The following is a 281,293-nucleotide window of genomic DNA, read 5'->3' on the forward strand; positions in this document are numbered from 1 at the left end:
TGTGCCGCAGATGTTCCCAGAAGTTGCTTCTAAATCTTGCTGAGCCATTTGCCACAAAACATTCTTTTATCACAATTTAGCTGTGAGTTTAAGGTAGTGACAAGAGTTGGGGAGAAGGGGGAGGAGAACTAGCCTGCGAAAGGATCCTGGGGAAGTGTTAAGAACACAGCAGGAGAGCCAGACCTCCCTGGGTTCAAGGCTGGCCGAGCCCTAAGGTCTGGATGACCTTGGGCAGAGTGACAGTTAACAAGTGGTAAGCACCCGAAGTCTGCCTGGATTTGTGATCAAGTCTCTCAGCTAAGTGGTAAACCAGTATAGATAAGGAAGCTGAGGCTCAGAGAGGCTGGGTAACTTGCCCAGTATCACACAGCTGAGTGGTCACCCTCCAACCATTCTGATTTCTGACGTCTCTAGTGCCTGGAGATCTCTGGGGGTATGGTGCCTCCTGGGACCTCCCTCCCAGTTCCCTGAACCACACCCATAGTCCCCGTGGGAATGTCTGCCCATCACAGACGGCCTTTGGGAACTGTGAAGCTGCTTCTAATGCTGTCTACGCCCCCTCCCCAACCCTGCCACCATCAAAATGGAGTCTGAGAAGTCTCTGAAAACTTGGGGCCCCAAGAGACCCTGGTCATTAGGGAAGATGGGTGAGTACAGGGCATTTTCTGCACGTGTTGGGGGACACTGGATGGGTTCTCTCCTCCAGAACTGCAGCCAGCATCCTCCCAGCCCATGTCATCCAGTCACTGCTGCTGCTGCTAAGTCACTTAAGTCGTGTCCGACTCTGTGCGGCCCGTAGACGGCAGCCCACCAGGCTCCGCTGTCCCTGGGATTCTCCAGGCAAGAACACTAAAGTGGGTTGCCATTTCCTTCTCCACTTCCAGTCACTAGAGATGAGGAAAGAGGACGTGGCGAATTAAACAGTTCTTCCCAGAAAATACCGCCCCACTCTTCAGACAGCTCTTCTCTAGGGAGGCTGAGATGGCCAGCAATCTGAGACATTTTAACTTTCCACAGTTACAATTTATTTTTATTTTTGGCTGTGCTGGGTCTTCGTTCCTTTTGCACAGGCTTTCCTCTACTTGGGGGAAATGGGGTCTACTCTGTGTTTCTATGCACCAGCTTCTCATTGCGATGGCTTCTCTCACTGCTGAGCACAGACTCTAGGCACGCAGGCTTCAGTAGTTGCAGCTCGCAGGCTCAGTAGTTGGATCCCAGGGGTTTAGTTGCCCCGCTGCACGCGAAATCTTCCCAGACCAGGGATTGAACCCCTGTCCCTTGCATCGGCAGGTGGATTCTTACCCAATTCGCCACAAGGGAAGTCCTTGTTTTCACATGTGCACATTTCTGAACTCAGGGTAAATCTGAAAAATGATGCCCTTTCATAACTACTTGGCAGTACTTTCTTTACATAAAAGAACAGTGAAAGTGAAGTCGCTCAGTCGTGTGCGACTCTTTGCGACCCGTGGACTGTAGCCCACCAAGCTCCTCCGTCCATGGGATTCTCTAAGCAAGAATACTGTAGGGGGTTGCCATTTCCTTCTCAAAAAGAACAATTAAGTAGTACAATTAAAGATCTTCTACTCTATTAACTGGAGTAGTTCAAAGGCTGGCTCTCATTGACTCAAGCAGATCACGTGCCTCTAGCTGGCCAATCACTGAGACTTTTGTTATGCCTTAGGCAAGTGTGTCTCATTGGCCCAAGAAGATCACATGCCTCTGGCTGGCCAATCACTGTGGCTCTTGTTGTTAGGCCTTAACAGGTGCCTCTTCGGTGTTAAGGGTTGGGGTCTGCATCGCTTAAGCAGGAGGACCAGAAAAGGAATTGTGGTTTCCGAGAAGAAAGTCAAAGTGTTGTGGTCAGAAGAGAGGACGGTGGATTCCAGGCAGAAAGAGACGACTGCTGTTTCATTCTGAGATTCCATAAGAATATGTCTGTGGAACAATGGAAGCCTAGTAAGTACTTAGTACTCTCATCTGCTATTATTATTTAAAATGTTGAGATGTTTCACCTGAACCTATCAGGGTTTTAGACAAAATTCCTAGTTTACAGAAAATTACCAGGGTGGACGAACGGGTTGAAAGACCATAAAAACTACTCGGGCAAATCCAAATTGTTGAAGCTAAGTGGAGGGAACACAGGTGTTCTGGGTTGTGTTTTTGTTTTTTTAACTTTTCCGTGTGTTTGGGAAAGAACACATGGAAAACTTATTGAGTTACTTCACACCCTTTAGGATAGACATAATTTTAAACAGAAAATATTAAGTGTTGGCGAGATTGTGGAGAAGTTGGAACTCGGGTATAACCATGTGGAAATAGTTGGGCAGTTCTTCCAGAAGATAAACACTGAATTATCAGAAGACAAGGCAGTTGGGTTCTGGGTGATATAGACCCAAATGAACTTAAACCAGGGACTCAAACCAGTACTTGTATATGGGTGTTCATAGCAGCACTATTTATAATAGCTTAAAAAGTGGAATGTCTGTTAGTAGACAGATATCTATTAGTAGAAAAATGGATAAACAAAATTGGGTGCATCTATACAATAGAATACTGTTCACCTTAAAAAGGAACTAACTACCTACACAAATACAAATTTGTGTATTTGTAGCTACCTACAAATAGCTGTGAATGGAAGAGAAGCAAAAGACAAAGGAGAAAAGGAAAGATATACCCATTTGAATGCAGAGTTCCAAAGAATAGCAAGAAGAGATAAGAAAGCCTTTCTCAGCGATCAATGCAGAGAAATAGAGGAAAACAGTAGAATGGGAAAGACTAGAGATCTCTTCAAGAAAATTAGAGCTACCAAGGGAACATTTCATGCAAAGATGGGCTCGATAAAGGACAGAAATGGTATGGACTTAACAGAAGCAGCAGATATAAGGAGAGGTGGCAAGAATACACAGAACTGTACAAAAAAGATTTTCACAACCCAGATAATCACAATGGTGTGATCACTCACCTAGAGCCAGACATCCTGGAATGTGAAGTCAAGTGGGCCTTAGAAAGCATCACTACGAACAAAGCTAGTGGAGGTGATGGCATTCCAGTTGAGCTATTTCAAATCCTGAAAGATGATGCTGTGAAAGTGCTGCACTCAATATGGAAGCAAATTTGGAAAACTCAGCAGTGGCCACAGGCCGTAAAAGGTCAGTATTCATTCTAATCCCAAAGAAAGGCAATGCCAAAGAGTGTTCAAACTACTGCCCAATTGCACTCATCTCACATACTAGTAAAGTAATGCTCAAAATTCTCCAAGCCAGGCCTCAACAGTATATGAACTGTGAACTTCCAGATGCTCAGCTGGATCATCTAGAAAACAAGAGAGTTCCAGAAAAACATCTACTTTTGCTTTATTGACTATACCAAAGCCTTTGACTGTGTGGATCACAACAAACTGTGGAAAATTCTGAAAGAGATGGGAATACCAGACCATCTGACCTGCCTCTTGAGAAATTTGTATGCAGGTCAGGAAGCAACAGTTAGAACTGGACATGGAACAATTGACTGGTTCCAAATAGGGAAAGGAGTGTGTCAAGGCTGTATATTGTCACCCTGCTTATTTAACTTATATGCAAGAGTACATCATGAGAAATGCTGGGCTGGATGAAGCACAAGCTGGAATCAAGATTGCCAGGAGAAATATCAATAACCTCAGATATGCAGATGATACCACCCTTATGGCAGAAAGCAAAGAACTAAAGAGCCTCTTGATGAAAGTGAAAGAGGAGAGTGAAAAAGTTGGTTTAAAACTCAACATTCAGAAAACTAAGATCATGGTATCCGGTCCCATCATTTCATGGCAAATGATGGGGAAACAGTGGAAACAGTGACAAACTTTGTTTTGCGGGGGGCTCCAAAATCACTATAGATGGTGACTGCAGCCTTGAAATTAAAAGGCACTTGCTCCTTGGAAGAAAAGTTACGACCAACCTAGACAACATATTCAAAAGCAGAGACATTACTTTGCCAACAAAGGTCCATCTAGTCAAAGCTATGGTTTTTCCAGTAGTCATGTATGGATGTGAGAGTTGGACTATAAAGAAAGCTGAGCACCGAAGAATTAACACTTTTGAACTGTGGTGCTGGAGAAGACTCTTGAGAATCCCTTGGACTGCAAGAAGATCCAACCAGTCCATCCTAGAGGAAATCAGTCCTGAATATTCATTGGAAGGACTGATGCTGAAGCTGAAACCCCAGTACTTTGGCCACCTGATGTGAAGAGCTGACTCATTGGAAAAGACCCTGATGCTGAGAAAGATTGAAGGCAGGAGAAGAAGGGGACGACAGAGGACGAGATGGTTGGATGGCATCACCGACTCGATGGACATGAGTTTGGGTAAACTCTGGGAGTTGGTGATGGACAGGGAGGCCCGGTGTGCTGCAGTCCACGGGGTCCCAAAGAGTCAGACACACTGAGCGACTGAACTGATTCTGTTCCATTGATCCATATGTCTCTTTTTGTGCCAATACCACACTGTTTTGACTGTTATAGCTTTATGGTATTGTCTGACGTCTGGGAGGGTTATGTCTCCTGCTCTTTTGTTTTTCCTTAGGATGGCTTTGGTAGCTCTGGGTATTTTATTGTTATATGAATTTTAGGATTATTTGTTCTAGTTCTATGAAAAGTGCCATGGGTATTTTGATCGTTATTATGTTAAGTCTGTAGATTGCTTTGGGTAGTACGGTGATTTGAATAACATTCTTCCAAACCAAGAGTATGGGATATCTTTCCGTTTCTTTGAATCATCTTTAATTTCCTTTATTGTAGTTCTCATTTAAGTCTTTCACTTCCTTGGTAAGGTTTATTCCTAAGTATTTTATTTTTTTATGCAATAGAAACCAACACTTAAAACAACTAATACTTAAAACAACTAATCCAACTTGAAATTTCCTAGCAAGACAGGCTAGGCTCTCTGGGAATGGATTCCACAGAAAGGAAATGCCAGCCAATGGGCGAGTCACGTCCCCTGCCAGAGCACGTCTCCTCTCGCTAGCACTGCGATCACACATGTTTCACAATCCCCACATCTGCTCTGCTAGTGGTTTCAAAGTGGGAGTACCGAAGACAGTCAGAACGACTTGCTGATGGAGAGAGAAACTGAATCCAGGCCTGGAATGCCGGGGAGTCGGGATGGGGAATGACTTTGTCATCATCATTCTGTTTCTCTTTCTTTAGAAGGTCAGGTTGGCTGTGTCAAGGAAAGCCCTAGAAGGTGGTAATTCTGCCTTAGACTTCAGCCGGTAGACTTGACACGCACTCCCCATGGTAGCTGGTTTGTGCTGAACCTGTCACTGCCTCTTCAAAACATTGCTGGTTGCCATGGGAACAGAACAGCACTTACTGAAAGAGCTGCTGGAAATCTCAAGATGTCCAAAACTGTCCTTGTAATGTGTTTTTCTAAGACCTGATTTGAAAGAGAAACAATAGCACAACTTGGCAAAGAAGACAGTGGAAGGTGAATGAGAAGAAGAATGGCTTGACACCGTTTGTGGATCCCAGCATGCTGTCTTGAGTCTGCCCTTTAAAAATCAGTCCCAGGGAGATACTGGCTGAAGCAGATTCCTGATCCACGGGCTTCTGACTTCAGACGTGGCTTTGTTATGGACAGCAAAGCCTGTTTGCTGTTCTCAGAGTTTAAATCTCCACAGGACAATGCAGCAGCATAACTGGGAATACACTTGCTAAATGAGCCTCTTGCATGCCTGTCTACCTCCTACTCTCTGAGCTAAAAAAGAGCTCAGCAACTGGGATGATTATATATCTATTTTTTAAATCCACTCTGTAAGGCGGTAACGTGAAATGAAAGATAATGCTTTTCTTTACCCGTTGTCAGGTTGGCATACCAGAAGGTGAGATTTTTCTTTTCATCTCCTTTAATTAATTTTTCAAAAATAGATTCAAAAAAGAATTAGACAAATGAGAATTTTTGAAATTTCTCTTACGATATAAAAACATGTCAACTGCATCCTCCTATTCTGGCCTTTGGGTTTTGTTTGGGTCGTTCGAAACCAGTGGCCTTGTTCCCTTGGTTTTTCCCATGATTCAAATAATGGAAAAACCTCTGCCTTCTCCATTTCACACGTTGAAATTGCCACCTTTCCTTCCAGTTACCCGAGATAGAAACCTTGGAATCAACTTTTATTCCTTCTTCATCAACCTCCATGTATTAGTCAGCTGAGGCTTTCCTAACAAAGTACCATAGACTGGGTGGTTTAAACGACAGAAAATTATTTTCCCATTGGTTCTGGAGTCTGGACGTCCTAGATCAGAGTCCCAGCGTGGTTGCATTCTGGTGAGAGTTCTCTTCCTGACTGTGGATAGGCATCTTCTGGCTCTGCTCTCTTAGGCAGAGAGAGAGGAGGAGGGCTAGCTCCCTGGTGCCTCTTCTTGTAAGAGCACTAATCCCATCATGAGGGGCCTGCCCTTGTGACTTGCCTACCCAAGACCCCCATCTCCAAATACCATTATGTTGGGGGTTAAGACTTCAACATATGAATTGAGGGGGCACGATGCAGTTCATAAGATCCCCATTTCCATCAGCCATCAAATCTTGTTCATTTTGCCTCCCAAATATCTACCAGGTTCGTTTTCTCCTCTCCATCACCACTGCCACCATCCTAGTTGAGATGCTTATCATCCCTTACTAAGATAATCGCAGTTGCCTCCTAGCTAATCTCTCTGCCCCCTAGAGTTGCCCTCTTGAAATCTACCTTCCATGTGGTAGCTTTGTTTTTTTTAAAAGAGACCAGGCATTATGGTCTGGAAGCCAGATATCATGAGAAGGCATAGGTATAAATGAGAATTCGAGAGGTGGATGGTACTGCTCAGAACTGATGCTCTGCTTCCTGGAAAGCCCAGCCATCATCACCCATTTCCATGGCCCCCATTGCTGACTTCCTTGCCCCCCTCCACCTCTGCCCCGCATCACCTCCCGAGTGAGGCCGGAATCAGGCACACCGTCCACTGCACTTGCCATGTAGGAGCCAGAGCAGCTCTGGTACCCAGGTCCGTGGGCACACCAGCCTCATGGAGACTGCGCCTCCCATCACGTCTAGGCTTGGATGAAGCTCTATGTATCAGGACCTGGGATCTGATCTCCCCGGCAGCTTCTCAAGAGGCCTCAATAGGGACTCAAAGCCCCAAAGGATAAACTTTGATCAGTGAGTGTCCAGAGCCAGGAGACAATTCTCATCGCTTCCTCTCTCCATCGAACTGGCTGAGGCCCAGGGTTTCTGTGCTGCCTGTTCCCAGCTGTCCCAGGTGGGAGAGCACCTGGCTGGGCTTCCCTCAGCCCCTTGTGTTTGCTTCATCTCCTTCCTGGGCTCCTGGGCCACCCTCTCACGTTCACCTGACTGCCCCTGGACCACTCCCTCCGTATGCACTTCCCTCCCTTCCCACCATCCCAGCCCCGCAAGCAAGGTCAAAGTCAGGTACCTCTTTTCTCTGCTTGCACAGAAATCTGAATTATTGAAGCAATTAGCTTTACTGACTGCTCCCTCGTCGCTTTCCTCTACTAGACTGTGACCTCCGCTGAGAGCAGGGGCCATGCTTTTTTCATCTTTGTAATCCCCAGCACCTAGCGCCGTGCCCAGAGCCCTCAACAGTGAGGACTGACTAAACTGATGCACCCACTGATGGTCACGCGGTGAGGCCTGGTGTAGTGAACGTGGTTTCTACAGACATGACGATAAAGGAGGGCAGCCGTGGACATAGAGACGACCTGTGAAAATACCTAGATGCCAGAGGAGAGAGGATGAGTGTGGCCAGGTTGGTTGGGGCTCCCTTGGAAGGACTTGACAACCAAGCCAATGAATCTGCATATCTTTTCCATGGGTAAATTGTGAGGCTTTGAAACCAGGGATTTTTTGAAAGTGAAAAAGTCGCTCAGTCGTGTCCAACTCTTGGCAACTGCATGGACTGTATAGTCCATGGAATTCTCCAGGCCAGAATACTGGAGTGGGTAGTCTTTCCCTTCTCCAGGGAGTCTTCCCAACCCAGGTATCAAATCCAGGTCTCCTACATTGCAGGCGGATTCTTTACCAGCTGAGCCACCAGGGAAGCCCAAGAATAACTGGAGTGGATAGCCTATCCCTTCTCCAGTGGATCCTCCCAACCCAGGGATTGCACCAGGGTCTCCTGCATTGCAGGTGGATTCTTTACCAGCTGAGCCATCAGGGAAGCTAAGAAGTTGCTTTAGAAAGCCGAAATTGTCAGTGATATACAGGGTGAATGGATGGGGGGGATACTGACTGGGGAATGGTGAAGCTGGGAATTGCCACGGTAACCAGGAGAATGGGAAAGAGGGATGCTGGTGGGAGAGACACTGGGGGCCATGTCCACCGGCTGCAGCAAGCACTTGCACGGGGAAGGAAATCAGAATTGGCTTCTAATATTCAAAACAGGGGTGCTGGGGTGGGGGGTGGGGGGTGGGCGGTGGGGACCAGCGATGGAGACAGGAAAGACAGGAGGAGTCTTGGTTTGGGGTTGGGAGGAATAACTGAAGGAGTGTCGGAAGCCTGTTCATGAAAGATCAGACTGTTTGCTGCAACACACACACACATGCATGCATACATACATACATACATACATACATACATACATCACCCCCACCAGCAACAACTGACGGCCGGGCATGGTGGGCCTTTCATTATTTTCACCATTGCTTTTATTGTGAGCAACAGGCACAGAAGTAAAATAACATTTCCACAAACGCAGAGGGCCAGAGCCATCTGTCCTGCCGATTTCTGCTGTCAGTGGAAGGTGAGTCAGCAGAGGTGAAGGTATCAGCGCCCCGTGTGTTCTGCCTGCAAAGTTCCAGCTCTCCGAGTCCACCGAAAGATTCACACTGTGGGCATATTTTTCTTCGGGCTAAATGATTAAATTCCTTTAGGGACAGATCACGTTATTGGGGCAGGAAAGAAAGCCAAAGAGTAGGGAAGAAACAGTGAAAGTTACATAACAATCGGAAAATTCCTCTTCTACCAAGTCACCGGTCCTCCAGAAAGGAAGGCGCTCAGAGGCTGCACAGCTAAGAAGCTGCTCCTGTTATCGCTCTCATCATCATTTTCACGTCCCAGGCACTTGGGCACTGCCTGGCCGTGGCTGCTACTTGGCCAGTGAGGGAAGAGTATTCACAGAGCATCCTCTCAGACAGCTGGCACTCAGGGAAAGACAGAAAGTAAACGTGGCAGTCCCTGTCCTCCAAGGGTGCTGTCTACCATGGGCAGATCAGACACAGAAATTCACTGAGAAATAAGATCCCAGAGCCATGAAGTACTGAACAGCAGACAGCTAAAGGTGAAAATAACTAATTTTCATAGTGTGCAGGCAACTAGAATTCGTAGGAAGGAGTGTTTGGGGAGCCCAGGAGCAGCATCTGGGAATGGAGCCATCTGGAGAAAGCTCTCACTGCTTCTTCAAGTTACTCTGGGTGGGCTTCCCCAAGGTGATGGATCAAGATATGTATATAGAAGAGCTGTTAAGGCGAGCGCCTGGATATCACAAAGTGATTCTGAGATGAGTGCAGGGAAGATCGTTCCAGGAGGGAGAGTGATGGGGGGAAATCCAGCAGCTTCTAAGGCAAGTCCAGGCTTTCTCAGTGGGACCCTCAAAACATCTGAGGTCCTCAGAACAGTCTGCAGAGCTGGTGAATGCAGTCCTTCAGACTCTGTGAGTCCCACAGGGCCAAACAATCCCCGTTTGAACCCAGCCCCAGTGATCCTGAGACATCCTAGGTTTGAGAACCATGGCAAATCTATCTCCAGGGTCCTCCCATCCCCACCTATCCCCTTGATGGCGCTCATATATTCAGTCACATACGTATTCACATGTAGGTACTGAGCCTCTGCAGTGTGCCTAGCTCCGTTCTAGGAGCTGGAGATGCAGGAGGGGACAAGAGAGACCAAGTGTCCCTGCCCTTCTGGAGCTTGTATCCTAGTGGAGGAGCCAAACCAATAAATATACAATAAATATGCAATATGGTGGTAAGCACTGGGGGAAGCCAGGCAGGACATCAACTCGAGGGCTGTTGTATGTCCCAGGCCAAGGAGGTCCTCTTTCGTCAGTGGCGTTTGAGCAAAAACCCAATCCTTCTAACTGCCCTGAGGCTGCTGGCTGGTTTGCCCATTCGTCCAGAAGTTCTTCATCCTCCCAGGTTCATTCATTGAGCCGTACTGAAGGTTTCCTTCTTGTGTGCCAGGTAGATCTCTCCAGCACTCGCTGGCCGGCCTCATCAGGGCTGTTCCCTGCGATTCTCAGCAGGTCCCCTGGTTTTTCACAGCCCTTTCTGATCCCCCAAGTCTCTTCCACGTCCCCCCTCCCCTCTGTACTTCCAATCCATCGCTCTGAATTTCCAATTTCTCAAATCAACATGGTGCTGCAAACATTGCACTCTATAGGACACACCCTTTAGAAGGCTTGGCAAGGGCTTCATGCTGGCTGAAGCTCTGAGGAGTAGTGGAGTCTGTGAAGGGCGATGAACTGCGTGATCACAGCAACTCCTCTGTGGTTAAGCAAGATACTGAGGGCAGCAGCATGGATAAAAAGGGTTGAAATGTAGGAATAAGAAGGCTGGGGGCAGGAGGATGCTGATATTTTGGATCTGCTCTAGACCTGACCGTATAAGGGATTCATGTCACCCCACTGAGTCCTTACAGCCATACCATGAACTTGGTAGTTAGCCTGTTTTGACAGGTGGACATCTGAGGCTCAGAGAGTTCAGGTAACCCCTGTCTAAGGCCACACAGCCAGTGATGGATGGAGTTGGGCGTTCAAACCTGGATCTGAGTCTAAAGCTCCTTGCTTTTTCCCACCAAGTGCAGTGTGAGTTTGTAAAGGGAAAAAAAATCCCAACAGTGCATCTCAGGTTAAGAAAAACCATGACAACTTTGCTATCTGAAGACTCTGAGGAACTTGGAATACACAGCCCTTCAGTTCTAGGGAGGGCGTATGTGTCAACCAGCAGGTTGAGCTGCTACCACGTCGTGACCCAGCCACCCTCCCACGCCACCATGGAATCAGCTAGATAGAATCTAGTAGGGCTGTTAAATGACTACCTCAGACAGGTAGAAGCAAGGGGGAAATGCAGAGCAAAAGAGCAAAATAGAAGCTTGCAAAAAATATAAATAAATAAACTAAACCCCCGTGCATCTGGTTCGGGCTGTTGCAAACTCCCAGATGCATGAAAACCAAACTCGTTAATAAGAAATGCAAAGATGACTTAGGTCTGAGGAGCCACCCTAGGCTTATTTACTGAGCTGAGTGGGAGCCTGTAACAGTGACCCAGGTGGTTTCCAGCTGTGTCTCCGCAGGCTCACCTGCTCCCTCTAGGAACCTGACCTGAGACGAGGAGACTTCCGCTGTCTGGACTCTCCCAACATGCTGCTCTGCCCTGAAATCCAGGACATCCGGGTGACCTGCAGTGTGCAGAGGCAGCTGGCCAGGCCAGGAAGCTGACGCCAGGTCCCGGAGCCCCTCCCTGGAGGGAGCAGAGGCTACTCGGGTTGCAGCTGCAGAAAGAGGGAGGAGCCTGGGGGGCCGGGATGGAGGCAGTGGTTTGGACACCACCTCTGTGAGTCATGCCCCGGGCAGCATTTTACAGGAGTTGCAGATTCCAGTAAGATCAGATCGGGGCCCTCACTCCATCTCAGCAGTTCTGAGTCCGCATCCAAGTAGCTTATCTTCCAACCAGATCCTGAAGGTTTTTTTTTCTTGCTTGCATCCCCGGGCTTCCTGGAACCGGGAGGCGTTTCTGCCCTGAAGTTGGAGATGTCTGGCCATAGATAGCCCTTGTCAGCAGACCCTGCGCCTGAGCCTGGCTCCTCATCCACGCTGGGATGTGGTTTCCTTTTCCTGGAGGGTGAACTGGGGATCTTTTGACCCACCTCTCCTCTTCCCCTGCTGTTGGCACCACCCTGACCTGATCTACAAGGACCAGTAACCAAGACTCATTCAAGAGCCTGCGCGGTGTTGAGCAGAACTCAGGTCAGGCCACTTAGAATAAAACCCAAGCTCCTTCCCAGGGCTTAAAAGATCTGAGCCTGCTCTCTCTCCAAAGCCCTCTCCCTCCCTTCCCCCAGCCATGTGGGCCTCCTGCCATTTCTTTCTTTTTTTTCTTTCTTTGAGTGTCACTGCTTTACCCTGCTGTGTTAATTTCTGCTGTTCAGTGAAGTGAAGTCAGCCAGATGCATATTTACATCCCTCCCTCTTGGTCCTCCCTGCCGCCTCCACCCCACCACGCATCTAGGTCATCACAGAGCACCCAGCTGAGATTCCTGACCATATAGCAAGTTCCCACTAGCTATCCACTTTACACACGTCAATCCACGTTTCCCAATTTGTCCCGCCCTGGGTCCACTTGTAAACATGCCCAGATTGTTCACACTTGTAAGCCTTTTGCGCTCACTGTTCCTTCCTCCCCTCTGCTGGCTCCGAAGCTTGTCAAGTTTCATCCTCACTCCTGCAAGTTCTCAGAGGCAGAAATTCATTTTTTAAAGTTTTTTTTTTTTTTTTTGGCATCGCCGTGTTCTGGGAGCTACAAACTCAAGTGCCTGCAGAACATGTCAGGTAACATAAACAAGGAAGGTGGCCAAGGCTAATAAAAATCATTCAGCTCTCTCTGTCTGGCTTTTGTTTTCCCACTTTTGACAGAGACATGAAAGCAGGGACTAGTTCTTGGTATAAAAAAACACCCAGTGCAGAGTCAGTGATGGGAGCAAGCGGCAGTCCTGCTTGGTATGGGGAGCAGCGACACTGGGGGCTGACTGCAGCAAGCCTCCCACCAGCCTATTTGCTGTTTTGCTGAAATCTGGCCCCATGTGGCCAGAAATCGCCGTTTTTTTCAAAATAAGCTGGAAATCCAGGTTTGCACGTGGTGTCTCCTAATTTTTTAAGGTTGACAATTTTTTAAATTGAAGTGTAGTTGTTTACAATGTTCTGTGTCTGGTGTACAACAAAGCGATTTATATATACACACACTTTTTCAGATTCTTCTCCATTATAGGTTATTACAGGATATTAAATATAGTTCCCTGTGTTATAAAGTGGGTCTTTGTTGTTGTTTCTCTATTTTATGAACAGTAGTGTGTATCTGTTCCCCTCAAACTCCTAGTTTATTCTTCCCCTTTGGAAACTCTTAAGTTTGCTTTCTATGTCTGTGAGTCTGTTTCTGTTTTGTAAATAAGTTCATTTGTATCATATTTTGGACTCCACACATCATATGTTTTACATTCCACCTTTGTATCATGTTTTAGATTCCATTGTATGGTTATTTGTCTTTCTCTGGCTTACTGACTTAGTACGATAATGTCTGGGTCCATCCATGCAGCTGCAGTTGACGTTATTCCATTCATTTTGTGGCTGATTAACATTCCATGTGTTCTTGCCTGGAGAATCCCAGGGACCGGGGTGCCTGGTGGGCTGCCGTCTGTGGGGTCGCACAGAGTCGGACACGACTGAAGTGACTCAGCAGCAGCAGCAGCATTCCTCTGTGAGTGTGTGCGTATCACATCTTCTTTATCCACTCGTCTGTTGATGGGCGCTTACGCTGCTTCTCTGTCTTCGCTGTTGTGAGTAGTGCAGCTATGAACACTGGGGCGCATGTTCCTTTTCGAATTAGAGTTTTGTCAGGATATATGCCCAGGAGAGGAACTGCTGGATCATGGGATAGCTCTGAGTTCAATTTTTTAAGGCGCCTTCACGCTGTTCTCCACAGTGGCTGCACCAATTTACACTCCCACCAGTGATGTGGGAGGGCTTCCTTTTCTCTACGCCCTCTCCAGCATTTATTCTTGACAGACCTTTTGATGATGGTCATTCTGACCAGTGTGACATGATACCTCACTGTAGTTTTGATTTCTCTAATTACGAGCAATACTGAGCGTCTTTTCACGGGCCCGTTGGCCATCTGTATGTCTTCTTTGGAGAAGTGTCTATTTAGGTCTTCTGTCTTCAGATTGACAATTTTTAAAAGCCCCATGCAGGCCACACTGAACGTACCTTTGTGCTGGATTTAACCCAGAGGCCACCAATACTCGATCAGTGCTGAGTATTCTGTGGACACAGCACAGAGCGTATGTTCAATAATTCTGTGTTGAATAGTCTTCTCAGGAAAAAAAAAAAGTCTTCTCAGGTGACTTCTCAGAGCTTGGAAGTAGCTGACGGGCAGTACTGTTTCCTGCTGTTGGGAATGTAGAAAAGTGGGGTTCGAGCAAGAAGATGCTTCTCCATTCTAGCTGGGAGCTTTAAGATGTGTCTGCTGCTGAGCCCAGAGGCAGCCTGGATGAAATTCCACAAAGATAAGATTTCTCTACCACTTGGTCTGAGGCTGCTGCAGGTCTGTAGGCATTGGTCTGGCTGTGCCTGTTGTTTTGATAGTCTGCATCCATTCTGATGATTGCTGCTATGGTGTGCTGGTTGTTAAATAATTTTAATATCAGCCCCCACTGGGTGCAGAAATGAAAGCCTATGTTGATCACAGTCAATGACCACCAAGAAGGGCTCTTAAAGATGGGAAAGAGAGCAAAACCCACTGAAGTCCATTTAGAGGTTGAAGTCTGTTCCAGGTTGGGTAGAGGGGCTGGTTCTCTTAAAGAGCTTATGAACCCGGTCATGCTTCTGATGTTTGTCTTTCCATCGCAGAGACCGGTAGGTTCTCACACCTACCCTTCAAAGCCTCTCGAGATGGGGGAATGACTGGAGTGGTCCAGATGAAGGCAGTGAGCCAGCTCAAGGGTGGGGTGACCCAGTGGAAGACAGTGGTGGAAACAGGTGTTGGCTTTGGGAAGAAATTCTGATGAATTCACTGCAAGTCCAGTGTCTACGGTGAGCTCTCCTCGGTGTCACAAGCAGCAGGCTCACATCTGCTTCTCCCTCTTTGCACTGTAAGTAGGAAGTTCACCGTCTGTTCAGACACAAAGGCGATGTTAGCAGCACGTTATTGGATCTGCTCAAGGTGATTTAAATGTGTTCTTGGAGCCCATTAGGCATTTGATGACACGGAAGTGTGGCTCTGCTTTCTGGGCAGATAGAGTTACTCCTTTGTATATGCTCCCCAACCAGAGTGTATCATCCAGTGTGATCAAGCCATTTGGGGAGATGCAGATTCATTCCCTATAGGATTTCTGCCTCAGGCTTATCCTGATAGTGTCCACAGCAAAGCCTTGTAGCTTTGTTTTTTTCACTGAAGTACAGTTGATTTACAATGTTGTGTGAATTTCTGCTCTACAGCAGAATGATTCAGTTTCACATATATATTCTTTTTTCCTAAGCTTTTCCATTATGGCTTATCACAGGATGTTTATTGACTCTAGTTCCTTGTGTTATACAGTAGGACCTTTCTCTTCATCCATCCTGCATATACGAGTTTCCATCTGCTAACCTCGAAGTCCCAACCCTTCCTCCCAACCCTGCTCCCAGTGCTTCCTACCTTTTATTTGGGGTAGCCTAGGGCAATAGTTTACAAACTTATTTTAGTCTTAGGATCTTTTGGTGCCCAAATATGGAAGCTAATGAAAAGCCAGCTGCTCAGAGGCAAGTAACTAAGCCACCCTGGGCACGTGCCTGTCACCCCACTCCCTTTGGCCCCTCTTCTGGCCCTTACTGGGTTACTAGGAACCTCCAAGCTGAAACGCAGTTGAAATAGCTGTTCTGGAAAATCTCCCAGTAGCTCGGGTCATTTTGGAAACTTGCAACCCAAACATTTAAAAGCAAAGTTTGTTTTACCTAATCAGATTGCCTCCTTATAATTTATAATTGTGTAACAGTTCAAACATTCATAGGGAATGACAGGATATCTATGGACCCACCCCTCACTTTTAGAAAATCTTAACATTTTGCTTTGGTTTTTGTGGTGTTCAGTTGCTAAGTCGTATCAGACTCTTTGCAATCCCTGTCCTTCACTCTCTCCTGTTGTTTGCTCAAAAATTCTCCAGGCAAGAATACTGGAGTGGGTTGCCATGCCCTCCTCCAGGGGATCTTCCCGACCCAGGGATTGAACCCTCTCTCTTATGTCCCCTGCATTGCCAGGCAGGTTCTTTACCACTAGCGCCACCTGGGAAGCCCTTGGTTTTTGTAAAGGAATAGTAGTAGTTAGTAGTTTGTCGCTCAGTCATGTCCGACTCTTTGCGACCCCATGGACTGTAGCCTACCAGGCTCCTCCCTCCATGGGATCCTCCAGGCAAGAGTCCTGGAGTGGGTGCTGTTTCCTTCTCCAGGGGTAACATATTAAAAATACTGTTGAAGCCCTTCTCACCATGTACCCTTTTCCCCAATCTCTCTCCTGTCTCCTCTGTACTCCCTCCTCAGAAGTAACTCCCCCTGAATTTGCATTAATTGTCCCCATGCAAGATTTTTACTATTAATACATATATTAATATATATTTTTTCTGTGAACACAAATATGTATCTATGCATGCATATATACCATATAAAATATATGTATGTTTCCTAAGCAGCATTCTTTGCATGAGTTCACATTTAGCATCTCTATCATCCTATGCATACTAATCTACAATTTCCTTTTCCAGCTCAACTGTATATTTTGGAGATTTATCCGTGTTGAAACATTTAGCTCTGTCTCGAGCACTTTACCTGCTGCACCATATTTGTTTGTATGAATTTATGTGTGCGCTTTCCTCCCGTGGATGCTTGCCGCCTCCAGCTTTTCACAAACTGTTGCGGTGTACATTCCTGTACACGTCCCACCCTGAACACTTCTTTAGCGTGTAGGCTTTCAAGCTGACCTGACTGCCACCAGCTGTCAGAAATGCATGTTATGCTGAGACCCAGCGCAACACTCATACATACACAGATACACAGTACTCCTAGGATGCTTTCCAAAAAAATAAAACAACCTGTCTTAGCTGAAAAAAAAGACAAAAGACAACTGTCTTAGCTATTTCATCATTTTAAACTGCGGTCGTGACTCACTGTATAAATTCTGCAACCACCAGTGGAAACCTCCGTTTCAAAATCGGTGCCCTGGAGCATATACACACCAGGAAGGAGCGTGGCAGGAGCATGGCAGCCCTGGGGGCTGTGCACACCTTCAGAGTTGACAACAGAGGGCCAAGTGGGCGTGCAAATGTACACTCCACCGGCAGTATACAAGAGCATATACAAGTTGCTCCATAGCCTCGCCAGTACTTGGCATCAGCTGGCCTCTTCATTTTGACCAGCATGATGAGAGCAGAGCAGTGTCTCGTTGTGGTTTTAGTTTGTCTTTCCCTCATGAGCAGAGGGCATGCTCGACCTTCCCAGTCGATTATTGGCTGCTTGTGTTTGCTCTTGTGTGACTTGCCTGCTCATATCCCTGGCTTATCTTTTATTAGGTAATTTCATTTGTCTTTAGCTTTCTTGGCCCTTTGCTTTTTTTCTCTATAAACTTTTTGAGATCAGTTTATCTTGTTGCATGAAAAATAGGGGGACTGTCATAAAAACTGATTTAAGTTTTATAGGTCATTTGGGGAAGCTGACAGTTTTATGATGTCGTCTCTTTGGTATCCATGAATTTGTGCATACGTTGTCATTATTCACGATTTATTCTGTGCCCTTCAATACTTTTATTTCACCTTTTTCATCTTCCCCATTCTAGTTAAATTCATTCCTGAGTTCTTGACAGTTTTGTATTGTTGCTACTATGAATAATTTTTTCCCCCGAATTACTCTTCCCAATATCTCCTATTTCTTTTTCTTGCCTTATTGCACTGGTGAGAAGGCCCAGTACAGTGCTGGGTAGGAGTGATGAGAGTGAACCTCTGTGTCTTTTCTTTTTTAAAAGTTAAAATACTTCTGTATATTTGCAAATGGATAGCATTTGCCTGGGAAAGAAGGGGCCTTTGTTGCTGCATGCTGGCTTTCTCTAGTTGCGGGAAGCGGGAGCTACTCTGGTTGCGGTGCATGGACTGCTCGTTACCGTGGCTCCTTTTGTGGCGCTTGGACTCTGGAGCGTTGGATCAGTACTGGCGGCACACAGGCCTTAGCTGCCCTGTAGCACGTGGGATCTTCCTGGACCAGGGATCAGACCTATTTCCCCCGCATTGGCAGGCAGATTCTTAACCACTGGACCACCAGGGAAGTCCTGTTATCTCAGGTTTTAAAAAGAAGACACTAGGGTTTTCTTCCAGTGCTTTTATCCTGCCTTACATAAATATTTATATGTGTTTATACAACACAAATACCATAATGTTTTGTGTTGTATTTGTGTGTATTATATAAATGAAATTATACTGCTTATATAATTCTTATTTTGGCTTTATCATTTGCTCAGGAGCTTTATATTTTCATACATACATGTAGCTCTTTTTAATAGCTGCACAGTGTTATATAACTTGAAAATGTAACTGTTCCTTTATGCTAGGCTTTTTCTAGGGTGCATATAGAGTGCTGAAATTACTGGTTCTTAGGGTATACATATTTGTTTCAGCAAATGCTACCCAATTGCTAAAGTAACTAGACCCATTTGTTTCATGCACCAATCAAGTATTTGTTGAGGGTCGACATATCCCCCTACTGACTCGCTGTGATCTTGATTGAGCAAGGCATGTTTTCTGTCTGAACCCCTAGTGACTCCATCTATAGGAGGAGGGAGCTGGGTGGACCCTACAAGTGTACAAGATGGCATAATGATAGGGTTTGCAGCCTGAGAGTGGCTCGGGAACGACTGCCCTAGAGACGACAGGGAGAGGAGGAGGGTGCTGGTGACAGCCAGGCTGAAGACAGGCAATTTACATGCCCTTGGCCTTCATCTCAACTCCTCCATTAGTGCAGTGACAATTCGTCTGGAGCTTTCACCCCAAAGCCCCCTTTGGAAGGCCTGCTACCCTTTTCCGTGGGGGAATTCACCTTCCAGGATCTCCCAGAGGAAAGAATGGCAAGCAGGGTTAGCAGAACGTGTGTATGGTAATGTCGCCACTGAACAAATAAATACCCTTAACAAATACAGAGCTATATAATTGCACTGGTCAAAGATAATTATGAGATTTATAGACCATATTAATTCATAATGTACTACAGATGGTGTGGTCCAGTAATGGAACACACATTTACAACTATGAAGAAATAGTTTTCTTTTTCATCCTTGTCAGGGTGATGCAGTGACTGAATATATGTGTCTTTGGAGAAATCTACATTTGAGCAACTTTCTGAATGTGAGAAGCACCAAGTACCCTCCCATCTTCTCCACTCTACCCAGGCTCAACCATTGCGAGTCTGGCAGCGAAAAGATACAACATGTTTAATGTTTCTAAATCTGATACCCGTGTCGATTACCCACACTTGGAGCAAATCTGGATGCGTTTTACAGTTTCCCAATGTATGCATCTTGGTTTATTTTAGTAGAATAAAAGAGGTGAAAAAAAAGTTCTTCCTCCTATGGACTTCAGAAAAGGGGGGAGGTGACAGATGAAGTGGATTTTAAGATATGCAAAGGTAAATTCTGGGCCACAACAGATGTGGATTTGGGGCCCTAATAGACATGGTTAGAGGTGGGTTTTGAGAGAGACAAGTGGATTCCGGGACACAGTAGAGGTAGTTCCTGGACAAGGATGAGATGGATTCTGGGACATGAAAGAAGTGAAGATTCTGGAAATCGGTAGAGGTGGTTTCTAGGAATGACCAAGGTGGATTCTGGGACAGGGAGAGGTGGATTCCGGGGCAGTGGTGAGGTGAGAGGTGGGTTCTGGGACAGCTACAAGTAGATTCTGGAACAGAATGGATGGACTGTGGGCTGGCAGTCCCATTTGTTCCCACAACCCACCTGTGCAGTTTTCCTGGTGCCCATCAAACGACCGGATCTGTGGCCCCTGGTAGGCTTATTTGTCGTGCACAGATCTTCGGTCAAACACCTCCTTGCTCAGAGAGGTGTTCCTGGGGCCTCCACTCCCGCATTCCGCCCTGCTGTTAAGCACCCTCAGCCTATCCTGTCCTTTGTCCTGGTACCACTCAGCCTGTTAGGTGATTGTGGGTTTGTACCTGTGATTACTTGGGGCTTCCCTGGTGGCTCAGCTGGTAAAGAATCCGCCTGCAGTGTGGGAGATTGAGGTTCGATCCCTGGGTTGGGAAGATCCCCTGGAGAAGGGAACTGCTACCCACTCCAGTATTCTGACCTGGAGAATTCCATGGACTATATGTCCATGGGGTCACAAAGAGTCAGACAGGACTGAGCGACTTTCACTTCCCCTGTGATCGCTTGAGCATCCCCCTACTCCGGGCTAGATGGTGACTCCCTGTAGGCAGGGGCCCTGTCGGAGCTCCCTGGGTAGCAGCAGAGTCAGCCCCAGAGAGCGTGGTGATGGTTGTGCTGGTTTAGTCGCTAAGTCGTGTCCAGACTCTTGCGATCCCGTGGACTGCAGCCCGCCAGGCTCTCCTGTGCACGGGATTCTCCAGGCAAGAATACTGGAGCGGGTGCCATTCTCCAGAGAGGTTGCCCAGTAATTAGGGAAGGAGTGCACATTCCATGACAACTAAGGATCTTGTCTGATCTGCGATTTCATTCCAAGGGTCTAAGAGGCCTTATAAGTGTATGATGAATCGACACGTCAAGGAAAGAAGGGTGTCATGCCAGGGGCATGAGGAAGTGAGGGAGGAAGGTGGGAGAGAGGAGAGGGGCAAATGTAGGAGGGAGAGAACCAGAAGGCAGAGAGAAAGGGACCAGGGAGGGAGAACGGACAGGGGCAGCCAGGGAGAACCGGCAGCGGGGAATTAACGCCCGGCCGCCCCGCCTGCGCGCGCCCTGGGGCCGCGTGGGCAGTGCGTCTCCCCGCTCCGGGCCGCGGCCGCGCGCGCCAAAGCCACGCGAGGCGGGCGTCGCGGTCGAGGCCCCGGGTGACGCCGCGCCCGTGGGGGGCGCCGCCGGGCGCCGGGGGTCTCGGCCCCGCCCCGCAGGCCGCCTCGCGCCCGCCCCGCCCGCGCCCCTTCCCCGAGCCGCCCGGCCGCGCGCGGCATTGTGGGAGTTGTGGTCCCCGCGGAGCGCAGCGCGGCGTCGGCACCGGCGGGGGGAACCGGCTCGGCTCCGGCTCCGGCTCCGGCGGCTCCGCGGCGCGGGCAGGGGGCGTCCAGGCGTCCGCGCCCTCGGGCGGCGGCGTCGCCCCGGCCCCAGCGGCCGCCCCCTCCGCCCGCGCGCCCGGGCGCAGGTAAGCGGGGGTCTCCCGGGGCTGCGGGGCTGGAGGGCGGCGCGGCCGGGCCGATCCCTGCGAGACGGGGAGGAGGCGGCGGGGGCCAGGCGGCTGCAGGCCCACGGTCCCCACTCCCGCCGGTGCGGCTTCCGAGGATGTTCAGCGCCCCGCATCCTAGCCCCGCGGAGGGGCCCCCCGCCGCCCAGCGCTAGCTACGTGCTTGAGCGCCGCCGCCTTGGCAGTGTTCGCGGCCCGGGCATCCTCCTCTTCCTCCCTGTGGGTCTGCCGTGTTCACACCCCACCCGCATCACCCTCCTGGGTGACCGTCCTCCTTGGTCTTTTTCCTCCTCCTCCCCCCGCCCCTGTGCATCACCCACTTCCCCTGTTTCCCGTGGTGACCCTCCCTCACCTGTCCCATGAGGTATCACCTTAAGCCGTCTTCCCTAATCACCCACTGTTCCTGTCAATACTCTAGCCATCGTCCCATTCCTCATCCGCCCCCCGCCCTCCTGGTGGTCACCATCTGTCTAACCTATCCTGTGTCCTCCCCTTTTCCCCCAGTCTCCTGAGTGGGTGGGTGCTGAAAAAGCTGGCCCAGAAAGTGAGGAGGAGAGGTCTGGGGTTCTCCGCAGCAGAGGGCTGGCCCTGGGCAGGCTCCTGGTTACATGCCTCACGCTTCTTGCCCTGCTCCTTGGAGGTCTTCTAGGGTGGCCTGACCATACCCTGAGAGTGAGCGAAAGCTCTTTAGCACTGGGCAGCCTCTTGAACTGGTGATGTAACTGGACTAACCAGGTTCGAGCTGAGTCTCTCTCCTAGATATTCATTGTACCCGAAGTTGTGTCTGATGGGACTTGTTCACCCAAAAGTGGCCACAAATTCAGACCCTATTCCCCAGAGCCGAGTGACTTTTAAGATCTGGAGTTATTAAAGTAAGGACAGCAATGAGGTGTCCCCCTCCCTGAGGAGGACAGCAGTGGGACAGATATGCAAAGAAAGCTGGAAATGACTGAGGCAAGCGCTAGGTGGGGGGGAGGGGGAGGGCAGGGATGGAGCTTGGTGACATTCATGCCCTTCCAGCTGGAGGGCTGGGGTCTACCAGTGTCAGATGGTTAATAAACCAGTGCTTGATAAACTGCCAATCACCCTGCAAAGGTAAAGGTTTAATTTAAGTGTCACGTTTCAGCTGTGAGCTTGTTAATCTACCTCTGGGCTTAGGTTCTGCCAGGATAGTTTGGCTAAAAGTAAGGGACAGGTGTGAAGAGTCCTGTGAGCTCGGTACTGTTTGTGAATTCGTAAGCAGGGTCCGAAACTGGGGTTTGGAGCAGCAGGAGCTTCTGCTTTGTTTTGAGCTCAGCCCAAGGAGCATTCATGGCTGGCGTTGTACACAATGAGGCTTTCTGGCGGTGGGGTGGGGAGGGTTAGCAGTGTGGGTGTCCAGTAGAGAGAAGCCCCTGTCATCCACCCAGTCCCTGGGGGTCTTCATTTTGATTGATTTGAACCGTAGGCAAGGCTGATGGAAAGGAACACTTAAACAGGTGTTTGTTAAATTATAATCATCTCTTAGAACCTTTAAGAAAAATCTTTCCTCCTGAGAGACTCAGTGTAAAAGTTCCAATTAGGGCTTCAGCTCAGTGAGGGGGGAAATCCTTTTAGTAAAAGTGCTTGTTATCACGCAGATGTTAGTTTCACACTGAATTTCAAGAATCCTGGGGTTCTGTTTGGGAGAAGGCTTGCAAGCAAAACACCTTTCTGCAGGATTTTCCTTCCCTGGTATTTAAGAGGAAATAGCTGCTAGTGATGGGAGGACCAGGGCCTGGGCGGGGTTGGGGAGGGGCTCTTTCCATTCAGGGACCCAGCCTTTCCCCTTCTCCCGAATCTGTGAGGAAATGGAGGACGTGTGAGGACAAAAATTTAGCTTCTAACCTCCCCGCTCTTGTATTTTTCCTAGAAACATAAAAAATGTCCATGAATATTCAGCATGTGTGTTTCTGACTTACTAAATATCATAGTCAAGTGATTCAACCTAAGCTGGGAAGATAAAAAGTAGGGAGTTAAGGAGAAGCTAAGGGTTCCCTTTCGTTTTAATATCTCTGCATGTCTGGGGACAAAAGAAAAAGTCCCTTGAGGTGTGTGGCCACAAGAGTTTACCTTTGGCCGCTGGAATTCTCACTGCTGAGGTACCTGTCCCTGACGGCCCACCTTTGGTTTGCAGGCTCCTAGAGATGGGAGTCCAATGTCACAGAAGTCGTTAGATGATGACCTGATCATAAGCACTTTCAACCTGTCATTCCCCTCCACACAGATGAGCAAACTGAGAGTTAGAGAGGGGGGAGTGACCTGCCCAGTTTGGGTTCTTAGCCTTTCTGCTACGTTGCAAGGACGCGTAGGCCAAATTTAGTCCCCAGAGAAAGGGGAGGGTACAGCTTTCCTGTTTTTGTTAGTTGCCTTCTCATATTTCTGGGGGAGAGGAGAGAGGGTAGTACCAAACAAAATTTCGGAATTATTCTCCTTGAGATGAGGGAATGTTACCACACATGTAGTAGAACATAGACCTGGCTGTTCTCCTCTGATTAAAAAGAGGGTGGACAGAGAGTTTCAACTGGGAAGCATCTCTGGGCTTTTTTGTTTTTTAGTTTTATTGGAGTAGAGTTGCTTTACATGTTGTGTTAGCTTCTACTGCACAGGAAGATGAATCAGCCAGACTTACACATATACCCCCTCTCGTTTGGATTCCCCTCCCATTTAGGTGACCAAAGTGCATTAGTTAGGGTTCTCCTGCTATACAGTATGTTCCTATCACCTGCTTATTTTATACATAGTATCAATAGTGTATATGTGTCAACTGGCAATGAGACAGCTGGGCTCTGATCGTCTTTTAGATTATTAGGATAATAAGCGTGCTAGACATTGGCCCGAAACGTAAGTGAGCTATGAGGTAAAGCGCTTCTGTCTGGTTTGGAGGCAGAGACCAGAAAGGGTTTCTATTTCTCTCTCCTCCTCCTGTCCATTGTTTCACTTCATAATCCCATGGGTGAGGCCAGTAGGTAGCCTCCCAAGCGAGTAGACAGAAAGTGCCCAGTGTCTGCCACGGATTGATCCCAGGGAGCCCACTTGCTTTTCCAGCTTGATTTAAGCCCAGCCTGTGTCAGAAGGGCAAGAGAGATTAAATAAACAAGAATGATGAAGTGCTGTGAAAGAGAAAGTAAAATGGAGAACATGAGGTTTTAAGTGCCTTTGCCATTTGTAAGATGCTTTTGAATCCAGATTTCTCTTTAATAAAAACTACAAGAGAGTTGGCTTCCCTACTGGTCCAGTGGTTAAGATTCCCAGCTTCCACTGCAGAGGGTGAGGGTTCAGTCCCTGGTGGGGCAGTTCCATTACAGAGATTTAGGGAGAAGCAGCATTTATTACATACCTTCTTTACAAGAGTCCGGCAGTAGATCCTGCTTTGAGATGAGATGGGCTTTGTGTCCCTGCCCCCGCTGCATGAACTGGGGTGAGTTATAGGACCTCTCTGAGCCTCAGTTTCCTCATCCATAAAGTGGGGATCATAGCTCCTCCTGAGGATGACACAGAACAGATGGCACTGCTGCAATTATCCAACAGTACTCGACCCAGATTAGACACAACTGGCGTTTTGGGAAATGGGGGAGGAACGCACAAGATGAGAAGTGTGTCCTCTTCCAATGGGATCTGATAAAACGATCTGGGGCTTTTTGCATTGTAGTTGAGGACTTTTCCGAGTGTAAAAATGGATGCCGGTTTATTATTATTATTTTTAATCCCAGGTTTGGATTGCCTAAAAAATCATTGCACGGTGACCCGCCCCACGTCCTAAGGCGACCTCAAGGCACTCCTTCGCCCCCGCCGCAGGGACTCCCGCTGGGACTGGAGCGGTGGGCGCAGAGGTTGGTCCATGCCACCCGCAGCAGCAGCCCAGGACCCGCGGCCGCCATGCCCCCACCGGCCCAGGCAGCGCCCCGCCCCCGGCGCTAGGCTGCAGGGCGTCAGTGCCCTCGGGACCCCTGAGGACTGACCTCGTCTGACCTCGCTCCAGACCCCCATCAGCTCCCCCCAAAATGTCGCTCGAGTGGCTGGTGGCCTGGGGCTGGTCGCTGGACGGCCTGAGGGACTGCATCGCCGCCGGCATCCAGTCGGTGCGGGACTGCGACACCACGGCGGCGGTCAGCGTGGCCTGCCTGCTGGCCCTGTTCGTGTGGTACTGTTACCACGTGGGCCGCGAGCAGCCCCGGGCCTACGCCTCAGTCAACGCCCTGATGCAGGGCCCTGACGCGGCGGGGCTGCAGAACGGATTCGTGTACTGCCAGTCGGCCGACTGCGTGCGCTGCAGCCACAGCGAGGGCCTCAACCAGAAGCTCTACCACAACCTGCAGGAGTACGCCAAGCGCTACTCGTGGTCCGGCATGGGCCGCATCCACAAGGGCATCCGCGAGCAGGGCCGCTACCTCAGCAGCCGGCCTTCCATCCAGAAGCCTGAGGTCTTCTTCCTGCCCGACCTGCCCACCGCGCCCTACTTCTCGCGGGAGGCGCAGAAGCACGACGTGGAGCTGCTGGAGCGCAACTTCCAGACCATCCTGTGCGAGTTTGAGACCCTGTACAAAGCCTTCTCGAACTGCAGCCTCCCGCAGGGCTGGAAGATGAACAGCACCCCCAGCGGGGAGTGGGTCACCTTTCACTTGGTCAACCAGGGGGTCTGCGTCCCCCGGAACTGCAGGAAGTGCCCACGGACGTACCGCTTGCTGGGAAGCCTTCGGACCTGTATTGGCAACAATGTTTTTGGGAACGCGTGCCTCTCCGTGCTGAGCCCCGGCACCGTCATCACGGAGCACTACGGCCCCACCAACATCCGCGTCCGGTGCCATTTAGGTAGGTGGCGGGGGTGGGGCCTCCGGTCCTGAATCCCGCCCCAGGAAAGCTACGCACTCCATGGCACTCTGATCAAAAATCGATGGGTCAGGTGTACACAGTGTTGGCAGCAGAGATTGAGTCAAAAAAGAAAGGCGTGGTCAGTATCAAGCTACTCTGACAGGTGCTCCATTCAGAGGCCCTGTCTGCCCTGTCCAGGGCGGGAGCCGCCAGCCGCATGTGACTATCCAGGGCCTGAAACGTGGTTGGTGCCACTAAGGAGCTCGATTTTTACTTTAATCCAGAAGTTAAAATCTGGTGGCGGCTGCTATATGGAACAGAGTAGCTCTAGAGCCAGAGGCTGTTGAAGTGGTTCTGGAGGTTTGTCACGGCGTCCAGGAGGCTGGAAGATAACCGGAGTGCCTTCCTAATCACAAGGACGAGATGCTTGGTGTTACATTGATTTTGTCCAGCCTCTAAGGAGGTTGGTAATAGGCAAAGTGTGTGTAGCAGGGGTTTTGAGAACAGGGTCTGAAGTCAGGTTGCCTGTGTTTGCATCCTGGCTCCACCACCAGCTGGCTGGGTTCCTTTGGGCAAGTCAGTCCACCTCTCTGGGCCTCAAGTTTCCCCATTTGGAAATTGGAGGTAAAAAAGACCACTTCTTACAGAGCTGTGTTGGTAGTATGAGTTGTGAAGCCTTTGTTTAAGCAGAGCCTGCTAGAGAGTGTTCTTGTTTAGTTGCTAAGTCGTGTCCAACTCTTTGCAACCCCATGGACTATCGCCCGCCAGGCTCCTCTGTCCGTGGGATTTCCTAGGCAAGAACACTGGAGTAGGAGTGTTCTTGAGAGAGTACTCGATAAAAGCAGGCTCAGATGCTACTCGGTGAAGAGGGATATTAGTTCTCCAGAATGCCTCCTCCCTGGTGAGTCGAGATAACATGTTGGTTACCAGGGCAACGGTGCCACAGGTTAGCATCCCACACCAGAAGAGCCTGGGCGAGGCCCAGCTTAGTGGTGTGACCGCCCCACCTGTGGTGTGGAGGGGGGACGAGCATGTGGAGGAGCCCAGGATGGGCTTGAGTAGGGGTATCAGACCTGGGCTCCGCAGGGGACCTCAGGGCTGCTGGGGTGGGGTGGGGGCTTGAGCCCCTCTTCCCTGGGCCCCTCTGCTCCTCCTGTGCTCTGTCGTGAGGATTGGACAGAGGGCTTTACTGCTTCAAAGAAAAAGAAAATTAGATTGAGGCAGTTGACACCGTTTTGAGTATTTCAAGAGTAAAAGCAGGACACGATCGGGGCCCTGGAGGGAGTGGCCTGGCTTCATGGCCAGATGTGAGACTTTGCGCAGTAACTGTCTCTCTCTGGGCTTCAGTCTCCACATCTGTAAGATGAGCAGATAGTACTCACTCACAGGAATGTTGAGAGGTTTCAACAAAGTAACATCTTCCATGGGCATTTGACACAGCGCCTGGCGCATAACAACATTCGATAAATGGCAGCTAGGACGTTAATGATCAAACGGTGTGTTGGGCAGTGTGAAAAACTAATCCATAGAACGTGGTCCCGCCCCCAGGAGACAGCAGAAACTGTGCAGGCTCCGGAAGCACACACACCTGGACTCAGATCCTGGCTTAGCCCGTTTGCCAGGCGGCCTTGGGTAGGCTCTGAAGCTGTGCCTCCGTTTTCTCCTCTCTACAGTGGGGGTAGTACCCACCTGGAGGGCCGATTGGACGATTAGAAGTATGTCCTGTGTGTTAAGTGCTTGGCAGGTGGAGGGCAGTCAGGTAAAGGGGGCTCTGGTTAATCAGAGATGTGAGATGATCGTCTTAAGTGATGGTTGTGGTCAGTAAAGTCTCTGTGCGATGCACCGGGATGCGCTCTGAGCTCAGGGGACCCGGGCGCTGCAGGTAGGCTGCTCTGGGGAGAAGGGTCTGACCCTGTGAGACCCTGGGACCACTCGGGCGGAGCGAGGGAGGAGCCGTCCCCCGGAGCAGGGAAGTCCACTGGTGGGCTGAGCTGGCCCAGTCGGTGGGAGCAAACCACAGGGCACCCTCCCTGCCCCCGTCAGGCTGAGGAATTGAGGCTGTGGGCACAGGAAGCAATACTGTTCTTAAAGGTTCTCCTTGTCTTTTGAAAGCTTCAGAGTGATGCGTAGGGAAGGGCATCTGAGGCAGAATTCGGGCAGCGTGAGTAGGAAGGGCTGGTGGCAAGAGCACCCAGGATCCGCCCCCTGGGTATTAATGCCTGTTGTGTATCAGTGCCGTGTACATGCGCGTTTGTAATACGTGTCTGCACGGGCCTCTTTATGACCTGTCCTTCCCCTCCCCGAGTGCCGCCTGCCACCAGAGAAACTGGGTCACCCGTGTCACCCTGGACAGCAGGCGGTGCTGGAAGGCGGCCCACCGGCGTGGGCTGTGCCGTGGCCAGGGCGAGTGCCAGGGCTGGGTTTGCCATTTCCTTCTCTTCTCTGTCCTGCCTACATGATCCACCCAGAAAGGAAACAGGGTGTGTGAGACTCATGTGACCTTGTGTGTTGACTGGAGGGTCTGGAGCACGAGGTCAGAGGCAGGGAGGGCCTGGTACGTGCTGGTGGCCACACTGTCACCAGTTAACCTGGCCGTCTTGGGGAGGCCCCTGCGGTTCCGGGACTGTGCCCTGGAAATGCACACGCACGCCTGCCTCCTTTTCTGCCTTCTGTCCTCATGGGGCCTGGGGGGGTCATTTCTCTGTGTGACTGCAGCCCCAGCGCCTCCAGTTGGCACAGGTTTGCCGAGGCTGCTCCAAGCTTCCACTAGACGTGGCATCACTTAACCCCTCTCCACGCTGCCCAGCCATCACCCCGCAGCGCATAGGGGCTGCAGTGTCCCCAGCCACTACCACAGACCTCCAGGGAACCGCCTCTGGAACTAAGCAGGCAGATGTTAGCCAGGAGGCAGGTGCCCGGCCCGCACACAGGCGTGTGCGCATTCTCATCGGGAAGCCCAGTCAGGCTCTCGTCCCTTCCTGAGTATTGCTGGTGTTCTTGGCCGTCTGGACGGTGATGCAAGTGGGTCAGCTCGTGTCTGCCTTGCCCGCCCTGCAGGCCAGCTGCCAGCCTCCTGAGGCAGGGCCTCGCTGGACACAGCCCTTTCTCCTCCTATCTCTTGTCTCCGTTCTTGGGCGGTGGAGACAAAGCAGCAAGCCCTAAGCCAGAGAGGCCGGGGACGCAGGACTGCCGAGGCAGCGTGGGGGCCTGTCTATCCCCAGGAGCCACCCAGATGCTCTGTCTGTGGGGGTGCTGACTGTTCTGCCAGCCAGGCTGGCTCTGGCAGTCAGCTGGGATGGTGGGCCGCAGGGAGGCTGGGGTACAGGGGAGGGAGGAGGAGGAGAGGGAACTGGGGCTGGGAAGCGCAAGCCAGGCTGTCTTTCTGTTGGACTGTGGGACTGGTAGTGAATCACTACCCAGAGAGAGGGGAGCTCCTTTCCGAAACCCTGGGGTGGACTGTCCCTGCGGAGAACCACCCATTCCTAAAGGCCTTCTGCACCCAAACCAAGCAGTGAGGGGACACACGGAAGGATGCGGCCCGCGGGGCTCTCCATCGGGGCCAGTGAGTGCAGGCTGAACCCCCTTACAACCCTGACCTCCCCCAGCAGTTGTCACTGTAGTGGGAGAGGGTGGTTCCAGAGGCAGAACGGACTGTCAGCTGAGCCAGTGAATGTACTGTTGAGAGCTGAAACTGACCGTCTGCGGGGAAATTGACAACCACTTAGCATCACTGCTACTGACGTGTCAGCTCACACTTCCATCATACTGTCTAGTGTTAGACCAGCCTGCTCCATGGAGCCAGGCAGTCTGGGGTTCGAATTTCAGTTCCCGCAGGGCTGAATAGCACTCCCAGCTGGTCACTGAACTTCTCTAAGGCTCAGTTACTGCACCTGGAAAGCATGTGAAGTGATGTCTGTAAAGTGTATGTTTAATGCAAACCCCTGCTCGCAGTAAGTCTTTGGTGGTTGGTAGCAAGGACAGTGGTCACACAGCCTGGAAGGCAAGTACGCCCATGGCCCCTCTTTACAGACGAAAAGCTACGGCTCAGAGAGGTGGAGGGAGTTGCTTAAAGTCACCTAGCACGTGAAGGTGGTTGTCTGACCCCAGGTCCTTTGTCTCCCTCTCCTCCTCACGGCCTCTGTTTCAATTCTGCCTCCATCCATGCTTCCTGGAGCCATCCATTGGTGGTTCAGGGGGTACATGAAATCCTCAGGCTGTTCGGAAGCTGTTTCCTATGTGTCAAGGGGACATTAAATCAGAGCGGTGGGTGCCGACTGGCCCAGGGTTGTGGTTGTCAGGCTGGGACGCAGAAGACAGAACCCCACCATGCCAGCGCCTCTTGCAGGGCCCGCTGCCTCCCAGGTCGGGCCCACTCACCCTCTTCCGAATCAGTTAGGTGGCTACAGGTGCCTAGGCGACCAGAGTGCCAGGGGCCCGGTGCCCTTCAGACGCTCGGGTTGGAGATGGGGGCGTGAACGTGCACGCACAGCAGCGTTTCAACCAGACCCCGTGTCCGGGGTTAAGTACCTGAGCCCTCCGCCCCGTGCTTGTGTTGAACACAGCAGCTCCCTCTCTGAGGGTGTCAGTCTGTTACCTCTCAAAGCTTGACGTTTCTTTAGGGGTGTCTCCAGCTTCCCAGAGTGAGGCTGGGGAAACTTGGCCTGTGAACATGCCAGGCTTGGGCCTTGCGATGGACCCCAAGGCGGGGGCACCCTTGAGGGTCTTAGCGTCTTTACTCTCAGCTGGAGCAGCCCTTGCCTCTCGTGCAGGCGGAGGTCTGATCCCACCTGCCTCGACCTCCAGGGGTCCTAAGGCTGGGCTTCAGGAGTCTCCAGGTGAGGTGCAAGCCTCAGTCAGTCTGTGCTTTGATCAGAAGTGTCCCTGGCCCAGAGCAGATTAAGCCACGGGAGGAGGGAGCATTTCTGGGGCACACAGTGGGCGTCTGGGTGCACAGCCTGGCTCTGTCCTAGCAAACTGCAGTCGGGGCTCCCGAGGGGTGAGGGAGGGGGAAGGCGGGGCTTCGGAAGTTGAATGCCCCTCTCACCCCTGCCGAGGCTGCCCTCCTGACTTCCAGCATCCTGGTCCTGCCCCTCTTCATCCTTTCCTCTCTCCTCTCCCCCAGGTCTGAAAACCCCAAGCGGCTGTGAGCTGGTGGTGGGAGGGGAGCCCCAGTGCTGGGCAGAAGGCCGCTGCCTCCTCTTCGATGATTCCTTCCTACACACCGCGTTCCACGAAGGTGAGTGCCTGCCTGTTCTGTGGCCGCCTTTAAATATATACATGTATATACTTATATATACTTCAATTTTATCTCTTTAGAGCTGTTTCTGGTTTCCAGAAACACTGAGCAGAAAGTCCAGAATGTTTGCCCCTTGATGCGACCTTCCTCTGCATATATTTTCCCTTTATTAACATTTTGCATGGCTGTGGCACGTTTGTGAACAGTGGCCGCGTCATAGTTTACGTGAAGGTTGACCCTTGCTGTTGTCCGTTCTGTGGGCTTGGACAGATGTCATGGGTCCGCCACGGGAGGAGCGCACGCAGTAGCTTTCCTGCCCTAAACGTGCTCTGTGCTCTGCCCCGAACCTTCTGGGGCCCTCTCCTAGGGTTTGTTCAGGGAGAAGGCAAGCCTGCACTCTGTGCCGGGGGCAGGAGGGGTCACTGCCTGGGTGCTGCCCGCGTGGGTCCGTCCCCACCGTGGTCCCGGCTCGGGGCGCTTTGACCCTCTCCTCTCGCCGCCCTCCCCTCCCCTCCCCCAGGTTCCGCGGAGGACGGCCCGCGGGTGGTTTTCATGGTGGATCTGTGGCACCCGCACGTCGCGGCAGCCGAGCGGCAGGCCCTGGATTTCATCTTTGCTCCGGGACGATGAGAAGGTTGGTCGCGCTGGAGTCGCCAGGAGTGACAGTGGGTCTGCCTGGGTAGACAGGGTTGCGGCCCAGCCCCCCGGCTCCGTTTGGACCCCATGTTCAGAAACCTGCCTCAACCGAGAGCTCGCATTTGGGACTTTTGTTTTTTTAAGATCACATTGGGTCCCTTTTTCCTTTGGTTATTGAACAGTAGGGAATTTCCAGCTTGTATTTCCTTCATTTTTTTTCTCCCCTTCCCATCGTTTGCTTCTGTGATTCCTTTCTGCCTAAAAGCGCGTTCCTCTGCTGCAGCCAGAGGCCCGGTGTCCCTGTCGTCTGGTGTCACGCGCGCTGCTGCTTGGTCTTGTCAGTGCTCTGAAGTAGAGTCGCCAAACGGTTACTTGTCTGAATGTAATAACGTAAATCTTCTTGTGGTCATCTTAAGAGGAAAAAACAAAAAACAAAAAAAAACAACCACCAAAAAACTGCAAAGCAGGGAGCTGGCGAGCATGGCCTCTGCTGCTGTTACGTCACCTGGGGCCCTTCCGCTGCCTCAGGGCAGGGCACAGTCTGCAGTCAGCATCGCCACCTGGCCCCGGCCAGCTGCGGCGTTGGCAGGGTGGCCCTGGTCAGGGGCAGGGCCAGCCCACCATCACTCACCTCACCCCGAGCCCCGTGAGCTCGCTCACGGCAAGAGCTTTGGGCTGGCGGGACCGGAGGCTTCTCTGTAAACGTGGCTTTCGGAACAGAGCCGGGGTTGGCGTCTTCTCCTTCGAGAGCCCAGCCGGGGCTCCCTCGGATCTGTCTCTGAACATGTGATTCGCTTACCTCACTGCCTACAGAAGCCCTACTGCCAAACCGGGCCCGGGAGGTTCCCCACTTGAGCTGCGTGGAGTCCACAGCACTGAGCGTTCAGACCACCAGGCTGGCCCGCGGGCGCCAAGGTGGGGCGAGCAAGGCCTCCCTCCTCCAGGGACGTTCTGGAAAAGCGTCTCTCTGGCAAAACTGGGAATCGTAGGTCCGCCCAGGATGTGTCTGTTTTTTGCTTTGGAGTTCTGCTGCCTGTGATTTTCCATTTGTCTGTCTGTACATAAACGTTCAAATGCTGGGCTCGGAGATCATGCTGGGGTCAGCCTTGTGCCTGTCACCGCACAAGGGCGTGGCTCCGGCCCCCCTCAAGCCAGCGTGTGCTCGTGAGGACCCTGGGCGACCTGCAGACCCAAAGGACCCACAGTCTCAGCGCTGGCTTGTTGGTCTCCTGTGAAGGACGTGGCTGGGTTATGGCGCCAAGTCTGGAAACAGCTCCATGTCAGCCAATGTGTAAAAGAGTCACCGCCGGCCACACGAGAGAGGCATGTTTGGAACAATGTATTATCGCTGAGTTGGGCGGATAAAGCCATGGAGCTGCACGGAACACACAGTTTGTCCCGTGTCCAGGTTCAGCATAAAGAAACCATGTCTGCATTTGAGTACACTTTCTACACACCTTTTTCAGCGATTAGGATGCAGGAAGGGCAGAGACTTCTGCCCCGCCCGAAGTCTTTCTCCTCCTCCTCCAGTTTCTTGTTAAAGAGTCACTGAGGTGCATGATGTGTCTGCATCCTGACTGCTGTCCGTCTACAAAGCCGGCAGCCCACACCCACCCCCAGCTGCCTGTGCTTCCGTGACGTGGCTGGGGACCAGGAGGTAAATAAAAGACCTTGCTGAAAACCAGAGTGACGTGGTGAAGGTGGTATGTGGGGAAAGAGACGTGACTTGGGCGGAAGCTCCGGGAGGGGCGCGTATGAGCTGGAGGCTCTTGGTTCCTGGATCATGTCACGGAGACAGGTGGGACCCTGAAGGTGGTCACATGCAGTGACTGAAGCGAAGTGTAGTTCTGATCCTGGGGGTGGGGGGAGGAGCAGACCTATGGAATGTTCAGGAACTGCAGGCGTCAGCCCCGGGTAGAGAACCAGGACCCTGCCCTGCCTCAGAAACTCTGAGGAGTCGGGACTCAGTGCTAGGAACTCGCTCCTGTGTCCCCTTGGGCCAGTCACTGTCCTTCACCATAGAGACGCAACGACATCGGTCCCCTTCCTGACACCACGGGGGTTCTGAGCAGTTAGGGAGAAACAGGTGAGGAGGAAGGGTGGGTGACAGGGAGCTGGGTGAACTCACGGGGCCAGTGGTAGAGGTGGCCAGGGGCGCCTCGTTTCCTGTGTCTAACTTCAGGGCCCAGACCCTCGATGGCTGCGTTTTCAATCTTGCCGCTTAGAAGTGGGACCAGGGCTCTGGTGACCTGGAGCTGCCTGGCTGCCGGGTGTCTTCACAGCAAGGCTGGCCGGGCCGCCATGGCTCCCCTGAAGGGTGCGTTGCCAACTTGGCAGGGGGTGCCCAAGGTGAGAGAGGGGAGCTGGCCTGCCCGCCCAGCTTCGGATGGGACGCCCTACCTTCCACCGGGAGACAGCCAGCCCCAGTTGGCTAGGCCAGAGCGGTTGCTCAGTATGACAAGGTCATCTCCCAGGTCTTCTGTGCACCTGCTCGTCACCCCCCAAAGTCACCTAGATTGTCTGGGTTCTGAGCCCCCTTGGTGACATCGAGTGCCCTGCAGCGTGTGGCGGGAAAGGGGGAGGGTAGTCCTCACTCACTGGTTTCGCACTTGGCACACAATGGTCACCTGGGGGGCTGTTGAGAAATACTGGTACCTACCCCGGCCCGCCCCCCTGCCCACCCCCCACCCCCGGCTCCCCCAAGGCATTCCCGTTCTTTGTTTCAGCTCATTTCCTGGGCTGAATCTCCTGTGTAGCTGGGGCTGAGGGTCGTTGCCCTGAGTAGCAGAGATGATGAGGCCTGTGAAACCAGCCAGCTGGAGGCTCGGAGCTGAGCTGTGTCCTTGTGACGCTGGGCAGGCCTCCTAATCTTGGTCTCTAGGGCACAGCCACTGTTTCTAACGCCCTCCTCCAATGGTACTTTGAGGAGCCTCTTGTAAGAGCGTTAACATTGCCACTCTCAGTCCTTGTGTTTCTACAACTTGACCCAACCCCAGCTGCAGGACTGGGCATATAACCCATACCTGACCAATCAGAGCTTTCCAGATTCCTGGGTACTTAGGATTGGGTCAGGGCTGGGCACATGACCCATATCTGACCAATCAGAGCCTTCCAAACGCCTAGGTCCTCAGGGGTTGGGTCAGGGCTGGGCACATGACCCACATCTGACCAATCAGAGCCTTCCGAACTCTTAGGTCTTCAGGGATTGGGTCATGGCTGGGCACAGGACCCCAGTTCTTTCCTGGGACCGTTGAGAAAAAGGCAACTGTTGATGGGATGGGAGTGGGGAATCCAGTGCGAAGAAAATCTGTGAGTGAAACCCACAGAGAAGAGCAGGTCTCATCTTGTGGAGACACCTGAATCCTGATAGAGCTTTGGAAGCAGCCCTACGTCTGGACTTTTCCATCACATGAGCCAATAAATGCTCTTTTAACTCACGTCCAAGTTGTTTTTGTCTGTTGCTCCCCAGATGTCCAGATCCACTTTGTGCCTGATGCTCCCTGGCCTAGGATTAAAGTCAGGTTTCAGGAAGATAGTATCATGGTGAGCTGTGGGTGGGTGGGAAGCGCTCCCTACGTGTTTTCAAAATGTAAACAAGATAAGCGAAGGCTCAGTGCAGAGTGCTGTGTTTAAGGATTATCACGCTCTGCTGCCAGCCGCCTCGCCTCCCCATGACATGTTCGTCCCCGCTTGAATCTTACTAACCAGATGTAAACACTGGGGACAGGACAGAATGAGGCCCTGTATTTTAGAGCTGCTGACAGATGGCAGCAAAAATACTCCAGCAGAGTGCAGCTTTGGGTGGCAGGAGGCAACACACGCAGAGATTGACAGACTCTCTGCCTCCTTCCCAGGTGCACACAGTGGTCCCAACTTCAGATCACCCACTGTTTCCTGTAATGCCCCCTCCTGCCACCCTGGATGCAAGGTGAGTGCATCTCATCATTGAGTACGGATGGCACTGAACCTTCTGGGAGAGTCTGTCACATGTGTTATTATCCCGTAATACTTGGAGCCCTGCCAGGGGGAGCTGGGACAGCTACACACTAAACACGGGAAAACGTAGGTCCGAGGGCAGTGGACACGGAAGAAGTTGCGCTGGCGGATGAGCCAGAGGTAGAAGCCAGCTGTGTGCTCACGGCTCACCATCCCCAGGCTTTTGAACTCTGTCGTGCATTCAGGCCTCTGTCTCCACGGCAGACAGACGTACCCCACTGGGGAGAGCGTTTGCCTTCTCAGGACACACACTGAGCCCCACTTTCTGAAGGCCCATGACACGCCACGCTTTCACATACATCGCCTCTCCCTTCCATTTAAAGGAAGACGCTGAGGTTCAGAGCATTACATTAACCAGTTTCCGAAGCAAGTCCTAGAACCAGATTTGAACCCTAGTCTCTTGACTCCAAAGCCGGGTGCACCTCCTGCCACAGGAACTGGTTGGGGCTGGTCGGAGAGTAGGGACCAGCTCCGAGCACGTGCAGGGGACGGAATCGGGAGAGGGCCAGGCTCACCCTCCCCTGCCCCCACGCCCTCCCTGGGAGCACTCGGCCAGGGAGGAGAGGGGAGGGCTGGCACTCAGCTGACCCGAGCACACTGTGCAGTTGTGAAATGCCTCTTCTTGGCTCTTGACAGGATTCAAAAGACTCTCTGGGTTTTGTTCCCCGGAGAGCTGCAGCTGGGTTCCAGGTGGTTCAGACATTTAAAATAAACAGAGAGGAAGTGTCCTTTAGCTGCGAAGCCCTGAGAATCTTCACCTTAAGCTCCCCAGATTCAGTGACCGTGTTGAGAAAAGATCCAGAGTGGCTTGTTTTCTGAGCCAAGGTGACAGGTGTGGCGCTAATACCCTGCCCTCCCCAGGGTCGGGGACGGGGGGTTCCCCTCCCGCTGCTCTTTTCCCAGGACAGGTCTGCAGTGAAGGGGTGCGGGGGTGTGTGCAGCGGGAGGCGGTGAACGGACGCTGGCGTTGCGCACGGCTCGAGAGCATCAGCCGTTGGTTTTCTGCTTGCGCCGTGGACTCCTTCGGAGCAGGGATCTCCCCTCTCTCTCTTGGGGCTTCTCCCCTCTGGAGACCACGCCCCACATACAGCAGGCGCATCCTTCTACCTGCCCCAAGTGCAGGCAGAGGTGGGGATCTAGGTCATCCTTGAATCTGCCCGTTTCCCTCCATCGTCTGTCCACAGCCTCCGACGGCGGTGGGCGGGGGGCGGGGGGGTGGGAAGGGGGGAGGTTTCCACTCCTGCCGAGCTTCTCGCCTATCCGGGAGCCAGGGACGTTTCCAGCGAGGAGCAAATCAAGTCACTGCCCTGTTTCAAGGCTCCTTCGCCCAGCGCCTCGGCCACTTGCCTGGTGCGGGCATGCTCCAGCAGGAATGAGCAGGAAGGGGAGGGAGTGCTCCATTTCTTCCCTCCTTGTGTGGCGTAGGTCTTCCAAGTGGGAAGGGCAGGGCGGGGATCTGGACTGAGACTGTCCGGCATTTGGCCTAACGGCCCAAGCCGCTAAGGAGCCTGGTGGGCGGGTGAGATGTGGGCCACCACGCATACGCACCATCTATTGCTGTAATCAATGACCCCAAGAGCGGCTTAAAACGACACACATTTATCATCTCCCATGCTTCCTGAGGGCTAGAGATTCTGAAGCGGCTTGGCTTGATGGTTCTGGCTGTTTCTCTCAGGGCTGAATCAGATGAGGACAGGCAGGGCCTGCCATTGTCTGGTGAAGGCCACTGGGGCCGGGCAACCTGTCTCCAAGAGGCTCACTTCATATGGCCACGGGCAGGAGACCCCACCCCCGGGACATCTCCCCACGATAGGTAGACCAAGAGAGAGGTGGCAGCTGCAATGTTTTGTGACCTACCCTCAGAAGTCACACTGGCATCTTGGCCACATTCTGGTCATTAAAAACAAAGCACTCCGTCCAGCCCTCACTCAAGGGCGAGAGTCAGGTCCTGAAATTGTAGCAGAAAAATTCCAGACTTCCTAAAATACTTACTTGGCTGCCTCAGGTCTTAGTTATGGCCTGCGAGGTCTCTGGTTGTGTGTGGACTTGCGCTGTGGCTTGCAGGCTCAGGCGTCATGTGCCGCGCGGGCTCCGTTACTCTGCGGCATGTGGGGTCTTAGCTCCCCGACCAGGGATCAAACCTGCATACCCCTCACTGCAAGGTGGATTCTTAACCCACTGGACCACCGGGCAAGTCCCTGTTGGCTTACTCCCACACTTTGCTCTGTGGACCTCACGCTCTTCCTGTGACGTGGAGACTCCGCTCAGAGGGAGGCACTGGGCTGCCTTGAGCGCAGACTCTAGGAACCAGGATTCTGCGTTTTACGTGTTTTCAGCCCAATAGCAGCTCTGGGAAATGAGACGGTGAGAGAGGTTTCTGGAAGCAAAGCAAAGATGATGATCTGCCAATACCCTGGCACCTCGGAAAGGGCCCAGAATAGGCGGGAGGCTGCCTTGTGAAGCAGATCTCATGCGGAAGTGTCCTCGAACCCAGGCACTTAGCCGAGCTACTGAGGGCGGGGGATATGAACATGGGCTCGGGGGCTCCGAGTTCTGTCCCTGCGTCAACACGTAACAGGTCAGATTTTCGCCAACGTCAAGACTTGCAGATCTCACAACTCTAGAGCATCGGCAGCAAGTCTGGCTGATTAGAACCACTGCAGGACAGGAAGGGAATGGGTTCTGTGTCCGTCAGTCACGGGAAGGTGCCTGCAGAGGCTCGCCCAGGTCTTGGAAGGAGTTTTCCTCCAACAGTCCGGCAGGGAAGCGGGACAACGTGCACTTCCCTGGCTTCAGCTGCAGCCCTCCTTCATCTGGGAAGCTCACTGTCTTAGGCCAGCCAGGGGCAGGAGGGACCCCAGAGAGGTGACGGAAAGGGGGCTGTGGGCCTGGTGTGCGGTGCAGCCTTGCTGAAGCTGGTGCTGTCCGCCCCCAACCCTCGCACACAGACCGCGCTGACACGCCCTTCCTCCCTAGCCTGGCTGGGTCAGGCAGGGCAGAAAGGTGACCCCGCAGAGTACACACACCCATGTACCTCTATGCGTGCGTATCCCCATCAGAACTCAGTACTCAGAACTCAGTACCATTTCTGGCTACTTTATTTTTAGCCCTTAGCAACTTGTTTCAAGAAAAAGACCCCATGTCATAAACAGGAGATACTGGCTCACTGGCATGAAGTTCCACTGCAGTTTTCACATGGAGTCTTAGGTGCTTCTGGTAAAGATCTGGTTAGGATTTTGGTAAATATTTTCATTCTGTGACTTGCATCGTATCATCACAGAATGTTGGACCGTAACGTCACCGAACTGATGTTCCAAGTCCTACCCCGGCCTGGCAACAGCCAGAGCAGAATGCTGTGCCCTCTCACGCAGCATCCCCCTCCCTGAAAAGCAGCTCTGCTTCTGCTCTAAGACCTTTTACAACTCCTGTTTGGGACCCTCACTCGAAGCAACCAGCAGCACCACCCACTTCCAGCCAAGGGGCCGGCCTGGCCAGTCATCACCCACCTCCGGGTCCCGGCGCCCCAGGCTTCTTTCGTGTCATTGAGATCGCCCCTTCCCCACCGTGGGTGATCCAGAAGATCCAGACAAGGCAGTCTCAGCATCCCAGGCTGCTTCCTGTGCACCCATCCCCCAGGAGGACTGTGGTGAAGACAGCCTGAGAAGTGGGCACACGGTGTGCTTGCAGACAGACAGACCCGTCTCCTGGCTCTGCAGTCACCTCGGACCCACCCCCTGCAGACAGCGAGGGACATGCACTCTAGACCAGGGACAGCAGGGTTCTAGAAGGACACCAGCCTCAGTCTCCGTGTACGAGTCAAGGCTGGGGTGGAGCAGCCCCAGGAAACGTCGGGCACCCCGGCCTCCGTGTAATGGGGAAGTCACTGACCCGGGCCCCTGGGGTGGAAAGAGCCGTGGCCCCACCCTGGCCCCCGCACCACCCACGCTGTCAAGTTCTTTACCACAAGCTCTAGGTCTGCCAACCCGAGGAACAACCCCCTCCAGCCCTGATCCACAGAAGGAGTAACAAACACTCAAAAACTGCAGTCCCCAAAAAGGACTATTCCAGGGAAAGTGAAACAGAGGGGCTTTCCACTTAACCAGACAGCACCTCCTTTGCTGGGGTTTGATTTGAGAGTCACCGCGAGGGTCAGGAGCGACCCATGGTTCAGAGCAGGTTCACCCCGTGCTTTAGCAGCTTCTGTTTGGCTTTGCCTGGGAGGCCGAAGGCACCGTCCTGCGGGTTCGGGAAGCCAGAGCTCCGCGTCGCTGTGGCCAGCTGCTGGAAGTAGGTTTCCTGAACAGGGCTGCAGCAGGCGTATACAGCCGTGGAGGCATTCCTGGTAGGGGGCAGAGAGAGGAGACCACAGTCCAGCACCATGCAGACCTCAGACCCCAGAGACCCCGGGAGGTCTCTGGCCCAGCAGGACAAGCACGGGCCCAGTCAGTGTGGCCACAGAGAAGGGGCGCCTCGGGGTTCCGAGCACGGGTCTGGAGGTCCCACGCAACCTGGGTGCTCACCCCGGCCCTGAGACTTCTGGCTGTGGGAGTCTCAGCTTTCTCATCAGAAGAATAGATGACAGCAGTCAATTCCCTCACTGAGACTTCACGGAGTAAATGAGTTAGGAATGGATACAAATCACTCAGCCCGTGGTGAGATGGTTCAGAAATGGAGGCTGTTGTTTCCATTACTGTTACTCAAATGAGCTACGTATCCCACCACGAAAAGTCTCAGCTCCGAGGAAGGTGAGACGCTGCAGGTCCACAGGTGGGGGGTGGGTCTGGGTTGCCAGCGTGGGCAGCTCTGACTTAAAGCCAGAGGAGGCACATTTATTGTGGAAAGATACACAGAAATATTGGCTGGAGACAGCGCTGGGCAGCAGAAACACCCGCACTCCCGTGTGGCAGCTGACCGACGTTAGAACCTGGTCAGCCAGGCCCAGAGCCTACGCCCCACAAAGACACACACACACACAGACACACACACACACACGCCCCAACCAGACACACACACACACGCCCCAACCACAAGCACACACACACACACACGCCCCAACCACAAGCACACACACACACACGCCCCAACCACAAGCGCACACACACACGCCCCAACCACAAGCGTGCGTGGCGGGGCGCGCGTGCCACAGAGACAAGACACCTGGGCGCAACTCCTGACTCGGCCTCTGATCCGGGGTGACTCATTCTGCTTATTGCATACTTGTGTCTCAGTCTCCTTGTCTGTGAAATGAGGTTACAAAGAACGTACCCGACCAACCCACTCCAGAGTACAGTACACACACGCATCACACACACAGCAAGCACTCCCCTTCTGATCCTCTAACTTGCCTTCTTTTCTGCTACTGGTTTCGTAAGAGAAGCATGTAGAGAGAAAAAGTAGAGTTTAGTTGGTTAAAGACTGTAAATGCCACTAATTAACAGGTCTAGATCTGCTGGCCTGAAGCTGTTCCAGACACGCAACAAAGTGAAAAAGGAACTTAAGAAACAGCAAGTGTATGTGCTCCAGTTTTTTTTTTTTAAGAAGAAAGACCAGTGAAATAATAAAAAATACTGATCATGTTTTTTATATGGGCTACCCCAGTGGTTCAGTGGTAAAGAATCCTTGCCTGCCAATGCAAGAGATGAGAGGTTCGATCCCTGTATTGGGAAGATCCCCTGGAGAAGGGAATGGCGACCCACTCCAGTATTCCTACCTGGAGAATCCCATGGACAGAGGAGCCTGGTGGCTACAAACCACGGGGTCGCAAGAGTCAGACGAGACTGAGGGACTGAGCAGCAGCACCTCTTATGTGCAAAAAAACCCAAATAATGCCAAGAAAACCTGGGGTGCGATACACCATACTGCTGACTGTGAGCATCCGGGGGCACATGCTGGTGGGGGGAGGACACGCTGCCCTTGGGAGACCTTTGAGGTGGGGACATCTGGATGTTGTGGTCAGGAGCACACAGGACTTGTCCAGTTGGAAGACAGACAACAGCCCCTCCTCCGCCCCCAGTGACTGATGGAAACACCGAGATGGGGAGGGCCTTGGGTCCCCTCCCTGCTGTCCCTCAGTGTCTGGAGCAGCCCGAGCCCCAGGAAGGGACCCAGCATGTACAGGACTCAGGGAAGCCTGTGGGTGGATGACAGCAGCCCGCAGGGCGGGTCAGGGAGGCCCGGGCCGGTCCTCGCACTGGTCTTCATCCGGTTGTGAGTGAGGCTCTGCCAGGGACCCCGGGTGCAGGGCTGGGAGCGGCCTGGGGACACTCACCTGACGGTCACCTCGTACAGCGTGGGCAGCCGGGAGAAGTCGGAATGCATCAGGCTGACAGCCTGGAGGAAGCGGTGGTCCTGTGCCGTGGTCACCTGCGGCAGGTTGGCTTCCAGAAGAGGACACAGAAGTCGTCATGCGTGGCAGAGTGCCGCCCCCCAGTACACCCAAACCCAGAACCACCAAAAGCTGGGATGAAGTGAGGCCCCCCAGGCAGGAGCGTGGGTGCCCAGAGGCAGCGGGACAGAGGCCGGGGTGCTGGGCCCTCCCACCACCCCTGATGGTGGTCAACACTTGTCTCGGCACACGCGTGTCCAAGTTGGGAGGCGACCCCATCACAGTCTGGACGCGGGTGCTTCTCTCAAAACGCTGGAGAAAGGGCCAGAAAGAGACCAGCCAGGAAGAGTTTGCCGAGAGTAGTTAAACCCGGTCGGAGCTGGGCTCCGAGAAAGAGCATCCTGACCACAGAGCACCTCCCCCTCAAGCCAGGGAGCTGGGCCCGGGTGCTGACCCCCCACCCACTTCCTGGAGGCGGCCCTTACCTGCTAGCAAGTTCTGGACGCGGTCGTAGTGTGCGAAGCTGTAGGTTCTGGCCGCGGGGGCCGCTTGGTCCCGGGGCAGCGTCTCGCTCAAGTGCACCTCCAGCCCGTTGAGGGACGCCAGGCTGCCGTGGTACTGCGGAGCGGGAGGGGACAGGCCGCAGCCACTCAGCAGGCCACCCGAGGAGGGCCGCCTGGCCGCCCGACTTAGCGCCACGGGGGCTAGGACCCGTGTTTGGAGAGGTCCCGACTTCTGCCCTGAGGTCCTAAACCTCTTAAAAGCGTTCATCGCTCAGTCGTGTCTGACTCTTTGCGACCCCATGGACTGTAGCCCACCAGGCCCCTCTGTCCATGGAATTCTCCAGGCAGGAATACCGGAGTGGGTTGCCATTCCCTTCTCCAGGGGATCTTCCCGACCCAGGGATCGAACCCCGGTCTACAACATTGCAGGCAAATTCTTTACTGTTTGAGCCACCAGAGAGAGACCTTTTCAAACTTGTAGAAAAATGAGAACATAGAGGGAAGCCAAAAAGTAAAAGAAGGGGTAAAAAGGAAAACAAGCTAAGAAGAACAGCCCAGAACCTCAGCATCCAGGCAGAGCTGCTGGCAGGTGGCCCGCCCCCTCCTCACCGCGCTGCCGCCACGCCGGCCCCCACCCCGCGCGTCTCAGCCAGACTGAGACGTCATGACGTCATCCGCGTGTGCAGCGCGGCCCCCTCCCTCCCGGGAACCCGAGCGGACCTAGGGGCGCGGGCGGGCGGCTCTCCGCTCACTGGCCCAGGGGAGGGCCCGGCTGAAGAAGGCCGTGCGGGGCCGGCCGAGGCCCAGGCACCTCTATGTCCCATCGCCTCCCGGGGGGATGTCACGTGCAGATGCCGTGGGAACACAGGGCTGTCCCCTTTCGTATGAGTCGTTGTTTATAAGCTACAGATGGGCGTCAGACTGAACAACGGCTGACGCTAGTTCTGCGACCTAACGATATAGCATGAACTTCCCTCTTCAATCTGTTTTCCCACGACATTTTCCAATGACCAACGGCTGAGCTCTGGGGCCCATCAAGCGGGGATGTCACACCCGATGGACCTGAAATAGGGACCCATGGGGCCGCCTCGGGGGCTACTGAAGTCACAAGGAGACAGTGGCTAGCGCCCAGGTGAACGAGCCTGTGTCTGAGCCTCTTCCTAGCCAGACCACCAGCGCCAGTTACAGAGGTTTTTGCACCTTGTTCTTTTCATCTGCAAAATAGGAATATCATTGCTGACTGGCGGAAGTCAAATAACATATGTACACTCTGTCCATTCTAAAGTGCTCCCTGGAGGGAGGCGTTTTCCTGAAGTCAAGAATATGAAAATCATCGTCCTTGAAGAAGCGCTCTCTCTTCCATGAGCACCCGTCCCTGGACTAACAAGACGTGTCTGTGGGCTGACTTATTTCACAACAGCTGTGCAAAACACTATGCACAATAAAAAGGCTCAGCGATGCAGAGAGAATGTTCTGAGGTGAATGTCAGAAAGCTCAGGCGTCATCTTGGGGAGCACCCTGGACTTAAATTAGCATTTCTGACCCATGTTGCAGAAACGAAACTCAGGCATTAGTTCTGGCTACAAGGTTTACGCGGCGTCCCCAGGGCCCAGCAGCCAGCCTGGCTCCCAGGAGGTGCCCGGTCCACAGCCACTTGGTGACTGGACCGCGACCGTGAACTAGGCACTGTCAGCTGCAGGCTGTGAATGACAGGCAGTGTCCAGGAGGACAGGCAGAGACCAGGGGTTGGCAAACATGGCCCGTGGACCATTTTTATAGCCTGAGAACTAAGATTGGTTTTTATATTTTTATATGGTTAGAAAAAAAAGTCAAAAGAATAATACTGTGATGTGAAATTATATGAAGTTCCAAGTTTTGTGTCCATAACAGTGTGCTGTAACACAGCCCCAGTTTACATACCGTTCATGGTTGTTTTTGTATTGTAACAGCAAAGGGGAAGAGCTGTACAAAGCAGAAAACATCTGCTGTGTATCCCTTCACTTTAGAGTCTGCCAGCCCCGAGACACGCTACCACATACATGACCTGCACAACACGCGAGGGCACACGGAGCTGAGGCTGTGCCGGGACTCCCTGCCTTTTAGTCCACGGCAAAGTTAGTGGCTCACTGTCAGTGCACGCCCAAACATGCAGAAGAGTCGCTGCAGGGACACCCATGTACTCAGAAGCACGAGTTTCAGGGGAGAGGAAGGCTTTTTCATATTTTCTGCCAACACACTAACCTCGGGCCTCGTCTGCTCTACGCTCACAGTTCCCCATCCTGCTGGAGCAATGAATAACTGACCCCATCACTGTGGCTGAAAGTCACTGAGATGATCTCAGGGTTCTGAGCAGGAAACTGTTGGTGGCTCTCTGCTGCCCCCTGGTGGGGGGAGCCGACTCTGCTCCCTCTGAACCGGGGGGACCTCTCCCTGGCTGCTCCCCACTCACCCCCGTCACCCAGCGCCCTGACCCACCCTCAGCAAGCAGAAACGGTGGCAGCTGGCCCACGCAAAGACGTGATGGCGAAACGACACGGAGCCGTGGCGACGAGTCCTTCCCCGGGGGACTGCGCTCACGGTCACGTCTGAGTGTCGTGCACCAGGTGAGGGGGGGTGGCGGGGTGGGGGCCTGGCTTTTCTGACAGCAGCAGAGAGTCCGGGGGGAAATCAGGTCAACTGTTTTGTGTGCAGGTCAGGACCGAAAGGCAGTGAAAGCTCTCTGCCAGCTATAAAGGAGATAGCCTCCGGGTCTGATCAGCCGACTCCCCTCTCAAACCAGCAAGCTGATCAAAGTCTGTTACACCCTTCTCTTTTTAGGAAAGACTGGTTCTCCTTTTCTGTAAAGCTGTGTTCTCTCTCCTCCCCGACCCCAAAACCTCCTGTCCATGAAAGCCCAGGGAGGTCATTGTCCTGACACCAGGACGGGCCGTGACAGACCAAGTGCCGTGTCCGTGTATAAAGGGCCACGGAAGGCAGGCCTTCAGTCCTTCACCTTCCCACCTGCCGGGCCATGGTCAGGCCCACGGGGGACAGAGGGGTCGGGGTGGGGGCCAGGAAACAAGCAAGAGGTGTGGACCCGCCCCGTGTGTTAGCTAGGTCTCCATCGCTACTTCAGGGCGAGATGGGCGTCACCGTGCCGGGCCCCAGCGCTGGTCAAGGCTTGGCAGAAGTAGCAGATGTAAATTATTTACATACAGCAAATGCAGCATGAACCCTAATTTACCTCCTTCTCTCTGAGCAGCCTGTGCTGGTTTTTCTATCTTGGGGGGGGCCTCGTCTGAGCTGGGTGCTAAGCCGAACAGACCATGAGACCGAGGTGTGGGGGGAGGATGGACGTGCGGAACTGCACGCCTGGTCCCTGAGCTGTTACAATGAGGCGGGGGGGGGGGGGGGGGATGTTGGTCAGAGCCAGGGGGATGGAGGTGGAGAGGGTGACCTGGGGCCTGGGAAAAGGGGAGACGGGCCAGGCAGGTGCGGGAGGGCTCCGTGCGGGGACCCGCCTTCCCTCCTCCACTGCACTCCAAGGGGGACCCGCTCCTTTACAAAGGGTCGTGGGCCCTGCATGCTAATAAGATGAGCTTAGCATAATATAGATTGAAGAACAGAAACACGGCGGGCCCCAGGACGCCGTTCGCCCTGCAGCAGTCTCAACCTGCTGCTCTTACCTCCACTGCTTCCCTGGCAACTAAAGCAGGGCTGTTACTATGGCAACTGCATCCAGCGTGGACTCCAGCCCAGAGGTCAGTGAGCCTCTAGGCTTGGGGGCAGAGCTGCACGGGTTTGAGCGGCGCCTTCTGGAGCCAGTCAGCATTTCAGAGGGCCCAGGCTCCTAGGAAGGAGCTTCAGATGGACGGGAATTGGGGCTCGTGGAGAAACCCAACCCAGGTGGTAACACGTGCAGACTCCAGCCACACAGAGACGTGAGGGCTGCCGGGTGGGGGTGAGGCCATGTGTGGTCAGTGCCCAGCACCCTCCCAGGTCACTACGAACCAGAGACCCCGAGAAAGTGGGGACACTGGAGAGGGCAGCCCTGGTGGCTGCCTTTGCACTTGGCTCTGTGCTTGGCACTGGATGCTCACCGCCCACAAACAGGGAGGTGGGCACTCCCTGCACCCCACCATATAAACAAGGGCGCTTGTACCGGGCCGTGCAGCTGACGGCTGAGCCCGACCCCGCCCCAGCCCCCCACCCCGCTGCACACTCACCACCTCGTCCACAGCCGCGCGGTCCCCCAGCAGCGGCTCCTCGGCCAGTAGCGACAGCACCAGGCCCTTGACGCTGTGCGTGTAGAGGTTCATCCGCACGAGCCCCTCGCAGGAGGCCAGGCTCACCCTGGACGTGGTTCCGTCTGCAGAGGGGCCTTCATCTGAGGGGTCTGTGGAGTCCAGGCCGGGGGTCAAGCAGCACTTGGGAGCCCCACTGCGGTGCTGCTCTCCACCGTGTTCCTCCAGGGGCAGTTCAGTGCCCCTCTGCCTCAGATCCAAGCAAGGTGCCCGCCCAGGCCCGCTCGTCGTGCCGGGGACGTGGTCTTCCCTGGTGACTGGGGCTTGGCCACCATTGCCAGGAAGGTCTGCGGGCTGCTCGAGGGCTCCATTCTGGGGGACCACCTCAGGAGCGGAGGTGGGGAGGCGGCCCAGGGGCAGAGCCCCATGCGGCTTGGCTCCGGGACTGCCGGGGTTGTGGACAGATTGCTCACAACCAGGACCCCCGCCATCTGCAGCAGGATGGCCCGGGGATGCTTCTGTTTTCTGAGCCTCTGGGATGTGGATTTCAGACAAGTCCAGGTCCCCGTTCCCCCCAAACAAACCTGAACCCTTGCCCTCAGCAGTGCAGTGCCGCATTGCGGGCAGCGTGATCTTCAGGTCAGGGCCGAGCCAGTGTCTGTTCTCCCCGCTGCCATCTGCCCAGGCGGCATCAGGAGACGGGGGTTCAGATGTGGTCGTCGAGATCTGAGCCTTGGAGCCCACGTGTCCGGGGGCGTTTTCTTTTGGAGCGGCTGAAGGCTCCTGGAGTCTGGCTGGAGGCACCGGAGCGCTGGTGAGGAAGGGCAGACGACTGAGTGTGGGCAAGGCCCTGCCCGGGGGACTAAAGCAGCTTCCTTGCAAATTACAGGCACTGGCGACATGTGCTGCCACGCGGTGACACCAGGGTCACTGCTGGAAGTGGCAGAGCCCCCTGGATCAGAGGCACCCAGGTCTGGGGCTTAACTGCGAGTCAGGTCCTATACGGGCGCTGCACGAATGCTGTTTCCACCTTTCATGATGAACGCAAGACGTAGACATTACTGGATCCATTTTACAGATGGAAAAACTGAGGCTCAGGCAGGGAATGGACTTGCCCACGGTCACACAGCAGGTAAGCCACGGATCTCAGATCTGAAACCTACGCTTGTTTCACTCTGCCAGATGCCTCTCATCTCTGCTGAAGGTCCAATTGTCCATCCCTCAGCCCCACCCCCTGCCAGGGCAGAGCGTGGAGAAGAGGGCATCGTGGGAGGATGGGATACACGGGACTTCTGGATGAGCCCATGGGAGGGAATGCCTGACATGTGGGTTCAGAGGAGCCTCTTTGAGCCCCCTTACCTGGCCGGGGGCTCCCGGGGAAACTCGCGGAGACTGGCGGCTTCCTCTTCAGTTAGGAAAACAGGCGTGATCTGAACGTTGGGAGGGAGCGCAGCTCCTAGAAGGGCAGAGCAATGTGGTCAGGGCCCTCTCTGGGCCAGAGAAGATGGGGGGCAGGAAGTGTTTTTGGGATGATGCCTCCAGCCTGCAGGCCAGCCCAGCAAGCAGCTCTGGGCTCCGTTCCCCAGAACAGAAGCCACAAAGCTGCAGCTACAGTTTCTGCCGTCAGCAAGGAAAAGCCCATGTGGGCCATTCTGCTCCCAGAGTGACGTTTGGTGGAAGAAAACTGACTGGCACTTAAGACAGAACCTGGATCAAAAGCACTTCTAACTGACCAAAGGGGTCTGCCTGAACTTAGGCTTCAAACTAAACCCCGCTCTGCTGCCAAAGGTCTTCCTGGCAGTGGCTCTGCCGTCACCCTCTCCCCATCGTCACCTTCTGGAACTCATCTGAGCAGCCTCATGGTGCTGAGGGTTAAGGAGGAGCTGAAAGGGAGGATTTAAAAGCTGTGCCTAAAATCAGAGGCTTTACAACTGGGATTTTGAGAGTAACTTTGCCCTTGCAGCGTTGTTAATATTTCCCTGATCTCACGAGCCGACAGGATAACTGTTTGGGACTGCTCCGCCTTCCATGTGACTTGGACAGGGCCAGGCTGCTTACAGGCCGTTTCTAAAACGTGGCAGGACATCCGTCTACTCACCACATTCCTGCAGGGCGTCCCCTCCCGTAGGTTTCCTCTGAAAATAAACAGACAGGCGTCGGTGCGGGTCACTGCGTGCTCCCCCTGACCTGCCCATTGGGACCGCGTGCTGCCATCTGTCCCTGAAACGTGGCCGAGGCCCGGGTGCTGGGCCCAGCCGCTCGCCCACAGCAACGCGGATGGAACCAATCCCCCAGGCTGCCTGCTCCCCGCCGGGGCTGGGGTCACGCCGGCTAAGGCGGCCACGCCACCCAGGCGCATACCGGCGACCCCCTTTCCGATCTCTCATTCCTCCTCTCGGGGAAGGACAGCGAGCGTTCCCGTGCTTCCAGACCTCCAGGGAAGTCATCTTCCGGAATACGGCCACATCTCCCACAGCCCTGGCTGCAGCCCACACAGGCCCCACTGTGACAGCAGCGTGAGGGACCTAAACCCGAGGCGAGGTCGCCGGCCTCTGCATTTACAACCAAGGCGGGAAACCCGGGGAATCTCCTCCAAAGAGCTTTCCGGCCGTCTCCACCGAAAGGACCCAGCAAAGCAAGAGGAAAACCAAAAACTGCTCTTCTAGCCAAAATGACTTGCCCTCCTCTGAAAGGATGTGGTTTCCTTCACAGAAGCTAACTCCAGACAAAAATTATTTTAAAAAAAATCACATAGAATCCCCTCGCCCACAAGCCAATCCTGTGAACACAGGGCACATTTTCCTGTAAAGTCCGTGCATTTTTAAAATACTTTGAGCACACGTTACATAAAGTTCTGTTTCTCTGCTCGAAAGAGGGACTCACAGTTTCTGTCATGAGAGCACCTTCGGCCATTTTTAATGGCTGACTAAAGTCATAGGAAGTTCACCGTGGTGCGGGAGAATTCAGCACTCCCTGACTTGAGACCACCATCAGCAACCTGTCTGGAAAGGGCAGGCCAGTCAGTGCTTTGGGCACTGCGGCTGTAGGTCTCTGTCCAGCTACTCAAGCTGCAGCCGTGGCGGTAAAGCATGCCAAGGAAACAAGGCAACCAGCCCGCAGCTCCTGCCTTAGATGTCTCAGTGATAATCTGATTTTTCACTTTCATAAATCTTGTTGTGACAAGAGTTTTGAGTATAAACCTTTTCCAGCAGTCGGATTACTTCCTTAGTATTGATTCTCAGAGCTGAACAAGGGGGGAAAGGAAAAGACCCCCTCCGCCCTCTCCTTATCAGACAGTTCACCAGGAGAGGTGTTCTCACGCCGCCTGCACCACAGTGAGAGGGAGCCGGAATAGAGCCCCACGTGCGTTTTTAAATGTCTGCTGACATAGCAAGTGCAAAAAGCTAGCCTTCTGACAGATTTAAAACCAGTTTCACACACTAAGAATCAACTCGTAAAGCAAAAGAGAAAAGAGCTCCAAGGATATGTGCCAAACGCTAGCGGTGATTATCTCTATGTGGCCCAGCTATGGGCAGTTTTATTCTCAATGAGCACGTTATGACTTTTCCTTCATTATGAAAACAATTAGGCAAATATAAGATAGAAGTATTTTAAAAGCCGCTGTCGTCCTAAGCCATCTTTTACAGCCTCTAAAAAAAATCCAACATTGCTCTGACATAAGGCCTACCCTGCGGGAAGTCATATTCTCACAGTTCCACCTCGATGGAAGAAAAACCAACCATTCAAGCCGACCACGCAGGAGGAAACATTTTCTTCCAGCTTTGCCAGGACCTCACTTGAGGGGGACCACATGGATGGACGGGGGTCCTAAGAAGGACATGGCAGCCCCCTGCCCCTCCGCCCCATCCAGTGCTGGTGATCAGCCTTGCCCGACACAAAGACAGACTCGCTGGGGGACACTCCCCGCCGGGGGGAGGGTGCGCGGGGAGGGGGGTTTGATACCTGGTCCTGACGTGCCACGCGATGAAGGAGGACCTTGGCCGTGACGGAGGGCGGGAGCTGGGTGCTGACGATCCTGGACAGGAACCAGGACACCAGAGAAGAAACAGAGTCAGGACCTGGCATCAAGACAGTCCCAGCACCCGCAGCAGCTCGGATCTGGGGGACACAGCTGGTGGGAGTGTCACCTGGGGAGGCACTCACAGGGGCCCTCTGGCTGTTCCCCATCAAAGTTTTAAATGTCGAAACACTTGGACCGACTTGTACTAAGAATATTCCTAAGGTGCCGGGAGGGCTTCTCCAGGGTACATCCCTCCAGGATCATAGCACTGGACACAGAGCACCAGCTCTCCTGCCTCTGACCGGGATGGCCGAGCCTCCTTGAGGCCCGGAGGCGGCGTGGAGGGCTCCCAGGCCCTCTAAGAGGCCCTCCAGCCAGGCAAAGCGGCGCAGCGAGGCCTCCGTGAGGCTAGCCCGAGGCAGACCCAGCCACACAGCTGCAGGAGCCCAAGCAGCAGCGCGGCCGGTGCGCTGGGGCCCTGGGCGGCAGGGGTGAGCCGTGGGCCTCATCCCCTCTCCTGACGGCGGTGGGGGCCGGAGACCGACCACTCTGGGAGCGGGGCCCAGCTGAGAGCTGCGTGGATCTCTGCAAAGCCGCCTTGTGCACTCCTAACTCTTCTCTGGACACAATAGCTTCCAAGTCCCCAGGGACAGGCACGGCCCCTCAGTCGAATCTAAACTACCCTCGAGTTGCCAAAGAAGACCGGCTGAAACTGGCCACACACAGAGCTCTTGGCTCCCCAGCCCCGATCAGGAGGTGGCCGGGTGGTCAGGGCTGCAGCGGGGGGTGGGGAGAGGGAGAAGGGACGGGGGTACTACTCACAGTCCCGCGTAGAGGATGCAGCCGGCGAGCACGTGGGGCGCGCGCTGGCAGGTCTGCAGGATGAGGGCCGCCTTGAGCAGGAGCAGGGGCTCCACCTGTGTGGGGCAAGAGGCAAGCCCTGGTCGGCACGCCCCGTGGGCAGGAGGGGATGGGCAGGGGGCTGCGGAGGGCAAACGCACTGCTGGGAGCCTGAGCCCGGAGGGAGGGAGTGCCGCACACTGGTCACGTCACGCCTCTGACATCCTGCACAGCTGCCACCACAGAACGCCAGCTGCTTGGGACCAGGGGGCCTCCCTGAAGCCGGGAGGCAGAGAGAACTGGGCATATGGCTCTTCACAGGCGACCGTGCACATCGCCAAGGAGGTCCTGATCGGTGGCGCGGAGACCAGGAAGCAGCCGCAGGGGAGAGCCCGCCCCTCAGATTCAGGTCAGGTGAGCCCACCCTCCCCTGCAGCCCAAGGCCCTGTGGCAGGTGGCTTACTGTCTGACCCGGTCCCCTAACTCAGCCAGAAGGGAAATGGAAGCATCGCAGCCTTTCACGCAGGGGAGCACGTCTCAGTCCTCGATCCTTGTAAAAAAGTCCCTAAAGGCACAGGCAGAGGATCTGAGCCTGCTCACGAAGGGCCAGCAGTGGCCACCGCCTCCTCCAGGTTCCTGCCTGGCAGCCGGAGCCTGTGGTACCCGGGAGCAGTCGGCACTGAGTGTTAAGGAGCCACGCTGGAGCCCTTACTGTGGGCGGTTAGTTCCTTCACAGCCACTAGGAAAGCTCTGGGCCAACTTCCAAGAAGCCCTCCAAACAGGAGCGGGAAAACCCGTCCCTGTTTCTAGTATCGAGCCAGTGCCACACACCAGGGACAGGGACAGGGTCCCCACCCGCAGAGACCCAGGCCACGCATGGTGGAAGGTCCCACTCCCAAGATGCTCGGGGCACGGGCAGGGCTTCTCAAGGCACCGCTCACACCTCCCCCCGCTGTGATGACGAGGATGTGACGTCTGCCAAGGCCAAGGCCACCAGCCCACAGCAGTGCAGGTGGCCTCCCGTCACCATGTGCCGAGGGGACAGCTCAGGGACAGACCCTGCCCAGCCCCTCTGTCCCAGACAGTGGCTGCCCTGGGCCTTTCTGGATGCTGAGAATAACTAATGATAACGCTGAGAAGGGGGCCTTCAGATTACGGAATTCAGCACGTCTGGGCATTAACAAAGCAATAACACTCTTTCCTGGGCATCTGTCCTTTACGTAACTGTCCCAGTTTCAGCCCCAGAACAGTCCTGGGAGGTGGGTGTCATGCCGCTCCACGGGTAAGGAGAACGAGGCTGAGACAGGTGACCTGACTGGTCCTAGCCCAGGCGGCTGGCAAGCGCCACCTGGAACCTGAATTCTTAACAGCCATGGGGACAGAGGGACAGCTCATCGAAGGGGAAGCGCCCGCGTCCAGAAGCCCAGTTCCCATCCACGCATGCAGCGGGCGGGGTGCTGAGCCGGTTACTTTGGTTCGATCCAGGTGCCAGAGGCAGCTGAAGATCTTGTGCAGGTCGCCTGTGTTCCCCAGTATGTGCTCGATGAGCGTGTCCCACTCGGCGCGCAGTTCTTCCCGCGGGCAGCTCTGAAACAGAACAGCCGGCGTCAGCACCCGCGATCCCGAGATGCGCGCTCCAGCGGGGACTCCAGCCCCCCACAGAACTGCCCCTCACGCAGACCCGGCTGGCAGGGAGGGCATCTTCTGAACTGCCCACATCCCCAGGCAAGGAGAGGAGAGAAGGTGGATGAACGGGCCCCAGGCCACCAGGGAAGAAAGGCGTCCAGGAGGGGGTCTGGGGGCCCACGACCCTGTCGCTGACACGTCGTGTTTGTGTAAAGGGTTCCCGATGCCCGGATGTGCCCTGGCAGTATCAGTTTTGCTAAAGAGGTTCCACGTGAGCCTCCCTGCTGCCCTCCTCATACCTTGCAGGCCAGAGACACGGGCCCATTGTGAAAACGAAAGAAGCCAATGAGCCGGTGCAGAAGCTGCTTGCAGCTGACGTCGGGGAGCTCCACAGCACAGCCCAGCACCTGCAGAGGACAGCGTTTTCCTGTTCTCGGATGCCAAGCCTGAGGTTCTGGTACCCAAGGTTCACCAAGCCAGCCTCCACGGGCCCCTGGAGATCCATCCTCTGTGTGCAGCCCCACACCCTCCCCCAGCCATGCAGCGCTCCACAGGAAACGGGTGTGTTTCGAACCCACTCCTGCCGCCCGAGCTGGAATCATCATCCCTGCTTCCTGCTCATCTGCCCGGGCATCCCCACCCCTCAGCCCCCTCCCAACACACACAGATTCCAGCTCCCCAGGCCTGCTCTCATCACTGCAGCCAACCGTGACCTCTCTCCTGAACCCCCGTATGGTCACCACTGTGATCTGGACACTGGATGCTTCATTTGGGTTTCACAGCAAACATGGGATCCAGACTGTTAGGAGTGGCCATCCCTTCTCCAGCTGGACAGGGCGCTTCCATAACCCGCACCCAGTGCATCGTCACGCCAGTGCGGAGCGTCGGCGGTATTCCGTTCCACAGACGATAGACACTTGCTCAGTTAGGAAGTAATCTGGCCCCCTGTTTATGGAGCTTGAAGAAAACTTCATCTTCTTTCACTCACTAATTCTACCTGGAGGAATCTCTCCTAAGGGAACCATCAGAAACTTCAACAAACCAACTCTGAACAAAAACACGTAAACAAACAGATGCTCTCTGAATGTAAGCGCCACTCAAGTGCCATCAACACTCTGGCGCCCAGTTAAGTGCTTACTTCTCCCCCAGTTATTCTACAGATCGAAAGAAACCCTAATAATCTCACCAACTTTCCTTCAGAGACTGACAAACTGACTCTGCAACAGAAATACAAAGGACTGAAAAGAGCAAACGCTGTCTCGGAGAAGAGTAAGTTTGGAGGACTTCCCCCAGCTGATTTCAAGACTTACTCTAAAGCTGCAGACATCAAGACGGAGCAGTACGTGTGCAGAATCTTCAGAAAGGCCAGTGGGCAAGAACAGCAAGCCCAGAAGCAGAGCCGGACTTAAACGGCCATTTGAGCTCCAACAAAGGAGCCCCAGGAAGCAAATAGGAAAAGGCAAGTTTTTCAACAGCGGTGCTAGACCAATGGGGCATCCGCAAGGAGAAAAGGCCCTTTGACCTCTGCTCATGCTATTCACGAGGATTTATCCAAGGTGGATTACAGACCTAAATTTAAAAGCTAACACTATGAAACGTGCTCCCTCCACCGCCGCCCCCCAGAATTGGAGAATGTCTTCTCTAATGAGGTAGGCAGTGGTTTTAGACAGGATACAGAAAGCAATAACTGTAAAAGATAAAACTGATAGACTTCATTAAAACCAAAAAACGCCTCATCAAAAGACATTACTAAGAAACTTAAGCACACCCAGAGACTGGGGGAAAACATCTCAAAGGAAGATACCCAAATGCCCACGAAGCCCATGAGGAAGCCCTGCTGTCACTAGTCACGGGGGAAGTGCAAATTAACACCTATTGCGATACCACTTCACATCCAGCTCAGTGGCCAAAACTGTGAATGAACAGACTGGCATGCCTGCTGGTGAGGGTGTGAAGTACCTGGCCTTCTCATGGACTGTCAGTGGGAACGCAAGACGGTGCAACCACTTTGGGCAAACGTCTGGCAGTTTCTTATAAAATCCACACACACCTACCCTATGACCCAGCAATTTCACGCCTAGGTATTTACCCATGAGAAAAGGAAATGTATGTCCACAGAAAAGACTTGTATAGCCATGTTTTTAGAGCCTTACTCTTCGTTTATTCGAAGTGTTGTTAATTCCTGCTAAACAGCAAAGCGATTCAGGTATACATATGTGTGTGCTAAGTCGCTTCATTCATGTCCGACTCTTTGTGACCCTATGGACTGTAGCCTGCCAGGCTCCTCTGTTCATGGGATTCTCCAGGCAAGAATAGTGGAGTGGGTTGCCATGCCCTCCTCCAGGGGATCTTCCCGACCGGGGATCAAACAAATGTCTTGTGCATTGGCAAGCAGGTTCTTTACCACGAGTGCTACCTGGGAAGCCACATATATTCTTTTTCAGACTGTTTTCCATTATGGTTTATCACAGGATATGGAATCTAGTTCCCCTTTACCATACGGCAGGGCCTTGTGTATCCATCCTATATGTTTGCACCTGCTACTCGCAAACTCCCAGTACTCCCCTCCCCTAACCTCCTCTCCCTTGGCAACCACAAGCCTGTTCCCTGTAGCTGTGAGACTTGTTCTGTTTTGTAGCTGTTCGTTTGTGTCCTATTTTAGAGTCCGCGTATAAGTGATATCACATGTTATTTGTCTTTCCAGCTTCCGTTTCTGACTTCCTTCACTTAGTATGATACTCTCAAGTTTGATCCATTAGCCCATTCTTTTTTATGGCTGAGTAGTATGCCACTGTATACAACGGGCCGCATCCTCTTTGCCCATTCACCTGTCAGTGGACGTTTTCCGTGTCTTGGCTGCTGTAAATGGCACTGCCGTGAACAGCGGTGCATGTGGCTTTTTTTTCCTCCCACATTTACTTGGCTGCACCGGGCCTTAGTTGTGGCACATGGGATCTTCAATCTTTGCTGTGGCATGTGGAATCTCTAGCTGCAGCCTGTGGGATCCAGTTCCCTGACCAGGGATCAAACCCAGGCCCCCGCATTGGGAGTGTGGCGTCTTAGCCCCTGGACCACCAGGGAAGTGGAGTATCTTTCTCAGTTAGCGTTTTGCATGGATGTGTGCCCGGGAGTGGGACTGCCGGATCATCTGGTAGCTCCATTTTCGGTTTTCCGAGGAACCTCTGTGCTGTTTACACAGTGCGTGCGTGCCAAGGCGCTTCATTCGTGTCTGACTCTTTGCAGCGCTATGGACTGTAGCCCACCAGACTCCTCTGTCCATGGCATTCTCCAGGCAAGAATATTGCCATACCCTCCTCCCGGGGATGTGCCCGACCCAGGGATCAAGCCACATCGCTTCCGTCTCTTGCGCTGGCAGGCGGGTTCTTTACCACTAGCGCCACCTGGGAAGCCCTGTTCTCCACAGCGGCTGCACCAATTTACGTCCCACCAACAGCGTAGGAGGCTTCCCTTTTCTCCACGCCCGCTCCAGCATTTATTATCGGTAGACTTTTGATGATGGCTGTTCTGACTGGTGTGAGGGGATACCTCATTGTAGTTTTGACACTCATTTCTCTAGACCCTTATTAATCTTAAGTGCCCGAAACTGGACAAAGTTCCTGTGTCCAGAAAAAGGAGAATGAGTAAGTAGACCAGTACATTTAGACTGTGGAATACTGTTCAGTGATAAACAGGAATGCACCGTGGGGCTGTGCAACAACATGGATGAATCCCAGTTAAGCAGTAGGACAGGATCCTGTACAGAGGAATGATGTGAGTATTATTCCACTTACATGACACCCTAGAACAGGCAGAATTCTTCTTTGGTGGGAACACTCCGAACAGTGTTACCTGGGATGCGGGGGGAGGGGACGGAATTAAGGACATATGGGAGCTTCCTGGCGTGATGCTAACATATTCTGTATCTTGATAGGGATTTGTGTTACACAGGTTCACCATTTATCCAAACGCACCACATTTGCCTATCTCATCGCATGTAAATGAATTTTACCTCAAAAAAGAGCAGAAGAACCCCAGACACATATTGAACTCTAGTTAACGTGCAGCACGATGGCGTATTTGGGGCCAGGCGGTAAGGTATATACTCATATGTGCAACTTCAGAAAGCATTAAAATAGAGGATAAAGGGATGAATAGATAGTATGTGATAAAGCAACGACAACGAAGGGTTCACTGTAGAATCTCAGAGGCATGTGGGTATTCACCATACAGTTCTTTCAACCGTTTGGTATGTTAGGAAATTTTCACAATAAAACATTGGAAATAATACCTATAAAGGCGAAGATACTTCCTCACAGGTAAGCATCCATTTCCCTCAGGAATAAATTTAAAATAAGAGTAGGCAGGAGACAAAGGGACTTGAGAGTAAAGGGTACTACTCGCTGTAAGTGGTTTTGTTTTGTTTTTTTCCCTTAATGGTCCTTGGAGACCTAACCTACATGCACCAGTGTCTTCAAGTTTCGAGCTCCCTTCCCCAGTAAGTGTGGAAAGTACAGGGAAGAATAGAGGAGAAACAAGAAAAGACGGAGATTAAAAACTCAGTTCGCATCACAGAGCAAAAAGAACGTCCACAGGACGACTGAAGTCTTTCAAAAGTGAGGCGAACGCCGCCTTGCGCAATGCAGGCTGCGATAGTGACGTTTGGGAGAGCGCTCAGCTCCGATGGCACCCGCAGAGAGGGACGCGGGCATCGTGGATGACACAGAGGCAGGGGACGAGGCAGCAGGCTCAGGAGTCACAGCAAGGGTTACCTTGTAAACCCCGCTGTCACGACACCTCTTAGCAAGACAAGCGCCTCTTCGTAGAGGCGACCCCGCCGGCACTGGTTCAGCCTGGCAAACTTACCCAGAGGTAATCACCGTCAACCTCTACGGCGAACTTCAGCTTCCGCAGGCGGACAAGGGCGGGAGGAGAGCCGGAAATGTGGGAAACGCAGTGGACAACCCCGGCGATCTGTCCACACAGCAGCTCCTGTTGGTCCAGCAGGGTCTGGGGAGAGGAGCCAGTCCAGACATGAGGCTGAAGGTCCTGAACTCCCAGGTCATCCCTCAGAGTCGGGGTTGGCAGACTGCAGCCCGGAGGCCAGATCGGCCCTGCTGCCTGCTTCTCTCTATAATCTGTGAGCCCAGGATGGCTTTTCAGTTTAGTAAGGGTTGTCAAAACAACAAGGAAGAACACGTGACAGAGACCTTGCGCGGCTTACAAAGCCTAAAGCACTGGCCCTTTTGAGGCCAAGCTGGCTGAACCTTGCCCGGAGTGTCACAGAACGCCCACAGTGAATGCAGGAGATGAAGGCCCAGAACGGCATTCCTGTTCCCAGGATTACAGGCCTGCACACATATCCCCATTCAGATCCCCGTGGAGAGACCGGAGTGGTGCAGACTAATCCCCGCTCTGCAAGTCAGAGCACAATCACGTGAGCAAACACACGGGCCTCCCAACCCGCCTTCACCTTCACGCTAAGTAAACCCCCGGGGGAGATAGCACGGGATGCCACGGAGAATGGAGCACTCGTGCCTCAAAGGGCTGAACCTGGACTCAGTCAAGGCTCTAGATCCTCTAGTTTACGGGAAAGGCTCTGGGCAGAACGCACCGAATGACCCCATTGCGAGGAAGGGACCAGCCCAGTCCAGAGCGGGACTCGTGTTGACGCTCCCCTGCATCAGGGACCTGGTGTCTTCAGTGATTCAGTGGCGCAGGGGAGAGAGCATGGGGGGAGTGGGTGAGCAGTGTCATATGGTAAGAGGGACTTGAAACAACCGCACGGGGTTTGTGGGTCTTGTTTGGATGCTGATTAGGAGAGAAGGAAGGGAGAGAGAGAGGGAGAGGGAAGGAAGGGCTGAGTAACATCTCAGATAATAAAGGCGAAATGGGAACACAGACTATATAGGATGGTATTACTGTCACCAATGGCAACTTTCGCCGAGTGGGATGTTACCCAAATATGCCCTTTCCAGTTAGAGGTGTTCCCTGATGCTGGTGAGATGACACCACGTCTAGGATCTGCTTCAAATACTCCAGGGGGAAGAACAAGAGTAGGGAGGAGTTAGGCTAGCTCCTAACAGGCTGGTCAGGTGGTGATCTTTGTTGAAGGCGGGCACACGAGGGCTGATGCCTCACTCCTCCTTACTCTGGTATATGTTTGGAGAAAAGTTTTTCTTTTTTTTTTCCCCAATGGAGCAGACAGAAAATCGTGACAGTAACAGAGAGGTAGAGAAGGCAGAAGCACTGGGCCGCTGGCTTGGGCATGTCAACGTCAGAACAGCAACAAAGAGTACAGCTACGAGTAAGGGAGCAGGGCTTCCCTGGTGGTCCAGGGGTTACGGATCTGCCTGCCAGTGCAGGGGATGTGGGTTCGATCCCTGGCCTGGGAAGAGTCCACATAGCTCGGAGCAACTAAGCCCACGTGCCATAGCTACTGAAGCCCGCACTCTAGCGCCCGCGCTCTGCAACAAGAGAAGCCACCGAAAGGAGCAGCCTGTGCACCACAGCCAGAGGGCAGCCGCCACTGGTGCACCCAGAGAAAGCCTGTGTGCAGCAGAAAGACCCCGCGTAGCCAAAACCATAATCACAGTCATAATCAAGAAAGAACAAGAGCGTAGAAGTGGCAAATGCCTGGATTATGCCAAGAAAACTGTCCAGATATAAACCCTTTGGGAGGTCATGGGGTCCCCACCGAGTGAGCCGAGTGGCTTACCTGCGGGGGATAAAAGTAACAGATGCCAGCTCGGGTTGGATCTCCTTCTCCCTTCACCTGGGAACCATCATAGAGGAAAAAATAGTTCCACCTGCCAAGAAAAAAGAAAGGAGCCGTGTTCCCTTCCATCCCGTGAGCAGGGCCTTGTAACACACAGCTTCCGGTGGCCCAGCCCAAGAGGGACTCACGCCTCGGTATCTGAAAAGCCTTCTGGGGGCCCCAGAGGAGAAGGAAGCTGAGAGCTACAAACAGATAAGACCATTTCGTAAGTGCAGCCAACTCAAGCTAAAAACACGCCTCCATCCAGCCGTCTGACCCTCTGCCCCAAAACACAGCGAGTAGCTAAGGAAAGACAGTGCGCCCACGATGACGCCTCTTATTTGAGACACTGCGCCTTAACTCCGTACCCACGCGGTTTGGTAACGTGTCTTCTAAGATGCTGATAAGTTAGGGATGTCTTAGCTGCCCTCACAACTGCTGGGCACGAGACCTCCTGCCACTGTGTCGTTTAACACACGCACGCTGAGGGCTTGTGGCGTGCGCCGCGTTCGCCAGCCCTGGGGCCACGGCGAGCAAAGGGACACAGGGAACGTGCAGTCTCCAGGCAGGAGAGCAAGTCCGTAAGCCGAAACCTGAGTCCCAGGGACTTCCCTGGTGGTCCGCTGGTGAAGATGCCGCAATCCCACTGCAGGGGGCGCAGCTTCAACCCCTGGCTGAGGAAGTTGAGATTCCACATGCCACCTGGCTCGGCCAAAAAAATTACAAAACAGGAACTAAAAGCCTCACCCCTCCTTTGACAGGACCCCTCATCAAACTTTTGATTTCCTCTCCGCAGAGGAGGCTCTCTTCTCAATTCCCACAACCCTCTGCTCTTCCCTAAAGACTTGGGGTCTCCTCTGCGGTATGACTGTAATTATCTCCTTAAGACCACAAGGCAAACTCCCCAGGCTGGCCCTGGGTTCAGCCTCTGTCTCTGAAAGCATGCCCGTCAGGCCAGAGCAGTGACTGCACTCTTCTCCCCAATATACACCCTCCCCCTGCCGCCCTCCCTGGCCCCCACTTTATCCTCCCCGTGACAAGCAGTAACTCTGTTTCCAGCACATTCCACTTGCCCGAGTTCTAGATCCGGCTTCAGGGAAAGAGCAGATCAAAAATGCCTCGGGTGCAGCTCAGAAACCCCATTGCCGGGTGGCAAGCCTCTTGTAATGTAACGTACAGAAACAGCACATCACTGTGTTGGGTACAGTGTTATCCGTCAGTTATGTTTCAGACAAAACATCATAGAACAAGATGGGATGTGTGGTTATCAGAGGCAGGGGGTGGGGGAAGTGGGGATCGGATGAAGGTAGTCAAAAGGTACAACCTTCCAGTTGTAAGTAGCGCCAGGGTTGTAACGTGTTGTTGCTGTTGTTTACTCGCTGGCGCCGTCTCCGACTCTTTGCGACCCCGTGGACTGTAGCCCACCAGGCTCCTCTGTCCGTGGGATTCTCCAGGCAAGAACACTGGAGTAGGTTGCCATTTCTTCCTCCAGGGGATCTCCCCAGCCTAGGGATAGATCCCGCATCTCTTACATGCCCCCTGCATCGGCAGGAGGCTTCTTTACTGCTGAGCCACCAGCAAAGGCCTGGTGTAACAGTATGATAAATGTAATTAACGCTGCCATGTGTTATATAGGAAAGTTGTTAAACAGAGTAAATCCTGAGTTCTCATTACAAGGAAAAAATCTTTCCTTTTATTTTGTATCTGTGTAAGATGATGGATGCTCATTAACCTGACTGTAATCTTTTCATGATTATGTGAGTTACAGTGCTGAACGTCAACTATATGCCAGTGAATTGGAAGCTTGTAGGTAGATAAATTCACGAATGAACGAATGAAACCCCACTGCTGGGCTCCAGTCCACCTTTTCCTCATGTTCCCTGGGTGAAAGTGCCCCGACTCTTGACAGGCCCACAAAGAACCCTTGAGTGTCATTTTGAACTGCACACATAGAAATGTCATAAACTCTGCTCATTCTTTTGAAACCACGCCTCTCACTTTCCTCTCCTCGATTTAACATTCGCTGAACCAAATTCAGACAGGCTTAACCCATTTAGGGTTAAGAAGAGTTTCAGGCAGGTGTTGCGTAATACCCCTCGAGCCAGTCTGGCCAAACTTCTCCTCTTGGGGAAATTCCACACGGCCACCTCTGCCTGTCTCTAAAAAGCGAGGACTCGATCACCTATGGTACTGTCACGGCCCAGCTGCAGAATCCAGCCGTGGCTATCCTTTCTGCAATCTACCAGCAGCGCTAGACCCTGCAAGAGGCTTGTGCGGTCACAACACATCAGCTTCAGAGAGAAATGGCCCTTGATTAGTGGCTCTGAGGAAAATGGTACCCACCCTCCCACCCCCCACTTAATTAAATTTAGACAATCCAGTTGGGGATTTTCAGTTCACCTAAAACATCTGTCCAGCAGCCTGGCAGGAACTAAACCCTCGCAGGCCCTGCTACTCACCAGGAGGCCAACTTGCTCTCTGTGGAGGTGGAGGCCGCCATTTACTCTCCGAGGGCCCTCATTCTCTTCATTTGGGTTTTCTTTTCCAGTCTGGCTTTATTCTCCCCAGCAGTGGCAATTCCTCCGGGTCCCCAGTCTGCTGAATCCGGATGTGGGGCGTTTAGCTGTCTTCAGTCACCAGCAGTGACTTATCTAGTTTTCATTCAGCATGAAAGTGCTGCTTCCCTTCCCTGGAGGCCTTTCCGTCCCATCAGTACCTCCAGCCTCTCAGAAAGAATAGAATAAAAGCAAGACGATTGTTCCAGAAAGTCAAAGCCACCAATCTGGTTCCATGAGCATCAGCTCTCTGGCCCTCTGCGGAACGAACCCTTCAAAGAGCTCCTCACCAGGGACACCCCTGGACAGGCGAGATGCATTCTGAAGGCGGTGCCCTGAAGCAGTGTCTAGCTTGTCTTCTTCAAAGCCATTCTGAAGGCTTCTTCTTTAAAGTTTGAAGCTTCCCATTCAAAGATCAGTCCCTTGGCCCTAAAATAAACACAAGGCATAGATTATTTCAGAATCCCATGAGTGAGCATGTGACCCAGCAGAGCTAAGCAAATGGTATGCTTCAAAAGAGCTTTCCAGAAAGTTGAAAAGCGTGTTTCAAGATCCAAAAGAGAGCGGAGCAAAACCTCAGAGTAAGTCCCACAGTTAACTTGTAAAAGTTATGTCACACGTAAGATAAAATTAAATAACTGGTGTGAAAAAGCTTTGGGTGTTGAGCACAGTGATACAAATGAAACAGCTGCTGTAGTAATAATGGAACTCAGATTAAGGAACTGTCACCTCTACAGCCCCAAAGTAGTCTAAAACATGTAGAATCCCAGAGCTGGGCGTGTTTCCAGAAGACAGAGAATTTAACAAGTGACATTCAAACTCCCACAAGAGGAGAGAAAACTCATGAAATTTCAAACTCAGAAAGGATGAGGGCATCACTTTAATCCTCTCTTGTACTCTCCTTCAGTAACTACCTTGACTGTCTCTGGCTTCCTCCCTCCAGAGACAGGTCAGTGTTAAATTTATCCTTCCACCAAGCTGAAACTTGTCTTCAAGTAAACTCCACACTCTCCAGGAAAACAAAACAAGGTCTGATCCTTTGGTCACTTCAAATCTGTATTACCAACCGTCACTTTCTCCAAGCTCAGTGTCCCCAGGGACATGGTTTCAAATGCTTGCTCACCATCTGCCATCCTCCTGGGAACACAAGGGAGTTTTGTTTTTTCTTTTTTAAGCTCCTTTGGTAGAAGTCCCTAGAGAGGACACCACTGAGTCTTTGGTGGCCTGTAAAACCTGTCTTTTCTCAGCTCTTGCTATCCTGAGGTGGGCCTCACTAGGGTCATACTCATGGCATCTGAAGTATATTCGGATGCCTAAGGAGGCTGTATCTAAGCCCCCAGGGGCCAAGGACTGCATCCTGAAACCCCCCCATCCCTTGTTCCCAGGGGACTGGGCCGTCCTCTGCCAAGGTCCACTCGCTTATCTGAAAGGTCCAGAAGGAGCCGGTAATGGTCCGAGGGTAGGGCAACTGTTGGGATGAGGCCGCAGAAGTCTGAGGGAGCGGGGGCGGGGGGCGGTGGCGGGGGGAGGCGGTGATGTGTGGCCTCAGGGTCTGCAGAGCAGGCAAAGGGGCGCGACCGACCGCGATGGGCCGGGAAAGCGATGGCTAACCGCAGGTGGCAGCGGGACGTGTCTGGCCTCAGCTTCAGGGAGCTGGCATTGGTGGACAAAAAGGCGCAGGGGTCAATCGGGGCCCGGGTCACAGCGCGGAGGGGCGCCCAGAAGGCGCTCTCCGCCGGGGTCCCCCTCTCCCCCGCTTCGGTGTCCCTGCGCCGCCGGGCACTGCCCACCCGCCGGAGTCGCCAGGCAGCCCCAGGGTCGGCGATCGGGCTTCCGGACCTGGTGGTCCCCGCAACTCCCGCCCGGTACCTACGCGCGCGGCAGAGCGGTCCCAGGGTCACGCGCCACCTGAGCCTACAGCCCCCGTGAAGTTCCCGCAGGACTGGCGCGCGCCGATGACGTAGGGTCGAGCGCGCCGTGACGTCAGAGCCCCATGGCGGCGGCGGCGGCGGCGGCGGCGGCGCAAGAAGCCTGGCGGGCCGTGTCTCCGCGGAGAAGGCGCTCAGCGGCGCGGCGTCCGAAGCGGAGGGAGGCGGCGGCGGCCGCCGGGACCCCGGGAGCCGAGCCCGAGGTGGACGGCGGAGTCGTGCTTCGTCGCATCCAGGAGGCCAGGTAAGGACGGTCTTGGGTGCAGACTTCACGCCCGTGGGAGTCTCCCCGAGCCCCAGTCTCGCCATTTGTCCCCTTTAACGCTCAGGGTTTAAGGGTTATGGGTGGAGGTAACGGAGGTAAAGAGCTCATTATTGTAATAAGCACGCAATAACGTCTCTTACGGCAGTTGCAACTGCGTGGCCAATGGGCGTGAAAATAGTAATAGTACCTATATAGGCTTGTTTCGGGAGAAGGCAATGGCACCCCACTCCAGTACTCTTGCCTGGAAAATCCCATGGGCGGAGGAGCCTTGTAGGCTGCAGTCCTTGGGGTCGCTAAGAGTCGGACACGACTGAGCGACTTCACTTTCACTTTTCACTTTAATGCATTGGAGAAGGAAATGGCAACCCACTCCAGTGTTTTTGCCTGGAGAATCCCAGGGACGGGGGAGCCTGGTGGGCTGCCGTCTATGGGGTCACACAGAGTCTGACACGACTGAAGTGACTTAGCAGCAGCAGCAGGCTTGTTTCGAGGGTTCAGTGGGTTAGTAAATGGTTGCACCATTCCAAACAGTATCTGGCGCGTGGTAAGCGCGCTACCCGTGTTCGGTATAAATATAATGCTGATATCGGTCATCAGTGGTTTTGCTCACACGAGGGCCGCAGCCTGCACGCGTGATAGTCATTTTCACGAGCCTCATCATTGGTTAATTGAGGAGCTGCTGCTCTGTGGCTGACACTGGCTTAAGCGCTTTTTATCGAGATGAACATCTCAGCCATGCTAGGGTCCCGATGGGGCGCCGAGTCTCGAAGAAAAACGGTTTCTAGACGTGTATAGAGCCAGGTTTCAAACCTTTGTCTTTGGTAACTTCAAGTTCAGTTCAGCTCAGTCATGTCAGACCCTTTGCGACCCCATGGACTGCAGCACGCCAGGCTTCCCTCTCCATCACCAACTCCCGGAGTTTACTGAAACTCATGTTCATTGAGTCGGTGATCCCATCCAGCCATCTCATCCTCTGTCGTCCCCTTCTCCTCCCACCTTCAGTCTTTCCCAGCATCAAGGTCTTTTCCAATGAGTCAGTTCTTCAGGTCAGGTGGCCAGAGTATCGGAGTTTCAGTTTCAGCATTAGTCCTTCCATTGAATATTCAGGACTGATTTCCTTTAGGATGGACTGGTTGGATCTCCTTGCAGTCCAAGGGACTCTCAAGAGTCTTCTCCAACACCACAGTTCAAAAGCATCAGTTCTTCGGTGCTCAGCTTTCTTTATAGTCCAGCTGTCACATCCATACAGGACCACTGGAAAAACCATAGATTTGACTAGACAGACCTTTGTTGGCAAAGTAATGTCTCTGCTTTTGAATATGCTGTCTAGGTTGGTCATAACGTTTCTTCCAAGGAGTAAGCGTCTTTAATTTCATGGCTGCAGTCTCCATGTGCAGTGATTTTGGAGTCCAACAAAATAAAGTCTGTCACTGTTTCCCCATCTATTTGCCATGAAGTGATGGGACCAGATGCCATGATCTTAGTTTTCTGAATGTTGAGTTTTAAACCAACTTTTTCACTCTCCTCTTTCACTTTCATCAAGAGGCTCTTTAGTTCTTCTTCACCTTCTGCCGTAAGGATGGTGTCATCTACATATCTGAGGTTATTGATATTTCTCCCAGGATTCTTGATTCCAGTTTGTGCTTCATCCAGCCCAGCGTTTTTCATGATGTACTCTGCATATAAGTTAAATAAGCAGGGTGATGATGTACAGCCTTGATGTACTCCTTTCCCTGTTTGGAACCAGGGAACTTCAGAACTTCCTTCAAAACTTGGGTAGCTTCAGAGCTCTCCATTATTGTGGTCTGTCCCACCCCGACCCCTCCATGCTCTGCTGTGTACTTACACAGTGTTGAGGAGGAAAACTCTACTCTGCTAGGTTCTTCTGGCTGCTCTAATAATCAGATTGACACAAAACAGATTAAGTCGTGTCTGACTCTGTGACCCCATGGCCTGCAGCGCGCCAGGCTTCCCTGTCCTTCACCATCTCCCTGAGTTGGCTCAAACTCCTGTCCATTAAGTTGGTGATGCCATCCAACCATCTCATCCTCTCTCGCCCCCTTCTCTTATCCTCAGTCTTTCTCATCATCAGGGTCTTTTCCAAGGTATTGGAGCTTCAGCATCAGTACTTCCAATGAATATTCAGGGTTGATTTCCTTTAGGATTGACTGGTTTGATCTCCTTGCTGTCCAAGGGACTCTAAAGAGTCTTCTTCAGCACCGGACTTCGAAAACATCAGTTCTTTGGTGCTGAACCTTCTTTATGGTCCAGCTCTCACATCGGTACATGACTGCTGGAAAACCATGGCTTTGACTATAGGTACCTTTATTGGGCTTCCCTTGTGGCTCAGTTGGTAAAGAATCCACCGGCAGTGCAGGAGACCTGGGTTCGATCCCTGGGTTGGGAAGATCTGCTGGAGAGCAGAACGGCTACCCACTCCAGTATTTTGGCCTGGAGAATGCATGGACTGTGTAGTCCGTGGGGTCACAAAGAGTCAGACGTGACTGAGTGACTTTCAGAATGATCTCTGCTTTTTAATACTCTGTCTAGGTTTGTCATAGCTTTCCTGCCAAGAAGCAACTGTCCTCTAATTTTATGGCTACAGTCACCATCCGCAGTGATTTTAGAGCCTAAGAAGAGGAAATCTGTCACGTTTCCCCCTTTTCCCCTATTTGCCACGAAGTGATGGGACCGGATGCCGTGATCTTAGTTTTTTTATTCTTGAGTTTTAAGTTGGTTTTTTCACTCTCCTCTTTCACCCTCATCAAGAGGCTCTCTAGTTCCTCTTTACTTTCTGCCATATGAGTGGTATCATCTGCCTGTCTTGTCTGAGTGTTGATGCTTCTCCCAGGGATCTTGATTCCAGCTTGTAACTCACCCAGGCCAGCATTTTGCATGATGTGCTCTATGTATAAGTTAAATAAACAGGGTGACAATAAACAGCCTTGTACTTCTTTCTCAATTCCGAGCCAAGTCAGTTGTTCCATACAGGGTTCTAACTGTTGCTTTTTGACCTGCATACAGGTTTCTCAGGAGACAGGTAAGATGGTCTGGTATTCCTATCTGTATAAGAGTTTTCTACAGTTTGTTATGATCCACACAGTCAAAGGCTTTAGTGTAGTCATTGAAACAGAGGTAGGTGTTTTTCTGGAATTCTTTGCTTCCTTTGTGATCCAGCGAATGTTGACAATTTGATCTCTGGTTCCTCTGCCTTTTCTAAACCCAGCTTGGACATCTGGAAGTTCTCAGTTCATGTAATGCTGAAGCCTACAATGCAGGATTTTGAGCCTAACCTTACTAGCATGGGAGATGAGTGCAATTGTCCAGTGGTTTGAACATTCTTTAGTACTGCCCTTCTTGGGAATTTGAATGAGGATTGACCTTTTCCAGTCCTGTGCCCACTGCTGGGTTTTCCGGATTTGCTCACCTGTTGAGTGCAGCACTTTGATAGCGTCATCTTTTAGGATTCTCAGTAGCTCTGCTGGCATTCCATCACCTCCTCTAGCTGTATTGACAGCAGTGCTTCCCAAGGCCCCCTTGACTTCACACTCCAGCATGTCTGGCTCTGAGTGAGAGACTGCACTACTGTGGTTATCTGGGCTGCTGAGACCTTTTTTGTGTTCTTATTTGTATTCAGGTCTTCTGTGTGTTCTTTCCACCTCCTCTGTCTCTTCTGCTTCTCTTAGGTCTGTACCGTTTCTGTCCTGTCTTATGCCCACCTCTGGATGAAGTGTTCCTTTCATATTTCTGACTTTGTTGAGGAGATCTCTCGTCTTTCCCCTTTTGTTGTCTTCCTCTGTTTCTTTGCACTGTTCATTGAAGAAGGCCTTCTTGTCCCTCCTTGTTGTTCTCGGGAACTCCATGTTTGGTTGGGTGAACCTTTCCCTTTCTCCCTTGCTTTTCGCGTCTCCTCTTTCCTTAGCTGTTTGTAAAGCCTCCTGAGACAACCACGTTGCCTTCTTGCATTTCTTTTTCTTTGGAATGTTATTTCTCTCTCTTCTTGATACAGCCATCCTAACAGAAATGAGGTGGTAACTCATGGTCGCTTTGACTTGCATTTCCCTACTATTTAGTGATGTTGAGCATCTTTTCATGAACCTGTTGGCCATCTGTATGTCTTCTTTGGGAAAAAAAGGTGTGTTCAGATCTTCTGCCCATATTTTAATCGAATTGTTTGGGGTTTTTTGCTGTTGCGTGTTCTCTGTATGTTTTGGATATTAACCCCTTCTCAGATACATGATTTGCAGATACTGTCTCCCATTCGGTACGTTGCTTTTTCACTTTGTCCATCGTCACATTTGCCATGCAGAAGCTTTATAGTTGGATGTAGTTCCACTTGTTTATTTTTGCTTTTGTTACTTGTACTTTTGGTGTTAGATTTTAAATATCATCACCAAAAAATTTTTAATAAATAGAAACAAACAAGCCTGGCAAATACTTGCGTCACGTTTACTGCCTGTGTTCTCTTCCAGGGGTTTTATGGGTTCAGGTCTTTCTGAAAACAGCCTCAGTTTTGTTTGGCTGGCTGCACCGGCTCGTCGTTGCGGCACGCTGCATCTTCTGATTGCGCGTGTGAGAGCTAGTGCGCCGACCAGGCGTCAGACCCACGCCCCCTGCACTGTGGCGTCCTGGCAACCAACCGCCAAGGCAGTCCTGGTCTCAAGTCTTATATTTAAGTCTAAATCCATTTTGGGTTAAGCTTTGTGTATGGTGTAAGATAGTGGTCTAGTTTTACTCATTTTTTTTCTAATGTGGATGTCAGTTTTTCCAAGTGCAGTTTATTGAAGAGACTGTCTTTTCCATTTTACATTCTTGGCTCCTTTGTTGTAAATTAACTGACCATAGACAGAGTGGATTTATTTCTAGGCTCTGTTCTGTTCCACTGATCTATGTGTCTGTTTTTAAAGCAAAACTATACTGTTTTAATTACCTTAGCTTTGTAATAGATCTGAAATCAGAGGGCATGGTAGCTCTAGCTTTGTTCTTCTTTCTCAAGATTGCTCTGGCCATTTGGAGTCTTTTGTGGTTCCATGCAAATTTTAGAATTGTCCTGTTAAAAACGCCTTGGGAATTCTGATGAGGATTGCATTGAATCTGTAAATTTCTTTGGGTAGCATGGACATTTTAACAACATTAATTGCAGTCTATGATCAGGAAATATGTTTCCACTTATTTGTGTCTTCCTCAGTTTTCTTTCTTTAATATCTTGTCTTTTTCAGTATGCAAGTCTTTTGCTTCCTTGGTTGCATCTATTCTTAGGTATTTTATTCTTTTTGGGTATAAAAATCTTTTTGATGCAGTTGTACATGAGGCTGTTTCTTTTTTTTTTTCTGATCAGTATTTTTTATGGAAGTGTAGTTGATTAATTTTTTTTTTTTATTTTTTGGAAGTGTAGTTGATTTAAAGTGTGTTGATTTCTGTTGTACAGCAAAGTGATTCATTTATCATATATTAATATATCCATTCTTTTTTATATATTCTTTTCGTTACGGTTTATCATAGGATGTTGACTATAGCTCTCTGCACTGTACAGTAGGGCTGTGTTGTTAAACGTGTGTACCTGCTAACCCCAGCCTCCCACTCCAGCCTGCTCCCACTGCCCTCTGCTTTGGAGGCCACCAGCCTGCTCTCTGTGTCCACGAGTCTGACTTGGATTTACAGGCGAGTTCATCTGTGTCGTGTTTTAGATTCCACATGTAACTGATGCCATATGGTCTCTGCCTTTCTGACTCCCTTCACTTGGTGTGGTGATCTCTGCTTCCGGCTATGTTGCTGCAAACGGTGTCTTTTTTATGTCTGAGTAATATTCACACACACACACACACACACACAGACGCACACACGCGTCTTCTTTGTTCGTCTGTCAATTAACACTGAGGTTGTTCCCATGTCTTGGCCGTTGTGAATGGTGCTGCTGTGAGTATAGGTTTGCGTGTATCTTTTTAAATTCTAGCTTTGTTCGGATATATGCCCGGGAGTGGGACTGCCGTATCATATGGTTATGCTAGTCTAAGTTTTCTGAGGAACCTCCGTCAGTGTTTTCCACAGTGGCTGCAGCAACTTACGTTCCCACCAACAGTGTGGGAGGACTCCCCTTTCTCCGTGCCGTTCTCCAGCACTTGGTATTGGTAGACTTCTTAAAGCCGTTCTGACTGACATGAGGCGATAGACGGCCCATTGTAGTTCTGATTTGCGCTTCTCTAATAATCAGCTGTGATGAGCATCTTCTCATGTGCTGACTGGCCATCTGTATTTCTTCTTTGAAAAAAGGTCTGTTTAGGTCTTATGCCCATTTTCCAGTTGGATTGTTTCGTTTTTTGTTGTTTTGTGAGCTTTTGTTATGTTTTGTAAATTAGACCCTTGCCAGTTGCATTGTTCACAGATGTTTTACCCCATTCTTTCCCATTTAGAGCTTCCCTTGTGGCTCAGCTGGTGAAGAATCTGCCTGCAGTGCGGGAGACCTGGGTGCAGTCACTGGGTTGAGAAGATCCTCTGGAGAAGGGAAAGGCTACCCACTCCAGTGTTCTGGCCTGGAGAATTCCGTGGACTGTATAGTCCATGCGGTCTCAAAGAGTCGGACATGGCTTAGCGACTTTGACTTTACTTCACTTCATTTATTTTTTATTTTTATTGCCTTGAGAAATTGACCTAAGAAAACATTGGTATAAGTTGTGTCAGAGAATATCTTGCCTGTGATATCTTCTAGGACTTTTGTGGTGCCATGTATTATATTTAAGTCTTTAATCCATTTTGGGTTTCTTTTTGCGAATGGTGGGATGGTGTGTTCCAACATCACTGATTTACGTGAGGCTGTCTGGCTTTCCCCACACCCCTTGCTGGAGAGGCGGTCTTTCTCCCATCGTGTCTCATTGCCTCCTCTGCTGAGTGTTGCTTTGCCATAGACGTGTGGCTTTCGCCCTGGGCTGTCTGTCCTGTTCCGTTGACCCATATGTCTGGGTTGTGCTCTAACACACTGTTTTGATTACCGTAGCTTTGTCGTGTTATTTGATGTCTGGGAGGGTTACACCTCCAGCTTTTCTTCTGGATTACTTTGGCAATTCTGGATCTTTTATGATTCTGTTTAAATTTTCGGATTATTTGTTCTAGTTATGTGAAAAAATGTCATGGGTAACTTGATAGGGATCACATTAAATCTGTGTATTACTTTGGGTAGTATGGACATTTTAATAATATTCTTCCAATCCAAGAGCATGGGACATGAGTCATCTTGAATTTCCTTTATTAATGTTTTATAGTTCTCAGTGGAAGTGTTTCACTTCCTTGATCAGGTTTCTTCCAAAGTGTTTTATTTTGGTGGTGGAGGGGGGCGAGGATGTGATTTTAAGAGGATTTTTTTGTTGTTGTTTTTCCTTCATTCCCTTTATGATATTTATTTATGTAAAGAAATGCAGTCAATTTCTGTATGTTAATCCTGTACCCTGCTACTGTGCTGAGTTTATCAGTTCTAGCAGTTTTTGAGTGAGGTCTTTAGCATTTTCTATGCACAGTTGCATTATCTGCATAAAATGACAGTTTTATTGCTTCCTTCCCAATTTGAATATCTTTCGTTTCTTTTCCTTGCTTGATTGCTGTGCCTAGCACTTCCAATGCTATAAATGAAGAGGTGAGAGTGGGCATCTTTATCTTCTTCCAGGTTTAAGGGGAATGCTTTCAGCTTCTCACCAGTTAATATTATGTTGCCTTTGGGCTTGTCATAAATGGGTTCCCCAGGTGGCACTCATGGTAAAGAAGCCACCTGCCAGTGCGAGGACATTAGAGACGTGGGTTCAGTCCCTGCAAAGATCCCCTGGAGGAGGTCATGGCAGCCCATTCCAGTATTCTTGCCTGGAGAATTCCATGGACAGAGGAGGCTGGTGGGCTACAGTCCACGGGATCACAGAGAGTCAGACAGGACTGAGCGATTAACACTTTCACTTGCCATAAATAGCTTTCATTATACTGAGATGTTTCCCTCTATACCCACTTTAGTAAGAGCTTTAAAAAAAAATCATGGATATTGAATTTTGTCAAATGCTTTTTCTGTATCTAATGATGATAACGTGTTTTTGTCTGTATGTAGTTTCTCCCGTTGATTGATTTTGCATATGTTCAGCCATCTTTGTGAACTTGGGATGACTCTCACTTGGATGCAGTGTGTAATCTTTTTATGCGTTGTTGGATTCAGCTAATATTTTGTTGAGATTTTTGCATCTATATTCATCAAAAATACTGGCCTATAATTTTCTTCTCTTTCGTGATGTCTCTGTCTGGTGTTCCTATCAGGGTAGTGATGGTTTCATAGAATGTCTTCGGGAGTGTTGCTTCCTCTCCATTTTTTGGGAAGAGTTTGAGAAGGATTGGGCTTCCCTGGTGGCTCAGCTGGTAAAGAATCTGCCTGCAATGTGGGAGACCTGGATTCCATCCCTGCGTTGGGAAGATCCCCTGGGGAAGGGAAACGCTACCCACTTCAGTATTCTGGCCTGGAGAATTCCATGGACTGTATAGTCCGTGGAGTTGCAGAGTCGAACACGGCTGAGCAACTTTCGCTTCCCTCTCACTTCTCTTAAGGATTGGGATCGGTTCTTCTTCTCGTGTTTGGTAGAATTTACCTTTGAAGGCCTCTGGTCCTGGACTTCTCTTTGTAGGGAGTTTTTAAATTACAGACTCTCTTTCACTTCTGGCGGTCAGATGATTTCTTCTTGATTCAGTTTTGATGGGCTGTGCATTTTTAGAAACTTACCCCTTTGTTCCAGGTTGTCAGCTTTGTTGGCACGTAATTGTTCATAGTATTCTGCTGTGCATTTCTGGCGTGTCTCCTTTTTCATTTCTTATTTTGTTGGTTTGGGGTGTCACTCTCTTCATCTTAGTGAGCCTGGCTCGAGGTTTGTCAACTGCGTTTATCCTTTCAAAAAACCAGGTGTTGGTCTCACCGAGTTTATCTGTGTTTTCCAGTCTCTCTTGTGTGTTTCCTCTCTGACATCTATTACCTTCTTCCTTCTGCTTTTAGGTTTTTTTGCTCTTTTTCTCATTCTTTTACGTGCTGAATTAGGTTCCTTATTTGAGGTTTTTCTTGTTTTTCGAGGAAGGCCTGTGTTGCTGTGAGCTTTCCCCGCATCACACGGGTGTTGTGTGGCTGTGCTTTGATTCTCATTTGTCTAGAAGTGTTTCTTAATTTCCTCTTTGATTTCACTGTCGACCCGGTAGCTTTTTAGTAGCTTGTTGTTCAGTCCTGGTGTATGCAGCTTGTGTTTCCTCACTCCTTTTCCTGTGCTTAATTCCTAGTTCCGTGCCATTTTGGTCAGGGAAGATGCTTGAGATAATGTCCATGCTCTTAGACTTGTTGAGGCTTGTTTTGTACCCTGGAATGTGGTGAATCCTAGACAATGTTCCACGTGCAGTGGAAAAGAATGTGGACTCTGGGTGTTTTTCGGATGTAATGTTCTAGAAATACCCATTAAGTCTTAGCTGTTCTTTCTGTATCATTTCACGTCTCCGTTGCTTTACTGCTGTGAGTGGGATGCCGGCGTCTCCTGCTGTCCCTGGATTTCTGCCTGTGCGTGTTTGTTCTGTGTACGGGTGCCCCCATGTATTAGGTGCGCGCATGTTGACAAGTGTAAAATCTTCTGTTGGTCCTTGTATCATCGTATAGTGTCCTTCTTTATCTTTCTTTATGTCCTTTGTTATAAAGTCTGTTTTGTCTGATATTAGTATTGGCAACCCCTGCTTTCGCGTCACTTCTGTTTGCGTGAAATATCTTTTTCTATCCCCACTTTCCGTCTGCATGTGTCCTTTGCCCTAAAGTGGGTCTTTTGTGACCAGTGTATCGTGGGCTTTTGTGTTTTGTTTTGTTTAATCCAGTCTGCCACCCTGTGTCTTCGACTTGCAGCATTTAGTCCCTTGGCTTCTAAGGTGGTTATCGATAGCTGTGCATTTACTGCCGTTTTAAACCTTGCTTTCCCTTTGATTTTATGCTTCTCTGTCCCTGTTGTTTTCTCTTCTGTGTTGCTGACTCTCTTCTCTCCTGTGTTCTCTTCTTTTTGGTTCTTGTGAATCTCTTGTATGTGTTTGATCTGTGGTTACCCTGTTTTTCAAGGTTACCCTGTTTTCATGTTAACCCCTTCCTGTATCTGCTTGTCTTAGACTGGTAGTCATATAGGCTCAAACACATTATAGGGGGGAAATAATCTATTTTCTTACTCTCCTTCCCCACGTCTTATGATTTTGATTGCCTCTTTTATATCTTCATGTTCATCCTCCATTCTCTGTGGTTATCACAGTCACAGAAGACTTTTATTTTTAAAAGTCTGTTTACTGGCTTATTTACGTGATTTACTTTCCCATTGTGATTTCCTCTTTATTAACATTTCCTTCAGGATAGGTTTAGTATTGCTGAATTTTTTTAGTTTTTGCTTATTTAAGAAATTCTCTATCTGTCTATTCTAAGTGATAATCTTGCTGGATAGACTATCCTCGGTTACAGACCTTTCTCTTTTAGGACTTTGACTCTTATCTTATCACTGTAAGATAGATTTCTGGCCTGTGACATTTCTGTAGAGAAATTGTCTGATGGCCTTGTTGGGGGGTGGGGTTCCCTTAAAGTTTGTTGTTTAGTTGCTGGCTCAGGTCCTAGTCTTTGCGACCCCGTGGACTGTAGCCTGCAGGCTCCTCTGCCCATGGGATTTCCCAGGCAAGAACACTGGAGTGGGTTGCCATTTCCTGACCCAGGGATCTCCCTGACCCAGGGATCAAACTCATGTCTTTTACATTGGCAGGCAGGTTCTTTATCACTGGGCCACCAGTTTTTGTCTTGCTGCCTTTAGAATTTCTCTTTATCTTTAGCTATCTTTAACTTTTGCCATTTTTGAAATTATAGTATGTCTGTAGTATGTCTCATCAGTAAAGAATCCGCCTGTGGGGCAGGAAACATGGGATTGATTCCTCCCTGTACCTGGATATCTGCTTCCTTCTGTAGGTTTGCGGAGTTCTCCGCCATAATCTCTCGAGATACATTTTTGATCTCCTTTCTCTTTCTTCCCCTTCTGAAATCCCTATCATGCATGCTTTGTATTATTCCGTAAGGCTTTCATATTGGTGTGTTTTCTCAGTTGGCTTTTTGTGAGTATGTGCATAGGGGAAAAGGCTACAACGGAGGGGGCCTGCCTCTCCGCTTATGCACCCCCCCACGACGTGGCCTGGCACACCCTTAGCTGTGGGGGCACCCGATTCCAGCCCCGTCCCAGCTGTTCCCACACAGCCAACCCCAGTCCTCCCTAGGTCTGGTCTCAAAGCCCACGTCCCGGCACCCAGCCCGGACCCGTGCCCGGCCCCGTGTCTCAGGCGCAGGGCAGCGGCACTGACCACCCGTGTAGCCCTCTGTGCGCTGCCGCATTCTCCTCCGAGGCTCTGACAGATCCCCAGGCTGGGGCGGGGGCGCTTCCCAGGGTGCGGGAATTTTTTTATCTTTTGTCCTACCCGGCTGCATGGAGATTTGCATGCTTGCCCTTTCCGCACTCTGAAGTCTTCTGCCAGCGTTCAGCAGATGCTCTGCGAGAATCGCTCGACAGGTATTCTGGATGTGTTTGTGGGAGAAGGTGAGCTTGACATCCTCCCGCTGCATCATCGTCATCCTCCCCAAGGCTGTTTTCTTAGTCTCTGTTTCTGATGGTTCATAATTCTGTGCTGTGCTGCCGCTTCAGCCATATCCGACTCTGTGTGACCCCGGGGACCGCAGCCTGCCGGGCTCCTCTGTCCATGGGGTGCCCCAGGCGAGAACACTGGAGTGGGGTGCCATGCCCTCCTCCAGGGGACCTTCCCGACCTGGGGATCGCGCCCACGCCTCTTAGACCTCCTGCGTTGGCAGGAAGATTCTTTGTCACCTGTGCCACCTGGGAAGTCCCGGTTCCTTACTGGTGTACAGAGACGCAGCATAGTCTCGTGTGTTGAGTGTCGTCTGCTGCAGCATCGCGGAATTGTTAGTCCACTCTGACAGCTCTTTGGTAGAGTCTCGTAGGGTTTCTTGTCTGTAGTGTGATATCATGTGCAGACAGTGACAATTTTACTTCTTGCTTTCCAACTTGGATTCTTTTTCTTGCCTAGCTGGTTCGGCTAAGACTTCCAGCACCTTGCTGAACAAAAGTGGTTAGAATGGGAGGGCTCCCTTGTCTTGTTCCTGATGGTAGAGGAGAGGCTTTCAGTTCTGCATTGCTGAGAATGATGTTAGCTGTGGGTTTGCCATATATGGCTTTTTTTGTTTTTTTAATGTGTTTAAAGCACGTTATGGTTTTGCAGAGCATCTTCATAGACGCAGTATCTTATATGACCCTCAGTGGCCCTGTGTGGTAGGGGTTACGACCCCCGTCTTACGGGGAGAGAGTGGAAGTGGTGAGACACACACAGGCACGCTGTTCAGAGCCCTACAAGATCCCTAATACTGTGAGTCCTGGGGCTACGTGTTAATTCCTGAAGGAGAGGACAGTTGTGAGAATGTAATCTGTTTATTAGTAGACATTTAAAAAATAACGTGGACCAAGATTTTTCCTTTCTAATTTTTTTCAATTTTTAAAATGTATAGTCTGCCTTAATGTCTCAAGCTCTACTGAAATATTTCTTTCTCTCCATGATCTATGCTGGATATTTGAAGCATGAAACATAAAGAACTTTTTAGAATAATAAAATGTTAAGTATTACTGCTTTCAATGGACAGTTAATTTAAGGAAACCAGGTTTTTGTTGTTTGCTTTTTTTTATATTTGGTTTAAATGTGTTGAATGGACTGCCCCAGCTCTACCTGATCTCACTATAAAGCTTGGAAAGGATGTGCTACACTTTGGAGAACAAGACGACAAGAAGGTAAACTAAGCAAGTCGCTTAATGTTCTCCTTTGCACACCTGTGGAGCCCTGTTCTTCCTCCCATGCAGCTCTGCTGTGTTGTATAATTGCCTATTTTCCCGTCTGTGTCTTTCAGAGACAGTTCTGTAAGGCCAGAGACAGCAGCTCTCTTCATGGCTGTTAAGTCCAGCTCCAGAAGGCACACGGACGAGCCCACGCAGGTTGAATGAATGAACGAGTGGACAGGTTTTCTTTTGCAGCGTCTCTGTCTCTGGCTGAGACTTGGTGGTGTGTTTGCTGCTTGCTTTGTGGCTTTTTTTAACATTCATTTATTTATTTGGCTGCGTTTTGCTCTGTGTCGCGTGGGCTCTCTCGTGCTGTGTGGTCTGAGCACGAGCTCAGGAGTTGTTTTGAGCGGGCTTAGCTTCCCCGAGGCACGTGGGGTCTTAGTTCCCGGACCAGGGATTTGAACCCAAATCCCATGCATTGCAGGGCCGACTCCACTGGACCACCAAGGAGGCCCGAGCCTAGTATTTCCGATGTAAAGAATGCACGTGTAGTCGCTGCCCATGGAGTTTCTCCCGGAACCCGAGTCAGGGGAACACGGGAGGAGGGGGTAGCAGAGGGCCCGGGGCTGCTCTGAGGCCTGGTAGGGGCGGCCCAGCAGGCGGCCCAGCCCAGGGTGCGAGCGGCTGTGGCGATGGCGGGACACTGGATGGGAGCAGAGGCCCAGACGGCGCCAGCAGTAGGAGAGGAGGCCGTGTGGAAGCTGGGCGCCGCGCGGGACACGGGGCCTTTTTTGGAGGAGCCGCTGTGGCATCGTGGAGTCAGCCGTGCCGATGGCTTGTCCGTAGGTGAAGGGCCTTCAGTGAGATGGTAGCAGGGCCGCCCAACCCACCCGATCTTAAAGGGGCCCTTCCTTAGCCCCCTTTGGTCCTGGGAATCCTCGATTCCCGGAAAGCCAGTTGATCTTCAGTCGCTTTCCGGAGCTGGAGGAGCTATTGGACCTGGCATGCCTCGTGGCCCACCACCTCCACTGGGACCTGTCTCTCCTTTTTCACCCGAGGGTCCGGAGGACCTTGAGTTAAAGTTATTTTTCAGTGTCTGAGAGTGTTCCCAGTCTTTTAGCCTGAAATCGTTAGTGATATTACTGTCTCATTTCTCCTTTTATTTCTGTTCCAAACATGCTTTTTTTCAGAGACAATTTCTGCTGATGCATTGTACACATGCTCTGTTATTTCATCTCCTGCCTGCCACTCGTTTTTGTTTTAATATTTATTTGTTTTTGGCCACACCGGGACCTCGTTGCTGCGGGGGCTCCTCTCTGGTTGCGGTGGGTGGGCTAGCTGCCCTGTGGTGTGTTGGATCTTCTCAGACCAGGGATCAAACCCCAAGTCCCCTGCATTGGCAGATGGGTTCTTAGCCACTGGACCACCGGAGAGGTCCTCCTGCCACTACTCTGATGACAGGTATAAGAACCATAAACACGAGGAGAGAAAGGGCAGTCAGTGCAGCCTTGCAAGATGGCCTTTCTCTGGAAGGGCAAGGCCGTCTTTTGGAGTCAGAGGACACAAAGCTGCCACTGAGCAAGCATCAGAGGTCAGAGGTCATTCTGAATAGCTGGCAGGATTCTCCTGTTGCCTGGGAGAGCTGCCCCACTTCGGGAACGGAAGCCTCGAGAGCCACGAGCTGGTGGAAACACTTCAGGGACCCCTTCAATGAGTTGCTTCTGGCTGAGTGAGGACTAGTGTGTGAGTCTGAGAGAGACTCCTGGGGCTGCCGTCTGAGGGGAACCCCCAAACTTCCCTGGCCTCTACCTCCAGGAACCCCACCAGGATCTTACAGTGAAGAGCCAGGGAAAATCACCTGGAGCCTCTGGCAGAAGGAAGAGGAGACTGTTTAAAATACACCCAGCGCGTTCTTCGTCATAAAGGCGCTTTTCTCTCCAGTGAGAACGCCGCCTGTCTGTAGCCTTTATTAAGTTCCGTTCCACCTAGGCCTGCCCTGTTGATAGTTATCATCTTAGTGGAGGCTGGATTTTGCCAAACGCTCTTTCTGCGCCTGTGGAGTTGCTCGTAGGATTTATCCCTCGTCTTGGTAATGTGTTGTATATTACGTTGGCTTTGCGTTCCTGGCATAAACCCCAGTTAATCATGGTGTACGCTCCTTGTAATGTGTTGCTGAGTTCGGTCTCCTAGTGTTTTTGATGAGCAGTTTTGTCTGCGTTCATCGGGGTGTTGGCCTGTGATTTCCTTTCCTTACGGCATCCTTGTCTGGTTATAGTATCAGTGTTATGCTGGCCTCGTGAAGTGAATTTGGAGTGTTCCCTCCTTCGGATCCCTATCAATTCTTCTTTGAATGTCTGGTAGAATTCACCAGTCAATCTAACTGGTCCTGGACTTCTTTTGGTTGGGAGGTTTTTAATTACTGATTCAACTTCCTTACTAGTAATCAGTCTGTTCAGATTTTCTGTTTCTTCATAATTAAGTCTCGGAAAAATATATTTCTAGGCATTTATCCATTTCTTCTGGGTCATCCAATTTGTTGGCATTTAACTGTTCATAGTAGTCTCTTATGATTCTGTATATTTCTGTGGCACCAGTTGTAATGTAGCCTCTTTCATTTCTGATTTTTATTTGAGCCTTTTTTTTTTCTTGCCGAGTCTAGCTAATAGTTTGTCAATTTTGTTTATGTTTTCAAAGAACCAGCTCTTAGTTTTACCGATCTTCTCTATCGTCTTTTAAAGACCGGTTCTGTTCTGTCTAGTATAATAGTAGCATTGGCTGGGATGGGCCCCCTTTGCCGCTTGGGCTTTTCTAGTTGGCGGAGAGCGGGGCCACTCTCCCGGGCGTGCGGGCCTCTCACCGCAGAGGCTTCTCCTGTGCTGCAGCACGGGCTCCCGGGCGTGCGGGCTCAGGACTTGCGGCTCGAGGGCCCCGGATCACAGCTTCAGGCCTGGAGTTGATCCACGGCGCACGGGCTCCTCCTGGATCAGGGACGGAACCTGCGTCTCCTGCATCGGCAGGCGGGTTCTTTACCACTGAGCCACCAGGGAAGCCCTCGATTGTCTCTTTAATCTGCATTTCCTTCACATCTGCTCTGCTCTTTTCTTTCCTTCTGCTTTGTTCTTTTTCTAGTCCCCTGAGGAGTAAAGTTGTTGGAGAATTTGTTTCTTGAGGTTTCTGGCTGTGAACATCCCTCTTAGAATAGCTTTTGCTGCAGCCCATGAAGTCTTGTTATATCCCTGTTTTAACCAATATTTTTTCTAACAGAAGTATAGCTCTTCCCACTTTGCTCTGGTTTACATTTGCATGGAATATCTTTTTCTGTCCCTTTTCACTCTGTGTACCATCATGTCAGAAATGATTCTCTGTAGGCAACATAGAGATGGATGCTCTCAGTCCATTCAGCCACTCTGTCTTTTGATTGGAGAATCCACTCAGTCCATTTAACGATTGACTGTGTTTTGCCCTGGTTTGTGGAAACAGTTGACTTTAAGCCTCGACACTTGGTTTTGCCCCTTCTTCTGCGTTCACCTTGGGGTTGTCTGTAGCAACAAAGGCCGCTGACTGAGGCCTGCTCTGCGCGAGGCACCGGGCTGGGTGTTTCCCATCACATCCCTGCCACAGCCCTCTGTGATGGGTGCAGTTCTCACCCCGTTTTAGAGGTGAGGACACAGAAGTGTGGAGAGGCTAATCTCCAAGTTTAGCCACTGTTTGCGGAGCTGCCCCCGTGTGCCAAGACCCAGACGTGTCCTGGGAATCAGGGGCCTCCTCAGGGAAGCCCTCTCTCCCGCCCTCTCTGGGCCCCCGCGGCTCTGCTCTGGCTGTGTCCCCCGGGCACCCTGCTCCAGGCTCAGGGGTGGACTCTGTGTCGGAGCGTGCGCCCCCTCCCCACTTCCTGATCCCAGTCAGGAGGCAGTCCCTGTTAGGGAGCCCTGAAAAGGGCAAGAGGTGACCACGCCACTTTTTTTCTCAACAGGGAGGACCTGGTTGTCTCTGATTTCTGGAGCTCAGCACTAGGTGGGTGCCATGGGGCTCAGGCTGGAGGCGGCTGGGGTGGGAGGAGGGCCTAACAGTGGGCAAAGCAGGGGATCCAGCCCTCATCGGGTGACGTCTGCTTCACGGCAGGGTGTCCATGCTGGGTTCTGATGCTGGCTCCCACCCCCCTTACAACTGTGTCTTTCGGCACTAACCCTGGTCCTCGGCTTCTGTATCTGTGGAATGGACGTGAAAACGTAATCAGTGATCAAACTTGTGGCCCCTGCAGTGGACGTGCAGAGTCCTAACCACAACCACTGGACCACGAGGGAAGTCCCAGTATACATAATTTTTCATGCAAAAAGCTTTTTACCAAATTTAAGGTAATGTTCTTAGTGTATATTTCCAGAGGTGGAAGTGGTCAACTTGCTATCCGCTTTCTGGTTGTTGTCCAGAAAGCGTTCACTGATTCTTTGAGCAGCATGGATGCGGAGAGCCAGCTCTCTATGTAGCCTTCTGTAGCCTGTCTGTAGCCTGGGTCTTATTTCAAGGTGTCTTTGCTGGTAAGTCAACGTTGGTATCTTATTAACGGGAACAGACATATGGCTGTTTGCTTTCTGTTTTGTTCTGCATACAGAGCTGATCTACTGAACTCAGTGCCAGTGGCAAAGGGAGATGAGAACTCACCACCCTGTGAAAGGATTGAGTAGTTTCCTGAGTCTCTAGACGCCCAGCCTGTTTTTAAATTTTTTACACGTTAAATGTTCTCACTCCCAGTAATTTATAAGATCATTTTGAGAGCTCTGCTTTTCAGTTCTTTTATTAGAAAAGTAGTATTTCAGACCACAATTGCATGTACTGGTTGCCTCTTACTAAATTAGGATGAGTTAACACAAGCATTAGACGGACATCGTGGCCGCGGATGAACCTGACTTTTGCTTGAAGCATTCCCTTAGTTGAGGCCGTGGGTACCCAGGCGCCAGCCGCTGTCAGCTTGGGGTGGGCGCCGCTGCACACCCCCATGTGTGGTGGGTTGGAGGCCGGCAGCCCCTTCTTTGGGGAGTGAAGGCTTCCGCGCCCTGCTCCCCAGGCCATGGATGGTTTAATTCCTGGGTCACAGCATGCCCTCTGACTGTGCAGGGCCCGCTCTTTCAGAAACCATCACTGGGTGTCTCCGGAAACACCTGGAACAGCTGAGGGCCCCCGAGGGGCCTCTCTCGGAAGCCCTGGGACACCTGCATCTCGCCGCCCTCCCAGTGGAGGCAGATGCGGCCCCTGGCTCGGTCCCGGAAGAGACCCTGGTCCCAGGGACCTGCTGCTTCAAGTGTGTGTGTTACGGCATTGGGAACTTCGCCAGCTGCGTCACAGCTAGAAGCCAGCTGGCGTTTCTGCTCCTCCTCCTGGAGCGGTGCCAGGTGAGTGCGTCCTTTACCGTCCCCCCTCCTCGGTCTCCTGCGCACGCTGACAGAGCCCCTTGTCGCCCTCTGCAGATTCCCAGGAGTCACTGCTGGGTGTACGACCCTCTGTTTAGTCGACTAGAAATCGCGGTCCTCAATGCCCTGGGCGTGGTGGTTCTCCGGGAGAACGAGGTATGTGGTTAGGGGCACAAGGGGCCCTGCACTTGGGGGCCTCTCGCACGCGACTGGCCTGTCGCTCCCACGTGGACCTTTGCAGTCCTGTCAGAGGGAGAGACTAGGTGACGGCACCGTGTGCGGTTTGCACGGTCCTCCTGAGGGCTGTGCGCCCGCTGTGCTCAGTGCTGGGCGTGTCACTGCAGGAGGGGGAGAGGGGGTCTCTGCACCTCCTGAGGTCTATGTGCCCGCTGTGCTCAGTGCTGGGCGTGTCACTGCACAAGGGGGAGAGGGCGCAGTCTCTGCACCTCCTGAGGGCTGTGCGCCCGCTGTGCTCTGCGCCCGCTGTGCTCAGTGCTGGGCGTGTCACTGCACAAGGGGGAGAGGGCGCAGTCTCTGCACCTCCTGAGGGCTGTGCGCCCGCTGTGCTCAGTGGTGGGCGTGTTGCTGCACGAGGGGAGAGGGCATGGTCTCTGCACCTCGTGAAGCCCTTCTGCTGGGAGGTGCCCCATTCCAGGGGTGGGAGGCTGCAGCCCAGCCCCCGGCTGAGTTTGGGGATCTAAGACCTCCAGAAAGAAGGCTCTCTAGAGGGGGTGGCTGCACCCCAAGGTAATGTTTGAAAAGGCCCGAGTCACGATGGGGAGCTGCAGAGAGTGACAGGGGACGGTTCCCGATGGCCCTGGCCCTGCCTCAGTCCAGAGCCGTCCGTGTCCGCAGGGCGCGTGTGTTCAGCAGGCGTGAGTTTTCCGGGCTTACTCTCGTGTAATTCTGTAGCGTCGCCCGTGCTGCGGACAGCACACAGGGCAACGCAGGAGTGTCTCTCCCTTTGGTGCTTGAGGTCGCCGCCCCCTCCGCCTCCCGTCCTCCCAGCTGCGCTAACCGTGGGGGCGGGGACCGTGTGCAGGCAGCCGTGTCGTGGGGGTGACGGCCCGCACACCACTGCACTCATCTTCCGGCGCTGAGCGCGGCTGGCTAGGGTTAAACCCCCTTGCTGTAAGACGCGTGCTCACCTCGTGCGTGTTGGACCCCAGGAAGGGAAGCGGAGCGTGTGCGGGGAGCCCACCGTCTTCTACATGCCGCACTGCGGGACGGCGCTCTACAACAACCTGCTGTGGAGCAACTGGTCGGTGGACGCCCTTTCCAAGGTGGTCATTCTCGGCAACAGCTTCAGGGCGCTCGAGGAGAGGTGAGCGGGTCGCCGGGGTGAACCCGGTGCTCAAGTCCCCCCTGGACAGGGCTGGGCTGCGAGATGTCAGTCTGGGTCACGCTGGGAAGCAGGGTGTCTTTCTGCAAATAATTTCTCCCTTCCCTTAGGGCGGCAGAGACGGCTTTTCTAGATGGGGGAAAACAGTCACTTCTTACAACTAACACAGTATCCTTGGTCTGCTTCACACGCACTATCGTTTCTCCCTAACGAGACGGGCAGTGATGGGGCATACGCACATCCCCATTGCTCTATTTAAGTCATCTTGCCTTTCTGTGTCGTAAGGGGAATGAACCTGGTCTCGTACTGCCTAATCATGTTTTCAACAATTTTGGTTTCCAGGTTGTTGACAAGGATTCTGCATAAACATTACTCATATGTTGCAAAGGTACCTGCCTGAGTGGAGGGGCCGGGGTGGACAGCCAGGGAAGCTGGACTGTCTGTTACTGTGGAGAATCCTGCCTTTACCAGCAGTGGTGGGTGCTTGCGAGGGTCTGTGGTCCAGAAAGCTTCGTTTGAGTGCATCTCCTTGTTTTCCCTTAATTTCCTCTGTTCTCAGTATCTGATCCAACTTACGCACTGTCCTTGGGGACTCCAACTCACTGCACTAAGTACTAAAAACACCTTATTCCTTGGTAACGTTGGAGTGATGAGTAAACCAGGACTCTAACTCGGGAGGGTGGGGCTACGGGGCCTGTCAAGTTTGTTTCACTTTTGGATCTTTCTGCTCAGATTCTGACAGGCCTGGAGGAGCTGGCGTTCCCTCAGACCCCAAGGTACATGGACGTTTTTAACGACACCTCCATCCACTGGTTTCCTGTAGAAAAGCTAACGCAGCTCCCCATGGACACCTGGGCGTTTCGGGAGGAGCCGGATTACCAGGACTGCGAGGACCTCGAGATCATCAGGAAGAAGACAGAGGAGCCTCCCAGCGCTGACCTGAGCTCGCTGTGAGGGGCCCATGGCGTAGGGACTGCAGGGACTGCAGGGCGCCCTCTCATAGAGCAGGGAGGACGTTGGCTCTGATGTAAGACGCCGTTTATTCCCCAGCGCGCCCCCAGCAGGTGCGCGGCCTACTTGGCCATGTCGATGAGGCTCTGCAGCGAGGTGGGCACCCAGGTCTTCTCGCCCTGCACGAACACCACGCCGCGGTCGATGTAGATGACGATGCGGCCGAAGGTGTACAGCTGCTTGCCCTCGTGCCGCTTCCCGATGACCGGCATGAAGACAATGTTGTGCTCCTCGGCCTTGGTCTCGATGAGGTCCTTGAAGTTCATGGGCACGGCGCTGGCGGCCACGCCGATGCCCCGCTGGGCCATGTTCTCAGCCTCGCGCCGCTCCTGCATGGCCTCGTACTGGAAGTCCTTCCTCCGCTCTGTGTGCGTGAGGTAGGCGATGTGCTCGCGCGCGCCGGGCTGCATGTAGGCACCTGCGGGGCGCGGTGGCGGGGTCAGGGCGGGGCCCGGCCCACCCACAGAGCCCAGGTGCCTTAGCGGGGTAGGGGTGGGCAGCTGGCTGTGGCCACGTGAGAATTTCTGGTTCATGCCTAATGACCAGAGGTTATTAAACACTCAGCAACCCTGACAGTCATCAGCCTCTGTTCCTCACTTGCTAGGGCTTTCACCCCACACGTCTGAAACATAAGGCCAACACTATTAGTAGATGTATCCGGGGCCGAAACACAGACGTTGAAGGGCCCCCAAATGCCCAGTGCTAACTGAGGGGTCCAGAGGGGAGACTGTTCCAGGGGCTCAGGGTGGCCAAGGAGGAGGTCTGGGGTGTGAGAAGAGAGATGCCCATCAGTGTCCCCAGGAGGCCTGGGTGAGCAGAGGTCAGACACACGTTCACCTCACTAAACACAGTATACAGTCTGTGTCATCCTGTATTAGGCTAAGCAGAAAGAACTGAATAGAAAGTACAGTCCGAGCTGCCACTCTGTGACCTTGTCTGTGAAAGACAGGACTGGCTGAGGGGACCCCCTGACCCACCAGGCAGCAGGACCTCCCGAGAGCTGAGTATTATCCAGGGGTAGGTAGTAAGTGAAAAGTCAGCTGCCTCCTCCTGACACCACCTATAACTGAGCGTGGTCCACAAACACTCACCCGGCGCCCTGCGTCCTTGCCGAGACCCGGAAGTGGGGCCTCGCTCCTGTTTTACAGGAGAGACGAAGGGTTAACTCCTAAGTGTTAGAGGGGCCACCCAGCTCCCGCCAGGCAGATGCACTGAGGAGCCGCCAGCACAGTGGTGACGAGGTGGACCCGGCTCACGTGAGCCTCGTTCAGGGACAGCGCTCCTCAGCCGTAGCTGAGACGGGGGGGGCAGCTGCGGGCTAAGTAACTACGTGGTGGGGCTGAGACAGTCTGTGTCCTGGAGCCGCAGGTATGAACTCTGACTCAGTGTGGGGCCCCCACTCACCAACATTGGAGGACACCGCCCTGTTCATGATGTCGAGAGCCTCGTTGAACTTGTCCTTGACAGACGGGTGCGCCAGCACTTGGTCCGAGAACATGGACTTCCAGCCCAGGTACCACTTGGTGATCTCCTCATAATTGGGGCTATTGCTCAGCCAGGAGCACAGCACCTGCCCAAAAGAGGAGGCAGGTGAGACGCCAGGGTCTGTCCACCTGCTCATCTGGGGCCCGGTCTGCAAGCTGGTGACGCTTGCAGGGTTTCAGGGGCTGAACGGGGTCAGCTCAGCAGTGAAGCAGAAGCACATAGCTTCTGCGCCTGGGCCTCCCCCCCCGCCACCGTTGGGCCCCGTGTGGCAAGTGTTCAATAAAAGGTGCACACTGTAGTCCTGCCTGTGTAGTTCCTTCTTGTGTGGCCCCAGTCACCCCAGCGGTCCCCCCCGCACCCCACGAGCTGATGCGGGCTCACCTGCAGCCACTTGGGGAAGAAGTGCTTTTCGAGAAGGCCCACCAGGCTGGAGACGGAGACCATCCCCTCCCAGTCGATGGCCCAGTAGAAGGCGTCCATGTGCTGCTGGTGGGGGTTGATGACCAGCTCCCCGAGGCACATCCCTGGAAGAGAGAGCCAGCCTCTCAGGTATAGTCACTGTCCGCCTTCGAGCTGCTGTTAAAGGTCGAGTTTAAGCTCTCGATGTGGCAATTCTTAAAAACTATTTCCTTCCCTAACCCAGAATTAGCTCCAAGTTTAGAATCCAGTGGGACAAAAGTTTGAGGACCCCTGTGGCTGCCCTGTCACCAGAGGCCCAAAGCAGAGCTCAGGAAGCAGGCAGAAAGGCCCGGGTACACCTGGGATCCGGGCACCTCTCGGGAGAAGTCCGCACTGGATGCGGCTGTGTTTCCCCGGCTCCTTACCCAGCTTGGGCACGATGTTCTTGACCATGAAGGCCTCCCAGGAGCCGGGGGTAAAGACGTCTTTCCAGGGCTGGAGGATGAGCTTGGCTGAGGAGTCGCTGGGATGCCACTTCTGCAGGGCGCTGGCCAGCTTGCTGCGGATGGGGGAGTAGAGCGGCTCCAGGCGCGCCTGCATGAGCGGCAGCCACGGGTGGACCCACGAGTGGATGGGCACCGTGTCCGTCAGCGGGTTCCAGCTCTCCACCTGCGGGGGGGGGGGCGCAAGGGGCCTGAGTTCACGCAGCCTGTGGGGCAGGCAGACGATGCCCTCCTGGCTGAGCAAGCGTGTGGGGGGCCACAGTCTCCATTACATTCCCCCAAGACAGGGTTATTCAACCACCAGTACACCTACACTATTTGTATTAAGTCTCAGAAACGGTACAGTTCTAAATCACTGAAGAAACCAAGTAAATGAGTCCCTATAAAGGGGGCTTCAAGGAACGGCTCTGAGGCTGGAGCTGACGTGACAGCCACTGAAGACCACTGCTGCCCGAGCCCCGGCCCCCACCCCGCGGGCCCACCTCCTTCTGCAGCTTGGGGAAGATGAGCTGCTCCAGGATGTTGTCCAGCACCCACACGGGGATGAGGGGCGCCCAGCTGTCCAGGAAGTCCACCATCGGGTCGCAGTTCCTCGGCTGCCACTGCGCAACGATGCTCCGGACAAACGGCATCCAGACTTCCCAGATCAGCCTGCGGGCGGGGGGAGTGGGGGGCTGGTTACACGCCCAGCTGGTCACACTACCCCCGCCCCCACCTCTGGGGCAGGACTGCAGACACCCAACAGCAGGGCCCTCCCGTCAGGAAACCACTGGCCGGCCCTCAGCTCTTGTGGCTCCCACTCGGCCTTGGGGTGTTTCCTGGGTGTCCCTGCCTCCCTGGTGGGGCGGCTGCAGGCACTTTCCCACCTGGGGCTCTACTACAGAGCCGACCCCTCAGGTCTGGGCTTCAGCGTCAGCCTCCAGAGACCTGTACCTCCACCTGCACCCGTACGTGCGCACACAGGCAGCACCCTGGCCATTCATGCTCAGCCTGGCTGTATCTGTCCACTCCGTTACCACCCGCCTTGTCCCTTCCTGGAGACCGGCCCTGCCTCACTCCTAGGTGAGTCCGGCAAGGACAGGCAAATCCTCAGCGCACACAAGGGGAGGGTGGGCGGGTGGGCGAATCCACGTTCCCTGAGCGGCGCCCACAGGCGCCCGGGGCCCACACAGGCCGAGCCCCGCCGCCCGGCCAGGAGCACTCCCCCGTCGCTCCCAAGAGCACTTAGATGGGCGAGTCTTAAGTTTCCAGAGCAGCGCCTGCAGGTACCCAGGGGGCCGAGCCCTGCTGCCCGGCCGGGAGTGCTCCTCCACCGTCCCCAGAAGCACCTGTGGAAGGCGTCCGCTGAGAGGTCCTGCCCGCCGTGCGACAGCAGCTGGTCGTTCTCCAGGAGGCTCTTCCACTGGGAGATGGTCTCAATGCCGTACGTGCAGTCCTGAGGAGGAAGACACAGCGGCTGAGCGCAGCCAGCCGCACCTCACCCTCCGGACCGTCTGGAGCCCAGGCCGCCTCAGGCGAGAGGCGGTGCGGCGGTTTCCCCTGCCCGCTCACCTTGAGGGGGTCCCACTCCTTGAAGTAGTCCTTCATGAGCGGGTAGACGATGGCCACGGCCAGGTCCACGCGGTCGGACATCCGGTACTCCTCATAGTACTTGTCCCGCAGTGTCTGGAAGACGCGGGCGCACTCGTCCAGGGTGAGCGGGTCACTGCAGCCGGGCTGCAGGCGCCGCTCGCACTCCTCCACGAGCGCCAGCACCTCGCTCAGGCTGGCGATGGCCCGCTGCTCCTGCTGCAGCGCGCCCGCCGCCTTCTCCAGCTCGTGCGTCAAGTTCACCACCACGTCCCGCTCGTACTGCAGCTGCCGGTCGTTGCGGATGATCTCCTGCTCCGTCAGCTCGATGAGCAGCTGCAGGTTGTGCTCCAGCTCGGGCAGCGCGAAGCCGGGCGCCCGGGCCTCCTTGCCCGGCAGGGGGGGCGGCTGCGCCTGCGGCGGGAGCCCGTCGTCCGGGACGCCGTGCTTGTGGCTGATCTGGCTGTAGCTGTAGTAGACCTTCTGCTCGCGGCCAGTCATGTCTATGACCTGCGGAGGGCGGAGGGGCCCGCGGGTGAACGCGCGCCGCCGCTGCCCCTGAGGACGCGCACCGGAGCCCGGGGAGGGCGCCACGCTCGTGGGAGCCTGTGAGCACTGCTCAGCGGAGCTGGGGCAGGGCTCAGCAGAGGCCAGGGACCCGACCACCAGGACAGACGGACAAGCCCCCCCCCCCGCCCCGGGGCCTCTGGACAGACTAGACGGAAAACTGATGACATACACATGGGACTATGTCATTGAGATGAAGCTCTATTTTCATACAAGAGTAGAGGCCGTACTGATTAAAGCAGGCAATAAAACACCACACACAGTCAAAAATATCTTGGTAAAAAATGCACATTTCAACAAAAAGACCTGAAAAGATTTACATCACAGGTGTGAAAACTGGTCATTTATGGGGAAAATAATGTTAATCCTTTTGCCTCCATTTCGCAATTGTCTACAAGGTACCGCACTGCACCGCAGGAAGAGCTGCTCTGTTTTTTAATGTAAAACCATGACACACGAAACCCACAGAGGCAGCCACGGAAATGAGGTGGTTTCAGTGTCGGGACGACTGACAATGAGAACAGGATGGTGCTGAAATGAAGTACCGCCGTCACTTGAGCCAAGACTGCGACCCGGGACCACCTGAACTGGAACACCCAGGAAGCTGTCCCCTCCGCTCCAGCCCTCGGCCCGCCCAGACCCGTGGCCGCAAAGGCTCCAGCTGCGACTTCCTGCCAGGTCCCCAGATGACCTGCCACCTGACCTTGGAGAACCCACTGAACTCTCGGTTCTGTGACGCACAGTGACCTCCTGCAGCAGACACCTGTCACCTCTGTCCCCTGGGGCGGTGACGGGAAAGCCTCTCAGTCTGCACATGCCTGGGGCCGAAAGTCGGGTCACCTTGAGGCCACATGGGAATGCCCCGAGCACCCCTCCTGGTCAGAGACTCCAAGAGCTTCCAATGCTTCAACCTGGTGACTGCACTTCTAGGAATCGAGTTTTAAGAACTGTCCCCAGCACAGACAGGGCTTTATGCACAAAGTAACCTGCCCCAGACGGACCCAGCCATGTTCAAGGTCTAGCAACAGAACACCAGGAACTGGCAGCCTTAGCACCGTCATGTTGGGGGGCGGGGGGCGGGGGGGGGGCGGCGATGATGAACCTGAGTGCAGGGAATGGACAGAGGCGGCTACCCGCGATAAAAGCACACGCACACACCCTCCCGCCCCTGCACAGAAGACCCGCAGGAGCCTTACGAGCAGGGGCTCGGTGACCGCCTCTGGTGTGTGGGGTAACTGCATGTCTCCCAGACCCCCATCCAGGGTGGGCATCTATGGGCACCTACCTTGACCTGAGAAAGCTCCTTCTGGGGAGCGGTGAGCTTCTTACTAATCCTGCCCTTGGCTTTCAGCTCTTCCACGGTCTTGTAAGAATACTTGGGTTTCTTCTTGCTTCCGCTGGGGTCCTTCCTCCACTGGCTCAGCTCCTTCTGAAATTCCTGAGTCAGAGGGACATGGTCCATCAGAAGATGAAAGGGCTGCTGAGACCTCCACACGGTTCTGTGCTGAGAATGGTGCTGTGTGATGCTGACCCCTCCGAGGAGGCTGCCTGACACCCACTCCCACCTACAAAGGCGAGACCCTGTCCCCACACCCCCATTTCTGACCACACTGGTTACTTGTGTGCTGTGTTCCCTGTTGATGGTGGGACACCAGCCTCTGGCCCGTGCTGGTGCACAGCGTGAGCTCGACCCCGGAACCCCGGACGCTGGCTGAGCTAACGAACGAGCAGACAGACCAATCCCGACCAACAGGCGGACAGGCCAGCAGGGCCGCCTCCCAACCCACCTCCTCGGCCTCCTCTTCCGAATCGACCACGGGGAAGTCCTGCAGGGACTGGGTGGTGCGCTCCGAGCCGTACGCCCCCACCGCACCTTTGCCCTTCCTCTGCTTGGCTTCGATTGGGTTAATGATGCCTGATGGATTTCAGAGAGACAGACTTGCGGTCATTGCCGTCATGTGGGTGTGCCACGCGCGGAGACCCGCTCCGTGGTCCTCCCATGGGACAGCACACCGCCCAGAGAGGAGCCGCTCCTGCCCGCCCCACCTGGCCCTGCTGCCGGTATCACAGAGCAGTGTGCCAACAGGAGCACACGCAGGCCCTGAGGGCCGCTTCCACTGCGGTCACTCACTTAACAGACGGGAGTAGTTATAACCGACTCTGGCCTACGCTGTTTGCCTGGAAGCCAATCACTACGGGAAGGGTATGTTGATTCTGACTAAAGAGAGGGGGAGCCGCCATTTAAACACCATCTGTTTTCTTATTATATTATATATATACACACGCTTCCCTGGTGGCTCAGCTGGTAAAGAATCTGGCTGCAGTGCAGGAGACCAGGGTTCGATTCCTGGCTCGGGAAGATCCCCTGGAGAAGGGCATGGCAACCCACCCAAGGATGCTTGCCTGGAGAATTCCAGAGCAAAGGGGCCTGGTGGCTCCAGTCCATAGGGTCACAGAGTCGGACACGAACGAGTGACAATCACTCATCACTCATACTTATCACACTCGTATAATATTTCACATTGGTAGTTCCTATCTCTTATGCTTGCTTTGCTCTACACTAGTTTGCGCCTTGAAAATAAATGCATTTTTCTTGTAAAAAAGTTTACAAACAGGACTACAGCATTTCTGTGAAGAATTGCCCCCACTGCAAACTTCCCACCAGACCCTTTCCAGCTCATACTGTTGAGCTCCCAAATTAGAACAGCCTTCACTCTCATTCCAGGCCACCTTTCCAATCTTCACTCAAGTCCATGGATGCTTCATGCAGCTAAGCTACCTATCCTGCCCCTTTGTGAGCAGAGCCCAGGCACAGTAACGTGAACAAGGAGAGTGGGCTGTGGTGTGGAGACAGCTTGCAGAATAAGGAAGCTGTGGGGGCTGACCGGGGCAGGAGTTGTCAGCTAACCCAATCCCTGCCAACCTCCTAAACTGTAGCTTATCTACAACCTAGGAGAAACTGTCTGATTTTTAAACACTGGCAACTGATCTGACTTTTTAGAAACACTGGGCAGGCCAGAAAGAAGCTTGTTTTCAGCCCATCAGGCTGTATGAAGCCTGACCCCTCCCCCATGCTGAAATATGGCATCTTATGTAACCTGAGTTTTGATAAAGCACGAAGCTTAGAGCACAACTGTCACATTCTGGCAGAAAAGCAACAAAGCAGAGCAAAGGCAGAGCGCGCCCCTCCCTGCCCCTGCCTGCCCCCCGAGCGCCCATGGGCGGGGCACCACACCTTGAGCGTTCTTCCCCAGGCCCCTTCCGGGCACGTAGCCCATTTTCTGAAGAAGCTTCTGTCCGATTCCTTTTGTGTGTCTTTCCCAGCTGCCAAAATCCATGAAAGACTTGGTTCCTCCTGCAAAACCTTTCTGGCTGGGCTTAAAATTGCCACCCTGAAAACAAAGAAGGAAAAACCTAAGCAAGCAAGCTCGGCTGATGCAACCATGGCCGGGCAGTCCCGGAGCTCTGTGAGAAGTACCCTATGAACCACAAGGACCCCAGGGACGTCTCCGGACAGTGCAAAGACTGCCCGGCACAGCCACCCCTGGGAAACCTGCTCCCACAGGGAGAGGCCCACATGACCAGCCCCCAGCAGATGCCAGGGCCACAGCAACCTTCTGGGGACATTACAAAGGTCACAGCCCTTCAATAAAGATGCTACCGTTTTTAACTTCTTTGGTCCGAAATCCTTAGGAAATTCATCCTGCTTCACGGGTTTCTCTTCATCATCGGAGTCCTCCAGCTCCGCCTCCTCTGCCGCCCCTTTCTTGAGCCCCGCGCTGATGAAGTTGACAGGGGCCGAGTAGTCGCGGGCCCTGCAGGCAAACACAAGGGGGTCTGTAAGAACTCTCTCAGGAGAGCTCCTTAGAGCACACCTCATGCGATCCATTTCAAAAGAGCAGCGCTGACTCCTATCCTCAGTGCCCCAGACCCGGCTCCCCTGTAATCACATTCGACACTTTGACCTGATGTCTCAACTCTGTGACTTCAGACTTACCAATGACAGCATAGAGTTGACTAAAAATTGTAAGTATGATGTGACTGTCCGCCTTTCCTTTTAGTTAATACATTAAAAAAAACCTCAAAACAAAAGCTATGACTTGAGGACTTCCCTGGTCGTCCAGTGGTTAAGAATCTGCTGCCCACACAGGGGACAGAGGTTCAGTCTCAGCTCGGGGAAGATCCCACATGCCATGGGCAACTAAGCCCATGCGGCTTCTAGCCCATGCTCCACAACTAAAGAAGCCCCCACGACGAGAAGCCTGTACATGGCAACTAGAGGGCAGCCCCATCTCAGCTAGAGAAAGCCTGCACAGCAAAGACCCAGTGTGGCCAAAAGTTAATTAACATTAAACAACAGTAACTTGGTAAATTCGATTAAGGCAGGAAAAGGTTTAAGAAATAAAGCCTGTTAATAGTACTAGTAAAATGGAGGAATACATTCAAACATCAGTAATCATAACAACTGATGATAATAAACATAAATAGGAAGCCGTCAAACAGGAGATGGCAAGAGTGAACACTGACATTTCAGGAATCAATGAACTAAAAAGGACTGGAATGGGTGTATTTAATTCAGATGACCATTATATCTACTACTGTGGGCAAGAATCCTTAAAAGAAATGAGGTAGCCATCATAGTCAAAAAAAGAGTCTGAAATGCAGTACTTGGGTGCAACCTCTAAAATGACAGAATGATCTCTCTTCGTTTCCAAGGCAAACCATTCAATATCACAGTAATCCAAGTCTATGCCTCGACCAGTAATGCTGAAGAAGCTGAAGTTGAACAGTTCCATGATGACCTATAAGACCTTCTAGAACTAACACCAAAAAAAGATGCCCTTTTCATCACACGGGACTGGAATGTAAACGCAGGAAGACAAGAGACAGCCAGAGCAGCAGCCAAGTTTGGCCTTGGGGTACAAAATGACGCCGGGCAAAGGCTAACAGAGTTCTGCCAAGAGAATACACTGATCATAGCAAACATCCATTTTCAACAAGAGATGACTCTACACGTGGACCTCACCAAATGGTCAAAACCGAAATCAGATGGATTATACTCTTTGCAGCTGAAGATGGAGATGCTGTATACAGTTAGCAAAAACAAGACCAGGAGCTGACTGTGGCTCAGAACATGAACACATTACAAAATCCAGACTTAAACTGAAGACAGTAGGGAAAACCATTCAGTAAGACCTAAATCAAATCCCTTAATGATTATACAGTGGAAGTGACAAAGAGTCAAGGGATTAGAATTAAAAATCTAATCGCCATAGATTAGATCTATGGATCACCATAGATCGAATTAGATCTATTAGATCTCCAATAGCCTCAAGAACTATGGATGGAGGTTCATAACGCTGAACAGGAGGCAGTGATCAAGACCATCCCCAAGAAAAACAAATGCAAAAAGGCTAAATGGTCGTCTGAGGAGGGCTTACAAATAGCTGAGAAGAGACGAGAAGCAAAAGGCAAAGGAGAAAAGGAAAGATATACCCATCTCAATGCAGAGTTCCAAAAAATAGCAAGGAGAGATAAGAAAGCCTTCCTAAGTGAACAATGCAAAAGAAATAGAAGAAAACAACAGAATGGGAAAGACTAGAGATCTCTCCAAGAAAATCAGAGATATCAAGGGAAATTTTTGTGCAAAGATGGGCACAATAAAGGACAGAAATGGGATGGACCTATTGGAAGCAGAAGATATTAAGAAGAGGTAACAAGAATATACAGAAGAACTATACAAAAAGGATCTTCATGACCCAGATAACCACGATGGTGTGATCACTCACCTAGAGCCAGACATCCTGGAATGCAAAACCAAGTGGGCCTTAGGAAGCATCAATACGAACAAAGTTAGTGGAGGTGATGGAATTCCAGGTGAGTTATTTCAAATGCTAAAAGATGATGCTGCTAAAGTGCTGCACTCAATATGCCAACAAATTTGGAAAACTCAGCAGTGGCCAAGCGACTAGAAAAGGTAGGTTTCCATTCCAAATCCAAAGAAAGGCAATGCCAAAGAATGCTCAAACTACTGCACAATTGCTCTCATTTCACATGATATAGCAAAGAAATGCTCAAAATTCTCCAAGCCAGGCTTCAGCAATACGTGAACTTCCAGATGTTCAAGCTAGATGTAGAAAAGGCAGAGGAACCAGAGATCAAATTGCCGACATCCGCTGGATCATAGAAAAAGCAAGAGAGTTCCAGAAAAAAACATCTACTTCAGCATTATTGATTACCCTAAATCCTTTGTTGTGGATTACAACAAACTCTGGAAAATTCGTAAGAGATAGGAAGACCAGACCACCCAACCTACTTCCTGAGAAATCCGTATGCAAGATAATAAGCAGCAGTTAGAACTGGACATGGAACAGTGGACTGGTTCCAAACTGGGAAAGGACTATGTCAAGGCTGTATATTGTCACCCTGCTTATTTAACTTATGTGCAGAACACATCATGCAAAATGCCAGGCTGGATGAAGCACAAGCTGGAATCAAGACTGCCGGGAGAAACATCAATAACCTCAGATATGCAGTTGACACCGCCGTTATGGCAGAAAGTGAAGAGGAGCTAAAGAGCCTCTTGATGAAGGTGAAAGAGGAGAGTGAAAAAGTTGGCTTAAAACTTCAGCTTCAAAGCTTAAAACGCAACAAGAATAATGGAAATAAAAACAAAAATAAACAAATGGAACCCAATTAATCTCAAAAGCTTTTGCACAGCAAAGGAAACCATAAACAAAACGAAAAGACAACTCACAAACTGGGAGAAAATATTTGCAAAAGATGCGACCAACAAGGGATTAATCTCTAAAGTCTACAAATAGCTCAGGCAGCTCAATATTTTTTTTAAAAAATCACAGAACGGGCAGAAGCCCTAAATAGACATTTTCCCAAAGACACACAGCTGGCCAAGAGGCAAATGAAAAGATGCCCGACACCACTAGTAAGAGAAACGGAAATAAAAACTTCAATAAGATATCACCTCACACCAATCAGAATGGCCATCACCAAAAAATCTACAAACAACAAATGCTAGAGAGGGCATGGAGGAAAGGGGACCCAGTTGGTGGGAACATTAGTTGGTGCTGCCACTGGGGAGACAGTATGAGGTGCCTTAAAAGACTAACAGCAGAGCCACCGATTGATCCAGGAATATCACTCCTGGGCATATACCCGTGGAAACCGTAATTCAGAAAGATCTGTGCACCCCAGGACCTCCCAGATGGTCCCGTCGTTAAGAATCAGCCTTGTGATGCATGGGACGCAGGTTTGATCCTTAGCTGGGGAAACTTAAATCCCATAATATGCAGGGCAAGTCAGTCCTCACACCACAACTACGGAGCTCATGTGCCGCAACTAAGATCCAATGCAGCCAAATAAATAAATACTGAAAAAGATAACATGCATCCCAGTATCCACTGCAGCACTATTTACCACAGCCAGGACATGGAAGCAACCTAATGTCCATCAACAGATGGGTGGACAAAGATGTGGAACAATCATATACACGATGGAATATTACTTGGTCATTAAACACAATGAAATAATGCCACCTGCAGCAACATACATGGGCCGAGAGACTGCATTACGAAGTGAACTGCGACAGAGAAAGACAAACATAGGCGTTCAAAACGACACAAATGAACTTGTTTCCAAGGCAGAAACAGACTCACAGATCTCGACATCGAACTTGTGGCTGCCAAAGGGAAAGTGTTGGGGGAGGGATAAATTAAAGAGCTCAGGGTTAACACACACACACCTATGAAACAGACAAGGACCTATCGTGCACCACAGAGAACTCGACTCAATACTGTGTAACAACCTATATAGGAAAGGTGTCTGAAAAACAGCGTCTCTCCACATATTTCTATGTATATACTTATGAACAGAAATGCACACGTATGACGGGTTCACTTTGCTCTACACATGAAACTAACGCAACATTTAAGTAAACAACACTATCCTCCCCGTCCCCCGCAAAAAATTTGTTTCGGACACTATTTCAAGCACAAAAATCAAATAAGAAAAGACACTTTCATAAATCCCTATCATAAATATAATACACTTAAGGGAGATTATATGAACGGAAAGTACATTAGCAATTTTATCAATCATTCTTAGAAAAGCTCGCGTTCATTAAATGTACTTATGAAAACTAAAAGAGCTAAGAAATTAACTCTGTGAGATGGAAAGTACTGATTTTATCCGATCGCCTCAAGAACAGTACTCACAGTAAGTTCTTAATCACAGCTCCCCTTTGTATAAACTGGACCTGACAGCTCTGTATTGTGTGGTTAAAGAAGAGCGAAAAGAATCCATTGAAAAAGCCCGGAATACTGCAACATAAGGTGATGCTTTCTAAAATGACTAACCTAGTAAATAAACACCCCTGTGGCAGTAAGATCCACAGAGGAATTTCGCCCTAAGAGATGCCATATGAGAGCCCAACGCCAGATGAGACAGACCCCGATTCTCACAGCTCAGCTGCGTGACTCGCCGCTGTTTCCTAATCTGTGAAACTTACCCCGTTTCACACCTGGTGCTTCTCTCAGCAGGTCAGTGAGACCAGGCCCGTGAGACCAGGACCTGCAGGTCCTGGCTGCTGTTACTATCTTACGATCATACACTCCTGCCCTGTGATCCACACTGTCCACTGGTAACATTTCTTGCCAGATGAAAAGAGGCTGAACGGATCTCTGCTCTTTCTCCCTGTCTCTTTTGTGGAAAATGTACAGTCTCAACGGGCTGGAGCATCCAGGCTTCAGGTGGGGACACACAGACTAACCTCAGTCTGCTACACAGTCTGCTCAAACACGCTGCAGCCCCCACACACGACTTCACACCAAGGAGGCGGCTTTCAGCCTGAACCCCCAGCCCACAGCTGCCCTCCCGGCCCAGTCTCCACCACCCGTCCCCGGACCACCGCCCGGGTCTCATCACACAGCCCCGCTTCCACTCTGGCTTCCCAGGGTCGTCTGCACACACACTCCCCCCGCCACGTCTCACCCCCTCTGCACAGACCACAGTCCCCTCCTTTCCCTCTCCCCCGTCTCCCCACAAGACCACTCACACCCTCCTGGGCGCCCTGCTCCTCCCATCAAGGGGCTCTGCTCCCTCCTGCCCCTCACCACTCAATCTTCCCTGACCTCCCAGAACGGGTCAACACCCGGAAAAGTACTCCCCCTCCGGTCCTACGTCAGTTACAAACTTCCATTTGTGAGCCTGCCTTCATCCTCCGGGGTCTGGGCTCCTGGAAGGGAAGGACTGGGGCTGCAGCACAAGGCTTTAGATACATGATCGCTCACTCGTGATCGATCGGTCAATGAGAGAGCAGTGCTCTGTCTGAAGGAGGAACTGGGCTCCCTGGCTGAGGCCGCAGCTAAGGGGCTCGGGGAGGCCGGGAGAGAAGCGTACTTAGCAGGGTAGCTCCCCAACGCCTGGGGAAAGCGGTCCGCGCCAGCCATACCGTTTGCCTCCAAAGCTGGGCCTCTCCTCATCCGAGTCTCGCTCTGCCCACACTCCGTAGGTGGCCTCTTCCTTGGTCTGCCAGTGGCGCTGCCGGTTGGGGTTGAATTCATTCTGGAGATCCCAGTCGGTGATCTCAAAGTTCTCCCGCTCGTCCTCGTCATCATCCATGTGGCCTTCGCCGTCCCGGTACAGGTGGGACAGCGACATGGCCCGTCACTGAAGGGAGGCAGGGAAAAGGCACAGTTTGTGACAAGTCCCAGGGCAGCAGCAGAAGGCTGCCCTCACAACTTCCTCCAAACTAAAATCCACTGAAGTCACTGTTACAGTTCAATAAAGCAGACGCTAAAAACGTATTTTACAAAACAGGTACCAAAACAGAATAAAAAAGACCAGTCCCAACAGTCCATGTGGATAAAAACATATTTCCTTCTCAATGTTGTCAAACATCACCCACACGCACATACACACAAACCATGTAAAAACAATTTAAGGATGTTACTCTACGGATGACTGCCTCACAAATGAGGCAAACATCTTCCTGGATATTATTTTTTTCTATTGCTGAGTGAAGAGTTTCATCTGGACTTATAACAGTTGAGCAAAGTGATTTCTTTTTTTTTTTTAGAAAACACTTATATATAACCCTCAGGTTTTCTTCCCCAGACAGGAACCTCTTTTGAGGCACTAGAAGGCAGTAGTGATTATGAATACGACCTTAAAACAGCACACATCTGTGAACCGGAATGCAGCAATCCACTCAGGGTAGCTGGGTGATGAGATTCAGCTGTCTCTTAAGTGGATTAACTACAGTACCAACCTTAGAGAAGGCTTGTGCAGCAGAATCAATGAGATGGCTCTTTCAAAACACTTAGCTCACAGGAAGTGCCTGTTACTCTAGTCCCAGATTAGGTCTATGGCCCCTCCTATTACTGGATTAGCATGGAGCAAAGTGATTGTGAAAGCAGGTGCTGAAATCACACAGACCGAGTTCAAATCCCCACTCTACCTGGTACTCAATGCATGGATATTAAATGCAGACCATGTGCCAAGCATGGGGCACCGCAACGCAGTACATTAGGTGCAGGACAGCGCTGTGGCCTCCGTCTAGCAGCTGCAAAAAGCAGGCTTCAGGGACAGCCAACTCACAACACTTCTAAGGCGAGTTCAAACTCTGGTCAGCTCTGTGGGAAAGTTTTCCCTACTTAACTCTACTCAACTCACTGGTGCAATGGTTGGGTCCTGCCGGTCCCAACGTCATCCAGGCGCGAAAAAGGTGGGAAATACTCTCAGAGGAGGCGGCGTGTCCCAGATACATGGGAGTCGCCGATCACCGCCGCCTCCTCGGGCACAGGGCATGGTAAAAAGCACGGAGCTGTCACGAGTTACAGAGCCCCCAGGAGGTGCTAAGTAAGCCCTTGCTGGACGCCTCAGGCCGATAATCTAATATAGGCATCAAGGCACCTCTACGAGGGAGGTACTGCGAGCGCCTTCGAACCTCAGACTTCAGTAAAACGAGGCTGAGAAATTAACTTCCCTAGGCTCCACGGCTGGTGAGGCTTGACACCAGGTGAACTGCAGCCAGGGCTCGGCGTCTCGCTGCCGCGCCGTCCAGGCCCCGCGGTGGAGGTTCGGGGTCCAAGTCGGCCCGGAGACCCCGAGCGGCCCCGCCCCCGGCCCGCTGCGGCCGAGCTGTCTGCCAAAGGGAAGAGGGACCGGCGAGGCCGAGGCCCGCTTCCGCGAGCCAGAGTCCCCTCTCCTACTGGCACGGACACCCCCGCGTCCCCTGTCCGTCCACTCCCGGGCCCAGCTCACCTCTCCCCGGCTCAGCGGACCAAACTCAGCGCCCCACTCCGTGCGAGAAACGCGCCACTAAGGCGCCGGAACGCGAATGCGGCGCACCAGAAATGACGTCACGTCAGCCGATGTGACGCGCTCGTTACCATGGCAGCAGTGGGACGCTGGGGCGGTTTTAGATTTAGAGCATTTGAGTTATTGATATGGTGAAGGTTTTCGCGGCCGAGAACGGCTAAGGGCTGTTTCTCTGTTGTTTCTTGTCGCGCTCACTTCGTGGTGACGCCCGCCTCTGACGACTGGTACGGACGTCGCCGAGCCACCCTGGCCGAGGGAGATTCCTTTTTCAGCCTGAGATTCTAAATCTGCAAAATGGGGATATAAGACTAGCTCCTGGGACATTTGTGCATGAGACATTTGCGGTGGCGTGGGGACGGCACATGACATTCAAATAGGAATAATGAAGGTCAAGACTGTCTCCTGGATCTTCGAGTCTCTCGGTATAAGCACGGTCGTGGGCCCGGAGCGGTTGCCTTTTACAGGAGTTTGATTAAGTGAAGGATTAAATGGGCAAACTCCCAAGTATTCTGCCAGGCAATCTTTTCATTCTCTTCCTTTCCAACAGGTTGGTAAATAAATCAGTTCACTGATCTAATAAAAATGTACCTAGTGCCTACAATGTGCCAGGCTCCGGGAATCAAAGGAACTGACAAGCAGGGACACTCCTAGAGAAACCCTCACCAGCTCTGGATTCCGCGTCAGCACACAGGCTCTAGAGTTCCAATCTCAGCTCCACCACTTAACAACTGTGAAACCAGGCAAGGTATTGATTACCTTTCCTGAAGCAAAATGGTTGTGATAAAATAGGTAAGCAATTAAAACTGTACCTGGTACATAACAGATGCTTAGGGAGTGTTAGCTGCTAATTTTACCTTTTATTTTCTCTCACTCTATCTGTATGATGAAAAGACCTAAGCTCAGTTCAGTTCAGTTCAGTCGCTCAGTAGCGTCTGAGTCTTTGTGACCCCATGGACTGCAGCATACCAGGCCTCTCTGTCCATCACCAACTCCCTGAGTTTACTCAAACTCATGTCCATTGAGTCTGTGATACCATCCAACCATCTCATCCTCTCCTCCCAGCTTCAATCTTTCCCAGCATCAGGGTCTTTTCAAATCAGTCAGTTCTTTCCATCAGGTGGCCAAAGTATTGGAGTTTCAGCTTCAGCATCAGTCCTTCCAATGAATATTCAGGAATGGTTTCCTTTAAGATGGACTGGTTGGATCTCCTTGCTGTCCAAGAGACTCTCAAGAGTCTTCTCCAACACCACAGTTCAAAAGCATCCATTCTTCAGCACTCAGCTTTCTTTACAGTCCAACTCTCACATCCATACATGACGACTGGAAAAACCATAGCTTTGACTAGATGAGCCTTTGTTAGCAAAGTAATGTCTCTGCTTTTTAATATGCTGTCTAGGTTGGTCATAACTTTTCTTCCAAGGAGCAAGCATCTTTTAATTTCATGGCTTCAGTCCCCATCAGCTGTGATTTTGGAGCCCCCCAAAATAAAGTCTGTCACTGTTTCCACTGTTTCTCCAACTACTTGCCATGAAGTGATGGGACCAGATGCCATGATCTTAGTTTTCTGAATGCTGAGTTTTAAGCCAACTTTTTCACTCTCCTCTTTCACTTTCATCAAGAGGCTCTTTAATTCTTCTTCACTTTCTGCCATAAGGATGGTGTCACCTGCATATCTGAGGTTATTGATATTTCTCCCAGCAGATTCCAGCTTGTGCTTCATCCAGCCCAGCCTTTCTCATGATGTACTCTGCATATAAGTTAAATAAGCAGGGTGGCAATATATAGCTTTGTCATGCTCCCTTCCCGATTTGGAGCCAGTCTCTTGTTGCATGTCCAGTTCTAACTGTTGCTTCCTGACCTGCATACAGGTTTCTCAGGAGGCAGGTCAGGCGGTCTGGTGCTCCCACCTCTTGAAGAATTTTCCACAGTTTGTTGTGACCCACACAGTCAAAGTTTTTCACACACTCAATCAAGCAGAAGCAGACGTTTTTCTGGAACTCTCTTGCTTTTTCCATGATCCAACAGATGTTGGCCATTTGACCTCGGGTTCCTCTCCCTTTTCTAAATCCAGCTTGAACATCTGGAAGTTCACCAGTCATGTACTGTTGAAGCCTGGCGTGGAGAATTTTGAGCATTACTTTGCAGGCATGTGAGATGAGTGCAATTGTGCGGTAGTTTGAGCATTCTTTGGCATTGTCTTTCTTTGGGATTGGAATGAAAACCGACCTTTTCCACTGTGGCCACTGCTGTTTTCCAAATTTGTTGGCATATTGAGTACAGCACTTTAACAGCATCATCTTTTAGCATTTGAAATAACTCAACTGGAATTCCATCACCTCCACTAGCTTTGTTCATAGTAATGCTTCCTAAGGCCCACTTCACATTCCAGAATGTCTGGGTCTAGGTGAGTGATCACATCATCGTGTTAATCTGGGTCATTAAAATCTTTTTTGTATAGTTCTTCTGTATATTCTTGCCACCTCTTCTTAATACCTTCTGCTTCCGTTAGGTCCACACCATTTCTGTCCTTTATTGTGCTCATCTGTGCATGAAAATTTCCCTTGGTATTTATTTTCTCGAAGAGATATCTAATCTTTCTCATTCTGTTGTTTTCCTCTATTCCTTTGCATTGATCACTGAGAAGGGCATTCTTATCTCTCTTTGCTGTTCTTTGGAACTTTGCACTCAGATGGGTATACCTTTCCTTTTCTTTTTTGCCTTTCACTTCTCTTCGTTTCATAGCTGTTTGTAAGGCCTCCTCAGACAACCATTTTGCCTTTTTGCATTTCTTTTTCTTGGGGATGGCCTTGATCACTGCCTCCTGTAGAATGTCACAACCTCCATCCATAATTCTTCAGGCACTCTATCGGATCTAATCCCTTGAATATATTTGTCACTTCCACTGTATAATTGTAAGGGATTTGATTTAGGTCATACCTGAATGGTCTAGTGGTTTTCTCTACTTTCCTCAAGTCTGAATTTAGCAATAAGGAGTTCATGATCTGAGCCACAGTCAGCTTCCGGTCTTGTTTTTGCTGACTGTATAGAGCTTCTTCATCTTTGGATGCAAAGAATATAATTCATCGGATTTTGGTATTGACCATCTGGTGATGTCCATGTGCAGAATCTTCTCTTGTGTTGTTGGAAGAAGGTGTTTGCTATGACCAGTGCGTTCTCTTGGCAAAACTCTATTAGCCTCTGCCCTGCTTCATTCAGCATTCCAAGGCCAAATTTGCCTGTTACTCCAAGTGTTTCTTGACTTACTACTTTTGCATTTCAGTCCCCTATAATGAAAAGGACATCTTTTTTGGGTGTTAGTTCTAGAAGGTCTTGTAGGTCTTCATAGAGCCATTCAACTTCAGCTTTTTCAACATTACTGGTCGGGGCACAGACCTGGATTACTGTAATATTGACTGGTTTGCCTTGGAAACGAACAGAGATCATTCTGCTGTTTTAGAGGTTGCATCCAAGTACTGCATTTCAGACTCTTTTTGTTGACTATGATGGCTACTCCATTTCTTCTAAGGGATTCTTGCCCACAGTAGTAGATATAATGGTCATCTGGGTTAAATTCACCCATTCCAGTCCATTTTAGTTCGCTGATTCCTAAAATGTCGATGTTCACTCTTGCCGTCTCCCGTTAGACCACTTCCAATTTGCCTTGATTCATGAAGCTAACATTCCAGGTTCCTATGCAATATTGCTCTTTACAGCATCAGACTTCCATCATCAGTCACATCCACAGCTGGGTGTTCTTTTTGCTTTGGCTCCGTCTCTTCATTCTTTCTGGAATTATTCTCCACTGATCTCCAGTAACATATTGGGCACCTACCGACCTGGGGAGTTCATCTTTCAGTGTCCTATCTTTTTGCCATTTCATACTGTTTATGGTGTTCTCAAGGCAAGAATACTGGTTTGCCATTCCCTTCTCCAGTAAAGACCCAAGAGGCATTGTTAATGTATACACAGAACAAGGGACTTGGAGTCAGGATGTGGGTCTAAATTCCCATGGTCCTGAATTAAACAAGAACCTACAGGAAGCCAATTACTTGGGAAAGAGGTCTGTGTCTCTGTATCCCCAATGACATGTCTTGTCCATGTGCCAGACAGATAGATACTACATAACATGCACTCAGGAAAGGATCTAGAAAGTGAGGTTTTAGTAGAGGAGAAGGCCAGAGGGAGCAAGTCTTAGAGATTGAAGGCCCACTATGGAGCAGAGTGAGGCAAACACGGAGACAAGATAAACCATTCTGAGCCGGGGTCTGAAAATGTACTTGCTTCTGTTTATAGGTCAAAACCAAAAATAAACGTAAGCCTGGCATCTCTGTAGCCGTGTCCACAGCTTTACAGCAGACTTTATAAATCTGTAGTTACTTTGATCTCGAGGGATTGATGCCAGTGGATTTACTTCAACAAATGGACCCTACCACGTGGCTTCTGGAGAAGGAAACTTTGTGGATTGTCATGGGGTCACTGAGAATACAGGCTCTGATCAAGTGATCAGAGTGTATGTGTCCCCTAGAATGGGGCGAATGGAAATCTTCAATAGGATGTCCTGAGAAGATCGAAGCATCAATCCTGTGATTTCTGCCAAGGTGCATAACCTGAATGGACCCATGAGGATACATAAGACAAACCCCCAGTAAGGGGATTTGTATAAAACAACTGCTCTGGGGCTTCCCTGGTGGTCCAGTGGTAAAGCATCCGCCTGCCAAGGCAGGAGACGCCGGATCGATCCCTGGTCCTGATCCGGGAAGATCCCACATGTCGTGGAGCAACTAAGCACTTGGCATCCCGGCTGCTCAGCCTGTGCTCTAGAGCCTGGGAGCCGCAACTACTTAAGCCCACGAGTCCCAGAGCCTGTGCTCGAGAGCAAGAGAAGCCGTGGAAATGAGAAGCCAGCGCACCTCAGTTAGAGTAGCCCCCGCTCTCCACACGAGAAAAGTCCTGCAGAAAAGACCCAGCACCGCCAAAACTAAATCAATGTTTTAAAAGAACTGCTCTGCAACCTCCAAAAGTGCCAAGGGAGTGAAAGGTAAAGAAAAACCCTAGAACTGTTCCAGACGAAAGGAAACTGAAGGGACATGACAACTAAAAGCAACAGATGCTTCTGAACTGGATCTTTTTGCGATAAAGGAAGTTTCTGGGGCAGCTGTCAAAACGCCAGTGCGGTCTGAGGGCTCCACGGTGGTGGCGCGTCCAGGTTCGTTTCTTGCTTTTGACGATTGTCCTGTGGTTACACTGGAGAATGTCTTTGTTAGTTGGAAATACTAGCGTATTTACGGGGTGATAGGACATCACGTAGGCAACTTATTCTCAAATGATTAAAAGAAAAAAAAATGTCTTCTCCCTGAATATTCATTGGAAGGGCTGGTGCTGAAGCTGCAATATTTTGGCAACCTGATGGGAAGAGCCAACTCAAAGGAAAATACCTTGATGCTGGGAAAGATGGAGGGCAGGAGAAGGGGGCGACAGAGGATGAGATGGTTGGATGGCATCTCAGTGGACACAAGTCTGAGCAAACTCCGGGAGACGGTGAAGGACAGGGAAGCCTGCACACTGCAGTCCACGGGGTCACAAAGAGTCGGACACGACTGAGCGACTAGAAACCATGACAACAATGTACTTGGATTTTTTTTTAAGTGAAGTTTCTGGAGTAAAACGTCAAGGACCCAAATAATTTCCACTTTGTTTCTTAGACCTGGGCAGGTTGTTTCACTTCTCTACACTTCAGTTTCCCATCTCTATTGGCATATTATTTTCGTTTGGCTGGATAGCAAGTGGGATCTTAGTTCCTTGAGCAAGGATCGAACCTGCACCCCCTGTGGTGGAAGCACGAGGTCTTAATCACTGGACAACCAGGGAAGTCCCTTCCATCTCTAAAATAGGGATAAACCTTGTATTGCTCTGAAAGGCAGTTCCCAGGGCCAAAATAAAAAGCGGGAGAGAGCGAGCTAATTAATGCACGTAAGAAGCTCCTGGCTCAGTCAGATCTACTTTGATTTAGAAGACAATCGCAAATCTCTGCATGGACGGTCTCGAGCCTCAAGGACAAGTGGTTTTTCCAGATTTTTGGACTCAAGTGCACACAGCCTCCGGAAAAGCCAGGAGGGAGGTGGCCAGAGGTTTAGTTTGAGGATTCGCAGATCCAGTCTGGTCTCCCAGAATTCCCCAGATAAAACCCTTCATTTGGGACCCAGGGGATCCAGGCCTATGTCTAGATTCCCAATGAGGTGCTCAGACATGTAGCCTTCCCAGGAGGGGTTGCCAGGCAACAAGGTTCCTCAGCAGAAGCCTGGCAGGGCTCTCGACCCTCATTGGTCCTTTTCTTCCCTTTTCACAGAAGAGGCAGCAGAGGAGGCCACGCCCTACGGGGAGGTACCAGGGTCACATAGGGTGTTTAAGGGCGGTGCCTGCCCCATCCCACATCGATTCTATCCACTTACACGTGAGCGACTAATGCATAGACTGACTCCTGTCTGTTCAGGGTCACAAAGAAAAAAAGCTCTGCACATGTCATCTCTTCGATTCCCCAATCTTCCAAGGTAATTTCTGTAATATTTCCACAGGGGTCCACACTTCTAATCACCCGCTTAGGCCACTCACACCATACGGAACTGTTTCTATATTGCCTTCAAAAGATTTTGGGGTGGGGGGGGGAATCCTGAGTTACAACTTTAAATAGGTTGGTACCATAGAAACAATCTGTAAATGGCATTTCAAAGACGATATATTTAAAGTCTAGCACAAGTCCCTTTTCTGGGACACTGACATTCTACAGTGGCACATGGCTGAGTCGTAATTTGAGTTCTGTCACAAAAATATATATATCATGTCCTGAGCTTGGCAGAACCGAAGACCCAGATGAGCTGAGACTAGCAAATGTGGTTTCCTTTTAAGTGTTTCTTACAGATGGCTTCTCCCCTACTTATCTTTCAAGCATCTGTGAGCACTGTCCTGAGATAGCTGAGAGGAGGTTCTGCAGGCCTGGGGCGTTACTGTGTGGCAAGCATCCTCAAAAGGTGATAAAGGTGAGGTGAGCGCCAGCTCCAGGTATGTCCCTCAACTGCGTGGCATCTGCTGGCGGAGGCAGGGGGTGGAGGCAGCTGTCACGTAAGAAGTCTGGCTATCCTGAGACCGCCATCCGCAAGAAGTCCAGACTGGCATGTGGAGAGAGTACACGAGAGTGATGCCCGCAGATCATCCAACACCTGAGCCCAGGCACCAGACACCCGAATGCAGGACCCTACAGTGGACCATCTGACTAGGGTGACAAGCCCCGGCCACCATCTGACTCCGAGGACCACCGGGGTTGCTCTAGTTGACTCCCAGAGCTGCGAGGTTGCACAAGGCATGGTTAAGTCCCAAAGCCGGGGGCCGGTTAGTCACACAGCGAGGGACGGGCGGAACCATGAATGAGCCTGGATGCCTTCCGGGACACTGACACTCCACAGCGGCACGTGGCTTAGTCTGAATTTTCAGTTTCTGTCACAAAAGAACACATATCGTGGCCTGAGCTTGACAGAACGGAAGATCCAGACCAGCCTGAGATGGGCAAAAAGTAGCTGAGATCACGCCCCTCGAGGGTCATGAGCTTCCTGCGCCCACGACTCCGGTAGCAGCCCATCCCACTGCCGTCTCAAGACCGGGAAGACACGAGCTGCTTCCCTCTGTGAGCTCATCACTTCCCAGGCATCACACCCACCTCACCCACCAGCCCCTCCCAATAAACCCAGGAAGTTCTAACTTCCCCCTTTTACAGATGAAGAAACAGGGGCCCAAGCCACATAGCTGGTACTCTGGCCCGACTCCAAAAAGCCATACCCCACGCCACTGTGAGTCACTGCCTTCCCGAAGCCACACTACCGTCATGGGAATGCAGGAAAGGGGGTGTGAGCAAAACATTTAACCCTTAAGGATAAAAAACTGTTGAGCCTGGTTGATCCCTAAGCATTTGGGGGATTGTCAAGCCAAGGACCAACTCAGCAGGTTTGGAGAAAGTGCAAATGCTGCAAATGACAAAGAAAGGAGGGGACCAGCTCCTGGGAGCTCGCCTCCTGCAATGGAATGTCCTTTACTAAAAGGAGTGTCTTTGGACACGTAGGACCTCGGCCCACCGAAGGCCAGAGAGTCTATGCTAATCCTATGGTTTATAGGGGGAAGGTCTTGGGTCACGCTGTCATCATTCGGCCTCTTGAAGGGCTGGAGACAAGAGTAACTAAGGTCAGTTGCCCCATGCCTTCGTGACTGATGCCCAGTAAAAAAATGCTGGCCACCAAGCCGCAGGCGAGCCTTCCTGGCCGGCAACACTTCACACGTCATCACATACCCTTGGCAGAAGTGAGCGCGTTCGCTTAGACTCCGCTAGGAGAGGGTATCTGAGGGCTTGTGTGTAGGTTCTCCCGGACTTCTCTGCGCCTTCTCCCCCTTTGCTGACTTTAGTTTTGAGTATTTATTTGGCTGTGTCAGGCCTCCATCGCAGCGTGCGGGATCTTTCATTGCACTGCCGGGCTCTAGAGTACGCAGGCTCAGTAGCTGTTCTGAGATATGTGGGATCTTAGGTCCTCAAGTTCCCACGGATCCAACCCGCCTTCCCTGCATCCCAAGGTGCATTCCTAACCACCAGGGAAGCCCCTCCTTGCTGATTTTAATCCACGTCTTTTCACTGTAATAAACCATTAACTGTGAGTCCACCAGGTTTGCGCAATTCCATGAGTTCTAGCCAACTGCAGAACCCGAGGGCGGCCCTGGGATTCCCCGACGTGGGAGTTCAGCTGTGCCCTTGCATGGGCCTATTCTCCAGCTTTTGCTCTTCATCAGTCCACATGACAAAACTCAACACAGAGGGGGAAAAATCTATTCACTCTCTAAAGTCAGTGTTAAAGTTGCTCAGTCGTGTCCGACTCTTTGAGACCCTGTGGACTGTAGCCCACCAGGCTCCTCTGTCCAAGGGATTTCCCAGGCAAGAATACTGGAGTGGGTAGCCATTCCCTTCTCCATGGGATCTTCCCAACCCTGGGATGGAACACGGGTCCCCTGCATTGGCAGGCAGATTCTTGACCATCTGAGCCACCAGGGAAGCTCTCTGTAAAGTACGGCACAGACAAATGAATCCCTGTTCAGTTTATTCAAATAATATATATATATATAATTTTTTTTCCTCTGTGAAACTGAGTAGAACCAAGGAAGAATAAAAGAAAGCCTCATATATTAAATTCTTAAATAGATTCTTTGACTTCAAAAGTAAGGGTCAACAGGAGAGGCGCAGGCGGTGGGCCCTGACCCAGACACAAAGCCGCCACAGCAGTCCTGTGAGTTGAGGAGGATGGCAAATCCATTTCTTAAAAAAACAAAAAAAAGTTCTCGAGGGGAAAAATATAAAATAACCTAAGTTTCAAAAGCTGGACTACTTTTACACTCTTGGCTCTCTACCCTGGACTGTCCTAAGACAGAGTATCTCAAGGTTAAGTTTCCAATGACACAGCTTTTGCAAACATATATGCAAAGACGTTCCTCATGAGCAGTCCTGTTTTGGCGGTTAATAGCAAGCAATATGCTTGGATTAGAGGTCCGATTTCCACTCGAATGCAAAGTTTCTCCTCTTCTGGCAAACAAAACCATGTGCCGAGATCTGAAAGGGGGGAAAAAAAAAACCAGAAATGGGCGTTAGGCCCCAGTCATGATTCCGAAATAGCTCTTGTGTATTTATACATGTGACGGCTGGACGGCTGGTCTGCGTGTACTCACATAAGCCTGTGGGATTTTCCTATAGCATCCCAGATGGCCGGAGAGAATCTACATTTAAAAATGTCTCCTGGGTTCTTACCCACAGCTCAGCCTGCTGCCTCTCCACCTCGAAGATACACTTTCCTGACTTAACGAGGAGCAAATGGCAGTGATGAAAAGTGCCATTGAATTTCTGGAGGGCAAGGGAGGAAGTGTGTTCAAGGGCAACTCCCTACCAGGAATTAGCTAAAGCACCCTGTCTCTGGTACCTCGTCTGAGCAGTAAAGCGGGGAACAGATCTGGCTTTCATCAAAGGTTCAGGATTCTACTAAAGAACCCGCAGAAAGAGAGCAAGGGGAATCAAGTTGGGGAGAAACCCAGAAAAGGCTGCTTTCAACGCGAGGCTTCTTAGGGACAAAGCGGAAGTCCTGGATTTTAGCACAACTCAAGATGGGAACCCTGGTAACAATGGTGACTCAAGTGTCTCTCCAGCCTTAGGGTGCTGGTACAAAGGGGATTTCAAGAAAAACAAACAAACATGCTGATTATTTAAAAAGAAGGCAAGGAGACTAAAAATAGGCTCGAGGCTAGAAGCTCTGTTACAGTTTGAAAGCAGCAGCAGAATAAATACCCAGGCAAGTTGGTCCTGGCCTCCGCGTTCCCCCAGGTTTCCTTGAGCCTGATCAGAGAAGCAGGAGTGTAAGGAGGCGAGTTCAGTGGCTGGAGCCTTAGCTCTGGGGCCCATGGACAGGGCCTAGCACTCCCACCCAGGCCAGCTCACTTCAACTCACAACCACCCTCGCAAGCGGAACAGGGGCGAATCCCCTTCTCCAGACAGGGAAACAGAGGCCAGCAGGAGTCCAGCCTGGAGTCCGTTCTGAAATATTCGACTTCCCGAGATCAGAACCTGTTCCCCCCTCCCCACCCCGGCAAAACACGGATTAAAATCATCTGTTAAAAGCAAACTCTGGGGGAGATGACGTTTGGCAGCTGTGTGACCTTGAGCAAGTCCAAGCCCTTCTCTGGGCTTTGGTTTTTCTCCTCCGTAAAATCGGGGACCTGCCTCCCAGGGATGCTGAGGATAAGAGGAGTAATGGCCGAGGACCACTTGGGCCAGTGCAATGGGGGCTATTCTTAGACCAGAGCCGCCTGTGACTATTATTAGAACGTTAATTGCTTTGGGCCAACCTGATGCTGTTTATAGAAGCCAGGCTGCCAAACAACAGCCTGTGCAAATCAGTCTAGAGTCCCCCCATCACACTGGTCCTCTGTACCCCCTGCCCAATGACAGAGGAACCTGTTTCTTGTTGGTTCACCACTGATCCCTGCTGCCACCCAGATCCAGAGCTAGGAGACCAAGCCTTGATTCTATAGATAGCTCCCCAAGCCATCGCCATGGAAACCTAGCCAGCCTGGGTTAGTCCACCTGGGTAGCCTCTCCCAGACCCAGGGAGGCTCAGGAAGGAACAAGCTTTTCAGGAAAGCGGCTGGTCTCAGAAGTGGTTAGAGGCCCTGGGAAGTCCACAGACCTACCTGGAAATCATGAGCTTCCTAGGTGGGAGGAGGTGCTGTTCGGGTTCACCTGGAAGAAGACAACACACAGAGGAAGGGTCATGGCCAGGTGGGGGTGCCAGGGTCTCACTGCCCCGAGGTTCAGCCCTTAGCGCCACTGAATTGCGAACACACTCCCTCACTGAGCTACTGTGAACACGACTTGTTGTTCCACTGCTCAGTCGTGTCCAGCGCTTTGCGACCCCATGGACCGCAGCACGCCAGGCTCCCGCATCCTTCACCATCTTCCAGAGTTTGCTCAAACTCACGGCCATCGAGCTGGTGATGCCATCCAACACCTCGTTTTCTGTCGTCCCCTTCTCCTCCTGCCTTCAGTCTTCCCCAGCATCGAGGAACATGACATGACAGACCCCCTCCTATTCCCCTCTGCCTCACATTCTAGTGGGGAGAGCCTGCCTGCTCAGCAAACGCGTCTGTATGGAATTATTAAGTCCAGGCAACACAGTGGGCTGATGAGTGACGGGCGCTGGGGCGCCTTCAAACAAAGTGGTTCACAGAGGCCCCTGCAGAGGGATGATGTTTCAGGTGCGGTGTAACGAAAGATCTGGGCTTCCCAGGTGGTGCTGGTGGTGAAGAACATGCCTGCCAACGCAAGTAGGCATGAGAGACACGGGTTCCATCCCTGGAAGATCCCCTGGAGGAGGGCACCACAACCCACTGCAGCATTCTTCCTGGAGAATCCCATGCCTGGCGGGCAAAGAGCAGGACATGACTAAAGTGACCTAGCATGCATGTGCGTAACAAGAAACCTACGTCTTTACCCTGGTCCAGGCACCAAGCTCCTAGAATGCTTGCAATCTCCCTAGTGATAAAAAGCGTCTTTTGTCTGCAAATGAGATGACGGGGTGGTTAGGGCCCCCGAGTTTCAGGGTGGGGGCTTGGTCACCCATGATTAATGGGTTGGAAACTGCAGTGCCCGCTGCCCCTACCCACACCTCTGGAGAGCAATAAATAACAAATGGTCAGTGATTTAATCAACCATACCTATTTAATGCATGCATGCTCAACCGTGTCCGACTCTCTGCGACCTCACAGACTGTAGCCCTCCAAGCTCCTCTGTCCATGCCGTTTTTCAGGCAAGAACACTGGAGTGGGTTGCCGTTTCCTCCTCGGGGGAATCTTCCCGACCCAGGGGTCGAACCCACGTCTCCAGTGTCTCCTGCACTGGCAGGTGGATTCCTTACCACTGTGCGACCTGGGGAGCCCACACGCCTACCACGTAATGAAGCCTCCAGAAACATTCCTAAAGGGTGAGGCGCAAAGAGCTTCAGGGCTGGTGGACAAGCGACAGAAAGGTGGGGGGTAGTATGGGCATCTGAAGAGGGGGTACTCTTGTGGGGCGGGGGCCCTTAACCTGGGGGGTTAGAGGCTATGTCTGGAAATCAGTGTCAGAATTTAACTGAGTTGTGCAACAGCTGCTTATCTGAGGTTATTGATATTTCTCCCGGCAATCTGGATTCCAGCTTGTGTTTCTTCCAGTCCAGTGTTTCTCATGATGTACTCTGCATAGGAGTTAAATAAGCAGGGTGACAATATACAGCCTTGACATACTCCTTTTCCTATTTGGAACCAGTCTGTTGTTCCATGTCCAGTTCTAACTGTTGCTTCCTGACCTGCATACAGATTTCTAAAGAGGCAGGTTACGTGGTCTGGGATTCCCATCTCTTTCAGAATTTTCCACAGTTGATTGTGATCCACACAGTCAAAGGCTTTGGCATAGTCAATAAAGCAGAAAGATGTTTTTCTGGAACTCTCTTGCTTTTTCCATGATCCAGCGGATGTTGGCAATTTGATCTCTGATTCCTCTGCCTTTTCTAAAACCACCTTGAACATCAGGGAGTTCACGGTTCATGTATTACTAAAGCCTGGCTTGGAGAATTTTGAGCATTACTTTGCTAGCGTGTGAGATGAGTGCAATTGTGCGGTAGTTTGAGCATTCTTTTGCATTGCCTTTCTTTGGAATTGGAATGAAAACTGACCTTTTCCAGTCCTGTGGCCACTGCTGTTTTCCAAATTTGCTGGCATATTGAGTGCAGCACTTTCACAGCATCATCTTTCAGGGTTTGAAACGGCTCAACTGGAATTCCATCACCTCCACTAGCTTTGTTCGTAGTGATGCTTTCTAAGGCCCACTTGACTTCACATTCCAAGACGTCTGGCTCTAGATTAGTGATTACACCATCATGATTATCTGGGTCGTGAAGATCTTTTTTGTACAGTTCTTTCGTGTATTCTTGCCACCTCTTCTTAATATCTTCTGCTTCTGTTAGGTCCATACCATTTCTGTCCTTTATCAAGCCCATCTTTGCATGAAATGTTCCCTTGGTATCTCTAATTTTCTTAAAAGAGATCTCTAGTCTTTCCCATTCTGTTGTTTTCCTCTACTTCTTTGCATTGATCACTGAAGAAGGCTTTCTTATCTCTTCTTGCTATTCTTTGGAACTCTGCATTCAGATACTTAGATCTTTCCTTTTCTCCTTTGCTTTTCGCCTCTCTTTCACAGCTATTTGTAAGGCCTCCCCAGACAGCCATTTTGCTTTTTTGCATTTCTTTTCCATTGGGATGGTCTTGATCCCTGTCTCCTGTACAATGTCACGAACCTCATTCCATAGTTCATCAGGCACTCTATCAGATCTAGGCCCTTAAATCTATTTCTCACTTCCACTGTATAATCATAAGGGATTTGATTTAAGTCATACCTGAATGGTTTAGCGGTTTTCCCTACTTTCTTCAATTTGAGTCTGAATTTGGTAATAAGGAGTTCATGATCTAAGTCACAGTCAGCTCCTGGTCTTGTTTTTGATATGCAGATATGCAGATGACACCACCCTTATGGCAGAAAGTGAAGAGGTGCTAAAAAGCCTCTTGATGAAAGTGAAAGTGGAGAGTGAAAAAGTTGGCTTAAAGCTCAACATTCAGAAAACAAAGATCATGGCATCTGGTCCCATCACTTCATGGCAAATAGATGGGGAAACAGTAGAAACAGTGTCAGACTTTTTTTGGGGGGGCTCCAAAATCACTGCAGATGGTGACTGCAGCCATGCAATTAAAAGATGCTTACTCCTTGGAAGAAAAGTTATGACCAACCTAGATAGTATATTCAAAAACAGAGACATTACTTTGCTGACTAAGGTCCGTCTAGTCAAGGCTATGGTTTTTCCTGTGGTCATGTATGGATGTGAGAGTTGGACTGTGAAGAAGGCTAAGCGCCGAAGAATTGATGCTTTTGAACTGTGGTGTTGGAGAAGACTCTTGAGAGCCCCTTGGACTGCAAGGAGATCCAACCAGTCCATTCTGAAGGAGATCAACCCTGGGATTTCTTTGGAAGGAATGATGCTAAAGCTGAAGCTCCAGTACTTTGGCTATCTCATGCGAAGAGTTGACTCACTGGAAAAGACTCTGATGCTGGGAGGGATTGGGGGCAGGAGGAGAAGGGGACGACCAAGGATGAGATGGCTGGATGGCATCACGGACTCAAGGGACGTGAGTCTGAGTGAACTCAGGGAGATGGTGATGGACAGGGAGGCCTGGTGTGCTGCGATTCATGGGGTCGCAAAGAGTCAGACACGACTGAGCAACTGAACTGAACTGAACTGTGCCAACAGCTAGCTGGTGTCTAGACATTCAGGTTGTTGGTGCTGGAAATCACCCCATGAGCAAAGATCCAGAAGATGAAACGAGGCCAGCCCGGCAGAGGGAACAGCAAAGCCCTGGGAAGGAGAGGGTGTGTGGCGTTTAGGAAGTGAGTACTCATTTTTTGCATGAGCTACAATTCTGATGTGTGAGCTGCTTTGTTTTGCTGGCTTCCAACTCTCCCATTTTTTTCATTGCACAAGGACATTTTGGATGGCTACACAGTATCCTAGGACTCTGTATAATGTACACACCACCATTACTCCACTGTTGCCTACGGCTGTTTTCGAATTTTACAGTATCCTGCATGAGGTCATGTGTGTATGGGGGGCGGGGACAGTGGAGGAGAAGAGGGTGGGAAGTAGGAATTTGATATACTCGTGGGGTAGCTCTCCTGAGGGCGGGACTGCTCACGATGACAAGCATATGCCACCCCTTTATTTTTGGTCCTAATAGAGCAAAACACACAGTCCCACACAGTGCAGGAGAGTGTAAGCTGGTCCAATTCTTTTGTAAGACAATTTTAGCCTTGTAGTTGAAGAGTCTTAACAAGGACTCTCCCAAGGACTTCCCCGGTGGCCCAGTGGTTAAGACTTCGCCTTCTAACGGTGCAGATTTTATCACTGGTTGAGAAGCTAAGATCAAATGCCTTGCGGCCAAAAATCCAAACCATAAATGAGAAGCAATATTGTAACAAAATTCAATAAAGACTTTAAAAACGGTTCACCCATTCCACTCCCTAAAAATGTATTCTAAGGGAATGAGTCCACAGAGCCCTCCACCCCTCACGCCACAGAAGAGAGGCAAAACCAGTACATGACACCATTCAAAATATCGTAAAAACTGCAAACCATTTCAGGATGACAGTTAAGTAACTGGAGGCAGAGAATGCATGGGGTCACCCAGAATGACCACAGTAAAACCCCCAGGATGGAAAAATACCAAGAAAGCAAAACAAAGCAGCTCACACCATGCGACTGCAAGGAATACAAAAATGAATATCCAGGCGGGCCCCCCCAAAAAAGCTATATGTAAAAATGAAAAGAGTTTCAGACTGTGGTTAATCCCCCTCAGTCCACTTCTGTTTGTTGTTCTTGTTACATCTTTTTTGAGTTAAAACAAATAACAAATTAGTACTGACTAATTCTGGCAACATTTTTCTTCACAGTGGCATGAGATGGCCTTCTGGTTCCCAGGCAGGGAGCATTGGACTCCACGCCAGAGGGTCGACATGTACGGGCCCCCAGGCAGTGAAAATGTGTGAGTTTGATAACTAAAGTGGAAACTGGTACAGGGTGGTTCGCCTTTTATTGGCGAACACTCACACACACACAAACTGAAACTACTGATTTTAGCATCAGGACAATTCATTAAAAAAAGAAGCACTTTCGGGACCTCCCTAGCATTCCCGTGGTTAACACTCCGAGCTCTCACTGCAGGGGGCTCGGGTTAGATCCCTGGTCTGGGAACTAAGATCTCACATGTGTTGGCACTGCCAAGAATTAATCAACTTAAAAAAAAAATTTTTCTTCTTTTAAAGGAACACCTGAGCACCCAAAGGAGGATGGTTGGATGGCTTAATGTCAGTCCCAGGAGCAGTTTTTTCTGACAAGATCCAGGGACGGATGCACGCAGGACACAGGGAAGGCCAGGCGTGGGGGACGCGTGTGGGGACACAGGACTGTATCACGCCTACGTCTGCACGCATACCTGCAGCATGGGACTCTCGTTTTTGGGTAGACTGATGAAACTTTTGCTCTGGGCTGTGGCTGTGTTTGGGAATGGCCACTTAAAATGAAGCTGAATTTAAGACTGGAGGCATGAAGTTTGACAGAAAGTCCCCACCAAATCCCTTTAACTGCGTTCAAGCCAGGGGGCAAGGGGAAGGACGGGGCTCAGGCAGAAGGGCTGCTGTGATGCGGCCCGGCGTGGGTCAGACGCTCAAGAGCCCCCAAGCGGTTCCCCATCCCCCCCTAGTTTTCTGATGGGAGAACCACTGGCTGCACTACAGCTGCGAAGTGTATGAGGGCATAGAGCAGATGGGTGGTACTACAGAATTCCCCCTGGGGTTTCTGACCTGAAAATAGCCTTTCAGATTAGCTGGTGTTTTATAGTCCCCTTTCAAGACCTAGGAAAGAGAAAGAAAAAATCACTATTTTTAGAAATGATCAAAAACCAAAATTTAGCCCGTCATTTCCACACCCACCCACCTACCCATCCACCCTCCCAACTAACCATTTTCCATCCATCCAGCCTCTCACCCATCCATCCATTCATCCACCCACCCACCCACCCACCTACCCTTTCACACATATACCTATCCATCCACCTACCCTCCACCCCCCATTCACACCCCACCAACCCACCCACCCACCCATCCAACCATCTACCCACCAAACGCACCCATCCACTTATCCATCTGCTCATCTATGCATCCATCCAACAAACATTTATTAATAAGCTCCTCCTAAGCATTTATTAACAATACTCCTGACATTATTCTAAGCTCTGGGGTTGGGGGTGGGGGTGGGGGTGTGCAGGGGTTTTACAACATTAACAAGACAAATTAAAATTCCCATTCTCATGCAGCTTCCATTTTAGACTAGGGAGGGCCAGACAACCCACAAGTAACAGCCAAACACAAGGAAACAAGAACAGACCAAACCATGGGAAGCAGAACATGGGAAGCAAGAGGCGGGACTCGGACTGCCCGGGGGCTTCTCGTGAGTGACTGGTCCAACAGGGCCTCTTGGGACACACGGCCTCTGAGCTGAGCCCGTGTTCCAAGGAAACCCTGCCAGGCTGAGCTCTGAAGGAGAAGCTTTCAGACGGAGGGCACAGCGGGGCAATGGCCCTACAGTGGGAACCAGAAAGTTCTAGGTCTTCCCACTGTCCTCTGGAAATACAAGGCTCTGGATAGACCAGTGCTGTCCAATAAAACAGGATGTGAACAACCCTGTAATTTTAAATATTTCAGTAGCCAGAGTATTAAAAAAAAATTTTTTTAAGTAAAATTAATTCTAGTGGGGTTTCTTTGGGGGGAGGGTGGCAGGGGGTGGGGCTTGTGGTATCTCAGTTCCCTGACCAGGAATCGAAGTCACACCCTCAGCAGGGAGAGTGCGAAGTCCTAACCTCTGGCCTGCCAGGGAATTCCCTCTAGGGGTGCTTTTTTTCTATTTTAAACTTAACCAGATACATCCAAAAATTAATACTTCAACACGTAATCGATGGCGTTCAGGGCAGGTCACCCGTCAACACACCACTCTGGCATATTCACTGTTTTGAATTAAAATTGTTTAAGAAACAGTCATGCTGGAAAAGACTCTTGAGAGTCCCTTGGACTGCAAGGAGATCCAACCAGTCAACCCTAAAGGATATCAACCCTGAATATTCATTGGAAGGACTGATGCTGAAGCTCCAACACTCTGGCCGCCTGACGCAAAGAGCTGACTCACTGGAAAATAACCTGATAACTCACTGGAAAGACTGAAGGCAGGAGGATGAGATGGTTGGATGGCATCAATGATTCAACGGACATGAGTTTGAGCAAGCTCTGGGAGATGGTGAAGGAGAGGGAAGCCCGGCATGCTGTGGTCCATGGGCTTGCAAAGAGCCGGGCACGACTTAGTGACTAACAGCAACAGCGCCAGAAGGACACTCTGATCCTCCTTTGAGCCCCTGGGAGCAGGAGGTAAATCTCACCACTGAAAGATGCCCTATCCCCAGGAGGTAGAGAGACATCTTTATCACCAGACAAGGAGAATCTGTGTGAGCAAACCTCGCCTCTTCGCTAACTTACTCCCCCAAGCCCAAGTGTCTCTGTCTTGTCAGCTCTTCACAAATGTATTGTTTCTCTGCCTAAAAGGGATGAAAGATGCCTGCTATGGCCCCTTCCTGTGAATCTATTTTTATGAGCCCTTGTATGTGTATTAAATTTGTTTTCTCTCCTATTAATCTGTCTTGTGTCAATTTCATTATCAGGTCAGCCAAAGAGCCTAGAAGAGAAAAAGGGAAAAGTTTTCCTCCTCTACATAGTCAATATAAAAATGATTAGTGAGAAATTCTACATGCTTTGGGGGGGGCGGCGGGTATGAGTCCGTCTGGAGAAGGCAATGGCACCGTACTCCAGTACTCTTGCCTGGAAAATCCCATGGACGGAGGAGCCTGGTAGGCTGCAGTCCATGGGGTCGCTAAGGGTTGGACACGACTGAGCGACTTGACTTACACTTTTCACTTTCATGCATTGGAGAAGGAAATGGCAACCCACTCCAGTGTTCTTGCCTGGAGAATCCCAGGGACGGGGGAGCCTGGTGGGCTGCCATCTATGGGGTCGCACAGAGTCGGACACGACTAAAGTCACTTAGCAGCAGCAGTCAAGGCTATAGTTTTTCCAGTAGTCATGTATGGCTGGGAGAGTTGGACTATAAAGAAAGCTGAGCACCAAAGAATTGATGCTTTTGAACTGTGTTATTAGAGAAGACTCTTGAGAGTCCCTTGGACTGCAAGGAAATCCAACCAGTCAACCCTAAAGGAAATCAACCCTAAATATTCACTGGAAGGACTGACGCTGAAGCTCCAATACTTTGGCCACCTGATGCTAAGAGCTGACTCACTGGAAAAGACCCTGATGCTGGGAAAGATTGAAGGCGGGAGGAGAAGGGGGCGACAGAGGATGAGATGGTTGGATGGCATCACCAACTTGATGGACACGAGTTTGAGCAAACTTCGGGAGTTGGTGATGGACAGGGAGGCCTGGCCTGCTGCAGTCCAGGTCGCAAAGAGTTGGACACGACTGAGTGACTGAGCTGATGAGGGCCTCAAACGCAGTGTGAGTTTCACACTTACACAGCACCTTCCCATATGGACTCGTCACAGCTCAATGGCCGCACAAGCCTAGTGGCTGTAATGGATGGCATGGGGATAGACGGTCTCATTAGCACTGGGGTCCTTTCAGAATTGAGTGTACTGCCAGGACCCAGGACAGGAACATTCTGTGCCTTCAGCACACACACGTGCACACACACACTCATACACACAAACACACATACCCACACCCGGCTTTCAATGAGGGGATTTATCTTCACAGCCACAGCAAAACCACTGTAAAGACTAAACAAGGTGTCTGGCGCTGGTCAAGACTTATGGAACCCCAAGGAGTAATGGGCTTCCCTGGTGGCTCGGATAATAAAGAATCTGCCTGCAATGCAGGAGACCCGGGTTCCATCCCTGCGTTGGGAAGATGCCCTGGAGAAAGGCGTGGCCACCCACTCCAGTATTCTTGCCTGGAGAATTCCACAGTCAGAGGAGCCTGGTGGGCTACAGGCCATGGGGTGGCCAAGAGTCAGACACGACTGAGCTATGAACACATTCAACATGTTCAGGGAATAAACCTCTTTGTGTTTTTGTTTTTTTGCCACCTTGATTATATTTTAAAAGTACACAAGGTCACAAAACTAGAGCAAGCTTCTGGCTTTATTTTTTTCACCTAATTCTGTTCTTACATCAAAATCTGCACCACTGGATATGTAAGCCAGAACCTTGAAACAGAAAAAAAATCATATTTGAAACTGACCCGCTCAACTCTCTACTTGCATATGTGAAGGGTCAAAATATTTCTTTTCAGAAGCACAAATGTAGTCACAAAAATTCAGTTAGGAATGAGGTGAAATGAGTCAGTGAATTCTGGTTCTCGTAACACTTGTGTCATTAACTAAGTTCATAGAAAACAAGAGTTCTTCTTTGGGGAGTCAACCTCTTTGGAAGAGATCTAGAGAACTTTCTCTAATTTAAACACACAAACAGCAGAGCTCCAAAGAGCTGATCTTGACCATCACTGCTCATCAACGTCTTTTTAAACAACACCCAAGGTCAGGTTTGACTCTGGGAGTTTCTGACCCACAGTCCGGGAACTGCCAGGGGGCTCTGCCTTTTAAAGAGACTCCAGAGAAGCTGCTGCTGAGCCCCTGGCTAAGAACGCAAGAAAGGAGAGGCCAGCTTTCTCTGAGGCCCTCGTCCCATCCCAGTTACCTCTCTCTCCTGAGAAGCACTTGGGGGCTGGATTTCAAGGTCACCACCAGCTACTGCGGCTTCTTTTTAACCCCTTAATGACTTCTGTATTATGAAATAGACATATATACAGGAAAGTATCTAAAACGCCTAGGTACAGTGTAAAGGATAATAACTATGGTTAAATAGTAAACGGTAAAATGAATAGTAAATATCAAACCAAAAATAATAACACAGTGATAAACAGCAATATCCAGGTTGCTAACACCCACTCTCTTCATGCAGTCTGGGTATCTACCTTGGATGTCTGAGCATTTTCACAAGTTTACAGAATCAGCCGATGTCAGGAGAAGAAAGAAGATCAATAGATGGGCTTACACTTCAAGGACAAGGGCAGAGCTGCCAACTCGCTGTGTGAGTAAATTCTCTCTCTTCCCTGGATGGGAAACTAAGATCCTGCATGCCACGCAGCACAACCGGAAATGAATATATAAACAGAAATGAAACCTTATGGGGGCGATAAAGGGACCCATCCTTGATTTATTCACACCCCGCCTCAACAAAGACTTGAGGGGCTTTACAAACAGATGAGCTGACAGCTAGGGAAGCAGAGGGGAAAGGACAAGGCCAAGAAGAGAGAGAAGATGAAAAAAGCACACAGATGGGCCCACCAGGAGATGCTACGGAGTGTGAGAGGCAGAATACCCACTGGTTTTGAGCTTCCTGGTGGCCCAAGCAAAAATGGGAATACAAGCAGTCATACGAAGACAGACACAAGCCAGCTGCTTAGCAATCAAGGGACTGAGTGTCTTCTCGGGTAGCAGGAGCCCCTAGCCCCGGCCGCATCTCCCCGTGGGCAGTGTACTTACCCGGTGTGTGTTGTTGATGACAATGGGGTCGGGGTTGCCGTAGTTGGGGGGGTTTGCATAGGGGTCATAGCCAAGCCGGGCCAGCATGGGGGCAATCTGGGCCATGTCCCTCAACACATCCCCAGGGATGTGGCCAGTCCACTTGGAGAGAGCTTCCAGGTTCACAGGCTTGATGACCTGGTCTGTGGATCGTTCAATCCTGGGGAGAGAGGGCGAAATGGATGGGGTGTGGGCAGACCCAGGTAGCGCTGGGGCAGCAGGGAATGTGGAGGGGGGACCTGGTTCTTGGAACCCACTCGGCTCCCCTAAACTCTAAGAAAGTGGGTGAGTCATCTGGCCTCAGTACACCTGCTCTGTACAATGGGCTTAAGAGCTAGAGTGGGAAGCTGGCAGAAACACCATTTCAGTGGGGCTCAGACTCTTGATCTGTGTGACTTTTTATTTACATGACTAAGATGGACATGACCTTGACTTCTTCCTTGACCTCTATGACTTTTTAAACATGACTTTTTATTTACGTGACTAAGATGGACTAAGATTTTGTTCTTGAGAAGTAATTCTAAAGCCTTAACAGTAAGGTGAAGAGCCCCTGTAGTCACCGCTCCCGGTCCATCAGCTGCCTGCAGGGCCCGACCATGGCATTCTGGAGTGTGCCTCTTCTTTCGGTCTGCTTTCTGTGCTTTTAAAAGCAGAGTGGCTAAGGGGCCAGACTGCCTGGGTGCGGGTGCCAGCTGTGTGACCTCGGCAGAGTGACTGAGCCTCTCTGAGCCTCAGTGTCCTCACCTGTAAAATGGGAATCATTAACAGCACCTACCCTGCTGGGCTGTTCTGAGGAGTAAACAGGTTAATAATAAAAGAGCACCGGTGCATTCGGTGTTAGCGTGCACTCTCTCTCTCCCCCACACGTATATACATAGAAAATCTATGGTTTTGCTTGCAGATTTAAACACAGAAGTTATATGCTATATATAGTACCGCTCGGTAGGCTTTTTTTTCCCACTCACTCGGTACCTCCTCCTTTTTCCATCCCCGAAAGGTGGCCCTGGACGTTGTTTCCAGTTTGCCGTTAGGATGAAAATGCCGTCATCTTTCACATGCTTTCTCGGTCTCCCAGATAACAGGCTTACCACCTCATCCGATCATGATGGTCTTACTGAGTATACAGTTCAGGGGCTTCACAAGCTGGAGGGTGGGGAAGGATCGAGGACCTGTTTCTAGATGCTTCCATCCCAACCAAGAGATAACTTGGGAACGAAAAACAGTACAAAAAGATGGAGCAAAAGGAACTGGGATGGGGAGGGAGGGAGACTGGGGAGCGAAGCAATGTGGACTGATGGGGGCGGGGCACGGAGCTGGGGGCTACAGACCGGATCCAAGTCTCAACTCTAGCCAGCGCGTCGAAAGATCTCAAGCACTGTTCTAGGTATTCTCACCATATAAACATCTCTGCCACAAGCAGTCTCGCCCCACGACGATCACCCACAAAGGCTGTTTCGCCATAAAAGATAAAATCACATGCTGACGGTTACATGACGAGAGAAAATGATAATGTCTCAGTTTCTACAGGTCCTTGGGGGACCTAATCTAAGCCAGATTCTATGAGAATTTTAACCGTGTTCAAGACACATCAGGAATCAAGTAACCGTCCCTTTTTTGGGGGAGATAGGTGGAGCTTGATTCTTCTTTTGCCTCTTTTAATTGAAGTATGGTTGATTTACCACGTTGCATTAATTTCTGATGTACAGCAAAGTGATTCACTTGTATGTATATATTATATTCTTTTCATAATCTTTTACTACGGTTTATTATAGGACATTGAATATAATTCCCTGCACTATACAGGTCCCTGTTGCTTATTTTATATATAGTAGCTTGTTTCTCGGAGAAGGCAATGGCACCCCACTCCAGTACTCTTGCCTGGAAAATCCTATGGGTGGAGGAGCCTGGTGGGCTGCAGTCCGCAGGGTCGCTAAGAGTCGGACAGGACTGAGAGACTTCCCTTTCGCTTTTCACTTTCATGCACTGGAGAAGGAAATGGCAACCCACTGCAGTGTTCCTGCCTGGAGAATCCCGGGGACGGGGGAGCCTGGTGGGCTGCCGTCTATGGGGTCGCAGAGTCGGACACGACTGAAGCGACTCAGCAGCAGCAGCAGCTTGTTTCTGCTAATCCCAAACTCTTGACTTACCCCTCCGGTCTCCCCTTGGCTAATCATGCTCGTTTTCTGTCTGTGAGTCTGTCTGTTTCCCAGGTTCACCTCGGTCACGGTTTAGATTCCACATACAAGCGGCATCATTCGCTGTTTGTCTTTCTCTGTCTGACGTACTTCCCTTACTACGACCAGATGGAGGTCTAACTTGGTTGCTGCAAGTGGCATCGTTCCATTCTTTTTGTGGCCGAGTAGTATTCCACTGTATCTACGTGCCACGTCTTTCCATCCACCCATCTACTGACGGACACTTAAGCTGCCTCCACATCCCGGCTACTGTGAACATGGGCCCCCATGTCCAAAACTACGTTAAATCTGGTAACGATGGCAGGAGGGAGCAAACCACTGTATCTAATCTAGCCAAAGACCCATCGTTAACGCTCTCAAAGGCTCCTGTGAATCAGCAGCTGCCGCTTTCCTATGAGCCCCAGCTCGGTACCCTTTTGGTTTTGACAGGTGGGAGGGAGGACTGCTCAAGAGGATTTGCAGAAACTGATACGTTATCGTTTCCTAGTATAATGAAACCAAAACTGCCAATCAACCAGTTATTTCATCTTTTACAGCAAAATACTTGCTGCAGAGATGTTTACGGCAAAGAAACCCAACCCGATCAAACGTGTGCCTGGCCTCCCCCACAATCCTGGTGTCTACAGGACTTTACAGGACAATCACATAGACGGATCCCAGAACAGGGATGGGAGCCATGCTTAACATGAGTCAGTAACCGAAGTGTCCCAAAAGGGGAATATGGTGATTGTGTAGTGGAATATTATACAGCCATTCAAAGTGATGTCACTGCAGAGTGCTGGGGGCTCATGGGCAAGTGTCCCAGACACAAAGTGAAGAAAGTTTAGAGGAACCTGCCCAGCAGCACTCTGGTTTTATTCCCTGACCAAGGACCAGCAGGCCACAGATCACAATCGGGGTGGGGACGGATTACGGGTGGTTTTCCTTTCCTGTTTTATGTATGTTCCCAACTTCCTGCCGCCAGGATGTATTCCTTTGGTCATCTGATGTTGTGTCAGGATGATTTACAAAATCCCAGCTCCAGCACCAGCTGGCCAGAGTATCCAGTCCATGGGCACTTTGCTGCCAGAAGGAGAGCTGCTGAGCTCTGCTCAGGGCTCCAGAGCTCCTGGGGACAGGGCCTGGGAGGGCCCAGACATTAGAGAAACAGGAGGCGTTGTCCCAGGAAGGACCGCTCTTCCCCTGGGCTCTTAGGGATGCTCGCACCTGAGCAGGATGCAGGCATGGGAATGGCACATTCTGGCCCTGCCCTGTCCCAGGGTCTCAGGAGAGGGAAGAGGGTCCCAGTCATGGAGAGCTTGAGAGAATAGGCCCTGGAGTCCAACAGGTGTGAGTTTGAACCCTGGCACCACCTCTTGCTAGGCCGGTAACTTTCCTGAGATTCCGCTTCTTGATCTATGAAACGCGGTTAAGACCAGTTCTTATGTCCGAGTTTGCTGTGAAGATGAGGGCAATAATGATGGCTGGGGGCTTAACTCAGTGCTGGCCACACAGCAGGCGCTCAATAAGAGAGCAAAGGCAAGGCCAGTGGGGATGCCACTAAAAGCAAGGTCAGCACTAAAATGAAGATAATGGGGATTAACAGCACCTAAGAGGTACCACCCCATCCGAAGTTCACATGTGAACAAAGGTGGATGGATTCTATCCCCATGCTACTGATGAGGAAACGGAAGCACAGAGAGGTTGAATCCCCTGCTCAAGGTCACACAGCTAAAAAGGGACGGGGCTGGGACTCGAACCCAGACAGCCCGGTCCCAGAACCTATCCTCTCACCCTTTATCAGCAACAGCTGACTACACAAAGCGCATGGACGTGCTCAGGAGGGACTGCCCCCATTTGGAGGGGGCTAATAAAACTGAGGTTTCGGAGAAGTCCAGCAACTCGCTCAATGCCACAGAGCTACCGGGAGGGAGATGTGGATCGAAGCTCTGCTCTTAACCACTGGGCGTCTCAGACCTGTTACAACAGAGGAGGCTCCGAGAGGCACAGTGACCAGCCCCAGGCCACACAGCAGAAGGTGGGGGCTCCACTCACTTGGACAGGGAGACGCCGCCCGGCTTGCCGATGAGGTCCTCGTGGTGGAGGACAGCATCGCTCCAGGCGATGCCCAGGAAGTCGAGGATGACCTTGAGGGAGCGCCGGGGGTGCAGCACCAGCTGCTCGTAGTACACGGGCAGGCACTTGTCCTTGCCCACCTCCATGCACTGCGCGTACATCACCTCGATGGCCTTGTTCCACTTGGTGAGGCAGTCGCGGTAGCTGCTGAGGTCGAAGCCAGCAATGGTGACCTTGCGGGTGATCATGGAGTGGACGGAGGCGCGGCCGTCGCGCACCATGAGCAGGAACTTGGAGTTGGGGAACAGGCGCGACAGGTAGACGGACGACTTGAGCGTGAAGGGGTCCTTGTTGCAGAGGACGCGGGCCGGCTCGCCGTGCTTGGCGATCACCTCCAGGATGAAGGCCTGCATGGCGGCGTCCAGCACCTCGTCCGTCACGCCCGCCTCATCCAGCCGCAGCTTCTCCCGGCCCGACTTGGACCAGGCCTGGCGCATGGCCAGCACACGCGGGATGATGCGGGTCTCCTCGCCGCAGCGCACCTCGGGGTGCGCGTCCAGCATGGCCCGCATCAGCGTGGTGCCGCTCCGGGGCACGCCCCCGACGAAGATGAGCGGCATGGCCTTGCCGTAGCGGTACTCCACGTGGTCCGCGCCCACCATCATCAGGTCCTCCTGCTCCGGCCGCATGGTCCGCCGGGGGCCCCGCGGGCCCCCCAGCACCGCCCGGCACTCCAGCACCCGCTGCCCCAGGTGGACGGCCAGCACCAGGGCCAGGGCCAGGCCGGCTGCCAGCAGCGCCCTCCGCACCGACAGGCGCATGCTGGGCCTGGGGCGGGGGGCGCGCTTCAGGGGCAGGCGGGTGGGAGCCCCGCGGTGCTCACATCTGAGGAGACAGAGAGACACGGGGCAGGTGCAGTCAGGGAGGCCGGCGCCGTGCCGGGGCTTCCCCATCCAGACCCGGACAACAGCCTGCGAGGATGCTGACACCCACAAGAGGAAAGTTTGATGAGCCCGGCTCTGTGCCTGGCAGGCCCTCCCTCTTAACTCCCGAGATCCAACAACCCTCAGGGGAGTCACTATTATTACCCCCAGGGGCCCTGAAGGCCTGGGTTCAAATCCCTTCTCCCCACTTCCTAGCTGGAGGACCCTGCCCAGTCCCCGTAACCACTCAAGGCCTGAGTTTCCCCGTCTGATACATGGCAAGTGAGTGACAGTCGCTCCACCAGGTCCCACTCTTTGCCTCGCCATGGACTATATATAGCCTGGCAGGTTCCTCTGTCCATGGGATTCTCCCAGCAGGAACAAACGGAAAGAGGAATCGTTCTTTTAAAAATGGACTTTCTTGAAAAACATTTATGTGAAATTCTTCAAAATGTGAAAATAATAAAAGCACTAGAATATCACATTTCAGGAGCACAGTCATTAGATAAGGAAGAGGGTTTTGCTTGTTTTTACTCACAGCTGTCTTCTCAGCCCCTAGCGCAGTGCCTGGCTCCTAGTGGGTGCCCAGTAAAATATTTATGGAATGTGCCTGGGTGGGATGAGTGGGGCCTGGGGTAGAGTGAGTGTTAGGAAGTGATATCAGCAGAGACAGGAGGAAGCCAAGATAAGGAGGGGCTATTCACAGTCACCCGGCTGGGAAGTGGCCAAGCTGTGGTCTGTGATCGGGACCCAGGGCAAGGGTTAGGAGCAGGGTCTGTGTCTGCTCTGAGCGACAGCCGTCTGCCTGCGTAGGAGATGCTTTTCAGAAGCTGCAAAATATCCTGGGGCCTGGGCTTTTTCCAGAATCGCTGTCCATTCATTCAGCCTTCCCTCAATCAGTGCTTAGGAAACAATGAAAGGTGCCAGGCTGGAGGCTGGAGACAGGACAGTGGACAAGACAGCCGGGCCTGTGGCCTCAAGGAGCCTATGTCCTGGCAGTGGTTGGAGATGACTTACAAGCTCCGGCCAGACTATGACACCAGCTTCCAAGGAAATGAGCTGGACACCACAAGCAGGATCAAGAAGGGGCGGGAGGAGGGAGGTCAAGGAAGACTTCTCGGAGGAGGTAACACTCAAGCTGAGACCCGGATGAGGAGGAGCTGGCTATGTGAAGATGTGAGGGAAGGGGTGGGGGGCTCCAGGCAGAGGGAAGAGAGAGCAAAACTCCAGGATGGGGGAGGATTTAGGGTGCTCAAGAACCTAGGAGAGGAGGCTACTGGGGCCAGAGGGGAGGGAGGGGGGGAGATGGGGAAGGAGCTGGACTTACTCTCAGGGCAGCCCCTGCAGAGAGGGCCTGCAGGGGTGAGAATGGAGGCAGGGAGGTCAGCCAGGAGGGCCCTGCCCGCATTCTGGGAGACTCAGGGATGTGTAGACTGTGGGGCTGATGTGGGAACGGGGGAGGAAATGATATGGGACCTGAACTGAGCTCCTTACCCCTTGTAAATGTCACTGCGAAAGTTGTTCAGACCCAATGCCAATTCTTTAGGTTAGGCACTGGTCTTGAAAAGCAGGGGTCCACCTGGCCCGGCCCCGCCCCTCCCCCTTCTCCAGTCACTCAAACCTCACATCTACCCTCCTCCCCCCGTTCACTCTCAAGGTCCTTTGATTATGCAACCTCAGCTCCGAAGGTGCAGACTCAGATGCTGGACAGGCAGCCCTCCTCTAGCCACCCCAGCTCTTCTCTGTGTCTCCCCGACTGGGTTTCAGAGCCTTTGTTTCCTCTCTCACCTCTTTCTAGAATCAAAGTGAAGCTCGAGGCCTCTGGGCATTCGAGGAGTCAGACAGACCTGGGTTCAGATCCCAGCTCTGCCACTTCCTCTGCGGCTGAGCTCAGGCAACAGACTCCACCTCTCTGAGCCTCATCTGTAAAATGGGTCTAAGAGTGTCCACTTTGAAGGGCTGAACACTAACCAGCCTCTAAGAACTTAAGATGGTCCCAGCACATAGGGAGCATTTGAAAGAATATTAGCCATGATCACCGGTTATTCATTCACTCCAACATTTCATGAGTTCCTCTGTGTGCGGGAGTCGGGCTATGGAGCTAAGTAAGAGACACAGACTCAGCCCCCCAGCTCTACTTGGACTATGGGCCCACATCAGGTAGAGGTGATGGGTTCTACCTGTGTAGGTATGGGAGGGCTGCCTATAGGAGGCGGCCTTCCTGCCGAGTTACGAGCAGTGGACAGGTGGTGTTTTGAATAGCTGGGTGGAGCAGAGAGAGAAGGGAACAGCCAGGGCAAAGTCACAGGCAGGAGAGAACCTAGCATGATGGGAGGCAGGGTGGGGTCTGGGTAGGTGTTCAGCCGAAACCACTGAAGGCCCCGGTGTACAGCTGGACCAACCCTCCCACAAGGGCTTGGACTACCTGGGGCCCCTCAGGCCAGAGCAAGTGGAAAAGAAACATCAAAGCTGAAAAAAACACACCATCTCAGGCCAGGGCTCTAAACTGCTGAGAGGCCCTGGCATTTCCTGGCCATGTGGCTTTGGGAGAGTCACTTCCCCCATCTAAGCCACAGTTTCCTCAGCTGCAAAAAGGCGTGGGTCTGATGACCTCAAAGGCTGCCGTGAGGGTTCTAGAAGCAACTGGCAAAGTGAAAATGAGTCTCATCTGGGGGTCGCTGGCTTCACTGAGCACTGAAAAATAGCTGGGGACCCTCTTCCAAGAAACACGAGCCTACCGTCAATTGTTGGCGGTTCATGGGTACCCTGGATTCCGGGTTGGGGTAGGGAAATCTAACGCCAAAGCTACTTTCTGGGCAGAGGCAGGCTGTATAGGACACAAAGTCACTCAGAAATCCCTCCAAGGTGTCCTCAGCTTCGTTAAGTGCTCAGTGAAATTCTGTCTGTAGCCCGGAGACTAGCAATCTGCCAAAGATGATTATTTCAGTGTCAATGGCCCTGGTGGAGTGTCAATCACACTTTAGCTAGAATTACTGCAACCACTCTTTCTTCCTGACACTTGGTGGGGAGGGAGAGACTGCAGTTTAGGGAATAGAAGACGGGACGATTTAGGAAAGTGGTTTCCAGAAAAGACAGACACGGTGTGCCTGCCACTGTGAGTGTGTGTGTGTGTGCACACGCATGCATAAGTGTGCATGTGTGTTCCCTGAGCTTACGTGTGGAGTTGGAAGCGATCTGGATACTAAATACCAGGGGGGAAAGCCTGTATGAAGGGACAGACAGAATTTTAAAGCTGTTATCAACTCCCGAGTCTTGCTTAATGCTGAGCATTCATTCGGCTATAGCACTTTAAAACAAAGCCTGGAGCTGTGTATTTTTTATACTTACTGAGCACATCCTCAGCTAAAGTTTATTTCATGCATCACCTAGTGGGATCCCTTCTGCCACCTCTGGGTGGAGCATGCCTCCCGCTCAGCAAGCAGCTCAGAAAGGGGAGGCCCCTTGCCTGAGACGGGTCAGGGTCAGATTAGGGGCTGAGGCCCGCTGTTCACGGTCCTCAGAGCAGACCCAGCAAGGGGCTCATCTCTGGGCCAGTCTCTGCCACTGGGAGAAAACAGTGCAAAGCGGGCAGGTTAGACATGAGCAGGAGACAGCAAAGACCAGCAGGGCAGCTTGAGAAGCAAAGGCAGGGCGCCCGGGCAGAGAGAAAGCCGCTGGGAACCTAAGAGCGAATGGTAGCTTCCAAACCACCCAGAACCACAGACCCCATCCCCTCCAGGAGGGGCCAGCGGGCCCAGCCCAGGGCCCGAGGCCTGCCCTCTACTCCCCACCACGCAGCCAAACTCCATCAGGGGCAGTGAAGTTGGTGGCTAAGAGCCTCAGACTCGGGAGTCCTGCAACCCTGGGTTCAAATCCAGCCCCTGCCACTTGGAGCTGGACAGCTGGACGAGGGACCTCAGCCCTCTGAGCTTCGGTTTTCTCCTCTAGCAAAGGTGGGCTGATAAGAACCTTTTCTCAGGGAGCTATCATGAGATGTGGGGATGTTTTGTGTGAGGGGCTGAGAAAGCATGCCAAGAATGCTGGCGCTGGACACCGGAGAGCGGGGAGGTGTTTAGATTCTGGCCGCGCCTTGAATCGGCTCAGTGATGCCAGTTAAGTCCCTGCCTGCCCAGCAGTAAAATTTCCCTAAGCAATGAGGCCCGCCCTCTCCACGCTGCCAGGGTCCAGCTTGGTCAGGCACTGGGTTTCTGACAGAGTGACCTGGCGGAGTCTGATCAGCTGCCCGATCGTGGAGGCTGGGCCGTGGGGGTGCCGAGGGTTTTCTCAGAAGCCAGGACTCTGGGGGCCCATGGGGAGCACTCACCTTCCCTGGACACGCTCATCCCTGGGCTCTGCTGCTCGTGGCTGCTGGCCAGGACGGTCCACCAGCTGAGCCCTACGGAGGCAGAGGAGATACTGCGTTAGGAGTGTGTGCTACGGGGAGGGGCTGGGCCCCCCAGAGGGGCGGAGGAGGGGTGCTCGGCTTCACCCCACAGTGATCTGGGGCAGCAGGGAAATACCCTGGCAAATGAGCAGCAGAGCAGGGACAGGCCACCTCAGGCCAAGATGCTGAAGCTGGGGTGTAAAATCACCAATTCAGCTAGGGAATGAACTGGCCCACTTCTCAGGCAGCAAGTTGTGGGCTGAGAATCTGAGCAGCAGTGGGTCTCTGCCTATCAGGCCCTCCCTTCTTCCTGGCCCAGGGGCCTTGAACTTCAGGGAAAGTAAATATCACAAGACGCAACCACCACCACCATACCTACCTCTAGTCACCATCTGGGACTGCTGGGTACGATCGAACAGGCTGTGCACTGCCCAACTCCAAAGGGCACTGTGCAGCCAGTCTACGTTACGGCGCTCCCTGGAGGTGAACAGTGCCTTGCTCTCACCACCGAACATGAACTAAACACCTACTGTGTGAGCGCGTGTGTTCAGTTGCTCAGTTGTGTCCGACTCTTTGTGACCCTGTGGATATAGCCTGCCACAAGGTACTATGTGAGTGCCGTGTGCCATTTAATCCCCCAACGAGGAAAGGATGATGCTCCCAACTGTGTAAAGTGAGAAAATGACAGCCAGAGGCAGAGCAACTGACTCTGGGAACCAGGGTCACCATCTGAGACTCTGACGCCCAGCTCGTAACTGCATTAAACGAATGGGGCCATGAACTCAGTGGGGGTCGGGGGTGAAGCCTGGCTGACATGCAACCAAGAGAATCCTGTTTTACACCTCACTGCTATGTCATTTGGCGGGGGTGGGAGGCAGATTGTTAATCCAATTCTCACCTCCTCCCATTTTACAGATGGGAAAACTGAGGCTCAGGAGCAGCTATCACTTCACAGACTCACTTCTCTCCTCTTAGTCCCATCCCAGGAGGTGGGGGAGGAGGGAAGAGGGTTGGTGGTGGTTAAGGACGCAGCTCTGGAGTTGGATGACTCTCTGATGAGGTAGATTGTTGTTCTTCTGAGCCTCAGTTTCCCTTTTCTGTAAAATGGGCTGTTGGGAGGTTCAAACAGGGTAATAGCACATACTCAAAAATCTCAGCAATTATTAACACACTGGGAGTAGGCTGTGACTCTGTTCTTGGGGTCCTATCTCTCTTCCTATTTTCTTATTCTTTGCTTCTATGTTTTGTTTTGTTTTTTTCCCCTATCCCTGAAACACCAACCTGATTAGTGTATCTAAACCCAGAAGGAGGACGGTTCCCAGCCCCTGCCCCTCCTCCCAGCTACTGAACACACAGGCCTAGCGTTCTGAGGCATGGGCGGCTCCTGGAACAACAACAAAAGCACCATTCGGGACCAGGGCCCTTGAAGCTCTTCCGGAGACCAGATGGCTCCGGCCCAGCTGCCCTCAGGCAGCCCTTGAAATGCCAAGAGAGTTCGAGAGACCTGCCAGGAGGGCAGCTCCCATGGCCCCCTTCAGGGTTGGGGACGGGCCTCAGGGCCTTTGATCACTGAAGAGCTTCGACTCCAACAAGACGCACTAGCCACAGGTCACGATTTAAATTTGTTAAAATTAAATAAAATTTAAAATTCAGCTCCTTATTGACACTGGTCACATTTCCAGAGCCCAGAGGCCCCCTGGGGGCTACCGTACTGGCTATGGCAGATTTAGGATGGGGTCAGCACGTGATGACCCTTGGGTCGAATCCACCCGTCAGCCTGTTTTGTGAGGTCTGTGAGCAAAGAGTGATCTTGACTTTTTTTTTTTTTTTTAAGGGAAAGAGTAGGAAGAGGATGAGTTGGGAGGGGAGAGGAGAAGCAGCAGCAACAAGAAAAACCACTTTGCAAAACCTGAAATATTTACTATCTGGTCATTTATAAAAAAGGGCTTCCCAGGTGGTGCAAGTGGTAAGGAACCCGCCTGCCAAGGCAGAAGACCTATGAGACGTGGGTTCAATCCCTGGGTCGGGAAGAGCCCCTTAGAGGAGGGCACGGCAACCCACTCCAGCATTCTTGCCTGGAGAATCCCGTGGAAGGGGAGCCTGGTGGGCTACAGTCCATAGGGCTGCACAGCGTTGGACACGACTGAAGTGACTTGGCATGCACGCGTGCATTTACAGAAACAGTTTGCTGAGCTAGACTACTCCTATCATTCACCCAAAGGTCTACAGTCACTCCCCTACATATAACGAGTTCCATTCCCAGCATGCATTCAAAAGTCCCACAAAGTTAGCCTCGGTATCCCAGCTCATACAATCAGCTATACCACTGCTGCCTCCACGCTTGCTTCCAGACATCCTGGGCTTGAAATAGAGATGCTGTACCCCCGGACTCTGTACAGTACTGAACGGTAAAGTGAACAAAAGCACAACCACTTGTAAAAGATGCACACACGTGACAATGGACGCCAGACACTGACTTAAGTGGCTGGACACGCGAACACAGTTCACATCTTTGAAAGCGTGCAACGTGGAAGTTCGTCTGTAGGGGACTTGCTGTCGGGTACAGTGGAGACTCAGGAGACACAGCGAGAGCTTCCTTGGTGGCTCAGCGGTGAATCCGCCCGCCGGTGCAGGAGACAGAGGTTCTGATCCGGGAAGATCCCACATGCTGCGGAGCAACTAAGTCCGCGGGCCACAACCACTGAGCCTGTGCTCTAGAGCCCACTGGCCGCAACTCCTGAAGCCCGTGCGTCTAGACCCCGTGCTCCACAAGAGCAGCCACTGTGATGAGCAGCCCCCGCTCACCGCACTAAAGGAAAGCCCTCGCAGCAGCAGACACCCAGCACCGCCAAAGATAAACAAATAAATTAAATCAAGAAGACACAGGACAGGGGTGGGGGGGGGGAGTCAATGAGCCCTCCTTTTCTCGTAGAAAGAACATCAGAATTTATTGAGCGCCACTGTATCCCTAACACTAGACCAAGGGCTTTCCACGCCTCTACCTCATTTTAGCCTCACGACAGCTCAGTGGCAGGGTGGAGCAGGGAGGGGGCTCTCCAATTTACGATGACAAAAGGCCCGTGGGGGTGCAGGGTAAGCACAGCTACACCAAAAAGCAAATCCGCCAAATCAATCGGACCAATCAGCAAACACAAACCCCGGGTAAGAAGACAGCGGTGGTAGGCGAGAGCATTTTTCCCTGAACACATACTTTCATGGCGTTTTTCTATGGTCTTGATCTATAGAATAATAAAACAACAGTATTTTTTTTTAAATCCTATGCCAGCCACAGTAGGGGGGGTCAGACTGAAGGGGATCCACCAGTTACTGGTGGTGTGACCTTGGCAAGTCACTTAACGTCTCTGAGCCTCAGTTTCTTCATCTGTAAAATGGGGACAACAAGACCTCCTAGGAGGCTCACGTGAGGCACCCGGGCCCTTGAAATGTGGCCAGTGTAAATGTGGAAGTAGCCTCATAGGAGTCCTGGGAAGGATAAATAAGTTAGAGAATGTTAGAACAGAGTCTGGCACTTCGTGTGCTTTACTAAGAGGGAAAGCCAGTTTCTAAATCTGGCTCTGTCTTCATGATGACACGGCTCAGAAGATGGGCCAGCAGTGAGGATGAGCAAGGACTTCACATCACTCTCTTTCCACTGACCCATGGGCTGCCCTGAGTGACCACCAGAAGCAAGGGGAGGGGGCGGTGATGGACCATCGTCACGACACCTTCAGACCTGGACTCATTCATTCCACAAGTGTTTACTGAACACCTACTGTGCTTGGAAGCAGACACTGCAACACATCAGGGCTGGCACCCCAGGGCCCTGCCCTCATGGAGATGATGCTTTGGCACAGAGCCAGGAAACCAGCATGCCAGATAACTGCACCCGTGACTGTGATAAACGAGAGATACCCGAGGTAGGAGGGGGAGACGTGCCCTAAGGCGCCAAAGCTCAGCAGATCAAGAGGTTCCCAAATTGGGGGCAGGGGGAGGGCTGGAGCACAGGACGCCAGCTCAGGGGGCAGGCCACGGCACTTATAAGAGTAGCCTTGGAGGGGTACCTGGTACCCCCGTGCCAGAGCTCAGCCATCAGCCTTGCGAGCCCTCTCTGTGGGAACAAGCTCCCAAGCATTCCATCACCATGGAGACCACCTACCCCTCTGGGGCCCACTGACCTCGCCACCCCAAGCCTCCAAAGAGATTTAGGGAGACTGGGGTTCCCCCTTTAGGATCCCTGGGGATCAGAGACCTCTGACCTGCTCTAACGGGAAGCCAGCCAAGAAAAGCCTGCCAGAATCCAGTGGAGCAAGGATAATTCTGCGGCTTTAAGGGGTGAGGCTTGAGCATAAGAAACACGTGGGGTGATTCAAGAGAGAAGAAAAGGCAGGCAGGTGAGCGGCCTTAGAAATATCAGCTCACAGAAGCCCTTACTGCATGCCAGGTACTGAGCTGAGAGCTTCACATATATCACAGAGGCTCTGCCTCACTAACTCTGTCCATGACCCCATCTGACTCTCCCGTATTAACCATCTCTTCACTGATCCTCAGAGAGGTAAGTTCCTCTGGCCAAGGCCACACAGCAGGTTAGCATAGGAACTAACAGGAAAACCCAAATCTCTCCCCAGAGCCCGTGCTCCTAGACTTGAGTTTCCTGAGTTTCCTCATTCATTCCACAAATGTTTACTGAGCTTTGCATTTTTTTTTTTTTTTACCTAAAACAATCAAAGCAGGGCCCACGCCTGCCACCCTGCCTCAATCTTGGAGGCCCAGTTCAGCACCCTGTTGGCACAAGCTCATGGTGGGGGGTCACATCCCAGCTCTTGCACTCATACGTCAGGGATCCTGGGTCAATCCAGCTTGCGGAGCCTCAGTACTGCCATCTGAGAAATGGGCGTTAACACCTGGAACAAAGAGTCACGAGGAATTCCTTAGCATCACCACACCCAGCACACATGTGCAAACCCGCTAGCACTGAGTACGATCACTGTCATCACCGCACGGGGAGGAAGACCGGAGGGAACCTGTAGACAAACAGGCCAGTGGTTTGGTGAGGCAGGGTGGGCACACTTCTGGGAAGGGCCAGGAAAGCCAAGGATTTTGCCCCATGGGCCAGAGGGTCTGTCACGGCTGGACGAGCCACTCGGCTTCTGCGCTATGAGAGCAGCTAGAGAAATACACGTGGCTGGGTTCCAGGAAAGACTCTTCACAGCATCAGGCAGCGACCCTGATGTGCCCCTCAGGCGATCCTGCGCGAAGGCCCGGCTCTGTCTGAACTCCCAGGGGAACTGGGACAAACCCACAAAACGCAGATGCAGAGGGTCACCGCGGAAGCTGGTGTATATTTGGGCTGGAACAGCCAGGGGCAGGACTCAGGCAGCCGGCCTCTGGTGAGAAAAATGGACAACTCGAGAAAGTTTATTTTTTAAAAGAGATGCATGCACGTATGTGGGGTCATCCACTGTCTGGCCTGTCACCAAGGAAAGATTTAAGGAGAGAGATCTGTGTGTGCCTGGCCCTTCGATGTGCATTTTGCCTCTAACAACAACCTGGGGAGTTGAGGGAGGCACTCTTATTAGCCCCAGTCGACAGAGGGGGAAGCTGAGGCTCACAGAAGTGAAGAGTTCAGGGAAAGGTCACACAGAGAGCAACGAGCTCAGCCTGCAGTGGAGCCAGCTCTGTCTGATCCCAGAGGCCAAGCTCTTTAACCGTCACCCCCAAAGCCCTGCCCTGCTCCACACACAGACAGGGACCATGCGTGTCCACGGTCAGGCAGCTGCCTGGGGCATGGCTGGCTCGGCCTCCCAGCTCCCAGGGTGCAGCCTCGCCTCCAGCGTCTGGCGCGGCCCGGCTCTGCTCTGTGCTTCCTGTTCGGGAACACACGGGCCGGGCCTGATAAAGAGTATAAACAGGAAAGGGCCAGGGTGACCTTGCAGGGCCCGGGGCTTCCTGCGCCTGCACACCACACACACACCCACACACCCACACCCAAGCCTGTCTCCACTCCTCTGCCTGGAAGTGTCCAGAAGTAGGGGTAGAGGGGGTGGGAGGATCAGCACACCAGGCTCTGTGTCCTGGTTCCGGGGATCACTAGCAACGCAGCCCTGGCTGGAGCAGAGGGAGCAGACAGCCGTGTTACACAACTGAGTCCTAAACCGGGCCTCAGTTTGCTCATCTGTGAACTGGGGATGCGAACACCCGCGCTGAGGATTCAACAAATGAACTGACAGCTCTGAGCTTCGTTGCTGCGCCACTGTTACTTCCTCCCTTTAAGGTGGTTCAAAACTTCCACGCATCAGAATTACCTGAAACTGTTAACAGACAGATTCCTGGGGCCTGTCGCCAAATAATCTGATTTGGAAGTTACAGACTTCTCGAGCTCTGCCCCTCCCCTGGCTCTACAAATCACTACATGGGGCACTGGATTCGGCATTTGAGGACTATTTACTGGCTGGGCACTGGAATGGGCCCAGTGTGGGGGCCAAGAGCCAGACAGGTCCAGGAGCAATCTAGGCTCACTTAGGAAGCAAGTACAGGGAAGTAGAAAGGAAACCAGTTATAGCCTGGCTAAGAACACAGTGATGAAGATCAGTGACACAGTCACCTAGCCAGCACAGACAAATTAAATAAACAAATATAAATATTTTAAAGAAATTTTAGATGAAAATGTTAACATTAAAAAAAAAAAGAAGTGCGGAGGGCAATCAGGGACCAGAGTGGGGGTGACCTCGGCACACATGGGCCCCAGGGGAAGGAGGACAAGGTGTCTACATCTCCCAGCACCCCGGGTGCGCACCTGCCGCTGCTCTGGGGCCCTCAGTCTCCTCATCTGTAAAATGGGGCCAGCAGCACTCACCAGCAAGGGCTGCGGTGAGGACTTCAGTGAGATGGAGGCTTACCCGTGAGAAGATAAGAGCGGGGGATGCTGCCGCCCTTTGGTAATTATGGGTCCCACGCAAATCTGAGAGAAGGAAGCAGCCATGGCGGGGGTGGGGGTGGGGGGCAAGAGGCTGGGGAAGGGAGGTCAGCAGGCTCCAGGAAGGCCAAGCAAGGAGCTTGGGGTTTATGCCGAGGGCAGCGGGAAGTGGCAAGTGCTGACGCGACTAAGGTCTGGGAGGGGGCATGGGCTTTTTCTAGCACACGATGGCTTAGAAGCTGAGGGCAGGAGGCCAGGCGAGAAGTGCCAGGGGGCCCAGGGACCACCTCAGAGGAGATGCGATGGAGGACAGAGTGGAGGAGGCGGCCCAGAGGCCAGATGGTCTGGGCCGCAGGACGTGACTCGGAGACCCCACTCTAGCCTCAGCTCACAGCCTTTCTTCCCCTGGGCCTCATCGGCCTCTCCGTCAAATGAGAGCAAGGGGTCTGCGTGGCAGGTAAGGCAGGGTGAGGAGACCACTGCCCTGGACCACAAAACTTACAGGGGCATCCCCCAAACTCAGTATTCAGCATCGACAATGTTCAAATGCCACATTTACAAATGCCAGCCATATGCAGAGACGTGGAGGGACCGAGGGACCGAGAGAGAGCGCAAAGTAAGACAGAGAGAAACAAATATATCAACACACATGTATGTGGGATCTAGAGAAACGGTACAGATGATCTTATTTGCAAGGCAGAAATAGAGACGCAGATGCAGAGAATAAATGTATGGACGCCAAGGGGGGAAGAGGGGAGGAATGACCTGGGAGAGCGGAATTGACATACACATGTGCCCGCTCAGTCACGTGCGACTCTGCGACCCCAGGGACTGTAGCCCTCCAGGCTCCTCTGTCCATGGGATTTCCCAGGCAAGACTACTTGGAGTGGGCTGTCATCTCCTTCTCCAGGGGATCTTTCAGACCCAGGAATCAAACCCAAGTCTCCTGCGACTCCTCACTGGCAGGCGGACTCTTTAGCGCTGAGCCACACTACTCTGTACAAAACAGCTAACTCATGAGAATACTGTGGAGCATAGGGGGCTCTCCTTGGTACTCTGTGGTGTCCTAAATGGGAAGAAGATCCAAAGAAGAGGATTTATATACATATAAATATATATATATATAAATGTGGTATATATATGTGGGATATACATATATATGTGAATGGCTGATTCACTTTGCTGTACAGCAGAAACTAACACAACATTGTAAAGCAACCATATTCCAGTTAAAAAAGAAAAACTGCCAGAAAAACACAGTGACAAAGGAAACATCACATTTTTAAATAGGATAAATAACGGTGCTAGCTAAGTTGTATTAGAGCCTGAGGCAGAAGGAAAACAAGTCAGTAGTACTAATCCTGTCTTTATTGTTGACATATTGTTCATCATGGATTTTTTTAATCAATTTAGATTTTTTTTGGAGGGGTGTGTAATAGCTTCACCGAGACTGAATTCACATATCATACAATTCACCTATTTAAAGTGTATAATTCAACGGTTTTAAGGGCGTTTATGGAGTCATGCTAACACTTCCACAATCAATTTTCGAGTATCTTCATCAGCCCAAGGAGAAGCCCCACGCTCGAGCGGCACCCCCAACCCCCTCCTCCCCCCAGCCCCTGGCAACCACCCTGTGACTTTTCCCTCCTCTGAACATTTCGGACAAATGGAAAAACAGAACACAGGGTTTTCAGCTGCTTTACATTTAGCATAATGCTCTCAAGGTTCAGCCTTTATTTGGGTTTTTTAAATTTGCATTAAAACAGTACTTGTCTTGATTGCTGAGCTCTGGGCACTTCCTTAAACTCTGTACCTGAGTCTAGTCCCTCATATGCTTAATCTCAGCCCTGGGTTCAGGGGATCTCTCTAGACCAAACTCAGGTTTCTGCAAACCTCAAGTTGAGAGCACAGTTCTGTTCACACTGTACCCACGAAGCCCCCAGGCTCGACAGCAGAGGCTGCGAGGCGCCCCTCGAGGGAATCCACGTGGAGTGGTGGAGTGGCTCCATTAAGCCCCACTCCCTGGAGCGACCCTAACTCCACTTGCCCCGAGAAACTCCACTGCGGCGTCCGCTCTGAGAGGAGCGTTTATTGAGCTCTGGCTGTATACATCACAGGTCACCTCCCCACACACCAGGTTCGGCAGGCAGCCCCTTCATTCCCTTTCCTTGAACAGTCACGGCGCACCCCCTCGACAAAACAGGGCCTCTGAGAACACAGGTGGCGAGGCACACGGCAGGGTGGCCCAGGGGTCAAAGGCCTGGGTGGAGGGCTGGGAAGGGCCTGGGGCCACGTCCAGCTCTGCCAAAGACAGGCCAGGAGATCTGGGTCAGGGTAACGTCAACAGCCTCGGTTTTCCCATCTGTAAAATGGGGCGGAACTGCCTGCCTCAGAGGGTTGCTGTGACGACCACTGAAGCAAATGCTTAGGGCAAGACCCGGCAGCAGGAGGATTTCAGTAAATGCCGGCTCTTAATTTAGCATCATCTCTAATTACATGCTAATTAAACATTCCACAGTACAACCATAACAGACATATATACGACCGTTAAGAAGGGATTCATTATTCTGCAGCTGATCTGGGAACATGATGTTTGGTGATAAAAAAGGCTATCCAATTTTATTCTGTAAGTATTCATGTTAGAAAAATACTCCAGAAAGGTATACCCTAAACTGCTAAATGGAGCTTCATCTATTTCTCCTTTTCTCCCCTCTGAATTTTCTAACTATTCTACAGCAGATATATATTACTGGTGTGATATAAAAGAATGGAAAAATGAAATTGGGGTGATCTCTAGGTTTGCATAATATTTAGATTTTGAGCCTTGGAATGTCGAGCCGGCCTTGGAGAAAGCCCAGTGAAAGCCCAGAGAAGAGAGTCTGCCCAAGGTCACACAGCAAGGTCATGGGGCAGCCAGGCCTGGGTCTTGCTTTCCAGACACCCTGAGCCCGGCTCCTCTCTGCTGACTTGAGTCAGTTCAGTTCAGTCACTCAGTCGTGTCCAACTCTTTGCAACCCCATGGACTGCAGCACGCCAGGCCTCCCTGTCCATCACCAACTCCCAGAGTTTACTCACTCATGTCCATCAAGTCAGTGATGCCATCCAACCATCTCATCCTCTGTCGTCCCCTTCTCCTCCCGCCTTCAATCTTTCCCAGCATCATGGTCTTTTCAAATGAGTCAGTTCTTGGCATCCGGTGGCCCAAGTATTGGAGTTTCAGCTTCAGCATCAGTCCTTGCAATGAATATCCAGGACTGATTTCCTTTAGGTTTGACTGGTTGGATCTCCTTGCAGTCCAAGGGACTCTCAAGAGTCTTCTCCAACAGTGCAGTTCAAAAGCATCAATTCTTCGGCACTCAAGCTTTCTTTATAGTCCAACTCTCACATCCATACGTGACTACTAAAAAAACCATGGCTTTGACTAGACAGACCCTTGTTGGCAAAGTCATGTCTCCGCTTCTTAATATGCTGTCTAGGTTGGTCCTAACTTTCCTTTCAAGGAGCTGGTTCATTCTCCTGCAAGAGCAGGGAGGCTGGCCCCCTGGTAAACAGTCTGACCCTGGGCTTCCCTGGTGGCTCCGGAGGACATGGGTTCGATCCTTGATCCAGAAGATCCCACGTGCAACCAAGCCTGTGAACGCCACAACCTCTGAGCCTGTGCTCTCGAGCCCGGGAAGCTCAACTACTGAAGCGCATGTGCCTCGGGGCCCGGGATCTGCAGCAGGAGGGCCCCCCCCCATAAGAAGCCTCACGCCACAACCAGAGTAGCCCCCCCCGCCCCCCCCGGCCCCCCCCCCCAGCAACAAAGACCCAGCACAGCCAGATTTAAGATAAGTAAATTAACATTTCTTTTTTTTTTTTTTTCGAAAAGAGGCTGGCTCTGGAGTCAGGCTGCAGATCCTCGTGGCGCCAGGAGCTACATGACCTGGGGCAAGACACTTAACTTTCAAAAGCATCAGTTTCCTCCTCTCTACGATAAGGCTCAGACACGCAGCAGTACCAAAGGGCTTTTGCAAAGAGTTAAAAAAGATAAAGTGAGTCAAGAACTTTGTACCGAACAGTAGGTACTCTAGGCCTTATTATTACTATGACCAGTATTTGGGTTTGGAATCTAGTAGCGTCACAAAGGATCTTCCGCAGGGCACGGAATGCTAACTCAACAGACGCAGGAAGGAAATTTCAACTTGGGCACTAGGGAGCCACGGCAGGTGTTTGAGCAGGACAGGAGCACAGGGCTGGCGGCCAGCACCCACCTAGGGGAACCGTCTCTGCCAAGGGCCTCCATCGCAGGCTCCACAACCGTGGCAATCCTCCCAGAGCTGCTCGGCCAAACCACAACAACGCCCACTGGGTACAGTCTTGCCGCCTCCAGCCGTGCCCACTTCCTGGGTGCCAGCTGGGCTGGTGAACACCAAGTGATCACCAAGCTGGGGAGGTGTGAGACAGCCCACACAGCCTCGTGTGTGATGACCAGGAGGCCCAGAAGCCTGGAAGGGGCCACAGGGTGGCAGAGAAGGGCCCCTATATCACAGCCATGAAGACTGATTTCCAGTCAAGCCTAGCTCCTACTCTGCTGTGTGACCTTGGAAAAGTCCCTTTCCATCTCTGAGCTCAAGTGTGCCCATGTGCAAAGAAGATCCTAACTGATCCGTATGCTTAGGGGCTGCCACACAATAAAACAGCAGCGGTTTCCTCTCCGTCTGCTTCAGGTAGGAACTCACACTAACTCCTTGCAACCCTGGAAGTGGGTCCTTGGACTATTTCTGTTTTTTAAGTTTGACTTAATTACTCAGGTCAAAGTTACAACCACTGTATTTAACAATAACAGAGAACAGGACTTGCCTGGTGGTCCAGTGGCTAAGACTCCACGCTCCCAATGCAGGGAACCCAATCCTTGGTTGGGGAATTAGATCTTACATGTCACAATGAAGACCCAGTGCAGCCAAACAAATAAATATTAAGAAAAAAATACTAGAGAAGGATTAAGTCTCCTGGGAGCAAAATCTGCAATTCCGTCCTCTTCCGTCTTTTAAGAGGTAAACGCTATCGATCACTGTGGGGAGGAACCCCCCACATACACACCTGCTTTCTGTAAGGTTACAGCCAAAGTCATATCTGAATGGAAACCACACGGGGCCTGTCCCCCACCATCCCAGACACCCATCCTTTCATTCTTCCATTTCCACTTCCCTCCTTCCAGCCACACACTGTCCGACTGCACCAGCGGATCTCAGCTGGGGCTGATTTTGAGGGACCGAACAGCAATGTCTGGACATAAGAGTCTGGGCTGTCACAACTAGGGGTCATAGGATGCGTACAGGCCAGAGATGCTCCGATGTCCAGCCCCAAATGCCAGTAAAGCCAGGCCTGAGAGGCTCTGGATCAGACGTATCCTGAAACCGGCTCCAGTCACCCCACACCAGGTCGGGGAGATCCTCCTGTGTCAGCATACGGAGTCTATCATTCAGTAAACCCTGCCGGAGCACCCACTGTGCGCCAGGCCCAGCTCTAGTCCAGGGCCGCACTGGTTGACGAAACAGGCGAAACCCTGGCACTCACGGGCGGAACCCTGGCACTCACGGGCGGAACCCTGGCACTCACGGGCAGCTGCCATCCTCCTGGGAGGCAGACCCAGCAGCGTGCAGGACCCTGAGAGGCCTCCCTCCTTTCAGCAGCTCCGGAGCATCCTAGGCAGGGACAGCTGACATCCATTAGGCCAAAACCTTCCTGATGGACATGCAGGCTGTTTTCCCCTTAGACACAACCCCATCACAAAAGAACGTGCCTCCCTTGCCCGTGAACGAGGGGCACCCCAAGGCATCAGCAGGGTCCCCTGGAAGCCTGCTAGTCCCACCCCAGAGGTGCAGAATCAGAGTCTGCATCTTATCCAGCCCCCAGGCATCCCGGGCCTTCCCAGGTGGCGCGGGCGGTAAAGAACCCACCTGCTAACGCAGGAGATGGAAGAGATGTGGGTTCGATCCCTGGGTCAGGAAGATCCCCTGGAAAGGAAGCGGCAACCCACTCCAGTATTCCTGCCTGGGAAACCCCATGGACAGGGAGCCTGGTGGGCTACAGGGTCACACAGCATCAGACGTGACTGAAGCGACCGAGCGCACACACACGCAGGCATCCCCATCATATTCAAACTTGAGAAGCACAGCTTCGTACTAAGTAGTTACCTAAAAGCAGTCAGCTGGCTTGGGAGCCACACATCCTGTTTCAGCAGAAAGTGCCCTCCAAAGAGCCCCAAACCAGTGGTCTGCGATCCACCAGCCACCTCCGCCCCCACCCCCACCATGTGTCTGCACCAACTTTGTATTGTCAGACCTTGCTGTTTCCCCTGAGCTGATGAGTCTTCCCATTTTCCAGATGTGGAGACTGAGGCTACATGGCCAGAACCCCGGTGGGGCTGACAACTTCTAAGGCCTCCTCCCACCTCCGGCTTTTAGGATCTGGCCACGTCCTGGATGTGCTCTGGGCCAGCTTCCCGCCCAAGCACTCTGGCTCTCAGGAAGCGAAGCTGCTCACCTGGAAAAAGACGCTGTCCTGCGAGAGGGAACTGGCTCTGGAGATGGGGGCGGGAGTGTCTGTAAGCACCACAGGGAGGCTGCCAAGTCCCCATTCATGTCCAGTCATCCAGGACAAAGGACCGGCTGGATCCCGGGGTCAGCCTGCCCTTTAATGCACAGGAGGTGACTCCAGGGCTCTGGGACAAGAGCACAACGGGGGAGGGAAAAGAGCGAAGGAGCTGGGGCGTGGAGGAGACCCCAGCCTTGCTCTCACTGGCTGCACATCTTAGCCTCAGTGTCCTCTCCTGAAAAATGGGCTCATGCCCCTCATTGCAGAGCTGCCAGGAGGACGTGCAGCCGTCACATGGAGTCCTGTCTTGGGCAGGTGCCACACCGCTGCATTCAACTACCTACCTCCTCATCGCCCTGCCCATTTGACAGATGAGGAGACTGAGGCTCAGAGAGGTGCCGCCCTGCCTGCCCTTCACTGCACATTGAGCTGTGGCCACGGGAGACTTGGACCTCACAAGGTGTCAGATCCTTCATCGAAATCCTGCCTCTGTCGCCCCTGTGTGACCCCAGGCAAGCTGCTTCACCTCTCTGAGCCTCAGTTTCCAAAGCTGTGAAATGGGGATGCGATGCAGGAATCAGAGACGGGAAGCTGCCTTGCAAACTGCAGAACGTACTGGATGTTCCCGCTCCACCCCAGGCTCCACGCTGTCCTACCCAGGAACACCTGTCACCCATGGGCAACTCCCTTTTCTCCTGTGATCTCGGTACAACACAGGCAAGGCCAGGCAAAGCTGGTAATCCCCCTGGGAGGGAAAGCCACTTGCTCACAGTCACACAGATGGTGAGCAGTGGCGAGCAGGGCCAGGCAGCAAGTTGCAGGGCAGGTGAGGGGTCAGGGGGTATCCAACCTGAGTGTGGAGTGCAGGTAGCGCCCAGGCTGGGGCTGCAGGTGTCCAGAGCTGTGGCCACTGGGAGCAGGCACACCCGAACCAGCTGAGGTCTTTCCTCCCAGCTCTCAGCGCTGAGGCCCCTTTGAAGGGCCAGTCATTCCCAGGATGTCCCCGCCTCTCCCCAAACATTCCTCCTCCTTCTTCGGGACCCAACCTGGCCACCCGCCCAGGGATTGGCAGCAGACACTACCTGTCAGGGACGGCACGGCTTCTCTCTGGAGCCAGAGCTCAGGTCTTCCCGGCTATTCGGTCTCCCTAGAGCTGGTCTTGTCCCATCCTCTGGAATCTTCCCTCCCTACCTGTGGCTGGCAGGTGGAGCTGCCACAGAAATCAGACCACGCCACCCCCTTGTCTAAACTCTTCCGAGAGCCCTCAGCCCTAGCTGGCCACTCCAGCTCCTCCCCACCGTTTGTTAACAGTGACATCCAGCACAAGTTCAAGGTCAGCCACACGTGGAAGTCAATTTTCCAGCAGCCACCCGTTAGAGAGGTGAAAAGAAGAAGGTGGCCTGACACACCATAACAGATTTCATTTCACCTAGTGTATCCGAAAATGTCATTATTAGTCAATATAGAAAATGATTAATGAGACAATTGACTTCCTTCTTTTCCTTAGTACTAATTTTTTGATATCAGGGCATATCATTAGCGCATCTCAATCTGGATAATAAATTGTCAGGAGAAACACCCAATCCCCAACTAAAGGTCATCAGAGTTACAGCTGGACACATTTACATCCATGCCCCCAAAGAGTCCTACACACATTTATAAAGTTTCCCAAGACATGGAATGGAGTTTCTGTTTTGAAATCTACATTTCAATTATATCAATATAAAAAATTCAGTGCCTCAGCTGCACTAGCCACGTTTAAAGGGCTCCACGGCCGCTCGTGGCTCACGGCTCCTGGAGCGGACACACAAGTTCGGTCCTTCAGTGTCTGGTCCCATAGCCCTCTCATGCCTCCTTTCCCAGCCCGTCCTGGACACGAGTGGAATCTCCACGCATGCCCTGAGTTCCCAGCTCTGTGATTCACCAGAGTCCTTCCCCAGCCTCTCCCACTTTTGCCAGTCCCCACTCCTTCCTCCTAGATACAGCTCCAGGTTCCTTCCTCCAGGAAGCCTTCTCTGACATTCCCCACATTCCTGGTCCTTCTGCTCACTGCCCTTGTTATACTGTCACATGGCATCAGCATGGTGCACTTCTAGGTTCCGCGACCTCAGTGCTCTCGACATCTGGAGGGCCTGTTGTGGGGCTGGCCTATGCCTTGTTTAGCAGCATCCCCGGTCTCAACTTACTAAACATCAGTAGTGTTCCCTCCCCAAGTGGTGATGGCCAAAAATATCTCCAAGCGTCCCCTGGGAACACAATCGCTCCCAGCCAGGTGTCCCCTGGGAACACAACTGCTCCCGGCTGGGAATCAGTGCCTGTACACAGAACGCACCCAAAAACATGCACCCAAAAAGAAGAGGCTCACCAAGCATACTGTACCATGAAGGCTGCCTCCTCCAGGAAGCCTTCCTTGATGCCTCCAGTCCAGTTAGTGTTCTCGTAGGCTCCCATAGCCCCCAGTACTCACCCCAGTGCAACTTCCTCCAAGCGAAGGAACTGCATTTTGTTCACCACCGGATTCTCAATCCCTAGCTTGGCGACTGATACAAAGTATATGCTTAACAGATATTTATAGAACTGGCAAGAAAACAGGGATAACAGGTTGAAAAGTCCCCACAGGGTTTGCCTGTTTCGGTTCAGGGCTCTTTCATTCCTACAGAGGTGCTAATAACCATCCCTGCCCCATTTATACACAAAGCACTAGGCTAAGTATCGGCTAGACCTCGGTTCAAGTCAATGCCTTGGAGGCTCAAAACTTCTGGTTCCTCCTCTTACTGATCAAAACCAGTTACACAAGGAAGAACATTTCTGCAATACAGACGGCAAACAAGATATTTGTATTCAGAATATGCAAAGAAAAACCAGCAAGAACACAACAGGCAACCCATTAGGAAAAGGGGCAAATCTGAAGCGATACTTCATGTAAGACATTATCTAAATAGTCAATAAGCATTTGAAAAGGTGCACCACCTCACCGGGGAAATAAATGCAAAATAAAAATACAACTTGGGGCCATATACATCTGAATGGTTAAAACGAAAAAAGAGGATAATACCAAGTGTTAGCAAGGATGTGATGCAATTAGAACGTCCGTGTTCCATGGGTGGGAGAGGGACCTGGCACATTCTCTCTGGAAAAATTCTTAGGCATAAGAGACAAAAGCTGAATTTGCACCTTCTCTGGCCGTTGCTGTTGTGGTGCCACTAAGCTGTGTCTGAGTCTTTTGCGATCTCATGACTGAAGCCCGCCACGCTCCCCTCTGTCCATGGGATTTCCCAGGCAAGAATACTGGAGTGGGCTGCTATTTTCTGCTCCAGGCATCTTCCTGACCCAGGGATCGAACCCGCATTTCCTGCGTGGACAGGCTCATTCTCTACCGTTGAGTCACCAGGGAAGCTGTTCCGTCTCTATTACCCAGCAATTCCACTGTTAAGTATATATCATCAGAAATGCATCTAACTTCTTCCCCCAAAGGATACATATTGACCTGTTTCCTGCAGCACTATTTGTAACCACCTCCAACTGGAAACTACTCCAATGCTCATAAACAAGAGAACGGATAAATAAGTAAATACAATAAATCCATTCATACTGGACAGCCAGGATAGAGAACAAGCCGAATCTTCACATACTATGGGTGAATATCTCAAGACAGCATGCTGAGATATTAGCCCCCAAAAGCCAACACAGAAGACAATATATGTTTGTGTGCATGTAAACACTTTATATGCATATGAAGTACAAAGACAGGCGAAATTAATCTCCAGTAGAAGATTCTGGGTCAGCAATCACTCTTCGCAAGGAGGCATGCCGGAGGGGGGCACAGGTATCTTGGGGTGGGGGTGGGGGGTGCTGGGCATGTGCTTTTCTTGATCTAGGTACTATCACACACATGAGCACGATTATCTTTTGAAAATTCATCGAGCAGTCTCTTTACGATGTGTGCACCTTTCTGTAGGTCTGATCGATTCCAATAAAAACAAGCCTTAGAGAATCACACTTTGCCAAATGCCACTGGGCACCCTCCCACCCACCCACCTTTCCCGCGGTCTCAGAGGCACACACAGGAGTCCATTCATTCATTCAACCACCGCTGGCTGCCAGGCGCTCTCCCGGGGCCAGGCTCGGTGCCAGGTGCCGGGACATAAAAGTGGATGGAGCCTCGGCACCCGATTGTGCCAATCCCACCCCGGTGCCTGGCACACAGACCTGCCCCCACTGCACAACATGCCAGAAATGAGCCGCCACAGCTGGGGTGGCTTCTGCTCATAGGCCAAGGAGGTGATGTCGGCCTGTTTTCCACTCTCTGTCCCGGCTCGGTGCAAGAAAGTCTGAGACTCTTTTCCTTCTTGCGCTGGGCCATTCTGCAGAGGCAGCAGGGTTCACACTCTGCTACTTGTCTGCCGCTGCCGCCTCCACTTCGCTCACCAGGCTTTCCTCTGCTCCCCGCAGGCTGGTGACTTCTGGGCTGTCATCCCCAGCCCACATCTCTCTCCCCGACACCAGACTTGGCCATCAACCGTGTCCACGTCGCCTCTGCTTGCGTCGAGCCGGGACCTCAAATTTAACGCGCCCAAAGCTCATCTCTTGGTTTCTCCCCCTAACTCACCCCACTCCAGTCGTGGGCAGCTCAAGACGCTCGGGCCAAAAGCCTCGGAGGTAGCCAGAACCTCCAACTCCTCTCTGTCTCTCCCACCCCAACCCAACCCGGCAGCCAAACCTGCCAACTGCGCCTTCGAAACAGACGTGGGCGATGATTCCTTGGATCTGACACCAAAGGCATAGGTAATAAAAGAAAAAAAAAAACTGGACTTCATGAAAATTAAAAATATTTTGTGCTTCACAAGACACTATCCCCAGAGTAATAAGGCAAGCCATAGAACAGGAAAATATATGAGCAAGTCACAGAGCTGAAAAGGGGTTCACATGCAGAATCTACAAGGAAGCCCTAAAACTCACCGACTGGCTCAAAACTGGGCAAAGAATCTGAAAGCACATTCATCCAAAGAAGACAGACAAATGGTCAACAAGTACGTGAAAAGATGCTCAACATCAGAAATCATCAGGAAAACACATATCAAAAATACAGTGAGTTGCCACCTCACCCCGATTGGGATGGCTAGTGTAAAAGAAAACAAAACCAACAACCCCCCTAACAAACAAAACCCCAGAAAGACAGAAAATAACAAGTGTTGGCCAGGATGTCAAAAAATGAATCTTTGAATACTTGCTGGGGATGTGAAATGGTACAGTCACTGTGAAAAAACAGTGAGGAGGTTCTGCAAAAAATTAAAAATAAAGAATTAGCATATGACCCACGCTAATTCCACGTCCCAGAAGACCCAGAAGAACTGAACACAGGGTCTCAAAGAGGTATTTTTACATCTACGTTCACAGAAGTATTACTCACAATAGCAAAAGTGTGGAAGCCACCCAAGGGTTCATGGATAGAGGTGCACAATGGCGGGGGGGGGTATTTACACAATGTGGGGTATTTACACAACAGAATGTTACTCAGCGTTAACAAGGAAGGTGATCCCGATACATGTTACAACACGGATGAACCTGGACGGCATTATGCTAAGTGAAATTAACCAGTCACAAAAAGACAAATACTCCCTGACGGCATTTACATGAGGTGTCCAGAGTCATCAAAGTCATGAAGACAGAAACTGTAATTGTGGTTGCCACAGGCTATGGCAGAGAGGACTGTGCGGCAGGGTTTGATGGGTCCTGCAGTCTTTAAGTACAATTCTTTTCTAGTCCCAGCCTTAACACAGAGCTTGGCACTGCCCCAGGCATTCATATTTTTTGAGCTTTCTCTGCAGATCACAAAATTTTCCCAGGTATCAGGGAGCCACGAACACATGGGCTTTGCAGAAAGATGGAGCCGTGTTTGAATTCTCCACCTGTCAGCTGGAGAGTCACTTAACCTCTCTGAGCCTCATTTCCTTGCCTGTGAAAAAGGAGCGCAGTTAAATACACATAAAGGCCTTTATGCCATATTGGAGCAGACTGAAGGCTCCATTAAGGGCAGCGGCTGCTTCCACTTTTTCCTCCAGGACATAAACCCTGCCTTCCTTTTTCCTTTCTGCTCCACCACTGGCGCTGTGGGCATCTGTCTGCTGGGATGCATGCATTCTCCATCCTTGTAACCGGGACGGGGCTGACCCCTTGCCCGAGACCAGCGGCTGAGGTCTGGTCAACAAAAGGGTACAGACAGTCATGGATGGGCACGAGACTCCAGGTGGGTGAACAGGAAGCAATCCTAGGGCTTGCAAGAAGAATCAGAGACCCTGTTCTCTTAGAGCTAAATGAGCAGGATGGACGACTGGAGACGTCAAAGGGGAGAGCAGGCCTGAGAATGAAGTCACCGCAGAAAAATAGCCCGTCTGTGAGACAAGAACGAAGGACATCGTGTTGGGCTTCCACGGTGGCTCAGCGGCAAAGAGTCCACCTGCCAGGACAGGAGAGACGGGTTCGATCCCTGCTCCGGGAAGATCCCCCGTGTCACGGAACAACTCAGCCCGGGAGTTACAGCTACTGAGTCTGTGCTCTAGAGCCTGGGAGCCGCAACTGCTGAGCCTGCGGGCTGCAGCTACTGAAGTCCATGCACCAGAGCGCGCCTGCGCTCTGCAGTGAGAGAAGCCCAACACCACAGAGAGCAGCCTCCACCCGCTGCCCTTGGAGAAAAGACCACGCAGCAACCAAGACCCGGCAGGGCCAAAAGTAAATAAACAATAACATTTTAAAGAGAGAGAGACAGTATCCTACAAGGGTGAAGCACCCAAACAGTCACATTCGAAGGCAATCTACTTCCAGACTTAACCGTTTATCTAAGCCAACAGATCACCCCTTTTTTCCCCTCCACCTTTAACTATTTTAAACCAGGATTCAACCACTCACAACCAACTGATACAGACACACCAGAGGCCCTTTGGGACCTTGGCACACTCACCACTCACATGGTCTTCTCCCAGACCCCAGCATGATTTTTTCTTTTGTTTTGATACAACTAAGCAAAATTGATTCCCAAAATCTCAGGGGAAAACTCAGAGCGACGGCTGGAGCCAGCTAAGCACTCTTACTTCTGCCCCCAAGGGTGTGTGGATCGGAGTTGTCCTCACGGGAAGCTAACCCGGAGACTGTCGCTACGCGAAGGTCAGAAGGCTGTTCCGACACTTTACACCTAGCAGAGTCCTGGACGAGGACGAGCTTCCCCCGCCCCTTAATTGTAGTTTATGGCTTTTCTGATTGCACGTCTTCGTTGTGCAAGTTTTGCCGTGGCCGAAAGCCAGTAAGGTAGAAGGGCCTGACCAGGAACAAAGCAAGCAGGTCGCCAACACTTCCTGATGTAAGTTCCCAGATAAGAGGAGTCTTCCGCAGGTCATCTTTGGGGTATGGGTCGGGGGACGGGGTGAGGTTTTTTTTATTTCTGGCTGTGCTGGGTCTTCATCGCTGTGCACAGGCTTCTCCTGCTGCAGAGCATGGACTCCAGGGTGCACGGGCTTCAGCACTGGCACGTGGGCTCAGCACTTGTGGCTCGCGGGCTTAGTTGCCTCGAGGTATGTGGAATCCTCCCGGACCAGGGATCGAACCCGTGTCCCCTGCATTGGCAGGCAGATTCTTAACCATGGGACCACCAGGGAAATCCCTGGGTGGGGGTTTTAAGAGAGCCATTTGCAGGCAGCGCATCCCCGGGAACCTCGTTTTACCCGGGACATCAACCTACCCACCTGCTTCCCTTGTGGACAATCGCAGTCCAGGTCTGGGAGGCCCTCCTTCCTCTTGCTTGCTCCCGAAGCAGACAGAAGAGGAAGACTTTCAAAGAGCTCCAAGGGCTGCTCAGAACAAGAACACTTTAAAAATCAGAGGGAGGAGCCCGTGAGGAGAACCATCTCCTCATGGTTCACTGACCTCTGGGGGCTAGATTCAGAGTGAGTAAATGGTCTTTCTTTAAAGAAAAATGGTTTGGGGTGCTGAAGGGGCCTGGGACTCTGCTGGAAGTATTTGCATCTGCAGACTTGCCCAGACATCACCAGAAACAGACTCAGGGAGCATGCTGCTGTGGGAAGAGTCCCTGAAAGTCTCTGAGCCTCAGTTTCCTTATCTGTAAAATGGGTAAACAACACAATCCAGATTGCTATGAATTACTGAGCACTTCTATGCATCAGGCACCACATAAACTCACATATAATCCTGCCAGGAACGCAAGAGACAGCCACTAATAGGATCCCCATTTTACAGGGACCGAAACTGGAAACCAGAGAAGAGAAGGGGCTGGCCCAAGGTCACACCGCTGTGCACAAGTTAATTCAAGTGTGTCTGACCCGTAATTGGGTGAGCTAAATCCTGCAATAAATCTCTTAAAAGAAAACACTGCCCAACTCAGCCTATCTAGATAAGCCAGCGATCATTTCCTTTCTTTTTTATATTAATTAAAATCAAGGTATACTGGGAAGATTCTAAAGTCAGAGTGAGATAGTACCTATAAAAACAAAACAAAAAAAATACATCTACATATATACTGGGTTGGCCAAAAAGTTCATCTGCAGAACCGTATGGGGGCGGATGGAAACGACAACGGTAATAAAAGTAACAGCAGTAACTGATAGCAGCAAACACGCGCAGACTGCTCACTCCATGCCTGGCACTGCTCCAGGCACCTTACACGGACCAGTTCACTCAATCCTCACAGCCAACCTACGGAAACAGTGCTGTTATTGTCCCATTGGACAGACGAGGAAGCCGACGCACAGAGAGGTAAAGGCCTTGCCTCAGAATTCTCGGCAGGTACATGGTGGAGCAGAATCTTGAGCCTACACTGCTAGACACATTTTATTTTCCTGGGCTCCAAAATCGCTGCAGATGGTGACTATGGCCATGAAATTAAAAAGATGTTTGGTCCTTGTTAGAAAAGCTATGACAAACCTAAACAGCGTATTAAAAAGCAGAGACATCGCTTTGCCCACACAGGTCTGTCTAGCCAAAGCAGCAGCTGGGAACGTGTGAGCAATGGAAACTCTTGGGCCCCTTCCAGAGCTGCTGGGTGGGGGTTCTGGGCGTGGGGTGCAGCCAGCTGTGGAGGACAAGCCCTCGGGGGTTGGGGGGTGCTGCCGCCTGCTCGAAGGCACTGTGCTCCCGCCGACCTTTCTCGGGATGGGAGGGACGGCAGGAGCGGGGCAGGGCGGATCCCCAGACACTGGAGCCTCACGCAAGGAGAGCCCCTTCCCTCCTCGGCAGAGCTGCGTCTCTCCCTTCTGGTTTCCCCAGCGAACCCACAGAACACCTGTGATTACAACAGCATCCTCCGTGCGACCCAAGGGCAGAGCCGTGACACAAGAGTGGAGGACCGAGGTTCCTGAGGGCCCGGCAGCCGCAGCCCCGGGCTGAAAGCAAGCCTACTGTCTGCCAGCTGGGAGGTCAGTGACCTCTGACTCCACAGCCCCAACCCTTTCTGCAAACCTCGGGGCTGCGTGTCATCCCCTGGAGGGTGTGGAGGGGGGTCCCCAGCAGGTGGGCGAGTCTCCCACCTCCTCAGGCACGGTTTTCACGTGACCCCGACCCAAGGCCACCAGGAACACCCAACCGCGCTGTCCTGTTGCCAAGGTTGAGGGCCCCCGGACACGGCTCTGGGTTCCAAGTCCGTGGGCACATCCTTAAGCAAATCGCAAATCACCTCCGCTCTCTGGACCTCGGTTTCCCCGTGGGCGGAAGGAAGAGGCTGGACTCAGTCTCTGATCTGGCCCTTCACCCCCAAACTCTCACATGCACTGCTGGCCTACTGTGTGCTGGAGGGGAGCCGGGGACACGCCGCGTGGTGCCTGCCTGGGTGGGCGCATGGCCTCTGCATGGCCCCTGCGTGGCCCAAGGGGACCACCCACGGACATGTACCTCTGCTTGGGAGCCAGGGTACAAAACCCTCGCCACCCCAGGGGACAGAGCCCCAGCCCAAATCAAACCCACAGCGGCAATCCACCCACAGGCCCTCAACCCAAGCTTCCTCTTCCTCCCTGCAGCCCTGGGTCAGCTGGGCGGGGCGGGGTTGGGGGGTGGACTGAGAACCCTGGACAGCAACCTCGGCCACCCTCCTGACCTCCCTGGTGCCCTCTCTCTTCACCCAGCCAACATGGGCCACACCAAGGTTCCTGCACCTCCATGGGGCACACACGGCTGGTCCCCGGGGGGTTCTGATGGCCTTGAGGCAGGATGTCACTCGCAGCAGAAGGAAGTGGGACAGAGGAGAGCAAGGAAGAGCGAGTCAGGGTGTGTGCAGGGGGGAGGGGAAGGGGAAGTAGCCCAGGTCGGGGAGGGAGAGGACAGACAGACGGACAGGGACGGGGGTGGGAGTGATGCGGAGAGACAGAGATGGGCCAGAGACGGAGGGTGGGGGGGGGGGAGCGCCGGTTCGAGAGAGGGACGAGGGGAGACAGTCACAGTCAGGGGAGAGACCAAAACCAAGACAGGGATGGGAAAGAGAGACAGGGCACAGCAGAAATAGAGACCCCGGCAGACGGCGGCCGGCGGGGAGTGAGAGCAACGGGGCGCAGCCTGGAACAGGAACCTCGGCTCCCCAGCGCCCACCGACAGGGGACGCACACCCCGCACCACCATGGCTAAACGGGTCCTTCCCTGCCCCGACCCTTGGCCCCGGCTCCTTCGACTTCAGGGAAAGAGCAGACAATCAGGGGGAAGGCTGCTGCGGGTCTGGCCCCCTCCCAGCTTCCCCCCACCCCCACCACGGGGCTCCCCCCCAAATTCCCACCTGCCGAGGGCCACCTTGATGACAACAGCTACACCCCCTTCGCTGCTGTCTGCCTGATACTCTGGCTAAATGAATTCAATATCGTTAAAAACATCTTCAAAGGAAACTCTGCCCCCTCACACCTGCAGTTAACAACACGCCTTAATTAAAAAGTGACTGCAAAGAAGACACGGAAAGGAAGCGATCCTCCTGCCTCTTGGCTGAGGCTGCCGGCAGCCCAAGGACCACCCCACACAGCCCACCCCCAGGAGCCCAGCGGGGCGGGGAGGGGTCTGCCCTTTGCTCGTCCACAGGACTCCCTGGAGACAAGCACCGAGTTAGCACCCACAGCAGACCCTGTCTAGGAAGCCATCAGAAGGTGGAGGGGAACTTGGGAGAGGAAAACTTTTTCCTTCGCCAGGGTAAACCCAGGTTTTCTGACACAGCCAATTTTTAACATTCTCTCATCCCCAACATACACACACAGACAGAGAAAAATCTCAGTGTTGTGAGCTGTACCAAACCAACAAGGCCAGTTTTGTGCCTGTGGTTCCCTTCCCCTAGAAAACCTTTCCTGCCCTCCTCAACGCAGCTAACTCCTACTGGTACAATTTGTACCCCCTCCTCCAGGAAGCCTTCCTTGACTGCCTCCCAAGCCCATGTCAGGTTCCCCCAGGTGCTTAGCAGCCTGAGTGGCCTCTCTGGTTCACTGCCTCCTCCACTGGAAGGCACAGGACTGGGCATTCCCTACGTCCTCTCAACATTAGGGGTCAGCAAGGCCCCCAACTCCCAGCACCAGCTGCATGGAGTATTTGTCCACTCCATGGGAGAAGAAAGGGAAGGCATCCAAGTGCACTCGGAGGGGTTGAAATCAAAACAAAACCTTCTCTGTGCTCCATGAAGACTTTCCAGGCAGAAGCTCTGACTTAACAGGAATGTACTCACCTGGCACCAGTTGGCCCCGCCCACTTCCTGGCCCCCTAGACTCTGCATCCGTGACCCAGCCAATCCGAGCCTCAGTCTGTCTCACCCATAAAGTGGATACAACAGTGAACTACCCCTAAAGAGCTAAGTACCCAGGAGGCCCTCAAATGTTAACTGCAATCCTTTTTATGACAACATTACATTCACCAAAACACAAAACACTTGAGTAATATGAGTAGATGGAGGTTGTCAGACAACCTATAAAGGGCCCAATAATTATTACTGGCAGGACTTCCCTGGTAGTCCAGTGGTGAAGACTTCACCTTGCAATGCAGGGGCTGTGAGTTCAGTCCCTGGTCAGGAAGCTAAGATTCCCCCAGGCTTCCCCCAAAAAACAGAACATAAACAACAGAAGCAACACTGTAACAAATTCAATAGAATTTTTTTTTTTCCCTAAAAAAAGCACTAGTGATTTTTTATAAAAACTGTTTTCAGGTCTGCGGACTATATGGTCTCTGTTAGAATTACTGGACTCTGCTGTGGTAGGTGGAAGAAAGTGTGGGCCCCTTTCAATCAGTTCAGTTCAATCGCTCAGTCGTGTCCGATTCTTTGCAACCCCATGAACCGCAGCACGCCACGCCTCCCTGTCCATCACCAACTGCCGGAGTTCACTCAAACTCAGGTCCATCAAGTCGGTTATGCCATCCAGCCATCTCATCCTCTGTCGTCCCCTTCTCCTCCTGCCCCCAATCTTTCCCAACATCAGGGTCTTTTCAAATGAGTCAGCTCTTCGCATCAGGTGGCCAAAGTATTGGAGTTTCAGCTTCAACATCAGTCCTTCCAATGAACACCCAGGACTGATTTCCTTTAGGATGGACTGCTTGGATCTCCTTGCAGTCCAAGGGACTCTCAAGAGTCTTCTCCAACACCACAGTTCAAAAGCATCAGTTCTTCAGCACTCAGCTTTCTTTATAGTCCAACTCTCATATCCATACATGACTACTAGAAAAACCACAGTCTTGACTAGACAGACCTTTTATGACAAAGTAACATCTCTGCTTTTTAATATGCATCTCTGCTTTTTAATATGCTGTCTAGGTTTCAATAAAACTTTGTTTCAATAAAACTTTATTTATAAAAGCAAGCTGTGGACCAGATTTGGCCCATGGGCTGTAGTTTTCGGACCTCTGATCTAGGTTGTCACTGCTTCAAGTGTGGTCTTTAGACAGCAGCACTGGAGTCCCCTGAGAGCTGGGCCTGCCCAGTCAGCATCTGCAGAGTTCGGCGAGATCTCTAGGGGATTCGTGCAAGTGTTCACGTTTGAGAGGTGTGGTGTGTCTCAGTCACGTAGTCATGTACAACTCTCTGCGACCCCATGGACTATAGCCCGCCAGGCTCCTCTGCCCATGGGATTCTCCAGGCAAGAACACCAGAGTGGATTGCCATTCCCTTCTCCAGGGGGTCTTGCTGACCCAAGGATGGAACCGGCGTCGCTTGTGTCTCCTGCATTAGCAGGCAGATTCTTTATTGCTGAGCCACCCTGGGAAGTCCCAGTTCCCCAGCTGGGCAGCTCACGTCAGAGATATCATTTTCTCTTTTTCTTTTTGCCACCTCTACTGGAACATGTGCTCCGGGAAAAGTGGGACCTGGTGGCTTCCTGAATCTTGCACCCCAGCATCTAGCTGAGAACTTGCCACGTGTCCTTATTTATTTAGCAAGTTACTGAGGGCCCAGTGTGGCCCAGGGCCAGGTGCAGGGGTCACGGCGCTGACTGCAGACGTCCACGCAGTGACAGGTGGATGGCTGACCCGCCGCGGCAGCCACTGGAGCTGGGGAGGGGGTTCGAATCCTGGTGCTGTCTCCTCAGGCCTGCGTGACTTCAGGGAAGTGACTGGAGTGTCAGTTTCTGGGAAATGAAGCTGTCAGTAGAGAAGTGTCTCTCTGGCACCCTGCGAGGGCAGGGAGAGGGTATGGGATGGTGCTCCGGCAGCTGTGAGGCGGCGTGGACGTCCTCACGGCAGAGGGGCCTCCGTCAATCGTGTCCGACTCTTTGCCGCTCTATGGTCTGTAGCCGGCCAGGCCCTCTATCCGTGGGGCTTCCCAGGCAAGAATACTGGAGTGACTTGCCATTTCCTCCTCCAGGGGACCTTCCCGACCCAGGGATCAAACTCACATCTCCCGCATTGGCAGGTGGATTCTTTACCACTGAGCCCCCTGGGAAGCCCTAGCGGGACCTTACCTGGCCCCCAAATAACCCTGTGGGCTAGTCAGGGGCCTGGACCTGGTAAGGCAGGACCCTGCGGCCCAGAGAGGGACTGCAGGATGGGGACAAGGCCGTGTTAGAAGCCTTGAGGGGACTCTCCTGGTGGCCCAGTGGCTAAGACTCCACGCTCCCCATGCAGGGAGTTCAGGCTCGATCCCTGGTAAAGGAGCTAGATGGCACATGCCGCAACTAGAGATCCCGCAAGCCCCAACTAAGACCTGGAGCAGCCACGTTAAAAAAGAAAGCCTCGAAGGTTTACAGCAGAAGAGGTAAGAGGCCTCAGTCTCTGATGACCCAGAAAAGCAGCGCTGGAAGCGCTCCTGGAGAACACTGCAACCAGTGGTTTAAAATACATATTCATATTTAAAGCAACGGATCTGCTCATTCAAATGAACCCCTGGGGTTCAGGCAGGCCCCTGGGGTCCTCAGAGCCTGGAAGGTGTGCACTTGGCCAGGGACCCTCAGGGCTGGGGCACAGTGGGAAGAAACCAGGAGAGCCCTGGCCACCAAAGGGGCAGCTTCAGGACACTCTAGCGTGGCCCAAGCTCCTGAGTTTCCCTAAGAAGGGAGGCTTTGGCATTATTCTCTAAAAATATTCGAATGTTTTCTCTTTTTAAAATAAAACATCGTGAGAGTATACAAGAGCCACCCTGTGGGGTGAAGCTGTTGACTGGCAGCTTGTTACAGCCCTGCCTACCCATTTCACAGGTGGGGAAACGGAGTCTCAGTGGGGGCAAGCACTCTGTCCAATGTCACACAGCACTCTGGAGGCAGAGCTGGGACTCAGCTGCCTCTGAGCTCTTGCCCAGCCCCCAGCTGCTCATGAGACTGGGACACCTGGCTTGCGGGGGAGAAATCTAGACCTCACAAGCCAAAAGCCCTGCGTGTTCTGTCCATCCGAGAAGCAGTGTGGATAGAAGGGCAGAAAAAGGATGAACAATTATTAATAACATACAGTAATTTTATGATAAATTTTATGATAAAATATCTAAGAATAATTCTATAATAATGTAATAAGAGCAACTGAGATTTTCTGTATGTTAGGCATGAAGACAGGGTATCTAGAGGCAGGTAAGACGGTAATTAACAGTGTAGACCCTGGGGGCGTCCCTGGTGGCTCAGTGGTAAAGAATCCTCCTGCCAATGCAGGAGACATGAGTTTGATCCCAATCTGGGAAGATCCCATCTGCCTGGGAGCAATGAAGCTACAGAGCCTGTGGCTCTAGAGCCCAGATATCCTGTGTTCCACCTCCAGAAGTCTGTGCACCAAGACAAGAGAAGCCGCCACTCTCTGCAACTAGAGGAAAGCCTGCGTAGCAATCAATACCCAGCACATAAAAGGATTAAAAAAAAAAGTGTGTAGACTCTGGATTCAAACCCTGTCTCTCCCTACTTCCCAGCTGGGTGACCTTGTGCCAATGACTTTGCCTCTCTGTGCCTCTGCGTGGACATATCGGAGGACGGGTGGGAGAATTAAGTGAATTCAAGCACAGAAAATACCTAGAACACTGCCTGGCACTCAGCGAGCCCTGTTGACACTGTATTTATATCACTGCCTCTGGATAGATGGGGAAGCTGGTCTCACAAAGCAACACTATCTCTGAAGAGCCTGTCTGACCCCAGGGGCCTGGCATTTCCCCTAGGGGCAGGGTGGGCACTTTACCCGCGACCCCTCCCGTCAACACCCGCAGGAAGTAGGTCCCAGCTGCGCCTGTATTCTGCAGATGAGAAAATTGAGGCATTGAGGAGTCAGCCAGGGAACACCTCGCCCTCATGTAGAACTGCCCGGATTCAAACACAGGCCCGGGCCCTCAAAGATGCTATGGCCCAGCCCACTCTCTGGCCACAGCTGCCTGGGCGGGAGTTCACTTGGTGGCCCAGACATTATCCTGGGGGCTGTGGAAGCCCAGGGTGGAGGAGACCCGAGCAGGGGGCGTGGGAAGGGGCAGGCGCCCTGGAACCTGCCCCGGAACCAGATAGAACAGATGTGTCTGCAGAGAGCGAGGAGGCAGGCAGTTGGGACAGGTGGCAAGTAGGGAGGCCAGGAGCCTGCTATCCAGACAGGTTTCCACTCTACTGCCTGGCAGATCAAAGCCACGACGGCCACACCCGGGCTTTCGGGTCAATATCAGCCACTTTTGAGCTGCCACTCTTGCTACAAATTGATCCACGAAGTCACGTGGATAACACACCTGAGCGCTTTACAGATTCCAAGGTGCTACTGCATTCAGTCCACGCCCATTCCCCAGTGGGATACACTGAGGCCCAGCACGGGGCAACCCCTTGCCTAGCCACCACAGCCCTGTTTCCATTTCTTCAGGCTTCCTTCTCCATGCACAGAAGTCAGGATTTTAAAGGCCAAGGGAGGGAAAGGATGCATGAGAGAACAAAAGCAGGAGGGGCTGGACATGGCCACCAGAAGGCCAGGTCTCCACGGCCCTCCCAAAGAGCGGCGGCCTGGGTGGGACGAGGCCAGTGGCTGGGACCCCGGGATGCACAGCCCAGTGCCAGCTGAGGTTCCTGAACCAGCGGATTACAGGCTAACCCTCAGGAAGAATTGGTGACCTTCAAGCCCCCTTGTGGTCTCACGACACCAGCGCCCTCTGACCTGGGCTCTTCCTGGGCAGCCCTGTCTTATCTAAAGACAAGGAGCGTGGGCGTCCCAGGTGTGGGGGCAACGACCGAGAGGAGGGACACAGGTGGCCGTCGCTCAGGCCTCAGGCCCAGGGGGGTGTCTCTGGAAATAAGCAGTGGCCCACTTAGGGTGTATCTAACTTGCCCAATGGCTCAGGCGGTCAAGAATCTGACTGCAGTGCAGGAAACTCCGGATTCTCAAATTCGATACCTGATTCAGAAGGTTCCCTGGAGGAGGAAATGGCAACCCTCTCCAGTACTCTTGCCTGGAAAATCCCATGGGCAGAGGAGCCTGGCGGGCTACAGTCCATGTGGTTGCAAAGAGCCAGACACTAAGCATGACTGCAAGATAAGGGAGCCTCGTGGCTGCCGGGGGATGTCACGGGGGTATGGGGTGGAGCACAGGAAGGACCAGGCTCCACTTCCAAGTCCTGGGGCTGCAGTCTAGGAAACCCGTCAGAGGTGTCCCCGGCTTCCACATAGAGCCTCAGCTGTCAAGGCACTCCTGCTGGCCTAGGGCTGTGGGGTCTGAGCCATCCCCCTTTCCTTTCAGCCAACACAGAGGCCCCTGAAGGCGCCACCGGATCGTGCGCCGGGTCCTGGGGTGGGCCTAGTAAGCCCCGGGATTCCTTTCCTCACGGCCTCCCCTGGTCCCACTCAGGATCTGGCAGGAGGAACCTCAGCAAATATTTCTCACTGTTAGAGGAGGACACAGTGCACATGGGCCTCACCTAACTGCCCCAGTACTTGATCTGTTTCCCTTCCTCAGAGTACCCAGGCTTCCCAGTTACTCTGCTAAGGAAGAGCTTAATTTCCTGTGCTTCAGTTTCACCTGTGTAAATTTCATGTGCATTAATTTCACATGTGTTAACTTCTAACTAGCAGGGGTCAAAGCCAGTGATTTGGAAGATCTCAGCTGCTGAAGACTAAATTTGTTCAAGAGCATTAGAACCCTCATCTGCTGCGGATAGGATTCTAAAACAGCGAAGCTGCTTTGGAAAACGGTTTGGCAGGACCTCAAAAGGTGGAACGAAGAATTACCATATGACCCCACAATTTCACTCCTAGGGCTGTACCCCAGAGAACTGAAACATACACCCACACAAAGACTTATACAGGAATGTTCTAAGCAGCGCTGTTCATAATAGTCCCAAAGTGGCAACAACCCAAATGCCCATCAGCTGATAAACAGATAAATAGGATCTATTCAATGCAATGGAATACTACTCAGCACCCCCCAGAAAAGTAATGAGCTACTAAAATAGGGACTTCCTTGATGGTCCAGGGGCTAAGACTCCATGCTCCCACTGCAGAAGTCTTGGGTTCAATCCCTGATCAGGGAACTAGATCCCACATGTCACAACTAAAGATCCTGCTGAAACGAAGATTGAAGATCCCACATGCCTCAACTAAGACCCGGAGCAGCCAAATAAATATATTTTTTTATGCTAAAGTAAAAAAAAAGTAATAAAGTAGCGCATACTAGCACGTGGATGAAACTTGTGAACATTCTAAGTGAAAAGCACCAATCACAAAAGGCCATAGTGCATGATTCCCTTTATAGGAAATGTCCAGAATAGGCAAATCCATACAGATGAAAAGTAGATAAGTGGTTGCCAGGGGCTGGGGGAAGGAGGGATTGGCAGTGACCGCTGATGGGCCCAGGGTTTCTTTATGGGCAGTGAAAATGTTCTAGAATTAGACACTGGTGACGGTTGCACAACTCTGTGACTATCTCAAAAACCACTAAATTGAATACTTTAAATGGGTGAATTGTATGGTATGTGAGTTATATCTCAATAAGGCTATGATTTTAAAAAATTACATGAGATTTTAAAGAATAAGGTGATATAAACACATATATTAAATAAATAATAGTACAATTGGGAGTCAGTAGGTTAAAATGGTTCACAAGTGACACAATAAACCCGATTTCACAGTCATGGAAACTGAGGCTGAGTGCAGGGGATGACTTGCCCAGGCCACATCACTACTAAACCAGAGTGAGTCACACCAAGATTTGTCCAAACCCAGAAGCCTGGCATAACCATCAAGCCACCCAGCTAAATGAAGGCATGTAAGATGGAGTAGAGGGAAAAGTGTCCACAGCCCAGAATGGGAGACAGACCTGCAAAAAGGTTAACAAGCAAGGGCCTGTTAACTCTGTGGGATACCAAATAGGAAGGCCCAACGATGCCAAAAGACCCTGATGCTGGGAAGGACTGAGGTCAGGAGGAGAAGGGAACGATGGAGGATGAGATGGTTGGACGGCATCACCAACTCAATGGACATGGGTTTGGGTAAACTCCAGGTGCTGGTGATGGATAGGGAGGCCTGGCACGCTGAGGTTCATGGGGTCGCAAAGAGTCAGACAGGACTGAGCGACTGAACTGAACTGAACGATGCCTGTAGAGTGCCAGGGAAGGCTTCCAGGAGGAGGTGCTGCTCAAGGAGGTTTCTGAAGGATGAGTAGTTTACCAGCTCCCCACGCCCCCGCACCTCCCTTCCAACGTCTCTACAAGATACACGGAGTCAGGGGGCCTCAGGCTGCGTTTCACTTCTCCCACATCCCACATCCTAGCTGTGGGATCTAAGGCCGTGGGCACAAGACCTCTCTGACACTCAGTTTCCCCATCTGTAAAAGAAGAAGAAGGCAAAGTGATCAGCCCTTCTAACTACTGCACTCAATCGGATGGTTCCCATCCGTCCTCACGAGGGGGCGGGCCTCTGAAGTGGGAAAGCTAGACCTCGACCTCCGCCCCACATAATAACAGACTCTGCCAGGTCCGGCGCGCCCAACCTTAGTGACTATGCCCCCTTTCCCTGGCCGCCACTCCCAGTCCTAGCTTTACGAGGCATCTCCCATTCAACTCACTCCTCCGAGAGCCGGAGGTTTCTGGGCAGCGGGATCCTCTGGTCAAACTCCACACCCCTCCTGGCGGGTGACCCCTTGTCTCATGCTCTCGGCGCCCCCCACTCCCCGCTCCAGGCAACTATTTCCTTCCCCTAATCCCTCCACTTGAGACACGCCTCGCAACTCCACAGCGGCTGCAAGTTAACTTCCACGAGCCACCCCCCGCCCGTCTCGGAGCCCGCGTGGGGGTCCCCGCGCACGCCAGGGAGGGGTCGGTGGCTCCGACAGCGGAGACACGCTGCTTCCCGTCCCCTCTCCCCTCAATACACACACACACACACACACACACAGACGCTGAGCACCTCCCGGGTTCACCGCGGGATCCGGGTCACGGGGACCGGGTCTCTGCCGCATCCCGCGGAGAGCGCACGGAGCGCACGGAGCGGGTAGGATCCGCGAGACGCCCGCCAGCGCCGCCTTCCTCCCAGCACCCAGCTCCGGAGCCCGGAGCAGCCGGGCCGGGCCAGGGAAAAAGCCGCGAGGGCCGAGGGCTCCCCGGCGCTCGAGGCCGACCCGCAGGCGGCCTCCTGCAGGCGGCAGCAGCCCAGGCCCCCGCACCGCGCCGCCCCGGGGCCACCTACCGTGAGAGGCTCGCCGCGGCAGCCCCGCGCGCCCAGCGACTCCCAGCTCGCCAGCCGCCCCGGCCGGGGGAGGCGTGGCCGCGGCGCCGTGACGTTGCGCGGGGGCGTGCCTGGAACGTGGCCCCGCCCCTTTCAGGCCCGCCCACGGCCGCTCCCCATCACCCCAGTCCAGCCTCCAGACCGCGTGGTGGGGCGGGGCGTCCCAGGGAGACGTCCCTGCGCAACCCGGTCCACACGCCGACTTACCCCCAGGCCCAGGCAGCTCACCAGTTTTCCTCCCGCCGGCAGTTCTGTTTAAGAGAATTTCCCTCTGTCTGTATGCAAGGGAGTGGAATGATCGCCAGAAGTGGTGTGAGAGAAGAAAACCAGACCCTGGGCAGTGTTTTAAATGCTGTGTGCATAAAACAAAAAAGACGAGATTGAAGGGCTGCCCTACAGTTCGTTTACATCAATGGTTCTCAAAGAGGGTGTGATTTCGCTCTCTTGCGGGCCGCCCCGCTCCCCGGAAGACATTTAGAAAAGTCTGAAGACATTTTTGATTGTCACCGCTGCGGGGGGCGGGGGGGGGCGGAGCGGCGCTGAAGGTGGGAGTATGTTTCTACTGGAATCTAGTGGGTGGAGGCCTGGGATGCTGCTAAATAGCCTACAATGGAGGGGAGGAGGGCTGACCTCCTTCCCCCCAAACCAAGAGCCATCCAGCCTAAATGCGAGGTGGAGAATCCCTGACAGACAAGACGAAAACTCTGGGCTGGGAGGTCTCATCTCGGTCTAATTTCTCTGTGCCTCTGTTTCTCCATCTGTAAAACAGCAGATAATAGACCGATCTGTGCGTTATATGCATGTGGGTTGAATACCTGAAGGAAGGGGAGGCAGGGGAACAGGCTTACTTTTTACTGTGAGCCTTTGTTCTTTTTCCGTTTGAACTGCAAGCCTGACAGGCTACAATCCATCGGGGTGCAAAGAGTCGGACACTACTGAGCCAGTTCACTTTCACTTTCTTTCATATATTACCTATTTAAAATAATTTCTATAATCGTTACCACCATAACTGCATACACACACACACACACACACACATTGTTGTTTGTGCGTCTGCTCAGTTGTGTCCCGCTTTTTGCGACCCTATGGACTCTAACCTGCCAGGCTCCTCTGTCCATGGGATTTCCCAGGCAAGAATAATGGAGAGGGTTGCCACTTCCTTCTCCAGGGGATCTTCCTGACCCAGGGATGGAACCCAGGTCTCTTACGTCTAATGCATTGGCAGGTGGGTTCTTTACCACTAGCCCCACCAGGGAAGCTCATATACATATATAATTCGCTTTCTATAAGTAATATAATTAGATACTATTTAGGCATGGCTCTAAGCACTCTCTATTTATACATTTAAACCTTTAATAACCTTGTCAGAGGTCTGTTATCATCCCCATCTTACATACAGATGTTAAGTAATCTGTCCATGTGCAGCCATGTGTTTATCTGTAGCTCATTCATTCATTCATTCATATGGCCAATAAGTAGTGCCTGCCATGTAGGAACTGCCTGCTGGAACTGGCAAAATGAAATCCCCTGTTTCCATGGAACCAGCTGTTACTGAGTAATGTTATATAGTGTTTATTGTGCACATACCACAGGCTTGGTGTGACTCGCTGCATGGTAACCCTGCTGGGTGTTTTATAATGTCCCTTTCTGGGTAGAGAAATGGAAATCAAAGGAAGAGAGGTCTGACTGTAGCGACATGCGTTTCCTGAGCACCCTGTGACCCTGTGCTGGGCCTGAGAGTCAGCAAGTAACACAAGAGCAAGGGTCCTGCATCTGGGTGGGGGAATCTGAACCCTCCAACACGCATTTTGTGTGTGCGTGCTGCTCAGTTGCTCAGCCTTGTCCGACTCTTTGCGACCCCGTGGACTGTAGCCCTCCAGGCTCCTCTGTCCACGGGATTTTCCAGGCAAGAATACTGGTGTGGATTGCCATTTCCTCCTCCAGGGATCTTCCTGACCCCAGGATAGAACCTATGTCTCCTGGGTCTGCTGCAGCTCCCAGGAAGCATTAGGGAGCTGAAAAGAGGGCGCTCAACCTGGTCGAAGGAGGGAGGGCTGGGATGTTTACACTGAAGCCTGAAGCACGGCTCAGGGGTCATAGGAGATTGTGTCAGTTGCAGGGACCCACAGGTATGAACATTCAGCAGGAAGGGTTGCTGTCATGAAGTGCAGAGTGGACAGGATGTGGGCTAGGTAAGAGGAGGTCAGGGAGGTCTGCAGGGGTGGATGCTTCAGGGCTTTGTGGGCCAGAAGAGGGAGTCTGGTAGAGATGGAAAGATATGGAAGGCGGGAAACAGAGGAAGAAGGGGCCGGCTTTGGTTTCCGCAAAGACCCTCTGGCTGTTGTGCAGAAGAGGACAGGCAGGGAGACTGTTTTGGAGGCTGTTGAGATACTCTGGGGGAAGCTGGTCAACCCAGCAGGGCTGGGGGCATGGAGGGCGTGTTTGGGTTCTAGAAATGTCTGAAAGATAAAACTGGTAGATCTCAGTGGTGGCGCTAAAGAAGGGGATCGCCCGGTTTCTAGGTTGGACCTCCTCTCAGCCCCCTGACTCAGAAAACCCCTGACTGTCTCCTTGAGGAAGCCTAACCCTACCCCCAATCCCCACCCCTGGCAAATGTCCTGATGAGATGGACACTGGGAAGGGCAGCCTGGGAACCTGTCGTGACTGTGAAAGTGTAGATAACACCGTTTATTCCTGTTTGCTCCTCTAGCCTGTGGACAGCTGGGCCAGGGGCATTTTCTGTCTTCCCCAACCTGTCTCCCCAGCATCTAGACAAAGCCGGGCATATAGGAGCCCCTCTGTCGATGGTCATCGAAAGCAGGAAGAAAAATGTGGCACAAAGTGTGTGGATTCTAAACCCCTTTCCTGACATCCAAGAAGATGATGATTCAGAAGCCTGCGATGCTCTAAGCACCTTATGAAAAGGACATTCAAGCTAATAATTTACTCCTTCCAACAACCTCTAAGGTTTTATTATCATTACTCCCACTTTACAGATGAGGAAACAGAGGTTCTCTCAGGTAACTGGGCTTGATCAAGGACAACATTTAGTACATGTCAGAGCTGAGATGCAAACTCAGGATGGTGGTGGGTGGTGGGTGGTGGGTGGTGGGCAGTGGGAGGCTGAAGGGGGAGTGGGAGGTGACCCAGCAGCGGGCAGGAAGCTAGGACAGAGGGGCAGGCTCACTTCTCTTGCTGGAAGGATGTGGGGTTACCCTAACTAGCCGGGTACCCAGGCTTCACAGAGGACTTTGATCTTGGGTATCAGATCCAGGTAACTGGCTGTCATGGCAACGTGGCCCTGAAAAGATGCTCATCTCTCTAGAAGCTCTGCAGAGCACTCTAGCAACATGCCCTTTCCCCAAAATTCAGTTGCCTCTGGCCCTGGCACAGGAGAGATGATGCCTCGGGTGATGCTCCCACCCACGTCCCGCCCCCTGCACACACACATCGCAACTTTGTACCGAAGTCCTGGTGCTCAGAATGCTGTGGGCTGCCTCAGTCACTGTGGATGGGAGATGCTATTCCATAACCGAGGGGCCTGGTCTTCCCAAAGGTGTGACTCAAAGATGCATGAGCTGGGATCTAGTGTGGAAATGTAGTGACGTCCCAGCTTGCCCAAGCATTGCATCCTGAAGCCGGCATTTACAGCAAAACTCATGCAGGACCCAAACCGGCACTGAGACGCCCCCGAGAAGGCTGAGGGCACCGTGGCCACGTGGCCAAGTCCAGCTCCACTGGCATCCCCCAGCATCGTGCCCGTGACCGCTTCTGTTGAGCACCTGATTAAACAGAAACTGAAAGTTTCTGTTTCGAGGCAAAAATGTGACATCTGTAAGCTCTGAAATCCTGTTGCACGTGGTGAGATGCTCACATTTCAAGAGACACGTAGGAACTAGGACCCAAGGGAGGAACAACAATAGGTTTATAGCTCTCATGTGACCCTCACTCCTGGCCTTTTTAGATGTTCTTTTCTTTTCCTTGTTTCATTTTATCTTGTTACTTATTTTAGCTTGTACTTTTTATTGGTTCTCTGTTTTCTATTACCACATTTTGTTTACTCATAAATTCAGTAGCAAAAGTTAAACGTATTGATAAAAACAAATTAAATATAAAATAATTAGTTTTTCTTCCAAGTTTTTTCAGCTGCTTTTGCCAAGTGTATATATTATGCATCAGCGATGCTAATGTGCACATTTTTTAAATATAACACCTGTGAGAAAATAAACACATCTACAGCTTTGAGTGGAAAGCAATCTGGAAGTTTAGACTATAAATGCAAAGAAATTTAAGGACTCACTTCACTGATGGATTTCCAGCATGTTTTCTTTTTATAGGATTCACAAACTTGACACGCTGAAAAAGTTTTGCCTAAATATTAATAAATTTAAATATAATATATTTATATATAAATATAAAAAGGTTAAAGTAGTTCTTTCAATAAGTACGCAATAACAGTTCTACAGTGATTCGAAAGGAACTGTTATGTTCGAATGGATAGTATTTCTCTTTGCCTTTCTTCGATCATAAGATCATGTGGCATCTTGCCTTTGATGAGGTCTAAGCACTGAAGAAATGTGAAAGTTGGGTCTGCGTGGCTCATACAATCCCACGGCAGCAGAGTTTCAGAGCTGTACTCACACACCTTGGGAAGTGAGAATGGCCATCTATGTAGCTTGATACTGGCCTCCGAGGACCATGGACACTTCGAGACGTATTGCAGAATCATTGAGAATCATGGGAACTTTGGAAACACAGAGTCCCAGCATCAGAATCTTGAGGCTGGATGGACTTGTTTACGCTGCCATTTTGCAGATGGCAAGAATGAGTCCCTGGGTACAGAAGCGATTTGCCCAACATTTGGTAGCTCCTAGCAGTAGAACAGGACTAACACCATATCTCCTGATTCCTACCCAGGGCTCCTACCTTCCGGTCCGAGATAAGACACCCTGACTTCAAACGCAAGAGGTTGGTCAGATGGAGGGTGGGAGAACTAAGGTGGGAGGAAGAAGGAAAATGCATGTCCCAGAGGGGAAGATCTTCAGCTTTGAAGCTCAGCAAAACCACAGGGTGGTGTGTCATGAGGCCCCGCTTTTCTTTCCGGCTTCCTCTTCTGCCGCACTCTGCATTCCCTTCTCACCCCCGACCTCCGCCCACTCAACCACCAAGCTCCTCCTCCCACTTTAATAGGCGTCACTTGGACCCACCACAAGCTCTCTCCACCTCTGTGCCTTTGCCCATGGTGCTCCACGGCTGCCCAGTACAGCTGTACAGGTTGGGCACTGCACAAGGGTCCCGTACTGACATCATAGACATCACAGATTTATACCAATACTTTCTGGCAGATGGCAGTCAACTGTCTTCTTTTGTTTGTCTTATTTGGCTGCATTGGGTCTTAGTTGCAGTGTGTGGGATCTTTTCATTAGGACACACGGGCTCCCTAGTTGTGGTCCACAGGTTTAGTTGTTCTATGGTGTGTGGGATCATAGTTCCCCAGCCAGGGATCAAACCCACGTCCCCTGCATTGCAAGGTGGATTCTTAACCACTGGACCACAACGGAAGTCCCAGCAGTCAAATGTCTTGAGGAAGAAGTATCTTTTTATCATTTGCATGAAGGTGCCACGTAGGGTAGCAGGGACCCTGCTGTTTGCTCTGCCTGGAATGCCATCTCCCTCATTCACCACCAAGTAAGCTCCCACTTCAACCTTCAAGGCCCCCTTCAAATACCCTCTCCTCCAGGAAGATATCCATGGCAACACCTTCCCCAGGCTTCCTGCAGAGATTAATGATTCATAACATCGGTCAAAGCTGCTTGTTGATACAGGACTCACTGCCTGGTGTAGATTTACAGCATAGGGCATGAGCCATTTGTAGTGGGAGAGATGATGCTAGGTGGAACTTGAACCCAGGACTGAATCAGATACAAGAAAAGAACCCTCTTTTGACTCTTCTTTGATTAAATCAGGGAGCAACAGCTCAGTTTGGGCAAGCACTTCTTTCAGACCCGCCTCCAACACTTGCTAATGATCCATTTCATCAAAGAGTGAGCAGGCTGCAGGCTAAAGCTTAAGCAAGCAGTGGTATCTGCTGATAATTCAGTGCTTGGCCTTCTGTAAGTTATATTTACTTAAATGACTGCTTCCTATCTGGCATAGGATGCCAGTTTTCCATATCCTGTAGTGTTATCAAGTTTTACTTACAAATCAATGCATTTAAGCACACAACGCTATCTATTTAAACAAAAATGATAAGTAACAAGACAGGTGGTAAGAAGAGAAGGCAAAAAAAAAAATCAGAAGAGTAGTACCTGAAGGAGTAGAATTTGAAAACACAGATTTTTTTTTTTTTTTAAGACTGTGACTCTGGAACCTGACTGGGTTCAAATCTTGACTTGACAGCTGTGTGACCTTAGGCAAGTCACTTTCCCTCTCTGACCTTCAATTTCCTCACTTGTTAAATAGGAATAATTATACAATACTGGCCTCCTAGAGTCGTCCAAATGCTGAGGCTGAAACTCCAATACCTTGGCCACCTAATGCAAAGAGCTGACTCATTTGAAAAGACGTTGATGCTGGCAAAGATTGAGGGCAGGAGAAGGGGACTACAGAGGATGATATGGGATGGCATCACTGACTCATCATGAGTTTGAGTAAACTCCAAGAGTTGGTGATGGACAGGGAGGCCTGGCGTGCTGCAGTCCATGGGGTCGCAAAGAGTCGGACACGACTGAGTGACTGAACTGAACTGAAGAGTTGTCCAAAAGATATACAAAGAGAATGCAAAGGACTTAGTGGTACTGGCTGGGTTATTTTTTTTTCTGAGTTGTAGTTTTTTAAACTTAAAAAAAACTATTTGATTGATTTGGCTGTATCAGGTCTTAGCTGCGGCGTGTGGGATCTATGTTACATCATAGAATGTTTTGCTGTGGCGTGTGGACTCTCTAGTCAAGGCATGAGGGTGCAGTTGCCCCACGGCATGTGGGATCTTAGTTCCCTCACCTAGGATCGAACTCACGTCCCCTGCACTGCAGGCGGATTCTCAAGCACTGGTCCACTAGGGAAGTCCTGTGCTTGCTGTTTTGATTATTACAATACTTATCAAGACAGACGAAGTAGCGTGCCAACACTGAGGCCTGCATCTGTTCATAGACCAGGAGACAGCTTGGCTTCAGGAATTTTTATTTGCGTGGGGAAGGTGGGGACGATGAGCCTGCAGCAGGGCAGGCCACACGAGCAGCGCGTGGACTCACTTGGGCGGCTCGGCGGCCAGGACGGGGAAGCAGCCTTCGCGATGCCACTGCCGGTCACGCAGGCGGCGCACCGCCTGCATCTGCGGCTGGAAGGCCCCCCACTCGTTCCAGTGCCGGAAGTCGCCAGGCTCCAGGAGGTACTGGTACCCACGGTAGCCGGGATACTGGTAGCCAACCCAGCTGGGGGAAAAGCAAGAAGGACAGTGTGGAGGCGGCCACCTGGCACCTAGACGCCCCCCTGGACCCACAAGTCCTGCATCCAGCCCCGTAGCCTGCTCTCCAACCCCTCACCTGTCCTCGCAGCCCGGGGGAACCCGGGGCTCCTCTGGGCGGGCTTGGCCCCTTCCTGCTGGCTCTGGGCAGTGATCTCACCTCTCTGACAGATCTCGGCTTCCTCCTCTAAGTGAAGTGGGGATGGTCATGGGAACTGGTTTATGAGGGTTTGGGGGGCCAAAGGGGAAAATGAATCAAAGTACTTTACTAAGTGGATTACAGATACATGGTAGGGAGAGTAATACACATTCCACTGAAAGTGATGACCTGGAGCTCAGAGAACAGGATCCAAGGGAATTAAGACAGGGCTTGGGGACTGGTTAGCAATAAGAAGGGGCAGTCTTGGCCCAAAAAGTGGTTTCCTTTGTCGGAAAGTGAATTTGTGTGAAGTGGCTGGGAACACACCTTCTGGTATCAGAGCCAAACAGTTCAAATCCTCGCTCTGCCATTTACTAGACAGGTGACTTATCAGAACCTCAACTTGCTGCCTATGAAATGGGGATGATGAAAACCTGCCTCATGGGTGTATTGTAAAAACTCAATTGAGATTCATTGAAAGAAGTTAGCATGGTGCTCAGTCCATCGTAAGCACTTGATACAACTTATTATCCATGATTAATTTCTAATTCTGTCATTGCCTCTGCTGGGAGGGCCTTTCCAGGTCTCAGACCCCCTGCTCATCTTTCAAGGTCTGGCTTAAGTTCCAGCCTCCTCAGGTAAACCTTGGACCTGCCCTCCCTCCACTCCAGCACATAGAACCCAGTCCCAGAAACCTTTCTTCTCCCTCTTACCTCCTGTGTGGACCATCTCTTATCTATTATTGCTAGACATTATCTCACAGGTGTACTGACACCCTCCTGCTAGACTGAATAAGCCCCTGAAGGCAGGAGCTGAGCCTTCTTCACCTCTGCCTCCTGCTGTGTGCTGAGCACAAAGCCTGGCATATTGTCAATGTTTGGTAAATTTCAGATGGCTTACATACTGGAATACTGGGTCTCAGGGAAGGATAAAAGGGCAAGAAAAAGACCACAGCCCTGATGGTATTATAGGAACTCAGAAAAGCATCTGGGGTAGAGAGTTAGATGCCTTCCACTTGCCTTGAGGAGATCAGGGGTGTTTTGTATGGTTCTTTGGAGGCAGGGGGATGGATAAAGTGACCTCCTTTGGGTATCTGGCCCTTCCCTGTGTTCTCACGGACATGGGGTCAAGGGGGGCCTCTGTTTTGAAAGCTTCAAATTCTAGAGTTCGGAGCAGAAAGAATCTTCTGGGATTAGGAATTCTGATGTACCCATTGTATAGAGGGCAACACTGAGACACGGAGAGAGCTTGTAGTTCACCCAGGTGCCATAGCGCATTAGTGACAGGGTCAAGGCCCTTTCGTTATACAGTCTCACCTCTCAGATGTCACTCTGCTCATGTCTCCAGAGGCTCCAATCTCCCTGGATATTTCCATTTCCTCGACCCACCCAGACTGGTCTACTCACATCCATTCTGCTCCTCCGCACTTCACTATTTCTCCAACCCAAACACCGGGCTAGAAGCCTCAACTTGCTGCATCTTCCCACTTCTTAGGACAATTGCTAGCTTTGTTTACACCAACATGTAATTCATCAACACATGACTCCACCCCTGCCCCCTAGGGCTATGACACTCTCTTGGCAGAATCCAGGCCTGCAGGCCTCCTGGCCTTTCCTGCATGTCTGATGTTGCATCCTGTCACTGGCGGGCGCGGGGGGGGGGGGGGGGGGGGGGGTTGGGGGGTGCCCTCCTGAGCTTGAAATGAAGTAGGGGATGAGGGCCCACAGGAGCAGGGCTTACGTTCCGCTGGAGACCCTCACGCTGCCCACGCGGTCACAGAAGCCGTAGACCCAGAGGCTGGGCACGTCATCCTCCAGGATCTCCATAGTGTTGCCCTTGAAGTTGGCCCCTTCGAACAGGCTGAGCTTGTGCTCCTGGGCGTCCTGGGGAAGGAGAGACAGGTCAGGGGTGAATGGGGCCTCCTGGGCATGGAGAAAGAGAGAGCTGAGCCTGCTCAGACCATCATGGGATTGCCAACATCCAGCCTCGAAGTGCCCTTCTCATCCAGAAACATAAGGATGTCAGCCTCTACTTCACAGAGCTAACCCATATAGGGCACTTAGCATGATACCTGGAATACACCCAGAGCTCCAGACAAATTCACTCAATATTTTTATTATGCTGATCAGGGGTGCAGAGGCTCAGAGAAGTTAAGCTTCTTGCCCGGCATCACACAGCCAGCCAGGGGCAGATCCCTCCAGAGAAGTGTGTCCCTGCTCCCATCCCATCTTACACCCCGCTCCCCTCCACTGCCTCTGCTGCAGCCACACTAGGCCCCCTTTCTACCTCCTTGTTCCACCCAGCCCATCTTCACTCCAGGAACGCTGCCCCCACTGTCCCCCCAGCAGGCTGTGCCCACGGCTGACTCGGTCCCCATCCTTTGGGAGCTCTCTCCCCGGATCACCCCCCAGCCACTCCCACCCCCCTTTCCCCAATACCAGAGCCCCAGTTTCCTCTTCCCCTCTCTGAGCACACCCTGCAAGGCCCCCATGCAGTAAGCACCAAGGCTGTTTGCCATTACAGGTGGATTTCTGTGATTAGGTGTTCAATAGCCGCCTCCCATGGGGGCAGGGACCTTGCCTGTTGTAAGCACACTAGCACATCAGAGCCTACCACAGAGCCGGGCAGAAACACACCCACGTGTCTGTGCTGGGATGAATGACTGCATGTGGGAGATGGTTGAGACAGAGATCCCTCTAACATCTCAGGAGAGAGGGCTGGAAAGGAGCCAGAGGACCCAGCTGGGAGAAAGTTGGAGGTAAGAGAGAAAATGGGCCACCCAGGATGGTGGCAGGGGTACGGGGGAGGGACTGGACCAGTGGCTTAGCCCTGGCTGCCCAGAGACCTCAGAGGCATGGAAAGAAATCAGTGCCGGCGAACAAGCCCTGGAGATCTGGATTAAATTGGTCTGGGTTGGGGTGGGGAGGGCGGTGGTCCTGGTATTAGGATTTTTTTCTAATAATATATTTTATTTAAGCAAATATGTCTAAATTATGCTAATTTCAATAGGCAGACAACACAGCAATATTAATGAGGTCTTTTAAAAAAACTTTTTGGCTGTGCCATGTGGCATGTGGGATCTTAGTTCCCAGGCCAGGGACTGAACCGGCGCCCCTGAGTTCAATCCTGGGCCACCAGGGGAGTCCCTAAGGAGGTGTTTTACATTCTTGTTTTTGAGCGAGCGGGGACTGCTCTTCCACGAGCTAGAGAGCAGCTCGTGCGCTGTAACCGAAGCGCAGTCCCCGCTCTCCGCAACCAGAGAAAAGCCTGCGGACCAATGGAAACCCAGCAAAGCCAAAATGAAAGAAATGAAACTATATTTAAAAACAAAACTGGGTTCCAGGGCACGTGATGAGTGTATCACAGGTGCCTTGTGTGTTGACATTGCCCTTGGACGAGCTCAGAGGTCACCGCCCAACATTCCTTCTTCATTTCTCCTGCTCACCTGACTCCTCAGGTCTCCTGGCCATCACACCTCGGGCTTGCTCCTGCCCCAGCACCTCCCCCGCCCCGAGCCCAGTCCAGGGGCCACTCACCATCCTGATGGGGCGGAAGGACATGAGCCGGTCGCTGCGGTAGCTGCTGGACCACGTGTCCCAGCGTGGGTACTCGCCTTTCTCCAGGACGAACATCTCCCCCCGGAAGTTGGACTGCTCAAAGGCGACCCAGCTGGACGGGGAGAGAGGTGGGCAGGGTAGGGAGAGTCAGGAGGGGCGAAGGCAGAGAGGAGAAGCCATCGTGGGCAGAAGGCCCCTCCCCACAGTCGCTTTCCCATTTTTGCCTTGCAAGGCAGCAGCAAGGCTGGAGGCGGGGAGGGGTTGATCCCAGGCTATGTCACTAACTGGCTGGGAGACTATGGGCAAGACACTTCACTTCTCTGAGCCTCTGTGTCCTCATCTAATTTGCCTATTTTCTTGAAGTTGGTGTAGGATTAAATGAGACAGTGTGTACAATCACAGAAGCCAAATATCTCCCCAGATGTAGGATTTACACATAATTTTAGCACTGTGAGGACTTGGGGGAAATAACACATCAGAAGACATTTTTTAAAACCCCAAAGACTCTTGAGAGTCCCTTGGACTGCAAGGAGATCCAACCAGTCCATCCTAAAGGAAGTCAACCCTGAATACTCATTGGAAGGACGGATGCTGAAGCTGAAACTCCAATACTTTGGCCACCAGATGCAAAGAGCTGACTCACTGGAACAGACCCTGATGCTGGGAAAGATTGAGGGCAGGAGGAGAAGGGGGCGGTACGAGCATGAGGCGGTTAGATAGCATCACTGACTCAACAGACAGGAATGTGAGCCAACTCCAGAAGACAGTGAAGGACAGGAGATCCTGGCGTGTTGAAGCTCAGGGAGTCGCAAAGAGTGGGACACGATTTAGCAACTGAACAACAACAATTTATCTTTGTAGCAAAGGAAGAACAGGCCACCGGCCCAGAGCCTTGAGCAGGCTATTATCCTGTGTTCACAGTAGGAATCTTTTCTACAGATACCTTTTACTTACGCAGGTGATACTATCTCTCCATTTGTAAAAGTGATGCAAAGGTTCTTTTGATATGTGTTTATTTGTGTCAAAAAAGGGTCATTTTAAAATGAAGTAGGGACTTTCCTGGGGGTCCAGTGGCTAAGATTCCAGGCTCCCAACACAGGGCGCCCAGGTCTGATCCTTGGCCAGGGAACTAGATCCCACGTGCCGCAACTAAGAGCTTGCATGTCACAGCTAAAAGATCCCACGCGCCACAACTAAGACCCGGGGAAGCCAAATAAATAGATATTATTTTTAAAAATCAAATAAGTATATTAAACAAATAATATTCCTGCAGGTATGGGGGTAGGGAAAAATTGATACAGGTACTTGAATCGTGTTTGACAAAGGCTGGCCTAGCATACAGAATACAGTAATCAGTACGGGGGCAGTGGAAGGGGGAATGAGAGTAATGTTTGCCTCTCAGATGCCTATGAGAATTAAATCTGAGTGTGCATATGTAGTTGTTCAGTTTTCTAAAAGGATTAATTACAAGCTTGACGTCAGATGGGGGCTTTCTCAGTGCAGCCTGATTGAGGATGGGAAGTGAGCTTGTTGTTAAAAGGACCAGGGATTCTGGGGGAGATAAGATGATGCCCATTTCATAGATGAGAAGGCTGTGACGAAGGAGCCCCTTAAACTTTCCTCTCTGTGTTCCGGAGTTCTCAGGGAACAAGAGAGGGCTGGGGGATGCTGACATTAGTCTCATCTCCCTGATGGGGACTGGGACCCTCCTCTACCCAGAATGAGAGGGGGAAGATGGGGGCGGGGGAGGCTACTACCACAGGCTGAAATAGAATGTGTCCAGGAAGCCTCAGGTCTCGTCTGAGAAAGGCGCCAACCCACAAAGCAGGGTGACAGAACTGGTGATGCAGATTTATTCTTCCAGAATAGAGGCGAATCTGCCTCAGCCCCACAGAGGCTGGAGCATATGAGAAAAGGCTGGGCAGGTGGATGGGTGAACCGATGGCTGAATGAACGGGCAGATGGGTGGATGGACAGGTAGGTGGCCGGGTAGATGGATGGCTGGATCTATGGATCTACGGAGGAGTGTATTTGCTGGATGGATGCCTGGTGGAGAATGGACGGATGGAAGGAGTGCTGAATAGAGGGATAAATGAATGGATGGAGAATGAGCGTGCAGATGGATGGATGAACTGAGCTATAGATGGATGAGTGGGTGCGTGGAGAGGGAGCCTTGGAAGATGGTGCCGTGCAGGAGTTAAGAGGATAGACTGGCAACAGACAGACCCCAGTTCTAATCCCACTTTAGCATTTATGTTCTGTGTGATCTGGGCAAGTCACCTGAGCTCATTAAGCCTTTGTCAAGGAGAAGAGAGGATTGCATCTACCTTGGCAGGAGACGATGAGGGTCTAAAGAGAAAACACAGCCCGCAAGATCGTTCATGATTGAAGAGGAAAGGAAGCTGGAGATCTGAGCTTACAGAAAGACAGACACTGAGCGGTCTTGCCACTCCGACACCCTCCCCTAAAACTGTCTTATTCAGGAGTCACAGTGCCCAGTGATATGGGTGAGGAGTTGTCTATATTAGTGCCTTTTCTCATCTCCTGTGGCTCATATGAGCAAGGAGAGAGGTAGGGCAGGAATCTCAGTTCACAGATGTGGGAAACTGAGGCTCAGAGGGGTTAAGTCACTGGTCTAAAGTCACATGGCAGTGGTGGCGAGTGTCCACTGAGGCCTCTGGGTTTCAGGCGGGCTTGCCTCCCCACCCCAGCTGTGTGAGGGCACACCCCTCCTCCCCTCCCCCTGCTCACCCCATCCCCTCCATCGCTTTTTCCACCGCTGTTTCTCCCTGGGCCCTGCTGGTCCTGACACCGGCCTGGGGCCCTGGGAACCAGGACCAGAGCACACACCAAAGACCAGCTGCATCTTTGCTGGAGGAGAAATACTCTGGGTTTGAGTCACTGATAATGAAAAAAGCCTGAAAACCCAAACTGGCCACATCCGGCAGCTTCTCTTCTCAGCTGGGCTTTGAATCTGAGGGTTGGGCTGAGGTTACCAGCCTACCCTGGCCCATGGTAACTTGGCTAAACACACAGAGCATCAGTAAGCGTCAATAATCCTTGTTACCACCAGCTAACGTCTGCGCACCCACAGAATGCCAGTTCCATGCTGCATTATTGCCTTCAGACTTGAGAATAACCTAGTGGAAGGGAGTGGGGACCATTACTCTGCCCATTTCAGAGATGAGGAAACTGAGGCTTAGACATTGAACAAGGTAAACAGGGGAGCTGGGACTCACACCCAGGCATGTCTGATCTCAAAGCCTATGTCTGCCCTCTGTAGCACCCAGAGCCCCGGGATGCTGGTTGTAAAGGCTGATCATACCCCTTGCAGGCTTTTTGGCTGGAGAGATGAGACAAACGGGCCCTGTGGGTCTTGTCCAGAGGTTGGCCCTGCGCCCTGAGCATAGTCTACAGGAGTTGAAGTTGGCACAACCACTATGTCCAAGGGACAATTATTCCTGCCTTAGGCCCAGAGAGTCAGGGGCAGCCTGTGGAGCAGGATGATATAGGCACTGTGAGTGAAACTCATCAACCTGAGTCAAACCCAGGCTCTGCTACTCACCCTTTGAGCCTCGGTTTCCCCATCCATCAAATGGGAATAAGAACCACCCCTCCCCCACACAGCACTGTAGGATCATCTAGGTAAAGCCCTCAGTCGGTCCTGGCGCCTCATGGGTACTCAACAGAAGCTTGTTACTATCCTCAAGGCTGCTTGCTGCCCAGGAGAGGGGACAGCTAGTGGAGACCTGGACCTTTGCCCTGCTCCTGCCATCAGTGATGGGCAGGGGGCTCCTTCTGCAGCAGAAACAACATTTCTCTGGAGCCTGGAATCATGCCTTACTGTCAGTGTGCCCTTACGCTTATCAGATCACCTCTCGGAGCCTCAGTTTCCTCATCTGTAAAATGGGAAGGAGAACCATACCTCCCTTTCCTCCCCTTGGCTTTAAAACAAGCCCTAGAAATAGCACACAGTTGGCCCCAGTATGGGGGGGTCCTGCATCTGCGAATACAGAAGTCAGGCTGGACTATGCCGTCTTATACCAGGTACTTGAGCATCGGCAGATTTCGGTATCTGCTGGGGGTCCAGGAACCAGCCCGCGGAGGGTACTGAGGGATGACCGTGTGCGTCTCTGCTAGCACAGGGGAAGGCAGTCAAGAGCAGCTATGGTTGTTTTGCTATTCCTATTTTACTAAGGCTGTGGGAGTGCCCCCCGCCCCCCGCCTAAACACTCACGGTCCGGAGGTGACAATGATGCTGCGCACTCGTTCGAAGCCACGGTCTCCCAGGTTCAAGCACTCCCCGGAGAATTCCACCCGCCGGCCCTGGAAGTTCTCCTGCTCAAAGACCACCAGCTGTAGGAGAGAAGCCCCCGTGCACAGGGAGCAGAGTGAGGGGGGGAGCACCTCCAAAACAGAGAGGCTCCAGAGCAAATATGCATTAAGTACCTATGTACCGAAGAGCAGGCCGTGCCCAGATCAACTGAGAGCTTGCTGGGAGCCGAGGTCTGTGAAATGACCCTGTCCTGCCTTCCCTCCACTTCTGAACTTAATGTCTGTGCCACCCTTAGGAACTGATGGATCTTCCTTCCAGGCTTTTTTATCTGTGCTGTTCCTTCTGCCTGGAATGCCCTCTCCACCACACACCCCAATCCTGGAACTCATGTCCCCTGTCCTGTCCTAGGATCAGATGTCACCTCCTCCAGGAAGCCCTCCCCGATACCTTTTCCCTGAGTGAGTTTGGTCGAGTGCCCCCTCCCACACACCCTCACTGTGCCCATCCCATCAGCAGCACAAGTAACACATACACAGTCACTGCTGCTTTTCTTCCGGGTCTCTAAGTACCCCTCTCCCCTTTCACTCACCTGTTCGAAGGGATGGATCTATTTCTGTATCTCCCAGCCCCAGCCTCTGCCACAGAGCTGATACTCAGGAAACATTCATAAGTCTACCCATCAAACCACAAGGGAGGCCAGAAGCAGGGGCCCCTGTGTCTACATGGGCTAATACCCTCCTCTCACTAAGCATCGAGTTTTGGTTTTTGTCTGCTAGTGGTCTGGAGTTGGGAAAAGGTTGCCATTCGCTCGAACTGAGGCAAGTGTGTGCCTTCTCTGAGCCCCAACTTCCCCAGCTGTAAAATGGAGAGAGGTTCAACATGACCCAGCCCTGCCACTCCTGCACTTATCCGCCCAAGAGAAGCTCCTGCAGGTGACATGGCTAAGAACACTCTGACCACACTGTTTATGACAGCAAAGCTAGCGCCCACCCCACGATCGTCAGGAGTGATGGACACGCCCTGAAACACCACACAGCAGCCACAACAAATGACCCTCAGCAATGCACCACAGTGTCAGTGGCTGTTATAAATCTCATAGGAGGTACAAAAGAAAAACGAAAACCCCGGAACGGTTACATACAGTATATTCCAATAAGTTAAAAACAAATGAAGTGCAAATATATACTTTTAAAAGAACAATGCATCAAAGCACATAAAACAGCAAGCAAGCAGGTGAGGGGGCGGGGTGAGGATGGCAGTTCCCTCGCCCAGGGGAGGAGGGAGGTAGGCTCCCGGGAGGGTGTGGGGGGCCGGGGACACTTTGAAGTTAGAGAGAGGCTGTTTACCAAGTCCTGCCTTTTCTTGTAAATAGCGGGTTTGTAGATGCGTGTTGTATTCATGAAAAATCAAATTGAAATTAAACCATTAAATAAGGGGCCGCATAAATAAAAGCCTGCCGGGGGTGGGGGGGTGGACCTGACAGCGTGTCATGACCCAGTTCTGAACACCCGCGGTTGCAACCCAACCCGGTCCCAGGGGACCGGATGCCTGGCTCTCCAGGAGCCCTTTCAGCTTGACCGGCAGCTTGGAAACACTTTTCAGGAGGAGCTGAGGGCGGCCTTCTGCCCGAGAGGACCTTCTGGGACAGCTGTTTCCTGATACTAAGCCAGCCCGCTTTCTTTCCTTCTGTTTCTTGCTTTCGACAAAAACTCGAAAGCAGGTGCAAGCCTGTTCGGCATCTGGCGGGGACGCGGGGGAGCAGGTGGGGAGGGGGAGGGGGAGGGGCGGGGGCGGGGGCGGGGGCGGGGCGGGGGCGCGCAGGCGCAGGGGTGCAGGCCCGCCGCCCCGCCCCCAGGCCCGCGCTCACCTTGTAGGTCCCGGGAGGCAGGTCCGCTTTGGCGGCGGGCGCCGGCTGGGCGGGGGCCGGGGCGGGGGCGGGGCCTGAGCCCGGGGCGGGGCCTGGGGGCGGGCCCGCCTTCCCCTTCCCTTCGGGCCCTGGGTTCACGGCGGCGGTGGCCGAGGCCTTGGCCGCGGGCTGAGACATGGTTGCCGCCTGCGGAAGTTGTGTGAAGAGAACCCTTTGGCCCGGGTTCAGACAGGCCCGGCAACCCCCGGGCTGCCTCCCTGCTTCTCGTCCCCCATCCGCCTGTATGCTCAGGCTCCTGCAAACTCACCTCCTCTCTTTCTCCTTCTAAGACGGACGCCTGGAAAGCTGTCTGTCCCCATCTCCTCTGGGGGACCCCCTCATTCCTCCTGGCTGCCTGCACCGCGCTGGCTCTCATGTCCTCTCTGCCCCCTGGAGTCACTTTTCTCGCTCTCATCACTTAGCACCCTTCTTGGCTCAGGGCAGCTTCCATGTGCCCCAGCAGATTCGTAACAAGAATGTCCCACTCGGGGAAGCCCAAGAGATATGAGGCTCATGAATGCAGCATCCTTCCCTCAGGATAACCTCTTATCCCCTCGGAGCAAGCTAGGCTCAGAGAGGGGAGGGGGGCCCTGCCTGAGGCCACACAGCTGCTAAGTGGTGGGACTCCCTCCAGTTTCAATGCCAGCAGACAAACCCAGCGACTGGGCTTTTTGAGTGAAGTCGCTCAGTCGTGTCCGACTCTTTGCGACCCTGTGGACTGTAGCCTACCAGGCTCCTAAGTCCATGGAATTTTCCAGGCAAGAGTACTGGAGTGGGTTGCCATTTGTTTCTCCAGAGGATCTTCCTGACCCAGGGATCAAACCCGGGTCTCCCGCATTGCAGGCAGACGCCTTACCGTCTGCGCCACGGAGGCTTTGCCACCTGCTTATCCTGATCAACTCATCCTTCTGCCCTCAGGGCCTGGCTCAGCACCAGGCACATGGGAGAGGCTCACTTGACACCTGTCCAGAGATCGCACGAATGCCTCTTCCTCTCTCCTTTTTATGAAACCGTGCCTCTGGCATTGCCTGGGAATGGGTGTGTGAGTGCAGACACAGGCCTGGGCTGCAGGAGGCTCAGGAGATGCCTGTCAGGGTTCTAAAAGGGCTGTGGCCGTGTAGGCATTGGGTGGAGAGACCTTTGGTCAGTTCCAGTGCTTCCTCCTTACTTTGGGGTCACGGGCGCCTTGGGTGTTTGAAGAACGCCTTGTCTTTGTCCCCAGGGGGTGGAAAATGCCCCCTTTAACTTTGGAGACCATTCCCAGAGACTCCAGGAACCCCCTCCAGCACAGATCAAGAGTCCCTGGCTGCAGCTTCCTGAACACTTTCTGTGAGGAAGAGCTAGCTGGGGGCAAGCAGAGCCCTCCCTGGGCCACCTCTTGAGAAGGACTGTCATCGCTCCAGGATGCTCTGCCCAGCTGTAGGGAGGCCAGACAGCTGGGCCACATCTGTGGCTTCCAGGCTCTTGCTTCCTCCGCCCCCAAAGTCAGGCTCTGGATCCATAGTCCCCTGGGCTGGCACTGGGTTCCTTCCTGCCTGGAGACATGCTTTCCCTATCCCCTGCCGGCCCCCACCCCCCAATCCCTCTCTCTATCCATCGCTCCCTTCCTCCTCCCCTCCCCCCTTAGTTTTTCTGTTTATTCCCATCTTCTCTCTCTCTGTGCCTAGCCTCCTGTCTCTCTGCTTCTCTCTCCCCCCAGTGTCTTGCCCTGTTTATACCTCTGCATCTATCTGTTGTCTTTCTTCTCTTTTCTTCCCTCCCTCTCTTCCTGTCTTTCTTCTCTTTTCTTCCCTCCCTCTCTTCCTCACTCTGTGTCCTCTCTCCCTGTCCCTACCTGTCTCCTGATTACCCCCATCTCTCTGACCCTCTTCTATCCCTGCTCTCTGTCTCCCTTTCTCACTCCCCTCCCCTCCCCTGGGGCTCTTGGCTGAGGGTGGGTCCCCTCTTACCTGGGGCCCTGCTATTTGCTGCTGGAGGACAGGCAGGCGGGCAGGCTTGGTGCAGTGGGTGACCAGGGGCCGACCCCCCATTTTATAGTCTGGCAGACACCAGATCTTGTCTTCTGTGGCACAAAGTGGCAGCTGGCTCAGCAGGCCCCGGGCAGCGAGTCGGGGGGGCCTTGGAGCCCCGGCCCTGTTGGGTTCCTGCGGAGGGCAGCACTTTCCATTGTGAGCCCGGCACGCACAGCAGAAACCCTGGCCGGCAGCCACATGGCCTTGCCTCTGCCGGGCCCCTGCCCTGAAGCTCCTCTCACAAACCCCCGCCGGGTAAGGGCCTGTGATGGGGTCCCCACTGGCTGCCAATCCAGGGAAAGCGGGAGCCTCCAGAAGGCCGGTTGGAGACCTGGGTTGGAATCCAGGCTCAGCCACTCTGCACCCCATGGCCTTAGGAAAGTCTGTCCCTTGGGGCCTCTGTGTCTGCAGTTACAGGTGGCTCAGGTGTCCCTGTGGGGTTGCTGCCCAGGAAGGCAGGGGACAAGGGGTAGCATTAATGCATTACCCCTGCCATCTGGGTCAGTCCCCAGGACAATCCACCTTATTGGGTACTTTCATTATACCCATTTGTCAGATGAGCAAAACTAAGGCACAGAGAGAGCAGAGCCAGGAATGGGCTGGGTGCCGGGGGAGCCAGGGAAACCAGCTGGGAGAGAGAACAGGGACTCAGGCTGGGAGAAGTGGAGAGTGACAGAGAAAGAGGGATGATGGAGACAGAAATACAGATGGGGAGAGGGAAGGGTGATGGCAACAGGGACGGATGTCAAATGGAGCAATAAAGAGTCGGAACAAGGGAACGGATGCCAGAAATCTCCTCCTCCAATCCCCTCATTTCACACTTGGAGAAACTGAGGCCCGGGGGAACCATGGATTTCAACATGGCCACACAGGATGAACTGACGATCGAGCCAGCGCCAGGGGACCGCGGGGCGCAGCCGGGCCACGCCAGCCTGCAGTCTGCCTCCCCGGCCCCTGGTGGTGGTGATGGGGTGGGGAGAACGGGATTCTCCTTAGGTTCTTGCTTCTTCTGTGGGGGTCCCGGGTCCCAGACTCCCCACGGAGCCCAGCTCCGTCTCGCATGTCCCAGGGGCAGCTCTGCCGTCTGCCCAACCCCCACCTCTCACCCCCTCACTTCCCAGCCTCCCCCCAGCCTTTCATCCTGGGCCAAGGCCTTGGTTGTTGTGGGGGGCAGCAACCGCAGGACGGGGCAGCCACTGGAACGGGGGCCAAGATGCCTGCGGTGGGGGCCACCCACAGGTCTGGGTTTCAAGGCCAAGACGTCTGGGGCAGTTCCGTGTCCCCTATGGCAACGGGCGGTCAGCCAAACGGTGGGGGCAGAGGTAGGGGGGGCCCCTCCTAGGCCTCCCTCTCCCGTCCATGCTGGGTGGCTCCACTCTGAGCATCTGACTGACGTGGTTTCTGTAATCCTCATTATTTCGGTGGGGGCACTGGGATTGATCCTCTTCGCAGATGAGGAAACCGAAGCAAATTTCTTTGCCCTCTCTCAGCCCATTTCCTCATCTGTAAGAACGGAATTGGAAGTCACATGTTTTGAATTCCTGAACCCCAGCTCTTAAAAACCATGCCCTCTTGCTTTCATACAAGTAAGTATTTTCAAGTAATAAAGGGTAGTCATTAAGTATTTAATAAACATTTAAGCGGAGAAGGCAATGGCACCCCACTCCAGTACTCTTGCCTGGAAAATCCCATGGACGGAGGAACCTGGTGGGCTGCAGTCCATGGGGTTGCAAAGAGTCGGACATAACTGAGCGACTTGACTTTCACTTTTCACTTTCATGCATTGGAGAAGGAAATGGCAACCCACTCCAGTGTTCTTGCCTGGAGAATCCCAGGGACGGGGGAGCCTGGTGGGCTGCCATCTATGGGGTCGCACAGAGTCGGACACGACTGAAGTGACTTAGCAGAAACATTTAAGAGGAATCATTTCCCCCAGCTTTACTGAAATATAACTGGCACACAACAGAGGGTTAAGGTGTGCCGAACTTTGGCTTGATACATTTACAAATTGCAAAGTGATTGCCACCTCCCTGCCATCACACAGTCACTGTTCATGTTCTTGTGGGGAGAACACGAGAGAGCTGTTCCCTAAGCAAGATTTGAGTACATGTTACACTATCAGCTGTAATCACCATGCTGTCCTTTAGGTCCCCAAACTCGTTAACCTTATAACTGGAAGCTTAAAGCTCCACCTCCCAGCTCCCGGTACCCTCCATCTTACTCTCCACTTCTCTGATTTTGTCTTTTTACAGTTTCATATATAAGTGAGATCATACTATATTTGTCTTTCTCTGATTTATTTCGCTTAGCATAACGCCTTCGGGGGTCTATCCGTGTTGTCATGAACGGCAGGGCTTCCTTCTTTCTCAACGCTGAATAACATTCCATTGTATCTACATATCACATCTTATATATCCACTCATTGGATAAAGAGTGGACGGATAATCGGGTTATCTCAGCTATCCACTATTTTGGACAGTTAGGTTATTTTCACATCCTGACTGCTGTGCGTAAAGCTGCAATACACGCAGAAGTGCAGCTGTGTCGATAGTAATTTTTTTTTAAATTAGCTGCAATGATGCCAGTGATGATGGAGACACGTGATGAACGTTAGGTTCCAGGAGCCGTTCCAGAACCGTGCTGCTGTTCGTGTGTAACTCACATTTACCCTCACAATACCGCATCTCTTAGGCTGAACCCAGTTTACCTGTATACCCATTTTACATATGAGGAAACTGAGGCTCGGAGAGACGGAGTAACAGGCTCAAGGTTACCCAGCCACCAAGAATGGGACGTAAACCTGGGCCGTCTGGCTACGGAGGCTGCATGCTTGGCCTTTCACCTTCCTGGCAACCTGATGTCAAAGCTGTGTCTTTGATCAAGCTGCATAGAGCCCACCCAGAGGGCACTAGCGTTGCCAGCTCCCAGCTCCCAGCTCCATGAGCTGATGTGGGCGTTCTCCAGCTCACCCGGAGGGGTCTGGTTTCCAGGCACGCTCTTCCCTGTGCCGCGACAGGACCCTCTTGGGCCAATTTCAGAGGGTGGGAGTTGGGGGAGACGTGTGGACGAAGCAAATTCTACGAACCCTGTATGTCCGGTGGTGCAGCACAGTTTGTAAGCATATTCAGGCCACCAGCGCCTTCCTTCTGCCCACGGAGCCAGTTGGACCCGTCTCTGGGCTTTGTGGGCCCCGGGAGCCCTGGCCCAGCCACCTGTCCTGCCTGCGTCCCTCTGCGCTCCTTCAGCCCCATTGGGTCACTAGCCCCAGATTCCCACCTCTGCACTCTTGCCTAGCAAAAGCATCTCACTCGCTACAAATCCTCCACACCCTTCAGAACCGAGTTTCAATGCCACCTCTGCCATGAAGCCCACCCTGATTGCCCCCACCAGAAGACGAAGGGAGCTGGGAGAGGGGAAAGGTATAGGCATTTGTGGAATGCCTGTGCCAGGCATGTGACATACTCTCATGCCATTTTATAGTTTATCCTTGCTCCATTTTACAAGAAGGAATAGGGGGGAGGACCTGCCCCAGGTCACATGGCTAGGAAGGCTGAGGTGTTTGGACTGTTGGTCCACCGCTGGATTAGGGTGGAGCTGATTAGAGGGGACTGTCTTCCTCTTGCCTTCTTCACGGGTGATGCCCGAGGGGGGCACCCTGGCCTCTCCCTCCCAGCCGAGGCCAATGGTGCTGACACCTCTCCATCGGATGCACAAGCAGGGCTGGCTTTTGTTCCCGTCACTCACTTGCTGAGTCAGGGCTCCGTCCCCCAGGGGCCCTCTCTCCTCCCTGCCTATAAGAGCCTGACCTCGGCCGTTCCCGGGTCTGGCATGTTCTCTGGGTCCATCTCGGTAAGTCCCCGGCTTGGAGAAGGGGTGGGATTCAAGCTCTGGGTGAGTCTCCTGGGAGACAGGGGAGCCCCTCGTCCCCAGTCCTGGGGGGATACCACTGAGTCATCCCGCATGCCATCCTCATCGAACCAGGCTCCAGACCTTGAGACCAGTACCTGCGACCGCCATCTGAAACCCAAATGATTCCTGTAATCCTGCGGCCTCACCTTCTGCTCTTAGAGCCTCCCTTCTGGGTCAGGCGCTGTCTTTGGAAGGCTCTCAAGCTGAGCACCTTGGCGCTTGCCAGGGGCGCAGCACCCACCCACCCGCAGCCACGGAAAATTCCCCCTACTGAGTAGATAAATCAGCACCAAGGGGGCTTAGAGGAACGGGACCCAGAATGGGTTCATTCTGAGACAGAGAGAGGATGGAAGAGAAGGAGATGGTACTGGAAAGTGGAGGAGGGGGACAGCCCAAAGCCGCACTTTGCCCTTCATCTGGGGCACTTCTGGACCCCACCTGGGTACCCATCTGCTCAAACCAGACTTCAGCTTCAAGGAGGGGAGCAGAGTCTGGGTGGAAGCTTCCTCACCTTCTTCTGTCGCCTAGGAAACGAGCGGCATGTCTCTGCAGTGCACCAAGTCGGCGGGACACTGGAAGGTAGGGGAGGCGCTGGGGGTGGGGGACGACGTCGGGAGGGAGAGGGCACAGGTCAAACCCAGGTCCTGCGGACCCCTGCCCCACCTTCACTGAGTTCCCACCTCACCCCTGGAGGGGGGCGGTAATGAGGGCCCATTTCACAGAGGATGTAGTCGAGGCTGTGAGAGGGAGAGGGTCTTGCCCAAGGTCACACACAGAGGTTCTTGACTTGAACTTGGGGCTTCCTGTCCCCAACTTTAACCGTCTTTCTGGCAGAAAACAACAGGTCTTCCCTCTAGCTCAGACGGTAAAGAGTCTGCCTGCAACTCAGGAGACCTGGGTCCGATCCCTGGGTTGGGAAGACTCCCTGGAGAAGGGAATGGGAACCCACTACAGTGTTCTTGCCTGGAGAATCCCATGGACGGAGGAGCCTGGCGGGCTACGGTCCATGGGGTCGCAAGAGCCGGACAGGACTGAGTGGCCAGCACCACTACCACCAGCAGAAAAGGCCAGCCGGTGATGATGCACAGTCTCTGGGCGCGATTCCTTTGGTTTCCTCTGTGTTAAAAGAGAAGAGGGAAAAAAAAAACAAACCCTAAAACCTCTGAATTTGTCATCAGCCTTTGAACACCAGGAGAGCTCACAGAAAAGTTCAGTTACAGGGGTTGTCTTGGGAAAATTGGACTGTTGGTCGCATTACCACGTGGCAACAGTAGGTGGCGCTCCCGGGGTCTCAGCTCTCACCCTCCCGTCCCTGGACCCTGAAGGCATCTGAGTTTGCCGGCCCTGCGTTACCTGGCCTGCCCCTCACTGAGTCCTGGGGTGCATCCCTAACCCCTCACCGTCCCCCATTCCCCCCGGCTGCCCAGCACTCTGATGTGGGTCCCTACCTTTTCTCTCCGGCATAGATCGTGGTGTGGGATGAGGAGGGCTTCCAGGGCCGGCGGCATGAGTTCACGGCTGAGTGCCCTAGCGTGCTGGAGCTTGGCTTCGAGACTGTTCGATCTTTGAAAGTGCTGAGTGGCGCGTGAGTCCAGGGGGATCAGAGTTGGGGTTGGGGAGACAGGAAGGTATCTAGAGAAGGGTGCTGGGACTTTTAGGTGTTCGAGGTCCTATCTTCCCAGGCTCTAACTGTACCGGTGTGCCTCCGTGGGTTTGAGATGCTGGGGAGCACGAAGGATGGCAGTGTAAGGTTGCGCAGGTTGTGCACTGCCCAAATGTAGCGGGGAGCGGGGCAGAGAGGTGGGGGGGGGGGGTCGGTGGTGCCATTCACCGAGTCTGCACATTGGATGAGGCAGCCCTGTGGGGGCAGACCTTCAAAATCCAGTGTTGGGTCTGAAGTGTCTCTGTTAGGTACAAATCAAAAGTCAATATCACTCACCAAAAGTGGAAGGTAACTAAAAATATAGTGAAAAATAATGCTAGTAATTTTTAGTTAAGCATTGCTGCCTGACTGAGGCTCTGAGCATGAGATATGTTTTGTTTAAAAAGAGAGAGAGAGGGGACTTCCCTGGTGGCCTAGTGGTAAAGAATCTGCCTGCCAATGCAGGTGATGTGAGTTCGATCCCTGGCTGGGGAAGATTCCACACGCTTTGAGGTAGCTAAGCCCACGGGCCACAGCTACTGAAACCCGTACCCTAGAGCCTGTGCTCCACAACAGGAGAAACCACTGCAATAAGGAGCCTGCACACCGCAGCTAGAGAAAAGCCTGCACACGGCAGGGAAGACTCAGCGCAGCCAAAAATAAAATAAATTTGAAAAACTTAAAAAGAGAGACGGAGATTAATGAGATGACCAAAGCTGAAGTCAGCACTTGGTCAAGTCTCATCTACATGGCCCAGGGGGACAGGCGCAAGGGTGGCAGGTGCCTGCCAGTCCCCTGCCTGCAGGATGCACGGTGGGGCAGCGGGCTTCTCCACATCGGCACTATGGATGTTTGGGGTCAGGCAATTCTGTGCTGGCGGCTGCCCAGTGCATGGGAGGATGTTTAGCAGCGTCCCCAGCCTCTACTCACAAATGCCAGTTGTAAATCTCTCTCCTCCGGACTCCCAGCAAGACAACTACAAATGCCTGCAGACATTTAAAATGCCTCCTTGGGTGTGTGTGTGGGGGGGGGCAAAGTCACCCCTATATGACAACCACTGGTCTGGAACTCAGGGTCGGAGGCCTCCTCACCCCTTGTACCCTCTACCCTCTGTTGGCAGGTGGGTGGGTTTTGAGCACGCCGGCTTCCAAGGGCAGCAGTATGTGCTGGAGCGGGGCGAGTACCCATCCTGGGACGCCTGGAGCGGCAACACGTCCTACCCCGCGGAGCGGCTCACCTCCTTCCGGCCGGTGGCCTGCGCTGTGAGTCCTGACATTGCCTGATCCCTGAGGGCGGGGGTGGGGGGCTGAGCCCCTCCAGTGGGGGCTTGGAAATTGGATGTCCAGAGTTCAGGTTCTCGTATCACTGCTTCAAGCTGTGGTGGTCCCTCCCCTCTCTGAGCCTCAGTTTCTTCATCTTAAACTGGGGCCATGGTACTTAAGTTCTGGGGGGGGGAAATGTACATGCGGACAGAGCCCAGCACAGACATTCTGCCCATTGCTGCTCTGGTTGGGATATGAACTCCTTCCTGCTGTGTGTCCTTTTCCTTTTTTCTGGCCGTGCTGTGCGGCTTTGGGGACCTTAGTGCCCTGACTGGGGACTGAACTGTGCCCCCTGTGTCGGGAGCATGTAACCCTAACCTCTGGACCACCGGAGATGTCCTTGCGTCCCTCTTTTCATGACTCAGGGGCACTGGGAGAGGCTGGTCACCAGAGATGGCAGGGCAATGGAAGAAATAGGGGTCCTATGTCTTATTCCTAATTCACGGTCAGTGTCCCTGATTTTATATTTTAGCTACTGTGTACAGAGTATGGGGGGAGGTGAGTATTATGACCCCCATTTTACAGACGAAAAAACTGAGGCTCAAAAAGGTGTATTTTTCTCCTTCAAAAAACAATTTTGATGAATTTTAAATAACTACAGCACATGTATTTGTCCCCTAAAGTTCAGGGAAAAACCCCATATGGCTGAATAAGAAAATAAAAGTCACTTATACCCACACTTCTGAGACAGAAGCCTACTGTTATCGGTACTTGAGATTCCCTTGGTTTCTGTGCTACCCACAGATGCTATCTGCAGCGATTGATGTCCATATCAATGTCTAGATCTGCGTATCAGCACCACCTAAGGCTATATATCTACATATGCATATCATTTGGTTGTACAAATTGAATCATAATGAACCTAAAGCTCGGAAACCAGCCTTACCCCCTCTGCAAATATATCCAGTCACCCTCCGGGTGATTAAATCTCACCTGTGACATTTTCCATGGTGCCTACCCAGTATACTGTCTCATGGCTGCTCACTTGTTCCACAGACAGCCCAGCCACTGTGCCCATATAGGGACCCACGCGGGCTCTCACAGAAGCGATCCCTGCCTTTACCTAGTTTACCAGTTCTGCAAAAGTGGATGTGGTTAATTTCATTTTATAGATGTGGAAACAGGCTCAGAAATGCTGTGGGACAGGTTTTTTTTTTCTTTTGTCTATTTAAACTTTTTATTTTGTATTGGGGTATAGCCAATTTAACAATGTTGCCATAGTTTCAGGTGAACAGGAAAGGGACTCAGCCACACATATACGTGTATCCATTCTCCCCTAAATGCCCCTCCCATCCAGGCTGCCACATGACATTGAGCCGAGTTCCATGTGCTATATAGTAGGACCTTGTTGGTTATCTATTTTGAATATAGCAGTGTGTACATGTTCATCCCAAACTCCCTAACTATCCCATCCCCCCATCTTTCCCCTCCGGCAACCATTAAGTTCGTTCTCTCCGTCTGTGAGTCTCTCTCTGTTTTGTAAGTTAAGCTCTTCTGCATCATTTCTTTTTCGATTCCACATGTAAGGAATGGCATACGATATTTCCTCCTTCCCTGTCTGACTTACTTCACTCAGTATGACAATCTCTAGGTCCATCCTGGTTGCTGCAAATGGCATCACTTCATTCTTTTCAATGGCTGAGTAATATTCCATTGTGTATATGTGGGGCATGTTTTTAAGCTCAGTCAGCTGGTGTGTGGAGAATCAGGATTTGAACCCAGATCTCCACACCCTGCTCTTAACCCTAGTGCAACACTCCAGCTTACCCCCTGATCCCCTGCTGTTGGGTGTCATATTGATTTTTTTTTGATTATTTTCTTTTTTTCTTTTATCACCAAGGCTTGTTGTCCTTGTTTATTCTGTGTAAATTTCAGGAAGGTTTTGCCTCTTATAAGGTTTCCAGTGCCTGTTGCCTTATTGTCCTTCCAGAGGGCTGGCGAGGAAGGCTGATTTTTGGAGACGAGAGCTGGGGTGCGGGGGCCTGCTAGGGCTTCCGACTGACACCCTGATGCTCTGACTCTCTTCCCTGCAGAACCACCGCGACTCGAGGCTGACCATCTTCGAGCAGGAGAACTTCCTGGGCAGGAAAGGAGAGCTGAGTGATGACTACCCCTCTCTACAGGCCATGGGCTGGGATGGCAATGAAGTGGGCTCCTTCCACGTCCACTCGGGGGCGTAAGTGGATCGAGGCTGTGCTCTGCAGGGACAGAGAGGAGGTTGAGAGGGCTGGGGGGACACCTCCTGAGGAGGATGGACCTCTTGGGAATCTCGAGTCCGCCTCCCTCTTACAGAAAGGGGAAGGGAAGCTCAGAGAAGACACCAGCCCTCGTCTAGTCCTGAACAATGTGAGGGTCAATGAAGAGGAAGACTCCTCCCTTCTTCCTCCTGCCATCCCCTCCCCCTCCTCCCTCTTCCTTCTCCCCTCCTCTTCCCTCCCCTCCCCTCCCCCCTTCCTCCCCCCTCCCCCCTCCCTTTCCTCATCAAATATTTATTGTGCCAGGCATTGTGCAGGCGCTAAATAACAATGAACCAGGGCACACAGGTGCTTGCTGTTGGCAGAGGAGCATGACTTTTTTTTTTTTTTACAAATAATCTGTTAATTACCTAATTACGCGAGTGCTACAAAGGTACGAGGGGGGACCGTGGCCTAATTTGGACGAGAAGTCAGACCGCCCCCGTTGCAGTGAAGATCGGGCTGAGACCTGGATGATAAATATTAACTCGACCAGGCAAAGAAGGGCCAGAAGGGTGTTGCTGGCAGACGGAAGCGCGTGATCTAGACGCCCGTGGCGGGCAGAGCAGGGCGCGTTCTGGGCAGGAGCGCGGGGTGGCTGGAGTGTGCTCACAGCCCCGGCTGCCCCCGTGTCTCTGCCTTGGTGGCCGTGCTGGTGCCTCTTGAAAGGTAATGGTCTGCCCCCTTCCCTTTTCCAGCTGGGTTTGCTCCCAGTTTCCTGGCTACCGAGGCTTTCAGTACGTGCTGGAGTGTGACCACCACTCAGGCGACTACAAGCACTTCCGGGAGTGGGGTTCTCACGCCCAGACCTTCCAGGTGCAGAGCATCCGAAGAATCCAGCAGTGAGCAGAGGGGTCGGCGCTGAGCAGGGCACGTGTGCTTGTCTGGAATGGAGGAGCCGCGGACGCTGCAGCTGCTCTCCCGTCTGCCCGCCCCGTAACCCGTATGCACCGTTAACCCTGTGAGCCAGTCCACGCACAGTCAGCACGAAAAACTAAAAGTAATACTAAAATAAAAGGCCTAGTGTCCGCGTGTGGTCTTCCATTTGGTGAATCCTTTCAGAGGATCAGCGTGTGGCTTTGCTGATTTTCTCTGTCGTCCGTGTTTCATTTCGCTGAGTTTTGCTCTTACCCTTCCTGTTGTTCATCTTCTATTATTTAGGGTTTACTTTATTCGTCTTGTGTCTAGCTTTTAAAGGTAGAGCCTCGAGTCATTAATTATGGCCCCTCCCCCCATATGGGTTTCCCTGGTGGCTCAGATGGTAAAGAATCTGCCTGCAACGCAGGAGCCACGGGTTGGCTCTCTGGGTGGGGAGGATGTCTGGAGGGCACGGCACCCCACTCCAGTATTCTTGCCTGGAGAATCCCATGGACAGAGGAGCCTGGCAGGCTACAGTCCATGGGGTCGAAAAGAGTCACACACACTGAAGCGACAGCATGCACCCGCGCACGCACGCCCATATAGTCACAGTTTAGAATTTCCCTGCAATCACTGCTGCTTCCCAGAAATTGTGATCTGATGTGTTTTCATTATCACTCACTTTGATATTTTCCAGTCTCCCTTATGAGTTCTTCTTTGATCCACAGGTTACTTAGGGATATCCTATCTGAATATTTGGGATTTCCTACATAATTTATTGTTATTGGTTTGTTAATTGTGATCAGAGAACATACTCAAGATTTCAATATTCTAATGAAACTTATTTCCTGGCTCAGATTATGGTCTATTTCTGATAGACGTGAAAATTTTAAGGTCTTACCGTTGTTCGGTGTAGTGTTCTATAAATGTGAACTAGGTCAGGTTGGTTCACAACTTTGGTAGGATTTTTTCTATATCCTTGCCAATTTTTAAAAAATTATTATTTTTTAATCAATCACTCAGAAAGGGCTGTTAATATCTCCTACAGAGATTTGGGCTTTACCTGCTTCTATCCTTAGTTTTGTTCATTTTTGCTTCCTGATTTTTTTTCCCTCAAGAACCTTGCTGCTGTTTTATGGAAAGTGAAAGGGAAAGTCACTCAGTTGTGTCTGATTCTTTGCGACCCATGGACTATACAGTCCATGGAATTCTTCAGGCCAGAATTCTGGAGTGGGTAGCGTATCCCTTCTCCAGTGGATCTTCCCAACCTGGGGATCAAACCTAGGTCTCCTGCACTGCAGGAGGGTTTTACTGGCTGAGTTACTAGGGAGGGTGCACATATAATTATTTTTAAATGTTTTACTTTATATTGGGATGTAGTTGATTAACAATGTTGTGATAGTTCTAGGTGGACAGTTCTAAGGATCTCAGTCACACGTACACATGTATCCGTTCTCCCCCAAACTCAGGTACACGTATGTTTATGATTCCTGTCTTCCCAATAAACTGTCCCAAGCATGTGTTTTTTTTTTAAAGCCATGCATGGAGGGAGCAAGTTCTCTCCCTTAAAGCTTCACACCTTCCTTTTTTTCTCTCCCCAGTTCTTTCTCACACATACTGCCCTGGAGTCACATTTAACACCTTCCACCTTCCCATTCCATTTGCAGCCTGAGCGGCCAGATCTGCACACACGTTCCTCGCCCCGCCCTGCCCTTACTGTCTCTCCTGGTTCTTTGTATATAGATTGTCTTAGCAATCGTAAGCCATCTGGCTGTTTTCCGGACTATCTTCCTCTGTCATAAGTAAGTCTGATAGAGTCAGGAAGGGGCGGGGTTCTGAACAGCCTGCTGGAAAAGATAACATTATCTGGCTCAGGAAGGGGAGGACAGTATTTGGGAACACTGGCACTTTTAGTCATTTTTTAACCCCTCTTTGTAGTATGCCGTTCATTCAAACAGCCACGTGCCTGGGACCTCCTGTGCACCCAGGCCCTGGCAAATGGTAAACAAGAGACACAAAACCTTTTCTCTCACGCAGTTGGGTGGGGAAGGCAGACAAGTCCACAGTGGGCTATAATCTCCTGTGACGGGTGCTGTGATGAGGAGGTTTGGGTGTGTAGGGCGGATAAGCAAGGACCTCAGTCAGATGATGGGAGAGGGCTGGGAGGCAGTCCTTCCCTGGAGTTTATCGCTGCTCTGACCTCTCCTCTAGACTCCATCCCTGAATATCAGCTCCTTCCTCCACACCTCCACGTGGATGTCTGACGTACGTCTCAAACAGAATCCATCCACAACTGAAGCTACACGTTTCCAGCTGTGTGGGCCCAAACCTTTGGAATAATCCCAAATCTCTCACACCCCGCAGTCCAATGCACTGGCAAATCGTGGTGTCTGCGCCTTCAGAATGTACTAGAACCCAAGCCCTTGTCACCGTCTCTGTTGCCCCTACATTGGTCCAAGCCGCTCTCTCTCCATCCCCGTCGGTCTCCCTGGTCCCACTTTGCCTCTGAACAACCTGTTCTTCAGGCTTCCCTGGTAGCTCAGTGGTCAAGAATCTGCCTGCAGTGCAGGAGAGCAGGTTCTATCCCTGGGTTGGAAAGACTCCCTGGAGATGGGAATGGCTACCTGCTCCGGTATTTTTGCCTGGGAAATTCCATGGACAGAGGAGCCTGGGGTTCACAAAGAGTTGGACGCAACTTAGTGGCTGCACAACAAATCTGCTCTGCACCCAGCAGCCAGAGTGGCCCCGTTGAAAACGTAAGGTGGGGGACTTCCCTGGCGGCCCGATGGTTAAGACTCCGTGCTCTCAGAGCAGGCAGCATGGGTTCAATCCCTGGTTGGGGAATTACAATCCCACAGGCTGCAAGTGTGGGTATATTTAAAAAAGAGTAAGTTTGACCTTTGCTCCCCTGCTAAAACCCTCCCACACTTCCCACCCTACCCCAAGATCAAAACAAACCAGTATTTCCTAGTCCGACACCGAGGCTGGCCATGGTCTGCCTCCCCTGTGCTGTCTATGACCTCATGTCCCTGTAGTGATGTGCTCCTTAAACATCCCAGGCGTATTCATTTGCTGCTGCTGCTGCTGCTGTTGCTGCTAAGTCGATTCAGTCGTGTCTGACTCTACACGACCCCATAGATAGATGGCAGTCCACCAGGCTCCCCCGTCCCTAGGATTCTCTAGGCAAGAACACTGGAGTGGGTTGCCATTTCCTTCTCCAATGCATGAAAGTTAAAAGTGAAAGTGAAGTTGCTCAGTCTTGTCTGACTCTTTGCTACCGCATGGACTGCAGCCTACCAGGCTCCTCTGTCCATGGGATTTTCCAGGCAAGAGTACTGTAGTGGGGTGCTTACATTTGCCAAAACCAGATAGCACAGACAGTGGCTTAAACAACAGAAATCTACTTTCTCATGGTTATGGAGGCTGGAAGTTGATGATTAAGGTGCCACCAGAGTTGGTTTCTGGGGAGGGCTCTCTCCTCGGCTTGCAGACGGCCACCTCCTCCCTGTGTCCTCATGTGGACTTTCCTCTGTGTGTGAACCCCTGGTACTTCTTCCTCTTCTTATAAGGACCCCAGTCTTCTTGGATGAGAGCCTCACCCTAACAGCCTGACTTAATGATCTCTCGGCACACCTTTTCTCCAAATATCTTTATATTCTGGGGTATTGGGGGTTGGACTTCAACTTGTGAATTTTGAGAGGAAACGTTTCAGTCCACGAGACCAGGTTTGTTCCCACCTGTGGGTTCGGTTTTTTAAAAGTTATTTGGTGGTGCCAGGTCTTAGTTGAGGCACGTGGGATGTAGTTCCCTGACCAGGGATGGAACCTGGGCCCCCTGTACTCCTGCTGACCCTTTCATTTAGAATCAGGTGTTCACAGACTTGGAAGGAACTTCTCTATCAAGTCCAGTGTTTCTAAAGCTTTTTTTCTTTATTGCCACCCCTCCAGCGTCTCTTCAGACATTGTTTTCCAAACTGCCTCCCCTTTTGCCAACAGAATCTTAATGCCACAGATGTTAATATAATGTGGATCCATGTCCATCATATATGTACATCTGTGCTTCACATAAAAAGAATAATGTTTGGGGTTTATTTTTGTTTCGTTTGCTCCTCAGGTGCCAATTTTCACTTCTTTGGGGGTACTATTGCCCCCATTCTACCCTACTAGTGCCCAGTCGTGTCTGACTGTTTGTGACCACCTGGAGTGCAGCCCACCAGACTCCTCTGTCCATGGAATTCTCCAGGCAAGAATACTGGCTGCTGCTGCTAAGTCGCTTCAGTCGTGTCCGACTCTGTGCGACCCCATAGACAGCAGCCCACCAGGCTCCCCCGTCCCTGGGATTCTCCAAGTAAGAACACTGGAGTGGGTTGCCATTTCCTTCTCCAATGCATGAAAGTGAAAAGTGAAAGGGAAGTTGCTCAGTCGTGTCCAACTCTTTGTGACCCCGTGGACTGCAGCCTACCAGGCTCCTCCGTCCATGGGATTTTCCAGGCAACAGCACTGGAGTGGGCTGCTATTTCTCTAGGGCATCTTCCCAACCTAGGGCTCGAACATGAGTCTCCTACATCGCAGGAGGATTCTTTAGCTGCTGAACCACTGGGGAAGCCCCATTTCCAATGTATAACAGAGTCACGTCTCTTTTTATTATTTAACTAAATTTATTTGTTTAATTTTTTTGGCTGTACCACGTGGCTTGTGGGATCCTAGTTCCAAGACCAGGGATGGAACCTGGGTCCTCACTAAGGATTTATCAATGGCTGTTTTACAGGTATTGTTACTTGGTTCCTTGAACAAAAATTATGTCCTGTAGCTTTGGGTACTGTTGGCGTCTACAGTGCAGGAATACTCACAGCTTGCCGGAGTGTAATGTGAATCCTGACTCTCTCAGTCCGTGGGGTTGCAAAGAGTCAGACAAGGATGAGTGGCTGAACAACGATAGCAGATGACTCTCTGGAAGGGAGAAGAGAGTGTTCGGGGTTTTTCAAAAGTACCTGACACACAACTGTTATCTTTTATTTTCCTTTTTGGTGGAGCATCTTGCCTCATGAATGACTTGAGGAATAAAGTGGTAAATGGGGCAGTTAAGTGTGATATAGTCATTCACAGCCTAGTATGAATTAGGTTGGAGTGTTCAGGTCCTGGCATTTGGCAGGACTTTAGGAAGGGCACTGCGGAGATGCTAAGCGTTGCTATGGGAGCAGGGATACTGTCCAGGACGTGGTGTCATGGTCAGTCCTAGGGAACGGGCATTAGGAAGACATAGGGATGAGGACAATTTAGAGAGGGGGCCTGAAGTCAGTCTGTGGATTCTGAGGTTTTGCTGAGGCCTTGGATGAGGGTTGGGTCTGGTCGCCATTTTCCACCTAGAAATGTCTCCACTCTGAGCCCCTAGAGAGCACTGGGTATAGGAAAGTTGTAACTCTAAAGCTGTACCTTCCACAAGGGGTGACTGTCTGACCCTGATAGTTCTGAACTGGTTTCACCCCTGGGAACAGAGGCCATCACAGCATGGACACGCATCCTGGGCTCCCAGCTTGTCACCTCAGTTTTCTTGTCTGTTAACTGGGGAAACACAATACCCACCCCTTTGCTTGTGAAAAGTTAAAGGACATATTATATATGCCTGTGCCCAGAACATACACAAGGCACTCGATAAGGTCTCAAGAAAACTTCGGGGAAGTTGTTGGTATCATTCTCAGTATGGTTATTAGTAATACTTTAACTTTCTCTGTCTTTTCACTCTGATAGTCCTCTGTCTTTACCCCAACCCCCTTACAACCTTCCTCATAACAATAACAATGATGATAAAATTGATGATATACATTCCCCTGGTTTCTTTCATCTGGGATATAATTTAAACCTCACAGTAACTCCTTGACATTATCATTATCCCCATAAAGCTCATCAAGAACTTGAGGCTCAGAGGTTCAGAGAGGTCAAGCTACTTGCCTGAGGTCACCCAGCCCTGAAGAGCATTGAGCTCACTGTGGGTTGTATAAAGCTTCCGGAGCGTTAAAGAGATACTAGGCACAGTGGGATTTGTAAACAGTAAATTGCTAGGTTCATACCCTCCTTTGAAAAAGTTAAGAAAGTTGCCCCTTACACTTTAGCATGAATAAATGGGGAACCTTCTCATCTATCCTAAGTAAGCTGTGGGTCCCTAGGGGTCAAAGCAGGCCATATTTGCTGAGTGAAAGAATGGGGAGAGCCTCACTGGAATCTGATGGCAACCCTATTAAAAGCCAGTCCCGGTCAGAGCCAGAGTGAGGCTAGCAACTGTAAAAAATGGAACCCCAGATGTGAGATGACGGCCGGAGTGACAGGCAATAAAGAGACAATTTGTCAGGGGTGATCATGGGAGGGGGGGAAAGGGAGCGTGAAATCATTTTTCCCATCTTGCCAGAAGACCAATTCTCCTAGGTTATAAAGGAAGGGGCACTTGAATTATTGATGCTGTTTGTTCAGAAGTGAGTGTTACGCACAGAACACCGGTCAGGCAGAACCCCACACGTGGTGCACGTGACCCAGCACAGCGTCTGGGACTAGGGGTCTCACGCCAACTTCCTTCTGGCCCAGAGAGGGAAAGGGCCTTGCCTAAGGCACCGCACTAAGCACCATCCACGAGGCTGCTCCGAAGCCTCCTGCCTACCTGTCTGGTCCTTTCTCTGGTTTACAGGGTCCTCACACTTAATGAATCACTTTCTCCTCCACCCCCCCACCCCCCCCCCCGCCCCCACCGCCCTGGGAGCACAGAGGCCCTGACAGAGATGATGGTGGGACAGGTCAGACAGAAAGTAAAGAAACCACCCGGGATGAAAGGAGGCGAGAAGTGGAAGACCTTACCCGTCCTGAGTGTGTTTATGAGAGGGAGGGGCGGAGGGCGAGTGAAGAAATAGGGGAGAGGAGGGCGAGTGAGACCTGGCGAGGGAGCTTTTCCCGGAATCCTGCCAGAAGCGGCTGCGTGGAGCGCCTATTCATCACTAACAAGGACCAGAGCAACGATGGCTCCAGTAACGGCGCTCATCACCGCAGCCCTTTGTTAAGAAACGGCACCTACTGAGGTCTGCTTCGAGCTGGTCACAGGGCCGGGCACTCAACCGCCGCCCCCTCGCGCCCCCCCTCCCCGGCCATCGCCCCCCGCTCACTAACGAGGGACTTGAGCCCAGAAGCCCCCACTCCACCCCGCGCGCCCCACTGGGGTGGGGAGCCAAGTCTGGCACAAGCCCCCACGATGGGCTGTGGCCCCCATCCCTACTTCCCACGGCTGTTTGCCCATCGCCTAACTACAAGACTGGTGGAGGGGAGATACCTCAGGGCGAGGAGGCTCTTTTCCTGCCTCACGCTCCTGAATCTTCTCTTGACACAAAAACGTGGCGGAGGCAGTCCTGCGGGTTGTGACCGGTTCCTCCTGGAGGTGACAGTCTGCCCTTTTCACCCCAGTTTCCCTTAAGAGCGTCGCCTGTCTCCCTCTCCGGGTCGAGTCCGCGGAGGACTCGCCTGATTGCAGAGGTGAGGAGAACAGCGGCGGGCCAGGTAACAGTCACCGTGATTGGTCCAAGGGATGGGCCTGTGATCCAGGGGGAGCCAATGAGAGGCCGCTCTGGAACTTTGGGACCATTTGGAAGGAGATGCTTTCTCCGCGCTAGGCTTGTGAACTGGCAGGTGTGAGATCGGGACTTGCCTTCGAAGGCAATATGAAAGAAAAACCAAGGCAGGGGAAGCCCTAGCGGCCAGAAATGAGCCCCACTATCCTGTTATGCAAATACCCCCTGCGCTATTTATCACATGAACCGAAAAACACCTTCTCCCTGTGTTTTTATATTTTTCCTTTTAAGATGTTTTAAGATGGGTTTGTCATCGACACTTGAACAAATCCTGGCTCTTTGAACTCTCCTAAACCCCTGAACCCATGAGGAGAAACAGAAGCGTTGACCACTTCCTCTCCTTGTCCCTAACCAGGGGCCCTGGTGGCTTTCCTTTTGGGCCTCCTTTGGGCCCCCTTTTTCCTCACCTGTATCTTAGAAGCTCTTGTTCTTTCACCACCACCCCCCTCGCCCCCGCCCCTCCCCCCCCACGCCAGCCGCCGGCTGTTCTTGGCCTTAGTGACCACGATCTTTGCATCGCTGGCTCCGTCTCCTCTTCCTCCTGCAAGGCGTTATCAACCGCTTGCTCAGGTAAGAAGATAGGTTAGCACGTGCAAATGAATGTGCTTTTTTGCACAGAAAATGGGAAGCAGGGCTGAGACTCAAAACCAGTGACTCGTGACACTCTGGCCAGGGCTCTTCCTCCTTCCTCTGTGAGGAAGCAGTGCAGTCTGCCCGGGCCTGAGACCGATTTCTTCACTGAGGTTCAACCGAAGGCTCCACACTAGTTCACCAAGGTAGCTCAGGCGCTTCCCGGCCCCTCCAGCCCACTGGGCCACCACGGGAATCTAACAAACCTCCACCCGAAACCTGCGCCGCACCGCCACCTGGTGGCCGCATGTGAAAACACACCTCCTAGAGGCTGGACTTCCCTGGTGGCTCAGAGGTTAAAGCGTCTGCCTGCAATGTGGGAGACCTGGGTTCGATCCCTGGGTTGGGAAGATCCCCTGGAGAAGGAAAGGGCAACCCACTCCAGTATTCTTGCCTGGAGAATCCCATGGACGGAAGAGCCTGGTGGGCTACGGTCCACGGGGTCGCAAAGAGTCGGACACGACTGAGCGACTTCACTTCACTTCGAGGCTGTCAGGAGACTGTTCTACCCTGGGCAGGTGGAGTAGGGAAAGAGGTGGTGGAATACGGGTTGGTGGGACAATTTCTAGGAACTTTGGAATCTGAGATTTGATTAGGGGCCTGATGTTCCTCCTCTGTTTCCCTGCCACACCTGTGTTTCCAACGTCCTTTCTCCTTGTAGACCCTGGATACCTTCGAAAGGAACTGCGTTCCCTCTTTGCCTTGACTGCCAGGATGCTCGGGACCAAAGCACAATCCACCACTAGCAACTAGGCAGTACCAGGTGACAGGCTTTGGAGGAGGAGCTTAATCCCTGACTCCATATTCCTTTCTGTGAGCCTCATTTTCTCCATTGTATATTTAGTTTTTTGCCTGGGCTGGAGGGCATCCTTAATCTTTTTTAAAGAATTTTTAAGTTAAAAAGAATCTATGTATTCACTGATTTTTTTGGCTGTGGTGGGCCTTCATTGCATCACAAGGGCTTTCTCTACTTGCAGTGAGCAGGGGCTTCTCTTCATTGCAGGGCACAGGCTTCTCATTGCAGTGGCATCTCTTGCTGTGGGGCACGGGCTCTAAGGGGCACAGGCTTCAGTAATTGCAGTGTGTGAGCTCAGTAGCTGTGATGCACAGGCTTAGCTACTGCCCGGCATTAGGGATCTTCCCAGATCAGGGATCGCAACTGTGTCCTCTGCATTGCAAGGCAGATTCTTAAACACTGGACCACCAGGAAAGCCCCTGAGGGCGTGCTTATAAGCCACACTGTGTGTGTGTGTGTGTGTGTGTGTGTGTGTTAGTCGCTCAGTCGTGTCTGACTCTTTGCAACCCCATGGACTGTAGCCTGCCAGGCTCCTCTGTCCATGGGATTCTCCAGGCAAGAATACTGGAGTGGGTAGCTATTCCCTTCTCCAGGGGATCTTCCTGACCCAGGGATCGAACCCAGGTCTCCCGCATTGTAGGCAGATTCTTTACCATCTGAGCCACCAGGGAAGCCCAGCAAGCCGCTTTAATTCCCTTCTTTGTGGGGGACAGGGCTGACAAAGCAAGGTTAAAAATTCAGAAAGAGCTTCCTGCCTTCTACAAGTCTTGTCTCCTCCCCTATAAAGTGGGCACAGGAAGCCCTGCCCTGTGGGGTTTTGTGGTAGCCTGCGGAGATGCCCAGCGCCTGTGTGTCTCCGGTCTCTGTGCCGCCAGCCCGCCCCGGGTTCTCTGCTGCTTGCCGGGGGCAGGCCGGGATGCAAAGAGGATCCAAAGCCCAAATTTCTTTGCCTCCACTCCCACTCTGGGCTCTGGAGACCCACTGGGTGCCCCTGCTAGAGTCTGGGGCCCTGAGCCCTGCCCCTGTCTGCCTCCTGGAGGACTTCTGGCCTCCAGAACTTTCTGCCTCCTGCCTGCAGACACCGCAGCATTCCCAGCCGATCTGCAGAGTCCAGATGCATCTCATAAATAAAGAATGCGTTGTTCCTGCAGAATGGCTGCGGCGTGGCCGCGTGGGGATGGGGAGGTAGGGAGACGGGGCTGCAGGATGCAGGGAGGACTGCGTGGGCTGCTGCCCCCAGACCAGTGCGGCGGGCACTCGGAGAGCCCGGGAAGGTGTGACGGGGCCAGATCTGGATGCAGACTGCTGGGGCTGAGTCTCGGCTCAGACACCTCCTAGCTGTGTCCCTCAGCTTCAGTTTCCGTGTCTGTAAAATGGGGATAATACCAGTACTGGTACCATGGGCTGTTACGGCCATTGCACTTCGAGCGTTTAGCCCAGGAGCTGGAACACAGTAAATGCTCAGTGACTGTTATTTGCCCCGAATTTCCTTAGTCGTCTTCTTCAAGAGCTTTGCATTCGCTTCTGCTCTGGGGATCAGTGAGGACGGGGTTCACACGGCGTCTGAGTCGGGGCGGGGAGATGATGGGCTGCAGGAAAGGGAGGACCCAGCGAGAGGGGCTCAAGGCGACGGCAGCAGGTGTTTGGAGAAAGGGATGAGGACACACCACTAACTCACACAGGCAGACAAGTTCTGGGAAGCGGACAGCGGCTCTGCAGCCAGTTCAGCGTGGGCGCTTGAGCTGGTTGACTGGCTTCTAAAGGAGAAGGTGCCCTTTGGAAGGCAGACACAGGTTATACCATCAGCATGCCTGCGTTGCAACAAAGCCTTGGGTGAGTCACCTTCCTTCTCTGGGTCTCTGTCTGTCCATCTATTAAACGGTTTCTGAGAAGCCTTCCAGAACTGCAGCATTTACACCTGAAGGTTTAGTTGTTCTTTTGACCAACGTACATGGAGGGCCACCTGTGAGTCAGACCCCGGGGGCGAGCTCTGGTGGTGCGTGGGTGGAAAAACAGCAGGTTCCTCCCATAAAGGATCTCACAAGCTGGTGTGTGTGCGTGTGTGCGTGTGTGTGAGCATGTGTGTATACACACAGACAAATAGCTATGTAATCTCCAACTAAAAGCAGCCCCGAAGGGGCGGGACATGGGTCAATCAAGGACTGTGTGTAACAAACGGCCTTGACTTTGACCAGGAGAAGGTTTCATCCCTTCTCCAAGTGTCCTTGTCCGAGACAAAGACACTCAGGCGGGGCCGGGGGTGGCGGCCGGGTGGCAAGTGGAGCAGGAGCGTGGTGAGGGATGGACGCGGGACCGTCAGCAGGAATCAGCCAAGGCAGGGCCTTACCGGGAAGGCAAGGCGCTCACTCTTCATCCTGCGACCCTGAAGGGCTGTGGGCTGAGGCGGGGGGGCAATGAGGTCAGCTTTGCATTTCGAGACCCTTCTGGCTGGAGTGAGGGGAGCAGACCAGAGGGAAGCCGGAGGTCCCAGGCGGGGGTGATGGAGGCAGAGAGCCGGGGTGAGCAGGGTTTGGTGAGTGTGCAGGTTTGGTGAGTGTGCAGAGCATGCACTGATGGGGCTGCGGGCGCATCGGGTCTGGGCGTGAGGCTCTGCAGGGAGTGTCTCCCCCTTTCCGGTTCCTTCTGGCCCCTCCCTGGCTCTGCCAGAATCTGCCCTTACAGGAGAAGAAATGGGCTGGGAGGGCGGGCAGGATGGGGAGAGGCTGGCCGGCTGCAGCACCTGCTGGGGCGGCTGGGGAGGCCAGGGAGCAGGTGCGGGGCGTCTGTTTGCAGACGGATCGCGAGATGGGCTGGGTGAGAATGGCACACTCGCTGCCTGCCTTCTCTGTTGTCTGGACACAAAAGCGCAGACAAAGGAGCAGCAGGGACACAGGACGCACAGAGGCTGGCTCACAGAGCACACACACACGCGTGCACACACACGGGTGCACACATGTGCGCATGCACACGCACGCACACGCACACCCACACGCTTACACATGCCAAACCCTCCTCACCCCACCCACTGCCACCAGGGTCTCTGCTTCCATCACCCCCGCCTGGGACCTTCGGCTTCCCTCCACACACACACGTGCACACACACACGCACACGCACACACACGCACACACACACACGCGCACACACATGCACACACACGCACACACGCACACGCACACGCACACACGCGCACACGCGCACACGCACACACACACGCGCACGCACACGCACACACGCACACACGCACACACGCACACGCACGCACACGCGCACACACACACACGCGCACACACACATGCACGCACACACACACGCACACACACGCGCACGCACACGCGCACACGCACGCGCACGCGCACACACACGCGCACGCACACGCGCACACGCACACACGCACACACGCGCACGCACACGCGCACACGCACACACACGCGCACACACACGCGCACACACACACGCACACTCACGCACACGCGCACACGCGCACACACACGCACACACACACACGCACACACACGCACACGCGCACGCACACACACACGCACACATGCACACGCACACGCACACACACGCACACACGCACACGCGCACGCACACACACACACACGCACACACGCACGCACACACGCACACACATGCACACATGCACATACACGCACACACGCACGCGCACACACACACATGCACACGCATGCACCCGCACAAAGGGGAGGGGGCAGGGGCTGGCTGGCCCTCGCAGAACAAGGAGCCAGGTGGGGATGGAGAAGGCTCGTGTGACCTCAGGCAAGGCTGCTTGGTCTCCGAGCCTTGCTCCGGGCACCGCAAACAAAGAGGCTGGGGGACACCAGTTAACCCCAAACCCTGCGGGTCCGATGGTCTCTTCCTCAAAGGATAACTGATCAGGGGTCCTAAAGTCAAGGGTACACCTTCAGGTCCCGTGTGTGGCGATGGTAAAGAAGGAGACCACGAGTGTGGAGTGGGGCCCACACCAGCCCATACTGAGTTAAACCAGCAGCTTGGACGCGCACGTGTGAAAGAGCACATGAGCGGTGGACAGGACTGGCTACATGCCCTGCAGACAGGGTTGATGTCTGAGGAGTTCCTGAGACCCGTTTATCATAATTTCTCGGGACCAAGGACTCTGGGTCTTGGTCTCTAACGGTTCTTCAGGAGAGAGAGGAGAGAGGTGAGGGGGGGGGGGATGTTTACACCACGTGTTTCCGGCAGTCGAGTCCCTTAATTGTTCTGAAAGCCCCGCAGGACAGGTTGTGTTGTGCCCCTTTTACAGAAGAAGAAACCGAGGCCCAGAGCAATGTCACATCATGAGTAAAGGGCAGATTCCTGACTCCCGCATCCATTTCTCAGCTGCCAATTGAGCTGAGAGGAAGGTAGAGAAAAGAAACAAATAGCCAGGTGGCAGAGGGCCTGGCAGTGCCTGGTGAGTGCCTCCTCACTGCTGGAGAAAGACAGACACCTGGTAATGTTGCCTGGACACCTGGATACAGCTATGCCTGAAACAGTTACAGCGACGGACTTATTTTTCTGCCACTTGAAACTGAAAAGGTTCTAAAAAGGAATAGTTATACTTCCTGTGACTTTCAGTTCTTGGTCCCGGGTACAGTGTCTGACACTCAGCAGGCCTTTTACTGACCTGAAAGATGAGTTGGGTCATTAATATATAAATTCTCCCAAGTCCCCTGAACTTCATCATGATGGCATTGCTCCCCGTGACTTCTGCTCTTTCCCCGACTAGGTGGGAGCTTCAGGGAGGTGGGGGGAGGGCTCTGTATTCCTCACCAGCATATGCCGGGTTGGCACCCAGAGGGTGGAAGCTTCTTAAGCTGGGGAGACCTTGGATTCGTGGAGGGCAGGGTGGGCTCTGCTGGGTAGGATTGGGCAGTGGTGGGTGATGGGAGTAGGCAGCATGCCCCATGGCGTGTCCCCGGGACCCTCACCGTGCCTGGGCACCCCAGTGGCTCTGTGCTGTGGGCCCCGTGACTCCCTGCTGACTGCTGTCTCTGGCCAAGGGCATCTGTTGGGTGTGTGCCCGGGGCAGCCTGGAGGAGGCAAGGGGTCGATGTGTGGGGAGCATCCTTCAACCACATAGGGTGAGAGTTGGGGACAGGCCCCCTGATTCCCTGGACCTCACGTGGGACAGCTCAGGCGTGCCCCACCTATCAGAGCGCCTCAGCAGGGCAGTGGCCACAACCACTTGCTTCTTCTTACAGACTGGAGTGTGTCTCCCTAAAGTCATAGGTGGAACTGAGTATGACCCCAGTGCAACTGTATCTGGAGAGAGGGCCCTTATGGAGGTCATGGAGATTAAGTGGGGCCCTGATCCCATAGGACTGGGGTTCGGATAAGACCAGGGCTGTACACACAGACGAGTGGCCCGCTGGGGAAGCAGCGGGAAGGTGGCTTTCTGCAAGCTGTGGGGAGAGGCCTTGGGAGACACCAGCCCTGCTGCCCCCTTGACCTTGGCCTTCCAGCCTCCAGAACCGTGAGAAGATAAATGCCTGTGGCTGAAGCCCCCTGTCTGTGGCATTCTGTGACGGCAGCCCTAGCAGAGTGATGCCCTCACTGATCCACCCAGTCTGGCCCCTCGGTCTTCCTCGTCTTCCTCCGTTAGTCCACTCTCCAACTCGTCTGCTTCATCCTGGGATCAGCTCCAAGTCAACTATGAGCGTGTGAATCCTTGTCTCAGAGTCTGCACCTTGGACAGTCCAGGCTCACACTCCTGTCCACGCTTTATCTAGCGGCACTGCTGGCCTTTGCGCTTGAAGGCAGCCCCTGGAGTCAGAACAGAGAAAAGACTGGAAAACACGGAACTCTACTCATCCGTGGCAATGATGCTGAGCCAGTGATGTCCGTCCTGGACTGAGGGAGATATCAACCACTGCTGTGCCTGCCCAGGGCAGGGCGGTGAATGGACCCCAAAGTGTCCCTAGCAAGGTGGTGGCATCCAGCTGACCGCGGGCCAGCGCATCCTTTCTAGGGGAAGGACTGGGTGAGCGTGACTGCAGATTTTTTTTTTTTCCAGTGATTCTGAGCGCAGCTTTTGGAAACAGTGCTGAGCCTGAATCTCTGCTTCAGCACTTTTTAGCTGGCTGACCTGGGGTAAATCACACCCCTTCTCTGAGCCTCGCTCTCCTTATCAGATGGAAATGATATTGACATTTTCTCAGAGGATGCTGGGGGTGGGGGATGTGGGTAAAGCCCTTGTACAGTGTCAAGTTAGTGGGGCGGGGTAAGTTCATTGCTTCTGAAGGTGATGATGGGGTGGGGGTTGGGGCGGGGAGCGGGAGGTCCGGGAACATTGAAGGGCAAGTGCTTTTTGCGGCCATGCCACACGCGGCTCTCCTCTGCAGTATGAGCACTTTCCCCTGAATTTAGGGAGCTCCACCTTCATCCCTCTTGCTGGAGGAGCCTGGCGGGCTGCAGTCCATGGGGTCGCAAAGAGTCGGCACGACTGAGCAAATTCACTTTCGCTTTTCACTTTCCTGCATTGGAGAAGGAAATGGCAACCTACTCCAGTGTTCTTGCCTGCAGAATCTCAGGGACGGAGGAGCCTGGTGGGCTGCCGTCTATGGGGTCGCACAGAGTCGGACATGACTGAAGCAACTTAGCAGCAGCAGCAGCACCCTCATCCCAGTGATGATAGCTACTTTGATGAGTGAAAATGAAATTTCTATCTGAGTGAGCCTGGGAGCTGAGCTGCTGGCTCGGGGAACAGCTGTCAGAGAGAAGCTCCCCCGAGGCCCGGATGGAGAGGCCCGGATGGAGGCACACAGGCTCTGTTAATAGCTTGGCTGGAGGGCAGATGAAATCTGGCTCTTCCCAGAGCCCTTCCTTGGAGGATACAGCAGGTGTGGCCAGGCAGAGAGGCGGCACTGGGGAAGGAGGGTTTGTGTGACTAGTTTAGGTAACAAGGTGGTGAAGCCCACCTCACCCCGTCTCCAGGATGCTCTGACCAGGTGCAGGGTCGGGGGGTCAGGTACAGGGTCAGGGGGTCAGTGCAGGGTCAGGGAGGTCAGGTGCAGGGTTGAGGGGGTCAGGTGCAGGGTCAGGGGGTCAGGTGCATGGCTGGGGCGAGCATATGAAAGAAAACAAGGTGCAGAGAAGCCTGTGCCCAAAAGGCTTGGAAAGAGGGACTCAGACAAATCCCATCTACACATGTTCACAGCAGCAGCATCCACAGTTGCCGAAAGGTGGAAATAACCCATCAACGGATGGATGGGCACACAGATTATGGTGTAGCCATACAATGGAATATGGTCCGGCCATAACAAGGAACCCAGTGCTGGTATGTGTGACGATGTGGGTAAAATAAGCCGGAACCTAAAGGACACATATCTTATGCTTCCATTTATTTGGAATAACCAGAAAAGGCACATCCATAAGAGACAGGACAGAGGTTCAGGGTCGCCAGGGCCTGGGGCAGGGGGGAGGCTGGGGAAGGGCTGCTTAACTGGTGCAGATTATTACTTGGAGGGGGTGACCTGGTTTGGAGCTAGATAGAGGCGGTTGTCGCACAACACTGGGAAAGTGCTGGATGCCACTGAACTGGACTTCCCCGGTGGCTCAGTGGTAGAGAATCCGTCTGCCCTTGCGGGAGACATGGGCTCGATCCCTGGTCTGAGAAGATCCCACATACCTCGGGGCAACTGAGCCCAGGCACCAGAGCCACTGAGCTGGTGCTGTAGAGGCAGCGCTTCCCAGCAAGAGGAACCACTGCAACGGACAGCAGCCCCTGCAAGCCGAGCGCCTGCAGGAGGCAGTGAAGACCCCGCACAGTCAAGAATAAAAAGTAAACGTCGCTGAACTGCTGGCTTTAAAGTGATCGGTTTTAGTTAAGTGTAATTCACCCAATGTCTTTTTTTTTAGGTGCAGCCACTATGGAAAACAGTATGGAGGTTTCTGAAACAAACTAAAAATAGGGTTGCCATATGATCCAGCAATCCCATTCCTGTGCATACACCCAGACAAAACTGGAATTCAAAAGGATACACGCACCCCTGTGTTCATAGCAGCACTATTAACAAGAGCCAAGACGGAAGCAACTTAAATGTCCATCAACAGATGCACGGCTAAAGGTGCGGCACATAGGTAAATGGAATATTACTCAGGCCCGAAAAAGAAATAATGCTATTTGCAGCAACATGCGTAGACCTAGAGATGATCACATGAGGTGAAGTAAGTCAAACAGAGAAAGACAAACATATGTGGTGTCACTTACATGTGGAATCTAAAATAAAACACACGTGAACATGGTTATGAACCAAAAACAGACTCACAGTCACAGAGAACAGACTTGTGCTTGACAAGGGGTGGGAGGGAAGGATTGGGAGTCTGGGATTAGTAGATGCAAGCTAGTATATATAGGATGGATAAACAACCAAGTCCTGCTGTACGGCGCATGAGACTAGATTCGATATCCTATGATAAACCACAGCAGGAAAAATACGAAAAAGAATATTTAGATCTATTACTGAGTCACTTTGCTGGACCCAGAAATTAACACAACATCGCAAATCAACTATGCTTCAATAAAATAAAGAAATTTTTTTTTTTTTTAATTTAAAATGAGGCACAGTAGGGTGAGAACTCAGAGGCACCAGGCAGGCTGAAGTGGAACCCTGGCCACCTGGGCTACCTGAGTTTCTCCAGGGAAAGAGAAATCAGAGTTTTTCCTGGACACGTTGCCCCTGTCAGAATTCTTGGGAAATCTTGGACTGTGGGGTAGAGGGGTGAAGGCTCGATGAGCACCAAACTACCTAGCTCACAAAGCCTCATGAAGACAGGTGAGGCAACCACCTGGGCCGGCTTACAGGAGGCAACTGCATGCTGAAATGCATCTCCGGGATGATGGCGCCGCTTCCTGTTGTCATGGCGACCAGCACATCATTCTAAGCTGCTCAAGCCACTTTCGAGAGAGGCAGAAGACACTGACACTCCCCTCTGGCGCACCATCTGGTGCTCTTATCCGTGTGTGGGCCCCCCCAGGGGCCCAGGTTAACACTGTAAATGTCCCCTGGAGGCTGGGGCTCTTGGCGAGTTGTGCTGAGAATGACATTTTACCATTGTGGGGTGGATCCTGGCACATCCTGGGTCTACCCGCAGGATAAGGTGAGGATAGGCGACAAGAAGGATGCCAGCTCTCCACAGACATCAGACTAGACGTGGGGCCCAGAGGAGGTGGCGGCAGCACCCAGAGCATTAAAGGGGATGACGGAGGCCACTGTGGGTCCCGCCCCTTCCCAGGATAATGGCAAATTCCAAGGAAGTTTTTGTTCACTGCAAAGGTGCTCTGCAGGTGGACAGGGAAAAGGCAAGGGACCAGCTGAATCCCTCGGGAGAGCCAGTCTGAGCTATCTGAGATAAAGAAGTCAGAGAAGCAGGGACGGAGGGCAGCAGGCAGGACCGCACTTCGCAGGCTCCTGTATCTGCTGGACGCGGGGTCTGTCCTCTTCGGCGTCACTCAGGCTATGGCTCATGCTGAACCCACCTCACTTAGACACAGTCTTCCCAGCGAGCCCACGGCAGCTTCTGATTATTTCTTTGGCTCCCCCCTTCCTCCTGCTGCCCTCCTGGGAAAGATATCCCTGGAAACAAAGTTCTTGGAATAGAATCATGGATCCTTTATCATTCATCTCTGGGAAGCCCCAGAGAACAGGAGAAGCACTGAAAATTTGAGAGTGGCAAGTGTCGACATTTCTTCCCCCAAATGGATATTGGAAATGATGGGTGGATCCTCAGGAGAATTTGGGAACTGATGGTGGAAAAGGTGGTGCTTGGGAATACTATTTTTTTTTATTTTTTAAAGAGGGACCCCTAGGCATCCCCTGTGTTCGTTTAGAGCTAGTCATGCTGAACCCCATTTCCTCTCTCGTGATGCAGGGCAAAGTCATAGACCTGTAATGACAGGGGTTTGGCTGTGGACTCTGGGGCCACGCTGTGCCCAGACGCCCATCTTGACTTTTCTCTAATGGCTCCACACGAGTCTTGCTTATGCGGTGGGACTGCTGGCTCTGTTGGGGTGAAGGCAGAATCTGGGTCCTGCCCTGACATCTGCAGTTCCTGCAGTGGCCTTGGCTGTGCACATTGGAAATGTGCTCTAGGTTTTGTTGAGTTGGGTCTGGATTTTCCGAAGATCAAAGCTGGTGGGAGGGGGGGCGGGGGAGCGGGGCGGTGCTCCCAGCAAGAGATGTGTAGTTTAGTTAATCACTATTTAATCTGGGACCTGAGCTGGTGGGTTCAAATCCCACCTGAATCCCTTACCAGGAACCTGGGCATCTCTTGCTGCCTCTCTGAGCCTTAACGTCCTTTTTGGAGCTGAGGAGATGATAAATAATATATGCAGAGGTGTGAAAATGAAAGGAGATATCATAGTATTGTAGGAATTAAAATGTGATTTGAGCCCTTACTAAGTGCCAGGCTGTCCTAAGCTTCTCTCCCCATAGGTATTCCTGCATTTAGCCCACACGACCCTATGAGGTGAGTTCCAGTATTACCTCTACTTCGGAGTCTAGGAAACTGAGTCTCAGAAAGGGAGTACTTGCCTCAGGCCATCCACCAAGGGGCATGGATAGAGCTGACCCAGGATAGCTGGGTGTAGAGGCCACCGGAATGGCCTGGCACAGTGGTTCTCAAGCATCCCCTGGAGCGCTTGTTAAAACACAGATCTCTGGGCCTCTACGCCTGCGTTTTTGATCCAGTAGCTCTGCGGAGAGGCCAGAGAATCTCCATTCCTAACGAGTTTCCAGGTGATGTAATGGTGCTTCTCAGGGACCCGGTCTAGAGCGACTGCTCTGGGACCATTTTCTACCACTCTTGCTGTTGCTTAGTCGCTAGGTCGTGTCCGACACTTTTGTGACCCCATGGACTGTAGCCCGCCAGGCTCCTCTGTCCACGGGATTTCCCAGGCAAGAATACTGGAATGGGTTGTCATTTCCTTCTCCAGGGGCTCTTCCCCACCCAGGGATCGAACTCGGGTCTCCCGCATTGCCGCAGATTCTTTCCCGCTTACTGCTCTAGAAAAAAAATAGTAGGTAGGAAGGAAACGGCAAGGCGAGGGGGAAAAAGCCACACCTCTAAGTTGTTAGGCCAAGTGGTGTAGTGGCACGAACAAGCCTGTGAGGTCTCAGACGGGGGTTCAGGTCTTGAGTCCACCACGACCACGGGCGGGGTTAATAGAGAGGCACACAGCCAAGCCGTGCAGGTCAATCGAGAGGCACTCCCCCCGCTTTCCCCCGCCCCAGCTCCAGGCTTCTACTCCCCCGGTCCGCAGTCGCGCGCCGCTCGCCTCTCCATCCCCGGTCCAGTTCAGCCTGGCAAGCGTTGCCATGGCAGCGCCGCGGGCTGGGATTCGGGAGGCCGAGCGCGCTGCCCCGCTCGCCTCTTTGTGCCGCGGGGGTGTCGGTGCGCTCCCCCCACATCCGGCCGTACCCGCCACTCAGACCCCGACCCCGGGACGGGGTGAAGGGTAGGGTGTGGGGTTGCAGGGGCGCGGGGAGACGGGGGGAGGGCTGGGGGTGGGGCGCCTCCGCCCGCCAGCCGCTCCCGCATTAAAATTTCATGGGCGCTGCAGCAGCTACAAAGACTACGCCGGCTGCGCTCGGGGGACCGGAGGGAGGGAGGCTGCGGACGAGGGCGGGGAGGAGTTTGCGATGGGAGGCGCCTGCAAGGGCTCCCCCAGTTCTGCGCTGTGAGCCGGGGCACAAAGAGCTCTCTGCACTGGCGCCGCAAGACCGCGGACCCGAGGTAAGCCGCCGACCCGTTCTAACAGCCCTCCCTGCCCAAACATCCTTGTCTGCGCGCCGGGAACAGCCTAATTTCCCCGAGGCTGGCGTCGAGGGTAGGTCCCAGGGTCCCGGGCTGGGACAAACCTTGCCTGGCGTGGCAAACCTTGCCTGAAGCTGCCCTCATTTGTTGGACGAAGAGCCTCATCAGTCCGCTGTTGTCAAATGCAGCCGACCCCGGCCCGGGTGGGGCGTGGGCAAGAAGCGGGGGAGTTTGCAATGCGCGTCTAGCGCCCATGGGGGTCTTGCAGTCCTGATCTGAGGGGAAACAAAGACCCTCCCTTCCCCCCGGTACCGGACAGAACAGGAGGCGTCAGTCCCCCAGAACCTTTTCTGCCCGCCAGAACTAGCCAAGCCTTGGAGGGCCCCTCCGCGGTCTCAGAGCTGGAGGTGGGGGATGGGATGCGGAGCAGGGTTCTTGAGCCCCCGCCCTCGTTGTTTCATACCTAGTCCCCCCGCCAACCCCCCACCCTGGCGCCTGCCCATTCTCCACTTCAGGACTCAAATGCTAGATGTCCGGTGTCCAGAGGGATGCAGAGGGCCGGAAAACCTCTTCACTGAGAAGAATAATGGTATCGATAATGGTAATAATACATCAGGTCGAGGAGAACTCTCTGCCAGCAGCAGCTTAGTGCTTTGTATGCATATTCACAGCAGTCCCCGGAGGTGGTAAGCGTCCCATTTTAAAGATGAGGAAATTGAGCTCCAGAGGTTAGCGACAGGTCCAAGGTCACACAGCCAGGTATTTTTGAATCCAGATTGGTGCAACTCTAAAGCCCACGTTGTATCCTTAAATGGGTCTGCGGAGACCCCAGAACCCCCAGCTCCCCGCCCACATCTCTCCCATACATTCTCTAGAGAGGCTGGGGATTTGGGAGGGAGGGGGCCCGATCTCTGCTCTCCCCTACTGGAGGACCCTCGGTTGGAGACACTGCTTCTCGGCTGTGAGGGAGGCTGGGGGCTCCGTATGCCCCTACCCTCAACCTCGGGGGCTCCAGACCGGTAGCTGCCCTGCGCCGGGACTGCTGGCGCGCTCACCCCACTGCAGTGCGGGCGCGGGGAAAGCGCCCCCACCTGCTGCTGGGGGTGGGGCGGGGGGAGGGAGGAGGTGGTATTGCTGGGAGGGGCGGGGAGAGAACGGCTTTGTTTTTCTCGGTGCTCAGCCTCAGGCCGAGTGAGACCCAGGGCCCAGCGGCTCCTTCGGGCGACCGAAAGCGCGGTCCCCATCTGGGAGAGCTGGGGAGCTTCGCGATTGCCGGGGCTGGTGGAGGAGGGGAGGGATGAGTAATTCCACTCGACAGACTGGGAAACCTGAGGACAGCGGTTCTCAGACTTCAGGGGCGTTGCTTCAGGTAGCGGCAGATGTCCGGGCCACGTGGCCAGGGGATGAGTCAGCAGGGCTAGGGTGGGGCTGGGCGTCTGGAGGTTCACTCAGACCCCCTCCTCCTCTTCATCGTGCAGATGGCCAGACTTCTCCCCTCACCCCCAGCCCAGAACCACTCTGGGTAAAAAGGTATCCCCGGGGAAACTTGGGCAGAGGTTAGCTTTGGGTGGCCTCAAGCTCATCCCACACTGAGGTTGGTTAATTTCATGTTGAAAAGATTTTGAGGGTATCTAACTCTTTGCAAACCCATGGACTGTGTAGCTTGCCAGGCTCCTCTGTCCCTGGAATTCTCCAGGCAAGAATCCTGGAGTGTGGGTTGCCATTCTCTTCTCCAGGGGATCTTCCTGACCCATTTCCAACCCGAGGACCAAATTCCTGACCCAAGTATCGAATTCCCCACCCAGGGATTGAACCCTGGGTCTCCCGCATTGCAGGCATATTCTTTACTGTCTGAGCCACCTGGGAAGCCCGTTTTAAGGGTAACATCCCTATGGCTCCCTTGCCCGCCTATTTTGTTATTTAATGAGAAAGTCTCTGAAATCTACCCTACACCTTCTTGCTGCGTTTTTGGTCTATCTCTCCACTCCTTCAGGGAGGAGAGAGGTGAATTCTTTGGTGTTGCTCAAAGGAACGGTAACTTACCACGAGATTTAGAAGGACCACTCTCTCTACTGGTATTCAAGATGAATTCAAACATAAAATTTTCTGCTGTTCTTTAAGATGAACATAGTAAGTTTAAAAGAATGCATGATAATTGTAGAAGATTTGGAAAACACTGAAAACAAAAGGGATGAAAAGTCCAAAATTTTATCATCCAAGAATAACTACTCTACCATTTTCATGTATTTCCCTGCGGTATATTTTCTGTTCTTGAAAATACTAAGTGAATTTGTGCTCTGTGTATAATGCTTTTAAAAGGTTTCATCAGAGGAGTTTCTCCATATTTTTATGCCCTTGGCAGAAATCACTGTTAACAGGGTTGGTGTCTCCTTATTACTGGTCCTGCCAGTTGTTTTTAAAAATCTTTCTCTTAAGGATCTTTTCTCTGGACCTCATCCCTGCTCCTGCCCAGGGCAGGATTCTGCTCTTTGAGCTGATCCCTCCTCCAGGCAGCCTAGTGTGGTAGAAAGAGAAGGCACCGAGCTACAGGGATCTGTGTGCGAATCCTCCCCCCACCCTACGCTCTGTGTCAGTTTCAGGAGGAAGTCATTGCCCTTTCTGAGCCTCAGTCTCCTCATCTGCAGAGTGGTAAGCATAATACTTGCCCTTAAAAGGCGATTGTGAGGCTCTGAACCTGTGTGTGTAAAGTGCCCAACACCCAGTAGAGACGTGGCTGCTTTGGTGGATGCACTTCCACTGCCCCTGAATCTTGTAGAGACATCTAGTTATTTGCTTTCGTTTGTATTGGGCTTGTTGGTTTCTCTCCTGGGTAGACCTCAGGCTGTTTTAACAGTGGTGTTTCTAGGGCATTGGGGCCATTGTGCAGGCTCAATGGGCTGGGGAACAACTTAAAGGCTAGTCTTTTGTTTGGAAGGGATCCTTCCCCCTCATCTCTGAGGCACAGCTCATCTGTCAGCTGGAGCTCTGTGGAACAATAGCCAGCGATGCTCAGTAGAGGCAAAGGCTGGCTGAGGGTGACATCTGTCCCCTCGTCCCTCGCCAGGCTGACCGGATCAGACGGGGCAGGTGTCCCTTACTCCCCCTAGGGTGCCAGGTGGGCCCTGGAAGCTACTAGGTGAGTCATGGAGGGGCGGGAGAGGCTGAACTAACCTGTGTTCAGAGGTGTGGAATAGGTGATTAATGGTATCCGACTGCAGCTGCCATTTGTTAACCAAAGTTCTTACTGGGAGTTGCCGCTTGGAGACCCCATGGAAAGGCTGAGAATTGGGCATTACAGATGGGAACTGGAGGCTCAGATAGGTGAAGTGATTGGCTCAGGGTCAGACAGCAGGTTAGTTGTAGAGTCAGGACTTGAATCTAGAACTAGTCTGGCTCTGAAGAATTTGAAACTACTACAGTACCCCACCTCTTCTCTTAAAAGGAAACATAATCGGTTGCCTCAAGACCATAGAAGCGACTGGAATAAACTGACCCAGATGGTTTAGCAGTTATCCTGAGTTCTCTCACAGTAACACTGATGACCAGTGTTTACATTTGAAACAGCCCTTCCGGGTCTTTTCCCTTTTAACTCCCACCCCCATATCTGAACAGAAGCCTTCCCTCCCTTAGGGCCTCAACAGGCCTGGTTAGAATCCAGCTGCATCATTTTCTTGGTGGATGATCTTGGAGCAAGGCACTGGACTCTGAACCTCAGTTTCTTCATCTGTAAAATGGGAGTAAAAAAATCCAACCCATTGTTTTGTCAGGTAGGCAATCCCCCATACCTATAGCTCAGGGGTCCCCTTGTTTGAGAGAGGTGTGGACACTGAAGCTCCCCTTTTGTGTAGGTTTGTATTGGAACGTGTCGTGAGACGGTGTTGTGCGCGTGTGCAGAAGCCTCTCTTCCTCCGCAAGTCTGCCACAAGGCGCCTTTCACACCCTCTTATTCCCAGGAGCTGCCATCATCTCCCAGCACTCACTCATCCACAGCAATGTAGGCCAGCGTCTCTCTGATGCCTCAGCTCTCTGAGCAGCTATTTTATTCCAGAGTCAGGGGGAAAAAAAAAAGCCCTCAAACCCAGAGGGATCCTAAAATGCAACCAAATGCATTTTTCCCTGGCAGCTTTTCCTCCATTACAACGATCAGCGCAGAGTGTAGGGGGAAAATTGAGTATCCGTGGATGGTATTAATGAACAGTGCAGACAATTGTAGTCATAACAATGTAAGAAAAGAAGAGAATGCAAGCTAAGAGATACCAGTTACCACCTCATGTAATCCTCACAACAGCCCCTGTATGGCAGGCGCCATTATTATCCCCACCGTGTGGACAAGAGGAGCAGCTCAGGAAGCAAAGCAGCTGCTCAAGGTGCCAGAGCAGGACCGGAAGCCCATGTCCTTTCCAGCACCTTTGGGTGCTCCAGTTGGCACTGGCCCCACCAAGATACTTGTGGTTTCTCATTTCTCTTCCGATCTGCATCCCAGGAGATCAGTTTTGGCAAATGCTGTGATTTCAGAACAGAGGCTGGCATCTACTCTCCAGCGCACCCACGGCTACATTTCCCACCCCATCTTTCCTTCTCTCGATGACAGCCGGAGGCATCTCCCTGCCTAACCCGTGTGGTTCCAGACATTCACGTGGCCGCCGCGACCCCACCAGCATCGAAGGAGTAACCAAGGTGACCCTTCCTCTCCTGTGTGCTCCTGGGGGTTGGGGAGGCCAGTCTCAAGCTGTGTGGTCAGGTCCACCAGGAAACCCACATGTGTGGGAGAAAACTTGTAGATTTCAGAGGCAGGCGGGACCTCTAGGGTTCTCTGGGGTCCAGTCCCTCAATCAAGGCTTCCCTGATGGGATTCCTCACCTTGAAGTAGGGGTGGGGTGGGGTCTGTTGTGGAGTAATGGAACCTGAGACGCTGGGACCTGGGAGCCCACCCCCAGGTCCCTGTGTGGCCTTTGGCCTGACCCTTCTTGAGTCTTGCCCTCTGTCATCAGTTCTAGATGATTTTTGGAAAGTGAACTATACTGAGGGATCATTTACATGCCAGAAAAGGCACTCATTTAAAGCATACATTTCGATGTTGATAAAAGTACACATCTGTGTGGCCACCACCACAGTCAAGATATCAGACGGTTGCATCACCCTACAAGTCCCCCTGTTAAATCACCGCCTAGTCTCAGGACACCACTGAACTGCTTCCTGTGTCTACAGATTTGACATTTTCCCTAAAGTTTCATCATTAGGAAATCTTTTATGCTTGACTCTTTTTTTGCTCAGCATGTTTTTGAGGTTTAAACTTGCCATTGTCTTGTCAGCAATTCAGTCCCCTTTTCTGGGTCTAACTATGCCCTGAGAGGCATAGCGTATAACTCATCCACTTTGAGCACACAGTTCAGTGAGTTTTCGTCATGTTACCAAATTCTGCATCCACCGCTAGAGATCAGTTTTAAAGCGCTTCCGCTGGCCCCGTAAGACCCCTCACCCCGTTTACCGCTAATCCCCAGCCCAGTCTTACTCCCTGGCAGCCTCTAGTATGCTTTGTCTGCAGAGGTTTGCCTTTTCCGGACTTTCGTATAAACAGAAACCATACAGTCTGTCTTGGGCCTGGCTCCCTTCACTCAGTCATACTATTTTTGAAGTCTGTCCCTGTCATGGTATGTCGCAATGGCTTGTTCCTGTTTATGCATGTAAATGAGGAGATTTTAATATTATATGTCTGGACTACCAACGACAACTACAAGCTTACTTATCCATCCACCAAGACGGGATTTATATTTGATCTGTGCTTCCTAAGTGGGGTGTATACACCCACCGCCCCGGGAGGCTTATTAACCCTGCAGGATAAATATGGCCCATCAGTGTTACTGAAAGATTTATTCAAAGTTTAAATCATTAACTGGGGAGGATAATTTTTGGAAACACGCCCTGTGCGCCAGACACTGGTTGAGCCTTTGAAAATAATTAGCCTTGAGTCACACGTTGGGGACATGGGGTCTGGAAGCCATCATCTCACTCATGTTTGTTTGACCTCAGAGCCCTTTATACCCTCCTAAACAACTGTCAGCTTGATGCAGGAGCTGAAGTTTCCATTGAAACCTCCGTTGATTTATTCATATCAGGGAGTCTGGGTTCACAGGGTCGGGGAAAGTATTGTTATTGTGTGTAAACAATGTTCCTCTGAGTGGTGCAGGGTCTGTTCACAGAGTGCAAGCAAGTTTCTGAGACAGAGGAGAAGGAAGGGAATTTCCGGGCTCTTGGAGATGTTCAGGACCACACTGGGAAGCAGCCTTGCAGATAAGTATTCCAGCTTCCCAGCCCACAGCCTACCAGCCTGCCCTCTCCTGCCCTCTACTGGTCTGTGGAGCAAAGTACAGCATCCCTGAATCCCCAAATCCAGGGAGAAATCAGCGCTCCAGCTCATTCGCTTTCCTATGCCTAAGATACAAAGAAAAAGCTTGTCCCCATTTTGTGGGGCCCCAGAGAGTAATTTTCCTACCCTACTTTTGACATCAAGGCTAGTATTTTACAAACTCCACCCTCAGGGACTTCTGGGGAGCTGAGTTGAGTAGCTTCATCTTGCGCACCTGTAGATCTGGTGTCAGGAGGAGCCTGGGGACTCCTGGTGATTTGGGCTGGCCCTTCCCTTATTGGTTCTTGTCCTCTGTCATCATATTTATAAAACTTGGCTAGGTCTCCTTTTCTTGCCTGGCAGTCAAGTGGGGACCTTGGCACTGTGACCCCAGGGCGCATGCTTCTTGGTTTAAGGGTCTGAGTACGTCTCCAGCTCTGGGCCCGGGCCCCCAAGTCCAAGTGCTGACAGCAGGCTCTGAAGATACGATGAACGGGCCCAGGCCTGCCTGTGGATGAAGATAACTCTGCTGCTGTTTGCTGTTTAGTCCCTAAGTCATGTCTGACTCTTCGCCATCCCATGGACTGTAACTCCTCTGTCCAGGGGATTTCCCAGGCGAGAACACTGGAGTGGGTTGCCATTCCCTTTTTCAGGGAATCCTCCTGACCCAGGGATCAGACCTGCATCTCGTCTCCTGCGTTAGCAGGCGGATTCTTCACCACTGAGCCACCGGGGAAGCCCTAAGATAGCTTCGCTGTCACTGGAAGAGAAGCCTGGGAGGTGGTCCTGGCTCAGGATCTGGGGCATCCTCTGGTCTTCTCCACACTGGAGACACGGGGATTTTGCTAAAGAGCCCCAGCCCACCATCTGGCTCCCCACCTTTTCTTTTTCTGGGGCATCAGAAAAGAGGATAGGGGATGAGGGTGGGGGGGGTGTTGAGCAGAAAGATAACTGAGGTTGGGCCTTCTGCTTCCCATCCTCTGTCTCAAACTGAGGGTGGTTACTGCACTTTAGGTGAATGTCTGGACTGGGAGGACCCTGGGACCCAGAGGGAGGGGCCGCCGGTCCAGCATGACACGGGATGGCAGAGCTGGGATCAGATGTCTGGCTTCTCGCCCTGCTCCACGCACTCACTCAAGCTGAGCTTGCCCTGCTCTCTCTGGGGTCCCATGCTGCTGTTGGCAGGGAACAGGGAGGTGTTCTGGAAAGCGAAAGGTTTTCTAGGGTGGGGGGAAGGGCGGTGGGGGTGGTGCGCCTGGGCCCAGCCTCCCTGGGTCCCAGGCCAGGGCTGTCTCCTTAGCAGAGAGGTCTGGCCCGGGCTAGGGAGGGGGCCTGGGTGTGGTTTTCTCCTGTGTTGCGGTTGGCTCTTTTGTCTTCCAGGATGGGCCTGTGGGGGTCTCCGTGGGGTAGGAGCTGGGATCAGGGCACTGCCAGGTAAGCCTGGGTACCCAAGCCCGGCCTAAACGCTCCTGATGGGAGCTGGGGGCTGGAAGGCTTGTTGTGTGTGGTGTTGGTGGAGGTGGTGGGACTGAGTCACGACCACGGCTGGCAGGTCCACGGCACAGATTTCAGCACATGCCTTCATTCAGCGCAGATGTGGACTGAGCGCCTTCTCCTGGATAGAAACTGAGGATTCGGAGGTCAACGTGAGATGTGGTCCTGCCCTCTCAGATCTTCGTGTAAGAATGTGCTTTATCACCGTCTCTGTGAGGGAATGAGCTCCCCATCCTGGGAGGTGTGTGTGTGTGTGTGTGTCTGTGTTTGTCTGTGTCTGTGCTTGTGTGTGTGTGCGCTGGCAAAGGGTGGTGCAGAGCCCCTCTCCCCCAGCAGGAATGTCGAGCCTCCCAAGGACTCTGAAGGCCCTTTCTGCCCACCTGGACCCGTGTGTGTGTGTGTGTGTGTGTGTGTGTGTCTGTGTGTCTGTGTGTCTGTGTTTGTCTGTGTCTGTGCTTGTGTGTGTGTGCGCTGGCAAAGGGTGGTGCAGAGCCCCTCTCCCCCAGCAGGAATGTCGAGCCTCCCAAGGACTCTGAAGGCCCTTTCTGCCCACCTGGACCCCTGCTTCTCATCTGCCCGTGATGTCCGCAGGGCCAGCTCTGGGTGCTCTGTGTTGCTTCCATACACCCTGCTGGCCCTGTCAAGGTGGGGCACCCTCTCTATGCATTACTAGCATCCAAGGCCCCTGCCCTACCCTGTCTCAGCATTGGTGGCACAGGAGGGAGACGGGGGTCTCTGAGGGTGTCCCCCGCCAGATGTGGGTTAGCCTTGGGTGGAGGCCGGGCCCCCCTCCTCACTCGCTGTGCCCCCTCCAGGCAGCGCTGCCCCGGCTGTGTCTCTAGGACTCCTGGCCCGCCCTCCTTCTGGACTCTGGCAGTGGTGATACAGGGAGCAGTCTTCGCTGGTTTTCTGGAACCCTGGACAGCTCCCCAAAGATCTCATCCTTCCTAACTCCTGGGCCTCCCCTGGATAAAGGCCCCTCCTGGTTGGTGCTCGGCCGAGGACAGTGGTGGAGCGTGAGGGAGGCTGGCAGCCTACCATCCATCCCCTCTGCATCTGCCTGGACCTGCCTGCCTGTCCCCACCTCTGTCCAGGACTGGGGGCCCTTTCTGACCCTGTGAAGACCTCACTGCTCCTCCCATCCCCGCCGGTGACCAGGTGGAGCTCGGCCTGGGCCCAGGCCCAACTGACCACACCCTTGGCAAGGCTGGGTCTCACAGGACCTGCAGGATGGGGGCAGGAACCTGTGGATGGGTGTCAGGGACGAGCTGCCAGTGGGGTGGAGGGGGTACGAAGCTCAGGGAGTTGGTGGGCTGGAGTCTGTCTTATGCTCTTTATGTGTGAGTGATTCTCATTTTTCTGGAGGCTTCTGGGGTTCTTCTTCCTAGCTTCTTTCCCTGATGGTCACCAGGAGGAGGCAGTCTAGGCCTCAGGGGAGCTTGGGTCTTCCCCTAATGCTGTGGAGCTCTGGGAGAGGCTATCCTGAAAGGAGAGGGTTTCCAAGAGAGGAGAAGACCCCAGCCAGGGGGCTTGTGAGGGAGACAGACCCTGGGCCTGGCTCCTGACATCCAAAGGGAATAGTCTGGAATCAGCCTCACCCTGGCCCAGTCTCAGACTCCTGCTCCTGGTCACCCCCATCCCTGGGAAGCAGAGGCGGGCAGGGTAGGCTACGCACAGGGACAGCTTCCCCATCACAGGGTGGTGGGCTCGCTCACATGCCCTCCCCTTCTCCAGTCCCCCCGGGGGGCCAGCCTCAGTGCTTGCAGGAGGGTGGCTATGGCCTTCCCTGGAGAAGCTCAAGAGCCTGACGTCCTTTTCCTGGGGCAGGAAGGGACGCTGCCATAACGGAACTCCACTCCTGGATGGCTGAACTGCAGAAATGTATTTTCTTATAGTTCTGGAGGCTGGAAGTCCAAGACCAAGGTGGCAGGGATGGTTTGTGGTGAGCCATAGCTCCCTGGCCGGCAGATAGAACCTTCTTGCTGTGTTCTCACATGGCCTTCTCTCTGCATACGCAGAGAGAGAGAGTGTGTGTGAGAGGAGAGAAAGAGATATCAGGCATCTCTTCCCTTTCCTATAAGGGCACCGGTCCTATGGGATTAGGGCCTCATCCTTATGACCTCATTTAGCCTTAATACCTATGCCAAAGCCCTACCTCCAAATATAGTCACACTGCAGCTATGAGTTTAGAGGGAGACACAATTCAGTCCATAGCTGGTGGTCACCACAAACCTGGAAGCTAGAGCCATCTCCCCTTTAGAATTGCCACCCCCGATGGGGAGGGGAAGGAGAAGCAGAGACATGGGAAGCAGAAACGGTGCGGCAGGTCCTGTGCGAGGTGGGGCCTGGGAGCCTGGGAGAGACACGGGACTGGCTCAACCCAGAGCAGTGGAGAGCAGCCCCCGGGAGAGGAGGGTCCTGTGAAGAGCCTGGGCTTTGGAGCCTGAGGGTTATGCTCTGAGGTGCAACCTTGGGCAAGTCACGTCACCCCTGTGAGTCCGATTGCCACGCTGAAGCAGGAACCATCAGCTCACCCGGGGGCGGGGCACAGGGAGAAGTCAGTGAGGTCTCGCGGCTGGCACAGCGCCTGACTCTTAGTAGGTGCTCAGTAAACACTCCCGTCCGTCTGGGAGTTTGGACTTAGGGCTTCTCTCTTTTGGGCACCCTGGACTGTAAACTCTGCATCTTTGATCCAGAGGCGTTTCTGACCAGTGCTTTCCCAGCTCTATCTTTTTGTTTGTTTGTTTTTGGCTATATGGGGTGGCATGTGGGATCTTAGATCCTGGACAAGGGGTCGAACCTGTGCCCATGGTGCTGAGCGTGCAGTCTTAACCCCTGGACTGTCAGGGAAGCCTTTCCCTCTTATGTTTTTAATATCCCTTTCTAATCAGGTCAAGGAATCCACTGCCTGGCATGGCCTCCACAGTAGCTCTGAATGCTTCCTGGGGAATTTAGTATCTACCCGTCTCATCAGAATTGAGCACCTGCTGTGAGTCCTTCCCTGTGCTGCTCATTTGAGGGGGACAGAAGTACAGATATGGCCGCGATTCAAGCCGGCAGGGTTTCACAGCCATGCCAAGTGGGAGGAAACCAGTCCACACAGAGAATGAGCGGATGGGCAGAAAACAGTCTCCTGAGGCACAGGTTCTAAGGGCACCCCAGTGGGTGGGAGGGAGGGAGAGCCCAGAGTAGGCTGGAAAGGCTTCCTAGGGAGGCAGAACTAGTCAGGACCTTGGGAGGATGAGAAAGATGTGGCTTAAATGAGAGTTTTCCAAGGGAAATTAGGTAAGCGATTCCCAAAGTTCTAAGGGATGTCATTGCTCTTAAAAAAAAAAAAAAAAAAAACTCAGTAGGTTTCTGTAGTGCAGGACTTATCAGAGCCTGTAAAAGCACTGATGGGAACTGTGAATACTCAAGGACAGACAGAGGACTAAGTATTTTCCCCCAAGCTTTACTGGCAACAAAACCCTTTTCTTATGGAGCATCATTTAGAACCGCAGAGAGTCCAGGCTGGGGTTTCCGTGGGAGAATGATAACCGTGATAGGAGATGACAAAACCAGGGCACACTCGGGCTCCGGAGCAGCGGCTGGCAAGGCAGCGCTTTCCCTGGACCGGCGAGTCAGACTCGGCTGCAGGAGTCAGGGGAGCTCTACTTGGCTGGAGCGTTTGTGGGAAGGGCCGGCCAGCTGCTGGGGTAGCCGGATGCCTGGCGGTGGGGGACAGAGGGAGCTGTCCACTGGAGCCAGTGACTCTGGGGTATCAGACCTCTTGTGAGAAGATGCTGGTATGTGCGTGTGCCTGAGTGTGACAGGATCCAGCCTTCTGGGAAGCAGTGACCAGGACCAGGCAGGGGGTCTTTCCAGCCAGGACCAGCAGGGTCCATTTTCGGGGGATCTGAAGTGGCTGGGGGAGGGGCCCTGAGGACCACCGACGGGAAGCAGGGACGCCGATTCTTTTGGGCAGGGTTCACGTGGACAGTCTTATCCCGGGGGCGGGGCTGAGGCACTGGCGGCAGACCCCCTGCCCTGGTCAGGCCCGGCTCCCTGGCTGGCGGGGGCGGGCGGCCTCTGGAGATGCGGCTGGGGCAGTGTTGCATGGTGGGATTAACCTACTAACCCAGGGCTCGGCCGGGACGCTGTGGCCTGTGGCGAGGTGCCTGGCCTTCTGCCAACCAACTAACCCACTAACCAGGCCCGAGCATGCCCTACTAACCACCGCCCCCCCTCCCCGCCCCCCCGCCCCTCGCAGCCAGATCCTACTAACCTCGCAGCTCACGGGCCTTCCCAGGGGTGGGGATGTGGGGGCAGACGAGGCTCCGGAAGGCCCTTCCCGTGGCCTGGGATCTCTGTGCAGACCCACATTCCAGGACCGGGAGCGCAAACAGGACTTGCCAACTCTGCCGCTTCCTGCTTGGGGTGGGGAGGTGGGGGCGGCGACTTGGAGAGCGAGTCACCCCGCCTCTCTGAGTCCGTTTCCTCGGCAGTGGAATGGGAGGCCGCCTCCCGGGTGGCCGTGAGCATTCCCAGGAAGATAGAGTTCTTGACACATGGCAGATACTTAATCCACATTTATGCGAGGTGGGGGCGGGAGGCCCAGAAAACTGGACCCATCGGGTCCCCTGGCAGGCCCTGGTCCCTCTAGGTGGTTTGCACACAGACCCCTCTGCCTGGGGCCAGACACTTGCTTTGAACCCTTAACTGTGTCTTTCCCCACACTCTTCCTCTCCTCAGCTTTTTCCCTATAGGCAGTTCTTTTGTTCAATTACTAACTCGTCTAACCCCGGGGCGGGGGGGCCTCAACTGCACCCCGACCACCCCCCCTAACCAACTAACGGACCCGAGTGTGTTCTTCCTTTTCTCCTAGCGATTCCCGTGTGTGTCTGCTGAGGTGCCCCTGTCCGCTGGTGCTGTGCTCTGACTTACTAACCCAGTCCCTACTAACCCTCTTTTCTCTTCTTACTAACCCCAGCCCTGCCGAGCTCTGGGCCCCCGTTGGGGGGATAGTTCCCCCCTCCTTTTGGCAAGCAGACGTCCTAGGCTGGTCCTGCAGACAGATGCCCTACTTTGCTGCCCCGATTGGCTGTGAGTTCAGAGTCCCCTGGGTCAGGTCTGAGGGGGGCGAAGGCCTGGAGGAAGAGGGGCTCCTGCGGTTCTAGAGGGAGGCCGGCCTCTGAGCACAGCGTCTCTCCTCTGCGCAGAGTCTGGGCCACTGGGAGTTGGCCGGAGCAGGGCAACCTCTACGGTGTGAAGGTGGAGGCCTGCAGGTCTCCTTCCAGCCAAGGGAGAGGAGAGAAGGGGCCTCTGGGTCGTCCTTCCCAGGGAAGTGGGAGCAGAGGTTCTTACTGGGCAAGTGGCTGATAGAGGCGGGGCGCCACTGAGGGGCGTGTCCTGCACAGGAAGTCAACAAAGGGGGCGTGTCCCTCAAGGGAGTTAGTAAAGGGGCTTGTCCCTCGCCGGATGTCAGTAAGTGATGACTTCCTCCGCACTGGAAGTCACTGAAAGGGTCTTAACCGCGGTGGAAATCACTGAGGGCAGCGTTTGGTATAGGAAGTCAGACAAAGGGGGCATTTCCTATATTTGAAGAATGGGAAGAGGGGTATTTGTTACACCGTTAGTCAGTGAGAGGGGGATTTCTGCATTATCGCAAGGCGGTGAAGAGGAGTGACCAAAGAGATGAGTGACGGGGGCCGTTCATACGACAGGGAGTTAGCTAGAGGCGCCCTTCTCCACCCCTGGAGCTGGGAGATCGGGTTTCCCACGCCAGAAGTAGGTGTGGTCCATTTTCCCTACGGATGCCTTTGAGAAGGGCAGTCCACACTGGGAAGGGCAGTCCACACTGGGAAGCTTGAGAAAACAGCAGATCTGAAGTTTGTGAGGAAAGCAGGTCTTGGGCAGGGGGTCTGCGGGAGAAAGTGGGAAGCAACCAATGAACCCCCGGCGCCCACAGGGCCCTGCACGCCTTGGGCCAGTCAGAAATTCACCCTGGCTCCTTGTTCTTTTCACCCCCATGTCCCTGCCCCAGCCTGTCTACCCCAGAGCCCGCCAGCCGCTAAGCCAGGGCCACACCTGGGGGTGATTTTATGCCTCACCTCCAGTAGGCACCTTGGTCTCTTTGGGCTAATCTCTGGCTCCTCTGCACTAACTCTTGCTCCCACCCAGCTAATCCTTGCCTCGCCCTGGCTGCCCCAGGGGCTGACCATTAACAGCCAGCCCATCTTGGGGGGCTCCAGGCTCCTGGCCTGGCTCTGACCTGCTCTTAATTAACCTCTCCTTCACCTGACTAACTCCTGCCCCCTGATCTGTTCCTCTCAGCAGAAACTAACGGCTTGTGGATTTCTTTCTGACTAACAACAGGTCTAACACTCCTCGTCACTATTACTATTAACAGCTTGGATGTCGGCATGGCTGGGACTTGACTAACACGGGGAGAGGCGGAGCTAGTCGTGTGGGCCGTTGTGACGGCTCTGGGGAAGAGCCAGCTGAAGTCAGGAAGACCTCGGTGCTCAAAAGGAGATGCCGGGGCTGGGCTGTGGCTCAGGCCGAATGGAGGAGTGGTGTCTGCTGTGGGGCGGGTGGGGTGGTGGTGGGTGGTCAGAAGCATACTCAGCCTTCCAAGATTTTGGCCGCTAGACATATCCTATTAACCCCTTATAACCTGCATTCATATTCTGGTTCTTTTATACAATAGCCTGATAGTTGTATTAGTGCCTGCAGCTTTTGTAGCCCCCCACCCCCGCCCCAAAGGCCTGTCTAGTGTGTAGAGAGGAGATGCCATTGGAGTCATCAGTCACCAGGTGAGAGTCTAGAGTCCTTGATTTGGGGACTTCAGAGTTTGGAAGCCTTAAGACAGAAAACTTCAGGTTACAACCCCATCACCCACTGACACCTTGGTGTCAACCAGCTCAGCTTTCTCTTCGAAATTCTGTGCAATCAGCTGCCCTGGGAGGACCAGAATGTGGCTGGAGGGGAGTCTCTTCAGGGCTGGGGGAGGCTCCTCTGGGAACAGAGGAGAAGCTGGAGTCCGGGGGTTCCTGGGTGGGTGTAAGAGGGGAAACCAGGAGGCTGGGGAGGGGGGATAAGAGGGGCTGTTTTGCTGGTTTTGTCTGGTAGTCAGGGTCTGTGGGAGAGGACAGCTTATAGCAGAGCCTGGAGGATTGGATCAGCTCAGGGGCAGGGTCAGAGTCCTGCCTGGAGGCTTTGCGGGCAGTTTGCTTGAGTCATTGAATGCTGCTGTGGGGTTGAGAGCCTCTCTGACAGTCACAGACTCAGAGCTAAACTTGTGGAGCCGCTGGTGAGGTCTGAAGGGTGATCCAGAGGCCTGAGCTGCAAAGGGAAGGCGAGAGGACACATCAGAACCTGGGAAGAGGGGGAGCCTGCACGGAGGAAGCACATGCCTGCTGCCCTCTAGTGGCCGCCTCGCTTCATTTCACTGGTAACATTTCCCATTGTGGGGGGGCCTCTTTATTCAACTGCAAAGACCTGATGATGCTGAGGACCTACTATGTGCCCGGCACTGCTCTGGGTCTTGGACCCACGCACAGGTTTTTCCATAGTGCTTGATTAGCTTGGTGGGGGAGACAGAAATAAAACAGGTAATGCAGTGAGGTGGGCACCATGATAGGGGTGATGGGCCTGTGGAAGTGCCCAGGAGGCAAAGGATGAGAAACACCTGCTGCGTGCCAGGGGCGGTGCTAGGCATCAGGGATGAGTGGTGATTAAACATCATACAACCTTCAGGAGCTTTAATGCTAGCGTATTAAAGCATTATTAAGCTTTAATGCTATGCTTAGAGCGGGTGTGGGGTAGAGTGGGCTGTGGGCCACCAGTAGATTTTCTGAAGAGGAAGGCATCTAAGCAGAGCCCTGGCTGGGCAGAATGTGGTGGCGAGAAGGGAGGACACAGAGTTCTGGGGCTCAGAGAGGACCGAAGAAGTTCTGGAAGGGTTGTAGGGGACGAAGCGGGAGACAGAGGGGAAGTGGACACACACCAGATGGTATTGCCAGGGAGTTTATCCTAAGGGCAATGGTGGGGGTGGGGGGGGTGGGGGTGGTTGTGGATGTGATCTGAGGAGGGGAGATGTTAGATTTCAGTTCTAGGCTGACAACGTGACTGTTTCAGCCTAGGTGGAATTCTGAGATGCTGGTAACATGTTCTCGCCAAATTTTAGGAAACTGGTTAGAACTTCTGGAAAGGTGGCGGATCCTCAGATCCATCTTAAGATAAAGAGGGCCGTGTTCCTGCCAGGCAGGGGCCTGGCCGAGGGGACAGACAGGTTGGAGGAACAGTCTTAAAAGCATGTCGTCCCAAGCCCCTGGAATGGTCATGCTGGTCTGGGGGAAGACCTGAGGGGACGTGGTCCTGGGGCTGGAAGTCCACAGGCGAGTCTCACTGGAGAGGGACCCTGTTAGTCCCGTGTGGCTGCAAGGGGCATGCAGGCTTGGAGGAAGCTTCCAAGAGGCTGGTCCCAGGGAGGGAAAAATGTGTCTTGCTGGGTAATAAACCTTATGGAGACAGAAGGATTGGGAGTAGGCCACCTTTGAGACTGAGGATGGTGGTGGGATTCTGGGATTCTGTGTGTGAGTGTGTGTGTGTGTCCTTGACTTACTACTAGAGCAAGCCGAGCCCAGGAAGGCAATTCTGTTCTCCACCCCAGAGCCCGGCCTGCCGATGCTCACTCTGGCCTGGATTCCTCTGAGCATCGAGCTCGCTGGGAGCTGTACCTCAGGAGCCCGGGAGCTGGCCTCCCAGCTGGAAGAGGCGACTCAACCCTTTAACAGCCGGTGTGGAGGGAGAGGCCACGGTGGTCGCTGCTGGGGGGCTGTGCTTGCGCAGATACTGATATTGCACACACTGAGCTGGGGGGTTCCCGGGGGGGACTGGTCCCATCCCCACAAAAGACCCCAAAGGCCCTCTTGAGCATCTACCCAGGGAACCCACTGTTTTGCTTGAAGAGACCAGAGAGGATGCTTTCCATGTCACTGCCTCCCGGGGATGCAAACTGTGGGGATGGAAATTCTGCTGTTGATTAAACATACTTTTATGTGTATCCAGCAATGAAGTGTGAACTTGGCCTTTTGCTTTCACCCATAAATGCAGCTTCGTTAGTGGAAAAGACCATTTTGATATTAAAAACTAATTCATATGCAGAGGATCACTGTGGCTTAAAAGGAGTGTGTAATTTGTGGGGAGGGGGAACCAGTGGCATTTTCCAGGAACCAGAGTGGACTCTGCTAATCTTTTCTCAAGACTGTGCCCTTAAAAGCCAATACAATATAGATTTCATTTGTAATTGTGGGAAAATACACATTAACCAAGTTTTCAACCCTAACCATTTTTAGGTCTACGGCAGTGGCAGCAGGCACACTCACCCTGTCACTTGACGTTGCAAGCATCGTCACTATGTGCTCTTTAGTCACTAGGTCACGTCCAATTCTTGTGCGACCCCATGGACTGTAGCCCGCGAGACCCCTCTGCTTGTGGGATTCTCCAGGCAAGAATACTGGAGTGAACTGCCACTTCCTTCTCGAGGGGATTCCCGGCCCAGGGATTGAGCCTGCGCTGGCAGGCAGATTCTCTGCCACTGAGCCACCTGGGAAGCCCACCACTCTATGTTTTAGTATTTATTACCTATTTATTCTGGAGAAAGAAATCACTTTATTTGGCTGCAGCAGGTCTTAGCTGCGGCACATGGGATCTTTAGTTGAAGTATGCAGGATCTAGTTCCCTGACCAGGGATGGAACCCAGGCCTGCTTATTGGGAGTGCAGAGTCTCGGCCACTGGGCCACCAGGGCGGTCCCTTATATTTTTAAGATAGTGCTACTTTTTTCTAGGACAGCACGTCAGAGAAAACCCATGTCTCTTCTCAACTTTGGTCTCTGCTTCTCTCTATTCACCTGGAAACCATGTGCTGAGTCCATCCTGAATACCGGGCACAGCCCTCCTCTCGGGGATGCCAGGCTACCCACCCTTCTGTCTCTCTAAGGCAACTGTCTTATTCTGTCCTGTAGATTTTTGCACTGGCTGTTCCTTTTCGCATGGCTGAGGGCCCTTCTTTGGGGCCCTCAGGTCTCAGCTGAATGTCACCTCAGAGACCCCTCCCCTGACCATCGCATCCACGGTGACCCTCATTTCTGTTCTCAAATACTGTGGTTCCAGGGCCCCTTCACACTCCTACTATACAGTGAAAGGTCACCCTCCAGGCCACCTGGGCACTGTTCAGTCACAACTTGCTCCCCATTTCATTCATTCAACATCCCCTGATGACCAAAATGGATGTGAAAATATGCTCAATATCACTAATTGTCATAAAACTGCAAACCAAAACTACAATGAGTTATCACCTCACACAGGTCAGAATGGCGGCGGTGGTTTAGTCACTGAGTCGTGTCCGACTCTTGCGACACCATGGACTGGAGCCTGCCAGACTCCTCTGTCCATGGGGTTCTCCAAGCAAGAATACTGGAGTGGACTGCCATTTCCTTCTCCAGGGACAGGTCATAATGGCCACCGTCAAAAAATCTGCAAACAATAAATGCTAAAAAGAATGTGGAGAAAAGAAAACCCTTTCACTGTTGGCGGGAAAGTAAATTGATGGAACCACTATGGAGAACAGTATAGAGATTCCTTAAAAAACTAAAAACAGAATTACTGTATCATCCAGCAATCCCATTCCTGGGTGCATACCTGGAGAAAACCGTAACTTGAAAAGATACACGCATCCCAGTGTTCACAGCGGCACTATTTACAACAGCTAGGCCGTGGAAACAACTTAAATGTCCACAGACAGATGAATAAGGAAGATGAGGCAATTACGTAAAATGGAATATTACTCAGCCACGAAAAGAATGAAATAATGCCATCTGCAGCAACATGGATGGGCCTAGAGATTGTCATACTGAGTGAAGTCAGACAGAGAAAGAAAAATATATGATATCGCTTATACGTAGAATATTAAAAAATGGTACCAATAACTACACAACAGAAATAGAGCACCACAGATATAGAAAAAAACTTGTGATTATCAAGGGGTGGGGAGGAGGAATAAATTGGGAGATGAGATTGAAATATAAACACCACTCTGTAGAAAGATAACTAATAAGGACATACTGTGGAGTAAAGGGAACTCTACTCAACACTCTGTAATGACCTATATAGGAAAAGAATCTAAAAAAGAGTGGATACATGTATAACGGATTCACTTTGTTGTATAACAGAAACTAATACAACATTGTAAATCAATTATACCCCAATTAAAAAAAAAACCTTCTTATCCCTACTCTGTGTGAAGTGCCACACGGAGTGCCCAGGGCAGACAGGCAGACAGGCGCTGGCCTGCCTCTGTGGGGCTTACAGCCCTGGGGAGGCAGCTGTTCTCAGCTCTCCAAGGACAGGGACTACCTCACAAGGAGAAACAGAGGAGATGGAAATTGGCATGGCATCTACTATATTAGAAGTCAGAACTGAGATGTTTTAGAGCCTTGTTTATCCAATTCATAACCATAACAGAAATGAAAAGTGAGACTTTAAAAAGACTTATTAATTCATTGAAAAAAAAAAGACAATAAAAATAAGCACTGCATGCTTATGTAACTAACACATTCTTCATGAAAAATAACTTTCCAAAAAAAAAAAAAAAGGAGACAGCATTATTATTTTCTTGGTAAATCTCTTTAAAGTCTGGCTTAATAGAAGGCTGTGGATCACAACAAACTGTGGAAAATTCTGCAAGAGATGGAAATACCAGACCACCTGACCTGCCTCTTGAGAAATCTGTATGCAGGTCAGGAAGCAACAGTTAGAACCGAACATGGAACAGCAGACTGGTTCCAAATTGGGAAAGAAGTTATGTCAAGGCTGTATATTGTCACCCTGCTTGTTTAACTTATATGCAGAGTACATCATGCGAAATGCCGGGCTGGATGAAGCACAAGCTGGAATCAAGATTGCTGGGAGAGATAGCAATAACCTCAGATATGCAGATGACACCACCCTTATGGCAGAAAGCAAAGAAGAACTAAAGAGCCTCTTGAGGAAAGTGAAAGAGGAAAGTGAAAAAGTTGGCTTAAAGCTTAACATTCAGAAAACTAAGATCATGGCATCCGGTCCCATCACTTCATGGCAAATAGATGGGGAAACAGTGGCAGACTTTATGTTTTGGGCTCCAAAATCAATGCAGATGGTGACTGCAGCCATGGAATTAAAAGACACTCCATGGAAGAAAAGCTATGACCAATCTAGACAGCATATTAAAAAGCAGAGACATTACTTTGCCAATCAAGGTCCGTCTAGTCAAAGCTATGGTTTTTCCAGTAGTCATGTATGGATGTGAGAGTTGGACTCTAAAGAAAGCTGAGTGCTGAAGAATTGATGGTTTTGAACTGTGGTGTTGGAGAAGACTCTTGAGAGTCCCTTGTACTGCAAGGAGATCCAACCAGTCCATCCTAAAGGAGATCAGTCCTGAGTGTTCATTGGAAGGACTGATGAAGCTGAAACTCCAATACTTTGGCCACCTGATGCAAAAAGTTGACTCATTTGAAAAGACCCTGATGCTGGGAAAGATTGAAGGCAGGAGAAGGGGCCGACAGAGGGGGAGATGGCTGGATGGCGTCACTGACTCAATGGACATGAGTTTGGGTAAACTCCGGGAGTTGGTGATGGACAGGGAGGCCTGACGTGCTGCAGTCCATGGGGTCAAAAAGAGGCGGACACGACGGAACGACTGAACTTAATAGAAGAGTGAGCCTTGGATTCTGCTGTCTGCTTCTGCATTCAGTCTGTTGCAACATCACATGTCCAGGTGGCCCCTGCAAAACCCCACCATGCACTTGTGAAGGAAGACAAAACGGAAGGATTAATTTCTCTTTGGGTCCCCAGATCTCAGGACCACACCTTGAGACCGGCTGCTCTATCACATAAACTTGTTTATTTCCTGCTTAAAACTGGCACCCATCTGAAATTATCTTGCTTACTCTTCTGATTCCTTATTTATTGTCTGTCTGTGGTCTTATTTATTGTACATTCGCAGAAGGCAGGGTCCCAGAGCCCACTGCAGGCACTTTTAAGTGGTCAAGCCAGAGCTGCAGTTCTAGGGAATAGCCAGCAGATGGCGGCGTCGCACCAAGACCCTCGCATTCTCTGTTGGACACTGGTTACTCTCTAGGGTTTCGAGAGGAGGCTCTGTGGGGATCTTCTTTGGATTCCAGTTTCACGGAATTGGGTGGCCCTGGGTGAGTAGGGGAAAGGAACACGCTAGAGAGAATGCGGTTTTGAACAGATGCTTTGGGAAAGTTCTGTTCATTTCTGCTGAGGGCTTCTGTTCTTAACAGACATCAAGCCAAAGGGCTTCTCCTCTTGAAGCCTGTTTTTCTTCTCTGCAAAATGGGCAGACTATGACTTTGGCTTGCATTTCACCACGGTTCTCTTGGCAAGGGTCACTTTATTTTGATGCCACTGGTGTTTCTGACAATTCAGGGTCCTCTAATTTACTCCCCCTAAAGAATTCTGAGAACCAAGCCAATGTTGTGGGCTCTGCCTGCAGGCAAGAGCATTTCTCCTTATCCCACTTTCAAATATAAAATGGCTGTTTAGCCAGGCTCTGTGCTAAATCGTTCCTACATGTTGGTTCCTGGAGTGCTCACAATATTTGAGAGGTGAGTTTCCTTGTTCCCATTCTTACAGGAGGGGGACACTGAGCCTCAGGAAGGTGAAGACTTGCCCAGGGATGCACAGTTGGAGGACTGGGAATGCTGGGTCCCAGATGGTCACCATGGCAATGGGGGGATGCACCGTTCCCAGATTCCGGGTCCGTCTTCCCAGTGAGATGGCCCGGTCGCTGTCTCTACAGCAGCTTCTCTTCTGTTTCTGCTCCTCCCTGTGAGGTGTTCCCTGTCCTTGGAGGACTGAACAGGGTTTGTGTTTCACACCTGTTTTGCTCACGTGCTGCCCCCTCAGGCCCATGATTCCACAGGGCGGAGATGATGCCTGCCTGCTGCATGTCTGTGCCCTGTGCTGCACCCAGCCTCGTGCCGGGCACAGAGCCAGGGATGCAGAAGATATTGCTGAATGAAAAGGGGAGCCAGTGGAATCTGTGAGTGGGCAGTACCCAAGCTGACTCAGAAGCAACCAGATCCACCCCTTGCTGGCTACGTGACCTTGAGCTAGTGATCTCCCCTTTCAAAGCCTGTTTCTTCATCTGCAAAATGGAGATAATACCGTTTCCCTCTAAGAGACTGTGAGGACTCAAAAAGAGGGATTGCAGAATATCAGCACCCGATGGGTCTCCAATCCTCTCCCACACCTGTGGTTTCTCCTGCGCTGGGCAGGGAAGCCAGGTGGAAGGTGGAGCAGCCTGAGGACTGCACAGGGGAGCAACCAGACCATGCCACTGAGCGGACAGACGGGCAGCCAGCTGGCGCTCAGGCCGCCCTGTCCCCCCAGCGCCTGAGCCCACCTGAACCCAGGCGCCCCAGGGGCCGTGGTCCTGGAGGCCAACTCACCGTGGGCATTTCCCACCAGGCCCCGTGGCAGATAAACAGATTCTCTTACCCCAAGTGGCCACACTAGGGTCAAAGCCACACAGTTGGGGGTACAGAGGCCCCATGGAGAAATGGTGCTGTTCTGCCTGAAACAGAACAAGCTTCCCAGCCGTCGCAGAGAGTCCTGTCCTGTGGGAAGGAGGCCTCCTCCCAGAGAAAAGCCCTGGAATGTAAGGAATGTTCTGGAGCCTCCTGCCGGGGCCCCAGGACAGAAGCCCCTTGGAAGCTCAGGACCGTGGGGGCTCTTTCCCAGGGAGGATCTCAGGGCCGCTGGGCCACGGGGGAGCTCATACCAGACAACACCTTTTGGCACTGGGGTCAGGCCTCAGCCACCTCCAACCGTTCCCAGGTTCTCAGTGTGGCAGTGACGGGGCTCCTGCAGGACTCACGCCATCTATGCCTTCAGCCTCTCACCCAGTGCCAGCACCCCGGGGTCTGGGGCCGGGCCCTGCACTGGGCACCGAGGCATACAGAAAAGTCAGGCTGAGCCCTGCTCGGAGCCACCAGGACTCAGACAGTGTGTCACCTGGGGCAAGTCACTTCACCTGTCTGGGCCTTCGTGTCCCCACGTGTGAGATGGGGTTAATAACGGAGCCTCCTCCTCCTTGCGGCTGTTGTGAAAGGACCCCAGGTGCGGGGAGGTACTGGTGTAGAGTAATCGTGCCGCAAGCGTTTGTCATTATTGTCACTGTGGCTGGCTGTATTTTCCAAAAATGGAAGCAGCAGTCTCTCCCATCTGCTCAAAAGCTCGGCAGGTTTGTGACTATGGCAGATGTGATGGTACGTGACTTCCAAGGCCAAGTGTGGCTCACCTGGAGGCCAGCAACCATGCTGTGAGGAAGCCAAAGCAGCTGTGAAGAGACATGTGGAGACCTAAGCCCCAACCCCTTCCCCACCCCAAGCCCTGGCTCAGCCCCTAGTGGCAGCAACTGTGCCATCTCAAAGGGCGGATCCTTCAGCTCTACTCGGGCTGCTCTAGCCGATGCCGCGTGGAGCGGGGACAACCCTTCCCAAACTGCAGGTTCAGGAGAAGTGATTCTAGTTCTAAGTCAGCAGGTCCTGGAGTGGATCCTTGTGCAGAAACATAAGAGCTATAATTCCTTTTAAAGAAACGTCTTGGTTTCTCTCTCCCCTGAACTCAGGATGTTTCCCCCTGCCCATCCTGGTCCTCCACCGGTGTCCCCCACCTCAATGAAGGGCCCCACATCTCATCTCTGGTTGCCCAAAGGCAAAATCAGGGAGAAGTCACAGGTATCTCTTGATTCTGTCCATTTCCCTCTGTCTCTCTGCCATTCCTCTCGTCCAAGCCTCCAGCGCTTCGCTTGCATCTGGGGTGGCCGTGCCAGCTTCCTCCCTTTCCTGCCCACCCCTCTCTCCCACAGAACAGGAATCTTGATACATAAATGATGTGCAGAGCGGGTAAGTCACGGGCTCACTACTTCGCCTCCCTGGAGTGCTGGGTCTCAGCTTATGAACGTCATCTGTCTTTTCCTGGCCTGCCCTCTTTGCTCCTCAGAGTTCAGGATGAGGCTCCCTCTGGCAACCATGTCCTGCCTGTGCACGGCGTCCTCTGAGGCCAGTAGGGGTCACAGACATGGAACCTAACATGTGAGGTCAGGTCAGTTCAGTTCAGTCGTTCAGTTGTGTCTGACCCTTTGCAACCCCATGGACTGCAGCACGCCAGGCCTCCCTGTCCATCATCAACTCCCGGAGTTTACCCAAACTCATGTCCGTCGAGTCAGTGATGCCATCCAACCATCTCATCCTTGGTGTTCTCCTTCTCCTCCCGCCTTCAATCTTTCCCAGCATCAGGGTCTTTTCAAATGAGTCAGTTCTTCGCATCAGATGGCCAAAGTATTGGAGTCTCAGCTTCAGCATCAGTCCTTCCAATGAATATCCAGGACTGATTTCCATTAGGATGGACTACTGGATCTCCTTGCAGTCCAAAGGACTCTCAAAAGTCTTCTTCAGCACCACAGTTCAAAAGCATCAATTCTTCGGCGCTCAGCTTTCTTCACAGTCCAACTCTCACATCCATACATGACCACTGGGAAAACCATAGCCTTGACTAGACGGAACTTGGTTGGCAAAGTAATGTCTCTGCTTTTGAATATGCTGTCTAGGTTGGTCATAACTTTTCTTCCAAGGAGTAAGTGTCTTTTAATTTCATGTGAGGTACCTCCTGCCATTCACTGCTACGGAAGAAGTTGAGGAGAGCAACTGGGCACCGTGGCCTGGGGGTGGCTGAGACTGGTAGTGGGAGGAGGTGGCACTTCGAGCTCCTGTGAAGGAGCTGAGCATGTGATGTCAGGAGGAAGGGCGTGTCCGGCACGGGTGACAGAGAGGGCAAAGGCCCTGAGGTGGGAGTGAGTTGGCATGCTGGGGAAAGACTGGGGCGCAAGAAGCTGGGGGGGTCGGGCCATGAGGCTGGGGGCTGGGCCATGAGGCTGGGGGAAGACTGGGGCGCAAGAGGCTGGGGGTCGGGCCATGAGGCTGGGGGAAGACTGGGGCGCAAGAGGCTGGGGGCCGGCAAGCAGAGAGTCACTTGGAAGAGAGGAAGCCATTCAAAGTTATTTATAAGCTTGTCTTCCCAGCCAAAAAGCAGACGCTGATTATCTCCCTGGTGGGGCCTGCCAGCCGCACCACTGGTGCCTGTTAAAAATGACCCTTTATGGGGACAAACTGCTCTTCAGGCTCACCTGGGGAATTCCTGCTCAACAACAGCATCACCTGCTCTGTGAAGACTCCCAGGTTCAGCTGACCTTGGCTTTCCATGTGTCTCATGGGACCCTGGACCAGTTTCCAGCCAGGCAACCAGAGCTCTGACTTTTGTTTCCTTGTGTGGACCTTATTTCCAATCAGGTCATTCTGTCTCAAAATGAGGTTCCCCCACTGCCTCTGGATTTCTGAGGCTGGGTGGGCTTGCAAAAAATGCAAACTCCTCTGAATCAGCACCTCAGGGGTGGGTTCAAGAATCTGCCTTTCTAACAAGCTGCCTGTCAAATAATTCCTTTTAAAAAATTACTATTTATTTTTGGCTGTGCTGGGTCTTCATGGCTGTGTGAGCTTTCTGTAGTTGTGGGGAGTGGAGCTATTCTTTAGCTGTGCTGCACGAGTTTCTGATTGTGGTGGCTTCTCTTGCTGCAGAGCCCAGGTTCCAGGGCATGTGGGCTCAGTAGTTATCGCACGTGGGTTTAGTTGCCCTGAGACATGGGGGATCTTCCCAGATCAGGGATTGAACTCATGTCTCCTGCACTGGCAGACAGATTCTTTACCACTTGAGCCAGCAGGGACGCCTCCTGCCAAGTCATTTTTACGCTCACAGATGTTTTAGAAGCCAGAATGAGGGCCTGAGCAGAGGGGCTATATCAAATATGGTCCCCAGGCTCCCTGCACAAAGCCTCCAAATGCTTGTTGAGTGAAGGAATGAGGTTTTGTCAGGGAAGTAGGGAGAGTAACTATTCCTCTTAGGATCCTCCCTTCTCTCAGCCACAGTCCCCAAGTAAGACAGGAGGTCTCATCACATTTTTCTGCCAGGGGGAAACTTCTCCACTAAGAATTCCCCTACCCACCACCCCCTTTAATCTACTCATTAATACACAGTATTGTAAAAGTGATCTATAATTAGATGCTAACTGAGTTTGGCCGTAAAATTGGGTGGGCGAGGTCAGCAAGGTAAGCCGGGAGCCAGCTGATTGTTATGATCAATCAATAACCTATTTATTTCCCAACATTTCTATTAACCTCTGCCAGCCAATCACAGTTTCAATTTGAAAGGCTGGGGTCCGCTTTGCTGACTGGACAAGTCTGATTGAAAGCGGGACCCTGACACGACCCCAAGGGCGAAATCCAATTAAAATCATTTTCACTTGTAGATTAATATTTTTAGCATGTTCTACATCCTGGGATTCATCATTCCTGGCAATAACTAATGTCTTGTGACACGAGCAGGTGGATTGGCACTGCCATAAATAATAATTGTGATTAATTGGCTCATCATGTCCTAGAGCGGCTTTGGGGTGGTGGTTGGTGCAGCTTCTGGGAACTTTTCCCACCGCAAGCTGGTTGGGTGGTCCTTTCAATCCCATCGTTTGATGACCTTTCCTAAGTAGGAATGGAGTTTGTCCCCGGGTCTGTCTCCCTCTTCACACCGAGCTCTGTGAGGCCAGCTAGCGTGTTTCATTCATCTCAGGGACTCTTGCTTTGGCAATCCCAGTTCTCCTTCTCTGGCCCCACCTATGGACACCATGGACTGGATCAGGGGTCGGGCCCAACGAAAGCTTCTGGAGATTGGGAAGTAGTTTTAGGGCTTCCCTACTGACTCAAATGGTAAAGAATCCACCTGCAATGTGGGAGACCCGGGTTCAATCCCTGGGTCGGGAAAATCCCCTGGAGAAGGGAAAGGCAACCCATTCCAGTATTCTTGCCTGGAGAATCCCATGGACGGAAGAGTCTGGAGGGCAACATGGGGTCACAAAGAGTCAGACAGGACTGGCTAACACTTTCATTTTTTAAGGGAAGTAGGCCCTTGGCGCAGTGTGTGCGTTCCGGGGAGTGCTGACTGCCATGATCTGTGCTGTGGGCTGGGAAGTAGCACCAGATGAAAGCCGCATCAAGAGAGGAGAAAGGACATAGGCAGAAAGGAGGAGCACCTCAGGTTTCCTAGCACACCCGGGTCCCTATTTCCCTGAGACCTGCCTGCACTCCAGCTCAGGCTCTATGAGTTGCCCCTGCATCTCAGTAATATGTATTCTTTCTTCCTACTTCCCCTGCTTGAATTAATTAGAATGTCAGCTCCTTTCCAACTAAACTCTCCCCCAAATTCAGAGCCCAAGAGAGAACCAATGTCACACACAAGCTGGTGGCAGAACCACCCTCTTTCTCCTGACTCTTAACGAAAAGCCCTTTCGAGGAAGAAGGAAATAAGGAAGGAAGGAATAACCGCATTTGTTGAAGATCTGCTCTGTGCAGGTGCTTTGTAATGGCAGCTATTTAATCTCTTCCATCCTGGGAGGGAGATTTTATTCTATTTTCTCTGTTTGCAGATGAGGAAACTGAGGCGTGGAAGTGAACAACTTGTCCAGGAAGAACTGAGGATTTAATTACTTTCACTAATTTTGTGACTGTTCAGCACCCTAAGCTGCTTGTTTAAAAGAGGTGTGTTGCTTTGTTATAAATATGACCATGAGGCTGTTGGGAGACAGCCAATGGGAACATCAGGAGTAAATCAGCCAAAAGAGTCACGGTCAGCCTGTTGAAATCCTGCAGAGGAGAGACAGGGTCACAAGTCCAGACACGGGCAAGGCCCCTTACCTGTTAAAAAACGTACTCATTTTTATTTAAGTGGAGAATAACTGCTTTATAATGTTGTATTGGTTTCTGCTGCAGACAATGTGAATCAGCCATAACAAATACATACATATGTTCCCTCCCTCTTATCCCCCCATACCATCCCCCTAGAAGACTCCTACCTTTAAAGACCAACTCCTAGAATCTAGGCATTGCTGTGAGTGCTTCAGGACCCCCTCAGGAACCATCCAGACCACCCCACCTCCAGCCTCTGGATGGCTCATTTGTGGCCACTGAGATCATTCCAGCATCTGCACCTTCTGCGTGTTAGGAAAAGAGCAAAACCATATCTTCCCAAAGAGGCTCTGCCAAGGGGAAATCCCAGAGGACCATGAGCTCCTCTGATTTTTGTCTCTAGACACTTGGCTAGGGTCGTGTGTGTACCAGGCTCCCTTAATATGCACACCTGGATTGCACTGGGATGCCAGCACACTTCCTAATGAATGGATGGCAATAGAGAAATAAATACAGCTAGGACCAGGTATCCAGACTAGCATATATTGAAGACTGTTTCAGCAGATATATCTAGGAGATTAAGAAGACTGGGAAATTCCTGTAGTCCCTGTCTTAGCTTGGGCTGTTATAAACAAAGTGCCATAGGCTGGATGGTGTATAAATGGAAATTTCTCATAGTTCTGGAGGCTGGAAGTCTGTGATCAGGGTGCTAGCATATGGGGTCTTGGTGAGTTCTGGGTGGCAGAAAATCCCCTTCTCATATCTTCACATGAGGAAGGTGAGCTAGTATTTTTTTTTTTCCTCTAGAGGTATTAATTCCATCCATGAGGGCCCGACCCTCATGACTTAATTACCTCCCAAAGTTCTATGTCCAAGTATCATCCCAGTGGGGATTAGATTTCAACAGATGAATTGGCAGTGGAAGGTGGTGGGGGGAAAGGACCACAGACATTCCAGTCCCTAATAGCCCCAAATTCTTCCTTTTTTAAAAAAAAATTTTTTTTATTTGGCAGTTCCAGGTCTTAATTTCCACACGAGAGATCTTCGTTTTGGTATGCGAGATCTGGTTTCCTGACCAGGTACCAAACTCAGGCCCTCTGCATTAGGAATTCGGAGCCTCAGCCACTGGACCACCAGGGAAGTACCCCCTAACAGCCCCAAATTCTAATCTCCAAATTATTTTGACTGATTATTAAAAAAAAAATCAAACTGGAGACCTTGTAACACTGCAGTTTCCTTAGCCTCATTTCTGGGGGATTCTGATTTCATAGGTCTGTGCTACATTTGTCCTTTTGAGATGCTTCCCTGAGGACTGTGACAATCAGTCAGATTCAGAGAAGCTCAGGGCACATTCTTACATTAAAGGCACTGAGAACACCTATTAGTTTCACTGAACCCAGTTTACCAAAGTTACTTAACATGTATCCCTTCATATACTTTATTTATTGCATAACACCTGTTTGTACAAGGTCCACTGCTTGGAGGGTCTACCAACATGTTTCCTTAATAATTTCACACGCATGTCATAACTCCAGTGATTCTTTCATGCTTCTGCCACCTTTTTACCGAATTCACTGGGCTGTTTTCTCCCTAAGGGCAAGGATAGTCTCTGCCTTATAATAAAACCAAGAAGGACCCTTCAGGGCCCTCCCAGGTACAAAAGGCCTTCAGAGTCCTCTATCTTTTATCTGCTGAAAAGCTGTAGTCTCCCAGACCTCCTCTGAGCCACAAAAGAGCAGGCTCTAGCAGTTAATAATTAGGGCGAGTCACATCATCTTTAGTTCCTCCCTTAAGGACACAGGTAAGTGTTTGATGACCACTCCTGAGTTGTTTTGCAGATACTAGAACTACCACCAGAGGGAAAAAGCTAATTGCATGATCAGCAGACAGTAGCTGTGACACGAGCTGCTCCATCTTGCACAATTTTAAGAACTGGCCTCTAGGAAATGGAGCTGAACCCTGGAGCTGAAGATGAACTGTGCTTGAGACAGTCAAGATGGTGCTGACTAGACCACCATGTGACCAAGACGATCGATGGAGTCAGCTGACTGGTCGTTCTGCATGGAACCCCCCACCTGTGCACCCATGAAGCTTTCCTTTAAAAAATCCTGCCCCCTGATTGGCAATGGGGAGACTGTTTTTTTGGGGTTGCTAGTTCACCATCTCCCCAGGTCACAGGCTTCTTGAATGAAGCATGTTTTCCCACCAGTCTTTGTCTCTCGAACATTTGACTTTTCAGTCACAAGCAGCTGAACCTGAGTTCGGTTCCAGTTCTGGTGGGTAACAACAATGTTCCCCCTAGAGCCTGAGTAAATGAATGTCTCTTAAAATCATCTCTGAACAGGAGACATGTCCCCTCCCCACCCTCCCACCAATGGCAACACTAATTTTGGAAAGATAGTTTTAAAACTTTAAAGCTTAAGAGACAGTGATTTCCCCTTTGTCTTCTAGGATCCGAATCTGATTTCCATCCCACAGGTGGTCACAACCAGGAAGCTAAAGAACTGCAAAAAGGCTGGCAGTTGTGGACGTTGGGTGTTGGGTGCTGGCCGCCCATCTCCTTCTCCAAGCTCTCCCCCCACTGCTCTGTCTTTGCTTCTTAACAAACTGGTTCCCAGGTATGAGCCCTCCTGAAACAATTGGTTAAGGCAAGACGTTTCCCATTGCTCAGTTTCCTCTGCCTTCAAGCCACCAGGGGACTGAAGAGAGAAGTGCTAAGGCTACTGAAGTGGGTTTCTCTGTGGAGGGAGCACCTGTGTTGGAAATCGCGTTAAATTCAGCATGCATAAACCATTCACAGTGGCTCCTTACACCCCAGGAGGACCAAGATCCCACTAATAATCAAAATAGAAATGTGTACGCAGGTCAAGAAGCAACAGTTAGAACTGGACATGGAACAACAGACTGGTTCCAAATCTGGAAAGAAGGGCTTCCCTTGTGGCTCAGCTCATAAAGAATCCAAATCGGGAAAGAAGTATGTCAAGGCTGTACATTGTCACCCTGCTTATTTAACTTATATGCAGAGTACATCATGTGAAATGCTGGGTTGGATGAAGCACAAGCTGGAATCAAGGCTGCCGGGAGAAATATCAATAACCTCAGATATGCAGAAGACACCACCCTTACGGCAGAAAGTGAAGAAGAACTAAAGAGCTTCTTGATGAAAGTGAAATAGGAGAGTGAAAAAGTTGGCTTAAAGCTCAACATTCAGAAAAGGAAGATCATGGCATCTGGTCCCATCACTTCATGGCAAATAGATGGGGAAACAGTGGAAACAGTGACAGACTTTATTTTTGGGGCTCCAAAATCACTGCAGATGGTGACTGCAGCCATGAAATTAAAAGATGCTTGCTCCTTGGAAGAAAAGCTATGACCAACCTAGACAGCATCTTAAAAAGCAGAGACATTACTTTGCCAACAAAGGTCCGTCTAGTCAAGGCTATGGTTTTTCCAGTAGTCATGTATGGATGTGAGAGTTGGACTCTAAAGAAAGCTGAGTGCTGAAGAATTGATGGTTTTGAACTGTGGTGTTGGAGAAGACTCTTGAGAGTCCCTTGTACTGCAAGGAGATCCAACCAGTCCATCCTAAAGGGAATCAGTCCTGGATATTCATTGGAAGGACTGATCCTGAAGCTGAAACTGCAATACTTTGGCCACCTGATGTGAAGAACTGACTCACTGGAAAAGACCCTGATGCTGGGAAATACTGAAGGCGGAAGAAGGGGACGACAGAGGACGAGATGGTTGGATTGCATCACCGACTTGATGGACAGGAGTTTGAGTAAGCTCCAGGAGCTGGTGATGAACAGGGAAGCCTGGCGTGCTTGGAGTCGAAAAGAGTCTGACACGACTGAGCGACTGAACTGAACTGAACTGAACTGAAGGGTGATGTATTTATCCCACCCTGTAAGGACCCCCCTTTTTAAATACAACTTTTAAATTTTAATTCTCCACAAGATAATGAAGACCTGAAGAAGTGACCCGAGCAGGAAGCTTTGACTCATCTATCTTTTGGCCACACTGAGTGGCATGTGGGATCTTTGTTCCCCAACCAGGGATCGAACCGGAGCCACCTGCATTGGCAGTGCAGAGTCTTAACCACTGGACCACCAGAGAAGTCCGTGTAAGCCCCTTTCTAATCCTATTTGGCAGACACAAACCACCAGGACTTACCTGCCAGTCCCAGGCCATTTTACAACGTGTTCCCCGGAAGTGGATCCCGTGTCAAGGGAAAAAGCGAGTGGTTGTCCTGACCCATGTTTGGCAATGGTCCTTTGGTTCCTGGTTGTCAACAGTTGAGGGGGACAGTGTGACCAGTCTCCTCTCGATCAACACAGCGTGGGCACTGGAAAGATGCTGCTCCTGGACTGCTCGGGGACAGTTCGGCACTGGGAAGATGCTGCTCCTGGACTGCTGGGGACAGTTCGCAGGGCTCGAGACAACCACGTGTTGAGAACGAGTTCCCCTCTCAATGTTTAAGTGGTCCTTTCATAGCCCGTCAGCAGTGGGGTTGTAAAGCAGGTGGAAAAGCGAGTGTATGGCATTTTTTATTGCCCTGTTCCTGGACTTCACAGGCATTATTCCCTATCCATGTCCAAAAGGGGTCCCATAGGTCACACACGGCTGTTCTAGATCCTGAACAGTGGTTGTGATGCTGGAAGACTTTGTCAACGTTCTGTAACGTCTCCCACCTGCGGTAACGCGTCGTAGCCGGTGTGTAGCCGTGATCCCGTCCCCCAGTTTCGTTGCTCTGCCCCCTCTTGTAGCCGGGACCGAGGTGGGGGGTTGGTTTAGGGAGTGGGCTGGTCTTACCCAACCAAGTAACCCCCAAGTATCTGACAAATAATCCAGACCCTCATCTTTCATCTGTATTCACCAGCCAATCCCGAGCAGTCAGAGGGACCCCGAGCAGTTAAGAGGAACCCCGAGAGCAGAGCTGCCACTTTTAAACTGGAAAGAGACTTTGAATTGAGTAGGACATCCTCAGTGTCATGGAAGAGAAAGACGCCTTTCATGGTGGTCAGCTGCCCAGGGCCCCTTGTGCTAACGGACGACACCTCTGGTCATCCCCCGCAACTTTTCGTCCCAGTTCTCACTTCCCGACTTCTTCCCACTGAGGGGAGTTTCCTCAGCCTTCTGTGGCCAATTTTTGGCTGTACCCATTGGACTGTGAGACTTGTAGTTGCCCAGACTTGAATCTGGAGGCACTGACGTCAGAAGGAAACAGTCTTGAGGCGACGGCCGCCCGTTGCACAGCCGACGGTCAGCACAACATGGCGCCGCTCTTCACCACTAGAGGGAGGGAGAGAGGCCGTTGATTGGAGGAACTGATGTCACGTGGCTCACTGGTTACCAGGGAAACCAGCGGTTTGGGCACGCCCCTCAGAGGCCCTCGGGTTTACCACCATGGCGGTTGGCGTGTGTTTCTTGTTAACTAGTAGATGAAGCCGTGCTGCCCTCAGTTTTAGAAGCATCACTCGGCTGGGGCAGAGGGCAGGCAGGTGCATGGTCCATGAGTCTGTGCAGCTGAAGCAGGGGCTGGTGGAGCAGGGGAGGGAGGTACAGAGAGCTGGCCTGGTCACCATCTCATTGCATCCTTGTTATAGCTTTGTTATAGTTATCTCCTATTACAGGTGAAGAAACCAAAGCCCAGAGAAGTTAAATAACGCAGGGCCCCACTGGAGGCAGGTGACACATTCAAATGAACCTACTTTAATAAAGATACTATTTACAGAGGTCAGGGTAGTGGATTCATTTTCTGTTTTTTAAAAAACACTTTTAGTGCATTTGTTTCTTTTTTATAAGTCTTTATTGAATTTGTTACAATATTGTTTTGGTTTTTTGGCCAGGAGGCATGTGGGATCTTAGCTGCCTCACCAGGATGAACCCACACCCACGGCATTGGAAGGCAAAGTCTTAATCACTGGACTGCCAAGGGAGTGTCAATTTTTAAAAAATTTGTCTGTACTGGGTCTTAGTTGTGGCACTTGGGATCTAGTTCCCTGACCAAGGATCGAACCTGGACCCCCTGCATTGGAAGCAGAGAGTCTTAACCATTGGACCATCACGGAAGTCCCTCGTTTTCTACTGGTGCATAAAAAGCCCCAAACTTCGTGACTTTAAACAGCATCCATCTGTTAGCTCACAGGCCTGTAGGTCATAGTCCAGGCATGGTGTAGTTAGCTCTTCTGCTTAGTATCTCCTGAGGTTGAAATCAATGTGTCATTGGGGTTAGGATCTCATCTGAGGCTCAGGTTGTCCTTCAAGTTCAATCGAGGCATCAGCAGAATTCAGTTCCCTGTGGTTGTAGGGCTGAGGTCCCTGTTTTCTCACTGCCTGCTTGCTTAGGGAAAGCTCTTGTCTTCCAGAGACCACTCTCAGATCCTTGTCATGTGTCCCCCTTCCATAGACAACTCACAGCATGGATGTCTGCTCCTTCGAGCCCAGCAGGAGACACGCTCTCTTACTTCCGGGATTGGGAAGACTGGGGTCCCAGGTCAACAGTCATGCAGTGACTCTTCCTTGAGCTGCTCACTTGCTGACCTGTCTGATTATTTCCATCTCCCTGCAGAGAGCAGATCCAATAATCCCTTCCCCGTCAGCCCTCGGCCCTCCTTGAAATTTACTCTGATGGTTCCTTGAAGTTCCTTTCACCTTAATGCACCCCCTCTTCGGGGGCTGTTCGGCCAGCTTTGCGGGGAGCTCTCCAGTGGAGAGAAGAGGTTTCTCTGGGGAGCCATGTGAGTGTCCAGCTCCTGTCTCATCTCCCACCTGGTGGATTAGAGACTCAGATTCTGGAATTCTGCCCGCATCAGGTCTCTCTGACATCATGCCTCTCAGAGGGGCTCAGGGGCCAGTTAGGAAGATAATCCAGCCAGGAGACCCTGAGTGCCCCCTATGGCTATTGGTCTCTGGTCTGCCACCATGAGGCTGTACGGCTTCACCAGAGTTATCTGGAATCTTTGGGCCTCGTCTTGGGAATGGGCCTGCATCCCTGTTGGAAGGAGTTGGTTTAAAGCTTTTCAATCTGGATTCTGGGGTGGATTCAAGAACCATCCCTTTCAGGACATCATGTCCTCCAGGAAGCCTCATGACCCCTCAGATTGCATCAGGCGACTGCCCAGCTTCCTGGATTACCTCGTCATCTGTGTCTTTATTTGGTTGTGATTGCCTGTTACATATCTCTCATTGGACTGTCACCCCCTCGAGGGTAAGAATGGATCACATCAGTTCCTGCTCAGAGCTCTTTGAAGACTTCATTGCTTTAGTTGTTCAGTCGCTAAGTCGTGTCCAACCCTTTGCCAAAGTTTCCCATCCTCCACTGTCTCCTAGAGTTTGCTCAAGTTCATATCCATTGAGCTGCTGATGCTGTTTAACCATCTGAGTAAAGACCAAATCCATACTCTGGCCTCAACTCCCTGCATGACTTTGCATTGTCTCCCTCTTCTGTGTGACCTCGAGTGGTCTTCCTGCTCTGTTCCAGCCACAGCAGTCACTTTCAGGTTCTGTGCGCTTCCTACGCCAGGGCCTTGGCACATGTCATTCTCTTTCACTGGATGCTTTTTCTTTCTTAGCCCCCGCCCCCCCTTAATTGTACTCCCTTATCCTTCAGATTTCAGCACAAGCTTCAGTTCTCCAGAGATTAGGTCAAACTCTTGTTATCAGTTCTGAGGATCTCGCCTTTGTAGACTAGTCGTTGCTATTGAGATTGGGTAAGCAATCGTCTCCCCTTGCAGAGGGCCCGAGAGCAGGGACCATGCCTCTTTGTTCCTCCTTGTAGCCCCAGCATCTTGCCGAATTCCTGGAGCCGTGTGGGCATTAGTTATGTCAAATGGTGATGGAATCTTTGTGCTCTCAGACCCAGGGCCTGGCGCATGGCAAGTGCAAAATTACTGGTTCCATGTGTGCAAAACAAATAAATGGGTTCTCTGTGGTCTGGTGGGTCCCATCCCTGCTTCTTGGTAGTGTCACTGTCGTGGCTTTGGGGTGGACAGACCAGGGTTTGGATGCAGTGTCTTCTACTTCCCAGCTGTGACTTTGGGCAAGTCTTTTCATTCTCAGAGCCCATTTCTTGGTCTATCAACTGGGGGTCTTCATTGGGGGTTGCAAAGAGGATTTCACAGCAGATGATTTCAAAGCCTTCTGTTAAGCGAAGCCACTCAGGAATACACTGGGAGAAACCCCACATTTCTCAGCATCCTTCCACAGAGATTGGCAGTTCAGATTTTGGTGGGTGAACCCCATTCTGGGTGGGCCTCCAGACACCAGGGCTTCAGCATTTCCCATCTTCCGTCTGAGATACTTGATGAACAGGGCCACTGACCCAGTTTCCCAGTGTCCTGAGTACTGGGCTGTGTGGCCACAAATCTGAACACCCCAGATGTAATTCCTGAGTCTGGTCACCTCCGTCTCACAGGCGGGAGAACGTGGACAGATTTAGTGGTGGGATGGGCAGCAGCTGCTTTGGGTCTTGTCTTCTTGCTTTATGGATGCAAGGTCTGAGCATGGTGAGGTGCACACAGCTCCTCTCTCCCCCGCTGCGGGTTCTTACCGAGTTTCCCCCACCCTCGTCCACCAACTATTTTTTTCTTTTCTCTTAATTATAACAGAATGCATGCTTGCTATTTAAAAAAGGTTTCAAATAATAGAAAGTGAATGTTCTCCCTGCCCACTCAAATCCCATATTCTCGGGTAATCAGTGCAACATGTATTGTGGGTACTACCAGCCCTTGTCTCCATGACGCTCTTAAAATCTGTATGTGAAATGCTAGAGATGGTGTAGAGAAAAGGGAGCTGTCCTACACTGTTGGTAGAAATTCAAATTGGTGCCACCATTATGGAAAATAATATGGAGGTAGCTTAAAAAATAAAAACTAGAGTTGTCATACGATCCAGCAATCCCAGTCCTGGGCATGTATCTGGACAAAACTCTAATTCTAAAAGATACATGCACCCCTGTGTTTTCAGAAGCATTTTTCACAATAGCCAAGACATGGATACAACCTAAATGTCCATCAATAGATGAATGGATGAAGAAGGTGTAGTAATACACACAGCAGAGTACTACTCAGCCATAAAAATGAAGTAATGCCACTTGCAGCTACATGGATGGACCTAGAGACTATATGCAAAGTGAAGTGAGAGAAAGACACATATTTCATATCACTTACATGTGAAATCTAAAATAGGGCACAAATGAACCTATCTGTGAAACAGAAACAGACCCGCAGACACGAATGAACCTATTTATGAAACAAACAACTCACCGCAGACTGCCGGTTGCCAAGGGGGACCGGGGGGGGGGGGGTTGGATTGGGAGTTTGGGATTAGCAGAAGCAAACTATTATACATAGAATGGGTAAGCAACACAGCCCGACTGTATAGCACAGGGAACCATATTCAGTATTCTATGACAAATTATAATGGAAAAGAACATGAAAAAACATATATTACTAACTAGTATAAAGAAGATACTATTACCAACACAACATTGTAACTCAACTATACTTCAGCAAAAGCAACAATGGCAACAAACCACCTGCATGTGATAGCTGCTGCTGCTGCTGCTAGGTCGCCTCAGTTGTGTCCGACTCTGTGCGATCCCATAGACGGCAGCCCACCAGGCTCCGCCATCCCTGGGATTTGCCAGGCAAGAACATTGGAGTGGGTTGCCATTTCCTTCTCCAATACGTGAAAGTGAAAAGTGAAAGTGAGGTCGCTCAGTCGTATCTGACTCTTGGCGACTCCGTGGACTGCAACCCACCAGGCTCCTCCGCCCATGGGATTCTCCAGGCGAGACTGCTGGAGTGGGCTGCCATCGCCTGCTCCGATGCGATAGCAGCACCTATTAATTACAGAGCGCTGACTGTGGGACGGGCATTATGCTTTGAACTGTGGTGTTGGAGAAGACTCTTGAAAAAATGTGTTCATTTTTTTAGAAACTGTTATTTCAATCTTTCCTGCAGGACTTTTCAGTGCCTTTAACATGCTAGCATACAGTGGGATCTGTACATACATTGTGTAGACTGCTTTGACTACACAATTACCGCAAGCCAACACGATTTCACTGCTTTATTGTCTTGAGGAGGAGTCTGAAGCCCAGAGAGGGAGTGCTACTTGTCCAAGATCACACAGCGATGGTGGAGATCTGAATTTCCAGGTTCCCTGTGACAGTGACAACAATGAAGCGTTGAAAGCCCGTTCCTGGCACTACCAATTCTCACTGTGGAGCACTGAGCTGAGCGCCGAAGAACTGATGCTTTCGAACTGTGGTGTTGGAGAAGACTCTTGAGAGTCCCTTGGACTGCAAGGAGATCCAGCCAGTCCATTCTAAAGGAGATCAGTCCTGGGTGTTCTTTGGAAGGACTGATGCTAAAGCTGAAACTCCAGTACTTTGGCCACCTCATGCAAAGAGCTGACTCATTGGAAAAGACTCCGATGCTGGGAGGGATTGGGGACAGGAGAAGGGGACGACAGAGGATGAGATGGCTGGATTGTATCACCGACTCCACGCACATGAGTTTGGGTGAACTCCCAGAGTTGGTGATGTACAGGGAGGCCTGGTGTGCTGCAGTTCATGGGGTGGCAAAGAGTTGAACACGACTGAGCGACTGAACTGATGACTGAAATGAACTGAATGCCCTTTAGGGGCACTGAGACATATAGATTCGTTCATTTTGGAATAATGGGGTAGGATTCTTCAAAAGTGTGAAGATCACAAAAACAAGGCGAAGGAAAGCAACTGTGACAGGTTGGAGGGGACGTAGGAGACACCGCAGCTCAATGCCACACGCTCTCCTGGAGTGGATCCACTTTGGGGAGAAAACGGGCAAAACTCCAATTAAATCTGTAGCATAAGTAATAGTATGGCACCAACGTCAGGTTCTTAGTTTTGATTGACGCACTATGGTTATGCAGGATGTTAGCACTCGGGCTGCTGGGTGACAGATATACCGGAACTCTGTATTATCTTTGCAGCTCTTCCATAAATCTAAAAATTATTTCTAAGCAGGAAGTTTAGAGATTTGTTTGCATTATTTCTGCCAAACCAAACACCATCCTGTATTGGATTCAGCCATAGAAAAACAAAAGCAAGCCCAAAATACATGTTAGAATGCTGTATGAAAATATCTGGGAAAATTCACAAACATGCTGATCTTGGTTACTTGGGAGGAGGACCCCTGGGTGGCTAGTGCAGAAGGTTGGGAGACTTTTCACAGTTAATTGTTCAATACCTTCTGGATTTTGAACTATGCCTTGGGTTGGCCAAAAAGTTCATTTGGACGTTTCCAGCCCAGAAAAGCTCGAATGGACTTTTTGGCCAAACCAATACACATATTCTCTTTCAACAATCAAACCTTAAAAATAATCAAAAAGAAAAAAAAGGGAAAATGCTAATGTGGAATTTTTTTGGGGGGGGAGGAAATAGAGTGAATGAGATGGTAACAATACTGCTCATTGCTATTAGTGTTTATTGAAAGTTTCTCCGATGTGCCAGGCCCTGTGGTGAGCATGAAATCGGGATGAACTCATTGAGTTCCCTCAACCATGCAAGACCCCTGTTTTGTAGAACAATTTGCTCAAGTTGTCATGTAGAAAGTGACAGAGCTGAAATTTGAGGTCAAGTCTGCCTCATTCTATCACCTGAGCTTTTAAACATCGCTTTCTGCTCCTGTGGGATAAATATGCGCGCAGCAGGCTCTAGGCACAAACATGGCAGGTGTGCAGCAGAGGCTGCTGGGGCCACGCTCATAGTCCCTTGTCCTGCATTTCCTTCCCTGGGCGTGGCGTGGGGTAGGACTGGGGGGGGGAAGGCTGGTTCTGGCCATTGGAGCTGTGGTGCCCATGCTCTGGCCAGTTAAAAGGGCCGGTGAATTATGCCCCAGCCAATGACTAATGGGCCTCCCTGGTGGCTCAGTGGTAAAGAACCTGCCTGCCAATGCAGAAGTGACCTCCATCCCTCGGTCAGGTAGATGCCCTGGAGGAGGAAATGGCAACCCACTCCTGTATTCTTGCCTGGACAGTCCCACGGACAGAGGAGCTGGGCAGCTTACAGTCCGTGGGGGTCACAGAGTTGGCCACGACTGAGCGACCAAACATTAACAACAAACAACGACAGACGCGGGTGTAGAGAAAGCCCAGCTCCCTCCCCTCTGGGCGACAGGGACAAGCTGCGTCCTTTGTGTGACGGGACTGAGCTCTGTCGCCCATGGTGGTGACCTGCTGGGGAACATACCCTTTCCTGTCTCGTTTCTCTTCTTTCCCACCAAACAGGAACTGTCTGCCGCAGAGGCAGGGAGAGAATGTGATGGGGGCATATTGTCTCCCTTTAAGTGGATACTAACAATGGCAACCGAGTCACTCTAGAATCCAGGTGGGCTCTGAAGCCAGACTGCCTGGGCTGGAATTCCAGCACCACTTGACTGCGTTGGGACAGTTCCCCGTGAGCCTCTGTTTCCGCCTCTGTAAAATGGGGACAACCCCAGTGCTTCGAGTGAATGTTGGCTGGAACAAGACACAGGAGGCCCTGTGTTCAGCCACAGGTACAGAGGAGCTTCCCAGTAAGCATTTGCTGATGTCTGGATTGTCCCAGCCTGGGCACTGCCTTCTATCCTGATCATCCCCATGGTGGGAGGATGTGGCGCTTGTGGATACCTTTTGAGAGCGCCCTGCGATGTCCAGGCAAGCCTGGAAACAAAGGACAGAGCGTGAAAGGCAGTTTGGGGCCACAACCAAATGGACCAGGAGGGAATCTGCAATTTTAGGTATCTGTTTCTGGCTTGCGTTGCCTGCGGGCCACCCAGAGCATCGGTGATTCACCGGGAGCACCGCGCACTCTTCACCCACCCCTCCCTGGGGTGCTCACCCATCTCACGGCCCCAGCACCTCAGCCGATTCTCCTAGTTAACCATAAACACAAATCCTGTTATCTCCCCTCTCTCGCAGCACTTGCCCCTTGATTTAAGCTGCCTTCGCTTCCCCTTTCATCAGCCCTGGGCCCCTCCTGTCGTATATCTTCCCGTTTATCTACTTCCCTGCTCTCGATAGCCTTGTGCGCAATCGATTCGTGGGCGGGGGAAGATGGCAGGCCGCCTGCCCCGGCCTCCCGAGCCCGCTGTTCTTCTTGGGAGCCCGGGCCAGTATTTCTTGTTAAGCTTCTGTCTGGCCATGTTCGGTTTCTCATTAGGTTTCTGCCCGGGCGTGGTAGTATTTCTTGTTCCTCCGCAGGCACACGCTGGAGATCACTAGTAATTCTTAAACCGCGAGATGGAGAGGCGCTCCTTTAGAGCGTTCTAGAATCCGTCTGGCCCATGCCTGGGAGTGTGGCACGTGGGGGCTTCCTGGAGGAGGGCTGAGGGGGAGGGGCTCCCAGGATGGGGACTTGGCGGCGGGGGGGCTCCCTGGGCCACACAGTGGGTTTGCCCTTGTGACCGCTGGGGTCAGCTTCACCTTGCTTCTCTGCAGCTGAGTCATCATCGCAGGCTGGGAGCAGGTTCCTTGGAGCCGGCGTCACCCCATGCCATCGTTGGAAAGAGCTCCGCAGCTCTGCCGGTAACTCAGGTGTGGCAAGTTCTTCCTAGGCCTGACTCAGTTTCCTCCTCTGCGAAATAAGTTGGTTTCTCTTTTTGTTCCTTTCTCCATTTATTTATTTAACAAACCTGAAACATGCAGAGTGTCCCTGGTGTCCCAAGCAGTGTCCTAAATATTTTACAACACTGACACATTGGGATTCTCCTAGGCACCCTAGGAGAAGGGTTTACAGATGAGGAAACATGGCCCAGAGAGGCTGAGTGGCTTGTCCAAGGACACACAGCTAGCAAGCAATAGAGCAGGGATTTAGGCCCAGGCACTCGCTCCAGCGCTCATGCTCTCAAGAGGTGGTTCCTCTTTTTTTCTTTTCTTTTTTGGCTACATCACTTGGCATGTGGGATTTAGTTCTCTGACCAGGGGTTGAACACATGCCCCTTGCATTGGAAGTGTGGAGTCTTAACAAATGTCCCTTTGTGATACTTCCCTGTGGATCACCAGGGAAGTCCCAAGAGGTGGTTCCTCTTGATGGTCTTGTGGCCTCCACCCAGTTCCCAAATGCTGCCACAGTTGATTCTTGTTATTGCAGCTAGTTATGCTTTATAAACTAGCCACAAACACTGAACTGGTGAATATTGAACCGTGGCTCCTAGGGGACATACAGGGTTAGGTTCCTAAAAGCCTATGGACATGACGTTTTTGTCAACTGATGAATACATAAACTTGTTTTATGTGTGTTTCTATTTCAAGATACCTGAGTTAATATATATTGTTGATTCATTAACAGTGAACCCACAGCTGATAGCACTACAGCTCATGTCTGAATAAACGTTCTCCAAGATGTGTGTTTTGCTCCATAAGGCACATCACAGCCTGCTTGCACTTAGGAACCCTATATAGCCAAACAGCAAAATGAAATGAACAAAGAAAAACAGACACAGCAAAATCACCAATGAAAAGCATACAGATGCAAAAAAAAAAAAGTGGCTCCATTTAGACCACAAAAGGACACTTGTTCACAGGATGTGAGCTGAAACGGGGAGCAGAGCCACCTCGCTCAGCCCCAGCTGTGAATGTTCACGATGGGTGACACTTTTTTTTTTTTTTTTATACCTCTCTGCCAGTGCCCAAGAATGACTGTGGAGATAGGTTTGGGGGTTACGGGTACAAAATCTGTGAATAATGAGGACTGATTGTATCTTGTATTACCCGCTCAAATACCATCTAAGGCTTCCTACTACCTACTATATCAAATAACTGAAGAGAAACTTCACCTGCCTGCCTTTCAAGGGTTTTAGCCATCTGGCCCCGTTTGGCCTATTAAAATACATTTCCCTTAACTCCTGGGGCCATCCCCTTCCTCCCGGGGCCTGGCTTCTCTTTCTCACTCTTCTGTGGCATCGCCACCTCCTAACTTCACACCTTTGCTCTGGTGCTTTCCCTCCTGGGCTTATCCCCTCTTCTTTTGTTTAACTACCAAACCCTACCTACAGTTTAAAGGTCAGATCAGACTTCTTTTCTCTTTGTATCGTTTTCTCCTACTGATTTATCCCTTCTTGGACGGCACAGACTCACACTGTGGTTGTGTGTGTGCTAAGTTGCTTCAGTGGTGTCCGACTCTTTGCAACCCCATGGACTGTAGCCCACTAGGCTCCTCTGTTCATGGGATTCCCCAGGCAAAGATACTGGAGTGGGTTACCATTTCCTCCTTCAGGGGATCTTCCTGACCCAGGGATCGAACCCATGTCTCCTACACTGGGAGGCGATTTTTTTTTTACCACTGAGCCCCTAAGGAAGCCCAGACTCATACCATAGCGGAGCTTAATTAAAAAAATTTTTTTTAATGTCCCTTTGTGATACTGTCACGAACAGCCTGCCTGTGGGGAATTTCCCACCAACTACTGTTTGATGACACTCTCAGGATAGGAGATATCCAAGTCACACTGATGGTGTTTGGGCTTGGAGAGTGAGGATGTTTTGGGTGCACGTATAGAGGGAGAGAGAACATTGTACTCACCAGTGAGACGTGCTTGGAGGAATGTTTTAATTCTTCAGAAACACCAGTTGGCCACATAGAACAACAAGCCAAGGATAATTGGACCATCAAAGTGGTCTTGGAGACAACTGATCTGTTTAGAGAAGTAAGCCTCTGCCTCTAACAGCCATGGGGCAAACTGGCCACGTGTGGACACCAAACAGATGCATGTTGCATGGATGGAGGAGCCCTGCCTTAGTCTGTTTCATCTACTGGGTTTTTGCTTACGATTTTGTTTGAACAATGAATTGCATGGTTCATCAGTTAGGACCCAGCAGGAAACACACAGCACAGATAAATTGGAATAATTTAAGGAGAGTTTAATAAAGGAATTGCTTACAAAGGTGTGGGCAGGGCATAGGGAAACCACACAGGATAGTGGAGTCTCTGGGGTCTCGGTAGGGAGGGTACGAGCATCATTCCTAGACCAGGAGATGGGACCAGAGGGGGTTAGGGTTATGTGGTCTCCGAGCAGGGGTTGAAACCTTTTGTGAAAAGATACAGCTGCCCCATTAGAGCCGCTGGCAGGCAGGAGCAGGGACGATAAACACCCAACCTCCATCACCCTACTCCTTCTCATTTCCTTCTGGACCTCCCATTCAGTTCAGTTGCTCAGTCGTGTCTGACTCTTTGTGACCCCATGGACTGCAGCACACCAGGACTCCCTATCCATCACCAACTCCCGGAGTTTACTCAAACTCATGTCCATTGAGTCGGTGATACCATCCAACCATCTCATCTTCTGTCGGCCCCTTCTCCTCCCGCCTTCAATCTTTCCCAGCATCAGGGTCTTTTCCAATTCAGTTCTTCGAATCAGGTGGCCAAAGTATTGGAGTTTCAGCTTCAGCATCAGTCCAATGACTATTCAGGACTGATTTCCTTTAGGATTGACTTGTTTGATCTTGCTGTCCAAGGGACTCTCAAAAGTCTTCTCCAAGGAACTCTCAAGAGTCTTCTCCAACACCACAGTTCAAAACCATCAATTCTTTGGCACTCAGCATTCTTTATAGACCAACTCTCACATCCACACATGAGTACTAGAAAAACCATAGCCTTGACTAGACAAACCTTTGTTGGCAAAGTAATGTCTCTGCTTTTTAATATGCTATCTAGGTTGGTCATAGCTTTTCTTCCAAGGAGCAAGCATCTTTTCATTCCATGGCTGCAGTCACCATCTGCAGTGATTTTGGAGCCCCAAAAATAAAGTCTGCCACTGTTTCCACTGTTTCCCCATCTATTTGCCATGAAGTGATGGGACCGGAGGGCCATGATCTTCGTTTTCTGAATGGACCTCCCATTGGCAGAGCCCAACCAGAAGGCAGAAGGCAAGACAGTCCATTGCAGTCCACACGCGTCAGCCTCTGGGGCAGGAGTCAGGGGAGATGGGTTTAGAGAGGAAATGGGGGTGGAGCAAAAGGAAGATGCCTGAGACCAACACCCACCCCCACCCTGCAATACACAAGCCAGGGTTAGATCTCAGATTGCCACTTTCTTTCTTTCTTTCTTTTTTTTTTTTTTCCAGATTGCCACTTTCTAAGGGTCCTTCCGGGTTGCTCATGCACAGGTTCTTCAATGGGTCCAGCCTTGCCAAGATCCTACTGTGGCAGCTCAGAGTTGGTCTGGTAAAAACGGCACAATTCTGTTGCATCAGGTCAAATAATGCCTGGATTCAGTTGTTTCTGGGTCATGGCATTTTCCTTCCCTCCTTCCTTTCTTCCTCTCTCCCTTCCTCTTTTTCTCTCCCCTCTCCTTCTCCCTCTCTCCCATCTCTCTCTGTATTTTCTACACACACACAGATATTCCTCCTGCCGCTCTGGGATGCTGACAGGGGCAGCAGATATACAGCATCTTGGCCGTGATATAAGGGCTGCTGCAGTGCAGGGCTGTCTCCCACGATGGCACTGCCTGGGTGTGAAACTGCACTTCCTTGTCAGCGCTGGTCTTCATGGATGTCGACTGACTTTTCCAGAAATTCTTGCAGAGCAGAGTTTCTCAAACAGGGGAGAGGTTGCGCCCACACTCCGCCCCTTTTTCCTGGAGGACACGCTGACACTATGTCAACCTCTGGGGCAGAGAGTCAGGGGAGAAGGGTTTGGAGAGGGAATGCAGGTGGAGCAAAAGGAATTTGCCCTTTTGATTGGAGACATTTTTGGTTGCCACCACTAGGGGCTTGCTGCTGGCATCCAGGAGGTAGAAGCCAGGGGTGCTGCTCAACATCCTCCCGTGCCCAGGACAGCAACTCCCTCCCCCCAAAGAATTATCTAGTCCAAAATGTCAGTGGCGCTGACGCTGAGAAACTTTGGTTGAGGGAGCCTCTTTGTGTGACTCTGATATTTTAGTCTCCCTTTTCTTGAATTCCCTCTGCTACCTTCTTGCTATACGATTATGAAGACTCTTGGATACCTCCAGAAACGGGGAACTCACTACCTGTTTTGAAGTCAGTCAAGTCTGGGCTTGATTCCGGCTCTTCCACTGGCAGCTGCGGGACTCTGGGTGGCCCCACAGGCTGGCGAGGCTCCACCACTTTGGGCCTAATGTTCCTCCAGCACCATGGGATCAACAGCAGCCCTGCCTCACAGGTTGCATGAGGAACCAATGAAATGAGGCTCTTATGTGGCGGCTCAGCTCATAGCATGGGGTGAGACCGCTCAGTAAACGTTCACCCCTATGAACGCCCTGCCCTGGCCGGTTTCATCACCTGGGTTGTGGGTGTGTCAAGATGAACTTCAGGGTTTTCTGTTAGGCCTGGGAAATTTCAGAAATCTCAACAAGCTTAGCACTGAGTGAGGAAGAAAATATAGGCTCTTGGTGGAGGGGCGTGGGGGTGGCGCTTTCCCTTTGGGGTTGTTTGTGGGGAGGGGCAGCCCTAGGGGTGGTCCCAGGAGACCTGATAGCAAAGCGGAGTGCAGGAAAGACCAGGAGCAAGCATGGTGTTGTCTCCTCCCAGCGGTGTCTTGGGGACAGAGCTTCACCCTCCCAGCAGTGGTGTGCAATGACACACCCAGGGAGGCTCACTGGATCCTTGGGGTCCTGCATTTTTATTGGGCATCAGTCACATAGGCGTGGAGCACCTACAAACTGACCTTAATTATTCGATCTCCAGCCCCTTCAAAAATCAAATGATATAGCAGGGTTCAAGGCTGCCCCCCATAAATCACATTATTAGCATAGATTATCTGGCCAGGTGTGGCTCAGGGTCCCAAGTATACAAAGACACTCCTAGCAGTGAGAATGACTCAAGGGCTTACAGGTAATCTCCCAAGAGCCAGTGTAGTCCTTTCTTTGGATGGTTCAGGGTTGAAGATGCTAAACCTGCTGAGTTAACCCTTTAATGCACAGCAAGATTCTACAGGTAAGAACGACAAGGGCTTTTCAAGCTTGGAGATTTGGAGAAGGTGTCAGTGATCATGATGTGAGCAGGTTATTGCCTTTCTCAGCACCATGTTCCTACCATTAGACTTACGGTAAATTACAGTTACCCTATTTATTGGTTTACTTTGCCTCATTTGCTAAATCATGGGGTAATGTGTGGGCCTGGTTTCTGCTGTTTTCCCTAATACTTCACGTACTTTATATGCAGAGCCAGGACTAGGGTGAAGCTAATTTTTTTTTCATATTTATTTTAATTTCATGGGCTTCCCTGGTGGCTCAGACAGTAAAGAATCTGCCTGCAATGCAGGGTACCAGGTTTGATCCCTGGGTTGGGAAGATCCCCTGGAGAAAGGAATGGCTACCCACTCACTCCAGTATTCTTGCCTGGAGAATCCCATGGACAGAGGAGCCTGGCGGGCTACAGTCCATGGGGCCGCAAAGAGTCGGACGTGACTGAGCACACGCATTTCCTTGGCTGTGTGGAGTCCTAGTTTCGGCATATAGGATCTTTAGTTGTGACATGTGGGATCTAGTTCCCCGACCAGGGATTAAACTCAGGCCCCCTGCGTTGGGAGCTTGGAGTCTTAGCCACGGGACGAATAGGGAAGTCCTCTCTGGGGTGCAAAATTTAAGAGTGGTAGATGCATACAATCTCAGTCATCAAGATAAACTGTTTTAATGCATATTTAAAAAAATCAAAATTAATACAAGAAGCAAAGTCTTGGACTTTTAAACAAAAACAGGATCAGTGCCGTTGCTGATATTTTTCAACCCCCAACTCTACCAGGGCATGGCACTGTTTGTGGCCTTGTCTCTGTACACAGTTTTGATATTTTTGTTCATGATGGATTTGAGGTGTTCATTTGGATTTGAAAAAATACTGCATCAAGAAGCTATTTTGAGGACTTCCCTGGGGGTCCAGTGGTTAAGACTGCCTGCCATTGCAGAGGACACAGGTTCAATCTCTGGTCCTGGAAGATTCCACATGCTGAGGGGCAGCTACGCCCATGTACCACAGCTGAGCCCGAGCTCCAGGGGCTGTGTTCTGTAACAAGAGAAACCGCCGCAAGAAGCCTGTGCACCGTGAGCAGAGAGTGCCCTGCTCGCCCCAACCAGAGAAAGCCTGGGCGCAGCGACGAAGACTCAGCACCGCCAGAAATAAATAAATTAATTTAAAAAAGACACTATCTTGAGGGCTGTTTTGGTGCCCCCTTAAATTTTGTACTCAGAGAAAAGGCCTCGCTTGCCTCACCCTCATTCTGGCCCTGTTGCTCCCGCATGGTAGGCCGTCAACAAATATTTCTTTGTTTGGACTTTTTATTTCATATCAGGATAAAGCTAATTAGGGGCTTCCCAGGTGGCACTAGTGGTAAAGCACCCGCCTGATAATGCAGGAGACCTAAAAGACATGGGTTTGATCCCTGGGTCGGGAAGATCCCCTGGAGGAGGGCATGGCAACCCACTCCACTGTTCTTGCCTGGAGAATCCCATGGACAGAGGAGCCTGGCGAGCTACAGTCCATAGGGTCGTAAAGAGTCAGACACGACTGAAGCGACTTAGCACGCACGCATGGCTGATTAACAATGTTGTGATAGTTTCAGGGGAACATTGAAGAACTCAGCCAAACATATACCTGGACCCATCCTCTCCCCAATGCCCCGCCTCCCCTCCAGGCTGCCACGTGACATGGAGCAGAGTTCCTTGTGCCATACAGTCCCTGGTTGGCTATCCATTTTAAACACGGCGATGTGTACCTGTCCATCCCAAACTCCGTAACTATCCTTTCCCCCAGCAACCGTAAGTTTGTTCTCTAAGTCTGTGAGTCTCTTTCAACAAATATATGTTGAATGAATGAAGCTCCCGCCTGTGAGGCGCAGAGTCATATCTCTGTTTTTAAGATGAGAAAGTGGAGGCTCACGGGGGTGAAACCACTTACTCCAGGCCCAGGAGAGGAGCTGGAGTTTCTTCCTGGATTGTCTTTCTCCAAAGCTTGGGCTTTGATCCACTGTATCCAGCTGCCCCCTCTCCCTGCCTCTGAGCCTCCTGTCCCAAGGCGGACCCTCCTGGGGGCCCCTTGGGGGACAAATCTCGAGGAGAGGAGGCCAGTGATGAGGAGAGGAAGGTCAAGAATTCAGAGAGGGCATAACACATGTTCACACTGTTCAGATGGAGACACGTGACGGGGACCTTCCATGTGAGACAAACCCCCTGCCTTTGTCACTCACTGTAAATTGTCCCCCAATCACTGGGCTGACAAAGATGGATTCTCAGCGCTCACGGCAAAATGAAGCTTTCTCAGGCGTCTCATGGGGAAAGGGAGCAGTTGGTTTACTTGTGAATGCTTGGGGGTAATTTTCTAATGTCCCTTCCGCCATTACGGAGGCTTGGCTCCAATCTCTTATCATATGTAATTCCTAATGATTTCTCTGTTATGTCCTGTTTTATTAAAGCGTCATTGAACTATACCCTATTGATTTAGATTTCACAGACAATTGAAATTTAAATTGACTCCAAATTGAATGTCTCCATGTAATCTCTGTTCTGCAATAAAGATAGATAAAATGCTTCTATTTTTGATAACAAGTTATACTGGAAGCACATTTTAATTTTGGGAGGGAAGAAAAAAATGTGACAGAGTCTTGACTTTCTTTGAAAAGTGGCTGATGGTTCAGGGCCTGGGAGGTGGTGGTTGTTGTTGATTTTTTATTCTTTTCCCCCTCCGGGGCATGATGTTGGAGTTACGGAATTTTGGACTGTCTGGGCTGGCCCATAGATGGCAACAGGAGGTGATCTCGGCTGACCTGTGTTTGAATTAATAAGGTGAGCCACCCACAAGTCCATCCATTTGTCCAGTGCAAGGGGCAGGGGGAGCAGGAAGAGACGAGGACGACTCATCCCACGACGGTGTGTGTGACTCATGTCCTTTGGAGGGTTGGATGTGGAAAGGCGTCCTGAGAAAAGGAGGAGACACATTATTGCATCAGGTTCAATCTCTATCCCCACAACCAAGATAACTCACTCCTGCCTGCTCTGGCATTTACTGGTTATTGTCCCTCACTGAGCAAAATGCCGGCCACGTGCCCCACCTGTCTTCCAGCATATCCTCCACCCAGAACCTCGTAGTCCATGTTCTGATGGTACTCCCACCCAGGCGTATAATCTATACTTGAGTTGGCCCAGACTCATTCAATCAGATCAGATCAGTCACTCAGTCGTGTTCAACTCTTTGTGACCCCAAGACTGCAGCACGACAGGCCTCCCTGTCCAACAGCAACTCCTAGAGCTTGCTCAAACTCATGTCCATCGGGTTGGTGATGCCATCCAACCATCTCCTCCTCTGTCATCCCCTTCTCCTTCTGCTTTCAATCTTTTCCAGAATTAGGGTCTTTTATTTGACCTGCTGCTGAGGTTCCCCTGTGGCTTGGACCTCAAGTCCACCCTCAAGGCCTGAAGTCTCCCTTCTTTCTCTCTCCTCTTGCATCCCCAGCCTTTCCGGGGCTGTCTCCTGCTTGCCCTTGAGTCTCCTGGGCTCTGGAGTGGGAAGCACCTGGCACCTAATGGCAGCTTAATAAACGAATCAATCCTCGTTAAGGCTTGATTGGCTGTTAGCCTCATTATCCTGTGAGCAGAGGGCTGGGGGAAATTCTAGAATGCCAAAGAGGGGCGTGATCACGAGGGAGGTGTGGCCAGCCCCCATGTATGAACACCCAGAAGGAAGGCCGTCTGACCAGGAGTGTTCATCCCGGGATGCATGTCAGACCCACGGGGGAAGGTTTATAAATACCGATGCCCACATGCTGCCCGGAGGTACGGATGCTGAACCTCTATGGGAGGGGTCCAGCCATTGGCCATTGGTGGTTTAGAAGGCCACCCTGCCCCCAGGCCAGTTAAAATGTGCTGCCAAGGAAGTCTGGAATATTATTTTTAATCTCTCTAGTGAAGAAAACCCCCAAATTTGGCCATCACAGCTTTGCCATATGGGAAAGCTCGATGAATATTAATAGCAAGTTCCCTGACATCTGGGGCTTTCTGGTCCCATCAGCTTGGCCCTGTTGATAATCTCTTGTCATCGTCGTCCTAGGTCACGCTGATACACATGGCACCTTCCGTGACCCTCCCAGGCACCCGCTGGTCGCCACATTCATGCGACCGATGTGCTTCTTTTCAAACTGCAGCTTAACCCTTCTCTCGCTCCTTCCCTAGCCTATTCTAAACCAATCTTGCGAGAGTGCGGGTTTGATATTCCACTGGTATTTTTTTCCCCTAACACATGAAAACTTAAACACAAAAGGATGAAAAACTAAAAATAGGTTCATGTCTCTGCCACCTAAAATCACTTGGCCAACAGCTTGTTGCACTTACCCTACTCCATGGAAAAACGCTATTTTATAGTTTCCGAAACTGTTCCACAACTAAAAGGATGAGGGTGAGCACTTTTAAAAACTCCTGTCTCTCTCCATGAATAAGACATTGTTATTCTTTCATTACATCCTTCTGACAGCCTTTGAGATATTAAAAATAGCACTGTTTCTAATTAATTAAAATAGCACCCCCTGGGGGTCTAATTTTGTGTGACTTTCTTTCTTTCTTTTTCTTGGTATTTGCTCTAGGTCACAAATCAGTTTCATTCCTAAAACTTCATTTAAGTAGAAACCAGATTTCTCATTAAAAATTTAAAAAATATTAATACCCTTAGACCCATTCATTGCATTCTGGGGCATATATAAGAAGGAAAAAATTCAATATAGTGATAATAGTTTATATACAAAAACATTCAAGGCACTGTTCTGTACAATTGTGAGAAACATTAATCCATCCAAATCTCCAATAACAGCAGGACTAATTCGATTAGCATATAATGAATACGTAGTAATGTATATACATATATATTCAATTTAATGAAAGATGTGGTTTATCAGATCAGGACCCTCGAAGACTTTAATGTTTATTGGATTCTAATTTTTGTATCTCTACCACTTAGCACAGTGCTTGGCACAGATGAGACCCTCAAAAATACTTGTTAGAGGCTGAGCGATTTATTAAAATGATAGTCACAGAATTTATAATAACACACAAAAAAACTGTTCAGGAAGTGAAAAAATCAGGGTGCAACAGTAAACACAACATGCTGTCACATCTCTGTTAAAATATGCTTTGGGGGCTTCCCTTTCAGTCCAGTGACTAAGACTCCGTACTCCCAATACAGGGGGCCCATGTTTGATTCCTGGTTGGGGAACTAGATCCCACGTGCCACAACTAGGAGTTCCCATGCCACAGCTAAGACCCAGTGCGGCCAAATTAATAAGTGAAATAAACATTAAAAAATATGCATTGGCTTTGCACATGCCAAAATAAAAGGTGGATTGCAAATACGCTCAGTTGCATCCTACTCTTTGTGACCAAGAATACTGAAGGGGGTTGCCATTTCCTCCTCTAGGGGATCTTCAAACCCAGGGATCAAGCCGTCATCCTCTGAGTCTTCCTCAATGCAGGCAGATTCGTTACCACTGAGGCACCGAGGAGGCCCTGAGGGTGGTTTAGTGAAATAGATATCCTGGCTATAGCCTTTTCTGCAGCTACTAAAATGATGTTTGCAAATAACATTCACAATATGAGAAACTGTTTATGATAAAGACAGAAAAAGCCACATGCAGTATAATCGAATTTGTGTGTATGTATATAACCCTAACACTATATGTTGTAATTTAATTATATCTATAATAATATATATTTTAAATTAATATATTGTATTTATACATTTTTGCATAAATTTAATATTTATTTTATTATATATTATATAGGAGTATTTGTATTAATTTTTACATTTTATCTTATTTATATGTGTGTGTACATACATATGTATGAATATATGTATACACACATATTCCCAAGACTGGGAATAACCTCAAATATTAACGGTTGTTTTAGGTGGTAAGATTAGAGTAGGTGTTTTCTTCTTTCCTCCATTTCATCTTTCCCCATTTTCCAAACATCTTCCTACAATGAGCATGAATTACTCTTCTCGTCAAGACAAAAAAAGAACCTCGAGGGATGTTTTAGACACAAAGTGGATGGAGGAGTGGAGGAGAGGCCAGCCGCCCAGAGGGATGCTGGAGAAGGGAGGTCCGCAGTCACATCGAATCAGCTGGTGTGACTGATTCCGCCCAAGTTCAGGTCCGCAGGCCTCTCTGGCCAGGAACTCTTGGCGGGGCTGGGTGGGAGGGTGTGCTCTGCTTGCACCCTGAACTGTCTCCCTGGGGGCGCTTTCGTGGACTCGTAGCTCAGAGGCCTGGCTGAACTCTTCCGGAGGAATGCCGCCTTCCCCTAATTTGCCGGGTCTCTCCAGTTGCTAAGAATGATGGACAGTAATTAAAACTAAGCTAATAACCTCCTCACTCTTGACATTTCTATGGGGTTTTGTTCACCATTATCTACATATAGATTAAAAATTGTAATTGGACTGGCGATCGGGTTAGGAAAATCAACCACCTTCCAACTCGTCGTTTGCTGGAGACTGACACTTTGAAATTTTATTTAATCTGAGAAAATTGAGTTGAACTCTGGCACCTTGGGAGGAGGGGCGACAGAGTGTCGGGGAGAGAAATAAAACAGCATTTATCTTTAAGAACTGATGCTAGCTAAGAAAATATTCAGACTCTGGGCAGGAAGGAGCGGGTCAGAGGTCAGAAGGGTGGGGGGCAGGGAGCAGCCACAGAATACAACAGAGAGGGTGTAGGGTGGGGGCCTCCTAGGAGGCAGCCCTGGGAGGGTGACCTAGGACCCTGCATGAAGGAGCTTTAGGGAGGCCAAGGCCACCTTCCCGAGAGGCTTCCTGTGTCACTTCATAGGGCTCGGGCGACCCAGCCCCACCGAATCCCCTGTGCTGGCGAGGAGCGATGTGCTGTGTATACGCTCAGTCGCTTCAGTCGTGTCCGACTCTTTGTGACCCCATGGACTGTAGCCCGCCAGGCTCCCCTGTCCATGGGGTTCTCCAGGCAAGAATACTGGAGTGGGTTGCCGTGCCCTCCTCCAGGGGATCTTCCCAGCCCAGGGATGGAAGCCGTGACTCATGTCTCCTGCGTTGGCAGGTGGGTTCCTTACCACTGGCACCACCTGGGAAGAGGAATGCTACTGGATTGTCATTCTGTGACTCCAGGTCTCTGCGATGCTGTGGTTATAGGGCCCCTCCTGGCAGCCTCCTGTTCTCTGCAAGACCGAGGTGCCATGCCTCCGTTTCCCCCAGGTCTAAGAGCCAGGGTTTCTCTTATTTATGCATCTATGCTTCTGGAATGTGAAGATTCTAAAAATCAGAGATTATATTAATAACCTCAACCTTAAAAGGGTGGGGCGGGGGGACATGGCCAGACCTGCCCACAAGTCCCTCCCATGGAGCCATGAATTTGTCTAAATTGAAACCCTTAAACTGACATTAATCTTAGCTTGTGTCCCCTAGGGGGTGGGCCAGGTGAAGATTTCTTTGTGATACACCATGTAGCTGAGTCCATGCTGATACTTGAGATATTTCAGTGGGGTCTCATGGCCCCATGCGGGTCAAGTCCAAGCTCTTTAGGATGGCTTCAAAGCCATTCTGGATTTGCCTTGTGCCTCATTCTCTCCAGAATCAGCCTCCTGAGTCCTTACAAATATTCCCTCTGCCCCCAATAATATGCACGCTCTCTGTCCCTTTCTGATGGCAAGTAGTGCCCCCAGCTCTTTGCATTACTCTTCCCCCTGCCTGCAATGATCTCCTGCCCACCCCAGTACCGTCCCCCTGAACTCTGCCTTCTTCACTCCCCTGATTTCTACCCGTCACTTATCTGGGGCTGCACCTTCACCAGGAAGCACTTGCCGTCTTTCTGAATCGTGATCTCTGCTCCCTGAGCATCTCCGGCCCCCACACTCACTTTGTGTCAGTTCTGTGTGCGACTCTCTGCCATCGCCTCCATCAGACCAGGATCTCCTTGAAGGCAAGAAGACTTTCTCGCTTCACTGTTACACGGTGTAGTATTGCCAGAATGAAACGAAGAATGAATCTGTGTGTAAAGGCCGGGAACTTGTGATTCCTTTCCTCTTGGAGTAATAAATATTTATTTATACTTTTCAGAAGTATGTGTTGGCTGTCTGCTTTGTGCCTTGTGCTGTGCTCAGCCATGGGGATGTTCCCGGGAGCAAGACAAATAAGTCTCTGTTGTCTATGGCACTTATGGGGAAAATAGATTAGAAAGATGGATTGGGGTTAAGGAATTAGGGGAGGAACATTCGAGGCCGAGGAAATACATGCAAAAGATCTTGAGGGAGGAAGGGAGGAGAGAGACACACTGTGAAACAGAAGCCCAGTGGGGCTGGGGCACTGCAAGAAATGAGGAGGGGTCCAAAATGAGCCCCAAAATGTGGGCAATGACTCGGATCATGAGGTCCTTGCAGGGTTTTCGGCTTGGAGCTACAAGATCAATTTTACACTGTGAAAAGCTGGTTTGTTAAATGAATTAAGTCCATGTGCAAGATACAGACAACCTTGTCCCTTTATTTTGAGAATAATTATTCTCATCCTTCATGCTTGTTGCTTTAATCTTTCCAGCACACATTTGCCTCCTAGAGAGGACTGATGAATTGTATCTGCCTAGAAAGCTTTCCCGGAGAAGGCAATGGCACCCCACTCCAGTACTCTTGCCTGGAAAATCCCATGGACAGAAAATCCCATGGACGGAGGAGCCTGGTAGGCTGCAGTCCATGGGGTCGCCAAGAGTCGGACACAACTGAGCGACTTCACTTTCACTTTTCACTTTCATACACTGGAGAAGGAAATGGCAACCCACTCCAATTTTCTTGCCTGGAGAATCCCAGGGATGGGGGAGCCTGGTGGGCTGCCGTCTATGGGGTCGCACAGCGTTGGCCACGACTGAAGCGACTTAGCAGCAGCAGCAGCAGCAGCAGCAGCAGCAGCAGCAGCAGCAGCAGCAGCAGCAGCAGCAGCAGCAGCAGCAGCAGCAGCAGCAGCAGCAGCAGCAGCAGCAGCAGCAAGCTTTCCCAGTGCCCTTCTTCTGGAAACATATTCTGCCCACCCTGGCTGCAGAAGTGGTCCCATGATCCAGGCCTGACCAATCACAGCATTCGATCCCTCTGGTGACAGTGATTGGTGCAAGAGGCAAGCACGTGACCTAAGTAGGGCCAATCAGAGTCCTTCCATGGGATTGGTCTATGGACCTGGTTGGAGGAAGTTTCTCCCCCAACTTAATTTTGTCCAGCCAGTCCCAGCCACACGGAGAAGGTAGAAGGTGTGTGTGGAGAGTGAAGCCTCCATCATAAGATGAAGGAAAAGGGAGAAATGAGAGCTTTTACTTCTAACATGCCCCAGTGTCTGTTGAGAACCTATGAATCTCCCCTTTCTCCGCTAAGCTAGCTTAAATTAGATGTTTATCATTTACATTCAAATGAGTCCCAACTCATTCATGGCACACCTGATCCCCTTACCTATCTGGGATGTAGTCAATGGAACTATCTTATCCTAATTTTATAGTGGAGGGGACTCTGGGACTCACAGAGTTGCCTACGTTTATGCATCATAGTGGCAGCGCTGGAATCAACTTATCCTTTTATCAACAAGGTGATGCTATCAAACTATTATTCTAAGAATGGTGATTCTGAGAATTTTCTGGATCAGCCCCAATTTCAGATACACTGTCCCAGTATCCTCACAGACCACCTGAATGGCTCACTAATTTGAAGTGACAAACCACCTTTCCTGAAATGCGTTTCCATGTCCAGAAATAATTAAAAAAATTCACTATAGCCATAGCTGTGAATTTTTAACTAGGAAGGCACTAGAATGACTCAGTGGTCTGTTGGCACATGTTTAACATTTAACAAGTGTGGTTCTGACATGAATCTTGGTGAATATTTTTGTTTACATTAATGAGTAAGACAAAATAAAGCAACAAAAGCATTTGGTTTGGACTTCACTTGTTTGTCAGTGACGTGGGCAACTTCTTTCTGAATTGAATCATGGTTTTCAAATACTGGAAGAATAGTTCCTCAATTGTTTGTGCTTCTACAATAGAATGACTATGAACACAGCATATCTTTAAGTTTAATCTGCTTTATTAACATTTTTCACATCACTTTTTCGAGAATCAACAAAACAATAATAAATTAAACCCTGGCTTGGAGCATATACGAGTGTCTGTAAATATTTTCCTTGGGGCTGATTTCAAGCTACCAGCCTGATGTCACTGAAAGTGAAGTTGAGGATAGGCACAGATATTATTATACATATGTCCATCAGATAGATGTAATGGGTGCAAATTACTTCAAAAGCATAGATAATAAAAAAAAGTGGTGAAACAATTAGGAATGATGAGTTTTAAGTCATTTTAAATGTCATTTATTTAATTGTAAGCTTATATAATTTAATTATTTTGGGAGTTGATCCAAACACATTTTATTTAAAAAACTTATTTAAAATTGCCATGAAGAGACTATGAATGAACAAAAAAGTTATATTTCAGTCTTTCATGATCTTTTAAAATTATCTTGTATAAGGAAACAAAAGTGAACTTAAAAAATACAGTTTGGGACATATATTTCCATATAATTTAATCATTAATCATGGCCACAGTATACAACTGGCTCATAAAAATCCCTGAAAATTTAGCCATTAGCTCTCCTGGGCTGGTATGAGCTGGACCAGTGCCCTGCCACAGATCTCTGTGGCCGTGATAGAGTGATACTCTCTGATGACTGGATGTTAAGAGGCAAAAACTACCTGCTATTGTTCAAGTGGGCTTTCTTCTTCGTTTACTAGGAACAAGCTGATCATGGAAGTTCCTTCTAAGAGCATCCTTCCGGTTCAGACCAAGCAATGCCCTCCTCTCACAGCCTCCTCTTTTTCCCTTCATAGCCCCTAACAAAGTTTGTAACCATGTGGCAACCACAGTAGAGGAATATCAGGGGCTTCCCTGGCAGTCCAGTGGTAAAGATTCCATGCTTCCACTGCAGGGGCTACAGGTTCAATCCCTGGTCAGGGAAGTAAGATCCCACATGCTTGTGGCATGGCCAAAAACCCCCGCATATATAAGTAAATATAAAGACACCTCCAGTCTTCCCGCATCGTTTTCATGGGAGAGAGTGTTTGTTTCTGTATTTGGAGAAAAGAGAAATTACACAGTAATAGTCGTGATCATGATGACGATGGTGGTGATCATGGCAGGTACAGAAATTGTGCTCTTATGGTGACAGGCTCAGTTCAAAGCATTTCTCATGCTTGATTACTTTACAGTTTACCCGTGAGGAGGGTATTATTACCTCAAACTTATGAATGTGGAAACAGAGGCTCAGAGAGGTTAAGTGACCCCCCCAAGGTCTGCTGCTGCTGCTGCTGCTGTTTAATTGCTCAGTCGTGTCCGACTCTTTGTGACCCTATTGACTGTAGCCCACCAGGCTCCTCTGTCCATAGGGTTATCTTGCAAGAACACTGGAGTGAGTTGCTATTCCTTTCACCAGGGGGTCTTTCTAATCCAGGGATCAGACCTGCATCTCCTGCCCTGGCAGGCAGATTCTTTACCACTGAGTCACCAGGGAAGCCCACACAGCTTCAATCCAAGACTGGCTGACTCTGAAGCACCTCCTCTCAAAGCTTTTATCTTATGTGGGAGGGAAAACCTGGATGGGAGGCAGATGCGGGACCCCCGTTAGCTGGCAGCCCTTTGCTCATTTCCTTCCCACCGTCCGTCACCTTCTAGTCACAGAGGCGCAAAAGCCCGCTCCCTTCTCCATGTTAAGTGCATTCGCAAAGCTTGGCCAACCCAGGGCTGAGACTAAGTTGTCAACCAGCAGATAGAAAAAAAAAAAAAAGAAAAAGAAAAAGCAATTTCTTCCATTTCTTGGCTCAATCCTATGCAGTCAATACTGTTAACAGTAAATCAAATATCAGGGCTGCACTGACCCAGGAAAAGGCCAAGGAGAAAAAAAATTCCAGAGAAGAATCCAAAAAAGTAGAGAGGGAGAGAGAGAAAAAAAGAAGGTTCAGCCAGAAGCATAAATCATGCCTAGGGAAGAGAATCCGCAGCGGCAGCAGCAATGGCATTGAGACTTAGCCGCCCTGGCGAGCTGGCTCCCAGGACCTCTGCTTTTGGTGTCTGAGTTTCTTGGACCCTGATTCCTGGTAGATCCAGGGGACAAGAGGCCACCAGAACCAGGGCTTGGGATTCTGATTTGAGGTCTTAATTTGGGGCCTCACTGCACAACCCCTGTCTCAGTTGAGAAGGGACGTCTGTAGGACAGGGCTTTGGGGGAGAAAGCTCCCCCCTCCCCACTTCTGCCCTTCATCCTTCCATACATGCCATCCTATAAGATTTCATAGTTCACAGTGCTGGCTCCAAAAAGTTTGAGGCTCAAATGTTCTAAAAAAATTTCAGCCATGTCTGAGACATGTTGCCCATTGACCTGCGGCCTCCTTCCATAAATGTAAAGAAAGTGAAAAGTGAAAGTGTTAGTCACTCAGTCGTGTCTGACTCTTTGCGACTCCATGGACCATAGCCTGCCAGGCTCCCCTGCTCATGGAATTTCCCAGACAAGAATACTGAAGTGGCTAGCCATTCCCTTCTCCAGGGGATCTTCCCGACCCAGGGATTGAACCTGGGTCTCCTTCATTGCAGGCAGATTCTTTACTGTTTAAGCCACCAGGAATGTAGCTATTCAATAAATTTTTATGAAGCACCCACTGTGTGCCAGGCATTGCCCAAAGGCCCTGGGGATTCAGCAATGGACAAAACATGTTCCCAACTTCCCTGAAGCTACAGTTTAGTTAGTGATGGGGGAGATAAGATAATTAAGATTTTTATAGTATGTTGGAGGGTTCAGTTCAGTTCAGTTCAGTTCAGTTTCTCAGTCGTGTCTGACTCTTTGCGACCCCATGAATCGCAGCACGCCAGGCCTCCCTGTCCATCACCAACTCCCGGAGTTCACTCAGATTCACGTCTATCGAGTCAGTGATACCATCCAGCCATCTCATCCTCTGTCGTCCCCTTCTCCTCCTGCCCCCAATCCCTCCCAGCATCAAAGTCTTTTCCAATGAGTCAACTGTTCGAATGAGGTGGCCAAAGTAAAACAAAAAACAAAGAAAATAAGAGACATAGCGTGTTTTGGGTGGGAGGAGTCAGGTTTAATTATGGTAAGGGGATGTTTGAGGACAGACTTAAAGCAGATGAGCATGTGAGCCCCTCAGAAAGTGGAGAAAGGTATTCTAGGCAGCAGGTGCAAAGGTCCTGAGGCACGATGTGACAGGGGTGTTTTGAGAAATGAGGAGGGAGGGCTGGAGGGGAGATAGGGGATGGTGATGGATGGTGCAGTTGAGGTTGGAGAGGTGACCAAGGGCAAGAACAGGCAGGGCCTCTGGGCAGTAGTGAATTGGGTTTCTTCTGGGTCAGTAGGGATTGTTGGGGAACTTGGAGCTGGGGAGAGATCTAATCTAATGTGGTTTTCAACTTCTTGCCAGTCCCTCACTCCTATATCCTGACTACTCAAGATTTAAAAAATCTAGATGGATTTATATGACAACTTGTACACCACTAAGAACCCATCTTTCTTTCTTTCTTTTTTTTTTAGGCAAGGTTTTACTAGGATCCCTGAGACAGCAGGGGGAATTGAGAACAGGTAACAGTTTCCCTTGCTCGCTGGTTCCCTGAGGGTGAAGGAGGGGAGCTTGCTCCTTATGTGGGGCGAGGGCAGGGGTGCACCCAGGGGTGGGGCCAGAGGGCTGACTGGGTGGTTTGCCTACCCCTCTGGTGCTGTTGAGCTACGGTTTTTCCAGTGGTCATGTATGGATGTGAGAGTTGGACTATAAAGAAAGCTGAACGCCGATGAATTGATGCTTTTGAACTGCGGTGTTGGAGAAGACTCTCGAGAGACCCTTGACTGCAAGGAGATCCAACTAATCCATCCTAAAGGAAATTAGTCTTGCATATTCATTGGAAGGATTGATGCTGAAGCTGAAACTCCAATACTTTGACCACCTGATGTGAAGAACTGATTCATTTGAAAACACCCTAATGCTGGGAAAGATTGAGGGCAGGAGGAGAAGGGGATGATAGAGGATGAGATGGTTGGATGGCATCACCAATTCAATGGACATGACTTTGAGTGAACTCCGGGAGTTGGTGATGGACAGGGAGGCCTGGAGTGCTGCAGTCCATGGGGTTGCAAAGAGTCGGACATGGCTGAGCGACTGAACTGAGCTGAACTGGTGGTGTTGAGTGCAGAGGGCATGCGTAGTACCCTGTTTTTGCTCCCGACACCCCATTTTTTTCTCCAGGCACTTCAAAAGTGGCAGGTGGGTGTTTTGTTTTCTCTGCATCTTCTGGGCCCATAATCTGCCCTAACCACGCCTGCACACAATTATTTTTAGTCCTATTAGTTTGTCTGTATTTTGTTGCTCAAGGAGAGGTGTGTCCAGCTGCAAGCATCGCAACACTGCACCAAAAGGTCCCAGGTCCCTCACTGCTCCCTGAGAGACTCTACCCCCTTATTCTTAAGGGGTGAAGGGCCGACAGAGGATGTGATGGTTGGATGGCACCACCGATCCAGTGGACTCAAACTTGGGCAAACTCTGGGAGATCGTGAGGGACAGGGAAGCGTGGCCCGCTGCGGTCCATGGGGTCACAGAGAGTTGGACAGGACTTGGTGACTGAAGAACAGCAACAAGGGGCTGGAGGTCTCTTCTGAAACTTCGTCCTGCTGGACAGGGGCCGTGGACACTAGAGAACCCACCTTTCTGACAGTCACCTGTAACGCCCTTGCACATTCTTGGCCCATGACAAACACTCAAATATATTAGATGAGCATAGAAGGACATCTGGGTGGATGGTCAGCAAACAGTCAATGGCGCTTCCTTTGGAGACTAGAATGAATGTGACAAGTAAAAGGCAATTTCCTCTTTTATTTCTTATCTTTTTTGTACTGTCAAGTTATTATGTTTTAGAAAGATGCGTTGAATGGATAAAGACTGACCTCAGGTAGGTCATGCTTTTCTGAGTGTCCATTGCTTGTTTTATAATGAGGTAGCCCTTTCCCACCTGCTTATCAGGGTCTTGGGACAATTAAGTGTCGTGTCTTTTTTGCACTGATTTTAATCAGTGAGGAGCCATGTATGTTTCTTAAGGGGGGATCTGATGGGGAAGGACCTGGGTATGGAGACAGACGCTTGCACTAGCTTTCACTGGCTGCTCTGAGCAGGCCCAGCCCCCTCTATCCTCCTGGGCAGCTGGGAGCTGGGAGCTGGGAGCTGGTTAACTATCCCTTCTCCCTCAACACACCCCTACCCCAGCCTAGTACCCTATACTTTCCTAGGAGAAAATCAGCCACCTGCCCCGCAGGTCGCTCAGAAATTGAAGGACTTGCTGAGACCTAGGGGAGAAACCAAATCGCCCAGTGGAACTCAGTAGCATCTTCTTCCAGGCAAATTGTAGAGCCTTGTGAGGTCTTTACCTAAGAAGGAGCTGGGGAACTCTTTTCACCTTCACCTTAGACATTTCCTGCACAGTGTCACCTCCAACGAGGCCGTTGAAGTGGACAGTCGTGGTTTTGCCTTATTAGCATCTTTTCCTTTTCCTGGTAACAGCCCCCTCCTATTTTGATTTTTTTTGGCTGCTCCACCGTGGCATGTGGGATCTTAGTTCTCCGACCACGCGTGGAACTCGTGCGCCCTGCAGGGGAAGCTTGGAGTCCTAAACATTGGACTGCCAGGAAATTTCCAACCGCACCCTACCCTCTGCTTTCAGTGATTGGCTCAGTGGTGGGACTCATGACCCAACCTAGCCAATGAGAGCCAGACTTAGGATTTTGGTTTAGACTGTTAGTGTAACAGTCAAGAAAGGGTCCGGGATAGGCTCCAGCCCCTCCATCTTAATTACGGTGATGCAAATCTTAGTGGCACAAAACAGGGGCACAAGTTGATTTCTTGTTCATGCCCTTTGTCTGTCTCAGGCTGGTGGGGGCTCTGCTCCTATCTCCCTCATTCAGAGATACAGGCTGGTGGAGCTTCTACCTCTGGGAACATCATCAAATACCATAGCAGGGGTGAAGGGCACAGTGGAATTAGATGCATCTGACTTCAAGTCCTGACCTTGTTGCTTGAAGCAAGGGGCCTGCCTGGTACTCAGTTATTGCTCAGAGAGTATCCATTTCCCCCTTATCCAGTTTCTCCAGCCCTTATTTTCTGTATGTCCAAGTTGGATTTCCAGAGCTAGGCTCAAATGCCTGCCACTCCAGCATGAGTTCTGAGACCCTCCTCATTTCCCAGCACCTTTTCATCATCTTAGCACAGTGGAAAGTACATAGTAGGGACTGTAGTCTGCGCCCTGCCGGCATCTAGCAAAGACCTAAGCACTTGCATGCTACGTCACTTCAGCATTGTCTGACTCTGTGACCTATGGGCTTCCCTTGAGGCTCAACTGGTGAAGAATCCACCTGCAATGCAGGAGACCTGAGTTTGATCCCTGGGTTGAGAAGATCCCCTGGAGAAGGGAAAGCTACCCACTCCAGTATTCTGGCTGGAGAATTCCATGGACTGTACAGTGTTGGAGAGTCGGACACAACGGAGTGACTTCCGCTTCACTTCTGTGACCTATGGACTGCAGCCTGCGAGACTCCTCTGTCCGTGGGATTCTCCAGGCAAGAATACCGGAGTGGGCTGCATTTTCTCCTCCAGGGGATCTTCCCCGCCCGGGGATGGAACCTCCATCTCTTACTTGGCAGGCAGATTCTTCACCGCCGAGCCACCAGGGGAGCTTTGGGCATGCAGGCATGCTCAGTCACTTCAGTCATGTCTGACTCTTTACAACCCCAAGGACTGTAGCCTGCCAGGCTTCTCTGTCCATGGAATTTTCCAGGCAAGAATACTGGAGTGGGCTGCCATGCCCACCTCCAGGGGATCTTTCCAACCCAGGGATCGAACCCACATCTCCTGCTTTGCAGGAGGATTCTGTACCTTCTGAGCCACCTGCTGTGCCCTGTCAGTATCCAGCAAAGACCCAAGAACTTAGTACGTGGTACTGTCAGTGCTTTGCAATGTTAGGCACGTAGTAGGTGTTATTAGCTGAACTGTCCACAATGTCCAGCCAGTGTCAAGCACATGGCATGTTTTTTCCTTGTATCTTTTCCTGCAGCGTTTCCAGCAGTGTCTTTCTCAAAGGTTACTCCTCAAAACACCTCCTCCCAGCCCCAGCCTCCTGCATCTTGGGACCTGGAGTTTGTTGCTACCAGGGTGTATTTGCTGAAATGAGTGGGGTGGGGTGAGGGGGCCTTGAAGGGGTGGTCCAGGGCTGCACTGCCCTGCGTGGGTCATCAGGGGTCAGTGAGCAGCAACTTGGCTTATGAATTTCCTCAGAGGGCCCCAGACAAAGAGGGAAGTCATTGGTGATGCGGTTACCTTGGCAACCCTTTGTGCTGGAGAGTGGGAGAGAGAGGTGAAGGGAGGAAATGGAGGGAAGGGGGCAGCTGCTGGGGGAGAGGGCAATGCAGGAGGGTTCGTTCCCCTTTAAAAGAGGGGAATGACTTGGTGTCTGCCTTCCGAACAAACTGAAGGAAGCGGTCTTCCCGCTGCAGGAGGGAGGCTGGTCAGGGTGGGATGCCCTGCTTCTCCTCCTCCAGCCTCTCTAGAGATCCTTCCAGCTGGCCTAAGAACGTGGAGAGAAAGTCGGTGTTCCAACGTGCTGTGCTATCCTGTGCAAGTTACCCTCCCTCTCTGAACCTCAATCTCCTCTCTTACAAAATGGGGGTGATCACCCGCAGTGTGGCAGTGAGGCTTGGCTGAGGTTTGATGTGAGGTGTGGGGCAGTGCTGCGGGGCTGTCAGTCACTTGATTGCCTCTTACTGGCCACATGGATTGAGGCGAGTGACTGCGTGCGCGCTCAGTTGTGTCTGACTGTTTGTTACCCCGTGGACTGTAGCCCGCCAGGCTCCTCTGTCCATGGAATTTCCTAGGAGCAGGTTGCCATTTCCACCTCCAGGAGATCTTCCTGAGCCAGGGACTGAACCCAAGTCTCCCACACTTCCGGCACTGGCAGGTGGATTCTTTACCACAGAGCCCCCTGAATGCCCCGGACAATGATTACCTTGAAATCAGGGTGGGGCATCTCTCCTGTAACATGCTAAGTGGGAGCTCCCAGTAACTATTGATTGTTGATGATGACAGATGTTT

The 281,293-nt window shown here is 51.7% G+C and overlaps 7 protein-coding genes and 2 long non-coding RNA genes across 30 annotated transcripts; 4 read left to right on the top strand and 5 right to left on the bottom strand.

Moving 5' to 3' along the window:
- The first annotated feature begins 20,671 nt into the window (after positions 1-20,671).
- Positions 20,672-33,557, top strand: ASPHD2 (aspartate beta-hydroxylase domain containing 2). Its single transcript, XM_069558656.1, has 4 exons — positions 20,672-21,132; positions 24,903-26,001; positions 31,124-31,237; positions 31,758-33,557. The coding sequence occupies exons 2-4, from the start codon at positions 25,194-25,196 to the stop codon at positions 31,865-31,867; spliced, it is 1,032 nt and encodes a 343-aa protein (XP_069414757.1). The 5' UTR covers positions 20,672-21,132; positions 24,903-25,193; the 3' UTR covers positions 31,868-33,557.
- Positions 33,558-38,949: 5,392 nt separating this feature from the next.
- Positions 38,950-64,684, bottom strand: HPS4 (HPS4 biogenesis of lysosomal organelles complex 3 subunit 2). Of its 2 annotated transcripts, none has more exons than XM_069557401.1 (14): positions 64,590-64,684; positions 62,621-63,145; positions 60,123-60,213; positions 58,271-58,414; positions 53,707-53,814; positions 53,252-53,368; positions 51,764-51,858; positions 50,884-50,956; positions 49,019-49,055; positions 48,280-48,376; positions 46,903-47,731; positions 42,680-42,812; positions 42,138-42,246; positions 38,950-40,208 (listed from the first exon to the last, which is right to left on the bottom strand). In XM_069557401.1, exons 2-14 carry the CDS (start codon positions 62,659-62,661, stop codon positions 40,037-40,039), a joined length of 2,046 nt encoding a protein of 681 aa, XP_069413502.1. In that variant the 5' UTR covers positions 62,662-63,145; positions 64,590-64,684; the 3' UTR covers positions 38,950-40,036. The 2 variants fall into 2 exon arrangements, with proteins under 2 accessions (XP_069413502.1, XP_069413503.1); XM_069557402.1 differs by lacking the exon at positions 64,590-64,684 and adding an exon at positions 63,631-63,853.
- SRRD (SRR1 domain containing) lies at positions 64,676-87,286 on the top strand. 6 transcript variants are annotated; one of them, XR_011249879.1, is made up of 8 exons: positions 64,676-64,888; positions 81,719-81,759; positions 82,873-83,132; positions 83,208-83,306; positions 84,320-84,474; positions 84,835-84,880; positions 85,225-85,880; positions 86,866-87,286. XR_011249879.1 is itself a non-coding variant. In XM_069557404.1 (7 exons), the coding sequence occupies exons 1-7, from the start codon at positions 64,710-64,712 to the stop codon at positions 85,444-85,446; spliced, it is 1,002 nt and encodes a 333-aa protein (XP_069413505.1). In that variant the 5' UTR covers positions 64,676-64,709; the 3' UTR covers positions 85,447-86,082. The 6 variants fall into 6 exon arrangements, 2 of the variants coding, with proteins under 2 accessions (XP_069413505.1, XP_069413504.1); XR_011249878.1 differs by having other exon boundaries at positions 86,872-87,286; XM_069557404.1 differs by lacking the exon at positions 86,866-87,286 and having other exon boundaries at positions 85,225-86,082.
- Positions 85,514-101,423, bottom strand: TFIP11 (tuftelin interacting protein 11). Its single transcript, XM_069557400.1, has 13 exons — positions 101,307-101,423; positions 99,493-99,710; positions 93,688-93,841; positions 93,262-93,418; positions 91,814-91,941; positions 91,312-91,464; positions 89,442-89,969; positions 89,219-89,325; positions 88,373-88,541; positions 87,813-88,056; positions 87,370-87,512; positions 86,908-87,073; positions 85,514-85,921 (listed from the first exon to the last, which is right to left on the bottom strand). The coding sequence occupies exons 2-13, from the start codon at positions 99,699-99,701 to the stop codon at positions 85,566-85,568; spliced, it is 2,514 nt and encodes an 837-aa protein (XP_069413501.1). The 5' UTR covers positions 99,702-99,710; positions 101,307-101,423; the 3' UTR covers positions 85,514-85,565.
- Positions 101,424-110,474: 9,051 nt separating this feature from the next.
- TPST2 (tyrosylprotein sulfotransferase 2) lies at positions 110,475-166,423 on the bottom strand. 2 transcript variants are annotated; one of them, XM_069557406.1, is made up of 8 exons: positions 166,045-166,326; positions 133,148-133,362; positions 132,709-132,780; positions 127,441-128,346; positions 123,173-123,371; positions 118,375-118,425; positions 112,626-112,674; positions 110,475-110,997 (listed from the first exon to the last, which is right to left on the bottom strand). In XM_069557406.1, the coding sequence occupies exons 4-7, from the start codon at positions 128,280-128,282 to the stop codon at positions 112,633-112,635; spliced, it is 1,134 nt and encodes a 377-aa protein (XP_069413507.1). In that variant the 5' UTR covers positions 128,283-128,346; positions 132,709-132,780; positions 133,148-133,362; positions 166,045-166,326; the 3' UTR covers positions 110,475-110,997; positions 112,626-112,632. The 2 variants fall into 2 exon arrangements, with proteins under 2 accessions (XP_069413507.1, XP_069413506.1); XM_069557405.1 differs by lacking the exon at positions 133,148-133,362 and having other exon boundaries at positions 166,324-166,423.
- Positions 166,424-173,524: 7,101 nt separating this feature from the next.
- On the bottom strand, positions 173,525-185,817 carry CRYBB1 (crystallin beta B1). Of its 3 annotated transcripts, none has more exons than XM_069557407.1 (6): positions 185,652-185,817; positions 183,664-183,849; positions 181,758-181,876; positions 177,500-177,632; positions 175,704-175,846; positions 173,525-173,792 (listed from the first exon to the last, which is right to left on the bottom strand). In XM_069557407.1, exons 1-6 carry the CDS (start codon positions 185,730-185,732, stop codon positions 173,609-173,611), a joined length of 846 nt encoding a protein of 281 aa, XP_069413508.1. In that variant the 5' UTR covers positions 185,733-185,817; the 3' UTR covers positions 173,525-173,608. The 3 variants fall into 3 exon arrangements, with proteins under 3 accessions (XP_069413508.1, XP_069413509.1, XP_069413511.1); XM_069557408.1 differs by lacking the exon at positions 185,652-185,817 and adding an exon at positions 183,971-184,343; XM_069557410.1 differs by lacking the exons at positions 183,664-183,849; positions 185,652-185,817 and adding an exon at positions 183,143-183,514.
- Positions 176,575-195,852, top strand: CRYBA4 (crystallin beta A4). Of its 3 annotated transcripts, XM_069557413.1 has the most exons (7): positions 179,369-179,497; positions 187,205-187,300; positions 190,152-190,202; positions 191,090-191,208; positions 192,386-192,527; positions 194,621-194,763; positions 195,520-195,852. In XM_069557413.1, the coding sequence occupies exons 3-7, from the start codon at positions 190,164-190,166 to the stop codon at positions 195,665-195,667; spliced, it is 591 nt and encodes a 196-aa protein (XP_069413514.1). In that variant the 5' UTR covers positions 179,369-179,497; positions 187,205-187,300; positions 190,152-190,163; the 3' UTR covers positions 195,668-195,852. The 3 variants fall into 3 exon arrangements, with proteins under 3 accessions (XP_069413512.1, XP_069413513.1, XP_069413514.1); XM_069557411.1 differs by lacking the exons at positions 179,369-179,497; positions 187,205-187,300 and adding an exon at positions 176,575-176,721; XM_069557412.1 differs by lacking the exon at positions 187,205-187,300 and having other exon boundaries at positions 179,312-179,497.
- LOC138422462 (uncharacterized) lies at positions 193,721-203,431 on the bottom strand. The gene is made up of 3 exons (XR_011249880.1): positions 202,988-203,431; positions 200,529-200,628; positions 193,721-194,785 (listed from the first exon to the last, which is right to left on the bottom strand). It is a non-coding gene; the product is annotated as an uncharacterized lncRNA (long non-coding RNA).
- Positions 203,432-216,335: 12,904 nt separating this feature from the next.
- On the top strand, positions 216,336-233,381 carry LOC138422795 (uncharacterized). 11 transcript variants are annotated; one of them, XR_011250026.1, is made up of 7 exons: positions 216,362-216,466; positions 217,003-217,173; positions 221,079-221,164; positions 222,688-224,267; positions 224,386-224,512; positions 224,834-224,972; positions 225,143-233,381. It is a non-coding gene; the product is annotated as an uncharacterized lncRNA (long non-coding RNA). The 11 variants fall into 11 exon arrangements; XR_011250019.1 differs by having other exon boundaries at positions 224,837-224,972; XR_011250022.1 differs by having other exon boundaries at positions 224,423-224,512; positions 224,837-224,972.
- Positions 233,382-281,293: the final 47,912 nt, after the last annotated feature.

The sequence above is a fragment of the Ovis canadensis genome, chromosome 17, assembly GCF_042477335.2.
Source record: "Ovis canadensis isolate MfBH-ARS-UI-01 breed Bighorn chromosome 17, ARS-UI_OviCan_v2, whole genome shotgun sequence".
NCBI classification, from domain to species: Eukaryota; Metazoa; Chordata; class Mammalia; order Artiodactyla; family Bovidae; genus Ovis; species Ovis canadensis.

What these genes read in the sequence shown, in the direction of transcription:
- HPS4 (XM_069557401.1), bottom strand. Translation starts at nt 62,661, where the DNA reads ATGGCGGCCTCCACCTCCACAGAGAGCAAGTTGGCCTCCTG. An exon ending in GGCACCTGGATCGAACCAAA is followed by an intron (nt 51,859 to 53,251) that starts GTAACCGGCTCA and finishes TGCCCCACACAG; the next exon opens with GTGGAGCCCCTGCTCCTGCT. An exon ending in CTGTACGAGGTGACCGTCAG is followed by an intron (nt 40,209 to 42,137) that starts GTGAGTGTCCCC and finishes GCCCCCTACCAG; the next exon opens with GAATGCCTCCACGGCTGTAT.
- TFIP11 (XM_069557400.1), bottom strand. Translation starts at nt 99,701, where the DNA reads ATGTCGCTGTCCCACCTGTACCGGGACGGCGAAGGCCACATGGATGAT. An exon ending in GACCAAAGAAGTTAAAAACG is followed by an intron (nt 93,419 to 93,687) that starts GTAGCATCTTTA and finishes CTTTGTTTTCAG; the next exon opens with GGTGGCAATTTTAAGCCCAG. An exon ending in AGGAGCTTTCTCAGGTCAAG is followed by an intron (nt 89,970 to 91,311) that starts GTAGGTGCCCAT and finishes CGCCCTCCGCAG; the next exon opens with GTCATAGACATGACTGGCCG.
- ASPHD2 (XM_069558656.1), top strand. Translation starts at nt 25,194, where the DNA reads ATGTCGCTCGAGTGGCTGGTGGCCTGGGGCTGGTCGCTGGACGGCCTG. An exon ending in CCGCGTCCGGTGCCATTTAG is followed by an intron (nt 26,002 to 31,123) that starts GTAGGTGGCGGG and finishes CCTCTCCCCCAG; the next exon opens with GTCTGAAAACCCCAAGCGGC. An exon ending in ACACACCGCGTTCCACGAAG is followed by an intron (nt 31,238 to 31,757) that starts GTGAGTGCCTGC and finishes CCCCTCCCCCAG; the next exon opens with GTTCCGCGGAGGACGGCCCG.
- TPST2 (XM_069557405.1), bottom strand. Translation starts at nt 128,282, where the DNA reads ATGCGCCTGTCGGTGCGGAGGGCGCTGCTGGCAGCCGGCCTGGCCCTG. An exon ending in GGCGGCGTCTCCCTGTCCAA is followed by an intron (nt 123,372 to 127,440) that starts GTGAGTGGAGCC and finishes CTCTCTCCCCAG; the next exon opens with GATTGAACGATCCACAGACC. An exon ending in ATCTGAAAGGCTATTTTCAG is followed by an intron (nt 112,675 to 118,374) that starts GTCAGAAACCCC and finishes GTCTTCTTCCAG; the next exon opens with GTGAACCCGAACAGCACCTC.
- CRYBB1 (XM_069557408.1), bottom strand. Translation starts at nt 184,117, where the DNA reads ATGAGAGCGAGAAAAGTGACTCCAGGGGGCAGAGAGGACATGAGAGCC. An exon ending in TAGAAGGAGAAAGAGAGGAG is followed by an intron (nt 183,850 to 183,970) that starts GTGAGTTTGCAG and finishes CAACTTCCGCAG; the next exon opens with GCGGCAACCATGTCTCAGCC. An exon ending in TGCCTCCCGGGACCTACAAG is followed by an intron (nt 181,877 to 183,663) that starts GTGAGCGCGGGC and finishes TCTCTCCTACAG; the next exon opens with CTGGTGGTCTTTGAGCAGGA.
- SRRD (XM_069557403.1), top strand. Translation starts at nt 64,710, where the DNA reads ATGGCGGCGGCGGCGGCGGCGGCGGCGGCGCAAGAAGCCTGGCGGGCC. An exon ending in CGTCGCATCCAGGAGGCCAG is followed by an intron (nt 64,889 to 81,718) that starts GTAAGGACGGTC and finishes TTTTCTCAACAG; the next exon opens with GGAGGACCTGGTTGTCTCTG. An exon ending in TTCAGGGCGCTCGAGGAGAG is followed by an intron (nt 84,475 to 84,834) that starts GTGAGCGGGTCG and finishes TTTGGTTTCCAG; the next exon opens with GTTGTTGACAAGGATTCTGC.
- CRYBA4 (XM_069557411.1), top strand. Translation starts at nt 190,164, where the DNA reads ATGTCTCTGCAGTGCACCAAGTCGGCGGGACACTGGAAG. An exon ending in AGTCGGCGGGACACTGGAAG is followed by an intron (nt 190,203 to 191,089) that starts GTAGGGGAGGCG and finishes TCTCCGGCATAG; the next exon opens with ATCGTGGTGTGGGATGAGGA. An exon ending in TCCGGCCGGTGGCCTGCGCT is followed by an intron (nt 192,528 to 194,620) that starts GTGAGTCCTGAC and finishes TCTTCCCTGCAG; the next exon opens with AACCACCGCGACTCGAGGCT.